At 48.6% G+C, this 263,232-nt stretch overlaps 1 protein-coding gene across 2 annotated transcripts; it reads right to left on the reverse strand.

Annotated features, from left to right (window-relative positions):
• Nucleotides 1–32,143: 32,143 nt before the first annotated feature.
• Nucleotides 32,144–236,445, reverse strand: LOC144772333 (uncharacterized). 2 transcript variants are annotated; one of them, XM_078656574.1, is made up of 7 exons: nt 236,074–236,445; nt 231,848–231,974; nt 227,910–228,017; nt 127,190–127,267; nt 113,782–113,871; nt 43,635–43,727; nt 32,144–33,560 (listed from the first exon to the last, which is right to left on the reverse strand). In XM_078656574.1, the coding sequence occupies exons 1-7, from the start codon at nt 236,095–236,097 to the stop codon at nt 32,824–32,826; spliced, it is 1,257 nt and encodes a 418-aa protein (XP_078512700.1). In that variant the 5' UTR covers nt 236,098–236,445; the 3' UTR covers nt 32,144–32,823. The 2 variants fall into 2 exon arrangements, with proteins under 2 accessions (XP_078512700.1, XP_078512701.1); XM_078656575.1 differs by lacking the exon at nt 127,190–127,267 and having other exon boundaries at nt 236,074–236,244.
• Nucleotides 236,446–263,232: the final 26,787 nt, after the last annotated feature.

A 263,232-nucleotide genomic window follows, 5' to 3' on the forward strand; every position in this document is an offset into this window, starting at 1 on the left:
AGTGCATAAAAAAAAAGTCAGTATAAACTGACTTTTTTTGTGGGTATTTACACGAAATTAATTTAAAAAATGGGGGAAATCATAAGGTGTCAATACCATCACGTTTTCAACATCTAAATATCACAACTGCACGCCACGAGTTTTAATCCCGACTGGGTTGAGTCAGACTTTCATCCTTCTGTGCTCGGTGAGCCTTTCATGGTGGCAAACAAACACCATAGGATAAACTGGAGGAGGCACAATATTGGGACTGCCGGGAATGGATAGAGGGGCGCCAAGAAATACACTAGATCACATTATTGCCAAAATAGAGGGTATCGGGGCAAGACAAGCAGCGCTTAGAGTCGGACATGTGGGTCCATTGCTCCGGCGCTGGGCCGTATTTTCCCTGCTCCGGGGCCGCTATTGATGACAGGTCATCATCGCTGAAAGCTGCCAGCGACTGTAGGCCCTGTGGAGTAGTGGAAGCCCGTATTTAAAGACCAAAGAGGCGACCGCGTTGCAAGATGAAGGGGCCCATCGGATTGTAGAGGTCCAGCTGTGGTGATTGCCCCCAGAACTGCCAAATTTGGGCGGCGGTGCATTTTCCTTCTGTTCAGTTCAGCGGCGTGAAGTATGAACACCGGGGGACACGGAAGTAATGGAAACTGAGCAGACTGGAAACTCCCCCCAGCAATATGCGTAGCGGCTCAAACCAATAAAAGTAAATAAATAGCAAAAAACGTACGTTTTGAACATACGCTCGGCTTGAAATTCGGCAAAAAATTGAAAGCATGTGACATTCAGAATGGCTCACACACACCTAATCCGAAAAAGAAAAGAAAAAGCAACGACAAGGAAAGCTAGATGTCGGCCAAAGAACAAGCAGGACGAGTGGACACATCGAAATATATATGAAATTAAAGCAAAGTCCAAACTTGGTTCAACTTAGCCTCACCATCTCTCGCTCCAGTCATAGAATGAGACAGACCTGTCCAGACCCTACATTTTGTGCCAGGAGCATGCATAATGGACCACTGGCACCATGAAAACGCCACACAACATGCACCCAGGATGTCACGCAAGATTTGGGGGGGAATCAAACAGACCTTTGCACAAGAATAGTCGGACTACATTCTCTTTTGCACTGAAGGGAAAAAGGCCTGGTCACATTAAAGTTTTACTAACATAGTAAAACAGCCAGGCTACACGCTAGAACAGCCCGGTGCTTGCCCCTGTACCACGTGGGGCATTCCAGTCCCAAGAATAAAGAATATGAACAGTGCTGCAGCTCACTGGAGTTCACTACTCACACCTCCCCCATCTTTTCAGATATCCCTTTCTAGATTTCACTCCTGATCACTTCTGAAAAAAAAGCACAAATAGTGAAGTACTGACTGACCTGACACAGCTTCAATAGCTCACCTTGTTCAGTTCCCTACAAAAAAAAGCCAGAGTATGTTTATCATGAGCCTGGTCCGTCTTCGTCGGCTTCTTGCTGGAAGGCTCCTAGAAGAACAAGCCGTGAGCGAAACCGAAACCTTCCGCGGGGCGGGACTTCAGTCTTCAGAAGCCCGCGCACGCACCCACGGAGAGAAGCAGTGCTGGTGACGCGGGGCTCCCATGCCCGAGGGAGAGCCCCGCGGTGGCGGCTGAAGTCCGGAGTGGCGGTAAGTAAGCCTTACTGGGGGTGGGCTTGCGTGTGTGTGTGTGTACGCGCTCGTGTGTGCGGCGGGGGGGGCTCTGTGTGTGTGTAGGTGCGCTCGTGTTATTGCTTGTATCTTTTGTGCTTCTTCTTCTGATGTCTGCCTGTTCGTCACTTCCTTGCGTGTGCATGTGTATATGCTTCGGTTTCGGTTTATACTTATACTCTCTGCGTGCACATATGTACTTTGTTTCTGCGTCTGTACTCTAGTTATGCCACGTTACGTGCTTGTGCCTGTTTCCTGCTTGTGCCTCCATTTTGCTTATGCGTGTTTATATGCCGCTGTTTCGTGTTTCTTTTTCTGCCTCCTGTGTGCGTGAACATTGCCCTAAGAAGAGTTTTGTTTCTTAAAACAGTGCGTGCGTTTGCAGTATATGGAAAGTAAATACTACTTCTAAATAGAAACGAAAAGCTACTTATAAATAGCAAAGACCTTAAATGTAATTGTTCTTTAGCAGTCTAAAAGAAAAAAAATGAAACTGAAAGTTACACGTTTAACCGCACTAGAAACGAAAAGCTACTTATAAATAGCAAACACCTTAAATTTAATTGTTCCTTAGCAGTCTAAAAGAAAAAAATGAAACTGAAAGTAACACATTTAACCGCACTCTAAACGCGCATTGCCGCACTCTAAACGCGCATTGCAAGAAACTTGCAACAAAGTCAATTGAGCGCTCGTACTTGTGGGCGTGCCAGTTTCAAATCGCCTCCAAGGAGATGTGCGCGGCCAGGATTGTCTACTGGAAAGCAGACACGCCGACAAAAGGTCTGTGGCGAGAACGCGCTTCCGCGCGCTTAGCCGAGACCTAAAAAAGGATGATGTGGTTTACCTAATCCTGAATATGAGGATTTTGGTAGAAAATACGAACTACTGGAACCATTAATTTGAAGAGATACTTTGTGGGGCAGAAAGGAAAGAAGGCTATTAGTCATTGCTTCAGTTGAACAATCCTTTGCCCATAGATTCACTAATGAACTCTTGTGGTCCTTGAATTAGAACGTCCTGAAGAAGTTCTCCTTTGTGAACAAAACGCTTTGGCTGAGGCCGGAAAAATTCAAATATGAACACAGAGAAAATAAAAGTTTTTGGGGAACATGAAATAAAGAGGAAACTTGGATAATTAGATTGAACTTTTTTATTCATTGGGTGCATATTTACGAATGTATGTTATCTGCAATGCGGAGGTGTCTACAAGAGGCTGATACCATTAGGGTGGGCACCACATATAATTCTAGGGACCCGGCGAGATGCGAGCTGTCCTACCTGGTGCTTTGTGAAGTTTTTTTGCAAAACCTAGCATATGTAGACAAGGAGTAAATAACCTCACCTGGATTTCCTCTGAAATTAGCAGGCCAATATATTAACAACTTACAATGCGCTCTATGACTCAGTGATACTGGGCCAAACCCTTGTTGGACTTCAACGAGTCCTAAAAGCTCAAGGACAACCTAGAGATAATTAACCCTTTAGCTGCCAGCCACCCATGCCATGCCTTTTTTTTGCTATTTGGTGTAGTTCGCGCTTAGGCCCCATATCATTTTGTTGACATGAGATATCCAAGCCAAAATTGCATCCTTTTCTTCGAATATCCTGAGGATTCTAAAGGTACCCAGGATTTATATGTATATATTCCCTAGGAGGGGACCAAGAAATTAGCCAAAACACAGCTAAAGTTTGATGTTTTTTTAAATTTTTTATAAATGGGATAAAATTGCTGCAGAAGAAAGCTTCTGTTTTTTTCCCTGTAAACGGTATCAACAAAGAGTTTGTGGTGCTAAGATCACCATCTTCCCAGTTTTTAAGAACAGGTAGACTTTTGTCAGAAAACCAAATTTTTTTACAGTTTTGATATTTTACTGGGACATGGCCTTTTTTTTCCTGTTTTTTTGTTCTTGCAACCTACTTCCAGTTAGAGGTAGAAATGGGTATGAAACCAACAATGGATCCTAAACAGCTATACATTTCTAAAAAGCAGACAAAATTCTGAATCTTGCAAGGGGTCATTTGTGTAGATCCTTCAAGGTTTTTCCATGGAAAGTAACAGTTGAAATAATAAAATATTGACATTGAATTGGAAAAACCCCAGCATTTTCAGACAAAATTTTCACCTGTAACAACTTCTAATATGGTAGAGTTTTGAAAGCCATATACACGTCAGCTGGACCCTTTTGATTGCAGAGATATATGAGGCTTGTAGTTTCACCAAGCCCCTGAGGTACCCAGAGCCAATAACAGAGTTGCACCTTGGAATGGTTTTTCACTGTGTACCAGGTATACAGCAATACATTTGGTAAAATATAAAGAGTAAAAAATAGGTAGAAAAGAAACCTATGCATTTCTGAAATGAGAACAAGATATGGAGTTTAGAAGCAGTGGTTATTTGTGCATCTCTGTATCTGTGGGTATCCATTTGTACATGTAAAATAGAGGGAATTTTTCAAAATGAAATTTTTTACACACTGTTTGAATGGCAGAAATGCATAGAAAGACAAATGGTAATAACACTTGTTCTACTATTCTGGGTTAGCCTAAGTCTCCTGATAAAAAGCATTTGCAATGCAATAAGTCTTGCATTTACGCGAGTTCGGGCTATTGACATTTCAAATAATAATGCTTTTTATTTTTTTTAAACATAAATAAAAGGCATTGTTATTTACAATGCCAATAGCTGAAACTCTGGCAACTGCGAGACCTATTGCATTGCAAATGCTTGTTTTTCATATTGGATGGACAATAGGTGTCAAATTTGTTCTTGAAAAAAATAGTCCTCGATTCCACCATTGTTATTCCGCTGTTTAATATCCAATCATCAGTTTTCATGTCACCCTTCTAGGAAACACACACAGAGCAACGCAGCCCTCTAGAAGGATGGAGCGTGTAGACCACCCATGGAGTTGGGGGTCCATTTTACGACCCCCACAATGGCTTTAGGAAGCTTAGGAGGTGGTCTGGGAGGTAAAGGCTGCTCTGTTGGGAGGGTATGGGGTCTCTGGAGCACAGCCAGGCCTTCATGCAGCCTGGCTCCGTGCCAGGGATCCCAAGCATGAAACGTTTAAGGTGGTCATTGGGAGATCCCACAAGTGTGGGTGCCTTCTTGACCTACAGCCTCCTACGTTAGCGTGGTCAAGGCCTGGAGAGTAGATGCACCATAAAACACATATTCAGAGGCATTTAACACGGCAGGCAAGAAGCAGGGCGCTCTGCTAGGCAGACACAGTAACACATATTTCAGCAACGGAGGCCGCAGTAGATTTTCTGTAATATAGCAACGACTGATCTGCACATAGTGCGCGCACTCTGCACTATGCTTGCACTTACGTACAAGTACTTTAGTCTTGTTTGAATGTAAATAAAAAATATTTAACCAAAAATACTCATAATAAACAGTGGTTTCTGACAAGTACTTCTTTCTGATGGTGAGAAGAAAAGAAAATAAGAAATTACGGCTCCTTAGTATGCATCCCTATGGCCAGACTCGCTAATGAGATGCAAATACATCAAACTTGAAGAATACTGACCAGAACCAAAACTGCCTCTTGGCTTCTCTTAAACAGGCATTGTCAATTTCACCATCGTGGTGAACGGAAACTGATTTCGTCGCCTTCCAAAAGAGAAGGTTGAGCTGCACGCCTGGTTCAAATCATAATCTAACCGAGAGATCTACCCACTGCGGTATTTTACTCAGGTCCCATCTGACACCTGAGAAAGGATCGGGGTCGGTAAAGATATGCAAATGAGAAATGAATTCGAATCTAAATGCTTACTAAAGAAGCAACACATTAGAAATGTATGTTTACGGTAAATATATAAGTGCTCTTTAAGAAACTTAACATCTGAAACATACTAAAATATACAGTGAAACCTCACTAATAGTGTAAAATCAGAGAAAAAGCAACAACAAACAAAATAAATTGGTGCTATTTAAAAACAGTAGCATTATTTTAGGATTGATGCACAAACCAAAGTAACAACCTCTAAACCACGTCGACGTGTGAGTGCCCCTCAAATGAACAACAAAAAAGCCAGCACCCGGGGGGAGCTAGAGGGCGCACGGCAAGATGGCCGCACCGATGTGAGGCTTTGCCTGACCAAGCATATATCCGTAAAAAATCTGCTGCATCCCTTACCTGAGCGACTTGTTGCCTGCTGGCACGGATATTTGGTTGCCTCCTGAACATTTGTGCGGAGTTTGAGGTGTTGCTGAGCGCTCTTACCGGCCCACTGAGGGTGCAGATGGTGGCATCAGGGCCGCATGGCCTGGCGGCAGCTGGTGTGTAGTGGGCCCTGCTGCCGCTGGAACGTCAATGTGCAGCTCTCTCGCACTTTCCGCTACTGTGGCTGGCGGCGGAAGGCTGCGGTGCCTGAGAGGTGGTGAAGGCGGCGACGTGGCTGTGTCTGTGGCCGAACTCGGAGAGGGGCGACCTGCCGCTGTGATCGCCTGAGGCGGCAGACTGAGGAGCCGTGGGAGAAGCTAACTGGAAGCCCCTGCCCTGCTGTGCAGATCTGTTGGGAGGAGCGGCGATGACGGCTGTGGTGCTGAGTGCCTGTGGGCGCCTGCGGGCGCCGGCGGCGGTAAGTGGGGACAGGGCCTGGGGCGGCCCCAGGCTGCGGAGGCGGGCTGGGTCTCGTGCCGGGTCGTGCCCTGCGAGCTGTGGCCGGTGCGGGCGGCGCTGGGTGCCGGGTAAGAGGACCGGGAGCGACGTAGGAGGCGTCTTGGGGGCTGCGACGGAACTCTTGATGTGTGGCACGGCGCTGGTGTCATTCTCCTAGCGCCCTCTTGAACCTGTGGCCCAGTGGTGGGGATGTGTTATTGAACTGAGCCTTGCCTTTCGGCCCTGTGGACTGGATAACTGCCGGCAGCCTAGTGTGGAGCTGCGCTTTTCATTTGCTGGTGGCGCTCCTGGGACTTGGAGGCGGTGCGGGGCCTCGCTCCTTGGCTAGGAAGACATTGGAATTGACCCGGTAATTTGCAAGTGGGATGCTGGGGGTGAATCTGCCATGGTTCCGTTGTGGGCCCGTGTGCCTCACAGCACTTCTGCATAATCTGCCTAGTGCACCTAGGGGGCCTGCACTCTACACTGATTTTTTGTATTCAGGGGACATCACACTGCCGCAAACTTATCGCGAGGGGCCTACTGTGATTGCCTTTTGAGTGGAGAGGGGCTTCTAGCCTGTGTTTTGCATATTCTGGCCTACAGTGTCGCTGTCGTCTTCCTGGGCCGCACCGGGCTTGTGTAGGGCCTGAACTTTGAACAGCGCAAAACCCCTAAGAATGCGCAAAGCAAGGCCACCGACGCTGAAGCAGATCGGCAGGTGGATACTCCCCCCCACGTTGGAGACCACACTAATTGCCATGCAACGCACGTTGCAATCTATCAAGGGCATGATGGCGGCGGTGAATCATAGACTTGATCATATGTGGTCGCAGCTCTAGAAGCAGATGGCGCGATTGGGGGAAGTGGAGCGGAGAGTGTCGGCGGCTGAGGATGGCTTGAGTACGGTGGCAGACAAAACCCTCAATATGGAAAAGGTTCTGGCCCTAATTCAAGCTAAAAATGAGGATTTGGAGGCGCGCTCTCGGTGCAATAACCTCCGAATTACGGGTTTGCCCGAGTCCACCAACGTTGGCAAAATGGACTTTTGTAGAGCGCTTGATCTCCGACATTTTTTGTACGGAACAGCTATCCAAAATGTTTATTGTGGAGGGTGCTCACCGTTCCTTAGGGGCTAGGCCGGTTCCGGGGGCTCCCCCTCGCCCTATAATTGTATTGAATTACAGGGACAGAGATACTATCCTCATAGGATTCCTCTTCCTCAGAATCCAGCAACCTTTCTGGCAATTTTAACGGAGATAGAGTTGTTAAAGATGAACCACGCCTTTCTAAAAGTGAAGCTGTGGTAGACGGCGAAGGCAGCAGTAATGTGGATGGCTTGGCTGACCATACTTGCATTTCCGTACAGGTTGACAGTGGGGGCGTCGACGGTGCCGCCGTCGACAGTAAAAAACCTGTATCCAACTGTGGATGATGTCGTCGACGTGGGTGTGTTCTTTGTCGACGATGGTGTCGTCGACAGGAGCATCTTCATCGTCGACGATGAGGTCGTCGACGGGAGTGACTTTTTCGTCGACGAGGATGTCGTCGACGGACGTGTCTTCTTCATCGACGGTAACGTTGTCGACGACGGTAAAGTAATCTTCGTCGACGAGGATGTCGTCGACGGTAGGACTATCTTCGTCGACTATGAAAGACACCAATACTGGAGAACCACCTGTTTACAGGTAAGTAACAATTGTTCTTCTCCAGTATTAGGGTGTCTTTCATAGATTCACATGCTTGAATATAGAATAGAAAGCAGTAATAATGAACCGACTTATAAGACCAAAGTATATGAATATACATACATATCTAGTCATGCAAGTCAAAAAATACCATGGTAAACCCTAAAGGAGGAGGGAAGACAGAGGCTCACCTTATTGAAAAAGATTGCGAAGCACAGCCTGTCCTACTGCAGTATCAGCATCATTGATGGCACCCAGGCAGTAGTGTCTTGTAAACGTGTTCCTGCTGGACCACGTGGCTGCTCTGCAGATCTGATGCAGTGGCACACCGGCGAACAGGGCAGTTGAAGACGACATCGCCCTGGTGGAATGGGCCCTCACTGAAGACTGTAGAGGCTTGCCTGCCATTTGATGGCAGAAAGTGATGGCCGAGGAAACCCAACGAGCAATAGTGGGTTTGGTAACTGGACGCCCCTTGTGGAAGCGCCCATACTCTATGAACAGTTGGTCAGCTTTACGAAAAGCTGTTCTGCTGATGTAAAATTTTAAGCACCTTTTAATGTCCAAGGAGTGCAAGCGCTACTCCACCGTGGACTGTGGGTTAGGAAAGAAAGTCTTTCGGAAAACAGGTTAGTTGATGTGGAAATCTGAAGGCACTTTGGGCAGGAAGGTGGGATTAGTGCGAAGCACTACACAGTCCGACTGGAATTGAAGAAAAGGAGGATTTATCGTGAAGGCATGAATATCACTTACGCAATGAGAAGATGTCAACGCAAGGAGAAGAGCAACCTTCCAAGTAAGGAACTTCAAATCAGCCTTGTGTAGAGGTTCAAATGGTACCTTCATGAGTTGTGCTAAAATGATGTTAAGGCGCCAAGAAGGAGGAGGGCGCCGAACTGGTGGGAACTTGCGGAACAATCCTTTAAAAAATTGACGCATTATCCTAGAAGAACAAAGTGAAGTGGAGCCATCCTGGCGGAAGCGTGAGATTGCCGCCAGGAAAACTTTTAAAGTTGAATGAGATAGTCCGGATTGAGCCAGTTGTAGAAAGAATGGGGGGAGTTGCGCAGGCGTGGAATGAATGGGATGGACACCAGTTGCAGCGCACCAATGGCAAAACCTTCTCCATTTCAGCTTGTAGGTTTTAACAGTTGACGGAGCTCTGGCCCGAGCGAGAATGTCTCTACAGTTAGGCGGAATGGTTAAATGGGCAAATTCAAAGTGCTCAGGTTCCAGGCTGTCAAACTCAGAGATGCGGGGTCTGGATGGCAAATTTGACCCTTGTCCATCGTGAGGAGGTCCATCCGAGGATGAAGGATGGGCTCGCACTGGGACAGAAGGAGCAGCTCCGAGAACCACGCCTGTCGAGGCCATCTTGGAGCAATCAGAAGAATGTGGCAAGGCTGCCTCCGCATCTTCCACAATACTCGAGGCACCAGAGGGATCGGAGGAAAAGCGTAAGCAAACAGATTGCACCAATTGGTCAAAAGGGCATTGCCCTGTGACCCTCGGTGGGGATGCCAGCTTGCGTAAGATGGGCATTTCCGGTACTCTGGTGTGGCACAGAGATCCATCAACGGACGACCCTATCCCTGAAAAATCAACTCGAGTGTTGGTTGATATAATTCCCATTCGTGGGTCGATGACGTGGACCTGCTGAGGGAATCCGCTAGGATGTTGGAGACACCTGGAAGATGAACAGCAGTGAGAGTGATGTGGTGACTCAGAGCCCAGTCCCAGATCGATTGCGCCAGCTGAGACAAGAGTGGAGACTTCGTTCCGCCCTGCTTGTTTATATAATGCATGCCGGTTGTGTTGTCCGTTTGGATAAGGACTGACTCTCCTTGAAGTACTGGATGGAATGACTTGAGCGCTAGAAAAATTGCCATCAACTCCAGCCTGTTGATGTGCCAAGCCCTCTGAGGCAGAGTCCACTTGCCCTTTATGGACAGACCTTGGAGGTGTGCCCCCCCATCCTTCCAAAGAGGCGTCTGTCGTTAGAGTAAGCTCCGGAGAGGAAGCTTGGATGACTGCGTCCACCATTTGAGAGCCGCCCTCATGCGAGCGGTGACACAGACTTTGTCGTTGAAGGAACCGGTGATCTGACGCCATTGCCCATCTAGTTCTTCTTGAATGGGGTGCGTCCGTAGTTTGCAATTTGGGATCAGCGCAATGCACGATGATGCCATTTCTAGAAATTATTTTAATAATCGGACTGAAACGGACTGCTTTGTCCGTAGAAGAGACACCAGTTGAAGTATCTTTTGTTGGCATTCCTGAGACACAAATGCTTTTGCAAGAGTTGTATCCAACATGGCCCCCAGAAAATTCTTGCAGAGAGCTGGTCGTAATTGGGACTTTCCGATGTTGATGGAAAGTCCGAGTGAGCGAAAGACCTCCTGACAAAGGCGTGTGTCCTGAAGCAACTGCGTGCGAGACTGTGATTTTAGGAGACAGTCGTCCAGGTATGGAAATATTTGTACACCCTGGAGACGCAGGTAGGCGACCACAGGAGCTAGTACCTTTGTAAAGACGTGAGGGGCGGAGCGTAGGTCGAAAGGCAGCACCTTGAACTGGAAATCCTTCCTTCCCACGCGGAACCTCAAGTACTTCCGATGTCGCAGTAGAATAGGGACATGGAAGTAGGCGTCTTGGAGATCGATAGTTGCCATGAAATCTCCCATCAAGAGCAAGCGCAAGATCTCTGACAGCGTTAGCATGCGGATGGACTGGCACTTGAGATACTTGTTGAGTGCTCGCAAATCCAATATTGGTCGCCAATCTCCGTTTTTCTTGATAAGGAAAAAACGGGAATAAAATCCCTTCCCCCTTTGAGATTGTGGCACCACCTCGATTGCCCCCTTCTGTATCATAAGGCAAACTTGATGGAGTAGTTCCTGAATGTGGGCTGGAGGTGGGCTGGAAGGTGGAGTAGGAGGAGGAAGTTTGATGAACTCTAGAGCATGGCCTTTCTCTACAATGTCCAGAACCCAACGGTCCGAAGTAATGGAAGACCATTGAGAACAAAACAGGGAGATTCGACCTCCAACTCTCTGGGGCAAAGGCAAGTCATTGTCTCTTGGGAGCAGATCCTCTGTAGGAAGATTTCCCCCTATAGGTCTTGGAAGACTGCTGACGAGAAGACTGTTGTTGGTTATTGGAGTAGCGTTGGTTGCCTTGGTTGTAGGAACGATATTGGTTGCTTCCTCCTCGAAAATTTGAAGAGGTGCCGCGTCCTCGTGCACCACTAAAGGGCTCCTTCCGAAATTGTAAATTTCCTAAAGAGCGGGCAGTGTCGGTATCTTTTTTGATAAACTGTAATGCCTCATCGACATGTGCTCCAAAAAGTGATTCGCCGTCATACGGCATATCCAATATTTTCGCCTGCACCTCCTGCCGAAAAGATGTGGAGTGTAACCAGCCTTGTCTGCGTAGAACAGCCGCTCCAGGAAGCTGCCGGAAACCTGTACAGGCAATATCGATGGCACAGTCAATGATTTCCTCTGATGTTCTCTCACCTTCTTGGAGAAGTTGCAAAGCTTCCACTTTTCAAGCGTCTGGTACTAAAGCCACGAAAGCCATCATGTCGGCCCATATCTGGCGATCGTACCGCCCCAAAATAGCCAGAGCATTGGACACCCTCACTGTGGTGGAGGCCATCGTTGAAAATTTCCGGCCTATTGCATCCAGACGACGACCGTCGCGATCTGGTGGAGCAGTCACAATAGACGCAGGATTTAGAGTACGGCGCTGAGCTGCCTGCGTAACCACCGAACCTGGTTTCGGCTGTCCAATACGGCACGCTGGACTACAAACAGGCGCCCTATATTTCTTCTCCAACCGGGGCATCTGCGCCGGCAGCGAATTTGGGGTTTGCATCAACTTCACCCCTTCAGCCCAGATAAAATCAATATTAGGCACAGTATGGATCTGCTTAAATGGTTGGTTCTTGAAATCATAGAGGAAGCAATCCTCTTCCCTCTGTACTCTTGGCAATTTAAAACGTTGAGCCGCCCTATCCATCAGTTGATGGAAACTTGCAATATCCACAGGCGGAGAAACACCTGGCGTTACCGGAGAGGGTGATGGAGTTTGAGCCTGATAATTATCCCACTCCGCCATATCTTCGTCATCTCGGACCTCACCATCTTCACGATCCGGAGTAACGTCACCTTCGTCGTCATACACAGTAGTGTGTATCCGAACTGACGTTTGTATCTGCGGAGCAGATGTAGGTAGAAGCGGCAGAGGAGCAGCAGCAGGCACTGCAACAGGCGTTAAAACAGAAGGAACTGTAGGAACCTGTGGAGAAGGCGGGAAACGCCTATTATAATTGTCTAACATATGTTGGAGATTAGAGATAAGTGACAAAGGAACTGTCGCTGTAGGAGCCTGAACCGTCGTTTCCTCTTGTTGGAAATATTGGTCCTCATCATCATTGCTATAGTCCTGGCACTTGATTACTAAATCAGATGGACTACGTGCCGCCCTAAAAGACTCATGCACATCTTCCTCCGAATCCTGATCGGAATCCGTGGCAACAAGGGTGAGGGAGGTTGCTGGTCACTGGAGATTGAAATTTGGTCAATAGCCACCTTACGGCGCTGGTGAAGTGTGTCGACGGTGGCAGAGCCCGTGGACGAGAGTGGCAACAAAGGCAGAGAGGCAGATGCGGACGATGTCGTCGATGGAACTGACGACGATGAAGGTGCTGGAACCACACTAGAAGAATCCATCGTCGATGGTTCTGTTGTCAATGGCAATGGAGCCATCGACGGAGCTCTCGTCGACAGAGTCGACGACGAGGATGACTTCTTTTTCGTCGACGGAGCAGTCGTCGAGAGAGCAGTCCTCGACGGGGTGGCCGTCGACAGAGCTGTCGTCGACGGAGCTGGTCTCTTAACACTCTTCGTCGACGAAGATTTGGTCATCGACGGTGGAGGCTTCTTCGACGACGAAGCAATAGGGATGACCGATGGTACAGTCTTAAAACTGAGAGTTACCTTAGTCGACGACAACGCCGTCGACGAAACAGTCGTCGACGATCCTGATGCAGACGTCGTCGTCACTGTTGTCGTCGTCGAGCCGGAAACAGCAGACTTCGTCGTCGGGACGACCGTCGATGCTCCTGTCGATGAAGAAACATGTTTTTTAACAGAAACATGAGTGAAAGATGCAACAGACTGCTGAGAGCCAGGTCTCGTGGACGTAGCAGGTAGAGGTGAAGACACCGCAGGGGCCAGAGAGAGAGACATCTTTTTCTTCTTAAGGAATGGTGAAGGCAACTCCTGCACACTACCACGTTTTGAAGCTGCTTGGGAACAACCAGAAATGAGACTTTCAGCATCAGAAAGTATATTATCCTTGTCCTTAAGTCTCTGAAGCCACAGTAGAAGACGGCCTTCCCTATCTTTTAGAGTCTTTGTGGAGAAAGTTCTACAGAACTTACATTTACCCACCTCATGGTCAGGGTAAAGACAGTAAATACACTTACTGTGAGGATCTTCTGAATAAAGGCGCAGCTTTCCACAAGAAGAGCAAGGTCTAAAAAGAGACTTCTTACTAGAAGACATGCTGAGAACACAGGAAAAACCTGAAGAGAAGAGAAAACTGAGCAGAGCTCAGGGAGACCCTTTCTCACGACGTGCGGTAGAAAATCTGAGGTACTGAGCTCTGAGGAGAAGGTTCTGGAGGGCTGCTGGCGCCTGATTGGCTACAGTTTGGACCAACATAATGACAGGAATAGACTACATGTGTCTTTTCTCTCTTCATCTATTCCTACGTGGAATTATGTTTAGGCTATTACTGCCTTTTTTCTAATGTGTATTTCATGTGTTATGTTTTACATATACATATTATTAGTATGTTATTGCAATTTTATTTACCGTGGGACTCCCACTCCGACGACGGGGAATATTCAAGCATGTGAATCTATGAAAGACACCCTAATATTGGAGAAGTGTTTTACTTATTACATCAGATGATGATATCACTGCATTGAGAGGCATATATTAGAAGTGATTTTTTTCATACATGAATCTTGAAACATTCATGCCACCCTTGCCCTGACAACGCCATTGGTGAACCATGAGGCATGTCAATTGTCATGTGCACTCTCTGTGCGATCAAGCTGGTTGTTCTAATTGGAACAACATTATAGGTTTTTTTCAATCAAACGCAAGAGAATGTTCTGTATAGCACATATCCAGAACTCATGCATTTCAAGGTGCTCTCATATAGGGTAATGAAGAAAGAGGAAGTAAAGTGAAATACAAGTGAAATAAAATAACTGCGTAGGATCACACAACCTGGTTCAGTGGGGAAACCAGAATTGATCCCTGGTTTTCTGATACCACATTGTGCAATACACCCCCTAGATGAGTGTCTCAAAAGTTAATGTTTGGTCTTTAATTCTTGGTGCATGAGGTTAGTGTGTGGATGACAGACTGAAGCCAAGTGTAGGGTCAATTTGATGTTCACACCGTTGGTGGGCTTCCCCCTCCGACTACTTTACTCCACTACGACTCTCACCCTGTTGGCATTAATGCAGCCCTCTGACATGCCACAGACCATAATTTTGAACCACAGGGAAATTTTTGTGAGTACCCATAAGGCAGATGAAATGGAGGTGGCAATATCTTTAAAAATGTCATTTACAAAGGGCCGAAATGCATTCAAAGCATAGCACAATCCGAAGGGCATAACTACAGACTCAATATCTAGTGTCAAAGGCAGTTTTCTATTGCAATAGATTTTCGATCTTATTGGGATTAAGCTTGGAAAATATTTTGGATAATGTTCTCTGATCTAATAATGGAGGGAGTAGATACCGGTAATGAATCATGATCACATCGAGTTCTCTATGATCTTGCAGGGTCAAGTCAAGTCAAGTCAGAATTTATATAGCGCACTACATACCCAGAGGGTCTCAAGGCGCTTGAGGAAGCGGGGGAGGTTTACTTATCGAATATCCAGGTTTTAAGCTGTTTTCTGAAGGCTAGGTGGTTTTGAGTAAGGCGGAGGTGGATGGGAAGGGAATTCCAGGTCTTGGCCGCTAAGTAGGAGAAGGATCTTCCCCCCATGGTGGCTCTGTGGATGCGCGGAACAGCGGCGAGGGCTTGGTTGGACGGACGCAGCTGGCGGTGTAAAATGAAAGGCGCGTGTTGAGACAATCAGGTCCAAGTTCGTATAGGGCTTTGTGTGCGTGGGTGAGGAGACGGAACGTTATTCTCTTGTTGACGGGGAGCCAGTGAAGGTCTTTCAGGTGAACGGAAATGTGGTCTGTGCGGGGGATGTCTAGTATGAGTCTGGCTGAAGCATTTTGGATGCGTTGGAGTTTTATCTGCAGTTTTGCGGTGGTACCGGCGTAAAGGGTGTTTCCGTAGTCCAGACGGCTTGTAACCAGTGCGTGGGTGACCATTTTTCTTGTTTCGGTGGGGATCCAGCGAAATGTTTTTTTGAGCATGCGCAGTATGTTGAAGCATGATGATGAGACGGCGTTGACTTGTCTGGTCATCGAGAGTGAGGAGTCCAGGATGATGCCCAGGTTCCGTGCGTGGTCCGTCGGTATGGGGGCTTTTCCTAGGGCCGTTGGCCACCAAGAGTCGTCCCAGGTGGAAGGGGATGAACCTAAGATGGGGACTTCCGTTTTGTCCGAGTTCAGTTTCAGACGGCTGTGCTTCATCCACTCTGCTACTTCTTTCATCCCTTCATGTAGGTTGGTTTTGGCGGTGGTTGGGTCTTTGGTGAGTGAGAGGATCAGCTGAGTGTCATCAGCGTAGGAGATGATGTTGAGGTTGTGTTGACGTGCGATGGTTGCGAGGGGGCTCATGTAGACGTTGAAGAGGGTGGGGCTGAGTGATGATCCTGGCGGGACGCCGCAGATGACTTCGGTGGCCTCTGACTTAAAAGGGGGGAGGCGGACTCTCTGAGTTCTTCCAGCGAGGAACAAGATGATCCAGTCCAATGCTTTTACTTTAATTCCGATGTTTCTGAGGCGTTGTATCAGGGTGCTATGGCAGACTGTGTCGAAGGCTGCGGAGAGGTCAAGGAGGATGAGGGCGACTGTGTCTCCGTTGTCCAGTAGTGTTCGAATGTCGTCTGTTGCTGCGATGAGGGCAGTCTCGGTGCTGTGTTTGGCTCGGAAGCCAGACTGTGAGGAGTCGAGTGATTTGTTGGTTTCGAGGAAGGCGGCGAGCTGATTGTTGATGGCTTTCTCAATGACTTTGGCAGGGAATAGGAGGAGCGAGATGGGGGGTAGTTTTTGAGTTCGGAGGGGTCAGCTGTGGGTTTCTTCAGAAGGGCGCTGAGTTCGGCGTGTTTCCAGCTTTCTGGGAATGTGGCGGAGTTGAGGGAGCAGTTGATGACGTCTCGGAGATGGGGTGCGATAATGGAGTCTGCTTTGTTGAAGATGTGATGGGGGCATGGGTCTGTAGGGGATCCTGAGTGGATGGAGTTCATCAGGCGAATGGTGTCTTCTGTGGTGATTGGGTTCCAGTCGAAAAGGTTATTCGGAGGAGGTACAGGTTCGGAGGTGAGTGGGGTGGACTGGTTTACGGGTTGGTTGTCAAAGCTGTTATGAATGTCGGCGATTTTGTCATGGAAGAATGAGGCGAGGAAGTCGCAGAGGACTTGAGAGGGGGTGATGTCGTTAGAGCTGGCGGTGGGGTTGGTGAATTCTTTGATGATGTTGAAAAGTTTCTTGCTGTTGTGGGCGTTGTTGTCTAGTCGGTCTTTGAGTGCTGATTTCTTGGCTGTCCGGATTAGTTGGTGGTGTTTGCGGGTGGCGTTTTTGAAGGCGGCTTGGGTGATAGTGTTTGGGACTTTTTTCCAAGTTTTCTCAAGGGAACGACAGAGCTTCTTGGATTTCTTAAGGTCATCGTTGAACCAGGGGGCGTACTTGCTTCCTTGCTTGATTTGATGTTTTTTCAGGGGTGCTAGTTTGTCGGCGGTTTGGGTTAACCATTCTGTGAGGTTGATGGCGGCTTGGTTAGGGTTCGTTGAATAGGCAGGGGTTTTTTGAAGAAGCGATGTGGAGATCTGGTCGATGGTGATTTTGTTCCAATTTCTTCGCAGAGTTGGTTGAGGGTGGTTGTGGATCGTGGTCTTATTGTAGATGAAGTGGATGCAACTGTGGTCCGTCCAGTGGAGGGGTGTGGTGTGAGTGAAGGAGATATGCTTGCTGGAAGTGAAGATAGGGTCGAGTGTGTGTCCTGCATAGTGTGTGGGGGTGTTAACAAGTTGTTTGAGTCAGAGATTGGCGAGATTGTCCAGAAGGGTGGTAGTGTTACTGTTGTTGCTCTTTTCCAGATGGAAATTGAGGTCTCCCAGTAGAATGTATTCTTCCGAGGAGAGGGCGTGTGGGGTGATGAAGTCAGTGATGTCTTCGCTGAATTTTGTACGGGGTCCTGGTGGCCTGTAGAGGAGGGTGCCTCTGAGTGTGGTCTTGGGGTCGGTGTGGATCTGGAAGTGAAGGTGTTCGGCGATAGCGAGATTGTCTTCTGAGCTGGTTGAGACGCGGATGGTGTTCTTGTGGACGATGGCGATGCCTCCTCCTGTTTGAATGGTGCGGTCCTTACGGATGATCTTGTAGCCGTCCGGGATGGCTATGGTGATGTCTGGAGCTGAAGAGGCATTCATCCAGGTTTCTGTTAGGAAGGCGATGTCCGGAGAAATGGTGTCGAGTAGATTCCAAAGGTCGATGGCGTGTTTGTGAACCGAGCGGGTGTTGAGAAGGATGCATTTAAGGTGGTTGGTGTTGGATCTCGGTTTGGTGTTTGTTGGTTTGATGTGGGTCTTGATGCAGGTGAATTTGCAGGAGTGGCAGCTGAAGGGTCCATGGGTGTGTCCTGGTGCTGCTTGGGCGCAGTTAGGGAGTCGGCCGGGGTTAAGTGCTAAGAGGGTGGAGGCGTCGTATGTAATGCGGGAGGGACGGGTGATGCGGGGACCAGGGTGTCTGGCGCTGTGCGCGGACGGGCGTAGACGGGCTTACCTTTGGCGCGCCTTCGGGGCGCATGGGGTGCGACTGCTGTGCGTGAACGCTGCGCGCAAATGCATGTCATAAATGGAGGGGGGGGGGGCGGAGCGTGGGAGGGGCAGCAGGGAGGCGGTAGCGTGGGGGGAGGGACGGGCTGGAGGCACAACAAAATGGCAGCAACAAAAACAACAACAAACACGATGATATTGGGGTAAATAATGTCAAATACTGCCGTGGGCACAGTCAGGCAGCCTCAGGGGGCAATGCAGGCAATGCGAGCGGTGGAGCGCCAGGAGCACACACAGGCACGGACAATTAATACAGTAATGCGAGGCGCAGGTAAGCACAAATTAAATCCAGGCACAGATTAAAGGCACAGGCAGCGCTACGATACCACGAAATGCGAGGACAGGCACAGGCACAGATTCGTTATGGCAGCAGTGAGGGGAGAGCAGCGCTACGATGCCAGAGGAAGCCAGGAGCCAGGGGGGAGCGACCGCTTCTGCCGAGGACAGGCTGGTCACAGTGATGCGCCGGACGGGACGTTCCTGAAAGCCAGTGGGTGGGAGGGGCAGCAGGGAGGCGGTAGCGTGGGGGGAGGGACGGGCTGGAGGCACAACAAAAAGGCAGCAACAAAAACAACAACAAACACGACGATATTGGGGTAAATAATGTCAAATACTGCCGTGGGCACAGTCAGGCAGCCTCAGGGGGCAATGCAGGCAATGCGAGCGGTGGAGCGCCAGGAGCACACCCAGGCACGGACAATTAATACAGTAATGCGAGGCGCAGGTAAGCACAAATTGAATCCAGGCACAGATTAAAGGCACAGGCAGCGCTACGATACCACGAGATGCGAGGACAGGCACAGGCACAGATTCGTTATGGCAGCAGTGAGGGGAGAGCAGCGCTACGATGCCAGAGGAAGCCAGGAGCCAGGGGGGAGCGACCGCTTCTGCCGAGGACAGGCTGGTCACCTATACCTAGATGTTTAGGGTCTAAACATCTACTCAAGGTCATGGGATAAAGAAAATAGTAGCTGCAGCAAGTAAGATGGAATGGCGTATGAAACACTTCTGTAACTTTTCCTTTAAGTATTCTTGAAGTGTCATTACTTATTGCATAGTTACAGGATAGTTTCTCCTACACTGAATCTTCATTCCAAAAACTAAATCAGTAAGGCAATCATAGGGATGACAAAGAGGACACAGTCAGGTGACAACATAGTTTAATAGGAAAAGTTACTTACCTGTAATCCTAGTTCTCTTCCAGGGGTATCCTCATCAAAGTCATAAGCACTCAATATTCCCGCCCATGTGCGGGACCCCGGAAACAATATAAAAATATATATGTAAAAAACACATATATCTCGCTCCACATATATGTATGTACATATATTATTTTTCTCACACCAATGCAGCTCCATAACTGAGGCTAAAACAATGTAAACACATATACATGCACTGCAATTAGTAAGGAAGCAAAAGAAAAACACATTAGGTCAAATAACCTTTGAACTTTGTGTTTTAATGAGTAGACCACTCATAAATCCTGAAAATTGCTTGTAAATAGACATTGTTAGCCCTCAGGCTGCATTGCAAAACAATAGCATAGAAAATGAAATCATTTTCAACAAAAACTGGCACCGTGCCTTTAAGGCAGCCATAACCCCAGGCTTTCCATCATGCCTCAGGGGTGACAGTTAGGTCAGTTGTTCTTTGCATAACCCTGAAGACAGGGCTCAACCACAAGAGTGACATAGTACCAAAATCTCATTTACCTGGGGAGGCGGGTGGGTTGCTTATGACTTTGATGAGGATACCCCTGGAAGAGAACTAGGATTACAGGTAAGTAACTAATCCTTCTCTTCCAGGGGATCCTCATCAATAGTCATAAGCACTGAATAGAATAGCAAGCCCATCAACCACCTGCAGGTAAATGAGAAGTACATGACCCAACCAAGCCATAACAGCCAAATAACTCAGCTGTTAAACAGATTCCTCAGGGAGGCCTGGCCCACCTGGGTATCTGCTCTCGTGTCAGAATCTAGACAGTAATGTCTGGTAAATGTATGGACAGACCTCCAGGTCGCCGCTTTACAAATCTCAGACATGGGCACATCATGTAGGCAAGCCGCCGTGGCCGCTCTAACTCTAGTGGAATGCGCTTTAGGAGTAAACCCCAGAGGTTTCTGCGCCAATTGGTAAGCAAGTTTGATACACGAAACGATCCACCTGGAAATGGAACGTTTCGATGCTGCATGGCCAGTTCTGATCGATCCGTAGTTAATAAACAATTGATCAGAATGTCGAATAGACTTGGACCTGTCCAGATAGAACTTTAAAACCCTTTTCAGGTCCAAAGAGTGTAACGCCCTCTCAGCTGGAGTAGAGGGATTAGGAAAGAAAGTGGGTAAAGAGATACACTGATTGACATGAAAATCTGACACCACTTTCGGCAAGGAAAGAAGGGTGCGTTCTGAGCACCACTCTGTTCAAATAAAACACTGTATACGGTTCTTTAGTACATAGGGCCTGAATTTCGCTCACCCTACGGGCTGACGTAATCGCTACCAAAAAAGCCGCTTTCCAGGAAATATGCTGTAAAGTAGCTTTATGAATGGGCTCAAAAGGTGGGCCCATCAACTTTGATAGTACTAGGTTCAGCTCCCAGGGAGGAGCAGGAGGCCATACAGGAGGGTACACCTTTTTCAGACCTTGCAGGAAGTCTTTTACTGCTGGCAGCTGGAAAAAAGAAGTTTGTGAAGGTGAACGCCTATAAGCCGTTATAGCGGCTAAATGCACCTTAATGGAGTTAAACTTCAAACCTGCTTTAGTCAGGTACAAGTATGGAAGAACTGCTTCTTCCTGACTCTTCACCGGATTGTGACCATTCTGCATGCACCACATATAGAACCTCTTCCACTTGCATGCATAAGAATGTCTTGTGGAAGGACGTCGTGCTTCTCTTAGAATGGACATGCAGTCCTGTGGCAGTCCTAGATGGCCGTACTGAATGACCTCAGGAGCCATGCTGCCAAGTTCAGTGACGGAAGGTTGGGATGGTGAATCCTCCCGTTCATCTTCGATAACAGGTCCGGCCTGCATGGAAGCCTCTTGTGAGGAGACAGTGACAGGTGAAGTAGGTCCGTGTACCAACATTGCCTCGGCCAGTCGGGGGCAATCAGGATCATTGTTGTGCACGAGTGGCTCAGCTTGCTCACCACCTTCGGGATCAGCGGAAGGGGTGGAAAGGCGTACACAAATTCCCCATACCAGTCGATCAAAAGAGCATTCCCTCTCGTTCCTGGTCGATATAACCTTGAGGCGAAGCTTGGGCATTTGCTGTTTACGTCGTCCGCAAAGAGATCTATGGAAGGACGACCCCATGACTGGAAAATGTCTTCTAGCACTTCGTCGTTGAGAACCCAGTCTTCTTTGTCTTCGAAGTGCCGACTTAGTGCGTCCGCCCTCACGTTCTGCTCTCCTGGGAGGTGGACTGCTTGAACGGACAACTTGCGAGCCAGAAGCCAATGCCAGATGCGCTGAGCTTCCAGAGACAGAGTCCTTGAGCGGGTTCCTCCCTGCTTGTTCAAATAGTACATCGTGGTGGTGTTGTCCGTCTGTACTGGAACCATTTCCTCCTGAAGCGAGAGAAGGAACGCTTTGAGAGCCAGGTGGACCGCTCCCAATTCCAGCAAGTTGATGTGATAAGTGCTTTCTTTGGAAGACCACAGACCCTGCACTTGTAGAGGACCCATGTGCGCCCCCCAGCCTTGCAACGATGCGTCTGTGATGATCGTTTGTGTAGGAGGAGGTTGATGGAAGAGAACTCCCACCTGCATGTTCTGTTTCTTTGTCCACCACTGGAGGGAAGATTGAGCTACCTCCGACAAAGTGATCTGATCGTCCCAGCGATCTGAATGCTGGTCCCATTTGTCCTACAGATCCTGCTGAAGAGGACGCATCCGAAGTCTGGCGTTCGGTACCAAGAAGATGCAGGAAGCCATCGACCCTAAGAGTGAGGCTATCTTTCGCACTTTCTGAGACCTGTGGCGAAGAACTTGCTGGCACTTGAGCGCTATCGAAAACTGTCTCTCCTCCGAAGGAAACACTTTTCCTACTTCGGAGTCTAGCAGAGCTCCTAGGAGGTGGATCTTCTGAGTGGGTTGAGAGACAGACTTGCTGTAGTTGACATGCAGGCCTAGACACTGAAAAAGTTCTATGCATGTCTGGAATTGATTCCTTACATTGCCTGGAGTTGGACCTTTCAACAGCCAATCGTCTAAGTATGGGTATACGAAGACTCCCCTGCGGCGTAGAGCTGCCGCCACCACTGCGACACACTTCGTGAACACCCTGGGGGCCGACTTCAACCCAAACGGAAGGACTTTGAACTGGTAGTGGGAGGTCCCCACCCGGAATCGAAGGAATCTCCTGTGATCGGGTTGTATTGGAATATGAAAATACGCATCTTGAAGGTCCATCGAACACATCCAATCCCCCTTCCTGAGATGTGGATATATTTGGTGAAGCGCCAACATGCGAAACTTTTCTTTTCGTATATGTAGATTGAGTGTTCTCAAGTCCAGAATGGGTCTGTATTCCGCCTTTTGGCCCTTTTTTCTGACCAGAAAATACCTTGAGTACACTTCTTTCCCCCTTTGGGCCACCAGCACTCTCTCGATGGCTGCTTTCTCGAGGAGTGTCGCTACTTCTTTCTTTAACCTTTGTAGCTGGCGGCTTGACGTTGACATCGGAGGAACGGGTGGAGGTAGACGATGGAAACGAAGACAGTACCCATTCTGCAGCGTAGACAACACCCATTGATCTTTTGTAATGGACTGCCACTCTGTCCTGTGATGCGCAATGCTTCCCCCCACTGGAGTGGACAACGGCGCTGGGGGAAGTGAAGACTCATTGCTTCTGCTGAGATTTATTGAAGTTGTTGCCTTGTCGCTGATTTCCATTTCCTTTGGAATTGCGCTTGCCTTTGTATTGCGACTTTTGTTGGCCTTGCTGGTTCTGGCCCTTCTGCCAGTGAGGGGTTTGAACCCTCTGCTTCGAAGAGCCCTTGTTGTCCGAACGGAACTTCTTCCGAAATTCCTTTTTCTTTTCAAGCCCCACAGCTTTGAGGGTGTCTAACTCAGACTTCATCCGCTGCATCTCCTCATCAGCACTCGCTCCAAAGAGAGACGTGTCGGAAAAAGGAAGATTTAGAATTCTGGCTTGAGCCTCGGGAGTCAATGCTGTCAGGCGCAACCATGAGGATCTCCTCGCTGTGATTCCATGCACATAACCATGCGCAGCCAGCGTTGCCCCATCTGCCGCCGCTCCTATAATCTGATTGGAGACTTGACCGCCCTCCATCAGAACCTCCTCAAAGTCCTTTCTATCTTCCTGAGGAAGTTTTGCAGAAAACCTCTGAAGTGAGTCCCACAGAGATCTATCATATCTGCCGAGCAGCGCTTCCGCAATGGAGACCTTAAGGAAAGAAGCTGAGGTGTTACAAACTCTTCTCCCCCATGAGTCTTGCACCTTGCTGTCCTTATCCGGCGGTACCATGGATGAGGAAGGTACCGCATTGGATTTTCTAGCCGCCGCAATGATTACTGAATCTGGAGGGGGAATCGGACTTGAGGAACAGAGGATCCTCATCAGGAGGACGATACTTCTTGAGAATCCTCGCTGGGACGGACTTCACCGTTGCCGGAGTCAGGAAGACTTCATTCACTGGGTCCATTATACCCGGGACCAACGGCAACAAAGGTTTGGGTGCCGTTCTGTGCTGTAGGGTTTCAAATATGACCGTCGTCTTGATCTGCGGAGCTGTCATAGGCACTCCTAGCTTCAGGGCTCCCCTGCCCAAGATGTCTTGGAACGAGTAAATATCCTCAGTTGGAGATATCCTCGAGCGTGGACTGTTTGTCAGGGTCGGAGAGTAATCCCTGTGAGATCGGGTCCTCGAAGAACTTGAAGAGCTACGGGTCCTCCTGGACCTAGATCTTCTACTTGAGCGCGTTCTAGAATGAGATCTCTCTCTGTGACGAGATCTTCTCTTACTTGAGTGCCTAGAACGAGACCGTTCCTTGCGGCGGGGAGCCTGGTCTCGATACGCCCTCAGCCGATCTGCCGTCTCCTTGTGCTTGGCCCAGTGGTGAAGAGGTCTATACCACCTTGGGGAAAGACGAACAGGAGGAGATTTGTGGGTGGGATCCTTCACTGGTGAACGTGACCGTGGAGGCTGATCCGCTTGATCCTGTTGCGACCTTGCAGGGGACTTGGACCTCTCCCTATCCGAATCGCTGTTTTGTCCATCCGAGGATCTGCCACTTCGAGATGCTGAGGAGGATGAGGATAAGCTCACTAGAGATCTAGAGGAAGACCTCGACCGAGATCTCTCTTCTGCGACCCTCCTTCTCTTGGCAGGAGGATCCTGTACTGGAGATTGTCCCACCTCCGCAGCCGATGCTGATCCTGGAGAACCCAATTGAGGCCTTAGGACTTGAGACTGGTCCAATGGTTCACCCTCTTTCTGCTGCATCACCTGCTTCAAAGGCGACCTCTCCTGTGACCTTGCAGGAGAGATGTTCACTGGCTGCGAAACGCTCCGTTCCCTGGATCTCCGCTGATCCATCGACGGTGGCTGTATCGACGCCGAGCGCCGAGCAGATAGACGCTCTCTCGACGTCGACCGTGGTTTCCTCGACGCCGACCTCGGGTGGCGATGACTGTCCTTCGGCATAGAGCATCTCGCCGTTGAAGGTTGTCTGCTCGACGACGACAGAGGCTGCTTCGACGCTGATCGCCGGTGCTCTGTCGGCGACTGGGTGTGCCTCGAGGCCGAATGCCGCCTCGACGTCGAACGCCATTGATCGGGCGTCGACGTGGGCTGCTTCGACGTCGATCGACGATGTGTCGACAGAGGCTCCCCCGACGCCGAATGACCATGACTAGTCGTCGACGGAGGATGTCTCGACGCCGAACGCCGGTGGCCAGGCGTCGACGGAGAATGCCTCGACGTCACAGCATGACGATGCTGCTTCGACGTCAGGTGGCTCGCCGTCGAACTCTTCTGCTTCGCCGGTGACCTATCCCTCGACGCTGTCTATAGCGGAGGTACCTTGGATGTTGAGGCTGAAGACATCTTCTTCATCGCCGTCGACTGCTTCTCCGACGCCGATCTCGACGCCGAATTTGAACCAGTCGGGGCTTCTTTCGACGTCGACCGCGCCTTCCGACTTTTCTGCTTCTTGGGAGATCTTCCTCTCTCAGAAAGCCCATAAACCCGAATTCTCTCACGTTCTTTCAGAGTTCTGGATGTTAAAACCTGGCAGTGTTCACAGGTTTTCGAGGAATGAGAGTCTGGTAGGCACAGGATACACACTGAATGAGTGTCAGTCTTGGCCATCTTCCTTCCACATGAAGGGCATTTGTCAAAGAGGGAAGGCATCTCTGACAGAAAAATCACCTTTTTTAAGACTAAAAAAGGTAGCAGTAACACCCTAGGTCTAAAAGACGTCGAGTGAAAGCAAAAAATTGTAGGTAACAAGAATATTTTTTGACAAAAAGCCAAAAAGAAAGGGAGCTGTTTCACCAGGGTCCTGACTGAAGGAGCCGGAAAGAACAACTGACCTAACTGTCACCCCTGAGGCATGATGGGAAGCCTGGGGTCATGGCTGCCTTAAAGGCACGGTGCCAGTTTTTGTTGAAAATTGTTTCATTTTCTATGCTATTGTTTTGCAATGCAGCCTGTGGGCTAACAATGTCTATTTACAAGCAATTTTCAGGATTTATGAGTGGTCTACTCATTAAAACACAAAGTTCAAAGGTTATTTGACCTAATGTGTTTTTCTTTTGCTTCCTTACTAATTGCAGAGCATGTATATGTGTTTACATTGTTTTAGCCTCAGTTATGGAGCTGCATTGGTGTGAGAAAAATAATATATGTACATACATATATGTGGAGCGAGATATATGTGTTTTTTACATATATATTTTTATATTGTTTCCGGGGTCCCGCACATGGGCGGGAATATTCAGTGCTTATGACTATTGATGAGGATCCCCTGGAAGAGAACTTATCTAGCAAATACACCTCCCACATGAGAAAGTGATGGTCTGTGTACCCCAGTCAACAGAAGGAATACTTTTTTGGAGACATGCCATTCCCAAAACAATGACAAATGTCATTATAAAAGCTTTACCCAACAGGGCGGGGGGGTTCCCAACATACTTGCCTGTGGAGATAGATGAAAATCCTCTCCTTTCCAAAGCTTCAGGATTGTCCTTTGGTTACTTTGAGCGACAATGCTGATGGTGAAATCCCTAGCCCAAGAAACATCGAGAGGCACTACAACCATTTAGGCCCAGGATAGTTTTTTTTCAAACATATTTTAATTGGCATTTTATCATATGCAACGGTTAGACAAATAAATCCATAACAACTTGTATATCATCACTTCCCTCACCCAGGTCCTATTCAAGGGTCCGGTATGGGATGCCCAAACCCTTGCTATCTGTCTCTTCGCTACTGCCAATGGCAAATCTAGGAATATAGTTCCGACTTTTTTTTGGGTAGGCCTTGGTAGAGCCCATGGCATGTTTGATTGAATTTTTTTGTTCCTTACACATGCATGTTATTGTTTGATTAATGTAAAACAAATTTATGCTGATTTGATCAACTTCTTCAATTTATATATTTAAACTTACGTTGTAACTTTTGATGCAAATCTTTAAAAGTTTTGGATCGTACACCAGCAACGCAATTGTCTTATGTAAGGGAAAAAATATGTGTTCTATGTAGGGACCTTGTATCATATCTAGGTATACCTTTTGATGAATGTTAAGTGTGTTTTCACGGTTTGAATAGGTCTATGTGAGTGTGAGATTGTATGAATGATTTGTATGAAAGGTAGTCCATGGGAATTTCCACCATTGAGGGCCAGTGTTATTGTTGTATATATATTTTATGATGTAAAGACATGATTTATACACTTATGTGAGATCTGTGAATAATAGCAAAAGAAAAATGCAATGTTTGTTTAAATAATTGCCTTATATTCTCTTGTTTGAGCACATGGTATAGCTGGAGTGGTACATTTAACGACTTGATCGCGTTCTTTGAAAAAGACAAGTAGAGCAGACTGTTTTCTTGATACCTTGGTAGAGCCCCAGCAAGCCACTGTTGGGGAAAAGTGCGCCCCAATGTTCTCTCCAGAGTGGTCATGACCTTATCCCAGTAGGGATGTAGCACTGTACATTCCAATGTCATATGTATGAAATTGGCATCTGGGTGATAACATCTAGGGCAGCCGCGTGGGTCTCCGCCATATGCCTTGTTTAATATATGGGATATCATGTGTAAATAATTAAATTGTATATATTTCAGTGTCATATTCCTCAAGACCTTCTCTGGGTACACCAGGACTTTATTCCCACCAGAGCCTGAAATGTCTCTACCCAAGTTCCCCCCCTCCCGCCACCTCCATAAAACCACTTTACCATGTGTCTTGCCAGGCTAACATGTTCAATACTGTATGCGTTGTGAGTTCTTCGGGTGTCTCCCCAAAGTCCCCGAAATGTGGGGATCAATGCCTCATAAGTAAGGAACTGGCCTACTGGAAGGCCCATGGTGGACACCAGGTCCCCAAAGGGAATTAAAGCGTTTTATAGTATAGTAACAGCCCCCAGCAGTCACTAACCCTACCTCCGTCCAGGCTGTCAATTGACCAGCCGAAAAGATCGTTAAGGTGTCTCCATGAAGGAGGCCCACCAATGGCAGCTATGGGGTGTACAGGGGCGTTTCCACCATCCTGGTTACGCAGCATCTCCAGCAATATAATGCGGTCCTGAGCAGTAATGTCGGGTGCATGATGTCCACCGCCGGGTTAAGTAGTCGGCTCAGTAACCTCCCCATGTTCACAGACGATCACACCGGACCCACCTACACCTATTCCTGTCTCAACCGGTCTAGCCACTGTGTGATCCAAGCAGCTGAGAGGCTCAAAGTTCGGTGCTCCCAATCCACCCTTACTCATCGGACACTGCAATGTTTCTAGAGACACCCTCTGACTACCTCCCTCCCATATCAGCTCCCGTAACAGCAAATCAAATTGGTGGAAATAACAGGCCCTGACAGTCACTTGTTAGTTAACAAAAAAGTAAAGGAGCTGTGGCAACATGACCATTATGGACAGTGAATTTCGGGCTATTATCAGTAGTCGTGAGGAGCACCAGGAGGTAACAGCAGAATGAAGTGATCAGAGCGCTTTCCCCAGATGACCATCTCTCAAATCCTACAGGGAGTGGAATATCTGTACCTCCAACTACCGGAATGTGACCGGCGCCTAGTTATGGTCTGCAGGGAGCTACTGTGGTCACAATGTCCCCAGGGACATGGGAACAAATACGTTTTGTTTTCATTAGCTTTCAGTCCTGAGTGAAGCTCAAAATCTGACAGGAGTTAAGAGTGCCCCGGATTAATCCCTTGTGGAATCTGCCAAATAAAGCAGCAGATCATCAGCATAGAATTATATGTTCCCGGCCTCTGACAGACAGTCCCATTCCGGCCCCCTTTGTCGGAACAGCTCCGCCAAGGGTTCAATCACCTTCGCAAATAGGAGCTGTGACATGGGGCATCCCTACCAGACGCCATGAAAAATCCTGTATTGCATTGACACCATCCTGTCAGTCCGAACACATGCTGTGGGCCTCTCATACAAGAGCTTCACCCAACGGAGCCAGCCCTCTCCCAGCCCCATCCTCCAAATGACCTCAAACAGGAAGTCCCATCAGACGATGTCGAAGGCCTTCTTCAAGTCAACCGACAATAAGGCTGTTGTCGAGCAAGAGGGCATCTCCGGGTAACAGGCAACGAGTACAGTTGAAGATTGAGGGATGTATTCCGAACTGGAATGAACCCATTCTGGTCATCCAGCACGAGGGCCGGCATGTGTGGGGCTAGCAGGCCCAAGATAGTTAGGGGGTCATGGTTGGTAACCAACTGTACAGAAGTTGGAAATGCCCTTTTCTGAATTCTTGACTTTTTGGGGCGAACCTCAACACGTCAATCAGATTGTCATTTACCGTTTACAGTGGAGTGCTGGAATTTCATGCCAAGTCTGTGCAACCCTTGTCATAAAGACCAGCCTTTCCCCAATAAGCTCTCTCTTCTCCTTTCCTGTTCTTGCTGGCTCTATTGTGTATTAATTTGAAAGTTTAGATCTATTCGGAATTTGGCAAGCAATTGTTGAAACTGACTGATGTATGCTACCAAATCATCTTTTCCTAGTCAGAAGGCTGGTGGGGCAGCATGGGTAGTTGACAGTTGTGTTTTGTCCTCAAAACAAACAAGAAGTGCTGTCTAAAGGTCACATAATTAGAAAGCCACCGACTTTGCTTTACAATGAATTAAAGGGGTAACCCAGGCTAATGCAGCTTTACTGAGATAAGACAATATAAACCTGACCTTGGCTTGACCAGACATAAGTCGTTGGGGTTTCTCAAGAAAGCTCAAGTTGTATTGTGCCATGAATTATTGGAAACGGTGAGGGTGCCAGAAAACTTTTCAGGTGGCTCAAATACTGGCGAAGGTGAAATTAACATCAAGCTCAGGATGGAATTGTTCCCCCTCAATATCCTGGGGCAATGATGGACCAAGAGGGTCCATGGGAAGTTTTTTACACTTTTTTTTGAAGGGTCAACTGATTACATTTTTCAAGTAAAAAAGATCACTCCTGTCAAGCAATTTCAAAATGGTTTTGGAACACTGGTATTGCGTGTGCCACTGTCTGCACAGGACAGACCTCGGAATTTATTCTGGTGGTCTGACAATCTGCCAGGACCACAGTTCTGTGAACGTGAGGACAGAGAGGCCAAACTATCCTGCTCTCTGTATGAGAGTGCTAGCCCCATAGGGAATTTTAAGTTTCGTTAGGAGAATCGAATCTTAGGGGCAAAAAAAGCAGTAAGGACAAGATAAAGAGACATGCTCCTGCAGGTTGGTTGTCAGAAAATTCTTAAATTATGTACTGTATAGCATCTCTAATCACAACTAGGAGACTCAGTAATTCTCCACCCGGTTCAAGCAGCACGTAGGATGTAATTAGTCCTTGGGTATACCGCAAGAGTAGACTGGGAACCAAAACAAGATGAAATGCCACTGCAGCATCGCGAAAGAGTGAGCCTAGGATAACGGATACAGACGGACACAGACTTCTGTTGCTCATTTTTCATCTGAGTTAACCGAATTAAGATGCCGTCTTTACAAAACTGTATATTGTTCAGCATTCAAGGGCATTAATGGAGGCTAGAACTCAACAGATTAGTGACAGAGAATTGCATTAGTAAATTCCTTACTGTGCTATACATTCTCACCTGTTTGATAGTGTAGTAGGTAACTTTACTGGTTATTATTTTCCTGAGTCTTACATGACTTTAAATGTTAAGACCTTGATTAGGAGTGCTTCCTTAAATTGTGGCCCCTGAGCAAACACCAGATTGCTCACAGGTAATTGCCGCCCCAGTACATACACTTGTTTGTTCAGGGCTTGTAATTACAAGTGGTGTGGTAAAGTTTGCTTCCTTAAGATTTTCACTCATTTACCTTTTATCAGGTCAAACCTGCTAAATATAACAGCGGATAAGCCTTACAAAATACAGGTACATGCCGATTTGTTGTGAAAAGCACTAAGATGCACATATTAACCCCATTTTCAGCCCTCCTACAGACGTACGTTCTCCGACTAACAGAATGTAGAACTATAGCCTGGCTAATCAATTCGTTTCTGCCTTTCAAGATGGAAATTCGATTCGACTGAGGGGTTTCTGACGACTGCAGTTCCCTCAATGACGGCAATCCTGTCTACGGCATAAGAAGCAATGTTGATCGTATTTTCGTCACCAAGGTTGTCGACAGTGATGGCCAATGGAGGCTTCTTCGTCAAAGGTCCATGGGAACTAGATTGTGGAAACTTGTCGATTCATTTCCTGGCTTACTTAAAACCTTTACAGATATCTTTGCCATCACCAAACATCTTGCAAAGGAACCATGTCCAGAATCTGAGGTAATCTTTGACCGCTATGAAAGTACCTTGTCTTCACTAGGGACAACGCCCTGCATATTTTTTGAGCTTTGATGCAACTGTCAGTGGCTGACCAATTGTCGGACCCTTAGAGGCAGGGTGAGAAGGTCCTAGAGTCTGCTTGAAAGCTTGGAAGTCTTACAGTTAGACTCTGCTAATGAGGACATAGAAGACTTACCTTGATGTTTTGAAGGAACAGCATCCATCATCTTTTCCAAAATAATAAAACCCACCCTCCATTTATGACCCTTAAATGTTTTTGTAGAAAAAGTTATATAGATGTGTCAATTTGCAGGCTTGTGAGTAGGCTGAAAAAGTTACTTACCTTGGTCAATGCCTTATATGGTAGACTATCTATCCACAGATTCCTTACCTCAGAATTCCCCTTAACTGTCACACTGTAACAATGCCTAAGCTGCTAGTATATTTAAAGTAGCCATTTACAGTTTATGTAGATTACAACTATAGCACTACAGAACTTTTCAGTGTGCAGTTCACAACTATCTCAGTATAGTCATATGGGCAGGGCAAGTGGCTACTATAGTGGTACAGCTCATGTTACAGTGTGTTGGGAAGGCCACTCGTCAAGCGATTCAGTTTCTGTTGGAATGTGCATGTCACTATTGGGATACAAATCCAAACTACTGATGTCACAATTAGCATGTCACTATTTCCAAACCTGTGGGCAGACAACATTAAGCATGAAGCTCTTGAGGCTGGTCTTCTGGTCACTGGAGACAAATGTGTCCTAATACGATAGGGTTGGAAACCTGAGCATGGTGGAGGTACAGATTGTGCGTGCAGGGTTGAGGGGTGATCGGATGGCAGCAGACGCCTCTGGTTTAATGGCCAGGCAGAAGAATTGGAGGATTTGTCCTTCCTTGAATTAGGGCCCACGGCAACCTATCTACGCCACTGTAACTTGAAATCATTCGCAAATCATCTCTTCTGGGTTCCCAGCTCGTTCACCTCAGCCCCACCACCTCTTCCACATAGAAAATCCAGCAATGGTTCTATAAAGTCATACTGGGAGCGCCGGCTCTCGAGGAGGGTCTCAGAGGATCCCTGCTCTGGCCTTGCCACGCAGGATTAGCTACAAAGATGATTGTACAGAGACGTTTTTCTTGTAGTGAAGGAGAAGAGTTTATTTCTTGTCTGAAAACACTGGTGATATCAATCACCAAAGTATAATTCTTCGGACAGTACACAGAAAAGAGCCTAAGCCCATGTGGATTCTCAGGTGCCACAGTTGGTGTGGAAAGAGTCTCTTAACAAATGTGCAGCAGTGAAAAGTAATTCACCCCTGCGAGTATCACTTTCCTACGGATTAATCTGTGATGGAAAGGATTTCTCTTTTGTGTAACCATCTTCTCACATGTACTGCAGTCCATGGATGGATATGTGGATTCCTTGGTGCATTCTGACTTTTAAGAAAAAACGTGTTTGTCATTTGGGGCTGTAGAAGAGATGGCTTTAGAGTAAAGCTCTTTTAGCAAACGATGCAGTGAAAGGGCTTCAAGTTTGTATGAGTCCTTTGATGGCATTGAAGATGTGACATTGAAGCAAATGTTTGTTCTCACTCCGTTTAGTGACAGCGCCTCTCTCCTGCGTGCATTCTTTGGTGGAGTTAAGAGTTTGCTTGTGATTTAAGATTTTATCTCATTCCATGCACTGATAAGTTCTTTCTCGTGTGTGCTCTTTAATGCTGTTTAAGATTTAACATTGTTATAAAGCTTTTCTCACACTTGGCGCATAGATACGGCCTCTCTCTTGCATGTGTTCCTTTATGGTAAAGATGTTACTTGGCTGGGTGTGTTCTTAAATGCCATTTAAGATCTGACATTGTTGTAAAGCTTTGCTCACATTTTTTGCAGTAATAGGGACTCTCTCCTGTGTGTTTTCTTTGATGTTTTTTAAGTTGGAACGTACGTGTAAAGCTTTTCCCACACTCTGTGCACTGATAAGGCCTCTCTCCTGTGTGTGTTGTTTGATGATAACGAAGATGTGACTTTTGAGTAAAGCTTTTCTCACACGTCTTGCAATGATAGGGTCTTTCTCCTGTGTGTATTCGTTTATGTTCTAGAAGGGTTTGCCTAAGAGTAAAGCTTTTATCACACTCGGTGCAGTGATGGGGCCTCTCTCCTGTGTGTGTTCTTTGATGATAATGAAGATTTAACTTTCGAGTAAAGCTTTTATCACATTTAGTGCATTGATAAGGTCCTCCTGGAGTAACTGTTTCATAGTTTTGACTTTGACTCTTCTCAGACTCTGTGCAATGAGGGGACTTTGCTCGAGTACATAAACGTTGGCCCTTTAGAAGACTTGAGTTTTCAGTAAAGCTACGTTCAAAGTCGGTGCAGAGGTAAGATCCCAGTTCTTGATGAATTCTTTGGTGAGCCACTAGGAGTGACTCCTTGTGAAATCTCTTTGCACACTCAGTGCAAGCAAAGCATCCCTCACTACTTTGCATTCCTTGATGTTTTTTTAGTGAGCGGGACTCTTTTTCGCTCATATGTTCAGTCTCTGATTCGTGCCCTGAAAAATTTAAAGAAAAGTAAAAAACATTTAAAGAAAAAGGCTGTTTAAGAAAACATAAAACAAACAAACACAAATGTAATGTTCTGAATTCACTCTACTAATCTCTACCCAACCCCTCCTTTACTTCGCCACACACACACAAAATTCCTCTTATTGGCTCAGAAATCTTAGCCAACCAGCTCATGTTCAACTTTTTCTTTCAGACCATCTTAGTGATTTCCAATCAATGGACTCTATAATCTATGAGGTGTTCCATACTCTGCGATGATTGCAAGGCCAAATTGGTGTCATCATCCATAGTCGAGGATGGGGACTTCCCCCTCATACAAGTCTGTGGGCAAAATGGAAGTTCATGGCAGCTGAGTTTTAATCTTACTGACCTAGACCTTTACCTATACTCCTGGCGAGAAAATGGCCTATTGGACTTTTAATTGTAGAATAAATGTATGTTTCACTTGTGCATATGCAACCAGGAGACTGTGTGCATGTAAATAGCATCCAGGGTGAATGCAGTGTGTGCATGTATTGTAAGAAAGTGCCCTCTGTTTGCATGGTTGCCCCCACTTTTTTGCTAAACTGCTGATGTACTTTGAGTGTTCCCTGGGCTCCTGCCAAACAGGTACCCAGGGACTATGTTCTTTGCCTAAAACTCCAGGGAAGGCCTCTAAGGCCTGCTGCACTTATTGTGCCAACCTTAGAGGCCCTGTACTTTTACAGACACACACTGCCTTTGCAGGCTGTGTGTTTTGGTGCAGATGAGTCAACATGGCATACTCCCTGTGTGCCATGCCTTCAACACACTGCCCTGGCATAGATCAGCCACCGCTCGAGCTGGCTGCACTATACCAGTGGTGAGGGCGCAGGTGCATGAACCCTGTACCCCTACAGTGTCTAAGCCAATTCTTAGATACTGTAAGTGCAGTAATGCCATTGAGTATATGGTGCTGGGAGTTTGTCATTACAAACTCCACAGTACCATAATGTCTTTACTATAAACTGGGAAGTGTGGTATCAAACTTCTCAGCACATTAAACCCACACTGATGCCAGTGTGGGATTTAATGAAAAATGCTCACAGAGGACATCTTAGAGATGCACCCTGAAAAATGACCTAACACTAGTGTCCAGGCTGAGTGGCTGCTCGCCAGTTGCCACCACCAGACATGTTACTGGACCCCTGGGTCGAGAGTCTGCTGCTCTTGGGGTTCTGAAACAGTGCACTTCCTGGGACGAGGTGCCAAGCCTCCTCCCCTAGGATGGCCAGGGTCCACGAAGGGGAAGCTTCACAGGCTTGCTGCCTTTGTGAGCTTCCCCAGGCCTTTTGCTGTACCAGGCTTGCTTGGTTCAAGGAAATAAATACAACTAAAGAATATTTTTATACAAATCAAATTGGTCTGAGTTCAGTCTTTGAGTGTGTGACATCATTTGCTGTTTGAGCGAGTACAACAAAGGCTTAACACTACCCTCTATTAAAGCCTTACTGCTCGCCCACACTACCACAAATAGAGAGTAAGGTGCTATCTACTTTTACCTCTGCCTACCTTTGGGGTTCCACTGGACTCTGTGCACACTATACCTGATTTTTTATAGTATACATATAGCCAGCTTCCTACAGCCGTTTTGAAGCATTTTGGGAAGAAAAAAATCCTCGAATGTAGTAAACAAAAAAAACACAATCACACTTGACAGAAGACGTCGAATGAAAGTCAAATAATGTCTAAAAGACTAGATTTTGAAGAAAAAAACTGAGGTATAAAACCTCACTCATGCTCAAAGTTACATCTTGCACGAGTTAAAAAAAAAAACAGAACTGAGTGGGGAGACCAAACCAAATAAAGTTTGTTTTTGACTGACTGACTGAGTGGGGAGACAAACTACCAACACAATGCATCAAGGGTAGAAGAACCTCCAGGTGTTCTTAAAAGAAAAGGACTCCTTGAAACTCTGATTGCAATAGAAGTATATCAGGTTACATTTTCCTTCCTCTCTTCACATTTGTACCCTGCCTTTACCACAGAGATGCTCCAATATAGTTTTTATAATGTTGCCAAGATGAATCTGTATCGCTATTGTAGAAAATCCACTTCTGGTAGACTGTTACAGGGAGCCATTAATTGAGTTTTGCACTGTGTGATATACTCAATGGACAAACGAAATGCGTTACTTACTTGTAACTGCACTTATCCAGTATTGGTGTCTTTCATAGATTCACATGCCTGAATCATTCCCAGTCGTCGAGACGGGAGTCTCCGGTACATAGAAAAGTAATGTCCTATAGACATACATAGAGGATATTAGGCCTAAAGGCCTCAACTTAGTAACATATCCATGTCCTTTTGTAAAAAGGACCAAACTCTAAACAAGAGCCAATCAGCTATCACCTCCCTCTAGAACCTTCCTGGCAGGAGCCTCAGTCCCTCAGATTTTCGTACGCACTAAGCTAAGTAGGCGTGACACTGAGAGAGTTAGGTGAGTCCTTCCAGGGGAGGCGGGAGGGTTGCATGTGAATCTATGAAAGACACCAATACTGGATAACTGCAGTTACAGGTAACGCATTTCCTATCCAGTATTATGGGTGTCTTTCATAGATTCACATGCCTGAATCAGAGTAGCAAGCAATGCAGAGTGCACATTTCTGATGGAACAGCATATACAAGTCCTTAGATAATACACATCATGCGAGCATGAACCATCATTAGACATCCACAATAAGTATTAGTAAAGAAATGTGCATACTAGAGTAGGATGGAGGGACGGAGGAAGGCTCACCTTACTGAAACAGATGGCGTAACACTGCTTGTCCCACTGCTGCATCATTCATAAGCTCCGTATCCAGGCAGTAGTGCCTAGTGAAGGTATGCGGCGACTTCCATGTTGCCGCCCTGCAAATGCCAATGACTGGCGCCCCTGCAAAGAGAGCCATAGAAGTGGACATAGCTCTCGTGGAGTGCGCTCTTACTTTGGAATGCAATGGCTGTCCAGCTTGGTCATGACAGAAAGCAATGGCAGCAGAAATCCATCTGGAGATGCTCTGCTTGGTAAGTGGTAGACCTTTCCTAGGTCTGCTGTAAGCTATGAATAGCTGGTTAGGTTTCCTGAATGTTTTCGTTTTGTCAATGTAAAACTTCAAGCAGTGTTTGAGATCCAAAGAATGCAGCGATCTTTCAGCTGCCGTGCTTGGGTTTGGAAAGAAGGAACGCAGAACCACAGGCTCATTTAAGTGGAAGTCCGACGGGACTTTTGGGATAAACCTAGGATTGGTTCTCAGGATTACTCTGTCGTTTTCAAAACTGTAGAAAAGGATCCTGGATTGAAAACGCCTGTAGCTCACTGACCCTCCTTGCAGATGTGAGCGCCAGGAGGAGTGCGGTTTTCCACGAGACATACTTCAGGTCAGCTCTGTGTACTGGTTCGAACTGATGTTTCATGAGCTGGTTAAGCACCGCATTGAGATGCCAGGTAGGTGGCAACACACTTACTGGCGGGAAAGATCTGTATAATCCTTTTAGAAATTGCTTAATCAACCTGCTTGACCAGAGAGATTGACTCGTTGAAGTTCTTTTATAACGAGATATTGCTGCTAAGTGTACTTTAATGCAGGAGTGGGCTAGGCCCGACTGTGCCAGATGTAATAGATAAGGTAAGATTTGCTCCAGTGAGGAGGAGAAAGGCCGAATGCTTTGATCTGCACACCAAACACAAAAGTGATTCTATTTTAGGGAATACGTTTTGGTCGTGCTATGCGCCCTTGCTCTGGCAAGAATGTCTCTACAGCCTTGTGGAATATTCAGATTGTGGAACTCTCGGAACTCAAGAGCCCGGTAGCTAACCTGAGAGACTTCAGATCCGGATGTTGAACTTGATTGTTGTTCATTGTGAGCAGAGATGGATACTGCCGCAGGTGGATCGGCGGCTCCAGGGATAGACGGTGGAGCTCTGTGAACTAATGTTGCCTAGGCCAAGTTGGGGATATTAAAATTAGAGTACAAGGCTCCACCTAAATTTTCCTGAGGACTCTGGGAAGCCTCGGGAAAGGCGGAAAGGCGTACGCAAAGACGTTGCGCCATACGATGGAAAATGCATTCCCTAGAGACCCTGACTGGGGATGCCAACTTGCGAAGTGTTGGCATTTGGCTTCATTCTCGTCGCAAATAGATCGATTTGCGGCGTGCCCCATCTGGAGAAGATCTGGTCGATAATTTGTTGATCCACCTCCCACTCATGTGACGATGTTTTCTGCCTGCTCAACGCGTCAGCGAGCAAATTGTGCGCGCCTGGGACATATTCTGCCCTTAGGGTTACATTGTGGAGTATGAGCCAATTCCAGATTTTTTTTTTTTTTTTGCAACTCGCGAGAGAGTGTCAGCGAGCGTGTCCCTCCCTGTTTGTTGAGGTAGTGCATAGTCGTGGTGTTGTCTGTCCGGACGAGCACCAGGGAACGTTTGATTCTTGGCAGGAAAGCTTGAAGGGCCAGGAAGACCGCCCGCAATTCGAGCAGATTGATATGTAGTTTCTTCTCCTTAGGATACCACTAGCCGCTTATCTGTAGCTCCTGCAGAAAAGCTCCCCAGCCTTCCAAGGAGGCGCCTGTTGTGACAACATGAGGAGCAGCCGGAAGCAGGAATGACAAGCCTTGAAACAGGTTTTGAGATGAAATCCACCATTGCAGGGCTCCGACCATCTGAGGATTCACTTTCATGTGGTCGTCGAATGACCCTGTGCATTGGACCCACTGCTTCGAGAGCGTTTCCTGTAGATTCCTCATTCGTAGTCGACAGTGAGGAATCAGGAGAATACACGCTGACATCATCCCCAGGAGGGATTTGAAGAGGCGGACTGTCAAGACATTCTTCGAGGCTACTATAGCAGCTAGTGCAAGGGGCTTGTTCATCCTCTCTCTGGATGGGAAAGCTTTTGCTGACCGTGTGTCCAGGGTTGAACCTAGGAAACTGATGCACTGAGAAGGTTGTAGGACCGATTTTTCCTGATTGAGGGTGAGAACCAAGCAATCGAAAACCTTTAAACAGGCGTTGGAAGACCTGGACACGTTCTCTAAGGATGGAGCCTTGACCAGCCAGTCATTTAGATACGGAAAGACTTGGTGATGGCACTGTCTGAGATATGCCGCCACCGGGGTACGACATTTCGTGAATATGCGCGGTGCAGACTTGAGCCCGAAGGGCAGAACGCGAAACTGCAAGTGTCTGCCCGCTACTGCAAATCGCAAGTACCTTTTTGTTATTCCTGTGAATTGGGATATGGAAGTAAGCGTCCTGTATGTCTAGGGACGCCCTAAAATCCTGCTCTTTCAGTAGTTGCAAGATCTCCTGGATCGTTACCATGCGAAACTACTGCTTCTTAGGAATTTGTTGAGGGCCCTGAGGTCCAAGATTGGTCTCCACTTCTTGTCTTTTTTCTGGATCAAACGAAGCGGGAATAAAACCCTTCTCCCTTCTGAGATGGAGGTACTCTCTCTATTGCTCCTTTCTGCAGCATAATCGAGATCTCTAATAGAAGCAGCCGTAGATTTTTGTTATTTCCGCTGTTCTTTACCTTGATAGGACGACCTCCCAAAAGAGGATTGCTTGTTTTGCTGTTGTTGGCACTGTTGGTATTGCGGTCTACTCTGGCCTGAAGAGCAGGAAGACTTGTATTGATAATATCCTCTGTAGGAAGGCTGTCCTCTTCCTCTATTTCTACTAAAGTACTGGTTCTTATACTGAAGAGTGCCCAAAGCTCTCGCAGTGCCTGCTTCGTCTATTTTGTGTGCCAAATAGTAACTGGCTATCATATGGCATGTCCAAAATCTTTGTTTGCACCTCAGGACGGAAAGAGGTTGCCTTTAGCCATCCTTGGAGCCGCAAGACTGCTGCTCCAGCCAACTGGCGGAACCCTGTCATAGCGATATCCATCGCACAGTCTATAGTTTCTGACGCCGCTGCTTCACCATCTAGTAGAATCCTCTTTACTTCCTCTTTGGATGAATCTGGCAATTCCGACAGGTATGGGGCTATGTGTGCCCACAATTGCCTATTATAGCGTCCCAAGAGCGATAGGGCGTTCGCGGACTTTACCGTCATTGCCGACATTGAGGAAAACCTGTTCCCAATGTTATCCACTCTTCTTACCTCCTTATCAGGAGGAAGCGACAAAGGGGCCGAAGGATTCCTGGAAGTCTTCTGGGCCGCCTGTGTCACCACGGAGTCCGGTTTAGGAGTTCCTGTTAAACACGCCGTGCTGTATCTGGCGCCCTATACTTCTTATCCAACTGAGGGATCACTGGTGATACAGAGGAGGGGGTTCTGCAAGACCTTTACCCCTTCTGACTATAGGTAATCGATAATTGGTATTGACCTTACTGCCTTCTTGAGAGGTTCTGTGAAGTCATACAAGAAGCAGACCTGTTCTTGAGAGACCATTGAGATTTTAAAACGTTGAGCAGCCCTCTCTACCACATTATAAGAGATTTCAGAATTGTCGGAATTTCCCTCGTCGACGAGCCCGTCGACGAGATGGGCGTCATAGACTATGCCGTCGTAGACGAGCATTCATAGACGAGGCCGTCGTAGGCGACGCCATAGACGATCCGTCGTAGACGAGGCCGTCGACGACGACGCCGTCGTAGAGGAGCAATCGTAGATGAGGCCATCGTAGACAAGGCCATGGTAGACAAGGCCATCGCAGACGAGGCCATCGAAGACGAGGCATCGAAGACTATGCCATTGTAGACTAGGCCATCGTCGACGCCGTAGACAGGCCGTCGTAGACGAGCAGTCATAGACGAGGCCGTCGATGACGATGCCGTCGTAAATGAGCCATCGAAGATGAGCCCTCGTAGATGAGGCCATCGTAGACGAGGCCATCGTCGACGCCATAGACAGGCCGTCGTAGACGAGCAGTCATAGACGAGGCCGTCGTCGATGAGCCATCGTAGACAAGCCATCGTAGACGAGGCCATCGTCGACGCCGTAAACAGGCCGTCATAGACGAGCAGTCATAGACTAGGCCGTCGTCGTCGACGCTGTCGTCGACGAGCCGTTGTAGATGAGCCATTGTAGATGAGCCATCGTAGACGAGGCCATCGTAGACGAGGCCATCGTAGACGAGGCCATCGTAGATGAGGCCGTCGTCGACGCCGTAAACAGGCCGTCGTAGACGAGCAGTCATAGACGAGGACGTCGGCGGCGGCGAGCCGCCGTAGACGAGCCGCCGTAGACGAGGCCATCGTAGACGAGGCCATCGTAGACGAAGAGGCTGTAATAGGCAATGATGATGGTTTCTTCGTCGACAATCCTGTTGACGATGTTGGCTTCTTAGTCTTTACCTCAGGAGGTATAGAAGATGCCTTCCTGAAGGGTCCTGAAGGAGGTGATTTTGACGGCTCAGAAGTTGTCTTTTTTACATGATTTTTCTCCAAAAGCAAGTCCTTTACTCTCCTTTTCCACAGAGTGAGGAGATTTTTAAGAACTGCGCCCAGAAGACCCATGAGTGGTCTTTTTGAGGGCCTTCTCAGGACGTTCCCCTGAGGAATGATTTTGAGGAGATTTTCTTCTCTTTTGAGATCTCCTAGATGTTGAGGTCAACGCCTCATCACTATCACTGAAGAAAATAAAAAACCTCCTTTCTGGTCTTAGTGCTCCTTACCAGACCATCTTTAAAGAATGTATTTGAAGATAATCCATAGTAGAAAGAATCCTTAACCACCACAGAATCCGAGCAGAGCTCAGACGAGACTCCCTTAGCACAACGTGCGGTAGAAAATCTGAGGGACTGAGGCTCCTGCCAGGAAGGTTCTAGAGGGAGGTGATAGCTGATTGGCTCTTGTTTAGAGTTTGGTGCTTTTTACAAAAGTACATGGATATGTTACTAAGGTGAGGCCTTTAGGCCTACTATTCTCTATGTATGTCTATAGGACATTACTTTTCTATGTACCGGAGACTCCCGTCTCGACGACGGGGAATGATTCAGGCATGTGAATCTATGAAAGACACCCATAATACTGGATAATATATATGGTACAGTGCTCTGGGACCCCTGCAGACAGCGGCTGATCATCCAAGCATCAATGACTGTCAATGAAGATCTTATGATGTGGAAGCAAAATGTTACTTACCATACTCGTGGCTGTTTGATCTATAAACTGGAGGACAGTAGCGAGCGCCAGGACACCCTAGGGTAACCGTTGCGCTGTACAAATTTCTCAAACATAACAGAGCATAGCATGACATATAAGCATCCGTTTGTAGTGTGTAGTGTTGTTGACCACATGCTTTGCATACTTCTGCCATTTATTGTTAGACTCTTAACAGGATCCTGTGTGACTCCCTCTTTAGTTGGCAATGCGCCTGAGCACCAACTTCATGTTAGATTGTTTTCAGCACAGCACATGAGAGTGATTGTGAAAGGAAGTTAGTTAATAGAAGAAATCTATTTTGCTAACCAACCGTGGCAGGGGAGGAGGGGGGTATATGTGAATTTACAGTAATGTACACTACAAAAAGATGCATACATGGTAATAAACATTTTCAGTTCGTATTTGTGTTGTTTGTTCTGGGCCAGCAATATTACGTATTGCAGCTTGTTGTTTACAACAACAATTAGCTCAATTTTTAACACGAGCCAAGCTGTAGGTGGCAAGTCAATCCCCTTCTTTTGGAAATTTATAAAACACAAAGTATGGCGATCTGCGAGTTATGGGAATTGCAACTGGAGCTACTCTGACTGTTAAGGAGCATTATAGGTGGAGGGAAATCATTTCTGTAGACATCGTCTCTCACTTCTTCATTCATCTTCACACTACTTTCGCCACAAAGAACTTGGCCTGGCGTTATCTGGAGTATCTTGCCAAGCAGGGATCTCTTATGTTATGGCTCTCAGTCTGGAATAAACCCCAGGCTACTATAAACCAGGCAATAAATAGAGATTTATTATGTTGTCATTATGGAATACAAGTATCAATGGCTGGCCTATGTTAGAAAGAGCTTTGGGGTATTGGGCAGACCAGTTTTGTTCACACAACCAATGACCACAAAGGATAAAATGGCTGTTAAGAGGACATTCTGGGAGTGCAGGTGTTAGCTAACGAAAAGTGCTGAATTAAGAAACCCATTAGTGGAACAATTTATACTCAAATCAAATGCTGGGCTAGTGCCTTTTTTGATTCTAGTACGTAGTCGCAGGGAGAGGGCCCTGCTATTGAGAGTCCGAGCTGGCAAGATGATTCATCTTTTGTGTTTTTCAGGTGGGACTATTTGGTAGTGAAGCTTTAAGTGTGTGCCTCTGTGACGGGTTTTCAGCCTAAACTATTCTGTATCAATTTTCGATAACACTTTTAAATGAGGAGAAATGTACTCAATGCAGAGTAGCTCTTCGATTTCGGCAATTGTTACCTAATGAGGATGCATGCTATAGAGTATGGTGTTTTTTTTAAATAAGCTGACTATTGTAAATGTATGAATTTTAAATAATCATCTTTACGATTACTGTTTTACATTAATATACAATATGAGTTATTGTTTATTTGTATTAACAATTTTATGATTACTGTTTTACTGATGTACAAACTTATTTATGTGCTTTTATGATTGTCTTGGACTTTCAAATATGGCTGATGATAACTCGGGTCAAACAAGCCTTCTATGCAGTTCCAGCTGTAGAAATCTAGTCCCAGTCCCCCTTAGTTTTCCAATCCTATGTCAACAATTTAGCTCGTCCAGATGGTCTCGGTCTGTAACCTGTATACACTGCGTTACCCAGAGCAAATCCTGTAAAGAAGACTGCTACCAGTAAGAAAACTGTCTACTCCTGAGATCTATGTGGTATCTGGGTCTCGCCAGTCACGTCAGAGGCAAGGCAGCCTTCTTGCTTTGAAGAAGAAAAAGTGAATACCAATGTGAATAAAGTAGTAGTAATTGAATATGAATGTGGCACTAGGGAGAAATGTCCCCAATTTACAAGTTGCGAACATGTCCCCTGCAATTTGGTCTACCAACATAAAGACTGGATATCAGTTTACTCTTCATCACCCTCCTGCTATCTGTCCCATGGTAAACAGCTCTTAAAAACTACTCACTTGCGTTTCCTTGTTCATCCTCTGTCACCAGCAGGAAACCTGGTTTGTTATCTTTAAATCTCTGTGATATTTCAAAAGCCGCATCCTTATCACCTGAAATAAAGACAGAATTATAGGAACAATTCTATTAAATCTAAATAAAACACCATTTAGAAGTGTACAACAAAATAAGAGAGAAATATTCTTACACTAGCAGAAAAAAAACATACAAAAGGTTTCTATTATCCCTCAATAATATCAATATTCAGAGTCACACAAATTGTTACTCAGTACATCAAGATGTCATAGACAAGTGTCATTCTTTATTTCTTGCTTGAATATGATACCAAGGACATGGACACAGCTGTGTTTCATCCCTAAACAGAGGGACTTCTTCAGGGCATAAATTGTAATTAATAAATCAACAGAAATGAATTAGGTAGTTTACTGTGATTTATTCATCCCGGCGATTCTCATTCAAGTGTGTCATGGTAAGGTGGCGGCCCATGTGGAGTTGCCTACAGGCATGTCCAGAGTCAAACGTAGATTTCAGGCAAGCATTGGCAATTGTCTTGCCATCCTGTAGAGCTGTGTTCTCTTTCTTTTTGTACTCCTCTAGTAGGTAGTCTAGTAGGTAGTTTTCCATGAGCCCCTCCATTTCATTTGCTCTCTTGCCACAATGAGGGAGGCAGCTGGCACGTTCCCCCAATGTAGAAAGGGTATTTTGAGGTGAAGCAATACTTTGGTCATCCAGTGGTGAAGGTTTGGATGGATAGGATTCAACCCCTTCATCTGGTGAGTCTGCATAGATGTCCTGCCATTTATCTGTTGGCTCTCCCAATTTGCGAAATTTCTTCTTGGTCCTCTTTCTCTTTTACGAAGTCCTCTTTTATTTCTTCCTACCTTTCAAGGGTGATGGGGTTTTCCAACTCCTCCTCATTGCAATTCTGTATCTCTGGAGAAATTTCCTCTTCTTTAGGTCTCACAAGAGTAGGCTGCGCACATGCGCAGTCTCGCTGGCGAGATTTTATGTTTTTTAGGAGCTTTGACTAGCGGGCTTTAAGCCACGCCCCTCTTTCCCATTGGCGGCGTCACCGTTTAAGGTAAACGGTGGCCAGGCCTTCGGAAAGAGCACTTTGTGACGGACAGTTTTCTCTTTTCTGCCGTTCCACTTGGACGGCCTGGCCTGCCTTCCTTCTGGCGTAAAAGGTTTCTTATCTTTATGGGGCCAAACACATAGCCCCATAAAGATGATACACCTTTTACTTCAGAAGGAAAGCAGGCCGAGGCCGTCCAAGTGGGACGCCAGAAAAAGAGTCTGCTCTGTTTCTCCTGCCTGTGCGTGCTGCTCTCCCCTCCCCCTCACTTCATTTCCAAGCTCTGGCGAGATGCCAAGTGTAAAGGGGTTGCTATGGCAACCCCGGGAATGGTTGTACTCGGGCACCAGCAGACGTACATTTTTGTTGTGCTCCTTAATAAATACAATTGCGTCTCCGGAACATTCTTGCCGCTGCTCCCTGCCTCGCAGTCAGCCGGCCAGGGTCCCTGCCACCACGGGTCAGTGGCTGGGCCGGGCGCATTCCCGTCCCTCCTTTTGTTACCTGGTGTTGTGTGCACGGCTTGGGTCGGCGATTGGCAGCGTGGTAAACATTCAGGGACCAGAAGGCAGCCATAAACGTATGCGGTGATGTATAGGGAAAGGTGTCTGTTATTGTGTGAGCCTTTGTGCGGGAGGTAGAGCGGTTTCTACAAGCGAGCCGGTGTGTGCTGCTTTTCGATGCTGGTGGGGGTATCTAGGTGCTGAGTGAAGGTGAGCAGCGTCACCTAAAAAAAAATAAGATGGGTTTGTGTGTGTGTTCATGAAAAACCAAAACATACTGGAGAACGAAGCGCCGCGGCAACCATCTGAGTGAGGAAAATAATATTGCGGGGAACAAAGCTCTGTAGTGTCCGGTGAGCTGCCGGCGCCGCACACGACGGGCCCCCCCACTCCTGGGTAGAAAAGGTTGTTTGCATGCACTCTAATGTACGTCGAGACTTCCGTGTGACAGTTTGGGTGCGCATGCACTATCCCGGTGAAAATCTGAACCTAGTAGGGCAGGTGTAAAGCAGTGTTTAGCTTCTCTCTACCTACCTCAGTGGGTGCTGAATGAGAGGCAGGGCTATACCGACGAAGACTTTCAAAGGTCGTTAAGGATGTATTTGTGTCTCCTCTGAAGGCAAGGCATACCATTACCGTTGCAATGTCCATACTCCGTCTAGATGGCTACATCTTGGAAAGGAGTGCTGTACCCTGCATGACCCTCGCACTGTCTCCACCAGACCTAGAACCAGTTGGAAAGACTGTCGAGACTTCCTGCTGGCGTAAAAGGTTTATTATCTTCATTATGGGGCCATCTGTTAGGGCCCACAAAGAAGATAACAAACCTTTTACGCCAGCAGTAATTCGGGGAAGTCCGTCCGAATGGGACGGACTACAAACAGAAAAGTGTTCGTCAGAGAACGCTCTTTTCCAATGGCTGGCCACCGTTTAGTATGAACGGTGACGCCAGCCAATGGAAAAGAGGGGCGGGACTTTACCCCGCTAGTGAAAAGTAACTCTAAAACATAAAATCTCGCCAGCGAGACTGCGCATGTGCATCAACAAAATTCCGGGCTATATGTCGGATGTCACTCAAGGAGAGGTTTAAGCCCAAATGATCAAAAAGAGAGACTACAAGGAGACTATTCCAGGCTGTAAGAAGCTGCCTATTTATATAGTGGCATATACACACAAAGGGGGCCTGAGGAGTTTTAATGGACCAGCAAGGGCACACTCCCCAGTACAAGACTCACATACACACAGAGCCCTCGGGTCCAACGTAACAGGGTGAACGTCAATTAAGGGAACAGGTCACAAGTCAGTCTGTTTCTTTATTTGATGTTACCCCTGTTACATTGGACCCAAGGGCTCTGTTTGTATTTATATAGTGGCCAAAAATGAAGGGAGACTATGTAGGCCAGGCAAACCACAATTGGTTTACAGAGGCACAAATGATAACCCAAATGCTCTCTTTTGTGAGCATTTAGGATCATCAGAGGATCATGCCAAGCATTTGTTGTACTCACAGAGGCAATAAATGAGTCGTACACTTAAGAATAAATCAGAGACCAATTTAGAAAAATAACTCCTACTTTTATGTAAATTTTGATACCCAAAGAACAAGTTACTTACCTTCGGTAACGCTTTTTCTGGTAGATACAATATCTGCCTGTGGATTCCTCCCTTGTGAATATCCCCCTTGCGTCAGCAACATTCGGAAATTCTTTTCGTAGCCTCGCGCCGACGTGGACATGGACGTCATAGAGACACGGCATCGCACGCGACTCCGCTGACGTCACCGACGCCTATAATAGGCCCACGCCGGCGTGATGACATCAGTTCCGCCCTTTTTTCCGTGCCATCGAGGCACACGGATGGACCAATGACAGTAGATATATACAAAGTATACACAGTACACAATAGTCAAGGCAAACACACACAGTGTAAGGCAAATGCAGGAAAGCAATTGAAACATTTCCTTGACAACAAAAGAAATAAACGAACAAGTTACTTACCTTCGGTAACGCTTTTTCTGGTAGATACTATATCTGCCTGTGGATTCCTCACCTTGTGAATACCCCTTGCGTCAGCATCATTCGGAAATTCTTTTTTCGTAGCCTCGCGCCGACGTGGACTCCTGACGTCATAGAGACACGACCTCGCTCGCGACTCCGCTGACGTCACCGACGCCTATAATAGGCCCACGCCGGCGTGATGACATCAGTTCCGCCCTTTTTTCCGTGCCATCGAGGCACACGGACGGACCAATGACAGTAGAAATATACAAGTATACATAGTACACAATAATCAAGGCAAAACACACCGTGTTAAGCAAAAACAGGAAAGCAATTGGAACATTTCCTTGACAACAAAATATATATACATTACATCACAGTAACTCTGGCATAGAAGAGTGGACAGCGGGGAGGCGGGTGGGTCAGTGAGGAATCCACAGGCAGATATAGTATCTACCCGAAAAAGCGTTACCGAAGGTAAAACTTGTTCTTCTGATAGATACATCTGCCGTGTGGATTCCTCACCTTGTGAATAGAGTCCCACAGCAGTCCCCACTCCCGGAGGAGGGTGTCCACTCTTCTAAACCAGGAAATCCTGAAGGACAGAGCGCGCAAAGTGACCCTCCCTCCTCACTTCGGAATCCAAGCAGTAATGCTTCGCGAAAGTGTGGAGGGAAGACCAAGTTGCCGCTCTACAAATATCTTCTACAGGCACACCTCTAGCCAACGCAGAGGTTAATGACTTAGCCCTTGTAGAATGAGCCCTTATACCCTCTGGTGGTTCCTTACCGGCCAAAGAGTAGCAGATCTTTATGCAGAGGACGATCCATCTTGACAAGGTTCTTTTATGGACCGCTCTTCCTTTCTTGCAGCCAGCAAACCCAACGAAGAGCTGGTCTTCCAAACGAAAGTCCTTGGATCTGTCCAAGTAAAAGGACACCGCCCTCTTAGGGTCCAGACGGTGCAGTCTCTCTTCCTCCTTAGAATGGTGAGGGGGAGGATAGAAGGAAGGTAAAGTAATGGACTGCCCTAGGTGGAAGGGAGTCACCACCTTAGGCAGAAAAGCAGCCCTGGTCCTGAGAACCAATCGATCAGCATGTATGGACAAGAAAGGGGGCTTGTGACAAAGAGCTTGAAGCTCACTTACCCTCCTTGCCGAGGTTATTGCAACGAGGAAGACTGTTTTAATGGTAAGAAGCCTCAAGGGACATTTGTGGAGAGGCTCGAAAGGAGCACCCATCAAAAAGGTCAAGACCAGATTCAAGTCCCACTGAGGCACAATAAAAGGGACAGGAGGAAACTTATTTATAAGGCCCTTTAAAAACCTTAAAACCACAGGTGACTTAAAAAGAGAAGGCTGGTCAGGCAAACAGAGAAAAGCTGACAGCGCAGAAAGATAACCTTTCACCGTGGCAACAGCAAGACCCTGCTGAGCCAGAGAAAGGGCAAACTGGAGAACGTGAGACAAATGGGCCTTCAAAGGATCAATAGACCTTTCCCCACACCACGAGACAAATTTCGCCCATCTATAAGAATAGATGGACTTAGTGGAGTCACGCCTGGCTGACCAGATGACATCCACAACGTCAGGCGGGAGGGAAAAGGAAATCAGGTTGCCCCGTTCAATCTCCAGGCATGAAGGTGTAATGTCTGGAGGTGGGGGTGTAGAACCTGCCCCTCCATCTGAGAGAGGAGGTCTGCCCTGAGAGGGAGACGGAGCGGCGGGTGAGAGGAGAGGTGTAGAAGATCCGTATACCACACCCTTCTTGGCCAATCCGGGGCGACCAATATGACTTGGGCCCGGTCTAGGCGAATCTTCCTCAGAACCCGAGGAATCAAGGGTATGGGGGGAAACGCGTAAAGGAGTTGACCTCTCCAACTCAACTGAAACGCGTCCCCCAAGGCTCCTTGCATCGGATACTGGAGACTGCAGAAAGACAGGCAGTGCGCATTCTCGTGAGTGGCGAACATGTCCACCCGAGGAGTCCCCCACATCCGAAAGATGTCGTGAACCACCTCCGGGTGAAGCCTCCACTCGTGGTCGGCAGAGAACTGCCGACTGAGACTGTCTGCACGAACGTTCAGAACCCCGGCCAGATGATTCGCCATCAGACAAATCTGATGGTCCTGAACCCAGGACCAGAGACGTAGAGCCTCTCTGCAGAGACACTGCGACCCCACTCCTCCCTGCTTGTTGATGTACCACATCGCGGTCGTGTTGTCCGTTAGGACCTGAACAGACTGACCGCGAAGGGAAGGGAGGAAGGCCTTGAGCGCCAAGCGTATCGCCCGCAATTCTAGAAGGTTGATGTGAAGCAACCTTTCCTCTGGAGACCAAAGGCCCTTGACCTCCAGATCCCCCAGATGAGCACCCCACCCGAGAGTGGATGCATCCGATATCACCGTGGCCACCGATGGGGGAAGTTGAAAAGGCTTTCCTTGGGACAGATTGCCTTCCACGCCCCACCAAGACAGATCCGCTGCAGCTTCTCTGGAGATCCTCACTGACTCCCTGAGATCTCCATTGTGCTGATACCACTGCTTGCGGAGGCACCACTGGAGCGCCCTCATGCGCCAGCGTGCATGGTTGACCAACAGAATGCATGAAGCCATCAGACCGAGCAGGCGAAGGACCTTCAGGACTGGAACGACCGCTCCATTGTAAAATAAAGGAATCATCTCCCGTATGTCGCGAATCCTTTGAGGGGGGGGAATGCACGACATACGGTTGTGTCCAGTACTGCACCTATGAACAGGTTGCGCTGGGAGGGCACCAGGTGAGACTTGGGTACATTTATTGAGAAACCCAACCTGTACAACAACTGGGTTGTCTCCTGCAGATGATGAAGCACAATCTCTGACGACTCCGCTTTGATCAGCCAATCGTCTAGATACGGGAATACCGGAATCCCCGATCTTCTGAGATGCGCCGCCACCACTGCCATCACCTTGGTGAAGACCCGAGGTGCAGTAGTAAGTCCAAACGGAAGGACCGCAAACTGGTAGTGTTGAGACCCAACCGTAAAACGGAGATACCTCCTGTGCGACTTCAGGATTGGGATATGAAAGTACGCATCCTGCAAGTCGAGTGACACCATCCAGTCTTCTTCCAGCAGAGCCTGAAGAACCTGAGCAAGGGTGAGCATCTTGAATTTCTCCTGCTTCAGATAAAAATTCAAGATCCTGAGATCCAGGATCGGACGAAGCCTGCCATCCTTCTTGGGAATCAGGAAATACCGGGAGTAGCATCCCTGACCCCTTTCCTGCTCTGGAACCACCTCTATCGCACCTTTTCTCAAAAGTGTCTTGGACTTCCTCCTGTAGGAGTAACAGATGTTCCTCTGAGCAATATCCCTGGCAAGGAGGGTAATTGGGAGGGAATTCCCGAAAGGGAAGGGCATACCCATTCTCTACGAGATTGAGAACCCAAAGATCTGATGTAACCGATTCCCAATCTCGTAGAAAGTAGGTAAGCCGACCCCCCACTGGACCCACATGATCCTGAATGGCGGATCTAGGGCTGCTTTTCTGTGGCTGGGGGGTTGAAGGAGGTGGAGGAGGAAGAGACCTGACGACCTCGAGGACGTGTTCTCTGCTTCCCTCTGTAAGACCTATACAAGGTATTCTGCTGCTGCTGTTGTTGCTGCTGCTGCTGCTGAGCAGGTCTATACGACCGAAAGGAAGAGCGACCAAACCCTCTAAACTTTCTGGTCGTAGAACCCCTGACCTGAAGGCCAAGAGATCTAGCAGTTGCCCTGCTGTCCTTGAATCTCTCCAAGGCCGCGTCTGCCTTCTTCCCAAAAAGCCCCTCGCCATCGAAAGGCAAATCCAATAACGCAGACTGCACATCCGCTGAAAAGTCAGATGACTTCAACCAGGCTGAACGCCTCGTGGCAACCGCCGTGCCCATGATCCTTGCCACAGAATCTGTTGTATCAAGTCCACTTTGGATGACCTGACGAGCCGCTGCCTGAGTGTCAGATAAAGCCTCTTCAAAGTCCTTTCTACTAGCCTCAGGAACCTTAGGGACCAAAGAACTTATAGAATCCATAAGAGCATGGATGTATCTTCCCATGAGGCAAGTGGCGTTAGAAGACTTCAAAGCCATGCTAGACGAAGAAAAAATCTTCTTCGCGACCTGATCTTGTTTCTTGGCCTCTTTGTTGCCAGGCACCTGCGGAAAAGCCCCAACCGACTTCTTAGAGCAAGCGGCCTGAATTACCAAACTTTCAGGGGAAGGATGCGAAGATAAGAAAGCAGGATCCTCAGGAGCCACTCTATACCTCCTAGCCACACTTTTTGCAACTGCAGGAGCAGAAAAAGGCTTTTTCCAAACTTCCATTATAGGATCCTTTAAGGCATCGTTAAATGGGAGCAAAGGTTCTACTGACGAACTAGGAGAATGGAGGACCTCGGTCAACAAATTCGATTTAAACTCGACAGAGGGCAAAGTCAGACCTAAAAGTCCTGCTGCCTTCTTCATGACAACATGATAAGGTTGAACATCCCTGGAGGGAGCATCAGGTCCAGAAGGTAAAGACCACTCCGGAGAAAACTCAAGACCACTAGCATCCGCCAGGTCTTCGAAACAATCCCCTTCCAGTTCACCTTCCTCCACCTCAGAAGATGAATCATTAGCTCTCTGCTCCTCCAGAAGTCGTTGAGCTTCTCTACGAGATCTCATTTTGACTCGAAGTGCAGACGAATCCAACGCCGAATTCGACGGCGTCGGAGCCGACTTCGGAATCGAATCCGAGGGCTTGGAAGGCTGCCCCATAGAATCCAAGGGAGTCGGTGACGCCGGAACCGGGGTCGTCGACTTCGGCCGAGCCGGCGTCGATATCGGCGTCGATCTTGGTGGAACCTGATATTGCCACAGTGGAGTCGGAGCCGGCATATATGGCATGAAGGGTGCTGGAGCATAAGAGTGAGGAACACCCAAATTGAAAGCCATAGGACCCATGGGACCCGAAGGCGCTCCAGAGGGGTACCACGACCTCGAGAAAACACCATACATCGCGTTTAAAAACGCAGAAGGGTCCTGACCTGGAGTCGGGAATGGTGGATGCTCAGGCTGACCTCGAGGCACATTAGAATCTGTTTCCTCAACAGGATTCGAAGCCCCTTCCTCAACAGGAACTCCATCGGTGTCTTCCGGAGCCGGAGATGGAGCCGGAGCCGGAGACGGAGTCGGAGTCGGATCCGGAACTGGAGTCGGAGAATGTACCATCGACTCCGAAGGCGAAGCCTCACCTTCCAACTCATGAGGAGGAATCACTTTCGACTTCATCCTTTTGGGAGACTTCGATCTGGAATGATGACGGGATCCGTGTCTCCTCTTCTTATGCTTCTTGTGGGAACCGGAAGCATGACCGGATGATGACTTCGAGGCCGACGCCTCTCGAGACCTTGACCTGGATCTCGACCTCGACTTCTTCGGATGCTTCGAGGATCTTTTAACCTTACTTGCTTTAAGTTTGGCAACAAGAAGTTTAGATTCCCTCTCACGAAGAGCCTTCGGATTCATCTTTTGACATGATGAACAACCATCGACGTCATGATCCGAGCTTAAACACCATATACAGTCTTGGTGAGAGTCCGTAACGGACATCATCTTCCCGCATTCTCTGCAAGGCTTAAAACCGGTCTTCTTTGTCGACATGACAGTTAGAATAGAAATATCTGAGAATGGAGAATTGAAGAAACGAAGTAACAATGTACTAAGGCTACAGAGTATCCCGAAACCGTTAGCGTCGACGACGCGGAAAAAAGGGAACTGATGTCATCACGCCGGCGTGGGCCTATTATAGGCGTCGGTGACGTCAGCGGAGTCGCGAGCGAGGTCGTGTCTCTATGACGTCAGGAGTCCACGTCGGTGCGAGGCTACGAAAAAAGAATTTCCGAATGATGCTGACGCAAGGGGTATTCACAAGGTGAGGAATCCACACGGCAGATGTATCTATCAGAAATTACATTACAGTAACTCTGGTATAGAAGAGTGGACAACGGGGAGGCGGGTGGGTCAGTGAGGAATCCACAGGCAGATATTGTATCTACCAGAAAAAGCGTTACCGAAGGTAAGTAACTTGTTCTTCTGATAGATACATCTGCCGTGTGGATTCCTCACCTTGTGAATAGAGTCCCACAGCAGTCCCCACTCCCGGAGGAGGGTGTCCACTCTTCTAAACCAGAAAATCCTGGAGGACAGAACGCGCGAAGTGGCCGTCCCTCCTCACCTCGGAATCCAAGCAGTAATGCTTCGCGAAAGTGTGGAGGGAAGACCAAGTCGCGGCCCTGCAAATATCCTCTACAGGAACACCTCTAGCCAATGCTGAGGAAGAAGACTTAGCTCTTGTAGAATGAGCCCTTATACCCTCTGGTGGTTCCTTACCGGCCAAAGAGTAGCAGATCTTAATACACAACACAATCCATCTTGACAAGGTTCTCTTGTGGACAGCTCTTCCTCTCTTGCAGCCAGTAAAACCAACGAAGAGCTGATCCTCCAAACGACAGTCTTTAGTTCTGTCCAAGTAAAAAGACACCGCCCTCTTGGGTCCAGACGGTGTAACCTCTCCTCCTCCTTGGAAGGGTGTGGGGGGAGGATAAAAGGTAGGGAGGGTAATGGATTGACCAAGGTGGAAAGGAGTAACCACCTTAGGAAGAAAAGTAGCCCTGGTCCTAAGAACCATTCGATCAGCATGAATGGTCAAGAAAGGGGGCTTGGAACTAAGAGCCTGAAGCTCACTTACCCTCCTAGCCGAGGTTATTGCAACGAGGAAGACTGTTTTAAGAGTAAGAAGTCTCATGGGACATTTATGAAGAGGCTCAAAGGGAGCACCCATCAAAAAGGTCAAGATAAGATTTAAGTCCCACTGGGGCACAATAAAAGGAGAAGGAGGGAACTTATTTGTGAGGCCCTTCAAAAACCTTAAAACAACAGGAGACTTGGAAAGAGAAGGTTGGTCAGGCAAACAGAGAAATGCCGACAACGCAGAAAGATAGCCCTTAACCGTAGCAACAGCAAGCCCTTGCTGAGCCAGAGAAAGGGCAAACTGGGGAACCTCAGACAAATGGGCTCTCAAAGGGTCTATAGACTTTTCCCCACACCACGTGACAAATTTCGACCATCTATAAGAATAGATAGACTTAGTGGAGTCACGCCTGGCAGACAAGATGACATCCACAACGTCAGGTGGGAGGGAAAATGAATTCAGGTTGCCCCGTTCAATCTCCAGGCATGAAAGTGTAATGTCTGGAGGTGGGGGTGTAGAACCTGCCCCTCCATCTGAGAGAGGAGGTCTGCCCTGACAGGGAGACGGAGCGGCGGGTGAGAGGAGAGGTGGAGAAGATCTGTATACCACACCCTTCTTGGCCAGTCCGGGGCGACCGATATGACTTGGGCCCGGTCTTGGCAAATCTTCCTCAGAACCCGAGGAATCAAAGGGTTGGGAGGAAACGCGTAAAGGAGTCGATTTCCCCAACTCAACTGAAACGCGTCCCCCAAGGCTCCTTGCAACGGATACTGGAGACTGCAAAACGACGGAAAGTGAGCATTCTCGCAAGTGGCGAACAGGTCCACCCGAGGAGTCCCCCACATCTGAAAGATGTCGAGAACCACCTCCGGGTGAAGCCTCCACTCGTGGTCGGCAGAGAACTGCCGACTGAGACTGTCTGCATGAACGTTCAGAACCCCGGCCAGATGATTCGCCATCAGACAAATCTGATGGTCCTGAACCCAGGACCAGAGGCGCAGAGCCTCTCTGCAGAGGCACTGCGACCCCACTCCTCCCTGTTTGTTGATGTACCACATCGCGGTCGTGTTGTCTGTCAGGACCTGGACCGAACGACCGCGAAGGGAAGGGAGGAAAGCCTTGAGCGCCAAACGTATTGCCCGCAATTCTAGAAGGTTGATGTGAAGCAACCTTTCCTCTGGAGACCAAAGACCCTTGACCTCCAGATCCTCCAGATGAGCACCCCACCCTAGAGTGGACGCATCCGTTATCACTGTGGCCACCGATGGAGGTAGTTGGAAAGTCTTCCCTTGAGACAGATTGCCTTCCACGCCCCACCAAGACAGATCCGCCGCAGCTTCTCTGGAGATCCTCACAGACTCCCCGAGATCTCCGTTGTGTTGATACCACTGCTTGCGGAGGCACCACTGGAGCGCCCTCATGTGCCAGCGTGCATGGTTGACCAACAGAATGCATGAAGCCATCAGACCGAGCAGGCGAAGGACCTTCAGGACTGGAACGACCGCTCCACTGTAAAATAAACGAATCATTTCCTGTATGTCGCGAATCCTTTGAGGAGGAGGGAATGCACGACATACAGTTGTGTCCAGTACAGCACCTATGAACAGGTTGCGCTGGGAGGGCACCAGGTGAGACTTGGGTACATTTATCGAAAAACCCAACCTGTACCACAACTGGGTTGTCTCTCGCAGATGATGGAGCACCCTCTCTGACGACTCTGCTTTGATCAGCCAGTCGTCTAAATAAGGGAATACTGGAATCCCCGATCTTCTGAGATGCGCTGTCACCACTGCCATCACCTTGGTGAAGACTCGAGGCGCAGTAGTAAGTCCAAAAGGAAGGACCGCAAACTGATAGTGGTGCGATCCCACCGTAAAACGGAGATACCTCCTGTGCGACTTCAGGATTGGTATGTGAAAGTACGCATCCTGTAAGTCGAGGGACACCATCCAGTCTTCTTCTAGCAGCGCCTGAAGAACCTGAGCAAGGGTGAGCATCTTGAATTTCTCCTACTTCAGAAAGAGATTCAAGATCCTGAGATCCAGGATCGGACGAAGTCTGCCATCCTTCTTGGGAATCAGGAAATACCGGGAGTAGCACCCCTGACCCCTTTCCTGCTCTGGGACCACCTCTATCGCACCCTTTTTTAACAGAGTTTGCACTTCCTCCTGAAGAAGCAACAGGTGTTCCTCGGTGCAAAAACCTTGACAAGGCGGGTAATTGGGAGGGAATTCCCGAAAGGGAAGGGCATACCCATTTTCTACAAGATTGAGAACCCAAAGATCTGATGTAACCGATTCCCAATCCTGTAGAAAGTGGGTAAGCCGACCCCCCACCGGACCCACATGATCATGAATGGCGGATCTAGGACTGCTTTTCTGGGGCAGGAGGGTTGGAGGAAATGGAGGAGGAAGAGGCTTGACGCCCACAAGGACGTGCTCTCTGCTTTCCTCTGTACGATCTGTATAATGAATTTTGCTGCTGCTGCTGCTGCTGTTGTTGCTGCTGCTGCTGACCTAGCCGGTAATTCCGAAAGGAAGAGCGACCAAAAACCCTGAATCTTCTGCTGGTCGAAGAGCCTCTCATTTGAAGACCTAAAGACTTAGCAGTAGCCCTACTGTCCTTAAATCTCTCAAGGGCCGCATCAGCCTTCTTCCCAAATAGGCCAGACCCATCAAAAGGAAGATCCAATAAAGTTGCTTGAACATCCGCCGAAAAGTCAGAGGATTTTAACCAGGCAGACATTCTAGTAGCAACAGCAGTGCCCATGATGCGCGCAACAGAGTCCGCAGTGTCCGGACCACTTTGAATAACCTGGCGAGCTGCTGCCTGCGCGTCTGAAATCACCTCCTCAAAGTCCTTCCTGTTGGCATCAGGAACGTTAGGAGCAAGAACACGCAAAGAATCCATAAGGGCATGCATATACCTCCCCATCAGACAAGTGGCATTTGTTGACTTTAATGCCATACTAGCAGAAGAGAAGGTTTTTTTGCAACCTGATCTTGTTTCTTTGCCTCCTTTTCACATGGAACCTGGGGAAAAGCACTAACATTCTTCTTAGAACATGCAGCCTGAATGACTAAGCTCTCCGGTGAAGGGTGAGAGGTCAAAAAGGCAGGATCCTCAGGAGCAACCCTGTACCTCCTGGCTACACTCTTAGAAACAGCAGGTGCCGACAATGGTTTCTTCCAAACCTCCAAAATGGGTTCTGTCAAGGCATCATTAAATGGAAGTAGAGGTTCCACTATTGAATTTGGAGAATGTAAGACCTCAGTTAGAATATTGGACTTAAATTCCGCAGTTGGCAAAGTCAATTTAAGGAGATCAGCAGCCTTCCTCATAACTAAATGATAAGGTTGAACATCCTTAGAAGGCGTACTAGAGCCTGAGGGTAACTCCCACTCTGGAGAGAAATCAAGGCTTCCTGTGTCTGCCAACTCCTCAAAACAATCCTCATCCAATTCACCTTCTTCGACATCAGAATGTGAATCCAAGAATCTCCGTTCTTCCAAAAGGCGTTGAGCCTCCCTTCTGGATCTCTCCTTCACACGTTTTGCAACCGGATCCACCAACGACTCCGACGGATTCGGTATCGACATCGGTATCGAACTCGATGGCTCAGAGGGATGCTCTAGAGGACGACTTGGAGCAGGCGACGTCGGAATCGGCGTCGATGGCTTCGGTGGAGCCGGAAAATGCCAAGGCGGCGTCGGAGCCGGCATATAAGGCATAAACGGAGCCAGAGGATAGGAGTGAGGAACTCCTAAATTGAAAGCCAGAGGACCCATGGGACCCGAAGGTGCACCAGAGGGGTACCACGCCCTTGAAAAGACGCCATACATAGCGTTAAGAAACGCTGATGGGTCCTGGCCTGGTGTAGGAAAGGGCGGCTGAAATCCTTGAGGCTGACCTCGGGGAGTGTCCGGATTCGGCTCATCAACAGGTGCGGAATCCACATTGTCCTGAATCTCTTCCTCTTCTCGGGCCGGGGACGGCGCCGGAGACGGATTCAGAGCCGGAGTCGGAGACCGCACTCGCGACTCCGAAGGCGAGGCCTCACCTTCATGCTCAGGTTCAGAGACATCAAGAGTAACCACCTTAGAACGTACCTTCTTCGGTGACTTCGACCTCGAACCCGACTCCTTACCGGAACGATGTCGGGACTCTTGTCTCCTCTTCTTATGCTTCTTCTTCGATTTCGAAGCATGATCCGAATTCGACTTCGAGGAAGAATCTTCACGAGATCTAGACCTCGACTTCGTCCTCGACCTCACCCTTCGAGAACGAGATCTCGACGATTTCTCCTTTCCAGCCTTCAGTCTTGCCATCAGGAGTTTTGCCTCTCTTTCTCTCAGGGCCTTCGGATTCATCTTCAGACACGAAGAACAATCATCAACATCATGGTCAGAACTTAAACACCAGATGCAGTCATCATGCGGGTCGGTAATAGACATCATTTTACCGCACTCCCTGCAGGGCTTGAAGCCGGTCTTCTTCGAAGACATCGTCGAAGAAAATGGAAACAGAGAAGCAGACAAATGTAACAAAAAGGCAACAAAGTATCAGTTGGCTACTGAGATTCCCGATAACCGTTAGCGTCGACGACGCAGAAAAAAGGGGACTGATGTCATCACGCCGGCGTGGGCCTATTATAGGCGTCGGTGACGTCAGCGGAGTCGCGTGCGATGCCGTGTCTCTATGACGTCCAAGTCCACGTCGGCGCGAGGCTACGAAAAGAATTTCCGAATGTTGCTGACGCAAGGGGGATATTCACAAGGTGAGGAATCCACACGGCAGATGTATCTATCAGAAACTTTGTTCTCAGGTACTTGTTTAAATAAGACTCCTACTTTTATGTAGATTTTGATACATACCAAGAACTTTGTTATCAAGTAAGTACTTTTCAAAATATGAGTTTGTAAATAGTTTAATTCAATTAGTCTTTAAGCAGCAATGCTTCCATATGGGAAAAAAGGCATATGTTGCATACAGTTATTTGCAATCGGTTTTGGGGGGTCCCCTACGGGACTTAGGCCTTAGGGGGCCAAGATCCAAGTTACCACCAGCAGTTACTTGTTACCTGCCCTGGGGTACAAAGGTGATGGTCGGGTTAGTAGCTGTGTGCGCTATTCTGGTGGAAAAAAAAGAGGTCACCTAGAAACAGGCAGCAGAGGGGGACTTAGGACAAGTCTGAGAGCTCCCAACGGGCGGCATGTGTCAGCAGGGTCCTGGGGACAGGAAGACACAGCTGGTTCATCAGTAACCGGGCTGGGGTGCTCAGTAGGAAGGTCGGCTGGGCTCTGTGCGTCATAGGGCCTTGCGGTTGTCGGTCTTCGCCGGTTGAGGAGGCAAAATCAGGACAGCTGGGCCACTCTGGAAGTGGGGCTGTGCGGTCGTCTGTTGACCGTGCTCGGCCTCAGTGCAGGGGGAATCCGAATTGGACTTTCACTGAAGCGGTTTACTGCAAGGGGTCCGAAACACCGGGTATTGGTCCTGTGCACCTTGAGTTTAACCTGGGCGTAGGATCAAGACTGATTTGCATATGGCTGGGTTCAAACTGGAATAGCATGGTGAGCAAAAAAACAATGGATTTAGGCCCAGATCTCTGTACTGGGGGTGAATGTATGACATTGTTATGCATTCGGTCCATCAATTGTACTTTTTGCATTCAGTATAACCTGTGTTGCTCCGGTTGGTGCTGGCGTCTTCACACTTGGTTGGGGGGAGCGGTTGAACAAGTTATTGCATTATCTGGTAGAGTCGAGATCTAGCAGCAGATTCCTTATCTTTGATTTTCCCAGGCATCAGACTGGATCCGGAAGAGTTTTGCGTGAGAAAAACCCCTGAGTGCCGGTAAGTGGCGTTGATCGGCTCTGCGCGTTGTCAGCACCATAAGTAACGTCTGTGTTACCTATATAGGTGCAAACTTGGCGTACTGATATCAGTTACTTTTCAAGCCAGGAGAGCAGAGTTATGAAGTGCACTGACAGGGGAGGAGAGTGAGGGAAGGGAGAGTGAGGAAAGGGAGAGTGTGGGAAGGGAGAGTGGGGGAAGGGAGAGTGGGGGAAAGGGAGTGAGGGAAGGGGAGGGAGTGAGGGAAGGGGAGGGAGTGAGGGAAGGGGAGGGAGTGAGGGAAGGGGAGGGAGTGAGGGAAGGGGAGTGAGGGAAGTGAGTGAAGGGAGTGAGGGAGGGGGAGAGGGAGGCGGTGAGGGTAGGGGAGTGAGGGAGGGGGTGAGGGAAGGGGAGAGGGAAGGGGAGTGAGGGAGGGGGTGAGGGAAGGGGAGTGAGGGAGGGGGTGAGGGACAGGGAGTGAGGGAAGGGGAGTGAGGGACAGGGAGTGAGGAGAGGGAGGGGGCAAGGGAGGGAAGGGGAGGGAGTGAGGGAGAGGGCTAGGGAAGGGGAGTGAAGGAGTAAGGAAAGGGGAGTGAGGGAAGGGGAGGGAGGGAGAGGGGAGTGAGGGAAGGGGAGGGAGGGAGAGGGGAGTGAGGGAAAGGGAGTGAGGGAAAGGGAGTGAGGGAAAGGGAGTGAGGGAAAGGGAGTGAGGGAGGGGAGAGTGGGGGAAGTGGAGTGAGGGAAGGGGAGGGAGTGAGTGAAAGGAGTGAGGGAAGGGAGGGAGGGGGTGAGGGAAGAGAGTGAGGGAGGGGGTGAGGGAAGGGGAGTGAGGGAGGGAGTGAGGGACAGGGAGTGAGGGAAGGGGAGTGAGGGGCGGGGAGTGAGGGACGGGGAGTGAGGGACGGGGAGTGAGGGACGGGGAGTGAGGGACAGGGAGTGAGGGACAGGGAGTGAGGGACAGGGAGTGAGGGAGGGGGCAAGGGAGTGAGGGAGGGGGCGAGGGAAGGGGAGTGAGGGAGTAAGAAAAGGGGAGTGAGGGAGTAAGGAAAGGGGAGTAAGGGAAGGGAGGGAAGGGGAGGGAGTGAGGGAGAGGGCTAGGGAAGGGGAGTGAAGGAGTAAGGAAAGGGGAGTGAGGGAAGGGGAGGGAGGGAGAGAGGGAAAGGGAGTGAGGGAAGGGGAGTGAGGGAGGGGAGAGTGGGGGAAGTGGAGTGAGGGAAGGGGAGGGAGTGAGTGAAAGGAGTGAGGGACGGGAGGGAGGGGGTGAGGGAAGAGAGTGAGGGAGGGGGTGAGGGAAGGGGAGTGAGGGAGGGAGGGAGGGAAGGGGAGTGAGGGAGGGAGTGAGGGACAGGGAGGGAGGGAAGGGGAGTGAGGGACAGGGAGGGAGGGAAGGGGAGTGAGGGACAGGGAGTGAGGGACAGGGAGTGAGGGACAGGGAGTGAGGTACAGGGAGTGAGGGACAGGGAGTGAGGGGAGTGAGGGGGCAAGGGAGTGAGGGAGGGGGCGAGGGAAGGGGAGTGAGGGAGTAAGAAAAGGGGAGTGAGGGAGTAAGGAAAGGGGAGTAAGGGAAGGGAGGGAAGGGAGTGAGGGAGAGGGCTAGGGAAGGGGAGTGAAGGAGTAAGGAAAGGGGAGTGAGGGAAGGGGAGGGAGGGAGAGAGGGGAGTGAGGGAAGGGGAGTGAGGGAGGGAGGGGAGAGTGGGGGAAGTGGGAGTGAGGGAAGGGGAGGGAGTGAGTGAAAGGAGTGAGGGAAGGGAGTGAGGGAAGAGAGTGAGGGAGGGGGTGAGGGAAGGGGAGTGAGGGAGTGAGGGACAGGGAGTGAGGGACAGGGAGTGAGGGAAGGGGAGTGAGGGGAGAGAGGGGGCAAGGGAGTGAGGGGGGGAGAGAGGGGGCAAGGGAGTGAGGGAGGGGGCGAGGGAAGGGGAGTGAGGGAGTAAGGAAAGGGGAGTGAGGGAGTAAGGAAAGGGGAGTAAGGGAGTAAGGGAAGGGGAGTGAGGGAAGGGGAGGGAAGGGGAGGGAAGGGAAGGGGAGGGAAGGGGAGGGAAGGGAAGGGGAGGGAAGGGTAGGGAGGGGAAGGAGGGAAGGGGAGTGAGGGAGGGAGAGAGGGAAGGGGAGTGAGGGAGGGAGAGAGGGAATAGGGGCAGGGTAGGGGAGTGAGGGAGGGGGAGGGAAGGAGAGGAAAGGAGAGGGAAGGGAGAGGGAAGGAGAGGGAGAGGGAGAGGGAAGGAGAGGGAGAGGGAAGGAGAGGGAGCGGGAGAGGGAGTGAGACAGTCAGAATGAGAGAGAGAGAGAGGAAGTGAGAGGGGAGTGAGACAGTCAGAGTGAGTGAGACAGAGGGAGACCGGGGAGGAAGAGAGGGGGAGAGAGGGATGGAGGCAGAGAGAGAGATAGAGGGAGGGAGAGGGAGCGAAAGAGAGAGAGAGAGAGGTGTGTATGACGGGTCTGGTAGCTCAGTGGACGAAGGCGTCTGCTGCATAGACCTGTGTTCAACCTCATGGTCACAGTTTTTTTTTGTTGCTCTAGCCCCGCTCCCTCCCCCACTGGTGCGGCCCTCGGACACAAACCACACTGTCAATTTGGCCCCCGAGAGAGGGTATGTGAGTACCCATGGTCTACACAATTCAGAATCAGACAAACCCATCTGTACAAGGCGGGCCCCTTGACATAGACCCTATATAGTATTTTTAACTCGACGAGCCGCAGACGTGCAGGAATGGCAACCACTTTAGGAGAGGACACAGCCGATTGCCAGTCCTCGTCATCCAATTCTATTCCGTCTCGCACCAAGTTCAAGTTCAAGGATTTATATAGCGCACTACTCACCCAGAGGGTCTCAAGGCGCTTGGGGAGGGGGATTATTATTTATCGAATAGCCAGGTTTTGAGTTCTTTTCTGAAGGGGATGTGGTTCTGTGTCAGGCGGAGGTGAGTGGGGAGTGAGTTCCAGGTCTTGGCCGCCAAGTAGGAGAAGGATCTACCTCCCATGGTGGATCTTTGGATACGCGGAACTGCGGCGAGGCCTAGATTGGAGGATCTTAGTTGGCGGGTGGGTGTGTAGAAGGATAGTCGAGTGTTGAGGCATTCGGGTCCTAGTTTGTAGAGGGCCTTGTGTGCGTGGGTGAGGAGACGGAATGTTATTCTCTTGTTGACGGGAAGCCAATGGAGGTCTTTCAGGTGGCCGGTGATGTGATCTTGGCGAGGGAAGTCCAGAATGAGTCTCGCTGATGCGTTTTGGATGCGTTGGAGTTTTTTCTGTAATTTGGATGTAATTCCGGCGTAGAGGGTGTTTCCGTAGTCTAGTCGACTCGTAACCAGTGCGTGGGTGACCGTCTTTCTTGTTTCGGTGGGGATCCAATGGAAGATTTTTTTGAGCATACGAAGTACATTGAAGCAGGAGGATGAGACGGCGTTGACTTGTTTGGTCATCGAGAGTGGGGAGTCTAGGATGAAGCCAAGGTTACGTGCGTGGTCTGTGGGTATAGGTGCTGAGCCCAGATCCGCAGGCCACCATGAGACGTCCCAGGCAGAGGGGGATGATCCTAGGATGAGCACTTCCGTTTTGTCTGAGTTGAGTTTTAGGCGGCTGTTTTTCATCCAGACGGCTACTTCTTTCATACCTTCGTGAAGATTGGTTTTGGCGGTGTTGGGGTCTTTGGTGAGGGAAAGGATCAGCTGGGTGTCGTCAGCGTAGGAGATGATGTTAAGGTTGTGTTGACGCGCGATGGAAGCAAGTGGACTCATGTAAACGTTGAAGAGGGTGGGACTGAGTGATGATCCTTGTGGTACTCCGCAGATGACTTCTGTTGCCTCTGATCTGAACGGGGGAAGTCGGACTTTCTGAGTTCTCCCCGCTAGGAACGAGGTGATCCAGTCCAAGGCTTTTCCTTGTATGCCGATGTTGTTGAGACGTTGTATGAGGGTGCTGTGGCATACCGTGTCGAAGGCGGCGGAGAGGTCGAGTAGAATGAGGGCCACTGTTTCTCCGTTGTCCAGTAGTTTTCGGATGTCGTCTGTTGCAGCGATGAGGGCGGTTTCGGTGCTGTGTTTGGCTCGAAAGCCGGACTGTGCGGGATCGAGGGAGTTGTTGGATTCGAGGAAGGCGGCGAGTTGGCTATTGACGGCTTTCTCAATGACTTTGGCCGGGAATGGGAGGAGGGATATGGGGCGGTAGTTTTTAAGTTCGGAGGGGTCTGCAGTTGGTTTTTTCAGGAGGGCGCTGACTTCGGCATGTTTCCAGCTTTCTGGGAAGGTAGCAGAGTTGAAGGAGCAGTTGATGATATCACGGAGATGGGGTGCGATGATGGAGTCAGCTTTGTTGAAGATGTGGTGGGGGCATGGGTCGGTTGGCGAGCCAGAATGGATGGAGTTCATCAGGCGGATGGTGTCTTCAGTGGAGATTGGGTTCCAGGTGCTAAGGTTGTTAGAGGGCGGTTTACATTCTGAGGGGGGTGGAGAGTATTGTTAGTTGGAGCTGTTACCGAAACTTTTATGTATGTCTGCAATTTTGTTGTAGAAGAAGAAGGATAACGAGTCGCAGAGGTTTTGGGAGGGAGTGATGTCGTTTGAGGCTGCGGTGGGGTTGGTGAATTCTTTGACGATGTTGAATAGTTCCTTGCTGTTATGGGCGTTGTTGTCGAGTCGATTCTTGAATGCAGATTTCTTGGTGGATCGAATCAGCTGGTGGTGCTTGCGGGTGGCTGCCTTGAGGGTGGACATGTTGTTGGTGGTTGGGTTTTTTCTCCATGTTTTCTCGAGAGTACGGCATAGCTTCTTGGATTTCTTCAGGTCATCGTTGAACCAGGGGGCCTTTTTGCTGTCTTGTTTGGTGCAATGGTTTTTCAAGGGTGCTAATTCGTCAGCGCTGTGAGTGATCCATTGTTTGAGTTTGATGGCCGCTTCGTTTGGGTCCGATGAGAGGGCGGGTGGGTTTTGGTTGAGTGATGTGAGGAGTTGGTCGGTGGTGATTTTGTTCCATTTCCTTCGGGGAATAGGTTGTGGGGGGTTGTGGGTCGAGGTGGTTTTGTAGCTGAAGTGAACACAGCTGTGGTCCGTCCAATGGAGGGCTGTGGTGTGATCAAAGGAGATATGTTTGCTGGAGGAGAAGATTGGGTCGAGCGTATATCCGGCTACGTGGGTGGGGGTGTCAACAAGTTGTTTGAGGCCGAGATTGGCCATGTTGTCAAGAAGGGTGGTGGTATTGCTGTCGTTGTTCTTTTCCAGGTGGAAGTTGAGGTCTCCTAGTAGAATGTAGTTCTCGGATGCGAGGGCATGTGGACTGATGAAGTCAGTGATGTCTTCGCTGAATTGTTTACGGGTTCCTGGAGGTCTGTAGATGAGGGTGCCTCTAAGTGTGGTCCTAGGGTCGGTGTGGATCTGGAAGTGGAGGTGTTCGGCGGTTGTGAGGTTATCGTCGGAGTTGGTCGTGATTTTGATGGTGTTCTTATGGACGATGGCGATGCCTCCTCCTGTTTGGATGGTGCGGTCTTTTCGGATGATTTTGTAGTTGTCCGGGATGGGTATGGCAATGTCGGGTGTTGATGACGCGTTCATCCATGTTTCAGTAAGGAAGGCGATGTCAGGTGATGTAGTGTCCAGTAGATCCCAGAGTTCAGTGGCGTGTCTGTGGATTGAGCGGGTGTTTAGCAGGATGCACTTCAGGTGATAAGAGTCGGAGCTGTTTTGGGGGTTAGTGGATGTGGTATGGGTCTTGATGATGGTATATTTGCAGGAATGGCAGGTGAAGGGACCATGGGTGCGTCCCGGGCCAGCTTCGTAGCAGTGCGGTGTGCGTCCGGGGTTAAGGGCTAGAATGGTGGCGGCGGCATACGTTGTGAGGGTGGAGTGGGGTGTGCGTGGACCAGGGGGTCTGGCGCTGGGCGCGGGCGGGCATAGACGGGCTTACCTTTGGCGCACCTTCGGCGTGACCGCTGCGCGTGGACGCTGCGCGCAAAGGCATTTGTCATATGAGGATAGTGGGGGGGAGGGGCGAGGGAGGAGCAGCTGGGATGCGGTAGCGCAGGAGGAGGTACGGGCAGGGAGGGAAAACAACAACAAAATGGCTGGCTTCAGGCCAAAAGCGGAATTAGATTGGGGCAGCAGCGAAAGTATACGCGAGGCACAATTAAGTAGTAAATCACAATTCAGACACCAGTAAATACTATACTTAGAGGACAAATATTCAGCAAATGAAGACACACAGTGAGACAATGCAGAAGTGAGCGCGCTTTTAGAATATAATATCGCTCTATGAATAACCTTTACACAGCGAGCAGCAGGCAGGCACAAATGCGCGTTATATCAATTAAGCGCTACGCTGTACTGAAACGTGTCCAGCAGGTCTAAGGCGATCTGGCAGTGCGATCTCAACGATACCGCTATGGAGCAGGCAGCTGGGTGGGGGAGCGACCGCTTCTGATGCTTTCAGGACGGTCACAGCGTTCGTGGTGCCGAGTGGAGCCGGGAGTATCACCGGGAGGGAGGAGCAGCTGGGAGGCGGTAGCGTAGGAGGAGGTCCGGGCAGGGAGGGAAAACAACAACAAAATGGCTGGATTCAGGCCAAAAGCGGAATTAGATTGGGGCAGCAGCGAAAGTATACGCGAGGCACAATTAAGTAGTAAATCACAATTCAGACACCAGTAAATACTATACTTAGAGGACAAATATTCAGCAAATGAAGACACACAGTGAGACAATGCAGAAGTGAGCGCGCTTTTAGAATATAATATCGCTCTATGAATAAACTTTACACAGCGAGCAGCAGGCAGGCACAAATGCGCGTTATATCAATTAAGCGCTACGCTGTACTGAAACGTGTCCAGCAGGTCTAAGGCGATCTGGCAGTGCGATCTCAACGATACCGCTATGGAGCAGGCAGCTGGGTGGGGGAGCGACCGCTTCTGATGCTTTCAGGACGGTCACCCACTTATCCCTCAACTCCCTAAGTAGATCCGCTGTGATTAATTAATTTCTTATAGATCAGGGAGATCGCCTTTTCGAGGAGGTGACCATCTAAAATCCTATCTTCGAAAGGCGAAGCCTCCGGAGGTCTGCGTCCACCGGCAGGGCCGCCTGTAGTGAGTGTCGAATTTGCGCATAGCGAAAATACTCCGATCTCGTCAGCCTGCATTTCCTCGAGTGATTTAATCCTCCCCTTGCCCCAGATGTCTCTAATGGTGGAGATCCCTATCAGGTCCCTCTCGTCTTCCAAAGCTTACCCAGCCGCTCCAATTCAAAAAGAGGGGTAGCTAGCGTCAGTTTGCCCCTCCATCCCAAAGAACTCGTAGCATCGTGCCATATCAAACAACGTGTTTAGTCGGCCCCGTTAAGTCCAACTTCGTTGGTTTAGAGTACATAGCCCTATTGTAACTGCCTCCAGGGAGGAGCCATTTATCCATGGCATAGCCATGATTGATTGCAGCCAGCTGGGAAGCCCAATAGTACCGTTTATGTCTGAGAGGGCAATGCCTCCATCATACCAGGGGAGTGTCAGTTTAGCCAAAGCGATACGGGGTATGCCCTCCCATAAAAGACTACACTGCCTTCCACCTCACGGAAATAGCTGGCTGGCACTACATCTAGGGTATTCTGAAGGGCATAAAGGAAACGAGGCAGAGCCATCATTTTAAAAAGAGTCGCTCGCCCCAATAAAGAGAGTGGAAGTTTCCTCCAGTTAGCGAGGTCACTCCTAAGCCTCTGCAGAGGAGTAATGAGATTCTTTGTATACCCGACTGCTGGTTTAAGAGAGATGAAAATCCCCAAATAGTTGAACCCCTCCCTAGTAATTTGAATGGGATAATTTCGCGGAGGGACGGGGGCTCCCCACTAAGGACAAACAACTGAGATTTCCCCCAGTTAATGGGGAGTCCGGAGTTCTTGCCAAACGAGGCCAGGACGTTACACACCACAATGAGTGACTTTCGGGGAGAGGTTAAATAAAGCAGAATATCGTCCGCGTACAAGGAGATTCGGTCCTCCCAGTCGGGGGCCCATCGAATGCCCCGATAGATGTCTCCCATCGCAACCAAGCCGCCAGGGGTTCTAGGGCCAGCGAAAAAAGAAGGGGAGAGAGAGGGCAACCCTGCCCAGTGCCCCGACCAAGACCAAGACGAAAGGACGCCGAGACCCGATTATTAACGACTATTTGGGCGAGTGGCTCAGTGTACAACAAGCGCACCCAGCCGATAAACTCAGGGCCAAAGCCAAATTTAGTCAGGGCCGCCCACAAATAAGACCATTCTACGGTATCGAAAGCCATGGTTGCATCAAGTGAAGCGATTACGGCTGGTTCCTGCAAAGTGTGGGCCCTGGCTATCACGCCATGCAGCCTGCGTAAATTCAGGGCCGTGTTTTTATGGGTTATAAAGCCAGAGTGATCCGGATGGATGTTATGTTAATAACTATTTATAAAGCGCATGTACACCCGCAGGCTTCACGGCGCTAATGCAGAGAAAGTAAAACAAAATCCCTAGACAAATGCTTGCTCAAACAGCCACGTCTTCAAGGCCTTCCTGAAGGCTAAAAGATTGTTACAACTCCTAAGTGACAAGGGGAGGGTGTTCCAGAAGGTAGCTGCCAAGTAGGAGAAAGAGCTACCTCCTTGTCATTTCCGTTTAAACAGTGGGATGGTTACTAAGTGAAGATGAGCAGAGCGTAAGTTGCGCTGAGGTTTATAGTCATTAATCATATTTTTAACAAATTTAGGGCCGTTTCCCTGCAGTGCTTTAAAAACTATGCAGCCCGTCTTGAAGGCGATCTTTTGGGCCATCGGTAGCCAGTGTAGTTTTGCCAGTCCTGGTCTGGCAGACTGCCATTTGGGTTGTTTCCATATGAGTCTTGCCGCCTGGTTTTGGACTATCTGAAGTCGTTTCAGCAGACCCGATGGTAGGCCGAGGTAGAAAGCATTTGAAAAATCAAGACGCGAAAGTACCAGGGCTATTACTACTTGTATGAGTGCGGAGTGTGTTAGCAGGTGGGCAGTTTTCTTAATTGTTCGGAGTTGGAAGAAACTTGAGGAGCTGACAGCTCCCACCTGTCCTTTGAGTGATAGGTCAGCATTTAGGATGACCACTGAGATTTTGACCGAAGGGGATGCGGTGGGAGGGGAGCCCAAATCCGCTGCCCAGAAGAGCGGGCCCCAACTGATCACACTCTTCCCAGGCAGTACTAGTTCCGTCTTGCCTGGGTTGAGTTTTAGGTGATTCAAGTCCATCCAGCTCCGTATGTGAGTCATAGTAGCCTGGCATTCTGCAGCTGCTTCGAAGGAATTCAGTGGAATTATCAGTTGCAGATCATCCGCATAATTAAAAATAGTGATCTTACGGTTTTTTAGGGAGTGTATCAAGGGTCTGAGGTATAGATTGAACAGTAGTGGTGACAGTGATGATCCCTGAGGGACCCCACAAAGGGAGGACAGTCTCGAGGCGGTAAAAGTTCCTAGTCTGACTGATTGCGTCCGATCGGTAATGAAGGACGCTATCCAATTGAGTGCAGGTCCCCTGAGACTAGCTTGTTCGACACGGTTCAACAGTATGTTATAATTGACCATGTCAAAAGCAGCCGACAGATCTAACAATACCAGGGCCTGATGGATGCCCCTGTCCGCATTTATTCTAAGGGTATCCTGAATTGCAAGAATCACAGCTTCCGTCGAATGTGACGGACAGAAACCAGCTTGATTGGGTTCAAGGTAATCGGAGTGTTCAATGAAATCAGAGAAACATCTCAAAACATGAGCCTCCAAAATTTTGGCCATAAAAGGGAGAAGGGAGATGGGACGATAATTGGACGGATCCAAGGGGTCAGCCCCAGGATTTTTTATGAGGGGGACGACCATTGCGTTTTTAAAGGTGCAGAGAACTTTACCTTGCGCTAAGGATTCATTAAGGAGGGGAAGAATGCTCTGGGGTATTGCTGAAAAAACCTCTTTCATGATGTGAGGTGGACAGCCCGCTGATCACTTTCACCAGCCTATTAGACAGAAGCTTGGCCAGAATTTTGGGCTCGGCATTCAATAAAGAAATAGGCCTGTAAGAGGCACAATTAGTTTTGGGTTTACCCACCTTATGTATCACCACCACTGAAGCAACTCTCTGATCACTGGGCAAGATCCCCTTCTCCCAGGCCTCAACAAACATACATTTAAGGTAGGGAGCCAGCTTATAGGGTCTGAGCTTGTGGAGTTCAATTGGGAGCCCATTGGGTCCCAGCGCCTTACCCGAGTTCAAAGAGCGAATAGCTTGGGCTATTTCGTCAGCTGTTAAGGCACTATCCATAAAATCACGGTCTTCATGGGACAGACATGGGAGCTGAATATCACGAAGCAACAAATGCAAGTCCTCTACCGGTCGAACTGAGACCGAGATATAAACAGTTTGGAAATATGCCGCAAAGTTATCGACGATACTCTGTGGCTCCGTAAGCAACGCTCCCTCCTCCGTAACGAGTTCTGGGACGACACAGTCAGCCCAGTCCTTTTTGTCCAACCAAGCAATGAGTTTCCCTGCCTTATCCCAGAGGTCGTACAGCCTGCCCTGCTGCTCCCTACCAAGAGCCCTGGCACTATCCGTGACCAGTGCTTTATATTCATACTGCTTAAGGCTCAAGAGATGCAATTTAGCCTGCGTTACTTCCTGATCCAGTTCCCCCTCCAGACGACCAATCTCAGCCTCTGCCTCAACAACCTCTCTATTCCTTTCCCTCTTTGCTCCAGCTATTAGTGACAGAGCATGACCTCTAATGACCGTTTTAAAGGCCTCCCAGGAGATTATTCAAAAAATATTCATCTAGAGCAGAGGTCTTCAAACTTTTGGATGCCAAGACCCCCCCTGTCAACATGTTGAGGTGTAAGGACCCCCTCCTGACAAAAATGTCTAAACCTGTAGGCAGGGCTACTGGAATTAGGAGGCAGTTGAGGACCAAATTAAGCGACAGGCTTGACTAATTGTGTGGGAAGCAAATGTAAGCAATGCGTTACTTACCTGTAACTGCAGTTATCCAGTATTGGTATCTTTCATAGATTCACATGCCTGAATCATTCCCCGTCGTTGGGGTGGGAGTCCCCGGTACATAACAATAGTAATGTCATATAGACATATACATACTAATAGGCCAGAAGCCTCACATTAGTAACCTATCTGAGTCCTTTTGTAAAAAAGGACCGAAGTTTGGCCAGGAGCCAATCAGCTACTACCACCCTCTAGAACCTTCGTGGAAGGAGCCCTAGTCCCTCAGATTTTCGTAAGCACAGTGCTAAGTAGTACCTACTGAGAGAACCAAGGTGAGCCCTTCCAGGGGAGGCGGGTGGGTTGCATGTGAATCTATGAAAGATACCAATACTGGATAACTGCAGTTACAGGTAAGTAACGCATTTCTTATCCAGTATTATGGGTATCTTTCATAGATTCACATGCCTGAATCAGAGTAGCAAGCAATAGTCAGCACATTTCGTCTAGTACATCATGGAAGACACTTAATAACACCTTATCATTAGTGCAATCCCATGAACCTGTAAACATTATCAGTAGGAAGAAATGTGCAAGAAGGAAATAGGAAGGTGGGATGAAAGGAAGAAGGCTCACCTCTACTGAAATAGATGACGGAGCACCGCTTGTCCCACTGCTGCATCCTTCATAAGTTCTGAGTCCAAGCAGTAGTGCCTGGTGAACGTATGAGGCGTCTTCCATGTCGCCGCTCTACAAATGTCGACAATGGGCACCCCAGCAAAGAGTGCCATGGAAGTGGAGACTGCTCTTGTGGAATGAGCCCGAACTTTGGAAGGTAGAGGATGCCCTGCCTGTTGGTGGCAGAAGGCGATGGCCGCAGAGATCCACCTTGAAATACTCTGCTTTATCAATGGATGACCCTTCCTGGGCCTACTAAAGGCAATGAATAATTGGCTGGTTTTTCGAAACTGTTCCGTCCTATGGATATAGAACTTCAGACATCTCTTCAGGTCTAAAGAGTGGAGAGATATCTCCGCTGCCGTGGATGGATTCGGAAAGAAAGTCTTTAGAACAATAGGTTCATAGAGATGAAAAGTAGACGGAACCTTTAGTATGAACTTAGGATTGGTCCTTAAGATGACTCTGTCCTGTTTGAATTGAATGAAAGGGTCCTGAATAGATAAAGCCTGAAGCTCACTTACTCTCCTTGCTGACGTGAGAGCCAATAAGAGAGCTGTCTTCCATGACAAGTATTTAATATCTGCGTTATGAATTGGCTCAAAGGGGTGTTTCATCAACTGAGCCAAGACAATGTTGAGTTTCCACGTAGGTGGTAACGGTGTCAATGGAGGGAATGTTCTGAATAACCCTTTCAGAAATTGCTTGACCAGTCTATTGGACCATAGTGACGTTCCAGACGAAGAGCGCCTAAATCGAGAGATGGCCGCCAGATGGACCTTTATTTTGGCGTGGGCCAATCCCGAGTTAGCCAGATGAAGTAAGTAAGGAAGCAGCTGCGCTGGAGATGACTAAAACAGATGCAGTTTGTTAGCCTTGCACCAAATACAGAACCTTTTCCACTTAAGGGAATACGCCTTGTTGGTACTGTCTGCCCAGGCCTGGGCCAAGACTGCTCTGCACTCTTGAGGAATATCTAAGTCCTGGATTTCTCTGAACTCAGGAGCCAAGCCGATAATCTGCGAGATGTCGGATCTGGATGCTGGAATCGGCGGCTCCAGCGATAGAAGGTGGAGTTCTGTAAACCAGTGTTGGCGCGGCCACGCTGGGGCTACCAGGATCAGGGTGCAACGCTCTGTCTTCATTTTCCGGAGAACCCTGGGAATCAGGGGAAATGGAGGAAATGCGTAAGCAAATACGTTGCACCATGCCATCGAAAATGCATCCCCGAGAGATCTTGGCTGGGGAAGCCAGCTTGCATAATGTTGGCATTTTGCGTTGCTTTCTGTTGCAAACAGGTACAGGTGGGGTGTGCCCCAGCGGGAGAAAACTGCGCTGAGAGCATGGTGGTCGAGCTCCCACTCGTGGCAAATGGAGCGTTGTCTGCTTAGAGAGTCCGCCAGAGTATTGTCTGCCCCTGGGACATACTCGGCTCGAAGAGAAATGTTGTTGCGGAGTAGCCATTTCCATATTCGTTGAGATTCTTGAGACAACGTCATCGATCGAGTACCCCCTTGTTTGTTCAAATAGTGCATTGTGGTGGTGTTGTCGGTTCTCACAAGCACTGGGGAGTTCCTGATCCGAGGCAGGAATGCTCGAAGAGCCAGGTATACTGCCCGCAACTCAAGCAGGTTGATGTGCAGCTCCTTTTCTGCCAGGGACCATTGGCCGTTGATCCGGAGCTCCTGCAGGAACGCACCCCATCCTTCCAACGAGGCATCTGTTGTTATTACGTGGGGTGAGATTGGAAGCAGGAAAGGAAGGCCCCGGTTCAGATTTTTTGTTTGTAGCCACCAGTGCAGGGCCTGCGTCATGACTGGCGTGATTTTGATCAGATCGTCGAAGGACCCCAAACACTGGATCCACTGAGAAGACCACGCTTCTTGTAATGGGCGCATACGAAGGCGGCAGTGTGGAATTAGTAGGATATTGGAGGACATCATCCCCAACAATGATTTGAAGAGCCGCACCTTGATGGTCTTTTTCGTCCGAACTCGGCTTGCTAGAGACCTCAGTTTGATTTGACGCTCCAGTGAAGCGAAGGCCTTTACCTGGCGCGTGTCCAGAGTTGCTCCCAGGAAAGTGAGACGTTGCGATGGTTGAAGGACAGACTTTTCCTGGTTGAGCGAAAAGTCCTAGGCTCTCGAAGAGTTGAAGACAGGCGTTGGAAGATCTGGTTACGCCGAGCAGAGTAGGAGCATTGACGAGCCAGTCGTCCAAGTAGGGGAAAACCTGGTGATGGAGTTGGCGAAGGTACGCTGCCACAGGAGACAGGCATTTTGTAAAAATGCGTGGTGCCGACTTCAGGCCAAATGGTAACACTCTGAATTGGTAGTGCCGTCCCGCCACCACAAATCTCAGGAATTGTCTGTGACTCTTGTGAATCAGTATATGAAAGTAGGCGTCCTGGAGGTCTAAGGACACCATGAAATCTTTGGAATTGAGTGGCTGCAACACCTCTTGAATGGATACCATACGGAACGATTGTTTTTTGAGGTATCTGTTGAGGCTTCTGAGGTCCAATATAGGTCTCCATTTTTTCTCCTTTTTTCGTATTAGGGAGAATCGGGAGTAGAATCCTTTCCCCTTCTGACCTCGGGGAACTCTTTTCACGGTCCTTTTCTGGAGCATCAGAGAGAGTTCTTTTTGAAGGAGATGCAGATTCTTGTGCTGCATAGGACGTGGGGGGGTTCGGAGGAGGAGGCTCTACGAACTCCAAAGTATGTCCGAACCGAACCATCTGGAGAACCCAACAATTCGTCGTGATCTTTTGCCAATTGTGGAGGAAGTTCGATATTTTCCCTCCAACTGCGTAATGATGAGAAAAAGTGGAGGCCTGTGGGAGAAAGAGGTCATTGCCTTCTGGCTGCGTCCTTATTTCCTCCCCGTCCTCGTCCTCGAAAGGAAGGCTTGTTGTTCGATGAGTGGCCTTGTTGCTGCCTCTGCTGGTATTGAGGCTTGTACTGCTGTGAGGAGCCATAGGAGGTTTTGTATCCCTGATAGCCACCTCTTGTCTGTTGTCCTCTTCCTCTGGAGCCCCGAAAGGAAGTATTCTTATACTGGAGGGTACCGAGGGCCTTCGCGGTTTCGGTATCTTTTTTTGATACCCTGCAGCATCTCATCCATATGCTCCCCAAAGAGCTGTATTCCATCGAACGGCATGTCCAGAACTTTGGTTTGTACCTCAGGGTGGAACGATGTGGCTTTAAGCCACCCCTGGCACCTTAGAACAGCTGCCCCTGCCATCTGTCTAAATCCTGTAGAGGCTATATCCATCGCCACATCTATCATTTCCGAGGCAGATCGCTCGCCCTCAAGGAGTATCTTCTTTGCCTCCTCCTTCTGGTCCTCTGGTATTGCTCCTAAATATGGGGCAATATCCGCCCACATCTGACAATTCTATCGTCCTAAGAGGGCCATGGAATTTGCCGCCGGGATGGAAAGGGCCGACTTGGACGAAAACTTTTTACCAATATTATCAAGTTTACGGCCTTCCTTATCCGGTGGAGCAGTCAACACTGCCGACGGATTACTAGACTTATGCTGTGCAGCCTGCGTAATAACAGAGTCCGGTTTCGTTTGGCCTATAAGGCATGCCGGAGCCGTGGCTGGGGCCTTATATTTCTTGTCAAGTCTGGGCGGAACTGGAATCAGAGATGAGGGGTTCTGCATTATCTTCACCCCTTGATCCCAGACATACTCAATGATAGGGATGGATCGTACAATCTTCTTGAATGGCTCTTTGAAGTCATACAGGAAGCAATCCTGGGTTTGCGTGGTCATTTCGAATTTAAACTGTGCCGCAGCTCTTTCCACAATATTATGAAACCCCCCCGATATCCTCTGGGGGTGACTCCGCCTGTGCCTGGTCAGGGGATGCCGGATCCGGAATGACATAGTTATCCCATTCACCATCCTGAATTTCTTCTTCCTCCTGCTGTCCTTCCTCTTCTCCTACTACTTCCTCCTCTTCATCAGAAGAAGGTAGAGGTGGTAAAGTGACAGGATCTTGACGAATGACCAATGGAGGTGGTCTAGGGCGAGAAGGTATCGCAGGTGTAGGTTGCTGTACCAGAGGAGGCGGAGTGGGCGGAAACCGTTGTTTATAGTCCGCTATGAGAAATTGCAGGTCCGTCACTATTGATGCTGGGAGGCACACCATAGGTTGTGAGGAAGGAGGCGAAGTAATTTGACATTCCTCCTGAGACCGTCCTTCATCATGACCCAGGTCTTCATAGTCTGAGCTTTCATGGACCTTAACATGAAGTTCTGATGGACTTGTCGCAGGCTGGAACATTGAACCGTCGTCAGAATCCTCTGTGTCCAGCAGATGGGTCGGTGGCAGTGACTGGACCCTGCTAGGCGACGTTAATTCTGGCGTTAAAGTACTCTTTGTCAGTCTATAGTGCGTATAAGAGTACTGCAGTGTTGGAGATCCTGTAGTCAACGAGTCCGTCGACGGTGCGGTCGTCGACGACGGAGCGTCCATGGCTCAGCAGACGACGCAGTGATCTTCATCCACGACGATGCTGTCAAAGGCAGCGTCGACAGGTCCTTCTTCGTCGACGGCAGTGTCGTCGATGGACCTGTCGTCGATGGCTTCGTCGATGATTTCGTCCACGTCAGCTTCGCCGACGGTTGCGTCGATGCTGGTGTCGACGTCGATGACTTCTTCGACGCTGGTGTCGACGTCGATGACTTCTTCGACACCGGTGTCGACGTCGATGGCTTCGTCGACGCTGAAGTGACTCTCGTCGTCGACGACTTTGTTTTCGTCGACGTGTTAGATGTCGACGACTTTTTAATAGCAATGACTGACACAATCGACCTACCCGTCGACGACGATGCCGTGGTAGAGGTCATGGCGGAGAAGGACGATGCCGTTGACGTGGTTAAATTTGCTGTCGACGTCGTCACAGGCATGGCCGAAGTGGCCATCAAAAGCTTCTTGAAGGTGACATCCTGAAGATAACTTTTCCCTGCTATGGCCTGTGGACAAACCTCTGAAGACTTGGGCGTCTTCTTCTGAGGTGGCTCTGCAGACCGGCCTGGTGATGTCTGTCTGGGCCTTTTAAAGAGGAGTGTGAGCTCCTAAAGGAACACTCGCTCTCATCCGAAGAGACTGTCTGATCCTTCTCCTTAAGTCTATTGAGCCATAAAAGCAGGCGCCCCTCTCTGTTCTTCAGGGTCTTGGCAGAGAAAGTGCGGCAGACCTTGCAATCCTTCGCAGAGTGGTCAGGATAGAGACAGTAAAGGCAGTCTTCATGCCTGTCATCCACATGTAGTCTCAACTTGTTGCAGGAAGCACAGGGTCTAAAGAGCCCTTTTTTAGGAATGTCAGACATGATGGACTGAAGTACTCCTCCACAAGTTCAAGTTCAAGTTCAGGCATTTATATAGCGCACTGCTCACCCAGAGGGTCTCAAGGCGCTAGAGGGAGGGGAGCATTATTTGTCGAATAGCCAGGTTTTCAGTTCTTTTCTGAAGGAGATATGGTTCTGAGTAAGGCGAAGGTGGGTGGGGAGTGAGTTCCAGGTCTTGGCAGCCAGGAAGGAGAAGGATCTGCCACCCATGGTGGATTTTCGGATGTGTGGGACTGCGGCGAGGGCTAGATTGGATGATCTTAGTTGGCGGGTGGGTTTGTAGAAGGACAGTCGAGTGTTGAGGCATTCGGGTCCTAAATTATAGAGGGCCTTGTGTGCGTGGGTGAGAAGGCGGAAAAGTAATTCTTTTGTTGACGGGAAGCCAGTGGAGGTCTTTTAGGTGACCGGTGATGTGTTCATGGCGCGGGATGTCTAATATGAGTCTCGCGGATGCGTTTTGGATGCGCTGGAGTTTTTTCTGTAATTTTGTTGTAATTCCGGCGTAAAGTGTGTTGCCATAGTCCAGACGACTCGTGACCAGTGCATGGGTGACAGTCTTTCTTGTCTCGAGGGGGATCCAGCGGAAGATCTTTTTGAGAATGCGAAGGACGTTGAAGCAGGAGGACGAGACGGCGTTGACTTGTCTGGACATTGAGAGAGAGGAGTCTAGAATGAAGCCAAGGTTACGTGCATGGTCTGTGGGTGTGGGAGCTGTGCCCAGAGCGGAAGGCCACCAAGAGTCGTCCCAAGCTGAAGGGGAGGATCCTAGGATGAGCACCTCCGTTTTGTCTGAGTTGAGTTTTAGGCGGCTCTGTTTCATCCATTCGGCTACTTCTTTCATGCCTTCGTGAAGATTGGTTTTGGCGGTGTTGGGGTCTTTGGTGAGGGAAAGGATTAGCTGGGTGTCGTCGGCGTAAGAGATGATGTTGAGGTTGTGTTGACGCGCGATAGAGGCGAGAGGGCTCATGTAGACGTTGAAGAGGGTGGGACTGAGTGAGGATCCTTGAGGTACGCCGCAGATGACTTCGGTGGCCTCTGAGTAGAATGGGGGGAGTCGGACTCTCTGAGTTCTTCCAGCTAGGAACGAGATGATCCAGTCCAAGGCTTTTCTTTGTATACCGATGTTTTTGAGGCGTTGTATAAGGGTGCTGTGGCAGACTGTGTCGAAAGCGGCGGAGAGGTCGAGTAGGATGAGGGCCACTGTTTCTCCGTTGTCCAGGAGTGCTCGGATGTCGTCGGTCGCTGCAATGAGGGCGGTTTCGGTGCTGTGTTTGGCTCGAAATCCGGATTGAGATGGATCAAGGGAGTTGTTGGATTCAAGGAAGGTGGCGAGCTGGCTGTTAACGGCTTTCTCGATGACTTTGGCCGGGAAAGGGAGGAGGGATATGGGTCGGTAGTTTTTCAGTTCTGAGGGGTCTGCTGTGGGTTTTTTCAGAAGGGCGCTGAGTTCGGCGTGTTTCCAGATTTCTGGGAAGGTGGCAGAGTTGAAAGAGCAGTTGATGACATCGCGGAGTTGGGGTGCGATGATGGAGTCCGCTTTGTTGAAGATGTGGTGGGGACAGGGGTCAGAAGGCGAGCCAGAGTGGATTGAGTACTTTGAGGCGAATGGTGTCTTCGGTGGTTATTGGGTTCCAGGCACTGAGGTTGTGAGTTGGGGGAGTGGGATCTGAAGGGGGTGGGGCGGGTTGATCACTGGGAGTATTCTTGAAGCTGTTGTGGATGTCGGCAATTTTGTTGTAGAAGAAGGCGGAAAGCGCATCGCTGAGGTCTTGGGAGGGAGTGATGTCGTTGGATGCTGCGGCGGGGTTAGTGAATTCTTTGACGATATTGAAGAGTTCCTTGCTGTTGTGAGAATTGTTGTCGAGACGGTCCTTGAATGCTGATTTCTTGGCGGATCGAATCAGTTGGTGGTGTTTGCGGGTGGCTGTCTTGAGGGAGGCCATGTTGTCTGAGGTTGGGTTTTTTCTCCAATTCTTCTCCATGGTGCGGCAAAGCTTCTTGGATTTTTTAAGTTCATCATTGAACCAGGGAGCCTTTTTGCTGGTTGATTTCAACTGGTGCTTTTTCAGGGGGGCTAATTCGTCCGCACTGTGGGTAATCCATTGCCTGAGGTTGGTGGCCGCTTGGTCTGGGTCCATTGAGAGGGTGGGAGGGTTTTTGTTGAGTGATGTGAGGAGTTGGTCGGTGGTGATTTTGTTCCAGTTTCTCCTGGGAATAGGTTGTGGACGGTTGTGGGTCAGGGTGGTTTTGTAGCTGAAGTGAACACAGCTGTGATCCGTCCAGTAGAGAGCTGTAGTGCAATCGAAGGAGATGTGCTTGCTGGAGGTGAAGATGGGATCGAGCGTGTGTCTGGCTGTGTGAGTGGGGGTGTCAACAAGTTGTTTGAGTCCGAGATTGGCCAGGGTGTCCAGAAGGGTGGTGGTGTTGCTGTCGAGTATGTTTTCAAGGTGGTAGTTGAGGTCTCCTAGAAGAATGTAGTTCTCGGAGGCGAGGGCATGCGGGCTGACGAAGTCTGTGATGTCGTCGCTGAATTGAGTGCGGGTGCCTGGAGGCCTGTAGATGAGGGTGCCTCTAAGGGTGGTCCTGGGGTCGGCGTGGATCTGGAAGTGGAGGTGTTCAGCGGTTGCAAGATTGTCGTCGGAGCTGGTTGTGATTTTGATGGTGTTTCTGTGGACGATGGCGATGCCTCCTCCAGTTTGATTGGAGCGGTCTTTTCGAATAATCTTGTAAGCGTTCGGTATGGCTATGGCGATGTCGGGAGCAGAAGATGCGTTCATCCAAGTTTCAGTAAGGAAGGCGATGTCAGGTGACGCAGTGTATATTAGGTCCCAGAGTTCTGTTGCATGTCTGTGGAATGAGCGGGTGTTCAGTAGGATGCATTTCAGGCAGTTGGGGTCGGAGATGTGTGTGGAGGTAGTGGGTTTGGTGAGGGTCCTGAAGCAGTTGAACTTGCAGGAGAGGCAGGCGAATGGGCCGTGTGTACGTCCTGGGGTGGCTTCGCAGCATAGTGGAGAGCGTCCGGGGTTAAGGGCGAGGAGAGTAGCGGCATCATAAGTGGTTTTAGTGGCTAGGGAGTGGCGGGGACCAGGGGGACAGGCGCTGGGCGCGGTCCAGGCGCGGACGGGCGTAGACGGGCTTACCTTTGGCGCGCATGGGGCGCGACCGCTGCGCGTGAACGCTGCGCGTCAGCTGTTCTGTTTTAAGTGGATAGTGGAGGGGGCGGAGCGAGGGAGGGTCAGCTGGGAGGCGGGAGCGGGGTGGAGCTACGGGCTGGGACGAGGCACAATCACCAAATGGCGGCAGCAGATCAAAAATGAAACCAGGGTGAGTTTCTTAAGTAAAGCAGGCTAAATGTGGGCAAAAGCGTCGTCACAATGGGCACCAAATTAAATTGCAGGCATGTAAAGCGCTATGCTGCGAATTAACAGAGAAGCAAGGCGCTACGATTCAAGCAGCAGATAGGCAGATAAGCAGGCGCTACGATTCCAGCAGCAGATAGGCAGATAAGCAAGGCGCTACGATTCCAGCAGCAGATAGGCAGATAAGCAAGGCGCTACGATACCAGCTGCAGAGGGAGCGCAGGGAGCGAACGATGCTGCCAGAGTCAGGGCGGTCACAGCGCTGGGTCAGTCGGCTCCTTCCTGTTGTGTCCGTGGGAGGGAGGGTCAGCTGGGAGGCGGGAGCGGGGTGGAGCTACGGGCTGGGACGAGGCACAAGAACAAATTCTGTGAGAAAAAATATGGAATAAATCCAGAAATACTAGAAAGCTGAGCAGAGCTCAGTGGAGACTCCCATAGCACGACTTGCGGTAGAAAATCTGAGGGACTAGGGCTCCTTCCAGGAAGGTTCTAGAGGGTGGTAGTAGCTGATTGGCTCCTGGCCAAACTTCGGTCCTTTTTACAAAAGGACTCAGATAGGTTACTAATGTGAGGCCTCTGGCCTATTAGTATGTATATGTCTATATGACATTACTATTGTTATGTACCGGGACTCCCACCCCGACGACGGGGAATGATTCAGGCATGTGAATATGAAAGATACCCATAATACTGGATAAATGATATTATGTGATGCCGCATATTTTGGACTCGGTACAAAAGGGGGTGGTGATAGACGGAGCATCTGAACCAATCAAACACTCACACCCAGTCAAAAGATCTGGGTTTGATCCATCACCGTTCTTTAGCCCACTCTGCCACCCCAGTTCAGACATGGCTATATGCAAATCAGTCTGACCCTGTGCCTCATGGGAGCAGTCCAGCCCGAACTGCCAAGCCATGCCTTCCCTGGACCGGAAAAAAGCTTCCGAGGACCGGTTTCTGGCATTCCAGCCGTCTTCAGCCCGGCTTGCTTGAATCCAGTGGCAAAGTGAGCAAGGGACTCACGTCTGAGCATACCCTGCCACACTTATGCTAGTTCTAGCTGAACACTGTGTTAAATTTGTTACTATGCTCTTTTCTGTTCGCCCGCGTCTTGTGGGTATGAGCTTGCTACTCTATTCAGTGCTTATGACTATTAATGAGTATCCCCTGGAAGAGAAGGATTAGTTACTGTAAGGGGGTGGGCGGTGGAGCCGGGTCAGACACAGGTGCAACTAGAGGGCCCAAGAGGGTATCTAGGGAAGCAGAGTCGGCATAGGCAGGAATCCGTTTCAAAGAGGGTTTTATTTTAATTGGCACAGTATATGTTTTCCGTTGGCGGCTGGTTAGCCTTTCCCTCGCGAAGGCGGCAGGGTCGTAGGTGGTCCGGGCAGGATCCAGGGTGTCAGGGCCGGTGGTCCGGTCGTCCCCAGAAGGCAGCTCCGGCCGCAGCGTGGAAGGAAAGGAAACCGGAGGTTAGTGACTGCTTCCTTTAGGCAATGCAAGGACCAGGGGTGAGGGACACCAGTGCACTCGTGTTTTATTTACAAAAGGCAGACCAGTGCTCAGTCGGTGCTCGTGAGGTCGGGGTTAGGGGATGCGGGAACAGGGACACGCGTGCAGGAGGCTTTACTTGCTAGGGGGTAGCGGACTCTGTCCCAACCAACCCGCCATACGCCCCCGTACCTGTTTAAGCCACACTCCTCCCGTGGGCGTGTGGCAGGGCGGAACGTGTTTCCTCGGCTCTCCTGGCCGCTGGCTTGCTTCTCCTGGGCTCCTCGAGGACTCGTCTTGTGGGCTCGTCAGGGAAGGTACAGCTGGGCTCGTCCGTGGTTCTCCTCCGCCGGGCTTACTCCTGGGAAACGCCTCGCGTCCTCTCGACTCGGGGCTCGCGTTCTCCGCCTCTTCCTCCGTCCAGGGCTCTTTTGAAGTTGCCTCTTCCTGTGCAGGGGGCGGGGCTACCGCGCCGGTCTCCCAGGCCTTAAAGGAGACGTGTTCAGCCTCCGGGTTCATAGGCCACCAGTATTCCGGGTCACCCGTCCTCCAGTCTTCGGGGTCCTGCTCGTCCTGGGGCTGCATGGGGGCAAGGGAAGAACGTAAACCAGGTGCGGTGGTCCACCAAGGGGTCATCGGCTCAGCGTCCACGGGGTCAGTAGCCCCCGCCCCGTGACAGTTACTTACCTGTAATCCTAGTTCTCTTTCAGGGGTATACTCATTAAAGTCATAAGCACCCTCCAGCCTCCCCGGGCGAGCAGTAGCATTGAGGTTTTTTCAGTATGTATTATGAAGTTTTTAAGTGCAGATTCCTGCTAAAGTTTACTGTACCATACACAAGAACTGACCTAACGGTCACCTGTGGTGCATGATGGGAGCAGGTTTGCTCCTGGAGGCCTTAAAGGCAAAGTGCTCAGATTCTCTGGGGCCTTAAAGGCGAGGTGCCAGTCTGATTTTGTGTACACAGACATTTATTCATATGCAGCCTTGTTAGGCTAATTGACTTTTACAACAGATTCTTTGATGAAAATAAAGGGTATTTATGTTATGAAATGCATTTCTAGGCTCTAGCCTGTTTATTGCATTGATGTATGGAGTATTTTCATACTGCAGAAAGTGTGTAATACGGTTTTATTAGCCTATACATTATGTTGGGCTGCATATTATGGGTTTATACATGTATATGTGTATATTTTGGTTTAGTACTATGTACTAATTATTGTATATTTACACATATATATGTATATTGTTATATGTTCCGGGTTCCCGCTCACGGGCGGAGATTATTCAGTGCTTATGACTATTAATGAGTATCCCCTGGAAGAGAAGCAGTAGTTTCATTTTGAGTAAGGAGAGTGCTTTGGGAGCTAGGAAAATGTAATAAGGCCCAAGGCATAAGCCGTACAAATGGAGCAGGTGTGTATGTTAGAAATAGCTTTAGAGAGTGTGCAGCTGTATGATTATATGTGCACCCCTCAAGTCTTGTAGGCGTGTGACAGTGAGAGCATAATTTCCCAGCCATGTGTCTCCCTCTGTCCATGACGGAAAACGGACGCAGAATCTAATGTTGCAGGTAGTGTCGTTGATGGATATGAATACTTGAAGGGCAGAGTCCGAATAGTACGATATTCAAAGCATCTGGTCAACTAGAAAAAAAACTAAAAATAGTGTGGAAATACTAAATCATAATATGGAAAGAAAGAAAAAAGGAGGCGCGCATGGAGTGTATCTGTTTGATGATATAAACGTGTGTCTTCGCTACCGGGGAATAGTCAGTGCGGGAGCCGGAAGGTCAGAAGGGCGGGTGTTTTTTTGTGTGGCCGAATTCCCGCTTCATACTTGACTAGCATCCTGAGTGTTCGCCAATATGGCTCGCAGTCTATGCTTGCTCTTGGGATGCCCCGTTACGGGTCTGGTTGATAACACAATGTGTGGGACCGGGGGGTTTAATTGTGATGTCCCGTTCAGTTTACCCTGGAAGCACAACTATTGCTGAGTGGTGATGCTCCATTAAGTTTACCGATGCCCCCCGAAGCTGGTGGGTTAGCCTATGCGCCTGTTCCACACTTTCTCTCCTCGTGGGAGTGAGCAGAATCCTTCTAACCACCCTCCCCCCGCCTCTCTTGTGGGTGACTTTGTTTCCTTGCTCTCATATCCACATTTTCGTTTACTTTCTGGTTGACTTGCCTTTCACAGACAAATCCACAGTGCATACGCTCCTATACGCGCTCTTCCTTGTGTACTGATGTGCAGTCTAGGGTGAGGTGACCTGCTACCTGATCCAGCCGAGCCGTGAGCACACCATATATCACTACACGCAGGGCACACCATTCCTCACCTCATGCAAAGCGCACCATACAGCACCTCATACGCAGGCAGGTCACCAGTCAAATTGCTGCTCATCACCCCCGAAACTCACACACCGAGTATCCACATGCCTCGCCAGAACAACCACAAATGTGGTGTGTCTGTTCTTGGATTGCCTTATTTTCCCCAGGGCAGCAGCGTAGCACTCCTCAGAGTGACTGTTGTATATTTAATGGGACAATCAATGCCTGCGCACATTTAATGTACCGGCTTCAAAATCCCTCAGCTGAACTGACGCATATGATAATAATTTGCATGATCTGCGTGCGGTATAGTGGTCAGGACCAACATCTGGAGAAGTGTTGCTCAGCTGAACTGGGGTGGCAGAGTGGGCTAAAGAACGGTGATGGATCAAACCCAGATCTTTTGACTGGGTGTGAGTGTTTGATTGGTTCTGATGCTCCGTCCATATCCACCTCCTTTTGTACCTCAATGGTTAGAGCGGCAGACCCTGATGCAGAGGTCTAGCCCGGGACCAGGGTTCAATTCCCGCCTCGGCGGGTCTTGGGCTCAATTTCCTCGGACCTGATGAACAAGTTACTTACCTTCGGTAACGCTTTTTCTGGTAGATACAATATCTGCCTGTGGATTCCTCACCTTGTGAATATCCCCTTGCGTCAGCAACATTCGGAAATTCTTTTTGTAGCTTCGCGCCGACGTGGACTTGGACGTCACAGAGACACGGCATCGCTCGCGACTCCGCTGACGTCACTGACGCCTATAATAGGCTCACGCTGGCGTGATGACATCAGTTGCGCCCTTTTTTCCGTGCCTTCGAGGCACACTGACGGACCAATGACAGTAGACATATACACAGTACAAATATCAAGATAAAACACACACAGTGTGAAGCAAATGCAATAAAACATTTGAAATAAACAACCCCTTGACAATAAAATAAATACATTACAGAAACTCTGGAGTAGAAGAGTGGACAACGGGGAGGCGGGTGGGTCAGTGAGGAATCCACAGGCAGATATTGTATCTACCAGAAAAAGCGTTACCGAAGGTAAGTAACTTGTTCTTCTGATAGATACATCTGCCGTGTGGATTCCTCACCTTGTGAATAGAGTCCCACAGCAGTCCCCACTCCCGGAGGAGGGAGTCCACTCTTCTAAACCAGGAAATCCTGGAGGACAGAGCGCGCAAAGTGGCCGTCCCTCCTCACTTCGGTATCCAAGCAGTAATGCTTCGCGAAAGTGTGGAGGGAAGACCAAGTTGCCGCCCTACAAATATCCTCTACAGGAACACCTCTAGCCAATGCAGAGGTTGAAGACTTAGCTCTTGTAGAATGAGCCCTTATACCCTCTGGAGGATCCTTACCAGCCAAAGAGTAGCAGATCTTTATACAGAGGACGATCCATCTCGATAAAGTTCTTTTATGGACCGCTCTTCCTTTCTTGCAGCCAGCAAAACCAATGAAGAGCTGGTCATCCAACCGACAGTCTTTAGTTCTGTCCAGGTAAAAAGACAACGCCCTCTTGGGGTCCAGACGATGTAATCTCTCCTCCTCCTTGGAAAGGTGTGGGGGAGGATAAAAGGTAGGGAGGGTAATGACTTGACCAAGGTGGAAAGGAGTAACCACCTTTGGCAGAAAAGCAGCCCTGCTCCTAAGAACCATTCGATCAGCATGAATGGTCAAGAAAGGGGGCTTGTGACAAAGAGCCTGAAGCTCACTTACCCTCCTTGCCGAGGTTATTGCAACGAGGAAGACTGTCTTAAGAGTCAAAAGCCTCAAAGGACATTTGTGAAGAGGCTCAAAAGGAGCACCCATCAAAAAGGTCAATACAAGATTTAAGTCCCACTGAGGCACAATAAAAGGAGTAGGAGGTAACTTATTTGTGAGGCCCTTCAAAAACCTTAAAACTACAGGAGACTTAAAAAGAGATGGCTGGTCAGGCAAGCAGAGAAATGCCGACAGCGCTGAAAGATAGCCCTTCACTGTGGCAACAGCAAGCCCCTGCTGCGCCAGAGAAAGGGCAAACTGGAGAACATCAGACAAATGGGCTCTCAAAGGGTACCACACCAAGTAACAAACTTTGACTATCTATAAGAATAGACGGACTTAGTGGAGTCAGGCCTGGCTGACAAGATGACATCCACAACGTCAGTCGGAGGGTAAAGGAATTCAGGTTGCCCCGTTCAATCTCCAGGCATGAAGGTGTAATGTCTGGAGGTGGGGGTGTAGAACCTGCCCCTCCATCTGAGAGAGGAGGTCTGCCCTGAGAGGGAGACGGAGCGGCGGGTGAGAGGAGAGGTGGAGAAGGTCTGTATACCACACCCTTCTTGGCCAGTCCGGGGCGACCAATAGGACTTGGGCCCGGTCTTGGCGAATCTTCCTCAGAACCCGAGGAATCAAAGGTATGGGAGGAAACGCGTAAAGGAGTTGATTTCCCCAACTCAACTGAAACGCATCCCCCAAGGCTCCTTGCATCGGATACTGGAGACTGCAGAAAGACAGGCAGTGAGCATTCTCGCGAGTGGCGAACAGGTCCACCCGAGGAGTCCCCCACATCTGAAAGATGTCGTGAACCACCTTCGTGTGAAGCCACAACTCATGGTTGGCAGAGAACTGCCGACTGAGACTGTCTGCACGAACGTTCAGAACTCCGGCCAGATGATTTGCCAGCAGACAAATCTGATGGTCCTGAACCCAGGACCAGAGACGCAGAGCCTCTCTGCAGAGACACTGTGACCCCACTCCTCCCTGTTTGTTGATGTACCACATCGCGGTCGTGTTGTCCGTCAGGACCTGGACCGAACGATCGCGAAGGGAAGGGAGGAAGGCCTTGAGCGCCAAACGTATCGCCCGCAATTCTAGAAGGTTGATGTGAAGCAACCTTTCCTCTGGAGACCAAAGACCTTTGACCTCCAGAACCCCCAGATGAGCAACCCACCTTAGAGTGGAAGCATCCGTTATCACTGGGGCCACCGGAGGAGGCAACTGAAAAGGCTTCCCCTGAGACAGATTGCCTTCCACGCCCCACCAAGACAGATCCGCCGCAGCTTCTCTGGAGATCCTCACTGACTCCCTGAGATCCTCATTGTGCTGATACCACTGCCTGCAGAGGCACCACTGGAGCGCCCTCATGTGCCAGCGTGCATGGTTGACAAACAGAATGCAAGAAGCCATCAGACCGAGCAGGCGAAGGACCTTCAGGACTGGAACGACCGCTCCATTGCAAAATAAAGGAATCATTTCCTGTATGTCGCGAATCCTTTGAGGAGGAGGGAATGCGCGACATACAGTTGTGTCCAGTACAGCACCTATGAACAGGTTGCGCTGGGAGGGCACCAGGTGAGATTTGGGTACATTTATCGAAAAACCCAACCTGAACAACAACTGGGTTGTCTCTTGCAGATGATGAAGCACTCTCTCAGACGACTCTGCTTTGATCAGCCAGACGTCCAAATAAGGGAATACAGGAATCCCTGACCTTCTGAGATGTGCCGCCACCACTGCCATCACCTTGGTGAAGACTCGAGGCTCAGTAGTAAGCCCAAAGGGAAGGACCGCAAACTGATAGTGCTGCGATCCCACCGTAAAACGGAGATACTTCCTGTGTGACTTCAGGATGGGGATGTGAAAGTACGCATCCTGCAAGTCCAGCGACACTATCTTCTTCCAGCAGTGCCTGAAGAACCTGAGCAAGGGTGAGCATCTTGAATTTCTCTTGTTTCAGATAAAAATTCAAGATCCTGAGATCCAGGATTGGACGTAGCCTGCCATCCTTCTTGGGGATCAGGAAATACCAGGAGTAGCATCCCTGACCCCTTTCCCGCTCTGGGACCACCTCTATCGCACCCTTTAACAGAGTTTGGACTTCCTCCTGAAGGAGTAACAGATGTTCCTCTGAGCAATATCCCTGGCAAGGAGGGTAATTGGGAGGAAATTCCCAAAAGGGAAGGGCATACCCATTTTCTACGAGATTGAGAACCCAAAGATCTGATGTAACTGATTCCCAATCCTGTAGGAAGTGGGTAAGCCGACCCCCACCCGACCCAAATGATCCTGAATGGCGGATCTAGGGCTGCTTTTCTACTGCTGGGGGGTTGGAGGAGGTGGAGGAGGAAGAGGCTTGACTCCCTCGAGGACGTGACCTTTGTTTTCCCCTGTATGACCTATACAAGGTATTCTGCTGCTGCTACTGATGTTGCTGCTGTTGACCTGGTCTATAGGTACGAAAAGAAGACCGTCCAAAACCACTAAACTTTCTGGCCGTTGAACCTCTTACTTGAAGACCAAGAGATCTAGCAGTTGCCCTGCTATCCTTAAATCTCTCTAAGGCTGTATCTGCCTTCTTGCCAAAGAGTCCTTCACCATCAAAAGGCAGATCTAACAACGCAGACTGCACATCAGCAGAAAAATCTGAGGATTTTAGCCAAGCTGAACGTCTTGTGGCAACCGCAGTGCCCATGATCCTAGCAACAGAATCTGCAGTATCCAGACCGCTCTGAATAACTTGACGAGCTGCCGCTTGAGTATCGGATAAAACTTCCTCAAAATCACCTCTGCAGTCTTCCGGAATCTTTGGAATCATTAAACGCATTGAGTCCATAAGAGTGTGTATATACCTTCCCATAAGACAAGTGTCATTCGTTGATTTTAACGCCATACTTGCTGAGGAGAAAGTTTTCTTGGCCACTTGATCCTGTTTTTTAGCTTCCTTGTCACCCGGCACTTGGGGAAAAGCACCAACTGACTTTTTTGAGCACGCAGCTTGAATCACCAGACTTTCAGCAGAAGGGTGAGATGATAAAAAAGCAGGGTCTTCAGGAGCCACTCTATATCTCCTAGCCACACCTTTAGAAACAGCAGGAGCAGAAAGAGGCTTTTTCCACACCTCCATAATGGGTTCAGTTAATGCCTCATTAAATGGGAGTAATGGTTCCACAGCTGAGCTTGGAGAATGGAGAACCTCTGTAAGAAGATTAGATTTAAATTCAACAGTAGGTAATGTCAAGCCTAAAAGTCCTGCTGTCTTTCATTACCACGTGATATGGCTGAACATCCTTAGAGGGCGCATCCGGTCCTGATGGCAACACCCACTCTGGGGAAAAATCAAGACCACTAGCATCAGCTAGCTCCTCGAAATAATTCTCATTCAGTTCACCTTCCTCCAAGTCTGAATGAGACTCATAATATTTCCGCTCTTCCAGGAGACGTTGAGCTTCTCTCCTAGATTTCTGTTTAACACGGATTGCAGTCCACTGTCGGCTCCGACGGCGCCGGGGCCGACGTTGGTACCGAATCCGAAGGCTTAGAAGGATGCTCCAAATTTTTGCTTGGAGCGGGCGACGCCGGTGCTGGAGTCGTCGACTTCGGTCGAGCCGGCGTCGACCTCGGTGGAGCCGGGTACTGCCACAGCGGAGTCGGGGTCGGCATATACTGCATGAAAGGTGCCGGGGCATAAGAGTGAGGCACACCCAAATTAAATGCCATTGGACCGATGGGACCCGAAGGCGCACCAGAGGGGTATCATGATCTCGAGAATACACCATACATAGCGTTGAGGAACGCTGAAGGGTCCTGACCTGGAGCTGGAAAAGGTGGATGATCACCCTCAGGCCGATCTCGAGGCAGATTCGAATTCGGTTCATCAACAGGAGCCGATTCCTCTTCCTCATTAGGAACTTCACGACCTCTTCTTGAGCTGGAGAAGGCGCCGGAGTCGGATCGGAAACCGGAGTCGGAGATTGAACCTGCGACTCCGAAGGAGAGGCCCCGCCTTCTTGATCCGAAACCTCTTGTGGTGGGATCACCTTCGATTTACCCTTCTTGGGTGATCTCGACCTCGAGCCCGACTTCTCACCAGAATGACGTCGAGATTCAGGTCTTCTATTCTTATGCTTCTTATGTGATCTCGAAGCATGATGCGACGAAGACTTCGAAGCCGACGCCTCTCGAGATCTTGATCTTGACCTCGACTTCCTCGAGCGAGATCTTGAAGACTTCTTCCCTTTATCGGCTTTCAGTTTTGCCACAAGAAGCTTGGTCTCCCTTTCTCGCAGAGCCTTTGGGTTCATTTTTTGACACGACGAACACCCATCCATGTCGTGGTCGAAGCTCAAACACCAAATACAGTCCTGGTGCGGGTCCGTAACGGACATCATCTTTCCGCACTCCCTGCAGGGTTTAAAACCAGTCTTCTTTGTCGACATTATAAGGAAACAAAGAAGCAAGAGAGTAACAAAATGAAGAAAAACAGTAACAGTGATACCAAAAGCTACTGAGTATCCTGAAACCGTTAGCGTCCACAACGCGAAAAAAAGGGAACTGATGTCATCACGCCGGCGTGGGCCTATTATAGGCGTCGGTGACGTCAGCGGAGTCGCGAGTGATGCCGTGTCTCTATGACGTCCAAGTCCACGTCTGGTGGACAAGAGCTGGTCATCCAAACGACAGTCTTTAGTCCTGTCCAGGTAAAAAGACACCGCCCTCTTGGGGTCAAGACGGTGTAATCTCTCCTCCTCCTTGGAAGGGTGTGGGGGAGGATAAAAGGTAGGAAGGTGAAGTGGTGTGGCTCACTGGTTAGAGGCGGCAGACCCGTAAGCAGAGGACGGCCCGGGACCAGGGTTCGATTCCCGACGCGGCAGGGTCGTGGACCAGGGTCAGCGGGCTCGATAATTCTCGCCTCGGTGCCTACTCCAGTCAGGGACCACACTCGGCAACTCTGGGCATTAGCTTGCCTCATCTTCACAACGGCCCCCCAGACCGCCGGGGATGCTTGGTCGCACCTTAGAGATACCCATTAGGGACCATCTCTCAGGGTGAGCCAGGACGGGTTCCCCAGCGGTCGAAGCGCGGAGATACTCCTCCGGGAGTTGATTCTAGCGCTATATAAACCCACAATTAATTAATTAATTAATTAAAGGGTAATGGATTGACCAAGGTGGAATGGAGTCACCACCTTTGGCAGAAAAGCAGCCCTGGTCCTAAGAACCATTCGATCAGCATGAATGGTCAAGAAAGGGGGCTTGTGACAAAGAGCCTGAAGCTCACTTACCCTCCTTGCCGAGGTTATTGCAACGAGGAAAACAGTTTTGAAAGTCAGAAGCCTCATAGGACATTTGTGAAGAGGCTCAAAAGGAGCACCCATTAAAAATGTCAATACAAGATTTAAGTCCCACTGAGACACAATAAAAGGAGAAGGAGGGAACTTATTCGTGAGGCCCTTCAAAAACCTTAAAACTATAGGAGATTTAAAAAGAGATGGCTGGTCAGGCAAACAGATAAAAGCCGACAGCGCAGAAAGATAACCCTTCACCGTGGCAACAGCAAGACCCTGCTGTGCCAGAGAAAGGGCAAACTGGAGAACATCAGATAAATGGGCCCTCAAAGGGTCTAAAGACCTCTCCCTGCACTAAGTAACAAATTTCGACCACCTATAAGAATAGATGGACTTAGTGGAGTCACGCCTGGCTGACAAGATGACATCCACCACATCGTGAGGGAGAGAAAAAGAAATCAGGTTGCCCCGTTCAATCTCCAGGCATGAAGGTGTAAGGTCTGGAGGTGGGGGTGTAGAACCTGCCCCCCCATCTGAGAGAGGAGATCTGCCCTGTGAGGGAGACGGAGCAGCGGGTGAGAGGAGAGGTGGAGAAGGTCTGAGTACCACACCCTTCTTGGCCAGTCCGGGGCGATCAATATGACTTGGGCCCGGTCTTGGCGAATCTTCCTCAGAACCCGAGGAATCAAAGGTATGCGAGGAAACGCGTAAAAGAGCTGATTTTCCCAACTCAACTGAAACGCGTCCCCCAAGGCTCCTTGCAACGGATACTGGAGACTGCAGAATGACAGGCAGTGAGCATTCTCGCGAGTGGCAAATAGGTCCACCCGAGGAGCCCCCCACATCTGAAAGATGTCGTGAACCACCTCCGGATGAAGCCTCCACTCGTGGTCGGCAGAGAACTGTCGACTGAGAATGTCTGCACGAACGTTCTGAACCCCGGCCAGATGATTTGCCATCAGACAAATCTGATGGTCCTGCACCCAGGACCAGAGACGTAGAGCCTCTCTGCAGAGACACTGCGACCCTACTCCTCCCTGCTTGTTGATGTATCACATCGCGGTCGTGTTGTCCATCAGGACCTGTACCGACTGACCGCGAAGGGAAGGGAGGAAGGCCTTGAGCGCCAGACGTATCGCCCGCAATTCTAAAAGGTTGATGTGAAGCAACCTTTCCTCTGGAGACCAAAGACCCTGGACCTCCAGGTCCCCCAGATGAGCACCCCACCCGAGAGTGGACGCATCCGATATCACTGTGGCAACCGATGGAGGAAACTGGAAAGGCTTCCCTTGAGACAGATTGTCTTCCACACTCCACCAAGACAGATCCGCTGCAGCTTCTCTGGAGATCCTCACTGACTCCCTGAGATCTCCGTTGTGCTGATACCACTGTCTGCGGAGGCACCACTGGAGTGCCCTCATGTGCCAGCGTGCATGGTTGACCAACAGAATGCAAGAAGCCATCAGACCGAGCAGGCGAAGAATCTTCAGGACTGGAACGACCGCTCCATTGCAGAACAAAGGAATCATTTCCTGTATGTCGCGAATCCTTTGAGGAGGAGGGAATGCACGACACACAGTAGTGTCCAGTACCGCACCTATGAACAGGTTGCGCTGGGAGGGCACCAGGTGAGACTTGGGTACATTTATCGAAAAACCCAACCTGTGCAACAACTGAGTTGTCTCTTGCAGATGATGGAGCACCTTCTCCGGCGACTCCGCTTTGATCAGCCAGTCGTCTAGATACGGAAACACATGTATCCCCGTCCTCCTGAGATGAGCTGCCACCACCGCCATCACCTTGGTGAAAACTCGAGGTGCAGTAGTAAGACCAAACGGAAGGACCACAAACTGGTAGTGCTGTGACCCAACCGTAAAACGGAGATACTTCCTGTGCGACTTCAAGATGGGAATATGAAAATACGCATCCTGCAAGTCGATCAACACCATCCAGTCTTCTTCCAGCAGCGCTTGAAGAACCTGTGCAAGAGTGAGCATTTTGAACTTTTCCTGCTTCAGGTAAAGGTTCAAAATCCTGAGGTCCAGGATCGGCCGAAGCCTGCCATCTTTCTTGGGGATCAGGAAATACCGGGAGTAGCACCCCTGACCCCTTTCCTGCTCTGGAACCACCTCTATCGCACCTTTTCGGAATAAAGCCAGGACTTCTTCCTGCAGGAGAAGCAGGTGGTCCTCCGAACAATATCCCTGGCAAGGAGGGTAATTGGGAGGGAATTCCTGGAAAGGAAGTGCATACCCATTCTCTACAAGATTGAGAACCCAAAGATCCGATGTTATTAATTCCCAATCTTGTAGAAAATGTGTAAACCGACCCCCCACTGGGCCCACATGATCCGGAATGGCGGATCTAGGGCTGCTTTGCTGCATTGGCAGGGGGTTGGGAAGGAGAGGAGGAAGAGGAGGAGGAGGAAGCTTGACGACCTCTAGGGCGGGATCTTTGTCTGCCCCTGTACGATTTGTACAGCGTATTCTGCTGCTGTTGTGGCTGCTGCTGAGAAGGTCTGTAAGAACGAAAGGAAGATCTACCAAACCCTCTGAAGCGTCTCCCAGTAGTACCCCTGGACTGGAGACCCAAAGATTTCGCAGTGGCTCTACTGTCCTTAAAACGTTCCAAGGCAGCATCAGCCTTCTTGCCAAACAATCCTGAGCCATCAAAAGGCAAGTCCATCAAAACCGACTGGACGTCTGCAGAGAACTTCGATGTTTTAAGCCAGGCAGCCCTCCTAGTGGCCACGGATGAGCCCATCACCCTCGCCACCGAATCAGCAGTGTCCAGACCACTCTGAATCACCTGTCTCGCAGCTGCCTGAGTGTCCGATATCACCTCCTGAAAATCTTTCCTCTGTTCCTCAGGGATTTTCGGAATCAATTGCTTGACAGAATCCATCAAGGCATGAATATACCTCCCCATCAAACAAGTTGCGTTAGTTGATTTAAGCACCATACTGGCTGAGGAGAAGACTTTCTTAGCAGTTTGATCCTGCTTCCTGGATTCCTTATCCCCAGCAACCTGCGGAAAAGCCCCAGCAGATTTTTTCGAGCAGGCAGCCTGAACAACTAAACTCTCAGGCAGGGGGTGTGTAGACAAGAATTCAGGGTCACCCGGAGGAACTTTGTACCTCCTCGCCACTGTCCTAGAAACTGCAGGAGCAGACAAAGGTTTCTTCCATACTTCATAGATGGGCTCAGATAAGGCATCATTGAAAGGTAACATAGGTTCAATAACAGAAGAGGGTGAATGAAGAACCTCAGTTAAAATATTTGGCTTATAATCAGCAGTGGGCAGAGTAATGTTCAATAAACTCTCTGCTTTTTTAATAACAGTGTGATAAGGAACCACATCTTTCGAAGGTACGTTTGACACTGAAGCCAGATCCCACTCGGGAGACAGTTCAAGTCCACTGGCCTCACCCAAGTCCTCAAAAGGATCTTCAGAATCCTGTAACTCTCCTTCCTCAGTATCTGTATACTGATATCTTTCCTCCTCCAGAAGTCTCTGGGCTTCTCTTCGAGACCTTTCCTTCATGATAGAAGTCGAAGGATTCGCAATCGATTCCGACGTAGTCGGGGCCGGCATCGATCCCGAAGTCAGATGAGGCCGTTTCACTCGAAGTCGAGCAGAATCCTGCCTCGGAGTCGTAGGCACCGGCGTCGATGACACCGGAGGTGCTGGAAAATGCCAATGCGGTGGTATAGCCGGCATAAAAGGCATGAAGGGCGCAGGGGCATAAGCCTGGGGAACACCCAAGTTAAAAGCCATAGGACCCGTGGGACCAACAGGTGCACCAGACGGGAACATTGCCCTGGAATAAACACCAAACATGGCGTTCAGGAACTGAGAAGGATCCTGACCTGGAGTCGGAAAATCCGGATATGGACCTCTGGGTTGTTCCTGAGGAGGCGGAGTCGATACGACGTCGACCTCTTCATCGAGTCCAGGAACCGGGGTCGACGAACCCGCAGGCACCGGAACTTCGACTTCACCAGCCCCTTGCTCCTCACCTTCATCCTCCTGGCCAGAAGGATTGGATGGAACTGGAGAATGGACCTGCTTCTGAGATTCGGGTGAATTCGGATGCGAAGCCTCACCAACAGAGTTATGACCTTCCGACTCTGAAACTTCCACTTCCTTACTCAGAAGCTTGACTTGGGACTTCGGTCTTGAACTAGAGTCCTTTTCAGAGCGATGGCGTGACTCATGGCTCCTCTTCTTGTGCTTCTTCCTCGAAGACTTCGAAGCATGAGCCGAAGACGACTCCGAGGGTGACCTCGAACGAGACCTCGAACGTCGAGATCGAGACTTCGAAGACTTTTTAACTTTCTTATTTTTAAGTTTTGCCACGAGGAGTTTCGTCTCTCTCTCTCTTAAAGCTTTCGGAGTCATCTTCTTGCAGCAAGGACAATCTTCGACGTCATGGTCGGAACTCAAGCACCAAACACAGCATTCATGAGGGTTGGTGATAGACATTGTCTTGCCACATTCACCGCAAGCCTTAAATCCAGTCTTCTTCGACGACATTTCGAAGAATATCCAGATAGACACAGTAATAGAATAATAGTAACAAAGTTACTGTAAAGCTACAGTACGATCCCAGAAAACCGTTAGCGTCGACGACGCGGAAAAAAGGGAACGGATGTCATCACGCCGGCGTGGGCCTGTTATAGGCGTCGGTGACGTCAGCGGAGTCGCGAGCGGTGCCGTGCCTCTATGACGTCTGGGACCACGTCGGCGCGAAGCTACAAAAAGAATTTCCGAATGTTGCTGACGCAAGGGGATATTCACAAGGTGAGGAATCCACACGGCAGATGTATCTATCAGAAAGACTACTCTCCCCCCTCTACGATAAAAGGCTGGCCTCCACACTCATCGGACCATTAAAACACACCATTAACATTTGGCACGCCGCCCAGGCCAAGCTGGGTTGGCGCGGGACTCTGACCCAGCTTACGCCGTTATGGGATATAATGCGCCTGGGTAGACTCAGAAACAGTAAGGGCTTTGATAGATGGGACGCTATTGGTAGATCTACAGTTGGAGACATTTGGCACAAGGGTGAAATAGTTACATTTGCGCACCTTCAGCAGCAATACACACTGGAGTCCACTGAGCTATTCAGGTACACACAGATCAGACACGCTTTAACGTCAGCACTCCCACCAGGCACAGAGGTCCCGGAGGCATACCCCATGGAGGTTAGGTTATTGACAGAACACATGCAAAAGAAAGCCACATCACTTACATATCGCAAGCTGGTTAACAATATGCCAGACCCAACAGGACCCCTACGAGACAAGTGGTCTCAAGAACTAGGAGAGTTTGAGGATTCGGAATGGCAGGAGGCGCTGGCTTCTCCGCGGGAGGTGGGCATACCCTCACGGTTCCGACTGGTGCAGCTTCGAATTCTACACCGCTCATATTACACCTATCACACCTTGCACAAAATAGGCAGAGCAACACACCCCTTCTGCCTGCGTGGATGGGGGGATGAAGGTACCTTTTTCCATACACTATGGGAATACCCCAAAATCAAAGAATACTGGGCTCGGTTGATGAGAACAATGTCACAGTCGACGGGGATATCACTAATGCCAAAGCCCAGACGATGCCTACTAAATGTATGGGAACCGAATGACCTAACTCGTCAAGCACAGAGCTGGGCCACATTGGGAATCATGGTTGCCAAAAGAAATGTGGGGTGCTGCGGAGGTGCCGACGCTCGCTACATGGGGGCGGGACATGGACGCGGCCATGTTTGCTGAAAGAACGGTATTCATTAATAGGGGGTGCCCTCAAAAGTGGAGTAAAATCTGGGGGGCATGGAATAGCTTCAGTGGGGACATATGCGAACCACCACCCGTGCATGCAGATGAGAATTTGGAGTCGAAGGGTAATGATATGTATGTAAACTGCAAGAGGGGCTACAACCACAAAAGAGTCATGATGAAGGGATGTGAATTAATTCTATTGATTGTGCTACTATGTACCGCGATAATATATTTTGCTGGAACGTTAAATGTAAGGTTTCATACTGCATTGTTATTGAAAACAATAAAAATCTTTTTAAAAAAATAAAAAAAAAATAGGCAAACAGGCCAGCAGGGCTGGCTCCAATTTAGTTGCTTTGTTCGCTGTTCTTGCTTTTGTGGCTCTTCGTCTTTCTTCGTGGTTGGTATCCTCTCCTGTGGGGTAAGCCAGATTTAAATATCAAAAGCGGTGAGCTATTTAAAGCTCCCTGCCTTGGCATGCTAATTTGTAGGTCATCCTGTGGGAAGGGGTGTAAAATCCCTCTGCCTGAGCAGACTTTGTTCTTGACCTCCTGAGAGAAAAGGCCCTCACCCTTTAGGGTCAGAAACATGTCTGTGGATGGCAGGCTGGCTAAGACCAGTCAGTGAACACAACAGTAGTTGGTAGGTTTCCATGGGGCACCTCTAAGGTGCCCTCTGGGGGCATGCATTAATAAACCCAACACTTGGATTAGTGTGGGCCTATTAATACAAGATGTTTGACACCAAACATCACTGGTTTCAGTGAAGGAATCATGTAGCTGGGGAACTCGTTTTGCCCAGTGTCCTGCACACATACTTAAAATTGCTTCCCTGGTCACTTGTACTGGCATCAATAGAACGGACCAGCATAGGGGCATATGTGCTCATGGAGCTATATCCACACATGTTGTATAGTGCACCCTGTACATCTCCTTACCAGGGGTACAGGTAAAAAGGGGTTTTTGCTCCTTAACTCTAGAATCAGCTGCTACTATCATAAACTAGCAGAAGAGTGAATTGGGGTCATCCTTGACCGAGGTGGTATATACTTGGGGTCATACTTGACCGAGGTGGTATATACTTTTGGTATACCCCTCAGTCAGAGTCTTCAGTTTTGCAGGTGGCAATCTGAAACACAATCATCACTGAAAGAGAACTCCTATGTAGTGCGGTACATGTGAGACTGGGGGGTGAGTGGGGGACCACAGAGCAGGCAGGAAGGAGGTGAAACCACACAGGAACAAGACGAACAGGGCACGAAGGCACAGCTGCAATGGAGGGGGAACAACCACTGAAAATGCAGGCTGATTTGCAGATCTACTAAATAAGTAAACAAACCGGAACGGCAAAGCTGCATTCCAATGTACCTTCTTTCTCTGGCCAATGCAAGGGATGTGAACTATAGCAACATAAACATAATAGCTTTGTGGGATAAAGTTATGGTCAGTCAGTTATATGAGCAACCCAAGCAGACATGTTTCTCAAACAGGCCCCGTGAATAAATTATTTTTCTTTAAAAATCAGGGATGAGGAGAAATACAACAAATGAATCACAAAATAGTAGCTAGGCAAAGTAAAGTCAGGATGGGATAAGAAGAAGGCAACAATTAATGAACGTGAAAGTAAACTATCCTAATGCAGGTTTAGGGGAGGTCACTCACATATAAGAAGGATGTATAAAGCAAGTAAAGGATGTAATTTACTTGCTTTTAAGACTATCAATGCTTCCTTTCATCACAGAGTGCAGTTGATCCCCTCTCTCCTCCTTAATGTTTGCTGAGCTATGATAATCAGCCTTCTCTGTAAGATTGTCAAAAAAACATTTGGAAACGTAGTAAGATTGGGAATATATTTTAATCATCGGTTTTATTCCAAGATCTCATATGACTCGCCAGCTTTTCCTAGTTCATAGTCGAACTCCTGCTTGAAAAGTATTTTGCTTTCATCACTAAAGCTCTGTGAAATCACAGACGTAGCAACGATAGGACCTGCAAGAAGCACAGAATAATAGGAACAATCCTTCGAAACATTGAATGGCGACTATACATAATGTTATGTAATATGCGTGGGTGGGATCCATGGTATTTCCCATGAGTCATTTTATCATTTACTTTACACAACTGTGTGCATGGGACATCAAAGTACACACCTGCTTCACATAGATACTGGTAGTCTATCTGGTGTTAAAGTAGTAAATCAATGCTTATGCTTATCAGGGCTCAAAAAATCCACTTGCCCACTGCCCACTAGCTACGGTGAGCCAGATTAATCAGGACAAGCTATTTTTAGAATCTACTTGCCCGTTCTGGCGAGTGGACATCAGCTGGCAGATGCATCAAAGTTATGTTTTGCGAGTCCTTAATAGTGCATTTTAAGGAATCGCTATTAAAGACTAGCAAAACAGGATGCATGTAGGAATCGCAATGTTAATAGCGATTCCTACAGATTCCTTATTTGCGATTCGGTAATAGCTAATCGCTGTGAGAAGTTGGCCTGATATATAGTGCTCACTATTCTAGTGATCACTCTGTATCATTCCAAACAACTCTTATTGATGATTGGTTGTAAGTCAACCTGATAGACCAGCTATCCTAGTAGCGTGGACAAGAGCAGTCTTTAGGCTAAACTCTAGAGGGCGTGTTAAGCCTGCTGTTTTACCATCACATATACCCCTTGAACACCCAGTGAAAGGACACCACACAAGTTGTTATAAAAATAAAGGATATTTATTAATAACAAGTCTACCCTGAACTCTTTATGAGTCAGGGAGCTAAGCACAATACAAAACTCTTACGAAAATACTGCAAGTTACACAATTTACACAAATGCCAGAGGGGCATGAAAAACCATATACTCTAAAAGTGGAATGCGAAATACTAGCAGGTAAGTAACACGATCCAAAGGCTTCAGGACCGCTAGGACTACCTTACTGAACCCTCAGGTTAGGCGCAGGAGGCCTAGGGAACCCGGGTGCAGAGTGGGAACTCTTACGCGGGATGCGGGACAAAGTCTATGGATGCTAGCATTTCTTAAAGTTACTGTTTCCGGACGAATCCGACTAGGTAGACTAAAAACGAAAAAGGATCTGGACACTAGGATAGTGAACCTGTGCTGGAGCACCGAAATGCTCGTGTTACCTAGCCCAGGGGCTGCGGCTGCATAGGGTTCAAAAGACGTCGGGAATCCTCGTTGTAGTCTATGGAGCCTGAAAGAAGATGTTGCTGGCAGGCGACCAGTGAAGATGTTCGGTGTGATCCAAGGCTGGATCAGTGAAGGAGATGACCTGAAAGCAGAGGGGACTCAGTTCTCAATCACTAGCCAGTGATTGTGTGGGCACCAGGATGGCACCGGATGAAGTCACCGCGATCAGGTGAGTGGGTGACGCTGGACCCTGCAGTCACACGGGCCAGGAGGCGTTGTCGGCGTCCAGGCTGGAGGTGCGAGCTGTCCCACGGCGGTGTCTGCTGTCGGCGATGCTGGATCCAAGATTGGAGCAACAAACCTTGGCAAAGGCAAGCCCACGCGGTGGAGTCAAAATGGTGTCTGAAGTGGACCAGGAGGGTCCAGGGCACTTCTTGTTGGACAAGGTGCAAGGGCCAGTCTAGGGGACCTAGACCAGCGGTGAAAACGTTGTGGTACGTCGTCAGGAGGGTCACTAGCCGACGGGCAAGTGACCGGACAACGTGGCAAGCAGAAGGGCCCCACGCAGATCTCGTGGATGCTGGGGGGCTGGACTTCGGTGCTGGAGCTGCTTAGGTTGGGGGTTTCTCAAACCCCAGTGCACTCCCTCGAGGGTCCCTCGGAGGTCGTGCTGGTTAAGCGTCGTGCAGGTCTTGAAGATAGCCGGTCCCTCGGGTCTCGTCACACCCACGAATCTCAGCTGGGCTGATGATGCAGGTAGAGGTCAGAGATGGCAGGGAATCCGGGTCTCGTCGAGCTGGGCAGTCTTGATCCGGAGGATGGACGTGCAGCAAACCGCAAGCGCTTAGATGGTGCCTGCTGGTGCAGGGTGGCTACTCCTTAGCCACAAGGGAGAGTCTTCAGAGAGTGACAAGAGTTCCTTTCGTGGAAAGTAGTTCAAGTTTCAAGATGATCTAATTTGGGAAGGGTGCCCGCTCCTACCTTTATTCTAAGAAAAGGGGCTGGCACGCGACTAGGTCCTGCCCATGGGTGGGACCAGGAGGGGGGTGGTTACACCCCTCTCCTTTGTCCGGTCTCTCCCCAGCTCAGGGGCTAGGGTTCCCCTGGAACTGGTTTGAGCCGGCATATGCACAGTGAGCACCGGGGTGCCACTTGCAGTCACCTTCCTTTCAGCCCTGCCTACCTGGGATACACAAAATCCTGTCTGGGATGGTGCTGGCACCGCCCCTGACAGGAAACCCTTTGTCCAGGCCTCCCTCGCTGGAAGGACTCCCAGCAGCAGGAGGGCAGACTTGTGTCTCGGTGGCAGCATCCATTTTGTGGAGCTGAGGCTTGAGTTAACTTTAACCGGGGTTCACAGTTACATACATGTCGTGTCCCTCTAGAAGGGTGGAATGCTAACCCCGTCGCCAGAATTGGCGAGGGGTTAGTATTCCAATTCGTATGACACCTTACTCGACATGTTTTGATAATGCTATGCCAAAGTTAGCATTTAACCACGAGGATTATAATGCACTTAAGAGTATATGGTATAGCGTTATCATGGAACAGCTATTAGGACTTGGTTCCGCAAGCTGCAAACGGGCTCAGCTCATGCCAGAGCACCATCTCACATAATTCCAAGCACTCTGCCTTCAGGATTGATAAGGCCTTCCATAGGAGTGACTGATAGGAATATATGTGTCCATTTTAGGTTTAGATATATATAAAATTCCTGTACATAGGGAACTATATCTTAAGCAAAGGGGGATTACACCACCTTGCCCCAGCTGTCGTGCAGCCAGTTGTGTCTGTTTAGATGGCCAGCCAGGCATAATACATGCTTCAGCCCCTGGTAGGCCCTGGGTACACCTATGCCCTGGATACCTAAGGTATTCTGTACAGGGACTGATAAGGTGGCCCAGTACCAATTGGTAAATGCACCTAAGGTACATGGTTGTCAATTTAGAGAGAAAACAGCTAGGCTGTGGGTCTGATTAGCAGGCCCACAGCCAGGGAAAGTCGTAAATCAGTGAAGCAAAAAGCAAAAATCTGGGGTGGCCATGGGATTGCAGACCCCACTCTCCTACAATCGCTAATAAGGAATGAGTTTCCCATTCATTCCTATGGGCCTAAAGGCCCATAGGAATGAATGGGAAAGCCATTCCTTATTAGCGATTAGCTATTACAGAATCGCTAATGTTCCGCTATTTCAAGGGTGCCAGGGTGTCCAAATGACACCCTGTTGCACCCCTGAAATGGACCTGTGCACAAATGTTACACACACACATGCCCTAAGGGCATGTGTGTGCGCAACATGTTACTTTGAAAAATGCACAAAAGTGCATTTTTCAAAGTTTTAGCAAATTACCACGAAGTTCAACTTCATGGTAATTTGCTCCCCCTATTAGCGAATTCGCTATTTTTTTGGGTTTCATGCATTGCATTTAAAGAATCTGGCCGTTTGCTCCTGGTATTTTCATTGATGCATCTGCCTGCAGGTGTTCTGCTTGCTCACAAAGAGTGAATAAGAAATAAAGATGCCTTTAAATCTTGTTATCTTGTCACATTTGCTCGGCTCTCAGAGACAGAGGTCAAAAGTCGGTTTTTATTCCTACATTTACTTTTGTTATGTTATATATATATATATTTTTCTGTGACTGAAGTTAGAGATTTTTATAAAGTGAACTGTCTGACAATTGTGCTGTGCAAAGCATGTAAAATGAAAGGCTGTAAGATTTCGGGCTTTTTTTCTAACTTGATACTAAAATAGCTAATAAATGAACTTTTCAAAGATCTCAAATATATTTCACTAGTTACAAAAGACACATTTTTGTAATTCTGTGGTGAAAAAACACATTCTTATAGGATCAAAACAAATCAGAACACTTTACTTGGTGAAGTGTACATTTTAAATATTTTTGCTGTAACCCAATTTCCAAACACTGTTTATGTGCTAAATAGCTTTATCAGTAAAACTACATGTTAGTGGGTAAGTTTTGTGGACATTTCAATGGAAAATGTGCCATCTGTAAATGACAGTGCACTACCACATCATGCATTAGTAATATATTTATGAAAAGTGAGTTTTTAAACATGAACTGGGAAATATTCCTGTTCCTGCCCAGATGACAATGCTATTAGTGAACTAAGAAGCAAGCCAGGGATCATGTGTAGCCTGATTGTGGGTTTGATTCTTATTATACATGGAGCAAACGTTTATTCTAGTAAATAAAGTTTTCTTGTACTGCAGAAATAGTGAACTTGCATATTTGAAGGTTCTCTCATGTGATGATGAAGAAAAAGGCAGCTACAGAAGACAAAATAATTATTTGCCTAGGATCACACAATTTGAGACCAGTTCACGGGTGAAGTACATTCTAGTTAGGTCGAGTAGATTATTCAAGTTACTAGACCCAAAGGTCTAGTAACATTTCTATAATTTTCTCAGCTCTGCTTATGTTAGTTAGCACAAGCGATCCTGATAAAATGAACCGGATTAGAAGTTAACATTTCTGCCTGGCCTTATTTCATTCTATTAGACGAATGGGCCTAAGTCATTAAATACACAATCTCCAACTGAGAGTTGTCACCACAGTGTTCCTGGGTCCACCATAAAGTGGATACGAAAACTGCAGCATACCTGAACTTCTCCAATTGTCTAACATATTGGCATTGAGACCAGAATGTGAAGAGTATGAGGAGCCCTTGACTAATACTAAAAAAGTTTTATGATGACTTGAATTTATAGTCTACCAAGCTTCAATAAGTAGAGAGAGCAAATAAGTGGCAACTGTGACTCCCCCCCTCCAAATGACATCCCTGCTTTGTAAACACAAACACATTACTGTCCGACACTCTTCTTTGGGGCTCTTCTGAGCTGAGGTGAAGAGAGTGGGTGTGGCACTGTCCGATTACAGTACAACTGTCTAACAGTAGATTGAGAGGGCCGCAAATACTGTTGCACTCTATTTTGATAACAAAGATACATGCTTTGACCTTTTCAATGTGCAAAGTTTGTGCAATTAAGCAGATGAAGTTTCGTCTAGAAGGCACTCAAGTGTTTGGTACAACTGTGTTTACAGCACTAGGAAGTAAGAAACAGTACCTATAACGAATACTGCTCAGTAACCACAGACTCCACAAAAAGGCCTCACACTAGTAGCAGCAGCAATCACTTTAAACCTTTTTTAGACTGCCTGCCTCACAGCGATAAATGCCACAGGTCAAAAAGACCTCCCTATGGGATAAGGGTGACACAGTAACTGCAGTTAGATGTTGTACTACCTGGTGCCTCCTTCGTTGAAAACAAATTACAAGGGACCAGATTCACAAAGGTATACTTACACTTTTGTGTAAGCTTACAATTGTTTGCTATTCACAAAGGTATTTTACGAGTAGTATCTTTACGACTGCGAAGTCTCTGCACATAAAAAATAAGACTGTCAAAAGCAGTGGCGTAGTGAACCCCCCACTTAAGCGGGCTGCTGCGGGACTTATGGGCTGGTGAACTTGATCCCAATAAAACGTTAATCAGCCATGTGTAGCCTCTTCAGTCTGCAGGCTGAATGTTAACAAATAATGGATAGGGAATACCAAGAGAGAGGGGTGTGGCTTTAGGTAAAGGCAAAAGAGAACGGAATATAGTGGAATGATGAAGAAAAGGGACAACACAGAGAGAGGGAGAAACAGATAAGGTGTTCTGAGAGAAAGATAAAGAAAAAGGATTAGATAAAATATGGGTAGAAAGTAAGAATGAACAGGGGGGAAAGTAAGGATGAAAGGAAGAACATTGAAAGAACATTTTTAAAAAAGGTGAAAATTAGGATAGACGGGTGAAATAATGAACAGACGAAAGAGCAAAAGAATGGAGTGAAAAGGTCAAACAATGGATAGGTGTACAGGAAAATGGAGGTATGTTATCGGGGTTTTTATAGCGTGCTAATCACCATTGAGGGTATTAGTGCGCACAGTGATGAAAGAGTGAAAAGATTGAGATATAAAAGGGTGAATGAAAGGAAAGATGGGCACTGGAAAAATGGTATGTGTGAAAGGATACCTGAAAGGGTGAATGGATAGATTTTGGATGGATGTTGGATAGACAAAAAGGTGAAGGGATTTGTACATGAATGAATGGATAGAAGGATGAAAGGATTGATGAATTGATGGATGAAAGTAGGATGAAAATCAGCTTTGCTCACTTTGCAAGCTGGTTGTAGAGGTATGCTTCAAGTGGGGGGATTTTCGAATTTTCTAGCTACTCCATTGGTCACAAGGATACCCTTTACTTTCTTTTATCCGAGAGTTCAGCTGGTGCACAAAACATAGGTAATCAGCCTTTTCTGTAAGATCTTCTAATAAACCTGGGGAAATATAGGCTGTAGGAAGCTGGCTTTGTACATGGTATACCACTTGGTGGCTATACCGTGCACAGAGTCCAGAGATTCCCCCAGAAGTGTACAGGGCTCAATGCAAACCCAGGACGCTCTATTAGTGATAGTGTGGACAAGCAGCCTTATGCCTAGCACAGAGGAGTGGAAGACATATTACACAAAGGACCTATAACAAACACGACTAAAAAAAGGAGATCCATACTAATTTTATATAAATAAGCTTTGTTTAGTGTTTAATCTTAAAACAAAGATCTTCGCAATAAGGCAAGTTTTAAATAAAAATACTTTTCACTTTCAAAAGGCTGCACAGTGCAATTTCTTACCAGTTCAATGTTATTGTATTGTATCAACATTTATAAAGCGCACTGTAACCCTACGGGCATCCGTTATCATAAGGAGGAAACCAATAATGCAGTTAAACAGGTAAGTACAAAAGGGGGTTGTGATGGACGGAGCATCTGAACCAATCAAACATTCACACCCAGTCAAAAGATCTGGGTTTGATCCATCACCGTTCTTTAGCCCACTCTGCCACCCCAGTTCAGACATGGCTATATGCAAATCAGTCTGACCCTGTGCCTCATGGGAACAGTCCAGCCCGAACTGCCAAGCCATGCCTTCCCTGGACCGGAAACAAGCTTCCGAGGAACGGGGAGGCGGGTGGGTCAGTGAGGAATCCACAGGCAGATATTGTATCTACCAGAAAAAGCGTTACCGAAGGTAAGTAACTTGTTCTTGTGATAGATACATCTGCCATGTGGATTCCTCACCTTGTGAATAGAGTCCCCCAGCAGTCCCCACTGCCGGAGGAGGAAGTCCACTCTTCTAAACCAGGAAATCCTGGAGGACCGAGCGCGCAAAGTGGCCGTCCCTCCTCACTTCGGTATCCAAGCAGTAATGCTTCGCGAAAGTGTGGAGGGAAGACCAAGTTGCAGCCCTACAAATATCCTCTACAGGAACACCTCTAGCCAATGCTGAGGAAGAAGACTTAGCTCTTGTAGAATGAGCCCTTATACCCTCTGGTGGTTCCTTACCGGCCAAAGAGTAGCAGATCTTTATACAGAGGACGATCCATCTTGATAAAGTTCTCTTATGGACTGCTCATCCTCTTTTGCAGCAAGCAAACCCAATGAAGAGCTGGTCATCCAATCGACAGTCTTTAGTTCTGTCCAGGTAAAAGGACACCGCTCTCTTGGGGTCCAGACGGTGTAATCTCTCCTCCTCCTTGGAAGGGTGTGGGGGGAGGATAAAAGGTAGGGAGGGTAATGGATTGACCAAGGTGGAAAGGAGTCACCACCTTTGGGAGAAAAGCAGCCCTGGTCCTAAGAACCATCTGATCAGCATGAATGGTCAAGAAAGGGGGCTTGGAACTAAGAGCTTGAAGCTCACTTACCCTCCTTGCCGAGGTTATTGCAACGAGGAAAACTGTCTTAAGCCTCATAGGACATCTGTGAAGAGGCTCAAAGGGAGCACCCATCAGAAAGGTCAAAACAAGATTTAAGTCTCACTGAGGCACAATAAAAGGAGTAGGAGGGAACTTATTTGTGAGGCCCTTCAAAAACCTTAAAACTACAGGAGATTTAAAAAGAGATGGCTGGTCAGGCAAGCAGAGAAATGCAGACGGCGCAGAAAGATAGCCCTTAACTGTGGCAACAGCAAGCCCTTGCTGCGCCAGAGAGAGGGCAAACTGGAGAACATCAGACAAATGGGCTCTCAAAGGGTCAATAGATTTCTCCCCACACCAAGTAACAAACTTTGACCATCTATATGAATAGATGGACTTAGTGGAGTCACGCCTGGCTGACAAGAGGACATCCACCACGTCAGGCGGGAGAGAAAAGGAATTCAGGTTGCCCCGTTCAATCTCCAGGCATGAAGGTGTAATGTCTGGAAGTGGGGGTGTAGAACCTGGCCCTCCATCTGAGAGAGGAGGTCTGCCCTGAGAGGGAGATGGAGCGGCGGGTGAGAGGAAAGGTGGAGAAGATCTGTATACCACACCCTTCTTGGCCAGTCCGGGGCGACCAATATGACTTGGGCCAGGTCTTGGCGAATCTTTCTCAGAACCCGAGGAATCAAAAGGTATGGGAGGAAACGCGTAAAGGAGTTGATTTCCCCAACTCAACTGAAACATGTCCCACAAGGCTCCTTGCATCGGATACTGGAGACTGCAGAAAGACAGGCAGTGAGCATTCTCGCGAGTGGCGAACAGGTTCACCCGAGGAGTTCCCCACATCTGAAAGATGTCGCGAACCACCTCCGGGTGAAGCCTCCACTCGTGGTCGGCTGAGAACTGCCGACTGAGACTGTCTGCACGAACGTTCAGAACTCCGGCCAGATGATTCGCCATCAGACAAATCTGATGGTCCTGAACTCAGGACCAGAGACAAAGAGCCTCTCTGCAGAGACACTGCGACCCCACACCTCCCTGCTTGTTGATGTACCACATCGCGGTCGTGTTGTCCGTCAGGACTTGAACCGACTGGCCGCGAAGGGAAGGGAGGATGGCCTTGAGAGCCAAACGTATCGCCCGCAATTCTAGAAGGTTGATGTGAAGCAACCTTTCCTCTGGAGACCAAAGACCCTTGACCTCCAGATCCCCCAGATGAGCATCCCACCCTAGAATGGATGCATCCGTTATCACTGTGGCCACCGGAGGAGGCAACTGAAAAGGCTTCCCCTGAGACAGGTTGCCTTCCACGCCCCACCAAGACAGATCCGCCGCAGCTTCTCTGGAGATCCTCACTGACTCCCTGAGATCTCCGTTGTGCTGATACCACTGCCTGCGGAGGCACCACTGGAGCGCCCTCATGTGCCAGCGTGCATGGTTGACCAACAGAATGCATGAAGCCATCAGACCGAGCAGGCGAAGGACCTTCAGGACTGGAACGACAGCTCCATTGCAAAATAAAGGAATCATTTCCTGTATGTCGTGAATCCTTTGAGGAGGAGGGAATGCGCGACATACAGTTGTGTTCAGTACAGCACCTATGAACAGGTTGCGCTGGGAGGGCACCAGGTGAGATTTGGGTACATTTATCGAAAAACCCAACCTGTACAACAACTGGGTTGTCTCCTGCAGATGATGGAGCACTCTCTCTGACGACTCTGCTTTGATCAGCTAGTCGTCCAAATAAGGGAATACAGGAATCCCTGATCTTCTGAGATGTGCCGCCACCACTGCCATCACCTTGGTGAAGACTCGAGGCGCAGTAGTAAGCCCAAACGGAAGGACCGCAAACTGATAGTGCTGCGATCCCACCGTAAAACGGAGATACTTCCTGAGCGACTTCAGGATGGGGATGTGAAAATACGCATCCTGCAAGTCGAGCGACACCATCCAGTCTTCTTCCAGCAGTGCCTGAAGAACCTGAACAAGGGTGAGCATCTTGAATTTCTCTTGTTTCAGATAAAAATTCAAGATCCTGAGATCCAGGATTGGACGAAGCCTGCCATCCTTTTTGGGGATCAGGAAGTACCGGGAGTAACATCCCTGACCCCTTTCCTGCTCTGGGACCACCTCTATCGCACCCTTTCTTAACAGAGTTTGGACTTCCTCCTGTAGGAGTAACAGATGTTCCTCTGAGCAATATCCCTGGCAAGGAGGGTAATTGGAAGGGAATTCCCGAAAGGTAAGGGCATACCCATTTTCTACGAGATTGAGAACCCAAAGATCTGATGTAACCGATTCCCAATCCCGTAGAAAGTGGTTAAGTCGACCCCCCCCACCGGACCCACATGATCCTGAATGGCGGATCTAGGGCTGCTTTTCTGTGGCTGGGGGGTTAGAGGAGGTGGAGGAGGAAGAGGCCAGACGCCCTCGAGGACGTGACCTTTGTTTTCCCCTGTATGACCTATACAAGGTATTTTGCTGCTGCTGTTGTTGTTGCTGCTGTTGACCTTGTCTATAGGTACGAAAAGAAGAGCGTCCAAAACCTCTAAATTTTCTGGCCGTTGATCCTCTTACTTGAAGACCAAGAGATCTAGCAGTTGCCCTGCTATCCTTAAATCTCTCTAAGGCTGTATCTGCCTTCTTGCCAAAGAGTCCTTAACCATCAAAAGTCAGATCTAATAACGCAGACTGCACATCAGCAGAAAAATCCGAGGATTTTAGCAACCGCAGTGCCCATGATCCTTGCAACAGAATCTGCAGTATCTAGACCGCTCTGGATAACTTGACGAGCTGCCGCTTGAGTATCAGACAAAACTTCCTCAAAGTCACCTCTGCAGTCTTCCGGAATCTTTGGAATCAATAATCGCATTGAGTCCATAAGTGCGTGCACATACCTCCCCATAAGACAAATGGCATTCGTTGATTTTAACGCCATACTTGCGGAGGAGAAAGTTTTCTTGGCTACTTGATCCTGTTTTTTAGCTTCCTTGTCACCAGGCACTTGGGGAAAAGCACCAACTGACTTTTTTGAGCACGCAGCTTGAATCACCAAACTTTCAGGAGAAGGAGGAGATGATAAAAATGCAGGGTCTTCAGGAGCTACTCTATATCTCCTAGCCACACTTTTTGAGACAGCAGGAGCAGAAAGAGGCTTTTTCCACACCTCCATAATGGGTTCAGTTAATGCCTCATTAAATGGGAGTAATGGTTCCACAGCTGAGCTTGGTGAATGGAGAACCTCCGTAAGCAGATTTAAATTCAACAGTAGGTAATGTCAAGCCTAAAAGTCCTGCTGCCTTTTTCATTACCACGTGATATGGCTGAACATCCTTAGAGGGTGCATCCGGACCTGATGGCAACACTAGCTCCTCGAAATAATTCTCATCCAGTTCACGTTCCTCCAAGTCTGAATGAGATTCATAATACCTCTGTTCTTCCAAGAGACGTTGAGCTTCTCTCCTAGATCTCTGTTTAACAAGGATTGCAGCCGGATCCACTGTCGACTCCGACGGCGCCGGAGCCGGAGCCGACGTCGGTACCGAATCCGAAGGCTTAGAAGGATGCTCCAAAGATTTGCTTGGAGCGGGCGACGCCGGTGCTGGAGTCGTCGACTTCGGTCGAGCCGGCGTCGACCTCGGAGGAGCCGGGTACTGCCACAGCGGAGTCGGGCCGGCATATACGGCATGAAAGGTGCTGGGGCATAAGAGTGAGGCACACCCAAATTAAATGCCATTGGACCCATGGGACCCGAAGGTGCACCAGAGGGGTACCATGACCTCGAGAATACACCATACATAGCGTTTAGGAACGCTGATGGATGATCACCCTCAGGCCGATCTCGAGGCAGATTCGAATCTGGTTCATCAACAGGAGCCGTTTCCTCTTCCTCATGAGGAACTTCACAGACTTCTTCTTGAGCCGGAGACGGCGTCGGAGCCGGATCAGAAACCGGAGTCGGAGATTGAACTTGCGACTCCGAAGGCGAGGCCTCGCCTTCTCGATCCGAAATCTCTTGTGGTGGGATCACCTTCGATTTAACCTTCTAGGGTGATCTCGATCTCGAGCCCGACTTCTCACCCGAATGACGTCGAGTTTCATGTCTCCTTTTCTTATGCTTCTTATGCGACCTCAAAGCATGATCCGACGAAGACTTCGAAGCCGACGCCTCTCGAGATCTTGATCTTGACCTCGACCGGGATTTTGAAGACTTCTTTCCTTTATCGGCTTTCAGTTTTGCCACAAGAAGCTTGGTCTCCCTTTCTCGCAGGGTCTTTGGGTTCATTTTTTGACACGACGAGCATCCATCTACGTCGTGGTCAGAGCTCAAACACCAAATACAGTCCTGGTGTGGAAAGAAGAAAAACAGTAACAGAGTTACCAAAAGCTACAGAGTATCCCGAAACCGTTAGCGTCGACGACGCGGAAAAAAGAGAACTGATGTCATCACGCCGGCGTGGGCCTATTGTAGGCGTCGGTGACGTCAGCGGAGTCGCGTGCGATGCCGTGCCTCTATGACGTCCAAGTCCACGTCGGCGCGAAGCTACAAAAAGAATTTCCGAATGTTGCTGACGCAAGGGGATATTCACAAGGTGAGGAATCCACACGGCAGATGTATCTATCAGAAGGGGTTGTTGATGCACGGAGCATTTGAACCAATCAAACACTCACACCCAGTCAAAAGATCTGGGTTTGATCCATCACCGTTCTTTAGCCCACTCTGCCACCCCAGTTCAGACATGGCCATATGCAAATCAGTCTGACCCTGTGCCTCATGGGAACAGTCCAGCTCAAACTGCCAAGCCATGCCTTCCCTGGACCGGAAACAAGCTTCCGAGGACCGGTTTCTGGCATTACAGCCGTCTTCAGCCCGGCTTGCTTGAATCCAGTGGCAAAGTGAGCAAGGGACTCACGTCTGAGCATACCCCGCCACACTTAAACAGGTAAGTACATAACTTACAGTTCCGTCTTCGGGCCAAAGGTCAGCAAGGGGCAAGGTTCAGGCGTGTACCAAAACTGCATCACCAGAGGCACAGGGGCGGCCGGGCCCAGAGGTCATAATCAGAGTTTGCCCCCAATGCGTTTCAATTGAGACTGGGGGTGCTTGAAGCCACACTGCTTGCGGGTAGGTAAATCGGATGCAGGGGCCAAGCTTTGGGGGCTAGATCAAGCACAGGTGGGGGGGTGGGGCACAAAGAATCACCAAACATACACCATTGGCGGCATAGGGGCAGCTGGGTTCAGGTTGCAATTCAGGGTGAAATTTCAGTGTTGGGCGCCCAATGCTCTTCAATGAAGGCACTGAAATTAACAAACAGAATGTAAGAGTCAAGGCGTAGGCTGCAGGAGGAAGACCGGCAACAGCAGGGGTAAGTAGAGATGTAGGGAGCCATAGGGGCACCATGGGTTCAGCTCACCAAGGCCTAGGGACTTCGAGTGCAGGAGTATCTTTGGACGTTGGCGTCTTCTAACGGAGCCGGTCGCAGTCAGGGGGAGCCTTCGGATTCAGGCTGCAGGCATCATTGTGGAGAGGTGAAACAATGCTGGACCTGAGATCAGGATCACTGGGGAACCTGTTCTGGGTCGGTGGTCCACCTGAACACAGACCGGAGGCGTCTGGTGAAGAGTGGGCAGGAATCCTTTGTGTTGGTTTTCTGGGGACAGAATCGCTGTCTTCTGGAGTTCAAGTCTCTGTCAAAATTCAGGCAGTCTTCATCTGGTTTCTGGAAGTTACTGGCTCTAGAACAGGCGTCGTCTTCTCACAGGGTCTTTGAAGCTAAAGACAGGCCGATAGGGCTGGGGACAAGTCAGTAGTTGTCTACAGACTTCGCTGCACTGCATCTTCTTCCTCCTTTGTTTTAGGTCGCAGGTAACTAGTTTCAAGGTCTGGGGGAGCCTCCTTAATACTATATTTAGGGGGCGTTTTAAGGGAGTAGCAGGTAGGGCCAATGACCACCTAATCTGAGGTGACTAAACCCTGTATTATGCCACCCTCCAGTGTGAGGGGGCAGAGTCATAGCCCTGATAGGAGGAGTCCCCTCATCTTCCAGATGGAGGGGACTAAAAATTGTGCTGAACTTTGCCTCCTCCGCCTGAAGGGTGGAGCTGGCAAAGGGGGGCACACCAACTAGTCTTTCTAAGGTTTCCTGCTTTCTAAGGTTTCCACTTCCACAAAGTGGGAGTGTAAACCGGGGACTGCCATCTGATGCTAGCAGCAGAGGCTTGGGGGGGGGGGGTCACATTACAAAGGCGGCAGGCATCCGACCAGGATGTGAATTGTTTCTGGTCCCAGAAAAGAGACGTTACCCACCCAGGGGTCCAGAACCATGTCTGCTTTGGCAGGCTGCCTAAAGCCAGTCAGCGACCACACCAGGGTTGGTAGGTGTTCAGGGGGCAACTCTGAGGTGCCCGAGTATATGGTTTAATAAATATTACATTGCCATGAGTGTGGACTTATTACCAGGAGTAATTTGGTACCAAACACTCCTGGTTTCAGCCATCAGGGTGCTGGGGAACTCGATTTGTCAAGTTTCCAGCCCATGTACTTCTTATGGCTTCCCTGGCACTTATGATACTTAAGAATTGACTTAAGTATTGTAGGAGCAGATTTACTCATGCAGATAGGCCCTCACCTGTGGTATAGTGCATCCTGCCTTAGGGTAGAAAGGCCTGCTAGAGGGGTGACTTATCTATACCTTCAGAAAGTGCTGGCTGGCATGACACCCGATTAGGGTGTCGTCCAACTTTGTTGTTTTTCCTTACCACACAGGGGCATGCAAGCTGCAAGGGCAGTGGTGTGGTCCCAATGAGGGGGTCCCAGGGGACCCTTTTCAGCTTCCAGACCCTAGGTACCCAGGTCACCACTTACTAGGGACTTACAAGGGGCATAAGTACAAATTATGAACATACTTTTAGGGAAGAGGCACTGACATAGGGGACCTGGTTGGCAGAGACCCTGTACACTACAGTCGAAACCACATCAAATACCAGAGAAAAGGGGGGGGGGGGGGGCTAAGCATGTCAAAAGAGGCACTTTTCCAAATAGAAATATTGGGAATACATTTCACCCATTTTTTATGGAGGTATCTCATCGGACTCACCTGCGTTTTCTTGTTCATCCTGGGGCTCTTGCTTGAAAAAAACTATTTTGTTTTCATCAGTAAAGCTGGGTGAAATCACAACAATATCACCTGCAAGAAGCACAGAAAATAATAAGACTAAGGAAATCTCAGCAGAGCACATGCAGAAGTGGATGACGCTAGGGGAAGCCGCTAAGGCGGAGAAGCGTCGCCCCACTGCTCTCAGAGCAGGAAAAAGAAAATGATAACAGTTATCATTATTTTATTTTTCGTAGGTTCGGGCTGGGTTGGGGGGGGGCTGGTGGCACAGGGGGAGGAGTGGTTTGTGCACACTAAGCAGACATGACTGCTTGGCCGGTCGTCTGGGACTGGCCGAACAGTCATGCGCACTTAGCCTGGTGGGGAACATGCCCAGGCTCCCCGTCCCCGCCTGAGCGCCAAGTCACAGTGCTCAGACCAATCACAATGTTGCAGCGTTGTGATTGGCTTAGGGGAGCTCGGGTGGCTCCTGCTGCTTCTAGTCGAAGGAACAAGGAGAGACAGCGGCCTGCGGGGGTGACGATGGAGGGAAGTGATTTTAATTTTTTCGTTCCTATTTCCCCCCGCCCCATCCCCCCTGTTCCCTGCTAGCCGCTACTGGAAGAAACACTGAATGGTGACTTATGAAATGCAACCTGTAAGCAGAATACACACATAATGTAATTAGCCTGGGTGGAATTCATGATATATTTAATGTGTCACTTTATCATTTACTTTACACAAGTGTGTGCCTGGGATATGAAAGCACAGATCTGATTCATATGAAACCTGGAAGATTCTCTGGTAGGAAAGAACGTCAGCAGAGCTCTGCTTTATTTTCTGTCTATGCTTATCTTGGCACAAGTGATCCTGATAAAACAACACAGAGTCTTGTTTAAAAGTATTGCATGACCATGGCTCATTCTATTTAACCAATGTGCCCAATTCACTTAAACCACAGGCTCCAACGGAGAGTTATGGGAATCCAATACTTGAATTGTTTCAGCTTTACATATATCAGGTTTTAAAGTCTTTATTTCGATATCAAAATCATAAAAGACAATATTTAAAACACATTTCATTATAATAACATTTTTCATTTTAAAAATAGCAACACCATTATCATAAAAAGTTATTAAACATACAGAAATACAAAGACTGACCTGAACATAACTTGTTAAAAGTTATAAAATAAACAAGAGTATACAAAAATCGCACCTCATACTATATATATATTTTTCCTGAATTTAGTTAGAAGAGGTAAGAGCAAACCTTTATGGGGAGATTAAAAGGCCCTGATGAAGGTTTTGTCTGCTTCTTGCCCTAATAGCCCAGGCCCACCCTAAGAATTTGGCTGTACTCACCACGAACATCTCTGAGGTATTTGTTTTTAAAACCTGTATAGCCTCCGAGGACCTTCTAAAAGGAAGGTGCTGGAACAATGGTTTTAACCATATTGTTCGAGGCACAGAGTAGATCGGGCAGGCAAACAGGAGATGACCCTCAGTTTCTTTATGACTTGTGCACCAACTGTAAGATTCAGTTACTCCATTAACCCCTTTTTTTGTGAAGGAATTGAATGGCAGTGATCCTACCCGAAACTGATGGTAAAGTTTCTTGTCCAGCAGTTTGGTGATGATATCCCAGTAGGTCTCTCGGGAAGGATCCAACTTAATGGTCAGAAACCTTCCCGTAAGACCAACAGAGCTGGAGGCCATTATTAACAATGAACGGACCGAGGCCCAGTATAATGCCTTGAAGTCCTGTTTGGATGGAAATGCGTTGGTGCTTGGAGATGTCCACAGATGTTCTAGTCCCATTTCAATCAGAATGGTTTTTACACTTTTTAACCATGGGATTCTCCCTGATCCCCCAATTGACCTAACTTCTGTCAATTCCTTAGCAAAAAGGGTTAGGTCAGGGGAAGTCCATATACGCCTCCAAAAGGCCACCAGTCTAAATCTTGCCATCTCATTGATTGGGTTGCATCCCATATCCAAACATAGGGGTATGGAAGGTGATGATTGGGGTAGCCCAATCAAGCTCTTTAAGAACTTACACTGGGTTCTGAATAGGCTGGAGAGGTCTGTGTAACCCTAGAGATCAGCACCATATAAAACTGCGGTGTTAATCTTAGTGTCATAGATTTTTAGCACTGGGGTAACCCGCTTAGTAATTGATCTCCTTTGCTCACTCAGAAGGCAACCAGTGAGTCGGGCAAGTTTAAGCTGTTGGGCACCAACCTGAGCTTTCCATCCCAAGCGACGGTCCAGGGTGACCCCCAAGTAAGTCATGGTTTCAACCTGTTCCAAGTTGACTCCACTCAGGCTTACGGAGCTACGGACAAGGTGCCTCCTATTGAAAACCATGAACTTGGTTTTACCAACGTTTACCCTAAGGTCGTTGATGGCACAAAACTCCTCAAAGCGGTCCAGCGCCCGCTGCAGACCACTGCGTGTTTTAGAGAGGAGAAGGGTGTCATCAGCAAAGATAAGCATCGGAAATCTTGTCCCTGCCAACAAGGGGGCATCAGTGGGGGTGTCTGCAAAGAATTTGACCACTTGGTCAATGAATAGCAGGAAGAGTGTTGGGGCCAGGACACAACCCTGACGAACACCACGGGTCACGGGGAAGGGTTTTGACACTTGTCCCTGGCTTCCCCACCTCACCCGTGCGTAATTGTCCTCGTGCATTTTAACTATCAAATCAAGTAGTTCCCTAAGCAAACCCAACTCCCGCAAGACACGCCACAATTTATCCCTCGGCACAAGATCGAAAGCAGACTTCAGATCAATAAATGCGGCAAAGATGGTACCACCGCCGAGCAGGACCACCTTCCAGTAAATCAGACAAAATCTGAACACCTGGTCGATGGTGCTCGTTCCTGATCTGAAGCCTGCTTGCATGGGAGATAAAATGTCCTCTAGTTCAATCCAGCCTTGTACTCTACTCAAAACCATGCGTGCAATAATTTTTTGGAGGGAGTCGATAAGGCTAATCGGGCGAGTCATATATAAGCCATAAAATAAAAACATAACAGAACAAAAAGTTATTTAAAAATAAGATTCAAGGTTACACATTATGGAACTCCAAGGTTAGTGCCCAAGATGTCATTCGAAGGTCTACAATAATCAATTCCCAGCTAAGCTGGCAAGTTGGATAACAGATAAAAAGTTGCATCAGGTCAGTAAAACTAGGCAAATGAGATCAAAAGGAGCTGTAAAACCAACATTAAAGCAACATGAAGCGTCAAAAATGTTACTGCACTTCCTCACACAAATGTACAATTGATATTCAGATAGAAAATATGCAAAATCGCAATTATAGAAACCAATTAATCCCACAACTCAAGTGGGGGCGAATGCATACTGGGTGTTGCATCTTGTTGCTTTCTATGCAGAGTAGATGTATGAGGCCACAATCCTGAAAAACATTTCAGAGTCGGCTCTCAGGGAGAGGGACATGACTGGCAGCATGTTGCTGGAACCTGTTTCAGCTCTCATGCATTTGGAGCAAAAACTATCTATTTCAAGTTTTATGAGAGGAGGCGTAGTACTGGAACTAGCCTTGGTTGGAAAATTGCCAGCAGGGCCTGTTAGTCTCAGCAGTGTGTCAAATGTTTAAAAGATGACCAGCTTAACTGTTTACTTTAAAACTAGTAGATACTTTTGTACTTGTAGCCATTGTTTGCAAGCTGCGGAGCCACAGAGGTTTTTGTGTCGAGTGGGAAGCCAGGAGATTTTTTTCCTGTTAGGTTTTACTACCTGGTTTCCAGGGGCTACTGCACACGAGGCTCTTCCTGTGGGTCATGTGAAGAAAGAAGAATCTAGATACAACAATTAAGGATCATGGTTGCTTTCAATTCACCTTGACTGTCATATCAACAATTTGATTGCAGCACTCTGGACTATATAGTCTATTAAACTGTACCAGATGCTTAATCTAAAAGTATGCTGTGCAAGGTGATCCAAGGGAGGGTGGCCATTGAGGGGACAGTAGGGGATTGACAAAGATTGCATTAAACACCTGTCCTCATCTGGTGGATCCTAAACATGGTAAAAATTTAGGAGGACCTCTCCTAGCCTACACCATGATTTGGTCGACCACAGAGACACAACTGGCTATGTGTTGAAAGGCGGCAACAGCTTATGGAATTAAGCTGGAAGAGGAGAAGCCAAAAGCAGACTTCCTGCTCGAGACATTGCTCCCCATACAGACAAGGAGCCAGTTCCTGCCCATGCTCAAGAGTATCACAGACCAGGGAAAGGAGGCCTTCAAGGACCCGGCTACATGCAGATCTGTAACGCCGAGGATCGAGAAGAAATACAAATTCTCCTCCGAAGACCCAGCTTACATCAAGGGATCGGTCACAGCAGATTCTATCATCGCTGCAACGGCCAGAAAAAGGGCAAACGTCCCAACAACGTCCGGACCACCACCTGACAAAGAAAGCAGGAGGATGGATCTAACTGGCAGGAAGATTGAGAGGAACGCTGCAACGCACTGGCGGATGACGAATTCCAACACCCTCCTGAATAGGCACCAATACCAGCACTGGGATGAGATGGGACAGTTGCTCAAGCACCTCCCGGAACAATACCGTGAGAGAGCAGCACACCTGGTGGAGGAAGGGAAGAGCATCGCCAACTCATGCCTGAAGACAGCCTTGGATGGGGCAGAAACATCCAGCAGACTGATGGCTATAGGCATCACAGAAAGAAGGCAAGCATGGCTCAGGATCTCAGGATTCAAGGCTGAAGTCCAGAACAACATCCTGAACACACCCTTTAGCGGTGAAACATTGTTCGGAGCCCCAGTTGATGATAAGCTCACCCAACTGAAGAAGGACAACGAGACGGCAAGGTCCATGGGAGCCCTGCAGTTCAGAGGGATGAGAAGGGGCACTCCGTCGCGGAGGCCGAACGGCAGAGGTGGAAACCAGCGAGGAGATTCTCACCAGAGTTTCCACCAGGGGCAACAGAGTGACAGCCAAGGCCACCAGGGCCAGCAGAGGCAAAACTGGAACTACCAAGGCAGAGGCCAGTCCTTTCGGTCGAGAGGAAATGGACGGGGCCGGAGAAGGAGAGGCGGTGAACAGCCCCCCTCTAAGTGACTTCACACGAGAGAAGGTGCTCCACCACCCACACCCTCCGGGGGAGGAGCACGGAAAAACAAAGAGGAGAGGGCTACACGGACAAGACACAAAGGAACATGCAACGCCAGTAGGAGGAAGATTGAGATTTTTTCTCCAAGAGTGGAGAAAAACAACAACAGACAAGTGGATACTCAATATTATGCAGTTCGGGTACTGCATAGAGTTGGAAAAAAGGCCACCAAACGGAAAACCAAAGAAAAGACAGCACTCAGGAATAGAGCTGCAACTACTGCAAGAGGAAGCCCAAGAACTCCTCCTCAAAGCGGCCATAGAAAGGGTCCCCTTCAAAGAACGGAACATGGGAGTGTACTCAAACTACTTCCTAGTGCCAAAGGTGGACGAAAGCCTAAGACCCATCCTGGACCTACGGTTCCTAAACAAATACGTCAAAACCCAAAAATTCAAAATGACGTCCCTACAAGAGGTCATTCCTCAGATAAAAGCAGGGGACTTCTTGTCCACCATAGACCTCAAGGATGCATACCTGCACATCCCCATGAACAGGCAGCACAAGCACATGCTAAGGTTCACTGTAAACAAGGATCACTACCAATTCACGACCTTAAAGTCCGCACCAAGGGTGTTCACCAAATGCCTCGCGGCAGTGGCCGCACACCTAAGGAGAAAGGGGATACACGTGTACCCCTACCTCAACGACTGGCTGGTGAAGGCAAACTGCTACAGGACATGCAAAGAGCATGCAGAACAGGTGACAAGAACGCTAGCAAACCTGGGTTTCTCCATACACTGGGGCAAAAGCTCGATGGAACCAGAGCAAGTGAAGATCTTCCTGGGAGCCCAGATCAACACCATACAATGCAGAGTCTTACCGAGCGAAAAGAGAACGCTTAGCCTACTGAGGGAGAAACGTCACTACCAGAAGGGGCGATCTCTGACAGTGAGGACTGTGAGCAAGATCTTGGGGATGATGGCATCATGCATTCACCTGGTCCCCAATGTACGCCTACAAATGAGACCACTCCAAGAGTGACTGCAACAATCTCAATCTCAAAAATCTCAATCTTCCTCCTACTGGCGTTGCATGTTCCTTTGTGTCTTGTCCGTGTAGCCCTCTCCTCTTTGTTTTTCCGTGCTCCTCCCCCGGAGGGTGTGGGTGGTGGAGCACCTTCTCTCGTGTGAAGTCACTTAGAGGGGGGCTGTTCACCGCCTCTCCTTCTCCGGCCCCGTCCATTTCCTCTCGACCGAAAGGACTGGCCTCTGCCTTGGTAGTTCCAGTTTTGCCTCTGCTGGCCCTGGTGGCCTTGGCTGTCACTCTGTTGCCCCTGGTGGAAACTCTGGTGAGAATCTCCTCGCTGGTTTCCACCTCTGCCGTTCGGCCTCCGCGACGGAGTGCCCCTTCTCATCCCTCTGAACTGCAGGGCTCCCATGGACCTTGCCGTCTCGTTGTCCTTCTTCAGTTGGGTGAGCTTATCATCAACTGGGGCTCCGAACAATGTTTCACCGCTAAAGGGTGTGTTCAGGATGTTGTTCTGGACTTCAGCCTTGAATCCTGAGATCCTGAGCCATGCTTGCCTTCTTTCTGTGATGCCTATAGCCATCAGTCTGCTGGATGTTTCTGCCCCATCCAAGGCTGTCTTCAGGCATGAGTTGGCGATGCTCTTCCCTTCCTCCACCAGGTGTGCTGCTCTCTCACGGTATTGTTCCGGGAGGTGCTTGAGCAACTGTCCCATCTCATCCCAGTGCTGGTATTGGTGCCTATTCAGGAGGGTGTTGGAATTCGTCATCCGCCAGTGCGTTGCAGCGTTCCTCTCAATCTTCCTGCCAGTTAGATCCATCCTCCTGCTTTCTTTGTGTACCTGTTTTTAATTGTATATACTTCCTGACTCTCGAGCTTCACTAAAGCGACCAGCCGATTCAGGGCTGACGATTAACATTGTTGCTAGGGCGACGCCGCCTTCCTTCCGGCGGACACGCCCACACGCGCTGACACGCCCCCTCTGACTACAAGAACGAGCGCTGACCACGAGCGCCTGTTCATAGAATTCACTCCTGAGGCGGAAAGCCGGGAGTTAGCTTTCTTTTTAAATTGTGTACCTGTTTTTAATTGTATATACTTCCTGACTCTCGAGCTTCACTAAAGCGACCAGCCGATTCAGGGCTGACGATTAACATTGTTGCTAGGGCGACGCCGCCTTCCTTCCGGCGGACATGCCCACACGCGCTGACACGCCCCCTCTGACTACAAGAACGAGCGCTGACCACGAGCGCCTGTTCATAGAATTCACTCCTGAGGCGGAAAGCCGGGAGTTAGCTTTCTTTTTAAATTGTACCTGTTTTTAATTGTATATACTTCCTGACTCTCGAGCTTCACTAAAGCGACCAGCCGATTCAGGGCTGACGATTAACATTGTTGCTAGGGCGACGCCGCCTTCCTTCCGGCGGACACGCCCACACGCGCTGACACGCCCCCTCTGACTACAAGAACGAGCGCTGACCACGAGCGCCTGTTCATAGAATTCACTCCTGAGGCGGAAAGCCGGGAGTTAGCTTTCTTTTTAAATTGTACCTGTTTTTAATTGTATATACTTCCTGACTCTCGAGCTTCACTAAAGCGACCAGCCGATTCAGGGCTGACGATTAACATTGTTGCTAGGGCGACGCCGCCTTCCTTCCGGCGGACACGCCCACACGCGCTGACACGCCCCCTCTGACTACAAGAACGAGCGCTGACCACGAGCGCCTGTTCATAGAATTCACTCCTGAGGCGGAAAGCCGGGAGTTAGCTTTCTTTTTAAATTGTACCTGTTTTTAATTGTATATACTTCCTGACTCTCGAGCTTCACTAAAGCGACCAGCCGATTCAGGGCTGACGATTAACATTGTTGCTAGGGCGACGCCGCCTTCCTTCCGGCGGACACGCCCACACGCGCTGATCACGCCCCCTTCTCATGATATATGCTGGTCTATAAAGTATGTGCTACGGTCGGAAGCGCAGCGGACGAGCGCAGCGAGCGCGCCGAATGCGCGCCGAAGGCGCGCATAAGGCAAGCTCGTCTGCGCTCGTCCGCGCCGAGGACGGGCCAGGGGCCACCCCCCTTACAACACCAGTACCTCGAACATCCTCGAATACGGTGAGATTACAATACTCATCAGCTGATTTACTAGAACTTAAATATACTGCCTCTATACCCCATGATTTACCTCACTTAGAACATTCCAATCCTGTGCTGGGTCCATTCCGATGTTCAACATGCACACAAATATCCTCGACAGCTGATATAGATGTCCCGCTACTGGTTCAAGCAGCATTAATAAATGCGAGATCCCTCCCCAAACACAAACTTGAAATCGCTGAACTGATTGATGCTCACAAACTGGACCTCTTGTTCATTACCGAGACCTGGGGCGATGAAGCCTCAGGACCCGACTTTAGAGCAGCCACCCCCGCCAATTACAATGTAAGCAGATTGGACAGGCCAATAAAGAAAGGTGGTGGTGTTGCGATAATCTATAGAGATCATATTAAAATTACAACGAAACATTTCACCTGTCCAGAATATGAATCTCTCCTTTTTTCGTTATGCCTCTCCACTAAATCCTCCTTCAAGGGCATATTAATTTATCGCCCACCCGGTTCAAGAGCTAAGTTCTTAGCAAATCTAGGTAACTTAACCGAAGCGGCTGCAGATTCCGCCCACTTTACGCTACTGGGTGACTTTAATTTCCACCTTGAAGCACTTGATAACCATGATACCTCACAGCTAACATCAGACCTTGCAGCAGCCGGCATGACTCAATTGATAACTTCCCCCACGCACCAAGCTGGCCACACTCTAGACGGTCTGTTTACTAACAGCCCCCTAGTAAAGATCACTCGAATAATTCCTCTCGTCTGGACAGACCATGCAGCGATTTTCTTCACCATACAAACAAATCCATCTAAACCAACAGTCTCAGCCTCCTCCCAATCCTCATACAGAGACTGGAAAAACATCAATCTATTGCACTTAGCTGAGATGATGCAAGAAAATCACATCCCTGAAGAGAAGGACCCCATTATAGCGTCTTCTACCTATTTGAGGAATTTAAATATGGCTTGTAATAAGCTAGCCCCTAACAAAACCTCCTATCGAAACAGGAAAACACCATCAGCTCCATGGTTCACTGAATCCCTTCGGATGCAGAAGCAACACTGCAGGAACACTGAAAGGCGCTGGCGACGCAAATATAGTCCGGCAGATAAAATGACCTACAAAAATGCCCTGGCCACCTACAAAGGACTTATAGTTGCTGAAAAAAGCCGCTACTACACCGCTCAAATCGAGCAAGCAAAAAACTCAGCAGGAGAACTTTACAGAGTGGTCAACACTTTGTCCAACCCCCCGGCACCTCACCTAGATGGCTCCCAGTCATTAGCGGATGCCCTGGCCAACTATTTTGAGGAAAAAGTCAGATCTATTTTTAATACTTTTACAAATTCTGCTCCTCCGCCCTTCTCTGAGGCACCCCCTGATAATACCCTTCCCTCCCTATTATCCTTTGATACTGTCGAACAGGAGCATATTCATCGCTTGGTAGCCAGCATCAAATCCGGTTCCCCTCTTGACCCTTGCCCTCCATCTATTTTAAACCGCATCCCTGACGCAATCTCCCCGGCTCTGACCACCATCTGCAACGCCATGTTTGCAACTGGAGTTTATCCTTCAGTCTGGAAGGAAGCCATTATCAAGCCCCTTCTGAAGAAGCCCACGCTGGACCCTCAGCTCCCAGCTAGCTACAGACCCATCGCCTGTCTCCCTTTTCCAGCCAAAGTTTTTGAAAAGTCTATTAACATCCAGCTTTCCAAATTCATCAATGATAATAATCTTCTTGATGAGACCCAGTTTGGTTTCAGACAGGGTCATGGGACAGAGACGGCACTATTAAAGGCTGCAGACGAGATCAGAGCAACCATGGACATGGGAGGAGCAGCGGTCTTGATACTTCTGGACCTCTCGGCTGCTTTTGACACGGTCGATCATGTCACTCTGATCGACCGTGTCTCAGCTTTAGGAATAAGAGGCAAAGCTAAAGACCTGATTGCCTCATTCCTAGCCAACCGCCCTCAGACCATCAAGATGGGCAACTTCAACTCCCACACCTTCTCCCTCCCTTGTGGTGTTCCCCAGGGCTCCTCGCTGAGTCCGACGCTCTTCAATATCTACGCGTCGGACTTAGCGAGGGTGATTAAATCTTACGGAATTGCCCTCACTACTTACGCCGATGATACCCAACTTGTACTATCGGTGCATAACAACGGAACATCCATCGCAGCCAACTTTCAGGAGGGAATGAAGGCGATAGGCTCCTGGATGTCATCAAATTGCCTTAAGCTCAACTCCGATAAAACGGAGGTGATGACATTCGGGAGCTTGCGCCCAGCATGGTCTCCTCAGTGGTGGCCACCTCAGATGGGGCCCCCACCCCAGCCGGTGGCAAAGGTTCGCAACTTGGGAGTCATCTTTGACAACAAGTTGACGTTTCATCATCATGCCAACGCCATTGTTTCATCTGCATTCTATACTCTCAAAAAAATAAAAAAACTGCTCCCTTACCTCCCACAATCAGCAGGAAAAACTCTTATTAGTACATTAGTGTTCTCGAGAACTGATTATTGTAACTCACTTCTCCTGAATGCACAGGAAGGAGTTCTCAATAAACTGCAGACAGTACAGAATGCTGCAGCCAGAACGCTACTGTCCATCCCCAAATTTTCATCTGTGTCCCCGTACATCAGAAAACTCCATTGGCTCCCTATCAGGAGCCGAATAAAATTTAAAGCTATGTGCATAGCGTATAAGACCCTGAACAACACAGGACCACAGTTTTTAAAAGAAGCTCTCCGTCCAGTTGAACAACATAGGATCTTACGGTCCTCCTCAGCCTATCTGTTGAAAGTCCATCGAACAAAGAGGGCCAACTGGGGAGATAGACGCTTCAGCATTGCCACGGCCAAACTGTGGAACACTTTACCGCTCCACATTAAAATTGCTCCCACGCTTCTAAAATTTCGTAAAAGCCTAAAGACATGGCTATTTTCCTCCTCCTAACTTCCCGCCCAAACTTGGCTATTCTACATTTAACTCCCCCGACATCTCTTAGTGAGTTCTATGAATTTAGCGCCGAGACACCCTCACGGGTATTTGTTTGCGCTGTAAAAATTGCTAAAAATAAATAAAATAAATAAATAAATAAACAACAATGGTCACAAGCCACAGGAAGTTGGGAGGATCTAGTGGTTGTAACGCACAGGGTGCAGGAAGAGATAAGGTGGTGGACCAAGGAGAGAATAACAGAAGGGAAACCTCTAACACCACCGGACCCAACAGTGACCATCACCACAGACGCATCCCAGAAGGGGTGGGGCGCACACATGAACAGGCTCAGAGTGAGGGGTCTGTGGAGCCCTACAGAGGCAGTCAGGCACATCAACTACCTGGAACTGAAAACTGTGTTGCTAGCCCTCAAGGCCTTTCAGAAACACCTACACAACCAAAAGGTGCTAATACAAACAGACAACACCACAACGATGTTTTACATAAACAAACAGGGGGGAACTCAATCGTTCCCGCTGTCAAACTTGGCACAGGAGATCTGGAAATGGGCCATACCACTAAAAATAGACCTGCTAGCCATACACCTGCCAGGGAAGGACAATGTAGAAGCGGATTGGCTCAGCAGGCAGACTTCAGCATCCCACGAGTGGGAACTCAACAGTCAGGAAACAGAGAGTCTATTCAGGAAGTGGGGCACCCCAACAATAGACCTATTTGCAACACACCGGAATGCAAAATGCCAATACTTTGCATCCAGGCAACCAGAGGCACGGTCCCAGGGGAATGCCCTATGGATAAGCTGGTCAAAAACATTTGCCTACGCTTTTCCCCCGATACCACTGATCCCCAGGGTTCTCAACAAATGCATGAAGAGCAACATGACGCTCATCCTTGTGGCACCACAATGGGCCAGACAGACGTGGTATTCTCAGATAATGGAGATGGCGCAGGGGCCCCCTCACAAGTTCTCAAAAAGAAGAGACCTACTCTCCATGGAAAACGGAGGAATTCTAAACCCAGAGCCAGAGAGCCTCAACCTCTCAGCCTGGCTCCTGAGGACTTAGAATTTGCACACCTAAAACTACCAGAGAGCACCCTGCGGGTGCTGCGAGAGGCAAGAATGCCCAGCACACGCAAGTGCTATGGGGAAAAATGGAAAAGATTCACTCAATGGTGTTGCAAGAAACAGCTCCAAAGGAGACTGACCAAGGAGTCCACGGTGCTAAGGTACCTCACACACCTAATTAAGGCAAAGCTAAGCTCATCCTCACTGAGAGTGCACCTAGCAGCGATTGTGGCATACACAAGAGGAGAAACAGGGAGAAGCTTCTTAACATCTCAAGTCGTGAAAAGATTCCTGGAAGGGGCTAAAAGAATAGCGCCGCCAAAGAGAATGCCGCCACCGGCCTGGAACCTAAATGTAGTACTGACGGAGCTCATGAAAGCACCTTTCGAACCCATCCACAAAGCATCACTGCAAATATTGACAATGAAGACGGCCTTCCTGGTGGCAATCACCTCACTACGAAGGGTGAGCGAACTACAGGCACTCACACTGCAGGAACCCTACATCCAGATACACAGTGACAGGGTCGTGATGAGAACTGACCCACACTTCATGCCAAAGTTGGTGTCAAGGTTCCACATGAATCAGAGTATTCAGATCCCTAGCTTCTTCCAAAACCCCACTACAAGCGCTGAGAGGTCGCTCCACACCCTAGACGCAAGAAGGGCTGTGATGCACTACATTGAAAGAACGAAGGAACACAGGAAGACGAAACAGTTCTTCGTGTCCTTCGCTAACAGTTACATGGGCAAACCAGTTACTAAAAACACCATAGCGCAATTCTGCCACAAACAAGCTGGCCAGGAGCTAACAGGAGGGGCACAAGCCCACTCCACCAGGAAGAAAGGAGCAACAATTGCCTTTCTGGCCAACACACCGATTCAGGACATATGCCTGGCGGCAACATGGGCTTCAGTGCACACTTTCACGAAGCACTACTGCGTGGATGTACAGATGAACAAGGAAGCACAAGTAGGACAAAAAGTGCTTCAACATATTTTTAACAACCAACGCTCATCTTCCACCCAACCGCCACAAAAGTAACGAAAACCGCTACAAAATCTATGCACAGCATAGTGAATCCAGAAAAATTCACGCTGCAAAACAAATACCAAATAACGAATAGTTTCTTACCTGTCGGTGTAGTTTTGCAGCTTGAAGATCTTTCTGGATTCACTAGCGAACCCACCCGCCTCCGCCAGAAAGATGAGGCTGGAAAAGAGGGTGGAAAAACATGTTAAAGAAAGCAAGTTGGAACAATTACAAGATACGTGGAAAGACGAACGTTGAAAAAACGATTAACAAACATAGCCATGGATTCACTACAAAGACAAACAAGCATTTGCAATGCAATAGGTCTCGCATTTACGCGAGTTTGAGCTATTGACATTGCAAATGACAATGCCTTTTATTTTATTTTTCGTTTTTAAAACATAAATAAAAGGCAGTGTCATTTACAATGTCAATAGCTTAAACTCGGGTAAATGCGAGACCTATTGCATTGCAAATGCTTGTTTTTAGAGGGGGGGGGGGGGGGGGGGAGTCTCCCGGGACAAATCTCTTGTCACATTTTTTCTCTACTAAACTTTCCCTTTGCATTTAATGAAAAGCAAATGTGAGCTGGGAGCAGAGAAGGGGCAGGATTGGGGGAGTGCCCCCTTCTTAGAGGGGCAGCCACTGACTGCCAGGGGTGCACACATGCACACTCCAGTGATACGGTGATATTGGGTACAGACAGTGAATATATTCAACATCTGCATTTCTGCTGGCGAACTAAAGCGAAAATATAATTATAACAGATCGGGAAAGAAAAGCGCAGCGGACCCCGCTCTGCAGCTGGGGCGTGAGATTGTGGAGAAAGTCTGGGGGAGTGACGGGGCGGGACTGCACACTTCATAAGATGGAATGGGGGACTTTTGGGAGTCTCGGAGAGGGACTGGCGGGGAACGCTTTGGTGACACAGGCTCGTTACAAAGCCTCTCTTCAAGAAAAGATTCATTCCCTGCATAACTTGTACACACCATTTAACCTCCTCTCGAGGACACTGTATAGTTCAGTCCAGCTGTGGAAGTACTCACAAGATCGCTGTTTTAATGTGTCTGTCAGTAAAAACGAAAAAAAACAGCCTTTTAACCCAATCTTGGCGCCACCCTCAGAAATCATGAACAAATCATGTCCCTTCCTCTGTGGAGTCTGGCTACGTTTTAAGCATAGCTGTGACGTCATTCACTAGATGCCTTTATTAAACTGTGTCTCTAGTAGCAAGAATGAAAAACAGTTTCCTAACCCAATCCAGAGCCACCAAAGATCAATCAATATGTTTTTCACAAAGTGTTTATTCTTTGATGACGTCTACTTAATGCTAACATATGCCTGCCCTGACGTCATTCGCTAGATGCATCATTTGTTCGGACAGTCTAGTGAAAAAACATGGTTCTTTTTTTTATTTCAACTTCTGTTTATTAAGCCTCAGTTCGAGACACACATAAGAAAAGGGTCACAGTGACACAGCGATAAGCCTACAACCCTCATGGGGCCGGCCACGTGAAAGAATTCGTGGTGCGAAGTTTGCATAAATCGGAACGTCCAATCGCACTCGTCGATCTGCACATCAAAGTCCAGCAAGATCCCACGAAGTCGATCAAGAAGGGGGCCAAAAAGCGCTGCCCGGCACACCCCAGTGATACCCCGCCTCACAAATCTTCCCGCGGAGCGGGCAAATGCAAACATATCAAACAGAAACAAGTAACCGGCCCCAGGGGCCCAACAGTCAACCAGAGGCCCAAGAGAAGGCCGTCAAAAGAGGAAAGCAGAGGTTAGAAGGTGAAGAGAAGAAGAGCAGGGGAGGAGTAGGGCGGAAGTAGAGGAGACAGTCGCTGCAGTGGGGGCGTTACAAATTGCGAGGAGCATAGGGGAGCGCCGCATCTTCCACCAATTGCAATGCTCGCAGCGATGGGGGCATATTCCTAGCGTATTCGCTCCTGCAAAGGTAAGCCACTAGTGGCCTCCAAACCTTTTCAAAGCGGGTCGTGCGAGACTGCAGCCTGGCCGAGAGCAATTCCATAGTAATGACATGCCACAGTCTGCCGAACCACACAGCTAGAGGGGGGGCCTCCACCTTCTTCCAGTATAGAGCAATAAGTTGTCTGGCGGCACCCAACATTTGCATCGCTAAGGTCCAATCACTGCGGGTCAGGGCCAGCAGGTCAACAGGCTTGAGTCCCAGCAGTATCGTGCTAGCAGCATCAGGCAGGGGAAATCCCAGCACCCCCCGAATGTGGCTCAACACCTCCTTCCAAAAGATAGCGATTACTGGGCAGGTCCACCAAATGTGCATGAAGTCACCTGGCACATGATTGCATCTCCAACAACCGGGCGACACAGAGGGAAACATCTTGTGCAGTCGTTGGGGCGTATAATACCACAGCGTCATTACCTTGTACGCATTTTCCTGTTGCGGCACACTGCGGTACACCTTAGGAACATCCCTCCAGAGGCGGGTCCACTGCGCCTGGTCAATATCAGCACCTAGAGTCTCCTGCCAACGACGTTGATACGGGTGTACCGGGGGTGCGGAAGGATGTTGCAGAATCTGATAAATTTTTGATATAAGGCCCTTCGCGCCCGCACCGGAGCGGGCCAGCTTCTCGAATGGGGTGAAGGCCCGAGTGGCCCCCGGGTACATCGCATCCGATAGGGCCCAGTGACGCAACTGCAGAAACTGTAATTCAGCCTCTGGGGGAAGATGGAACTCCTCTCTACAATGGCCAAAGGACTTAATGGAGCTGCCGTCAAAGAGATCCGTAAGGACTTTGCAGTCTTCACGCGTCCACCTGCGAAAGGCGGTAGTGTGATTAGCCGGCGGGAACCACGGATTATCCTCTATGGGGGTGTGGGGTGAGGGGAAAGTCGTCAGGCCCTTTCGCACCGCCACCCTGTCCCACACGTCCAGGACCGTTCTAGTGGGAACCGCCAAATAAGCGCTAGGGGCCCTTCCCGCCCTATGGGTCCAAGCGAGGTTCCAGATCGTGCGACCCGTGACCGCCCGGTCCAGATGCAGCCACCCCTTCTCACTCCGTCGAACACCCCATTCAATGACAAACCGCAAGTGGGCGGCCCAGTAATAGTTCACCAGATTTGGGCATCCCAGCCCTCCACGATCCCGCGGGGCCATGAGGAGCGTCTGGGAGAAGCGGGGTCTCTTGCCCCCCCAGATGAATTTAGTACAGTCCCTTTGCAAGGCTCTAATCTTCGGCAGAGGGATGGGCGTAGGAAGGCATTGGAACAGGTAGAGTATTTTAGGCAGGATAGACATTTTGACCGCATTCAATCTGCCCAGCCACAAGGGGGTAAGAGGTTTCCACCGTTGCAGGTCAGCGAGAACTGATTTGCGGCATTCCGCCCAGTTGAGTGCCGACCAGCCGTTCAAAGAGGGAGTCAGGGAGAGGCCGAGGTATCGATATGCTGGTCCGTCCACCGGTAGGGGCACAGCACCTCCAGGGGGGGAACCTCGGTCGGAGGGATCGTGAGGTTAAGCACCCACGATTTATCGTGATTAATTTTTAAACCTGAGGCGCCTTCGAAGGAACAGAGCACCTCATGAAGCGCCGGCAAGGACCGTCGCGGTTCCGTTAGAGTGAGGATAAGGTCGTCTGCGTATAACGCCGCCTTATGGGTCTGCCCCCCCATCTGAACGCCGCAGATGTCCGGGTGTCGCCTGATCAGGTCCGCCAGTGGTTCAATCGCCAGGGCGAACAGCAATGGCGAGAGAGGGCAGCCCTGCCGAGTCCCTCTGCCAATGGCAAACGGATCTGTCAACCTCCCATTCACCCTGACCCTCGCCCTCGGCTCCACATAAGGTGCCATGATCCTGGCTACCATCCTTGGGCCGAGACCTATCCTGCAGAGGACCGCCTGGAGGAACCCCCAATCCACGCGGTCAAACGCCTTCTCAGCGTCTAGTGACAGGAGGCACGCCGGAATGTGCCAATGATGCACCTTCCCTACCAAGTGTGCCAATCTCCGCACGTTGTCTGCCCCTTGGCGGCCCCGGATGAAGCCCACCTGATCAGGGTCCACGAGATCCGGCATGTGGGGGTCAAGTCTCTTAGCCAGCATCTTCGTGTAAATTTTAAAATCAGTATTGAGCAGCGCAATCGGGCGATATGACGAGCAAAGCGCCGGATCTTTCCCAGGCTTAGGGATTAGAGCTATTTCCGCCATCCCCATGTCCGGGGAGGGACCCTGGCCACGATCGAAGGAAGCAAAAAGCCTGAGGAGATAAGGACCTAGCTGCTCCCGGAAGATCCGGTAAAAAGAAAGCGGTAGGCCGTCAGGGCCCGGCGTCTTTCCCAAGTTCAGATCCTTGATGGCCTCAGTCACCTCGGCAAGTGAAAGCGGCTCCTCCAACCTACCCGCCACGTCGGGATGCAAGCGCGTCCCGCCGTAGTGTTCCAGGACCTCCTCCGGCGGGGTAGCGCCGGCTGGGTCTGCCGTGTACAAGGAGGCGTAATAGTCCCTGAACGCCTGCAGTTTAGCCTCCATCGCCGTTGCCCGAGACCCGTCCGGGAGCAGCACGTTAGCTATGTGGGATCTGGCCGCCTTGACCCTCAGACGTCTCGCCAGAAGCTTCCCCACCTTGTCCCCACCGTCAAAATGTACGCGCTTTAATGCCAATAGAGATTTCTCCGCACGGTTCGCACGTAGCATGCGCAATTGCCCCCGCAGGTTCGCCAGATGCCTCCGCGCTTTCAGAGTGGACCCCTCTTGGTGTCGCGCCTCCGCCTCCCTCAAGGCCACCACCAGGCCCTCCTCCACTGCCCGTCTTTCTCGCGCTCTCGCTATCTCAAGAGAAGTGATATGACCCCGAATAGTAGCCTTGAAGGCGTCCCACACTACCGGGAACGGCGTTTCCGGCAGATCGTTAAACTCAAAGTAGGAGGCGATGGCCGTGCGGATGTCATCTACCGCCGCAGTATCTCTGAGGAGGTGAGGGGGCAGGCGCCACTTCCGTTCCCTGGGGGGACCACTCCGCAGGTCTCGGAGGCGTAACTCCACGTGCGCATGGTCCGAGATGGAAATGTCCGACATGTCCACATCCACCACGTCACATATCAGGTCATGCGATACGAACAAGTGATCGATGCGGGAATAAGAGCGATGCGCACTCGAATAAAAAGAGTAGTCCCGTTTGTCGGGGAAGAAGTAGCGCCAAGCGTCGAAGAGACCCAAGTCGCCCAACTGTTTACGCAGCGCTGAGGACATCGCCCCCGATCCATGAAAGGAGCCCGCACTCCGGTCCAGCGCAGGGCACCACACCAAATTAAGGTCGCCCCCTAAGATGAGCGAGGGTCCGCCCCGAAGGACGTGAGCATGTAAGAGGTCCCAAATGAAGCGATCCTGTGCCAGGTTGGGCGCATACACATTGCACAACGTAAGACGGCGGGAGCCTACCTCGACCGAAACCTTGAGGAAGCGACCGTCACCACCCCGGAAGAGCTTGTCAGTGCCCCGCCTGATGCCAGCTTTGCACAAAACCGCCACCCCAGCCGTTTTCGTATCTGCCGAAGCCCAGAATTGGAGGGGGTATCTAGGGTGCGCCATGCGTTTTGTATCTGCCTGGAGAAGGTGGGTCTCCTGAATGAAAATGATGTCCGGGTCATGCTGCAGGAAGTAATGCCAGAGCTGTTGACGCTTATTGGGCGAGTTAAGGCCCTTAACATTGAGTGATAAAATCTTAAGGGGTCTGGCCAAATCACTCGCCATCATGGAGGTCCCCAAGGTCAGTACGCAGAGCTACGCGCAGCAGAGCACCCACCATCCCAGAGCCCCACCCAGAGGGCCCACCCCCGCTCTCCGCCCCAACCTCCACCCCCTGTCCCCCATAGCAAACAGAGAAAGGAAGAAAAGATAGAAAAAAGAGAAAAAGGAAAGTCGAACAAGAAAGCCAAACATTCAGCAATCTGAAGGACCAACGGCCTAGGCCGCAAAGACTAGGCCAACTGGGCCAAAGTGCACTGTCTCCGCAGTAGGGCATCCTACACCCTCGGGTTTGAATGTCCATCGGGATGTCACTCCCCAGGAGACAGCCTCGGTGGGACATGGCTGGCCGGGAACACTAGAGGGTATGGAGCCCCCACCCTCCTAGGCCCGGCAAAAGGAGTTCAGGAGTCCAAGCCACCCCCCTCCCTTCCCACAACCATCCCCGCCCTCCGGAGGGGGATAAGAGAACAGTACCTCAGGTAGAGCGACTTAGGTATGCTGTCCATCTCACGGTGTGGAGGACCGTCCCGTAGGCGAGCGGTCTGCACGGTCGATCTCCGCCTCTTCCAGCGCTCTAATGTGGGCAATGACCTCCTGCCTGGCTTGGCTCGTTGTTGGTACGTCAGCAGGTGTCGCACGCTGTCTCCTCGGCACCGTGGTCCAGTCCGGGGTAAGCTGTGTCCTCTTGCTCGGAGGGCGCCTGGAGGGGGTCCCCGGTGGAGAGCCTGCAATGTTGAGGAGTCGCGCCGCCTCATCGTAGGATCGCAGGGATTTACGCTTACCCTCCCATTGAAAGATAAGTGCAAAGGGGTGGCCCCACTGATACGAGATGTTCAGGGACCGCAGTTTCTCCGTCACTGGGCGGAAAGCGCGTCGCCGCTTCAAGGTGTTGGGCGCCAAATCCTGAAAGATCTGGCTCTTGTGGCCCTTGTATTGCAGGTCCGGTTTGTCCCTAGCACGCTTCCAAATCTCCTCCTTCTCCACAAAAAAATGCACCCTCGTGATGATGTCCGGGAGGAGCCCCGATCTCCCTGCAGGCGCCGCCACTCGATGAGCCCGGTCCAGTGTGGGGGGTGATACGTCCTCGTCGCCCCGCACCTCGTGGAGGAGTTGCGCCACAAAGTCCATCATGTCCTCCCCTTCTTCTCCGAGCGGCACGCCACGGATGCGGAGGTTGTTCCGCCTGCCCCGGTTCTCCAAATCCTCCTGCTTGATTTGGAGTTCAATGTTCTGTTGCTCCAGGGCCGTTAGACGCTGCCATAGTTGTTCCTGGTCCTCGGTGCGCGTGTCCGCTGTCCTCTCCAGGCTGTCCACACGGTCCCCCAAGTCTGTGACGTCTTTCCGAAGTTCCGTGACACACGAGTGGACCTCCGACCGCAGGGACCCGATCTCCGTCTTAAGGTCGGTCATGAAGACGGCCATGAACGCCTGTGTGACCGGGGGGGAATCCGCAATCTCCGCAGGTGGGCCACCACTGGCCGCCGGCGCTCCCGCTTTGCCCCACATGGCCGTCACCGGGTTTCCCTTGGAGGCCGGTGCAGAGTCCGCCCTGTTGGTCCTGTTCGTGCGCGTCATCCTCTGCGTGGGCTACAGGGCGTCTTCCAAGCCGCGTCAGGGGCCTCGCCCGTCGTAGGCTGCTTGGGCGAAAGCGCAAAGCGCAAAGGGAGGCGGTAGGAGGCACCCGCGCACAGACTCGCACTCAGGGGCCCCGGCCTCGCAACAGCACACCCCACGTGGCACAGCAGGCAGTCCAGGGAGCCCTAGGCCACAGCTTCTCCGCCCCCTATGCGCGTCCAGCCAGGTATAGCAGCAGGTCCCCTCGCGTTCCTCCAGCGGGGGCCCCTAGTCCTCCAGAGGGGGCCAGCACCAGGAAGGGACACACACTGTTGCCCCAGGCCCGCTTTCACCTCCTAGGGAAGAACCGCCGCGAAAGCGCGCTGTTCCGGCGCCTCCCTGAAGGCAGGCGACGTCCGCTCTCCAAAGTGCCCCGGGGGCACCCCCAGCCGTAGTCCGCCGTGCTGGTCGTCCCCTCCGCTTCCCGCCTCGGCTCTGCAGGGCCGGGCTCTCCAAGCAGTCCGCTGGGGAGGGGAGGCTAGCAAAATCTCCGACCCACCCTGCGGCCTGAGTCCAGATTCCGCCGCTTCACCGCCCCACTCTTCGCAGCGCGGGGGATGGTTGCCTCAGAACCTCAAGCCGCTCCGGGGCCCCCTCTCCGTCACCCCTCCTTACCGCCGCGGCACAGGTGAGATCGCCGCTGAGAGGCAGTGCGGGAAGGGCGGGGGTCGCTCCGGGTAGGGATCGCCGGCAGCCTCAGGGCCTCCAAAGCACCGCTGCGGGTCGCCTCCTCTGCGGACCCAAGATGGCGGAAGGACCCGGTGAACTTCCTCTCAGGGAGTCGGCCGCCCGTTCCCGCCGGCGCACAGGCGGATCGCAGAGGTTTCCTGCGGTCAGATGCGGTGCCCAGCTGGTCAGGGGTACCAGGGAGGAGGGTGGTGAATCCGGACCCCCGAAATCCGCCTTAATAGCTGATGACAGGCCCAACGGCAGCGGGAGCTCCGCAGGCACACGTCCGCTCACATCGCCGCCAAGCCACGCCCCCCAAACATGGTTCTTTTAACCCAGTCATTGTTTAGAAAACGTCGGGCCTGTCCCATTAATTGATGAGGTCTGTTAGGGAAATGGATCCTATTGTGATGTCAATCATTAGCGGACCCTGTCATCAGTTCTAAAATACAAGTACCAGTGAGGTCAGGGTGTGCCTCTATGACGTATGCCAGACCTTGACATCATTGTGTCGTAATTGACTTAAGAGCCATTTACTCAATCCTGCATCACCAGCAATCAATAATGGGCATGTTACAGCTGCTGAACGGGCACCGTGCTGCCAGCCGGCACAGGTAAGGATGGGCGCATAGCATCGTACTGGGGAGCGAACCGCTTCTAATCGCTTCTTGCTCGAGGAAATGGAGGGGCGGGCAAAGCCCCTGGGTGAGTGCGTGAGTGAGGAACTGGAGTAATGTCCTTTAAGAAATGTGCCACTTCTAAGCGCTTGGTTCTAAAAGAAGTGCGGGCCGCTTCCAAGCGATTCGTACTGGAAGAAGTGCGGGAACAGGTAAAGCCCCTGGGCGAGTGCGTGAGTGAGGAACTTAAAGGCAGCCGCTTGTTTACATTTGCATCGCACTTTTACTTTACAATAGCTGCTGTCCCACCCCGCAAGTGCCGTGTGGTGCGGCAGCTACTGTAAAGTGGAAGCGTGATGCAAATATAAACACTGTTACCATGTGTAAATACAGCAAGGCACTGAACTGCCAGAGTGCCGTGGTGCGTTATAGCAACAGCTGCAACCACTGCCTAAAAAAGACTTTTGGATAAATAAAAATAAAAAAGATCAGCCTCGGCCGGTGCGGTCGGGTCCGGTCCCAGGTTACCGTGTCCCCCAACAGCAATAACAAAAACGGAAGTCAGGCACTTTTGCCTGAGACGGGGGCGGGGCCTGCAATCCAGCAGGAAGTCCCACCCGCCGCCACAGCCGCCGCCGAGGAAGAAGTGGAGCGATGAGACACTGAACACGCCGAAAGAGCCCGGTAAGTGGTGGGGATGGGGGTCACGCGCGTGTGTATGTGTCTGGAGTGCGTGTGTGTGACTGTGGGGGAGGGGGGTGTGTGTGAGCGAGTGTCTGCCGTGTGCCTGCGTGTGCATGCGCTCGCCTGTGTGTGCGCATGCAGAGGGGTGGGGGGTGGGGGCTGCCTATATGTGAAGCGCTCTGATACCTGATTCGGTTCAGGGCTGGGAAATAAAAAAAAAAAAAAAAAAAAAAAAATGCTCAGTTACTCTGCGCATGCGCAGGTGAGACGCGCGCTCCCGCGGTCAAATCCGACACTGGGAAAGCTCGTGACACTTTGGTGTCCACTCTCCCAAATACGGATAGCATTAGTTGGCGAGCTGACAGCATTCATGCTTCGCATGAATGCTAACGTCAGCTCGCCCTAAAAAGGAAAAGAGACAGAAAAAAGAATCCGAAAATGGCGCCCAAGGGTGGTAGCTTCCGCCGGAAGCACGCCGACGTCACCGAAGGTACACCAAATGGTGGGACGTCGACGCCCACCTGGGCTACGACAAAAAAAAAAAAAAAAAAAGACTACGATTCCGGACCCAACCACCAGATTGCGGAATATGCACAGCATAGTGAACCCAGAAAGATCTTCAAGCTGCAAAACTACACCGACAGGTAAGAAACTATTCGTTATTTGGTGTAGGAAGCTGGGTTTCTGTTGCAGTAACCTCCCCAGCACTTATTCACAGATTTCTGATGCCCTGGGTTATTGCCAATGAGGTTCCCAGGGCCTGTGTTCTTTCCCAAAAATGTACATTGGTACCCACAATTGGCACCTCTCTGACCACATATAAGCCCCTTATAAAGGGTACCATGGGAAACAAGGGCACTGAGCCCAGGGAGGGCCTCTAAAGGCTGCAGTGTTTATTGTGCCACTCTTAGAGGCCCTGTACCTTTACACACACACACTGCCATTGCAGGCTGTGTGTTTTGGTGCAGAGAAAAATTAGGAGTCGACATGACACACATACTTGTGCAACCCACTGCCTATGGCAGAGGAAAGACATCCCTCTAGCTGGGTGCACTATACCACTGTTGAGAGTACAGTTGCATGATCACTGTACCCCTACAGTGTCTAAGTCTGTTCTTAGACATTGTAAGTGCAGTAAAGCCATAGAAAGTATATGGTCTGGGAGTTCGTCATTATGAACTCCACAGCACCATAATGGCTTTACTGTATTCTGGGAAGTTTGGTAGCAAACTTCTCAGCATAATAAACCCACACTGATGCCAGTGTGGGCTTTATTATACAATGCACTCAGAGGGCATCTTAGAGATGCCCCAGAAAAACAACCAGGCTCTGGTGGGCCCCCTGAATGGTAAACACCAGCCTGCCACCACAAGAGAAGTTTCTGGACCCCTGGGGTGGCAGCCTTCGCGCCCTGAGCCTAGAAACAAAGCCTTTCCTGGGCGGAGGTGTTCACACCTCCCCCAGGTCAGGAAAACCCATCTGTGGCGGGGAGCTTCAAAGGTCTTGCCTCCTTTGCAACGCGACTCCCAAGCTTCTCCTGCTATCAGGAGCAGGCTCCCTGCCTGTCTCACCCTCTTTTTGGCTGCAAAAATTAGAACAGCCCGTGCGCCCACCTCTGCCAACCCCACCCCTCAGGTGGGGTAGATGAGGTGAAGCCCCCTTTTCAGTGCATGCAATCTTGCAGATGGCAGGCACTTTCCAATCAGAGTTCAGGATTGTGACCACTCCCCCACGTGGGGTGAGCACACCGAGGGTGTAGTCACCCTAAGGTCAGTAGCCCATTGGCAACTAACCGCATGACCCCTAAAACGCCCACTATATACAGTATTTTGGGGGCAGCCCTGACAAAAGAAGACGCCCAGCAGAGGAGACTGCAGAGAAGAACTGTCTTAGACCAAGTCCTACCGCCCCACCTGCAGTTTTCAGAGATCCTGTGCCAAAAGTCGCCTTGTCCTGCAGCCAGCGACCTCCAGAACACCTGGGAGGACTGACTACCTTTAACAAAGACCGGATCTCCTATAAACAGAAGCTCTGTTCAAAAGAATCACCAAAGAAAGACTCAGAGCCTCCTGAAGACAAAGAAACCAGACACCTGGAACCACCACTGCACCAGACGCATACACAGCTGGAGTACGAGTGGCCCACCGGTCCTAGGGAGGTCCAATCGCTGCAGAGTACGAGTCCACTGTGGGTTGACCTCTCCAGGACTACCAGACATCGTCTGCAGCCTCTGCACGTAGACCACCCTCCCAACAGCAAGTGACCCGGTAAGGTGAAATCCAACCTCAAAAGGAGCCCTTCATCCGGCCGCCCTGCGCCCTGGAGAAGAGGACCTGAGGTGCACCTCCAATCCCGAACGCTCCAACTTACCTGACCAGCTGTTGGTTCCTCCCAGAAGACTTCCTGGACTGAGCCTCCAGCCAAAACTCAAAACCGGCAACTCCCATTGAAAACACTAGGGTAGGGGGCGTGGCTAGCAGCCGACGATGGCGGCCGCAGCTTAGGGAGGCTCCTGGGCGAAGGCGGCTTTCCGCAAATATCCGTAGCAATATCCTGATGTTTCATGGTGGAGAGGGGCGGACCGGACCCAGCGTCCGTGCAGCGACCATCGCTGAAATTTTCGGAACCGGCGAAGGTTCGTTGGTGTAGGATCCGGAGGTCAAGTAAAGTCCACATTTGTAAAGCGCACAATCACCCGTAAGGGTCTCTAGGCGCTGGGGGGCCGTCGGGAAGATTAAGCGAGCTATTGCCCAGAGTCACATGGTGCTGGGCTGACCTGCCGCCGGAGCCGGGGATCGAACCGTGGTCCCCAGATTCCAGCGTCAGTCGCCCTGGCCGCGGCGCCACACCTCTTCCACCGCTGAGGAGGGGCAGGGCCTAATTGCCGTAGCGGAGCCGCGGACTGTCGGCGCGACGGCACCCGGCCGGAAGTGACCCGAGAGCGGGGAAGAGTGGCAGGAAGCGCCGGCGAAAGGGGCGTCTCGCCCGGACACCTCCGTGGGCCCCCCCCCCCCCCCCCCGGCGACCCAAACACTTGGACGCTCGCCCACACTGCCAGTCGGCGCCCCCCGGTCCCGCCAGCATCCGCCGACGGCGTGATAGCGGAGGCGTGAACTCGACCTGAGGACGCCATTGCCCAACTACGCAGGAGGCATCCGCCGGGAGCCGGCAGCGGCCGTCGCCGACACAGGCGGCCGACTACAACACTCGGCGGCCACTGTGGTCGGCAGACCTCGGACAGGGACCATCGGGGGCACATCACACGCTGCGCCACAAGAGTGGAAAGAGCTTGGTCAGCACGTACACAGGGGTGACTCCGAGGGGAGGCATGCTGTGACGGCCCCGGCCGGTGTGGGTCATACCTCGCAGCGCATGGCCACACTTTCCCTTGGTCTCATTGCGAGGGTGCGGCCTGACCCCCGGCTTAGCTGCTAACTGTGGGAGAACGCTGGACCACCGCATACCGGTAAGGACGCCACGTCCCACGCCAGAGTGACCGAGTAGCAGCCACGGCCCGCCGCAGAAGTACAAGGAAGCGGCCCGGCGCGACCCACGCACGATCATTTTCTCCAGCTGGCAGTTCAAGTCCCGGCGACGACATGTCCCAGAGGGGCCCCAGAGGTAACGCGACCCAGGCCAAGCTGGACAAGTTCGCATATGAGAGGCACTCGCCACCACACGACCCACGCAAGACCGCTGGAAAAACGGCAGAACCTGAGGGGGCGAGGAAAGCCACGCTGGAGGATGTCCTGGCGGCACTAGCCCAGGTGCAGACGACAGTGGGCGCCACGGCGACGGAAGTCACCCTAATTAGAGCGGACCTCCAAAAGATCAATGAGAGGGTCAAGCAGGTCGAGGTGGTCACCAAATCGCTGGTGGAGGACGTATCCGAACTGCAAACAGCTGTAGAACGCCTGCAAACCGATAACAAACTGCTTCGGGATAAACTGGATGACCAGGAAGGGCGCTCCCGACGTAATAATGTCCGAATTTTGGGTGTGCCGGAGTCAGAAGACACGGGGGCAATAGACCTGTATGTGGAGGACTTGATCAAAACGCGGCTCAAGCCCAAGGGGCTCTCGAACTTCTTCTCCGTTGAAAGGGCACACCGCGTCCCGGGAGGAAAACCCAAATCGGGGGCCTCACCAAGACCGATACTGGCCAGATTGTTTAATTTCCGTGATCGGGATGCCATTCTCCAGGCCGCGAGGGTGTCACCGCCCATCCAAATACAGAACTCTAGAATTGCTTTCTTCCCGGACTACACGGCGGAGGTGGCTAGGCGACGGAGAACATTCCTGGAGGTAAAGAAGACCTTGAGGGACAAAGAACTGCCGTATTCGATGATCTTCCCGGCTAGGCTGCGGGTGGTGGCGGACAAAAAGGTTTGGATCTTCGATTCCCCGGATGCAGCCCGGGACTGGCTGGAGGGTTGGCACACAGTGGGACGACGGCGCAAACCACACGAACCGGATCGGGACCGTGGGGAAGGCAGCAGACATGGCTCGCAAACGTCGAGACGAGAGGAAGGAGCAGACCACTCGCCCTCCCACGGCTTTGACGGGGGTGGCGAGGAAGAATGACCCTGGTCACGAACTCTACGCACTCTGTAATCACCAACCGCCGCACTGACTTATCTCCAAAGATGCTGCAAGTTGACGCTGGCATGGCTATCCCAAAAGCCTTCAGGGAGGCCGCCTGCCTGGGGAGACGCTCTCCCCCCCTACACGCAAGTACTCTGGTTTGGGGAAGGGTAAAGCACTCTGCTCAGTTGGGGTGGCGGGCAGTTGAAGGTCCGTTAAGCAGGGGGGCAGGGAGGGGGGTTTGTTTAGAACTGTTTTTGCTAGGAATGTACACAAAGGGTCGAGGGCATTGTTGCAGTATGTGCAAGAATCGGAACACTTTATTGGGAATGGACAATGACTTTAAGCCCCCATGAAGCAGCTAACGTTTGGCTGCGCAATGGCACAGCCGCTGGTCCGGCCACATTCTTGGGGCTATGCATCATGTACCTTAGTGCCACTAGATGGCTAACGATTTCGTACCTGCGGAGGGGGTGACTCCCTCTGACTCACAATGCCCACCTTTGACCCTGGTTTCCTGGAATGTAAGGGGCTTGGGGGACAAGATTAAGCGGGGATTGGTGTTAACTGCTATTAAGCGCCTGCGACCTGCGGTGGCCCTGTTGCAAGAGACACACCTGGTGGGGGGAGCTACGAAGGCCTTAGATAGGCGAGGCTACAAAATGTGGGCCCACTCTGCTTTCTCGTCCGGCTCCAGGGGGACCGGAGTTCTGATACAGAAAAACTCACGCTTCATCCCCCTAGCGATTAAGACTGATGACCAGGGCTGTTTTGCGGCCGTGCAGGGACAGTGGGAAGGGAAACTTTTTAATCTGGTATCAGTGTATATCCCACCAGCTTTACACTCGGTCCACCTCCCGAGACTGGGGGACTTCCTTTTAACTCTCCCCGAGGGTGAGGCTATCCTGGGGGGGGATTTCAACGCGGTCATGGACCCACAACTAGATAAACACCCATCTCCCGCCCAGACAGGGGGGGCACCATACTTTCGGCGTTTTGCCGCGGCCATGGGCATGACTGATATCTGGAGACACTTACACCCGAACACGAACCACTACACATTTCACTCAGCTGTGCATGGGAGCCTGTCCCGTATTGACTATTTCCTGTCACTGGGGGAGGCTCTTAGCCATGTGGATACCATGGTAATCCACCCTCGTGGTATCTCTGACCACTCACCACTCACACTGAAGATCTCCCTGCAGACGAGGGCACGTAAGCGCATTTACCCCATGCACGCATCATATTTTAAAATTCCACAGGTTCGCAAGGAACTCAAACGCGCCACGACGCACTACTTTCATGAAAACGCCCATTCGGTGCGCTCCCCGGCAACGCTCTGGGAGGCCTACAAAACGGTTCTGCGGGGTCAAGCCATTAACACCGTGACAGGTCATAGGAGACGGCAGTCGCAAGAACTAGCTGACCTAGAGATTAAGTTGAGAGAGCGTACCATAGCACATGAGTCACATCCCTCCCCCGCCGCCATGCACGCACTCGCTCTCCAGCAACAGCTGTACAATGATCACCTACGGTTGCTAGTTAGGGGGCACATAACAGAAACCCAGAACAGGGTTTACGAAGTGGGAGATAAAGCAGGGAAAATGCTGGCATGGCTTGATAAAAGAGAGGGCAACTCCAGGGGGATCCAAGGTCTAAAGGATGAACGGGGAGAGACACATGCTGATCCGAGGCGGATAACAGAACTGCTTGCGTCACATTTTGAACAAGTATATACCCCGGCTCGCGTGATAACATCTGAATGTGCCCGGACGCTCTTGGCACAGATCGCCGTTCAAACCCTCTCACCGGAGGCATCATGCGAGCTTGAGGCGGACATTACAGCAGATGAAATCCAGCTGGCCATTAAGGCGCTAAATCCGGGCAAGGCGTTGGGGCCAAACGGGATACCCATAGAGTGGTATCAAATGATGCCGGACACCCTCAGCAAATATCTGTTAGAGATGTTCGAGGACTGTTTGGAGAAGGGTACCCTCCCACCGGACCAACGTACGGCTACTATAATACCGATCCTCAAACCGGGTAAGCCCCCAGAGGACTGTACCTCATATCGACCCATCTCCCTATTAAATGCGGAAGTGAAAATCTTGGCCAAACTGCTGGCACTGAGAATCTTGCCCCATCTGTCCTCGGTTATACACCCGGACCAGTCCGGGTTCATGCCTCACAGGAACACGGCGATGAATCTACGGCGGCTGCATGGTATACTAGCCAGAGCTGACAACATCCACACGCCGGCGGTAATCCTGGCACTTGACGCCAAAATGGCATTTGACCTGGTGGAGTGGGAGTACCTCTTCGAAACTCTGACACGTATGGGGTTCGGGCCCCGTTTTTTAGCATGGGTCAAACTGCTATACACAGCCCCAGTGGCTCAGGTGGTGGCGAATGGCCACATTTCCCGCACTTTCCGGCTGGGTCGGGGCACGCGACAAGGGTGCCCTCTGTCGCCCCTGTTATTTGCCATCTCCTTGGAACCGCTGGCGACTCACATACGAGCCTCCCCCCTCCTCAAGGGCATACCAGGGCCCGAAGGTTGGGAAGACCGCCTGTCCCTATACGCGGACGACATGTTGCTGTATCTAACAGACCCCGAGATGGGAATACCGGCCTTGTTGCGCATCTGTGACACGTACGGTAAGATCTCCGGCTATACGCTGAATTGGTCCAAATCAGAGGTTTACGTTTTACGTGGTCCAGTTCCGGATCTCGGCGATGATTGCCCACTGAGACTGGCGGGGACATCTTTTAAATATCTAGGTATACACGTCACTAGGGACCCGAAGGAATTCATAGACAAGAACCTGAGGCCGCCTCTGGATAGACTCAAGCGGGATGTGGAGTTTTGGTCTGGCCTGCCGTTGACGCTTCTCGGCAGGGCTGCACTATATAAGATGATGGCGTTACCACGCTTCTTATACGTCCTTGAAAACTCTCCCTATCCGGTGCCGCCCAAATTCTTCCAGAAAGTAGCGGCTCTGGTCTCCAACCTACTTTGGGGTAACCTCCCGGCGCGTGTGGCGCAATCCAAGTTACGCAGAGACTGGTATGGCGGGGGCATTGCGCTACCGGACTTCAGACTGTACTATTGGGCCGCACACCTGAAACCCATTAATCAATGGATGCATGCACCGCACAGTGAGCCGGCATTCCATTCGGACAAGATGCTGCTGGGAACAGATAGTCTGTTGGGCCCACTATATGACCGCCGCAAATTACGCACGCTGACGGGCCCCACCAAGATAACGGTGCAGACGTGGCACGCAGCTACGGCGACGCTGGGCTGGACGGGGAAAATTACGAGGATGACTCCGCGGTGGGACTCTCGCATGCTGGGTAACCTGAGGAACACCAAGGGGTTCGCACAATGGGACACAATAGGCATTTCCGTTGTGGGTGACCTATGGGAGAGGAATGGGGTGATCCCTTTTGCCCGGTTAAAGGAACTCTATGAGCTCAATGACAGGGAACTGTACAGATATATTCAAATACGACACGCGCTGCTCGCAGCCATTCCAGCAGACACACAGCTCCCAGATTCTTCACCCTTGGAGGATCGCCTACTTACCGAACACATGCCCGAAAGGGCGACTTCCCTAATATACCGCAAGCTACTCAATAACAGCCCTGAACCCACATCACACCTGAAAGAGAAATGGGAGGGGGAGATTAATGATATGGATGACCATGAATGGAATGAGGCACTTGGGTCCCCTAAAGAGGTGGGCATTTCGGCGCGCATGCGACTGGTGCAATTCAAGATCCTGCATAGGGTATATTACACAAGGAAAATGCTGCATCACATACATAGGGCGCCCCATCCATACTGTCTCCGGGGCTGTGGGGAGGTGGGCACTTTTTTCCATACCATATGGGACTGCCCCAAGATCCAGGAATATTGGAGACAGGTGCTCCGCACGCTTTCACAGGCACTGGAGCACTCCATCTTACCTGACCCGAGGAGATGTCTGTTAAATATATGGGAACCCACTGACCTGAACCGCTACGAGAAACTATGGGTCACAGCGGGATTAATGGTGGCAAAACGTGACATTGCACAGCGCTGGGGGGCAGCAGAACTACCAACCAAGTCCCAATGGTGCTTAAACATGGACCGAGTAATGTTAATTGAGCCAGCAGTATACGTCAGCCGCGCCTGTCCCGGGAAATGGAATAAGATATGGCTAAAATGGAATGTATACAGGGGGGACATCTGCGAACCACTGCGTGAAGATGAGCTGGACGATTCTGAGGATGAGGAGGGAGAGGAGGGTTGAACTTGGTCATGAAGGGGCTGAGGGGAGGAGGTCGGGATCGCTGCTGTAGCCTCTTCTTGGAGTTTAGGCAGTTGGGCTAAGAGGGATAGGAGTGGGTAGGGAGGATAAAGACGTGTGAGTATTGTGAGATGCTGTCAAATTCCCTTATTCCCAGGAGACACTGAAGTCCTGAAATGCACGAGATACTGCTTCACCGAACTGTCATTCCTAACTGTTATTTTTCTAAGTTTGTTGTTGTCTATAACAGATAAATACAAAAATGCAAAACTACATCAAAACCTCATATCTGGCATTGAATACTGGCTCGTCAGGCACTTTTGCACTTTTCGGTAATTTCCACCGTGCATTGGTTGTGAATGTGATATCGATGTCCTTTTTGTTGGTGGTTATGATATACAATGATCCTCTGATAGCGGCCGGCCCACGGGGTTGTAGGCGTTTCGCTGTGTAATGTGCAAAGCGCAATAAAGGTTTTGTTAAAAAAAAAAAAAAAAAAAAAAAGAAAACACTAGGGTACCAGACGCCAAATCAGCACCCTGCACCCAGCCACCCCAGTGCCACTGTAGGTGAACTTTGTGTGCTCTCTTGGATGCCCGTTTGCCCTGAGCTAAACCCTAGGAGTTCTGCTCCCACATCAAGTTGCATGCCCGTGAGCAGTCACCAACTGGGAAGCCCTCTAGCCCCTGTTGGATAACACTGGGCCTCAGCATTCTGCACCCCGCCGCCCTAGTGCCGGAAAGGGTGTTTTTTGAGTGCATCCTTGACCCTGGGGTAACTCTTGTTGTAACCCCAGAAATCCAACTCCCAAGACCAAGTACTTACCTTAAAACCGATAACTTGATTTTCTCCCAATGGACTGCATTGACTATATTTGTGAAAAAGTTGTGCTCGCCCACACTACCACAAATAAAGAGTTAGGTATCATCTACTTTTACCTCTGCCTACCTTTGGGGTTCCACTGGACTCTGCACACTATATCCTACTTTGGTATAGTATAGTCAGCTTCCTACATTTGTGGACTGCAACTTACTGATTTCCTGCATGGACGGTTGGAGGTTAGGTGTAGACCAGATTGCTAGGCCTCCTTTTGCCCATTTATTTTGACTTCATTGAGTGCCCAGGTCTCTTGGAAATAACAGATGTTATGTTTTTAAATATAAAAGACCCAATCTTTGTCCTCCAATTTCGGCCACAAGCCAGCAATATTCCAACTGATTAGTCTGTCCTGCTCCCTTTTAGCATGAGCAGAGCATATTTCCTAGGAGGAATATTTTGGGCTATCTTCCGGCACTCACAGCAGAACAGATGGCAACCACTGCCAGTTCAGTGCTCCACCCAGAGTCTCGGCCTACCCAAGGGCTGTCAATATCATCCAAGGGTTGGAAAAGACATCCAGCATGGTTTAGTTGGATTTCTATTCTTAGATTTTGCAAATTAAGGCTGCTGTTGGTCCGCAAGCAGACCCAACATACTTGGGTATGGTTCAGGCTTTCCTTCTGGGCCTGTATTCCCCAGTCTGACAATGTGGCTTTTTCTGCTAAAATTGCTAAAATTGCTTCAATTATCAAAATTGCTTCAATTATCGTTTTGTCACCAGGATACCATGGCATCTCTACTATCACCTGGGGTGGAAGATTGAACAAATAGGACTTAGAACAGGTCTGAGGATAGCATTTTAATCGAGGTGTGGCAGTGCCCCGATCACCCTTAGGACGTTTCCTCTTTTTAAAACATTGTGGAGGCCTCTAGAGTAGTATGCTGGTGTCAATATGATTATTTTACTAGCATTATGCTTCCTGCTCAGGGTCAGGGTGCACAATGCAGGATTAGGGTTGACTGGCCTGTCCATCGAGGTGGAAGTTTCATCTGCATTCACAATTTGGCTGTTAGAGGGGTCCTGTTTAAGGGTATGGCTTGTTGGCCTACTATCCTGTAAGCTATTTAGAAGGTCCCTTTGGGCAGGTAGCTGAGGGTTCATCCTGATCTTGCAATTACTGACAATTTCATTCTTGCAAGAGGGATGTTTCGGGGCTCCACTGAGTTTGCCTCCTCACTGCTATGACACTAATTTCAGCTATCTTAAGGGCCCTGCGTGTGGAGTGGCATGAAACAACAAGAAAGGGTGGGGGCAGGGCACACACAAGGAAGAGCAGGACATAGTATCTCACACCCCAGTAACAGGAGTACTCCCTGTCATTATAATGGTAGGAGTCTGTATGAAGCTGGCTTTTTAGGATGCTTGTTTCTGGGAGTTTGGGCTGGACTGTTCCCATGAGGAGCAGGGACAAGACTGATTTGTATATGGCTGTGTCCAAACTCAGGTGGTATATTGAGCAAAGAAACGATGGATTAAACCTAGATCTCTTGACTAAGGGGTGAGTGGTTGAAAAGTTTCAGCTCTCCGTCCATCATCCTGTTGTGTTTGCTATGTCTGCCATAAGTGCCATTGGTATGCCCAGAATCCCTTTGCTCACTGTGCCACTGGATTCAAGCTAGCCTGGCTGATGAGGGGAGATACCCCAAAACTGGTTCCAGGATGCTTGTTTCCGGTGCAGGGAGGACCTGGCCTGCAGTTTGTGCTGGACTGTTCCCATGAGGAGCAGGGTCAAGACTGATTTGCATATGGCTGGGTCAAAACTGGGATGGTATAGTGAGCAAAAGAACAATGGATTAAACCCAGATCTCTTGACTGGTGGTAAATGGTTTTATGTTATGTTATGTTATGTTAAAGGTATTTGGTATCGCGCACATACACCAATTGGTTTCTTGGCGCTCAAAGACCAGCGGGCAAAGGACACAGGAGAGTGGGGGGAGCTAGTCGTAGGCAAGACGGAACAGATACGTTTTCAGGAATTTGCGGAAGGTAGGATAGTCAGAAGAGAGCCGATTGAGAGAGGAAAGGAGTTCCAAGTGGATGGAGCAAAAAAAGAGAAACAGGCACCACCGTGCTTCTTGCGTTTGAACCTAGGAGTGGTCAAGAGATTGTGAGCAGAGGATCTGAGGTGTCGAGAAGGGACATGGGGGTGCAGACAAAGAGAAATAAAGACAGGGGCAGAGGCAGAGAGAGATTTAAAAATAGTGCATCCCATTTTAAAGATGCAACGTTGCGCAACCGGGAGCCAGTGTAGAGTCTTCAGCATCGGCGTGACATGTTGGTGTTTGGGCTGCTGGAAAATTAATCTGGCTGCCTGGTTTTGCACCAGTTGAAGTCGGTGAAGGTGATAGGCGGGGACCCCCACGTAAAGACAGTTGGCATAGTCTAAACGTGAGGTAACCAGGGCCATAATGACAAGAGTAAGAGCCTCAGATGAAAGGAACCTTCGGATCTTCCAGATTCTGCGAAGGTGGTAAAAGCAGGCCGAGGTAACAGCATTGATGTGCGGCCGCATTGAAAGGTCACTGGAGATAGTAACTCCAAGGCTCTTCACAGAGTTGACTGGACTGGGAGGGGGACCCAGGGCAAGGGGCCAGAAATTGGGAGTCCAAGGATGCGGAAGCCCGCCAATCAGCACCAGCCCTGTCTTGCTAGGATTGAGCTTCAGCTGACTGAAGTTCATCCACTCATAGATGGTAAGCATTGTGGTTTGGAAATTAAGACAAGAGAGAGGGGAGGGGTCGATGGGAAAAATAAGTTGCAGATCATCTGCATAGTTAAAGGTGGTAACAGAGGAGTGCCGAAGAGAAACTAGGAGGGGCTGCATATATAAAGATTAAACAAAAGAGGGGACAAAGCAGAGCCCTGGGGAACACCACAGGAAAGTGAGATATGGGGAGCAGAGAAGGTGGACAGTTGTAACGATTGGGAGCGGTGATGGAGGAAGGATATAATCCAAGACAGGGCCGGGCCCGAGATGCCCGCATTTCTGACACGGTCGACCAAGATATCATGGTCGACCGTGTCAAAAGCGGCCGAGAGATCTAAAGGCACTAAGGCCTGGGCCAGGTTCTTATCAGCCCCCCGTCTCAGCGTGTCCATTACCGCCACCACCACTGCCTCCGTGGAATGGGCCGGTCTAAAGCCTGCCTGTTGATCATCGAGGAAATGAGTTTCCTCGATGAAGGTACTCAGGCAGCGAGTGACGTAGGTCTCCAAGACCTTCCCCAAATAGGGGAGGAGGGAGATAGGTCGGTAGTTGCCCAAGACCGCGGGGTCAGAACCGTTTTTTTTTTAAATGGGTACTACCACAGCGCTTTTGAAAGCATTAGGGACAGAGCCTGTAGAGAGCGAGCGATTTAGAAGGTCAAGGGGAGGGCCGGGACAGGCCATAAAGCATCTCTTAGGATTTGGGGAGGGCAGCAGTCATTGGGAGAGCCCAAGCCGACAATCTGAAGTAGCGAAAGAAAATTGTCCAAGGAAATAGGGGGAAATTGATGCAGGGAATGAGGATTCGGAGAGGGAAGGGCACTGACCTGAAACAAAGTGGTAGGGGGAATGTTATTTTTTATCGTGGAAATTTTATCAATGAAAAAAGAATTAAGGGAATCGCACAAAACTTGCGAGGGTTGAGGCTGGGGAGTAACACGATCAGGTAAGGAAAGTTCAGCCACAATGGAGAAAATGTCTTTTGTTTTAGATGCAGAGTTGATAACTTTCTGGGAATAGTGGGAGGATTTGGCCAAAATAATAGATTTTGTGTAGGATTTAAGTAGATCAGTGTAAGTGGACTTTAATAAGGGGTCATAGTTGCGCCTCCAACGGCGCTCAGCCTGTCTAAGTAGGAGTTTATCAGCCTTCAGTTGGTCAGTAAACCAGCGCTGAGCGTCGTGTGGGCGTTTAGATTTAATGATTTTAACAGGAGCGACCACATCACTGGCTAGAGACAGCCATTGGTCCAGAGCGGCTGCTTGAGAATTCAAGTCGGAGTGATCAGGGGGGAGAGTGGAGGCAAGAGTCGAGTGAAGGAGGGGGATGTCGGCATGCTTCCAATTACGTGCCGAGAAATTGGAGGCTAAAGGGGAGCGGATGGGTGCTGAGAGTTTAAAGAAAAAGAAAGGAAAGAATGATCAGACCAGGTACAGGGATATACCAATGGAGGAGAGATATCCAGGTTGGTGGTCCATACCTGGTCCAAAGTATGGCCCTTGTTATGGGTTGCAACAGAGATATGTTGTGAAAAATTAAGGCCAAGTAATAGGCCGGAAAATTGAAGTGAGGAAGAGGATTAATGGGGATCTAGTGGCCAATAATTGAAGTCGCCAATGATCAAAACCCTGGCGGAGTTAATGGCCATCTGCGAAATGAAATCGCCAAACACGGATGGGAAAGAGGGCATATGAACGGGGGGGCAGTACACTAAAACACAAATGAAAGAGTGTTTGGGGGATGAGAATTTCAACATAAGGATATCGGAGTTCAGTATAGAGGCAGTTGTTAAAGAAGTGAATAATAGGTTAGAACGGATGATGGCAGCAACTCCACCGCCAGGTCTACCAGAGGTCCTATTTCGAATGGTTGAAAAGTTTCAGCACACTGTCCATCATCTAGTTGTGTTGGCTTTTTATATAGAGCACCAAAAAGAAGTACACTATGTAAAAAGTCCAGACAACCCCTATTGGCTTTCAGTGCTTAAATTAATAATCCCAAATGCTTTCTTTTGTGGTAGTGTGGGCAAGCAGTTTAGGCTTGTCAGAGGGTAGTGTTAAGCATTTGTTGTACACACATGATCAATAAATGAGTTATCAATTTTTACAGTTAAGTAAAAATGTTGCAAATGTGTTTTTACACGGGGGGGGGGGGGGGAGTCCTGGCTTCTCCTAAATTCGTGGGGAGATGGATAGGACCTCAGGGAGCATGGTGACCTCCTCATGGGTGGCAGCTGCATCGGTGGACCGGGTGGTCAGCAATTCGGTGAAGTGAACAAAATGTTGCAGTCGGTGCCTGCTGACTCTCTGCCACTTCATGCAGGAGATGCTGAAGCTTTCTGGGAATTTCCAGCTGCAGGATGAGTCGGGTTGTTTCGATTGACAGGGCAGGAGCAGGAAGGCAGGGTTTGGTGCCGAAGTTCACAGTTCTCGCTTCTTTGGCTTTTCTTGGTCCTTCCTTCGTCAGGGCTATTAGCCTATCAGGTGCCGTAGTAGCCAATGGGATACCTACCCCTAGGATGACTACACCCCCTATATGACCACTTCCTATGGGGATTAAGTATAACCCTGATTCCACCATAAACAAGATGGTGAAACCCTGATTTGACTGTCCACTTCAGTCTCATAACAAAAAACAAAACCCACTGCCTGAACAGCATTTAAATAAGAAGAGTATCTCACCCTACTTATAAAAAGCTTATTAAGTCATCATGAAGTCAAGGTGTGAATGAAAGATTTTCTATCAAAATTTAAACTGATAGACATAAAATAATAACTGACATAATCCCACATTTTTATCAAATATATCATTTATTTATAATAATCATTTTTATGAAAATATTTGTGTATATATGAATCAAATACATACAATAATGAAATTGACATAGGTAACACAGTAAGATAATGTCATACATTTAAGCATCAGGGAGCTACCAAACCGGTAAGCGCACTCACAAAACACCCATACCCGTTCATTCAAACAAGATACTCATCACACCAACGTACACGTACATAAGACAACAGCAAATCCAACAATTGAAATTCAGTAGAATGCACTGATAAATAAATATACAGAACCTAGGAGGAAAACACAAGCTTTTGAGATTCAATTATTTTGCATACATGTGTATAGCCAAAGGTTCAATAGAAACAAGGTTGATAGTCTATACAATATGTTACTCAAATCTTGTTAACAGATGCGTCTGTTGTCTCTAAATCCGCCGACGCGCGTTTCGGTGACAACCCCTCTTTTGGTCACACCTTCCTCGGGGTGCTAATAACAATCAATAAAGGGTGAAAGGAGTAGGGGTACTCCAGATGCAGACTGATAGTATAACGTAAAAGCATCAAAGAATGTCTTTGTGGTATAAGATACACCTTGACTCTATACAGATAAAGAGGATAAAAGTAGATAAGGTGTAGAGAAAACAGATAAGAAAAATAGTATGCCACTATAGATAGATGACACCTCCCCTGAATATCAAGAGAGTCCCACAAAGTATAAGGGAAGAAAGGTGGTGTGAAAAGAAGAGAAGAAAATCTTTTTTTTTTTTCCGTGAGAAAGTGGCTCTATATATACACTGGACTAGGAAGAAGTACAGTGTGTATAGAGTCCACCAACCCCAGAGGTATAACAGAGGTTAAAGTAAGCACTGACCTTACTCTCCAAAGTGGTAGCTTGGTCGAGCAGTAAGGCAACACCAGAGGACAGTGTAAAGCATTTGTTGTACGCACTCAGTCAGCAAAGGGTTTCACACACTCAAGGACTGAACTTCAGGCCAATTGTTTTTATATCCACAGATATAGTTGTTTTATTTTTAGAACCAACAGTTGTAAAAATATACTTTTCTCGATCCGAGTACTCTCATATAAATACTTTGCAAGGAAGCAATAAAGTTTGTGTACACAATAGTTACAGTAAAGGCAGTAAGCAACACAGTTCTGAATTACACTCTAGCATTGAGCTCAATGGGTTTTCATAGGTAAATGCAGTTGATTACTCTATGGATTACTTTGGTAGTTCCAGGACTAGATCTAAGATTCAGTCCTGGGGTCTAAGCTGAAACCAGATTAGCAAAAGCGTTTTAGTTACTGTGATGAATTTACATGAATATAAAGCTGTTTTAAAAGTTCACACTTAGAAACTTTTCAAGGTAAATCTGACAATGTTATTCAATGGGAGGAATTTCAGGTTGCGGGTAAAGTACGTTCGCGTCACTTTTGTAACCCAGCACTAGTCTCCCAGGGCCAGCACTGGGGGCTTAACTAAACACAGGTAGGTAATTGCGTTTCAGTATTTCATACGATTTTTAAAGAATATTTGCAGCGGCGCAGATGCGGCCGGGTGCCCAATGATATCCAATGAGGGAAAGGGGGCCTTCGGTTGGTGGCTGCTGGCTAGCAGACCACGTGGTTCTGGGAGCTGGGTTCCTGGTCACTTGCTCAGGGCAAGGGGGGGAAGTAGGTTAGAACAGAGGGGTCACAGCCAGCGGCACTTAGGCGGCTGGATGCAGGGTGCTTTTGAGCCGTCGGGCGCTCAATGTTATCCAATGAGGATCTTGCAAAAGGGAAAAAGGCTGCAGGCTCGGGGACGGAGACTCTCCAGGGGCGACCAACACTTCGAGAGGTAAGTTGGAATCTTGGAGCACAGGTAGGTACCCCAAAGGGAGGCACAGGGGGATGGAGGGCGCCGGGTGCAGGGGTGTCTTTAGGTGTCGGGAAAGCTTTCCCTCGGCTGGTCGCGGTAGGGGTGGCCCTTGGTTCTGAGTCTGCAGGCGTCGGCTGGTTCTTCAAGGAGGGTCTTTGGGCACTGGACTTCGGGTCCCCGTCGCCGGGGGGACGTCCTTGTGGTCTTGGTTCGGGTTGGCCCGGCCCGGGCCAGGCTGGTGCATAGTGGGCTGGTCCGGAGCTTCCTGGCTGGCACCAGGTGGGTTGTTGCAGCAGAGCCTTTGCTGTAGGGAGTCCAAATCTTCAAGAGGGTGAAGGCAGGCAGGTCCTCTGGGTGTCCCAGGGTGGCTGTCCACGGAGGTCGCCGGGTTAAGGCTGGAGCAGGTTCCAGGATCAACAGGCCGGTAGGGCTGGGGCCAAGTCAGTTGTTGTTGTCCTGTTGTTAGCAGCTGCGCAACAGGTCTTCTTTATCTTCTTTCTTCTTTTTGGTATCGGGATCTGAGGAAGGAAGGTTCAGGGAGCCCCTAAATACTACATTTAGGGGCGTTACAGGTAGGGCAAGGGCAGAGACCAATGGGTCCCTGTCCTGGGGTGAGTACACCCCCTAGCCTGCTCCTCTCCTGTGGGAGGGGGGCAGGAGCATAGCTGGGATTGGGCAGGACTCCCCATCTCCAAGATGGCCGGAGCCCGGGGTCGTGCTTCACCTCGCCTCCTCCACCTGAGGGGTGGAGTTGGCACAGGTTGCCACACCCTCTTCCTGACGTAGTTTTTCCCGCCAGAGTGGGGGTAGGAACTGGTGGGGGGCTGGTTGCTGGGTACAGCAACTGGTCTGGAGAAGCTCTCAGAGGAGGTATGCCTTTGAAGCTTCCCTGTCCATCCTGGGGGAGGAGACATAGCACCTCGCCCAGGATGTGCTTTGTTGCAGACCCAGGAGAGCGGGGGGCTCTCCACCCAGGGGTCCAGCAGAACAAGTTACTTACCTTCGGTAATGCTTTTTCTGGTTGATACAGTATCTGCCTGTGGATTAATCACCTTGTGAATATCCCCTCTTGCGTCAGCAACGTTCGGAATTTTTCTTCGTAGCACGCCGGCGTGGACGACGTCATCGGAGCACGGCATCGCGCGCGACTCCGTCTGACGTCACCGACTCCTTATTAGACCCACGTCGGCGTGATGGCGTCAGTTCCGCCCTTTTCTCCGTGCCTTCGAGGCACCCGGACGGACCAACGATAGTAAATATACATATATACAGTGTACACAGTACATACAAATCAAAACTGCACACAAAGTGCGTAGCAAAAGTATCAAAAACCAGAAAATAGGAGGAGGAGCCTAACCTGCAACCATGATGGCCGCTTAAACCCTCGGCTCCGCCGACCCCTCCCGTGTTGCCACTTATTCTGCAAGCTATCCTGTTTCTTCGCCGGGGGATCGGATCCGGGAGGAGATTCTGATTCTAACGCTGTGTTCCTTGGTGCGCTCCCGGCTGTGGATGCGAAGCGACGCCCTTGCTTCCTCCTTTGTGCTCAATGGCGGTGACCGGGTCTTTCTTCATTGGGGACTGCCGGCCCTGACTGCGACGCCAGCGGCCATTGCAACTGGGTCGGAGCCGGCCGACGGGGAGCGACTGCTGCACTGTGCTTTCCGCTACAGCGATTCCATCTGCCTTGCAAATCTCCGTGCTTGGAGGACGACGCGGCTGTGAGTGACACATTGTATCCTCTCCCCAGCTCGTGGATGGCTTTACCAGCTTGCTCGTCTCCCAGTGCTGCGGTGGGTGCCATTTTGTATCGGAGACTCGGCACTCGAAACTGACGACCCCCGACAATATACTGTAATCGTGTGGGGTGTCGGAATGGAGTGTGCTGCCGCTGTGCCCCCAGCCCGGCTGTACTATGCGGAGCGGCGACGAGATGACCGGCCGTTCACATGGGATGTCGGCGGCCGATCACGAGAACTGCGCCATGTCTGTGTGCCCGATGTGAAGGGAGCTGCTACACCCCTGTTTCCTGAGGCATCATTGCGGATTGGCGATGTTTTGGGCGCTCTGGGTGCGTTACGAACTGCCCTACATGATAATGCACGAGATCTGGGGAGTCGACTGGAAGCCATTTCATCTGCTGTGCACTCGGCTGGCCGGGTTTGCTTTCGAGTGCGGGGCACTGCGCCACACCCTGTAGCCGACTGCTGTGGATTGTCTACCCAGATGTATACGAAGGCATCGAAGGTACAGGATCCTGATCCCGCCACGGTGCTGATTGTCTCGGCTGTGCAGAGATCTGGTGTTCGCGGACTTCCGCGGTGGCGGGGGAATCCTCTCCGGACGCCATGTCCGGCAGCTCATATGCGGTCCACTGGCGGGACTTACTACCATATCCTGGTACTGATGTTACTGCTTTGGCCGGCCGCTCTTGGAGGATTATTGCTATGCTCTGTTTCTTTTTGTACTGTCGAAGCACGCATGGCTTTGCGTTGGACGGTCTGTGGGGGTCAGCGCCTTATTCTGTTATGGGCATCCCGTCTGCATACCCCATCCATGCTGGTTACTGTACATCTGGACCTTGTTGACATACCAGACCGCAAGGGGCAAGGTTGAAGACGTTTCCTCTGTTTGGATTCCGATGCTCGCACTGCTGGGACTATGATGGACAGACGGGGGAGTTGAACGTTAGTTCTGTGTAGGTTTGGGGGTCCGTGGATGGGCGGCCATGTTTGCAAATTTTGATTACTCCGAGTATGTACGTATGGCCCTCCTCTGGTTTTGTCCTTTGTGCTCCGGTGGTGTGACTTTCCATCCCTTCCTGGAGCTGATGTTCTTGTTTTGGTCTGTTACTTCCGGTGGATTGTTGCATTGTCTTGATCCTTTTGTGTCTTTCGCGGACCCGCAGCAGTGGCTTTCGTAGACTTTTCTGGACGACCCCCCATCCTGTGTTGGCCATCCCGGGTGCCTCCATCATCCACGGTGCCGGCCGGACTGTTGGACTCCATCGACCAACTTGCTCGCTGGGGTCAAGGTTAGGGCCGTTTCTTGGATTGCTATTGCTCATATTGCTGGGACTATGTGAGATGAGCGGGACATTGACTGTATCGATCGTTGTAATCATATTGGTGGCGGGGTCCGGGGGTGGGCGGCCGGAATTATATCTGTTGATGATCCTCCTCCTCCACTGTTCTTTATTATCTTCAAATCCTGTTTTTCTCCTCTTTTACTTCTTTTACTTTTTCCTTCCTGTGGGGCAGTTTCGGGGCGACAGGCACGCTGTTAGTGGGTTAGGCCGTGGCCATTACAGGGGTGCAGGGTGGCGGGTGTGGGGGGGGTTTGTTATTTTAGTTTGTTTTATTCTATGGTCTCTATCGCTCTTTTCCGGCTTTGGGAGGGCTCTTTCCTCCTTAGTAGGGTTGGCTGTCCCTTGTTCTTGCACCTTATTCTTTTTTGGGCATCTCCACGAGCCCCTGTCTCTCACTCCTCGAGGGTGGGCTCTCTGGGAGGATATTTAGGATTGATGTCTACTGTAACGTGGCCTATCGTTTGGTATTATTACTGCGGATGCCTTGATTATATCGTTGCTATAATTATAGCCTACCTCAGATTGCGACTGGGGTACGTCCCCCTTGTCTCTTATGTGTCTCTCTCATGTAAGGTGTTATGTCCTTGTTGTTGCAGCCCCTACTCTTCTTCAAAATTTAAAAGTGAAAACCTCATATGCTGTGTCGCGGCCCCGAAAAGTCGCGTTTGATGTATCTTAACATATCCTGTCTCCTGATTGGCCTGAGTTTCTCCTGTTTTTATTGATTGTCTTTGCGGCCGGCCATGATGGTTGTGGGCCTGCGCATGTATCTCCGTACTTTTTTGAATAAAGGTTTCAAAAAAAACCCAGAAAATATAAATACATAAAACCAGGAATAGCAGAGTGGACAACGGGGAGGCGGTGGGCATGTAAGGAATCCACAGGCAGATAATGTATCTACCAGAAAAAGCGTTACCGAAGGTAAGTAACTTGTTCTTCTGATAGATACATCTGCCGTGTGGATTCCTCACCTTGTGAATAGAGTCCCACAGCAGTCCCCACTCCTGGAGGAGGGTGTCCACTCTGCTATACCAGGAAATCTTGGAGGACAGAGCGCGCGAAGTGGCCGTCCCTCCTCACCTCGGTATCCAAGCAGTAGTGCTTCGCAAAAGTGTGGAGGGAGGCCCAAGCCGCGGCTCTGCAAATGTCCTCAACAGGAACACCTCTAGACAAAGCAGATGTTGCAGACTTTGCTCTAGTTGAATGTGTCTAATACCCTCAGGGGTGTCCTTACCCGCCAAGGAGTAGCAAATCTTGATGCACAGGATTATCCACCTGGAAAGTGTGCGCTTGTGCACCGCTCTGCCCTTCTTGCAGCCAGCAAAACCCACGAAGAGCTGATCATCAATACGATAGTCTTTAGTCCTATCAAGATAGAAACTAACTGCTCTCTTAGGGTCCAAGCGATGAAGCCTCTCCTCCTCCTTGGAAGGGTGTGGGGGAGGATAGAAGGTAGGAAGGGTAATGGATTGACCTAGGTGGAAGGGAGTTACCACCTTAGGAAGAAAAGCAGCCCTAGTCCTGAGAACCATTCTTTCAGCATGAATGGTCAAGAAAGGGGGCTTGGAACTAAGAGCCTGAAGCTCACTTACCCTCCTTGCCGAGGTGATCGCAACTAAGAAGACCGTCTTGAAAGACAAAAGCCTCATGGGACACTTGTGCAAGGGTTCGAAGGGAGAACCCATCAAATAGGTTAACACAAGATTCAAATCCCAATGAGGAACAACAAACGGAGAAGGAGGGAACTTATTAGTGAGACCCTTCAAAAATCTTAAAACCACTGGAGACTTAAAAAAAGAGAGGGCTGATCCGGCAAACAGAGAAATGCCGATAAGGCTGAAAGATACCCCTTGACCGTGGTAACAGCAAATCCCTGCTGCACCAGAGAAAGAGCAAACTGCAAAATGTCAGACAAATGAGCCTTCAACGGGTCAACATCCCTCTCCCTACACCAAGAGACAAATTTAGACCACCTATAGGAATAGATGGACTTAGTGGAGTCACGCCTGGCAGAAAGAATGACATCCACCACATCGTGAGGGAGAGAAAAGGAATTCAATTTGCCCCGTTCAATCTCCAGGCATGAAGGTGTAATGTCTGGAGGTGGGAGTGTAGAACTTGCCCCTCCATCTGAGAGAGGAGGTCTGCCTTGAAAGGGAGACGGAGCGGCGGGTGAGAGGAGAGGTGGAGAAGAACAATAGTTACTTACCTGTAATCTGTGGTTCTCCAGTATTGGTGTCTTTCATAGATTCACATGCCTGAATCATTCCCCGTCGTCGGAGTGGGAGTCCCACGGTACATAAAAAAGCAATAATATGCCATAAATATGTAGTAAATACTAATAAAAACCAACCAGGAAGTAAAGTAGCAAAAGCTACAGTAGAAAAAACGTCCACATCTATGACTATCCCGGTCATTTTGTATAGTCCAAACTACAGCCAATCAGGCGCTAGCTCCCACCAGAATGCTCTCCCCAGAGGCTCAGGCTCTCAGATTTTCTCGCAAGGAGTGAAGGTAAACCAAAATAGCCTAAAAACCTCTGAGGGGAGGTGGGCGGGTTGCATGTGGATCTATGAAAGACACCAATACTGGAGAACCACAGATTACAGGTAAGTAACTATTGTTCTTCTCCAGTATTAAGGGTGTCTTTCATAGATTCACATGCCTGAATCAGAGTAAATAGCAGTACACCATTCCTTTGCTCTTAGACGCTATCTTGTATTATTATGCATATGTCAATGGTACAATAATATATAGACATAACATAGGCGTCTAGTAAAGCATAGAGGAGGAGGGAAAACAGAGGCTCACCTTATTTAAAAAGATTGCGCAACACTGCTCGTCCCACCGAAGTATCTGCATCGCTGCTACTCTCCAGGCAGTAGTGCTTGCTGAAAGTATGCGTGCTGGACCAAGTTGCAGCTCTGCATATGTGGCGCAGGGGCACTCCAGCAAAGAGGGCCGCTGAGGAAGAGACCGCTCTTGTAGAATGCGCTCTAGGCAAGGATTGTAGTGGCTTTCCTGCTTGCTGGTGACATAAACCAATTGCTGAGGACACCCAACGAGCTATAGTTTGTTTGGTTACTGCGTGTCCTTGTCGCATTCTGCCATATGCTACAAAAAGCTGATCTGTCTTACGCAATGTAGCCGTTCTCTGAAGATAAAATTTGAGGCATCTCCTGATGTCCAGAGAATGCAAAGTTCTTTCTGCTCTCGTTTGTGGATTAGGAAAGAATGTCTTTAAACACACCGGTTCGTTAAGGTGAAAGTCAGATGGGACTTTTGGCATTTATCTTGGATTGGTGCGAAGCACCACTGAATTTGAAGTAAACTGTATATAAGGAGCCTTGATGGTGAAAGCTTGAATGTCACTGACTCTTCTTGCTGACGTTAGAGCCAACAGAAGTGCAACTTTCCAAGAAAGAAATTTCAGATCCACCTTATGAATGGGCTCAAAGGGATGACGCATGAGCTGAGAAAGTACCACATTCAAGTACCATGATGGAGGTGGACGTCCAACAGGCGGGAACATACGGAACAGACCTTTAAAGAATTGCTGTATTGTCCTAGATGAATACAGAGAATTAGATCCATCTTGCCGGAATCTGGAAATGGCCGCTAAGAACACTTTCAGTGTGGAGTGAGACAAGCCAGACTTAGCCAATTGGAGAAAGAACGGTAAAATCTGTTCTGGTGTTGCCTGAAGTGGATGTAAATGGGCCGCAAGACACCAATTACAAAACCTTTTCCATTTTAGTTGGTAAGTCTTTATAGTAGCAGGTGCTCGGGCATTGGCTAACACCTCTTTACAATCCTCTGGAATATTTAAATGAGCAAATTCGACGTGTTGAGGAGCCAAGCTGCTAACTTCAAGGAGGCTGGGTCCGGATGACAGATTTGACCCTCCGGCATTGTTAGAAGATTCGGCAGAGTCCGCAACTGTATGGGTTTGAACTCCGATAGAAGTAGGAGTTCTGTAAACCAATACTGGCGAGGCCACCTGGGTGAGATGAGGATTAGACGGCAAGGTTGTTGTTTCATCTTCCGAATGACCCTGGGAATTAGAGGGATCGGTGGAAAAGCGTAGGCAAATATTTGATACCAACTCATCGAAAGTGCTTCTCCGCACGACTCCTTGTGGGGAACCCAGCTTGCGAAGTATGGGCATTTGCGATTCTGCCTCGTCGCAAATAGGTCCAGCTCGGGATTACCCCACTCCTGAAAAATCTTGTCGAGAGTGGCCTGATGAAGTTCCCACTCGTGATTTGTTGTTGTCGCCCTGCTGAGTGAGTCGGCGAGCACATTGGACAAACCTGGGACGTGTATTGCTGACAGATTGATCCTTTGAGGTAAAGCCCAACTCCAGATTTCCTGGGCTTCCTGTGAGAGAAGGGCTGATCTTGTGCCCCCCTGCTTGTTCAAGTAATACATACTCGTTGTATTGTCTGTTCTGATGAGTACTGTTGATCCGTGAATCACTGTTTGAAAAGATTTTAAAGCCAGGAAAATTGCTCTCAACTCCAAAAGGTTGATATGCCATCTCTTTTGATCTTTGCTCCATTTGCCCTTGACTGTCATTCCCTCTAGGTGTGCTCCCCATCCTTCCAGGGACGCATCCGTGGTGATGGTGTAAGTTGGTATTTCCGTTAGGAAGGAACGTCCTTTTTCCACATTGCCTGTCTGTGTCCACCATGCAAGAGCGTCTCGCATTCTGCAAGTTATGCGGATCTTGTCGTCGAATGACCCTGTCACCTGAATCCATTGAAGACTGAGCTCTTCTTGAAAAGGACGCATGCACAGACGACAATTGGGTATGAGAGGGATGCAGGATGATAGCATCCCTAGGAATGACTTGTAAGTCCTTACTGAAACGTACCCTTTTTTCTGTAAGTTGAGGGCCATCTTGCAAATCTTGCACTGTTTTTCTTTTGAGACAAAGGCTTGGGTGAGCTGAGTGTCTAATGTCGCTCCCAGAAATGATATTCTCTGTGATGGAACAAGATGGGATTTTTTTAAATTGACTGTAAGTCCCAGGGATTGAAATAGTGAGAGGCATTTCTGGACATGCATTGTAGTTGTCTTTAAAGAACTGGCCTTGATAAGGCAGTCGTCCAAAAATGGAAAAATCTGAATGCCTTTTAGGCGAAGATGCGCCGCTACTGGTGCCAACATCTTTGTAAATACTCGAGGCGCTGACCGAAGTCCAAACGGAAGAACTTTGAACTGAAAGTCCCTGCCAGCCACTCTGAATCTTAGAAATTTTCTGTGCCTGGGGAGAATAGGCACATGAAAATAGGCATCCTGAAGGTCCAGGGAAGCCATATGGTCGTTTTGGGACAAAAGCTGAAGAATTTCTTGGAGTGTTATCATTCGAAAGGATATCTTTTTGAGATATTTGTTGAGGGCGCGTAGATCGAGGATGGGACGCCATTCCCCTGTCTTTTTCAGAATGAGGAAGAATCTTGAGTAGAAGCCTCTTCCTCTCTGCAACTGAGGAACAGTCTCGGGTGCGCCTTATTGAATCATAATATTGATTTGGGAAAGAAGCTCCTTGATGCGAGCTGGTGGGGGACCTTTTGGAGGCGAAGTTGGGGGAACTTTGCTAAATTCCAAAGCGTGACCTCTGGCCACCATGAGTGTGGAAGGGTATGCTCAGACATGAGTCCCTTGCTCACTGCACCATCCGGATTCAAGCAAGTCGGGCCCAAGACGGCTGAAATGCCAGAAACCGGTCCCCGGAAGCTTGTTTCCTTCCCAGTGTAAGAATTGGCTTTTGTAGTCTGGTCTGCCCTGTTCCCATGATGCACTGGGCCAGGGACAGACTAATTTGCACACAGCCAGGTTCTGAAACTGGGATGGTGCAATGAGCTAAAAAACGGTGTTGGATCTAGCCCTGATCTCTTGATTGGGTGAGAGTACTCTGCTTAATTCAGAGACTCTGTCCATCACCACCCCTTGTTGTAAATAATTTTGTCCACCCTAAGCGTGGAAGGGTATACTCAGATGTGAGTCCCTTGCTCATTGCACCATCAGGATTCAAGCAAGCCGGGCCGAAGACGGCTGAAATGCCAGAAACCGGTCCCCGGAAGCTTGTTTCCTTCCCAGTGTAAGAATTGGCTTTTGTAGTCTGGTCTGCCCTGTTCCCATGATGCACTGGGCCAGGGACAGACTAATTTGCATACAGCCAGGTTCTGAAACTGGGATGGTGCAATGAGCTAAAAAACGGTGTTGGATCTAGCCCTGATCTCTTGACTGGGTGAGAGTACTCTGCTTAATTCAGAGACTCTGTCCATCACCACCCCTTGTTGTACATGCTCTTTGCTTGGACTTCCTGTCTGAAAGCAGCTGACTTCAGCCAACCTTGCCTCCTTAGCACAGCTGCTCCTGCCAGCTGTCTAAAACCTGTGGACGCGACATCCACTGCTGCGTCGATCAATTTCTGCCGAGACGCACTCACCCTCATGAAGCACTTTCATTGCTTCCGATCTTTCCGGCTCTGGCAACTTTTCCAAAAACGGAGACATGTCTGACCACATCTGTCTTTCGTATCTCGCCAAGATTGCTAGTGAATTTGCTGTTCTGACGGTAGTCGCAGCCATCGTGTACACCTTTTTTCCAATAGAGTCAAGGCGCCTTCCATCCTTGTCCGGTGGAGCATTGACCTGTGAGGCCGGAATTTTAGATCTATTTTGTGCCGCCTGAACAACAACAGATTCGATCTTTGCCTGTCCAACAAGGCATGCAGGAGATGTCTTGGGTGCCTTGTATTTCTTCTCCAACCGTGGTATGACTGCAGGTAAAGAATTTGGCGTAGACATGATTTTCAAGCCTTCTTTCCAAATAAAGTCAATTATCGGGATCGTTCTTACTTGTTTGTGTGGTTGATCCTTGAAATCATATAAAAAACACTCTTGCTGTGCGACCTCCATAGCGATCTTAAATCTTTTTGTCGCTCTATCCATGACCAGGTGAAAACCTCCAATGTCAACAGGCGGTGAATCCGCTGTTTGAGGAGCAGTTGGTGATGGGGTCTGTGTCTGATAATCATCCCACTCCGGCATTTCTGATTGATCATCAATCTCCCCTTCCTCTCTCTCATCATCATCCTCATCAACAACGGTCTGATATGTATGCTGGGATTGTGCTGGAGATGGAGGGTCATCAGTTTGAGCCTCAGGTATTGGCATTAATGACGACTGTCTTGGTACTGGAGAAGCTGAGACATGTTCTTGCGTCATTGGAGTCGCCGGACACGATTCTGCAGACTCTGATGGAGGGAACCTGCGTGTAACCGGGGCCCCCTTGCGCGCCCCGCTCTAGGGCGCGGACTAACCTCATGTGCCCCCCCCCCTTCTTTCTCCACAGCCCCCGCTTTCTGCAACCTGGTCTGGCCAAGAGAGATACAGTTGCGACGACGAGGAGGACTGGCCCTTTAACTGGACCGAAGGTATACGGGGGGAGGAGCCGGCCCCAAGGATAAAGGACGTCCCTGAACAGACCCAGGTGTGTTATTTCACCGGAGGAGTGGTCAGTGTGAAGGAGAGCGGAGTGGCGGGAAGCAGCGAGGACGAGCAGAGGAGCGGAGGACGAGGAGACGAGAGGCAGACGTGGATCGACAGCGGACGCTGGATTAGCGAGCTGAGCATACAGGAGGAGGAGGCAGCACCAACCCAAGAACAGAGAAGAGAGCGGATTGCCGGGACTACAGCAGCCGACCCTGAGACGAGAGGAGCCGACCGGAGAGGCGCGGAGCTGGAGGACCCGCCCGGAGGCCAACACCACGTTCCGCCCAGCCGTACGCCAGGAGGGGTACGGCTCACAGAGGTGCGTGACCGCTTCCTGGGGTGGTGCAAGCGGAGAGCTAGTCGCCTCACGTAGTAGGGCTGTGTACTTAGACACAACCCAGGGATTCCCACACTTTCACTTCACTGCACAGAGTGGGATAAGAGGGAGGAAAAGGGGAGGGGAGTTTGGTAGCACTGGGTGAAATCCCCCCACGATCCCTTCCCTGTGATTCAGTGACAACAGTTACTCCTGGTATTGATACCCGCCTCTCTTCTGTTTTCCCCTGGTGGTGTCGGCGAGGGCGGACAGCACGGAGCCTCCGTGAGCTAGAAGAAGGAGGAGCCCCATCCGGAGGAAGGAGGAGGGAATTATCCGCAAGAGCAGAGGAGAGAGAAGCCGATCTCCTCGCAAAGTACCTGTACGCAAGACCTGTACTGATTCTTTATTAGACCGAATAAATACAAGACCCACTAAAACACGACTCCTGCCTATTCCTAGTCCCGCTGTTACACTGCGGTAATAATCACTCAGCATATATTGTAGATTATTAAGAAGATCTAACGGCATTTGTGCCGTAGGTATCGGTGCTGATGTTTGACCCCTTTGTGCTGCAACGAACTGTTCTTCCTCCTGATCTTCCTCTTGTGTCTTGATGAACAATTCTGAAGGACTTCTGGCTACTCTGAAATTGCCATCATCATCAGAAAGGTCTTGATCTACCTCCTCTTCTGAATATAGTAATTGGTCAGGTAACTTTAATGGGGAAAGAGGCTGTAATGTAGAGCTTCTTCTTTTTAGTAATGATGCTCCTGTCGACTGAGAAGGGTCATAAGCAGTATGCGACGTAGCGGACCACACCTGTATATCTGTACACGATGATAAAAGTGGCGTCGACGGGCCCATCGTCGACGGTATTGTCAGCGGAGACTTGACCTGCGGCGTCGACGGAGCCATCAGTGATAAGGTAGTTTTCGTCGACGATGCTCTCGAAGACGATGAAGTTTTCGTCGATGATGAGGCCGTCGACGATTGTATATTTGACGTCGACGGAGGATCCTTAGTCGACGGTGCCGTCTTCGACGACGATGAACCTTTCGTTGACGAGGGATCCGTCGACTGAGAAATCTTCGTCGACGGGCTTAGCTTCGTCGACGATGTACTCGTCGACGGAATTATTTTCTTCGTCGACGACGAATAAACGTTGACGCTCGATGGTTGGATGGTCGTCGACGAGATGGGTCTTATTGACACAAACACCCTCGTCGGCGAAGAAGACGCCGACGTCATTATCATGTGTGGCTTCGGAGACGAGAATGTAACCGTCGACGTAGATGCAATACTGTAGACAAGACCTGTCGACGGAGCTGCCGTCGACGATAAGTCCGTCGTCGAGGTTAGATTCTGAGGTGATTTTTTGTCTGAGTGTCCTTTAGATGACACAGACTTTGCAGACTTTCTCGGGGGCGATTTTAATCCAGAAGTGGAAGGTGGAGAAGCCTTTTTCTTTGAAGAAGATGAAGGCAAGTCAGAAACCTTGACTTTTTTCTGCATCTTAGCCCCAGGAGAAGAAATCTTTTCCTCAGTCTTTCTCTTTCTCGATGACATAGAGGAAATAGAAGTCACACTTCTTACCTAAGAAAGAACATCCTCCTTTCCTTTTAATTTCTGCAAACACAGCAGCAAACGACCTTCCCTGTCTCGGAGGGTCTTCTGTGGAAAAGTTCTGCAGATTTTACAGTCTTTCACCTCATGTTCAGGGTATAGACAATATATACACTTCTTGTGGGGATCTTCCTTAAAAAGCCTAAGCTTTCCACAAGAGTCACAAGCTCTAAAGAGAGACTTTGAAGACATTCCAATTCTGAAGAAACACTGGTAAAGTTGAGAAGTACTGAGCAGAGCTCAGGGAGACTCCCTTTCACACGACGTGCGGTAGAAAATCTGAGAGCCTGAGCCTCTGGGGAGAGCATTCTGGTGGGAGCTAGCGCCTGATTGGCTGTAGTTTGGACTATACAAAATGACTGGGATAATCATAGTTGTGGAAGTTTTTTCTACTGTAGCTTTTGCTACTTTACTTCCTGGTTGGTTTTTATTAGTATTTACTACATATTTATGGCATATTATTGCTTTTTTATGTACCGTGGGACTCCCACTCCGACGACGGGGAATGATTCAGGCATGTGAATCTATGAAAGACACCCTTAATACAGGAGAAGGTCCGAGTACCACACCCTTCTTGGCCAATCCGGGGCGACCAATATGACTTGGGCACGGTCCTGGCGAATCTTCCTCAGAACCCGAGGAATCAAGGGCATGGGAGGAAACGCGTAAAGGATTTGATTTCCCCAACTCAACTGAAACGCGTCCCCCAAGGCTCCCTGCATCGGATACTGGAGACTGCAGAGTGACAGGCAGTGAGCATTCTCGCGAGTGGCGAATAGGTCCACCCGAGGAGTCCCCCACATCTGAAAGATGTCGTGAACAACCTCCGGGTGAAGCCTCCACTCGTGGTCGGCAGAGAACTGCCGACTGAGAACGTCTGCACAAACGTTCTGAACTCCGGCCAGATGATTTGCCATCAGACAAATCTGATGATCCTGAACCCAGAGACTCTGCAACCCTACTCCTCCCTGCTTGTTGATGTACCACATCGCGGTCGTGTTGTCCGTCAGGACCTGAACCGACTGACCGCGAAGGGAAGGGAGGAAGGCCTTGAGCGTCAGACGTATCGCCCGCAACTCTAGAAGATTGATATGAAGCAACTTCTCCTCCGGAGTCCAAAGACCTTTGATCTCCAGATCCCCCAGATGAGCACCCCACCCGAGAGTGAATGCATCCGTTATCACTGTGGCAACAGAAGGAGGAAGATGGAAAGGCTTTCCCTGAGACAGTTTGCCTTCCACGCTCCACCAAGACAGATCCGCTGCAGTTTCTCTGGAGATCCTCACTGACTCCCCGAGATCTCCGTTGTGTTGAAACCACTGCCTGCGGAGGCACCACTGGAGTGCCCTCATGTGCCAGCGTGCATGGTTGACCAACAGAATGCAAGAAGCCATCAGACCGAGCAAACGAAGGACCTTCAGGACTGGAACAACCGCTCCATTGTAGAATAAAGGAATCATCTCCTGTATGTCGCAAATCCTTTGAGGTGGAGTGAATGCACGACATACAGTAGTGTCCAGTACCGCACCTATGAACAGTTTGCGCTGGGAGGGCACCAGGTGAGACTTGGGTACGTTTATCGAAAAACCCAACCTGTGCAACAACTGAGTTGTCTCTTGCAGATGATGGAGCATCTTCTCCGGCGACTCTGCTTTGATCAGCCAGTCGTCCAGATAGGGGAACACAGGAATCCCCGACCTTCTGAGATGCGCAGCCACCACTGCCATCACCTTGGTGAAAACTCGAGGCGCAGTAGTAAGTCCAAACGGAAGGACCGCAAACTGGTAGTGCTGCGATCCCACCGTAAAACGGAGATACTTTCTGTGCGACTTCACAATGGGGATGTGAAAATACGCATCCTGCAAATCGATCGACACCATCCAGTCTTCTTCCAACAGCGCTTGAAGAACCTGTGCAAGTGTGAGCATTTTGAACTGCTCTTGCTTGAGATAGACGTTCAAAATCCTGAGGTCCAGGATTGGAAGTAACCTGCCATCCTTCTTGGGGGATCAGGAAATACCGGGAGTAGCACCCCTGACCCCTTTCCTGCTCTGGAACCACCTCTATCGCACCTTTTCGAAACAGCGCCAGGACTTCTTCCTGCAGGAGAAGCAGGTGGTCCTCCGAACAATAACCTTGGCAAGGAGGGTAATTGGGAGGGAACTCCTGGAAAGGAAGAGCATACCCATTTTCTACAAGATTGAGAACCCAAAGATCTGATGTAACCGATTCCCAATCCCGTAGAAAATGAGTAAGCCGACCCCCTACCGGACCCGCATGATCCAGAATGGCGGATCTAGGGCTGCTTTGCTGTTGTAGGTGGGGGGTGGGTATTATTGGAGGAAGTAGAGGAGGAGGAGGCTTGGCGTCCACGAGCACGTCCCCTTTGTTTACCTCTGTATGATTTATACAAAGGGTTCTGCTGCTGCTGCTGTCCTTGCTTATAGGAACGAAAAGTGGATCTACCAAATCCCCTAAACTTCCTAGTGGCAGAACCTCTAGCCTGAAGACCCAAAAACCTTGCTGTATCTCTCCAAAGCCACATCCGCTTTCTTTCCAAAGAGGCCTGTTCCATCAAATGGCAAGTCCATTAAAGTGGATTGTACGTCTGCTGAGAAATCAGAAGATTTCCGCCATGCGGCCCTTCTGGTGGCAACAGTAGAACCCATAATCCTGGCAACAGAGTCCGCCGTATCCATGCCACTCTGAATTACCAAGCGGGCTGCAGCTTGAGTGTCGGAGACTACTTCATTAAAGTTCTTTCTATCATCCTCTGGAAGCTTAGATGACAATTGTTTCACAGCCCATCAAAGCATGAACATATCTCCCTAGCAGGCAAGTAGCATTAGTTGATTTTAGAGCCATGCTACTTGAGGAGAAAATCTTTTTCACAGACTGGTCCAAATTCTTTGAGTCCTTGTCTGCTGGTGCTTGAGGAAATGAACCTGCAGCTCTGTTGGAACAAGCGGCCTGTACCACCAGACTCTCAGGAGAAGGATGTGAAGAGTGAAACTCGGGGTCACCAGGTGCCACCCTGTAACGTCTTGCCACAGACCTGGAAACCGCAGGAGCAGTCAATGGTCTCTTCCAGACCTCCATTATTGGTTCAGTTAAAGTCTCAGTGAATGGAAGTGTAGGCTCTATTATAGATGAAGGTGAATGTAAAACCTCTGTGAGAATGTTAGGTTTGTACTCAACAGTAGGCAAGGTCAGATTGAGTAGATCCGCAGCCTTTCTAATTACAATATGGTAAGGTGTCACGTCTTTAGATGGTGCATCAGAAACTGATGGCAAACCCCACTCAGGAGAAAGTTCCAGCCCACTGGCACTATTCAGGTCGTCAAAACAGTCCCCTTGATCTAGAAGTTCACCTTCCTCTACATCAGAATCTTCACATCTCTTTTCCTCCAAGAGGCGTTGAGCTCTGCGCCTCGACCACTCCATACGAATCGAAGTCGACGGATCCGGTAAAGACTCCGACGGAGTCGGATCCGGCGTGGAACGATGAGCAAGGGCAGCTGGAGGATGAGATTCACGAACCGGCGTGGCACCTCGTTCCGATTCACGAGCTCGATCCGGAGCCGGCGAAGCCGCATGCGGAGTCGATTACCTCGGTGGAGCCGTACCGAGCCAAGGTGTAGAAGGCGCCGGCATAAACGGCATAAAAGGAGCCGGGGCGTAAGCTTGAGGAATGCCCAAGTTGTAAGATAATGGACCCATGGGACCAGCCGGTGCACCAGTGGGGTACATTGCTCTCGTATAGACTCCAAACATCGCATTAAGAAAATGCGAGGGGTCCTGTCCAGGACCAGGAAAGGGAGGGTACGAACCTACTGGTTGTTCCGAAGGAGGTTGCTCCGGCATCGGTTCATCCTGGCTTTCTTGATTTACAGGGACTTCTACCGGAGTCTGAGTCCGAGGAACTTCCTCTTCTCCTTCATGTTCCGAAGAATGGTGTGATTCCGGATCCGGTTCTTGCTCCGGAGTCGGGGAACCTCTAAGAGACTGTAAAGGAGAAGGAGATATGAAGTCTTTATGATGTCTTCGAGACTTCCTCTTCGAATCTGAAGAGTCTTTACCAGAGTGATGTCTTGAGCTATGCTTTCTCCTCTTGTGCTTCTTCTTCGAGGAGCCAGAAGCATGACCCGAAGCCGACTTGGATCCGGACCTCGACCTCTCTCCAGACCTCGACCTCGCTCTGGACCTCTATCTCGAAGCCGATCTCGATCGCGACTTCTGTCTCGACTTCGAGCGTCTGGACGTCGAACTCGATGACCTACCAGTCTCTCTTCCTTTTACCTTTGCAAGAAGAAGTTAAGCCTCTTGTTCTCGTAAGGCCTTAGGGTTCATTTTGAAGCAGGATCGACAGTTTTTAACATCATGGTCCGATCCAAGACACCACACACAATCGCTATGTGGATCGGTGATCGACATCATTCGAGCACATGATCCACACTGTTTGAATCCTGTCTTCCTCGACGACATCCTCGACGAAGAAGAAACACTTAATAGAGAAACAGTAACACAAAATAGTAAGAAGTTACTATGTGTCGCAGAAGATCCCAGAAACCGTTAGCATCGATGACGCGGAAAAAAGGGAACTGACGTCATCACGCCGACGTGGGTCTAATAAGGAGTCGGTGACGTCAGACGGAGCGCGCGCGATGCCGTGCTCCGATGACGTCGTCCACGCCAGCGTGCTAAGAAGAAAAATTCCGAACGTTGCTGACACAAGGGGGGATATTCACAAGGTGAGGAATCCACAAGGCAGATGTATCTATCAGAAACATGTCTGTTGTGTGGCAGCCTCTGCAGCCACTCAGTCCAGACGTGGATTGTAAGTTCGGGTTTTGGAGGGCATCTCTAAGATGCCCTCTCGTGCATGTTACATTAAATCCCACACTGGCATCAGTGCGGGTTTAATGTGCTGAGAAGTTTGATACCAAACTTGTCAGTCTTCAGTGTAGCCATTATGGTGTAGTGGAGTTCGTAATGGCAAACTCCCAGCACCATATACTCTTAATGGCATCACTGCACTTACAGTGCCCAGGAATTACCCTGGGTACTGTGGGGGCACAGGGCTCCTGTACCTGTGCCCTCACCTCTGGCATAGGGCACCCAGCTATAGGGGTGACTGAGGTATGCCAGGGCAGTGGGTTCTGTGGGCATGGCACACAGGGATGTGTGCCATGTCGACTCTTGTTTTGGTTCTGTACTTAGGGACTCAGCCTGCAAAGGCAGTGTGTGGGTGCCAGGGTACAGGGCCCCTGAGGGTGGCACAATCAGTGCTGCAGCCCTCAGGGGTCTTCTCTGGTCACCATGCCCTGGGTACCTAGGGAACCATTTACCAGGGGCTGACAGGTGGCCAGAGATGCCAATTGGGTATTTTGTTTCGGCATTGTTTTTAGGGAAGGAACACAGGCCCTGACCCTGTAAGTGTGATATGCCACCTGACTAGCTAACTTTCCTGCCCGTCGAGTACCACCTGTAGTATTCATTTTGAACAATAATTCATGATTCTAAGGCATGCAACTAACATTCCTCACCATATATGGTACACAGGATACGTTTATGGGTTATTGTAAAACTGTAGATAAGACTAACACGAACCCTATGTACATTGAGACAGTCCTCAGCCTGTAACTGTTCCCCTGGCCAAATTGTTTAATTAAACAAACTGTGCCTGTTTTACCAAATACCTCTTGTCCTCTGTTTTTATGAAGGAATTCGAACCCGAGCAACAAGGGCGTGTGCCCCCTTACCCGCAGCTTGCCATGGCAGTCTGTGTGTACTTTTTGTGTGGGTCCCTCAGGGTGACATAAGATATGCTGCAGCCCTTAGGGAATCTATTTAGTACCCATGCCCTAGGTACCAACGGTACTATTTGCTAGGGTCTTACATTTACATTTACATTTACATTTACATAAGGGTGCTAAAGTCCTTGCCAAATGGATTATATGTGAGCATGTCAATTTTAGGGGAAAGAACACTGGCATTGGAACCTGGTTAGCAGGCTTCAGTGTGCTGCCAGAGCCAAAAAACTTGCATCTAGTAGTTCAAATTGGGTCAAAAAGTGGCAGGGGGGAGGACCTCTGCAACGAAGTCCAGGTTTCTAAAGACCCAGTGTTGGTAGTGGATGAAGAGAGGGAGGTCAAGGACTGAGCCTAATGTTGCTGTCTGGATTAAGCTAGACTGCGAGGAGACTTCTCTCCTGAGGTGAACTGCTGGTGTGGTAAATTTGCCTTCAGTTCTCATGTGAATGCACTGATGTGTACTTTCATTTTGAGATTTTTATCCAAGGTTATCCCAAGGGATTTCACAGATTATATGATGATTGGTTTTCACCTGAAGACACCTAGCTGTTTAAACAGTTCACGCCACAGGGAACTGGGGTGGGAAGAAGAGTAGTATTTCAGTTTTCCTAATGTGTTTAATTTGAGGGAGTTTTATGATAGCCAAGCTTGGGTTTTTCCCTTAAGTGTCATTGAGTTTGGTAATGTTGTCCACGGAGGAGATCTTCAAGCACAGCCGCGCCTCATCAAGATACTGTGGTACAGCAGGTTAGCTTATTTGAGGACCTCAGTTAGTAGTTCCATATATGAAGTTCAAAATGGAGTATGTTCCCGAGAGCCACATTATGCATTTTAGTAACTATAGGAGGCAGTAGTCATTGACCATGTCGAAGGCTGAAGACAAGTCGAGAATGATGAAGCGACAGGAGTCTATATGGCCAGGGCAACTGCAGTTAAGCGACTTTGTGGCTGCAGTGATTTTCACATAATTATAGTTTTGCTGCAGTCTATAGCCTGCACGTTTTAACAAAATAAAATGAGTTCTAAGGGGGGGGCGTGGTCAACTGTCATGGACATCTAGACGTTATCCACAGAGCCTTCACGCAGCACTGAGCAACTTCGCCATCAAAGGTTCTTTATTGACTGCCAGCCTATTATCAATATTCTACTGAACAGATAGCTGGGTGCCAGTTGAGCTGAGATGTGAACAGTAAAGTCAATAACAATCTCAACAAAGCTCCAAGGATAAGATGATGGCCATCCACCATCAACCAAATAGTAAGGAATAATACTCTACTATAAAGAACAATGCACAAATATATCCGGAGTTAAATTCCACAATAGTCAATGTCCTTAGTAAATCAAAGATGAGACGGTCTTCTTTTGTCCTTCATTTATTTTTCACAGCTTTTCTTCAAACACGATCCTAGCCAACACGTGTTTCGTCTTTTTTGGTGTAAACCACAGACTTCGTCAGGGCTAGAATATTACAATGCAAATAATCAATACACAATAGCCTACACAAAGGCTTAGATCTTGATATTAAACAGTCAATTTACCAAACCCAAACCTGATACCCAAGTGATTCCAATACGAAAAAAAAAAACCCACTAGAAAGCATCCCTAAGTGAGCAGTGATAAGTGAAATAAGGTGATGCAGATATCAAACAAAAGTGTTTCATTCATGTGAAAAGAGAGAGAAACGCCACCAGACGTAAAAGCATATTAAGAGTTATACCAGATCGTAAACAACTGATAATTAGAAAAAAAGTGTACGAAAAAGGATAACCACAGTAAAAAGTAAGATGTATACTTCAGCTACCACACATGTTAACATGAATGATGGTGATATAATTGAGCATTTACAAATCTAATGCTACCAAGCATGCAGTATAGAACGGGTACTCCCAATAGCCACGTATGGCTTTGCTCCACAGATACATGGCTATTGGGAGTACCCGTTTTTATTCCTTATAACGAGTGACCACTGGTTAGAATAGATTCTCTTGAGAGGAATAGGTGAGTCTGGATGAATGGCGACCTTTCTCTTCCTGTATTCTATACTGCATGCTTGATATAATTGAGCATTTACAAATCTAATGCTAACACCATAATTAATTTTAACATGTGTGGTAGCTAAGGTATACATCTTACTTTTTACTGTGGTTATCTGAGGGAGTATCATTGCTGTGGCCTGAGGACACCATGCCGAAGCATCACCCTCAAACTTCGGACAGGGTAGAAGCGAGACGCTTGACAGCAGTCACGCTCATCATTTCTCCACGGCCCCGGGGAGTACTTGGTGAGCGATTTGTGGAGGGTGGGTCCGGACCATTGGGGCAGAACCGGAACCAACCTGACTGACTCAAATATGGTGCCAGCCATGAGTTGCCGGGTGATGGGGGAACACAGTGGCGACCGGTGCTTTGCCCGACGGTGAGGTAAGAGAGAGGCAAGCTAAATGCCCTTTTTCTCAGCCTCCAGGCTGGTAAACCATGTGGGGCGACCGTGCGTTGTGTGTGCCGAGAGTCAGCCAGCGGGGGGAGTGGGGCTGGCCTGGACCGCTAGAGAGCACGACAATCGGCTCCTTACTCCTGAAGCCTCCTCCAGCTGGCCCGTGGCGAACGGCACTCCTGCTCCATGGGCCCCGAGTGACTCTGGCGGGCGGGCCTTCCCCCAGTGAGACCCGTCAGCTTGCTTTGGCATTAGGCACTTCACACAGGATCTCTGCTTTTGCTTCCCACAATTGGTTACAATTCTGGCGCCTCTTGATATCCAACAGCCTGCTGGATCACTCGCTGACATGATTTCCTGTACTCAAGGGCCTTTGGGGTCCCTGCGCCCGGTGGGAGTGGGTGAAGGAATCTACCGCCTGGAAGATCTTTCTAACTGGTGGTGTCTGCGGGGACAGAGGTACCTGTGCCCGATTGCCTGGTTGTCAGTAGAGCATCCCGCACAGAGAGTATTGCACTTACTCAAGGGCTTCTCTTTCTTCTTGCGGAGCCATGGCCCCCCTCTGATCTTCTGTTAACCAGATTGGACACTCTGGCGCCCCTTGAGGTCAACAGCCTCTATTTCACCTAAGAAGGCCCAGTCTACTAGCGCCATCAGTTACTTTACCCAGGCGGTGGCGTCTAGTCAAAAGACTGCAGGGGAGTGATGACCTTTTCTAAAGAAGACCTCCTGACACCGCTAAGAGAATTTAAAAAAGAGCTCAGAGGAGAACTACAATCAGACTAGACCACATCCTTAGATACTAGGAGGAAGGTTATAAATGTTTGGCTGACCTCTCTTCCGGGTAACGTGGATCGGTGGGGGCCAGGGCTCTCGACCTCGAAGCAAAATGCCTTTATCAGGATCAGCGAGTAGCCCCATGAGAAGAGGACACAGCGTATATTCGCTCCCGACTGCAGTCAGCCCTCCTCAAGTGTGAAGACTTCGCTCTAGACGCAACAAAATCTGCACCAGGGGCTGGAGGAGAGGGCATAAGGCCCAGATTTAGAGACTTTTCTGGTGGACATATTTTCTAGCCTCATGGGCGACGACCTGAGGTGCGACTGGAGAGAGTCCACACAGTAGGGCCACAGAAGACGGGAGATAGCACTCGTGCCAGAGACATTTTAGCCAAGCTACATTCCTTTAAGACCAAGAAGAAAATCCTTCAGATGGCTCGCAACAGGGTCCAGCCTCGTTCCAGGGAGCTTCCTGGTCTTTGTTTCACGATGCCTCCCCCCACCACCCTGGCGAGACAACTGCAACTCAAACCATTCACAGATAATCTTTGCGAGGAGGATATGAAATATAGATGGGCATATCAGTTTGGCATAGCCTTTGAATTTAAAAACAACATTTTCATCACTTCTCTGACCCACAGGGGGTAACTGGAGTGTAGAGAGAACCTTCCTCGGACCAGCCTTGTGCCAAGACAGGTGACAACAGCAGCGCAGAGGACGACGCTCGGACAAATGAAGAGACATCGACCATTCCCCTTTAGAACTTCGCTACAGTCTCTCCAGGTGAGGCGCCTGGAGGGGCGAGACTTGCTTGTGTTATATTCCCAAGTTAGGACCATGTAGCAAAGCAGCTTATTCCTTACATAGTGGCCTTGCAAGAAACCCACCTCAAACGCAAAAAAGAAAACAGGCTAAAACGCAAATCCTTTCTTCCGATTTACAGATCGTCAGCAAGCTCTAATGGGGCACGCATCAGGGACGCCCTTTGTCTCCCCTCTGATTTGCCCTAAACATCAACCCCTTGGCAGCCAAAATATGGGCTTCCACCTTCACCCAGATCATTCCCTTTGGGTCAGTCAATCACAAAATCTCAGTGATTGCGGACCACGTCCATTAGACCTTAACCTCCCCCAAACATCACTGACGGCCCTGCAAACAAAACTCAGAAAAGTTTGAACTGGTGGCAAGGTTTAGGGTCAATCTCACTGCATCTTTCCTACTCAATCTGGTAGTTCAGTCTGGGAAGATATAAGCATTTGTATCCCATATGCCCTTCCATCTGGTGAGTAAGGAGATCACATAACTAGGCATCAAACTCACACCTCGGTTGGAGGACCAGTACAAAGCTAACTATCCCCCACTTCTTCGCCAACTACAACAAGACATTAAGAAATGGGCCCCACTGTACATAAACTGAAAAGGGTGTATAAACACTATAAAAATTACGGTTCTACCACAAATTTGATACCCTTTTCAGGGGGTACCTATCGAGGTCGACAGGTAGTTCTTCATTTTCCTGCACCTATTCTCACCACCTTCACATGGCAGAATCACAGAGCACGCCTTCCTCAGACTCCTTACTCTTCCTAAAATGGCAGGTGATTTAGTGCTCCACAGCTTCCCCCACTATAATAAAGAGGCACAACTCAGATTAATCACGGAGTGGTCCTCGTGGGCATCGGACAAACTTTCGCTCAATATGAATAGGGCTATAAGAACAGAACGATCTGCGATGCTCTCTGGAAATATAAAGCTCATCGTTCACCAAGTGCCTACTACCACGCTAAAAGCATTGGGATAAGGATACTCACCACTATGGTGGGACAACCTTTCCTTCCCCACACACCCCTATTCCCTTCAACCAAGTACTCACGCCTGCACTGGCCCTTTGAAGTAGGCCAGTTACCCAGACTCATCAGACATGTTGGAGGGGTTGTGGGCTCATGGGTGATTTTTGCCACATTTGGTGGGACTGTCCTACGATTCGCCCCTATTGGAATGAGATACTACCTCAGATGGAAGATATTCTGGGTTACCCCTTACTTCAAATGCCTAACTTCATCCTGCTGGGGCTGTGGGATCCTCCTCTCAAGTATCAAATAGTTGGGGATAGATCCATTGTGTTGCTTTGCTGAGGAGCGGCCAAGATGGCCCTGGCAGCAGCTTGGATAAAGCCAACGGCTCCCTCTGTCTCTCAGTGGCATGCATGCCTCTAGCAGAGCCCCACCATGGAACAGCTGGCAGACAAACTCACAGACTCTGGAAACGGCTTTGATTACATATGGGGGCCTCTGGTGAGATACCAGTCGGTGTGTCTTCCCTTATTCTTATGCCTCTTGCACCAGAGTGCTTCATTTGTTCCAGACTTAAACCCGACCCTATGCGGATGCTTCTCCCACCCAGCCTTATGGGCTGTCAGGTGAAACTGGTTCACGGCCCCTACTCCTAACCCCCGAATACTAATCAATTCCTCTATTGCACTGTACATGTAAGTCTTCTTGGTTTCTAACGTTAGCTCCAGGGATGTGGCTGGCTTTTACTGGGCTCCATCAGAACTCTTTGGTAATAAGCCAACAGACAACACGGTTTAAACGGAAACTGTTGTGATTATTGATGTATATAACCACTATGTTTGACATTGATTTGTGTTATGGACATGCTCCTTACAAGTGGTTTTAGAAAGGTCATGTTGGATGCAGGTGGCCAAGATGGCGGCGAGGCAGGACGTGTTCTTCTGAGCTCCTGCTCGCCGGCTGCCGTCTATAGTACCCTATTGCATCTGAGACGGCTGGGGTGCTCTGAGACCCTGCCGTCCATTTCCACTGTCTGTGGACCAAATCCGGCGGCGGGTGCCGAAAACGGGACGGAGGGAGTTGAACCCGGTGGCTGCGTCATCGGCGGAAAGCCAGCTCCTAACACCGCGACCTCAGCCCGCCACGCCATCTACTGCACGGCAGGGGCTGCGTACCTGGTCGGGGCCCGCGAGGCCTGTGAGGCCAGAGATTGGGATCAGAACACCACCCAGGATGCCTGGAACACGCAGAGTGACCTGTGGAGCTAGACTGGGCCAGCGGCGGTCGCTGGCGGCGGGGATGAGGCCTTTCCAACCCCGCCTCCTCTCCTGCGGCGCTACACCATCGGCGGCACGGCAGCCGGCCAGGTGCCCTGGTCTGGCTAGACCCGAGATTGGCGCCATTTCCGGAAAGGGGAGGGGGGGGGGTCGAGAAGGAGTGAGCCTGCAGCCCACTCTGAGTAATTAAGCGGTGCTGCCTCTGAACGGAGGAGAGTCACCCGGGGTGCTCTTAAGCTGCGGCTGACGCGCCCCACCGCCACGCCGGATCTGAGCCCGTGAGACGCCGGTCTGCCACCCATAACACCGAAGCCGAGGCCTGGAAGCGGCGAAGACCACAGGTATTTAGCGGTGGGGGCAGGGTAGCACCATACCACAACACGACTTCAACAGGAGGCTAGACCACGCCGACAGCGCCTCACGCTGATGGATTTAGGCAAAGGCGAGATTTTCTTCACCTACATTACACATGTACAGGCTATCAAGGAATCCCACAGTGGCCACTAGTCGTGCCGGAGGTGCCCGGACTTGCAACTGACCAATCTCACCCACTGGACAGGTGTACACCGGCGAGCCCACCTGGGTCAGCTCGGAGCCCGTTGCCGCAAAGCTGGGTGTGGTGACCGAGTAACACCGACGGAGCGCAAAGCGGCGGAATGGCCACACATTGTGGGGATCAGCGAGGGTGGCAGCTCCGGAGCCGGCAGAGGAGGTAGGCCCCTGCTAAGCGCGACGGGGAGAGCCCTCATTGGGGTACACCAGGGAGCTGCTGGAGGTGGTGTAATCAGCTTCACGTAACGGGGCCCCGGCGTCCTGGCCCCTCCCCCTTGGGCGCCCCCTTGGGCACACTTTACTGCCTACTGAGTGACTGGTTCATAAATCTGAGGAGCTACGGACAGGTGTGAGATCTCTACGGGCCGTAGACAACGTTGGCCTGCGGTGGTGTTGCTCGTCTGGGTGACTTGGTGGGACGCACACTCCTGGCCCTGAGTGCTCCCACTTGCTTTGCTGCCCATATCCGGAGGACGCGCGTGTCTTGCTGGTCCACCTTACTGGCCACCGAGCTGCATTCTTGCTGATGGTGGTATTTCTAGTAGCCGTGGATCGTCGTATCTCTGGACTGTTGGGAGCGTTTTTCTTCTGAACATGTGTACAGATCCCTGGGACACGGCAGCCACAGGCTCAGATTATATCGCAGCGAGAAACGGTGCTGAGGGCCTCTTCCCCCTCTCCTGGCACTTAGGCGAGCATCTCCCCCCCCCCGGCACAGACCTTCTCTTGGCGCCCTCAAGACTATGAACTCGGCTCGGACGAGTAAGCAGAAAACACTGCAAGACATCTCTGGGAAGGCCCAGACTGCCCCTGACACCGCGGCAGCATCCCCCTCGATGGCGACGGCGCAGTCCACCCCCGGAGCTGAGCCTATCACTAAGGCATTCCTCGAATCGCTCTTCAACACTCAGCTGACATACAAACGGTGAAGACAGACCTGACGGCTGAGATGCGGGAAATACGCAGGGACATGGATGAGGTGGGGAAGCGGGTCGCAACGCTGGAGACTAAACACGACACCACTACGACGGAGGTGACCATGCTCCAACAGGAGGTTCTTCGGCTCCAAGACCAGCAACTGGATCTACAGACCCACTTAGAGGACCTTGAGAACAGATCACGTTGACATAACATTCGAATCCGAGGGGTGAAGATGACTGAGGACACCAAGGATCTCTTTGCTTTCGCACAGGCCTCTTCCGCCATATTCTAGAAGCCGCTCCAGACGTTGATATTGTCTTAGATAGAGCACACAGAGTTGGTCCTCCGATGGCGCCCAACGCCCCCCCGGCAGACATATTAGTATGCGTGCAAGACTTCAAAACCAAGGAGGCCATCCTGGCGAAAGCAAGAACTCTCCACCCTCTCTCCTATCAAAGTCACTCTCCCATACTGTATCAGGATCTAGCCCTGGTCACCTTGCAGCGCCACAGTCAATTCCGCCCGGTGACGGACCATCTCAAACAGCCCAACATCGCATACTGCTGGGGGAATCTCTTTCGCCTCATCTTCCGTTTTGATGGCCAGCTCCACAAGATGCGCTCCCTCACAGAGTCCGGTCAACTGTTGGGCCTGACAGTGCCTGAGGACGAGGATGATGACCAACGCAGTGGCAACCCCGGATCGGAGATCACACCTTCGGGGTGGCAGAGACAAGAGGAGGAGGCGGCGAGTCCGAAAACCGAATAAGGCAGAGGTCGTGAAGGGACAGCAGGAGGCCCTAGCCTCCGCGGCCAATGCCCTGGCCGAACGATACCCATCGCAGAGTGAGACACTGGTCACCATGTGTCCCTGCCGTGATTCTCTGGTTTCTGGCGGACGGCGGGGGGAACTGGTCCTCTTCCCTTGGTCACGTTATGAGCCCCCGTTTGACGACCACCCGGCTCCTCCGGGCTGGCGGACTTTACCCTAGAGACTGGGTTTTTTCTGCATTTTTGACTTTCTTGTTACTGTCTGAGATGTTAGTGTTATTGGAATTGTTTTTTTTTTTTTTGGTTAAGTTTGGGTTTCCTCGTCCACCTCCCCTGGGTACTCATAGTGAACTGCCATATCCTGCACTGCTGGCCACCTTTCACGTTCTCTCACTTAAGTGGGTTAGTCGCTGCACAACATAACCAAAGCCATGTACCCCACTTAACCACGATCCGGTCTCTCTGATGGCGCACAATTCCCTTAAAGTCCTTACCCTTAACGTGTGTGGCCTGAACAACCCAAACAAACGCAGGACCATTCTGCATTACCTTGAGCATTCCAAGGCTGACATATGTTTACTCCAAGAGACCCACCTCCTCTCCAAAGATCATCATAGATTGAGGGCCAGGGCATTCCCCACACAGTTGTTCTCCAACACCACAAAAACAGCAGGGTGGCCATTCTAGTTTCCTGGTCCTTCTCAGGGAGGGTTCTACAGAAGCAAGCTGAGATTAGGGGTCGCTTACTCATATACCAGTTCTCACTAGGAGAAATGACCTTTGTTCTGGGATCTATTTATGCACCTAATAAGGGGCAGACGAAGTTCCTCCTCACAGCTATACGGGAGGCGGCCGCTGCCTCAGACAGGCATTTGCTGCTTGGGGGAGACCTCAATGTTGTCTTTGATAATGACCTGGATCGCTCCTGCCAGAGGACGACTCAAGCAGGGGTATTCCCGCCCTCAGAGCGGGCATTGCTGCAGGAGCTGGGACTGTCCGACCTCTGGCGTCATTTTAATCCCCGCACTAGTAGCTACACCTTTTACTTCGGGGCACACAAAACCTATGCACGCCTGGACTATTTCCTAGGCTCCTCCTCCCTTCAGGCTCATGTGACCAATGTAGATATTCTGACGGCCTCCCTCTCGGATCACTCCCCAGTCCTGGCCAGTTTTCACCTCCCCTGCTCACCACGCCCTCTCAGACACTGGCCCTTGCGTGACACACTATTGCAGCTTCCACCAGTATTTACCCAAATTCAGAAAGCTATCACAGAGTTTACCTCCTTCAACGCCAACCCGGACATTCCCCTAGCCATGCAGTGGGCAGCCTTAAAGGCAGTCCTCCGGGAGGAATTCATAGCGATCTCGTCAGCTCACAACCGAGACAGGGAACGTAAGAGGGTGGAACTCACCCAGAGGGTCTCAGAACTTGAGCAACTACATCAGAGGACAGGGGCTTCCATAGCATGGCGCCAACTTTGCCTAGAGAGGAAGCAACTCGCGGCCCAAGAAGTACATAAAGCAGAATACGCAGCCCTCAGGCTGCGACACTCTTACTAAACTGCGGGGGACAGGTGCAGCCACCTTCTTGCCAACAAGCTCCGCGAGACTAGACAGCGACAGGGGGTCCAGACTATACACACGCCAGAATGCGAGCTGGTGACGGACAACGTGTCCATAGCTGAAATCTTTAGAGATTTCTACGCGAACCTCTACGCCGGAGACCCACTAGATCTTCAACATAGTGCAGGCTACATAGCTGAGTCTGTCTTGCCCTCCCTTTCCTTAGCGCAGGCTGTATATCTTGATAGAGCCATACAAGTGGAAGAGGTCATTTTGGCAATTTCCCGCCTCAAAATGGGGAAATCGCCCGGCCCGGACGGCTATACTGCCGTCTTCTACAAGACCTTTTGCAACCATTTAGCTCCCATTCTGACACGACTATTCAACACTTTCGAACACACGGGCGCAATCCCGGGGGAGATGCTGGAGGCAGCAGTGATAGTAATCCCAAAACCCGGTAATGACAAGACGACCTGTAGTGCGTACAGACCTATTTCACTGCTTAATATCAACATTAAACTTTACACCAGAATCCTAGCGACCCGACTGGTGCCCTACATGGCACAATTGGTCGAACCTGATCAGGCCGGGTTTATTCCACAAAGGCAGACTAGCGACAATGCTAAGCGCATATTACACCGAATAGAGAAAGGGCCCCGCACCCAAGGCGAATATATGCTTCTAGCCATCGATGCAGAGAAGGCCTTTGATAGGGTGCATTGGCCCTATCTGGAGATGGTGCTGATTGCAGCGGGCTTTGGCGACAAGCTCCGCACATGCATCTTAAACTGCTACAGATCGCCAATGGAAACAGTCCGCGTCAATGGCCACACGTCTTCCCGGTTCCCTATCGGGAGGGGCACTAGACAGGGTTGCCCCCTGTCTCCCCTCCTCTACGCTCTTTATATGGAACCCCTAGCCCTCAAAATTCGTCGCCACCCGCCAATAACTGGAACTAAGTTTGGAGGGGATATTCACACCATTAGCCTTTATGCCGATGATGTCCTACTATCCCTCTCTGACCCGATCACATCCGTGCAAGCCCACTTCATAGAACTACACAACTTCACTCAGGTGTCGGGCTTCAAAAATAACATTGATAAATCTCTGGCCCTCAGTCTCTCCACATACTCTTGCTCACCTTCAAGAGGAACACCCGATGCAGTGGTCCAATGAGGCAATTCCATACTTAGGCATCCAGCTCGCCCCCACCATTCAGGCCACCACTGACTTAACTACTCCAACCTCCGAACACAAATCAGAAAGGAACGGAGTAGGTGGAAACACTGCACAATATCCTGGCTGGGTAGGATAGCAGCTACTAAAATGACCATACTCCCCCAAATTCTATACATATTTCAGACTCTTCCCCTCTGACCACCGTATTCAACAGACACAGGCAGACCTCTTGGGTTTTATATGGCATGGCCACAAGCCATTTCCGCCATCAGGTCAACATTCTACCGCTGGAGAGGGGAGGAGTGGGGGTGCCTGACCTTCAGTCATATTTTCATGGTGCTCAGCTCAGATATCTTGTAGAGTGGCAGAGGCTGGAATCGGAAAAGCATTGGCTGTTTCAGGACCAGGCAGTAACTGGCAGACCACTACAGGGGATTCCCTTTCTCCACAAATCTCACCAACCAGCCAACCTTTATGCGTCATACATCACGAGCACCATCATGGACTCCTGGGATCGCACCAACATTCATGCACAACTGACTACGTTCCCATCACCTCTCACACCACTATTTGACAACCCGGAGTTTCAACCTGGTACTGAGGCCCGAGCCTTTCAAGCCTGGCGATCTTCCCCTTGCAGGGCCTTGGAGCATCTCTTTGATTTAGAGGGTATTATCCCATTTCCACAGCTTCGGGAACACTATGGCCTCCCCGAAACGGAACGCTTGTCATACCTTCCGATCCGGCACTGGGCACTATACCCTCACATTAGGCCTCAGGCACGACGACTACTTTCCCCTTACGAAAAGTGGCTGATAACTCGCACGTCTGACAAGGGGATCATATTGGATCTCTATAAGATGCTCCTAGGCCCCACCATTCACACCTATAATGCGGGCCGCGCCCGCTGGGAGAGAGACCTGGGGAGAACCCTAAGCCATGGGGAATGGGAGGGCATCTACCACAGGGCATGGCACTCGGCGTACCATATGGGCCTCACGGAGACCCTGACCAAGATAGTTACTTATTGGTACTATACGCCGGAGCGAGTACATCGCTTTGACTCTCGGCGTAGCAATCCATGCTGGAGGGAGTGCGGGGAGAGAGGTACTCTGGAACACGTCCTCTGGAGTTGCACCCATATACAGCCATATTGGTCCCAAGTCCTAGACGAAATAAATCTCCATTTAGAAACTCAACTCCCCCGTTTTCCCTCCTACATACATAACCCATTAATGTACCCACTTAAATCCGGAAGGGGTCGACTAATAGATTGCCATAGGAGCGGCCTTACAAAACATCCTGATCCATTGGCGCACTGCCCAACTCCCCAAATTCTCTGGTTGGCTCCAACGGCTTTGGATGGTACTGGGTATGGAGAAACTCACACTCACATTGGCTGGTAGGGGGTCGGAGTTCCCCGAGTTATGGCGGGCTTTCCTGACCCTATTGGTGTCAGAATTTCGAGAGTTGACATGCCCTAGATATCTTCGATTATTGCGTCTCCCAGACACGCAGATTACAAGTGATGTCTCCGCGAAAAGTCGTAAGAGACGCCGCTGATCGAGGTGTAGCACTCCTCTTCTCCCTTTTCCCTTCCAGTGTTAGGTTTTCTTGGTGGACGAAGGACGAGTGGGGCGGGTAGGGGGCAAGGGTGGGGGGTTGGCTTGGGAAACTCTTTAACTGTTTTGCTTTTGTTGATTCTATTGACCTGCTCCATGCTTATTGCCTGTGGTAATGTTATATACTGTGACCTAGCGGTCTCCTTTGCACCTTGCTATGGGAGCGGAGGGTCCTGTTTCTAAAATTAATAAAAAAGATTTAAACCATAGAAATGTCATGTTGAACTGCTACTGAAAAGCGGATTCAGTTTTGTGTCCAGAAGGTTAAACTCTTCAATGTGTTGACATAATTGGTTGTATATAAATTTTTCAAATACTTGTACAAAGAAAGGCATGTTTCACACTGGAAGGAAATTATTCAGATCTGTCGGATTAACCTTTGCCGTTTATCAGGAGAGGTGTCACTTGCCCCTTCTTCAAGCAGTCTGGGATAGATTCTTTGCTTAATGAGGAGTTTCCTACTTGCCTCCAGAGTGGGGGTACAAGTTGACTAATGTCCTTTAAGATTGTTGAGGGAATAGGATCATTAAAACGCAATGTTGGTTTCATAGATGATATGGTTTTGTGGATCTCATCTTTATTGAGAGTTTTGACCTTCCATGTAGCCTCATTTTTGGTCTCAGTGACCTGGATGTAGGTTGGGTTTCATCAAAGATTGTGACTTTCCGAAAAAAGTGACTCATGTATCACATCGCTTTCAGAAGCAATTGCTATTTCAATTTTGATTATTTTCTCCTTGTAGAAGATTGGGAAGGCTTCACAATTTTCCAAAGTAGCATCTGTGGGGTTGTAGGTCGCTGTTTATTATTTAACAATTTTGAAGAGTCTACCTGGCCTGTTTTTGGCACGGTCTAATTTGGATCTGCAGAGATAAGCTTTGGCATTCCATATGACCCATTTGTAGCTTGTTTAGATGGAACAATGAGGGTTCGTGCCTCCACAATTTTCCCACAAGCCTGAGTCTTCTACTTTCTTCATTTAGATTTTGACTGAAACGGGGGTGGAATCAATTGATATTATGTCTTTCGAGGACGACTGCTGCTACCACCATCTAATTTTTTTTGCAGTATTCAGTAAGTTCTTGTATGCTCCGCAATTCACTTGGTAGTAGAAGGTTCCCCTGGCACAGGTAGGTCAGATCATCACTGTTCATGTTTCTGGAAGTCTACAATACAGTAAATTGCCAAGCCTCACAATTAGGGTCTCAGCCCAACATACAAATACCATACCAAACTTTCCCCAGCAAGCACTTGGTAAGCCTTTTGCTCCACAAAGCTTTCTGTATACTTTCTCAACATTTCACTAGCCATGGATGGGCCCCTCCCCTCACTTCAAACAAAAGATTCTGGGTCGTGGATGTGCCCAAAAACCTTGTCCAAATGGGGCGATTGTCGTGTTGGGAGAGAGGCATGCTGGGTCATGAAGTCCACACTGATTTACATCAGTCCCGCTTGATTAACTGCCGCCCATTTCAGGCCCACAGATGGGCCCGACCCAGAATCCTTTGTTTGAAGTGAGGGAAGGGGCCCATCCAGGATGAGTCATTCAGCATTTATAAGCCGGTCCACAGAACGCACACGTTTTCAGCGCGTCCGTGCCCCTGAGAAGATGATTGAAATATTTCTAAAGGCGTCAGGCTTTGGGACGTGGCTGAACTGCCTACAGCGTTCTACAATGTCTCTGCTCCTCCTGCACCAATAAAGGGTTTTGCCCAGGAACAGTTTCAGAGTGCTTCCCATTGCAGAGCAACCTAGGAGTGACAAAATATAAATATATATATATGTATATATATACACACACACACCTAGGAGCGACTATTTTATATATATATATATATATATATTCACTGAAAAAACCATAGGTTATAGACCATATATAGTTAGGAATTAGCATTTAAAAAACCTTATTTTACTCACACAAAACCATTGAAATTCCATATATAGTTAGTTGCACTAACTATATATCGCGCACCCGCAATCCACTGCTGATCATGTCACATATTACATCATTCATGACATGGTCAGTGACATCACTGATGACATCACTGATGACATCTCAAATGACATCACTGATGAAAGCACTGATGACGTCATCCAGTGACTGTATAATTCTGTAAAGTTAAAATATGTCTTACATATTGAAGAATGAATGGATGTATAAGTGTCTTGATGAAGGATTTAGTAGGGGCATGGCTGAATGTATGAGTGACTGATTAAATGTGTCTCACTGAGTGCATGGGTTAGTGACTAAACTGTCTTAATTTGTGCATCATTATGTCTGTTGTTCTGTAAACTGCTGCATGTGTTGATCATTAGCTATATGATTAACTGTATGGGTTATTGATTGGTTGCCCAAGCATTTGTATGGGAGACTGAGTGTGTGTGTGGGTGGCTGGGAGGTGTATGACTCTCTGCATAGATGTGTGAGCAGTTGATTGACTGGATGTATGGGTTCAAAAGTGCATGTGGAAACAGCTGTATGGGCGGTTGACTGTGTGCATGAGTGTATTGGTGAGTGAATGGATATCTCAGTGCTACATGTCAAAGTAAGTACATATGTAAAACACAGTACATGTGAGAGTTACCATATATAAATAACTGTGCATAAGAGCCAGTGAATGTGTGAGTGGCTGTATGGATCATTGTGAACTTGTATCCAGGATTGTATAAGTGAGTAAATATGTTTTAGTATATGTTTGAATAAGTAAGGTGTGTATAACTGTATAGTTGAGGAAATGGAGGTGTGATTGATTCTTTGCATGACTGACTAAGTGTCTGAGTAACTCCATGGATGAGTGACAGTCTGTGAGTGTCTGTTTACACTGAGTGTATCTAAGGTTATATTAGAGTCTGAAGAGGTTTATCGTATTATCACATGAATGATGTCATCAGTGATGTGATCAGTGATGTCATTTGAGATGTCATCAGTGATGTCATTTGAGATGTCATCAGTGATGTCATCAGTGATGTCATTTGAGATGTCATCAGTGATATCAGTGATGTCATTTGAGATGTCATCAGTGATGTCATCAGTGATGTCACTGACCATGTCATGAATGATGTAATATGTGACATGATCAGCAGTGGATTGCGGGTGCGCGATATATAGTTAGTGCAACTAACTATATATGGAATTTCAATGGTTTTGTGTGAGTAAAATAAGGTTTTTTAAATGCTAATTCCTAACTATATATGGTCTATAACCTATGGTTTTTTCAGTGAATTTTCAAGGTTTTGTAAATGCTAATTCCTAACTATATATGGTCTATAACCTATGGTTTTTTCAGTGAATTTTCAAGGTTTTGCAAATGCTAATTCCTAACTATATATGGTCTATAACCTATGGTTTTTTCTGTGAATTTCATTGGTTTTTTAACAGCTAATATCTGTAGCTGTAAAATGTATTCTTCTTTAAATCCAAAAATATATTTTATATGTTTATGAATAATTTTTTTTTTAAATATTTTTTTTTCTTCGTTCCCGCTTCGCAAATCGGGAAGCTTCCCGTTAGCTGACCTTGATGCCGCGAAATAGACCGCGAGCCGGTAAACGTTTCTTTACCGCAAGTGCCGCGTTACAAAACAACATCGTGACGCCTCCCGTCCGCATGACGTTTCACGTTGTCGCGTGATACGTCATATGACGTACTACGTTAGCGAACTGGTACGCGAAGCGAGTCGCAAAGCGCAGGTTTCTGGAAGCAAACCGGGAGGCCCTGCAAAGCGCTTAACGTAAACACAGCAAGTCATGTGACTTGGTAATAACACTTTTCATTGGTTCATTTCACTTTTGGTTTCCTAATGATGTAAGACTAGGTCATATAATCTAAAATGAACACTTTTGATTGGTTGAGAACTCTTGTTTTTCCCAAATGATGAAAATCCCTCCTTCTTTCCTCACTCTGACTTTCATCATTGTGAGAGAAAGACCCTTTGTGATCACTGAGCAATGGCTTCTTTAGTAGCTTCAGCTGGTGCTTCCCCACCACCTCCACCACATCCAAGGAAGAGTGGACCACCTGCTCAAGTTATAATTCAACAAGAAGAAGAAGAAGAGGAACAGGAGGACGAGCACGAAGAGAGGCAGTTTTTGCCTGAGCAGCCCAGGACGTCTCACCGGAAAGAAAACTTCATTTGGCAATTTTTTTAAATTCCCAAAGGTCAGAAAAAAGTAAATGCAAGATACGTAACTTGCCTTATATGTCAAGATAGACTGTCCAGAGGGACCGACAAAAAATACAGTTTCGGAAACTACACAATGCATCGCCATATGACTAGGTGGCATCCTAACAACTACAGTGCTGCACAGTTTCGGAACGACCTAGATAATCTCCCTATTATGGCCAGAAGATCTGTTGTACCGGAAGTAACGGGACCAGAGGGCAGGGAGATGGTGCCAAATATACAAATGAGATTTGGTGATGTAAAACACATCTGCGTATTTTGCGATGGATTCATTTCCTACGGAGAAAAAAGCATCACTCTGATCAACAGAGCTATTGACTATCATATGCAAGTTTGTACGAAACGCCCAAAATAATAAATACTTCTTTTTTTTGTTTTGTTGCTCCTGTTGAGCCCTTTACAATGAATCGTTTTCATTGCCCCCTCCAAGAAAAACCCAAAAAAATATAAAACTGTTCCGAAAAATTCAAAAACAGTAAAAAAAATGTTCAGAAAAATAAAAAAAAAAGTTCTTTTCAGAACTACCTCCCCGTTATTAAAAAATTGGTACAATATTTGGAACTGTGCCAACCTCTATTTCTCTTAGTTCGCTTCCCAGTTCGCTCGCCGGTAGGCGAACCGGAAGCGAACCAAAAACAGTAAGTATAAGGGAAGGAAACAGACACTTATGTTAAAAGAAAGACAGCTATAGGGGAGTAAACTAGAGATACTATTACCCGTAATCCACTGCTGATGATGTCACATATTACATCATTCATGACATGCTCAGTGACATCATCAGCAGAGGATTGCGGGTTTTTTGGCAACATGCCTTATCCACGGTTTAATAACGCTGCCTTTTGCTTTATATAAGTTTTCAAATTGTATAAAATATATACCAATAGGTCGTTATGAACCTTTAGGTAGTGCTTTTCTTCATGAGGTCTGGTCGCTTCCATACACATACAGATGTTTCAAAGATGATCAAGAAGTTTATCTGAATGGAGAGGAATGCACTGAGACGCCAGATCATTCACTAATGTGTAGGCACATACAGTTACACGGTTCATGCAACAAACACCGACCAAATATGGCTTGCGTGTTGCAAGGCACGCCAGTTCCTGCTATCATCCCCACGTTCAAGTTGTTGGAAAATGGTAGTTATTTGATGCTCAATAATGAAGATTGTTCTGAGTTAATTAAAAGTATTCCTTTTATCGTAACAGTAAGTGAACGGGTTATTTGCTGCAGAAATGTTCTATTTCCTCCCACACATGAACATAGGGAGTTTTCAATCTGGCCACAAATACCAACCTTGGGACACGTTTCAACGGCATGGCAAGAATAAGAGCTCTTTTGTCTCAGAGAGAGGTGGCCTTGAGTTCGGCCCGTGAAACTTTCGTACTTCACATAGCGAACACCCGTACAGAGGTGCACACCCTTTTCAATTAAGATTTGCCTTTCAATTTCAGCAACATGTTTCCGACTATCTTTAACGCATCCTCCACAAAGTCCCTGGCGCACTTTTTTAAAGTTGTTACCAGTGGTCTCGTGACTTCATTTGAGAAAATCTTTGGAGTCATCCCTGCTTCCTTTCATTCTATTTTCTCCACTCTGGTTCGTGGATTGGCATTTTTACTTGCATTACCAGCGGACGCTCTTGTGCTTTTTTACATTTTTAAATATGGATGTCCCTCCTATGCAACCTCCCACCCTGCAGCTGCTGACACTGTTCCGCAATCGCATGCTAGAATATTATGGCACAATGCCGTTGGCGATATTAAGCACGGCATATGGATTATCTTTTCGATTCTCCTACTTCACCTGTGTCCAGCCTGTATTTCACTGCCTGACCTGTGATTTCGATTGGGCCATTGATTTGTGTCTCTGCGGACCGGTTTCTCCTGACGTCGACTTTAATCAGCTGATGACTCCTATCATTACTCACGAGTTGGTTTGTCCTGGCGAAAGGATTATGGCTGTGGCATTGATGCATGGACTACTTGGTCCCTGGAATTTACTGGCGGCAGCACAGTCTTTCTTGGAACAGAGCTTTCTTGAAAACCCACCGAGCTGTCCTCTGATGGTGATAGAGGATCCGGTGCTGGGAGAGCACGTATGTTCTTTTCCGCTTTTAAATTGGATGGCTGAACTGTTTTCGGATGAAGACGGTGACTTCCTATTGGAGGCTGTTGCAGCTTATTTTGCATACACAGTTATGTCATAGACCTTTTTCATGTTTGATATGCTGAGTACTAGCATTTCATTGACAATTCATTGACTTATTTGTCAAGTTTTTATTATTTACCTTGCCTATTGGCTTAAGACTCGATAAAGTACTTGGCTGTTTTATTTTTCTTTAGCATTAAATTTTCCTAGTTTTTAATGCTTTACCTTGCGGACCGTCCACATATAAACTTGCAATCTGCTCTCATGAGATGGCACTTCTATTATCTTATTCAGTTCGTTTCCGGATCATGGGGAGGTGTCATCTAGGTCCTGGATATCTTTACACCGTGTTAAGTTAGCATGGGCTCATTACCGGTTTAAACGCCATTTTTCCTTTTTTGCAACTTCTGCACACGACACTTAGTTGTTGCTTTAGCTTTCCACCTAGTAGTTCATCGTGGTTTACATGAGAATAATATGTTATTGGTCTACTATCTGCTTTACTTGTTAAACTATATCTGTACAGCGAGTGCTAAAGTTTCAAGAACAACACGATACAGAATTGTTATGAGGTCTGATCTCCACGACTTCATACTCATAACATAAGTGCAACTTCTGCCAATTCTGGGCATGAGGCGGGTTTTATATTGCTTTGCCGAACACACATACACAACAGTTGATGCGGTTCACATGAAGAGAGAGCTGGTGTATGCTGATGTGATTCCTTCAAATCTAAGACACTAAAGTATGGGCACGCCCTAAACCAACACAAAGAGACCTTCTTAGCAAATAATATAATATGTGTATTAGGGAGGGTGAGATATAAGCAGCCGCGGGCCGTGGAGGGAGTTACGGTGGGGCAGGGAGGCGGGGAGGGGGAGAAGCAGGGTGGAGCCCTCTCTACCTTGCCCCTCCCCCTCCCCGCCTCCCTGCCCCACCGTAACTCCCTCCACGGCCCGCGGCTGCTTATAAGTGTTGCTAACTCTTATTCATTTACAGCATGTTAACATACTGTCACCATTCGCTTTTTATGTACTAGTAACTATGCTGGTAATTTTGCTACTGATAATATGTGTACTTTTATTATCTAAGGTACTACGCCTGAGAAGACGGCATTAGTAAATAAACATTTCAAATACACATCTGTTCTTCTTAACTCCATGTTCTGGTTTCTAAGAAATCTATAACGACCGACTGTTCATGAGTTCCACGTATCCTGAGGTACTATAAGTTCATATTCTGGATTGTCTAAACATTGAGAGTTTGTTATATCCAATGTGACACTGTACCTAGCTTGCTAAGGAGTTTTTGATTACTAACGTGAGTTTTGGGACACCCTAATTCACCGAGGTTCCAATCCTCTGTCCACAGTTCTGTGTGAGAACAGAAACCCTGCGACAGGGGCACCCCCGACCCTTGCTGGAGCTTCATCACACTTGCGATACAACTCCAGCAATGCATTCGCCGAGGTTCCAATCCTCTGTCCACAGTTCTGTGTGAGAACAGAAACCCTGCGACAGGGGCACCCCGACCCTTGCTGGAGCTTCATCACACTTGCGATACAACTCCAGCAATGCGCCACCTTTACGGCACAGATACATCACGCATCTGTGCTGTTTTTGCCCCATGATGCGCCGCATTGTAAATGCAGCACACCATAGGTGACGGAACAGCGGCACAGAATGACTAACACATCCCTGGTGATGCGCCAGTCATCATAAATGTATCCCTATGCTTCTTATCTTGTTAGAGATGAACCGCCATATGTATCATCAAAGTTTTTTGCATTTCCTAAATAGCGAACTTTAAGGAATAAATAGCGATTCTTTACCATTCCTAGTTTGCGATGAGCTATTTGCTAATTAGCCGAATGTAGCCCAATGAAGCCCAATGTAGCCCAAAGATGGCCGCCAGACACACAAAAAAACAAATGTAGCCCAAATATCAGCCAGATGTAGCCCAACTATAGCCCAGTGACAGAATGACCAATCAGCTTCGCAAACCTCCGTTACGCGAAGCGGAGCGCTGTTACAGATATATATCTTTTTTTGAACGTTAATTTCTCAAAATCCACTGGAGCACATATATTGAGACCTAGCAAAGGCACATCGGGCTACCAGTCCCTAATATTTTGCCAAGTTTCGTGCAAATCCATTCAGCCGTTCGATTATTATTATTATTTTTTTTTTTTGCCCCGCGGGGCCCTTTTAAAACCTCCACATCAAACCTAGGGGGTCAGCGAGGATCTACTATGCCCCCTTATAGTTATTTCCCCCTTTGTTTTGACCTCCTCTTGTCTCTCGATCCTACCGAGAGACAAGATGGCGGCCGCTACGGACTGTTTGGAATGTTGACAGACGCCGGAGAACCAATCAGCTTCGCTTCACAAAGCTCCGTTGCGCGAAAAGTACGCGTCCTGGGCCGCTGCCCAGTCCGCTGTTACAGATATATATCTTTTTTTAAACGTTAATTTCTCAAAATCCACTGGAGCACATATATTGAGACCTACAAAAGGCACATCGGGCTACCAGTCCCTACAATTTTGCCAAGTTTCGTGCAAATCCATTCAGCCGTTCGGGCTAAAAGTGAGGCCAACCGCCCTATGGAAATTAACATGGGAAAAACGCGTTTTGGGACCCCCCTTTTTTCTCGGCCCCCCCTTGACGAACCCCCCCAAAATTTTCAGGGGCTGCTCAGAAACAAAATGTGCCATTTTCCTGAAAATTTCAGCCAATTCCGTCCACAAACGCCAAAGTTATTAGACATAGAATTTTCAAAAATCCCATAGAGAAAAAATCCTAACTATATATACCTACTGGCGACCGCCAGTAGGTAATATATATATATATATATATATATATATATATATATATATATATATATATATATATATATATATATATATATATATATATACTGCCATAGCTCATATGTAACATGTCAGATCTGTCAGGACAATATAGATGTGTTTGCAAAACACATACAAATGTGTAGGCAGCTATATTTTGAATGACAGTGTTAATTTTAAGAATCTACACATTGGCATTCTCACCACAGCTATCCTTTAACTTCATAGTGTATGGCTTACCAGCTTTTTAATGTAAGCATACCTGCATGTCTCTTTGCGGGCTCGCTCCCCTGTTGATTATGTAGAGTGTTCAGCACCCCACTGACCATTAGTAATGGATTTGTGTTTGAACATGATAGAGCTATTACTTTATTTATATCCATGACAAATGGGGATACCAGATGCATACTCTGCTATTTACAAAGCAGCACAAAAGGACATATGTTACCTTTACAGCGACATACGAGAACAGGCAGATATGTGCTACTACTACCAGCAATACGGCATGGGATCAATGTTAAATGTGACTCTGACAAGACAAACCCGAGAAGGAAAGTGTTGACAAATTCTTCCTTAACTTGCTTGTTTTTTGTGTGTGGTGTCATATCACACATCTGTCACACAGGAGTAAGCCAAATTCATATTTTGCATCAATGTACAGGCATACTTGCAAGAGACAACACAAAATCATCAGTACTCCTCTATACACAGGCACCTCCAAACAGTGGCAAATAACAAATAATCAATGTAATGTTTCCCTAAAACTTCCTTACTATAAAGATGCACTGAGAGTTACTTAATGCAGCAACTCCAGGACATCCAAGCAGAATGGCTGTCGCACACTCTAGAGCCATGTGCCATACTAAGTGTAGGAAGGTGGATATCTGACTATGGTTACCCCCAACTTTTTGCCTAGTGTTTTGCTGGTTTCTGACTTAGTTGGCCTGGGATCCTGCTATTCAGGACCCCAGGCTTCCTGCTCTCTCTGTTAAAATGGACTCCATGTACCCTAGGTACATATCTAATTGGATACTGAGTCACCTTATCAGTCCCTGTACAGTGTACCTTAGGTACCCAGTGCCTACCAGGGGCTGCAGCATGTATTATGCCACCCCTGGCTGGCCATCCAAAACTGACACAACTGGCTGCACGACAGCTGGGGCAAGGTGGTGTAATCACCCTTTGCTGTAGATATAGTATCCCTATATCTAAACCTAAAATGGACACATATATTCCTATCAGTCACTCCTATGGAAGGCCTTATCAATCCTGAAGGCAGAGTGCTTGGAATTATGTGAGATGGTGCTCTGGCATGAGCTGAGCCCGTTTGCAGCTTGCGGAACCAAGTCCTAATAGCTGTTCCATGATAACGCTATACCATATACTCTTAAGTGCATTATAATCCTCGCGGTTAAATGCTAACTTTGGCATAGCATTATCAAAACATGTCGAGTAAGGTGTCCTACGAATTGGAATACTAACCCCTCGCCAATTCTGGCGACGGGGTTAGCATTCCACCCTTCTAGAGGGACACGACATGTATGTAACTGTGAACCCCGGTTAAAGTCAGACACAGCCTCAGCTCCACAAAATGGATGCTGCCACCGACACACAAGTCTGCTCTTCTGCTGCTGGGAGTCCAGCAACGGAGGCCTGGAGAAAGGGTTTCCTGTCAGGGGCGGTGCTAGCACCATCCCAGACAGGATTTTGTGTATCCCAGGTAGGCAGGGCTGAAAGGAAGGTGACTGCAAGTGGCACCCCGGTGCTCACTGTGCATATGCCGGCTCAAACCAGTTCCAGGGGCACCCCAGCCCCTGAGCTGGGGAGAGACTGGACAAAGGAGAGGGGTGTAACCACCCCCCTCCTGGTCCCACCCATGGGCAGGACCTAGTCGCGTGCCAGCCCCTTTTCTTTGGATAAAGGTAGGAGCAGGCCCCCGTCCCAAATTAGATCATCTTGAAACTTGAACTACTTTCCACGAAAGGAACTCTTGTCATCTCTGAAGACTCTCCCTTGTGGCTAAGGAGTAGCCACCCTGCACCAGCAGGCACCATCGAAGCGCTTGCGGTTTGCTGCACGTCCATCCTCCGGATCAAGACTGCACAAAATGTCCGAACGGGTGAAATCACTTGAAGTGGTCACGAAATCGCTAGTGGAAGATGTGTCGGAGTTACAGACGGCAATGGAGCGGGTGACGGCTGAGAACAAATCCCTGAAAGAAAAATTGGACGACAAGGAAGGACGCTGGAGGAGGAATAACTTTCGAATTCTTGGGGTTCCGGAGTCTGAAGGCACCAGAGCGACAGACCAATACGTGGAAGATCTCATCAAAACGAAACTCCAGCCTAAGGGCCTGTCCACTTTCTTCTCAGTCGAAAGGGCACACAGAGGCCCGGGAGGACAACCAAAACCGGGCGCAGCGCCGCGAACCATATTAGCGAGACTCTTCAACTTCCGTGATAGGGACGCAATCCTCCAGGCGGCGAGGATGTCCCCTCCCATCAAAATTCAGAACTCTACGCTTGCCTTCTTCCCGGACTATAAAGCGGAAGTTGCCCGTCGCCGGAGAACCTTTCTAGACATAAAAAAGGACTTAAGGGCGAGAGAAATTCCGTATTCAATGTTATTCCCAGCTAAGTTGCGGGTAGTAGCGGATAATAAAACCTGTTTTTTGATACACCTGACATGGTCCGAGACTGGTTGGAGGGGTGGAGTCCGGGCAATCAGCCTCGCCGCTCGAATAGAAGACAGCGGGATCAGCGACCCGGCGGAAGCTCAAGTTCACAAATGTCAGGACATGCAGAAGGAGAGCGCGCACCGTCGAGAGACGATCTCACCGATGACACCGAAGCAGGACGATGATCACCCGGTACTCAATGTCCGTATAGCAGGGAGGCAGGGAAGGGGGAGTTGCGGGGGGGGGGGGGTGTTTTTCCTTTGTTATTTCCACAAATAGGGAAACTGTTTACTGAATTATTGACTCAACGTGTGGCAGCAAGACCTGGCGGCAGCGGCACACTGGTGACGAGGCCGAGAGACAGGCCATGCGCGCTATCGTCCGGAACGCACTCATGTACTTACATTCTGATTAGATATGGCACACGTCGCGCAGGATAACACCTTATATGAAGGTAGCCAGGACACACAAGTAGCACCTCTACAGTTAATGTCGTGGAATGTGAGGGGCCTGGGTGACAAAATTAAGAGGGGACTGGTTATGCAGAGCATAAAGAGACTAGGTCCAGCACTGGTTCTCCTGCAGGAGACACACCTTATGGGCGCAACATGTCAGGCTTTAGATAGACGAGGATATCACATGGTGGTACACTCTAAGTTCACCTCTGGGTCACGCGGAACGGGCATACTATTGCGAAAGTCATCCCCATTTATACTCAAATACACTAAAACGGAGGACCAAGGCCGCTTTGCGGCAGTGCACGGGCAGTGGGAGGGCAGACCTCTGACCATAGTATCAGTTTACATTCCACCAGCGCTCCATGCAGTTGCTTTGCCCGAGCTGGGGAACTTCCTCCTAGAACTACCAGAGGGCGACCAAATCCTTGGGGGGGATTTCAATGCAGTGGCCCATGACATGCAAGATAGATTCCCGACACGGACACAAACACCTGGACCCTCGCGGTTCAACGACTTTCTAGAGGCACAGGGGCTCATAGACATATGGCGACAAATGCACCCCACTGCGCAGCAATATACCTATTACTCTGCATCACACGGTAGTTTATCCCGAATAGACTACTTTCTCACCTTGGACGAGGGTCTTCTCACTATTGACGCTGTACAAATTAGACCCAGGGGCATTTCTGATCATTCCCCCATAACATTGACACTATCCTGTCCAGAAAAGACTCGCCGGAGGCTCTACCCGATCTTCCCGGGATACCTAAAGGTTCCGTCAATACGGAGAGACCTGAAAAAGGCGACCTGATACTATTTCACTGAAAACACAGCATCGTTTGAGTCCCCCTCGGTCCTGTGGGAGGCATACAAAACAGTCTTGAGAGGGCAAGCCATCTCATCCATAGCGGGTCACAAACGTACACAGAGAAGGGAATTAGCGGAGCTAGAATTAGCTCTACAAACAGCAAACGCAGCTCACATGGCGGACCCAACGTCAGACACGCTTCATACACTGCAGCTACGCCAACAACAGAATGATGATCACTTGAAACGCTGTACCATAGACAACATAGCGGCAACCACGCACAGAATATATACGATGTAGGGGACAAGGCAGGTAAACTGCTGGCCTGGTTGGACAAAAAGAGGGGGGGTAGTAAGAGCATCTTGCAGCTGTGCGCTGCCGATGGCACTATCCTCACACGTCCGGCAGATATAGTCGACGAACTGGCGGACCACTTTCAAACAGTATATACCCCAGGCGAGGAAGTAACGATGGAAACAGCTCAGGCTGCCCTCCACAACGTGCCGACACACACTCTCTCGCAGGAAGCAGTAGCCGAGCTGGAAGCCGATTTAACATCGGAGATACAACTGGCCATCAATGCAATTCAATCCGGCAAGGCTATGGGCCCCAACAGGATCCCTATTGAATGGTACAAGACAATGTCGGAAGTACTGAGTGCGCCACTACTGGCCATGTATGTCGAAAGTTTAGAAATGACAGTTCTCCCGCTAGACCAGCGCACAGCGACGATAATAGCAATCCCAAAACCGGGCAAACCATCGACAGAATGCACGTCATACCGCCCAATATCGCTCCTAAATGCAGAAGCCAAAATACTGGCGAAACTACTGGCTACTAGTTTGTTACCTCACCTCTCCTACTTGATCCACCCAGATCAATGAGGCTTTATGCCACACAGGAGCACTGCCTTAAACCTTCGACGAGTCCACGGAGCGGTGGCGCGAGCACCGGAAGTACAAGTGCCGGCGGCAATATTATCCCTGGACGCCAGAATGGCATTTGATATGGTCGAATGGCAATATCTATTTGCAGTTGTTGGACTTTGGCCCTTAGGGCAGGTTCACCCCTAGACTTTTTGCGTTAAAAGGTGACCTGGCAATGGTGATTTTTGGGATTCTGCGCACTTTCACTGTGTCCCAGTGGAAAGTGCGTGCGCACTCTGAGTGCATGTGCTGAGCTAGGCCTGCCCGCCCATAGGAATGCATGGGGAATGTATGTGTCCCTGGTAGTTCCTGATGCGTGGGGTGTACAGGCTTGAGTCTGGTATGTGTGAACTCGTGTGAGTGAATGCTGCGCAACGGTGTATGCAGCATGTATGTGTCTAGTAGGGAAGCGCCATTTCTAGACATGGCTGTAAGTGTGCTGTGAGGGTGCTGGCGTGTGATTGGCTGGAGCTGGCTGGCATGCCAGGCTCCAGGAAGTCTGGATGGGTCTGCCCGGTGGTGAGTGGGAGATTAGCATGAGTGATGTGTGGGAGGAGTGTACCTGTGTCCTGGATGGGCTGGGTTTTCCCCACACAATGCTGGCTCCGCCCCCCTGTGGTTTGTCTAACGACCCAAGCCCTGCCAGTGAATAGAGAGGGTGGTTGAGGTAAACAGAGTACTCAAGAACCAGCTGCGACTGGTTCCGCCCCCACTCTGCACCCTCAGACAAAGGGAAATGGTGTATAAAAATGGGGCGGTGTCCCCACAGATGTTGTTCTCTTCCAGGATCCTGAGGGGGCTGTTGCTGCTGCTGGGCCAGAGGACCGCCACTTGGAGTGTCTCCCTGCCTGGAGACCCAGTGAGCTGGCTCTGGGCCCAGCCTTGCCCCCCCTACATTCCACAAGGAACTTTCCCTGTGATCCTGCCCTGCTGAGGGCACCTGGAAGCGCTGGGATTATTGCTAGCGCTAGGAGCGCTGTGGATTTCCCTCCGAGCGCCTGGGAGCGCTTCCCTTGATTTGCGGTGCTAGATTTGCCCCCTAGCGCTGAGAGCGCTCCCTATTTCCTGCAAGCGCCTCGGGGCGCTTTATTGTTTCAGCCGGTGCCCACCCGGCATTGCTTCGGTGATTTGCTGCCGTTTTTAAACTCGAGGGAGCCCTCGGTTTATTGAGCCCCCGCCTAGAAGTGCCGGAGACGGGCCGCCACGCTGCCCGCGACGACCCGGAAGTGGCTGGCCGGCCGGCCAATCCGAGCACGGCCCGACGGAAAGCCCGCCCCAGGACATAGAGGCAAACCGGAAGCTGACGGGAGCCCACCCCGTGCTCCGGTGCAAGAAGGGAGAAGAAGTGCCCAGACGCCAGCGCCGGTTCCAGCAGGGCTCTCCTGAGAAGGGGGGAGAGCCCCGCCTAAGCGTCTGGTGAGCGGAGCGGAGAGTGAGGAAGACCGCCCGCACCAACCTGAGTTCACCGCCGCCGACCCCTCCGGAGTCACTGTGCTGCACACCGGTGAGTGGAGCTCTGTTTGACCCCCTGCCCGACCGCGAGTGAAGAAGTCAGACGGCAGGAGCCCCGGTGAGTGGGGCTCCGTGTTGGCAGTCCGCAGGGGGGGGGGGCCTTGGTGGGGTGAGAGCCTGCGAGGCTCCTCTGAGGCCCCAATTGTTTCTTCAAGCCCAGAGAGGCTCAGAGCCATTTCTCCGAGCCCGAGGGCTCCAACCAGGTGGAGAGTTGCTTTGCGAGCCCTGAGAGGCTCTTGGGGGGCACATCTCTTCAAGCCCACGAGGCGCAACGGGCGCATTTTATCATTGAGAGCCCAGAGAGGCTCTTGGGGGCACATCATGAGTTAAGAGCCTAGAGAGGCTCAGGCGCCACCATTGTTGTTTAGAGCCCAGAGAGGCTCAGGGGCCATTTGTGTATCCAGAGCCCAGAGAGGCTCCAGCGTTGGCCCCTCACTCACTTCACAGCTGCCCAGCACTTCGTGGGCAGCTGCCCCGTTTAGGCCCCTGACATTGGGACAGTTCTGGTGTTCCTGCCTATGGACAGTCACAGGTGGTGACTTGTGAGTTTGGCGCAATTGTTGTTGTTTTTACACCTCTGAATGTGTCGTGTATTGCTATAGGTTCTGAATCAATCCCCCTATTCCTGACCCTGTTCTGGTTAAACTAACTATCAAGTTAACTAACAGTCAGCCCATGAGGCAAGAAAAGCCCCCATGATGCAGATACCGTTATCTGACGCAGTCACACTACGGCACAGGAACGTGTTATCTGATTAGGTCATAACGCTTGAGATCTAATTAGACAAGCGACATTCCTCCAGCCCCTGATAAGGCATACGACGTTCTCATAACAAATCAAACCTATGACAACCTGGAAAATCCGTGCGGCCATTGTTTTGATTTCACAGAGAACTTTAGTAAAGAATGTGCTAACGAGCAAGTCGTATGACATCTTTATTGACGTATCTATGTCCATCCTTACGTCAATCTCGGCACCTTTAAGGTATAAATATTGCCGATCTTGCCCTATGCAAACACACGCGTGGTGACAAGACGGAGCAGCCATACTTGCCGAAGCCCAGAAGCAGAGCAGACCCCGCTGGCAGCAGCCCCGCCTTCCTGACGCGCTGAGAGACGCGCTGCTATCTCAAGCCGAGAGACCCAGCACCGGCGCTTTCGGGCAGCCCTCGCAGGCGGCCTGGAATATCGAGAGCAGAGAAAGAGATACCATTCCTCATTCATCCTAAATTCCAGGTACAGAACTGAATAACCCCTCACAGAGAATTCTTTAGTTATTCACTTGGCAAAAACAAACTTAACTTAAACTGTAACTTTCTATTCCCGCCCACGCATTAGACTTAGGTCAGGTACACGGGGTAGGCGTATTTAGAAACACCAGTTGAGTACGTTTAGTCAAATATATATGTGTATGTAAATATATTTTAATCATTTTAAACATCATATGGCTCAGAAACCATATCAATGTTTTTACAGTATTATTTTATACTATTGCTTTTAATGTATGCACTTTACTTAACTATAAGTATTGCAATAATCTCGATCCATTTCTCTTGTACGAGAAAAGAGACTGATCAATAAATAACACCTTTTTATTGAACACGCCCGTCTCTTCCTTTTCTCTACAATCTGATGAGACTAAGAATGCACGTACTGACTGAGTAAAATAATTGCCTTGTGCTCACACGACTCTCCAGATTGACTCTTGATTAGGGGAGAGCAAAGTTGTCATGTTCTATGGTTGTCAGAAACTAAATCCCTTCTTGTCTAATCAGGAAAGTTAATTCCTCCTTGAACATTCGAGAAAGTTTCTAGCGAACTCTGAGCTACGCTGGCAAACCCAAAACTTAAGTCTAGTATCGACAGTAGTAGACCTAGTTAACGTCTGGCCTAGGCCTTTACTGCTGTAGGTATTATTCCAATGCGCAGAGCCTATTGGGAAGATAGGAGCTACACTACATGGCGCCCAACGCGTTTGGAAAGGGCGATAAAACTAACGTAAGACATTTAGAGTAACTCAGTCGTGCTATCTCACTCAGACCCCTTTTCCCAAATACTCCAAAGACGTCTGGAGTGGGTGTAAGGTAATATCCTCCAAAACCTCGCAGGAGGGAACTCCTATGTATGGTTCTTGGTATAGTCAAAGTTGAAGGATACACTGTTCCAAAATATTGTGCATCTAATCTCTGTTTCCATGAGAAACCTGATCTGCAAACAAAAAGAATAACCTCTCTAACAGTAAAATGTCAGAAAGTGATGAAGAAAGAGAGGCAGTTAGATTAGCAACTGAACTCGCAGCAGCTGATGCTACCATGCAGGCTGCTGACGGGGATATAATACTCATCCCGGTCATCAAAAGGAGATCTATAACCCTAAAGCTTATAGAAAATGGACTGACACCTAGAGGTGGCACAGTCATATTCGTAATTGAGGCACACGAATATCGGCAGACAGAGGTATACTATTCATGGATACATTTTCCAGCAGCAAATGCTGTAACAAAGTACTTCCACTATTACAAAATAGAGGAACCTCCTAATGAGTACACTCCTTTCGAGGAGGTGGAAGTACCACTCAAATTCCAAGAGCATTTGCTCTTATTTGATGGCGCCCTAAAACACAATAATCACATCACCAGGCTCGGTCCTTTAGGTAGACCAGGAGCAACGTGGCCGGTCTTAGCCGGATACACACCACACCCAGACATCGAAGGGATGTCTACAGGAGAGCTGTTAATACAGCTAAAACAATTACTAAAAATTCACAGACAATTAGTTCAGTATGTAATGCGGACTTCAACAATTCAGCCAGCGATTAAACTTCCACAGCTGACCCCTCACCAGGGGAACACAAATAAAATCACACCACAGAACATCCAATCCTGCCTAGGTAAAGTTCCGGCTAAACGGGAACAAATACCATTCTGGTTGGCACAGAAAATTACCCAAATAGAGGCGGTGTTTCCTGACACCACCCCGCTAGAAAAACACAGGATTCTGACTATATGTCTCCCAATGGGAATCGCACCACACATAGAGGACTGTGACACTTGGGGTACAGTCTTTGCTTCCATCTACACAAAAACGCACGGTGTTCCATCCATTTCGGTAATACCAGATGTGCTAAAACAAATTCAAGATGAATACGGTCCAGAACCAGCTTTAACTCTTGGTATGAAATTACTGAAAGACTTCAAGCAGGTCTCGGCTATATTATTAGCCAATATAAAAGGTGAAGCAGCAAACGTGGCGATCCGCCAGAGGTTAAAAGAGACAGATATAGCAGACCAACCAGCTGAAATTGCCAGAATCATAGAAAAATCCTATGAAGAACTAGGTAGAGATAGTTTAGGTGGAATACCAGTAAAACCGCAACTGACTGAAAGTCCAGAAAAAATATTTTTTAATAACAATTCACCAAAAAAGAACTGGGATGGAAACAAACAATCCAATCCAAAAGAAAAGAAATTCCAGTCCAGAGGAAGGTCTCCTAGGCGAAGAGAAAAATCTCCAAACCGAAGACAGAGGTCACCGCAGAGTGACCCCTCTGGGAACAGATATAACCTTAGAAATAGGGATAATATTAAAAAACCTGATAGATATCAAGACATTGATACACGTCCCTCTCAATCTTTTCAGAATTCCTCGCAGAAATCGGAAAGAAGAGGACGATCAGAACAAAGAGAAGAGCACGCCAAGTCCAAAGACAAGGAACCTGCTCAGCTAAAAAAGAAATTACAATTTCCAAAAAAGAAGGTAGCCAGTATCAAGGTAGTTAACAATGCCGAGAATACTGAGGACACAACTGAAAAACGGAGAGTGGGCTCAGACAATGCTAGACAGCGCAGCAGAGGTGAGCATAGCTCGCAAAGTCCTTATGAATCATCTGGAGACAGTGGACACGAATGAATATCTTCAAGTGGAAACTGCAGACACCAGAGTTAGCAAACCCCACAAGATATACGAGATAACATTACGTATAGAGGGAGATAAGACTAGGAAAATAAGGGGACTATTTTGGGATAATCTCTCCAAGGGCTATGATATCCTTCAAGCTGAAAAAGACTGGCCACCAGAGTTTGTCAGGGAGTGCCCTCATGGCGAAGAAGTAATTATGCATGCCTTCTCGAATCAAATCCCGATTCATAAAAAATACAGAAAAGTGGGCAGTGGCTCTAGCACCTGCTTTATATAAAAATCATGTAGGATGGGATGAGGATTCTCCTCCTCACAAAATCCAGTTAAAATCACAACCAACTGCACAAAGGCAGTACCCAATTAAGCAAGAAGCTAAAAAACAGGTAAATGACATACTAGATCAGCTAGAATACCAGGGGGTGATTGAAACTTGCACCTCACAAATGAACAATCCTTTGTTTCCGGTCTCCAAACCAGACAACTCATATCGTCTAGTTTTGGATTACCGACACCTTAACACATGTTGCAAAACTTTTGCAGTGCAAAACTCACACAGTGCTGCACTAATGAATAACATAGTGCGCAAAAAATACAAAACTACCTTGGACATCTCCAATGGATTCTTTTGTCAAAACATAGCACCAGAGAGCAGATATTTAACTGCATTCTCAGTAAATGGCACTCAAAAACAATTCTGTCGGTTAGCCCAGGGGTACAAGAACAGCCCGGGGGTATTCTCAGCGAGAGTAACAGAATTACTACAACTATATGATGATGAAGCATTATCTTATGTCGATGACATTTACTTAACAGATGATGACTTGGATACTCACTTGAAAAGAGTGAACACCATAATACTTGGGTTCGCAGCAGAGGGTTACAAATTCAACTTTAAAAAATCCAGAATTGCCCATCTAACAGTCCTATTCTTAGGATATGAGTTATCAAGTGAAGGCAAAAGCCTGGCAGACAATTTCCTAGAGAAATGTGCCGTAATCCAAGCTCCTAAAACACTAAAAAACCTACAGTCAATTCTAGGTTTCCTAAATTTCGGAAGAACTTACATTGCAAATTACGCAGAAAGGGTCAAACCCCTTTATGATCTAATTAAACCAGACTTTAAAAGATCCAGTTGGACTCAAACACACACAGAAATTTTGAGATCCTTACAAACAGACATGCTAATTAAAACAAAATTAGAAACACGTGATAACACACGCAATCTTGTGATTCGAGTCATCCCAGGGAGATGCGGATTCACATACCTGACCTCTAATGAGGGAGAAAAGGTACCAATTGCATTCAAATCACACTTGTACACTAAGGCTGAAATGAAATTTAGCCCAACGGAAAAAATTCTTACAGCAACACAGACAGCTATAGCAAAAGAACGAGCCCTGGCACAAGGTAAACGAATAGTAATCGTGACACCAATACCAGCCTTAGAGGCGGTAACAAAGGCAAGCATTCCAAATGCTAAAGCACTCCATCCAAGATGGATACAATGGGCTAACTCTCTTGCTGCAACAGACGTGGTGTACGAATTTGATCCTTACTTAAAAACTCAAGAATTTCTCCAATATGAATTTGAATGTCCTCCGCCAACCGAAATTCTGCCTCTAGATCAATACGGCTGTATAATATATACAGACGGATCAGCACAACCCGCAGTAGGGGGTAAACAAGCTTACAGTGCTGCGTGCGCGATTGTTAAAGGTCGTTGGCACGAAGGGAAATTTAAACCAACCCTCACTAAAACACAATCCCTAGGAGATTGTACAGCTCAGCGAGCTGAACTACTAGCATTCAAGATGGCGCTTGAAAATACCGATCGAGAATTCCCCACACTCATAGTGTGCGATTCGTATTATTGCGTTCAATCTTATAATGAATATTTGCAGATCTGGCTTCAGAACGGTTTCAAAGATGCTAAAGGTGGCACAATCAAGCATAAAATGCTCTGGGAACAAGTAGCTCTTTTACAAAAAGAACTACCAAAGACTCACGTGATACATACACTGAGTCATCAACGTGATGGCGTTCACGTTGCAGGGAATTCATTGGCTGACGAGGCCGCGAAGGCAGCTGTGCAAACGGCTTCCGTAGCTGCCGTCACCCGGTCAAAAACAAAAATAGACAGCGAAATATTACAAGCTGTCAGCGCTTCAGAAAAGGATTCGATAGAACCACTCCCTAAAGGCTTGCCAGTAAAATACTCATACATAACTGATGCAAACAATGTTTCTTTTGCTCGAATCCCTGGAGTGGGGGATAGGGCAATTCCAAACATGGAACATAGGTTAGGACTAATAATAGCGGCACACGAAGGGCTTGCTTCTATTCATGCTGGCGTCTCAGCCACAGTATCATTATTAAAACAGAGATACTGGTGGCCACAAATGAGAAGACAAACAAGGAACTATGTTCTAGCATGTGAAATATGTCAAAAAATGAAAGTATCAACGGTGAGACGTCCAGCGCAGACACCCCTTCTAATCTCGGATAAACCATTAGCCTGTGTTTATCTAGACCACTGCGGTCCCTTACAAAGGGATGGTAACTATAAATATATCTTGGTTGCAGTGGACTCATGCACGAGATTTATATGGATGTGGCCCCAGCGAACGGCTGACGCCAGAACTGTTATAAAAGATTTGCGAGTCTTTATCGGCACATACGCAATTGGCATGCTGCATTCGGACAATGGTCCTGCTTTTAGCTCTCGGGCTTATAAGGAGGCCATGGTCAGCATGGGCGTGCAATTGCGGTACTCTTGTCCATTTCACCCTGAGGGGAACGGAATTGTTGAAAGAAAAAACCGTGACATAAAGCAATCTATAACGGCGAAGGTATTAGGTTCGGGAGCTGGGTGGGTCAAACATCTAATAAGTGTCCAACGTAGTCTAAATAACTTGCCAAGAAATTCTCTGAAGGGATTCAGTCCGTACGAATTATTATTTGGAACTAGAATGATTATCTCTGACCTCGACAGTCAGACTTCAGTGGTTAAAGAAAAAAGCTTTGATGTCAAAGACCGTTTGGCTATTTTGCAGGACTTAAACAAAACAAGAACAGACCTGAGCAACATACAGTTGAAACAACAGCCAACAACCACTGAAGAATCACCACCTGTCCCAGCAAGACCTGTCTGGATTCCAAAAGTCGGGGATCTAGTCAGGGAGAAGATCGCGGTAAAGAAGGAATTTGGGCCTTCTTACAGAAAAGCAGTTCCTGTCTTGTCTGTCAACGGGACAAGATCAGTTGTACTACCGCCACTTGCTGGAAAAAAGGAGAACCGAGTTGTATCCATCGACCTGGTAAAACCACAACATGTGGCCGATAACAAACAGTAGGCCAAGTGGACTCCCAATAAGTAGCAGAACACCAAGGTTTGCTACCAGTACAGAGGTCTTAACAAAGAGGCTCATCACATTCAAAACGCCTACAGAAGAACAACAAGGACTATGCAACAATGCAATAGAACTAAGACCTCTGAAAACCCAAATAAAAACATTTAGCAGAGACACACCAATCTACAATGAAGTACCAAGTGAAAATGCAAGAAACAAAAATCCTGAACCAATTGGAACAATTGACAGAACTGCATCCGGCTACTTCGTAAACTTCGATGATTCCTCTGAAAGCCTCAGTGAATCAAAGACACAGCCATCATCAAAATCCTTTAAAGACAAAGCTAAGGAACTTTTGAACCAACTGAAAGAAACATATCTGACTTCTCCATGGATTGAATTTTGGGTGGGTTTTGGTGCATTTATCCTCATACTTTGGCTCATCATGGTATTTACTTTGGGACGCTTCATTGAGGGAAAATATGCTAAAATGGACACAGCAAGTCAGAACATCAACTTGGTCCTCAAACCACACACATCTTCACACGTCGAGAAAAGAGAACTTTCTTCAGCCAACTTCACAGCCAATCCGATACCTGGTGGGGTAGCCTGGGACAACACTGACTATGAAATTTATGGTCCGGTCGAGATCCTGAAATATCCACACCAAATTAAGATCTCATTGAGTGACTTTGCAAAACCAAACTCATTTGCTGATGATTGGGACTTCGAAAGCATTAATAACATGATGTCTGACTTAGTAATGTCTGCTAAATTTACAAAACATGATTATTTGCAAGGTTCTACAAATTATGATAGTATGTATTGTTATAACCACTATGGTAACCATTTTTTGCATAAATCTGCACAACCTAGAAATGTTTTAAATTATAATCAATGGGAACATTGTGCTACACCTCCAAAAGGGAGCTCAAGAACCGTTTATGACAAATATTCATATTTTTCAGGTTTTAACATAAGTAATGCTGAAACATTTTATTTTAAATTGTCAAACAAGACAGGGATGAAAACCATGATAACCAACACAAAGTTGATATATTCAGATTCATTCTTCGAAAAAATGAATACTTTTGGATTTGATTATTGGGACAAAAATGTTGATTTGAAAAGTGTTTGGGGTACAAAAGAATGGCAAGTACAGGGTATAGAAGCTTTGTTTAGAGCCTGCATGATCCCAGAACAAATGATATTTTTAAATGACACTGTTCAACAAACCACCTGTCTTGGCTTAGCCAAAATCAAAGATTTAAATAAACCGTCTATTCCAAAGCCAACAATGTTTAGCAATAGCTCTGATACAGATGAAGAGATAGACGTAAACCATATATTAAACCAAAACAGAACACATCCTGATTGGAAACAATGGTTGATCTGGCCCACAGATACAAATAACTGTCAAGACAGATTCCTGAATAAAACACAGGGGTTCAAAATGACCAGGCCAGACCCTAGATATCCCCAAAGACATCACCCAGGGATAATAACAACCTACAGTGTGGGCAAATTATGCCTTCAATGGCTACAAACTTCCACACTGCCTGAAATTAAGCAACACCTAACTTTACTTACTGATGGTGCTGACTTGCGTGATTTCATAATGGGACCACGCAAACAGCGTCAAAAGCGTTTCATAGCAGCCTCTGTATATGCAGCATACAATGAGGCCTGGAAGGTTACTCAAATTGAAACAGCAGAAAGAATACGGGAAATTGACCGTATCAATTTGGAAAAATCACTTTCTGTAGTGGACAATGGGTTAATGACTCTGTCCTCCAGAATTTTTTCATTGGACAGCATTGTGTCTTCAGCAATCGATATATTATCGCAAGACTTACTGTTATTACAACATGGACAGTCACAATTGCGTTCTATTGTACAGCTTGGCTGGACGTTACAAAATCTGCGTTCAGGCTATGTGCCTTGGCGTTTAATCAACACAACGTCACTATTCCAAATCTTTAACCTTACTGATAGACAAATCGGTATGGCACAAAAGGGTGCTGATTATACAATCTTGAGCATTGAAAAACTAGAAAGATTACCAATGACAATGTCAGAACGACCTGTCAGTGAATGGATAATCCACGGACTCATAAATATTCCAATCTCAACCTTCAGGTTTCAATACTGCCAAAAATATATACAGGCTGGCATGTACGAGAAATTGGGAAAGGGGTACATTAAAACAACTTGGAACCTGCCCTATTCACAGGCATGTGTCAGTAATAAAGGACAGAAAGTGTTTCTTAGTGGCAACAATTGTGCTATGTCACTAAGCGGCACGCTTCTGTGTAACGGAATTAGTTTGCATGGAGCCTGTGAAGGGAATTCATACAACCTTTCATGTCACCAGCAAGGCGCACCTGCAACAGAAATAGAACCATTCTTTCAAAGACTCTATAATGGGAGTTACATTCTTATTGTAGACCGCAGATGTTGTAGTCTTATGCCCGGGACTCCTTATCTAGTCACTACGACTGCGAAGGTCAAGTGCTGTGGACGTTCTTTGTTCCCCAGCTCCTTTCCAGACAGGGAGGCAAGGGCATGGCCCAATTTGAAAATTACTTCTATTCGAATAGATACTTTAAGCAGAATGAAAACAGTGCTTCTTCAGACGCCTACAAGGCTCACGTCATCAAAAGAAACGTATGATCTACAAGTCGCAAGGACGACTGCAGAGATACATACATTATTATCAACTAATTCCCCCGTACATTTCGCGGAAATCCTGAGCGAAATCTTAAATATTTCTGATACCACAGGGGTCTCAAAGGTATTTAAGACAGTATTTTCGATGGCATTAACACCATTCAAAGCCATACTGGGTATTTTTCCAGATTTCGTCCATTCGATTTTTGGCGGACTTCCCCTGATCCTGGGACTAATTGCAGGAATCCTATTCTTAGTCCTTATTTTTCGTTATGGCAACCCATGTCACAGATCAAACTCTCGCGACAATGGAAGATACGATCCTAGCCATTGGATACCGGGACCGGATATCAAAAATCCTGGGACTCTCCCGGCTTAGAGACCTGAACATGACTTGGTTTCTATCATTTCGACCAATGTGGCAAAGGTGTGTTTTACCTGTACTAAGGTGTCTGCTATGCGGAGAAGAATGCGTGTTAGACACCTGTCTGACGCTACAATCGGATGCGCCAGTGGATGCAGATACATTGTTGGTTCCTACCAAGGTTCACGCTTTGTGCTGCCCTCAAAGGCTGCCAATCCTGATGACGGCATTCGTGGAATCTTCACCACTACGATTGAAGAGTAGTGAAGTTCGAGATGAAAGCAGCATCGATCAGGTACGACCTTCTGTCAGCAATGCGAATCAGAATGTCAATGGAGACAATCATGCGCACGAATGCATGGTTACACCTATTTCCGACTTAGTGGAACTTTCCCATGAAGCTGTTGACAGTTTTTTCGAAAGCCTTAATGATATGATGTTCTCTCCAGAACAGAAATAGAGACTTTTGAGCAAGCTCGCACACGGCGTTCCCTGAATTCGGCCTTCAACTTTAAAAATAAAGTCACATGAACAATTTTTCCCACCAGTTCACGGACAGCAATTTTTTAGCAGCCCCAAATTATTTTTTACAAAATTTTCGGGACACTTATCTTCTGCTTAAAGTAAGAAACTATTCCTAGAGAACTAAGATTTCTATTTTTAGATACTTTATAATCTTTAGTTGCCCGCTGGTATGTTCATAAATATTTTATTATATGATGAAATGGTCTCGGACTTCCTTTCTGTATAGCCATATTAAGAGCCATTTCATGTGTATTTCTCAAATACCAAATTAGCAATAATGCATACAAATGCGTGTTTACTTTTGCATTTAATTCATAGCTTAAGTGCATACAATATATATGACTGCAATTTTTCAGTATATTTGAAAATTTCAAAATGCTTTTATGTATTTTGGGGTGGTAAGGTATACACTATACTCTATAGTATGCTGTACTATGTTATACTATGCATAGATTAGTAAATATGACCATAGTTAGCGTGGAGTGGGTGTCGTGTATTCCTATAGGTTCTGAATCAATCCCCCTATTCCTGACCCTGTTCTGGTTAAACTAACTATCAAGTTAACTAACAGTCAGCCCATGAGGCAAGAAAAGCCCCCATGATGCAGATACCGTTATCTGACGCAGTCACACTACGGCACAGGAACGTGTTATCTGATTAGGTCATAACGCTTGAGATCTAATTTGACAAGCGACATTCCTCCAGCCCCTGATAAGGCATACGACGTTCTCATAACAAATCAAACCTATGACAACCTGGAAAATCCGTGCGGCCATTGTTTTGATTTCACAGAGAACTTTAGTAAAGAATGTGCTAACGAGCAAGTCGTATGACATCTTTATTGACGTATCTATGTCCATCCTTACGTCAATCTCGGCACCTTTAAGGTATAAATATTGCCGATCTTGCCCTATGCAAACACACGCGTGGTGACAAGACGGAGCAGCCATACTTGCCGAAGCCCAGAAGCAGAGCAGACCCCGCTGGCAGCAGCCCCGCCTTCCTGACGCGCTGAGAGACGCGCTGCTATCTCAAGCCGAGAGACCCAGCACCGGCGCTTTCGGGCAGCCCTCGCAGGCGGCCTGGAATATCGAGAGCAGAGAAAGAGATACCATTCCTCATTCATCCTAAATTCCAGGTACAGAACTGAATAACCCCTCACAGAGAATTCTTTAGTTATTCACTTGGCAAAAACAAACTTAACTTAAACTGTAACTTTCTATTCCCGCCCACGCATTAGACTTAGGTCAGGTACACGGGGTAGGCGTATTTAGAAACACCAGTTGAGTACGTTTAGTCAAATATATATGTGTATGTAAATATATTTTAATCATTTTAAACATCATATGGCTCAGAAACCATATCAATGTTTTTACAGTATTATTTTATACTATTGCTTTTAATGTATGCACTTTACTTAACTATAAGTATTGCAATAATCTCGATCCATTTCTCTTGTACGAGAAAAGAGACTGATCAATAAATAACACCTTTTTATTGAACACGCCCGTCTCTTCCTTTTCTCTACAATCTGATGAGACTAAGAATGCACGTACTGACTGAGTAAAATAATTGCCTTGTGCTCACACGACTCTCCAGATTGACTCTTGATTAGGGGAGAGCAAAGTTGTCATGTTCTATGGTTGTCAGAAACTAAATCCCTTCTTGTCTAATCAGGAAAGTTAATTCCTCCTTGAACATTCGAGAAAGTTTCTAGCGAACTCTGAGCTACGCTGGCAAACCCAAAACTTAAGTCTAGTATCGACAGTAGTAGACCTAGTTAACGTCTGGCCTAGGCCTTTACTGCTGTAGGTATTATTCCAATGCGCAGAGCCTATTGGGAAGATAGGAGCTACACTACAAATGTATTGTGATGCATCATGTGTTTTCCTCCTTACACCTCTGAATGAATGTCATGCATTGCATCATGTGTTATGTGCTTACACCCCTACAGGTATTGTGATACATAGGTGGTTGTTTTCTCCCTAGTACAGGTGGTGCTAGTGAGGTCCTGTTACCAGTAGTTACTGGTTGTGTGCTATTTTGTGCTAAAGTAATTTTACATTCTAAGTGCTATTTCTGAACGTGTTACTTCTGATTCCTGACAGTGGTCCAGGTGGCCCTGTCTTGTACATATCCCCTGTAAATTCTGCCCGTGCCTCTGGCACATTGTAAAGTGTGTGTTTTATCTAATGTGTTTTGGTGTAATACAAAGGCTATTTTTATATAACCTTGTGTGGAGTTTCCTTTGTGGTGGGTCCTGGGTGTTGTTGCTGGGGTGCGTGCGCAAATACTTAACTTACATCGCCTCCAAGTTTAGCCTTGCTGCTCGCGCCACGTTACCTAGAGGGTGAGCAGGGGTTATCTTGGCGTGTAACTCCCTTGCCCTGACTTGGGGGTGGTGGTCTCTGACTGACTTTGGCGAAAGCCCTGGCCAGCCGGGGATCCCATTTCCAACATTGGCGGCAAGCGGTGAGGATAAGGATTTGTGTTTGCCTTGTACCTTAGTAGCAGCTGGCTGCACCACAAAACTCTGCATTTTAGATGACCACATTTTAGGGGATTGTATTTTTTTTTGAAGTTTCATATTTTCTTCTCCTGAAGGTATCATTGTGCAATTGTGTCAGTACATTTGTCCCCCGCCCTGCGCCCAGAGTCGGTACCTGTGTCACTTGTGGTCAGGTTGAGGAATCAGGGGTGGTAGAAACTGCCTTACCAGTCCGAGGGGAGGGTTGGGTGTGGATGAATGGTGTGTGGCACTAGGCAAGTGAATAGGAGTTCTCTAGGGTAGAGAGCTTGCTGAGACCTTGTGAATTGTGTACTCCTGTGTTAGCTCAGACCCCTAGGTTCCCTGTGTGATCTTTTCTCTAGAACGTCCTGCCAAGATGGAGCTTGTCTTTGATTTCAGTGATCTAGATACCTACAGTACGTGGGAGCTGGTAAGGTTCTGTGACGAGAGAGACCTAGGGAGGGGTGAGTCAAACTGGTACGACCTTAGGGACCGCCTGGTCAGATGGCAAGAGGGTCAATGGGATCGTGAACGCAGTGAGGAAAGGGCCCGGGCCCCACACCAGGAGGGTGGTGGGTCTGTGAGGAGCCCTGAAGATTCAGAAGAGGAGGAAGAAGATGACAGCACCTGGATGCCAGTAGAGAGTGAGGACCCCATAGATAGGGAGTCCCTTGCTGGGTCCAGCGTAGGAGGCAGCGCCTCATCCCTTTCCCTGTCCCCAGAGGAGCTGGAAGATAGGAGGAGAGAAAGGGAGCACCAGCTGGCCATAGAGAAGCTCAGGTTAGAGCATGCCCAGGCTATGGCGCAGCTGGAGCTTAGGAAGCAACAGCTAGAGACCGAGAGGGTCTTAGCGCAGGAAAGGATAGAGAAGGCTGAGAGGGCCTCCACCAGAGGCAAAGTAGCTCTGGAGGATAGACTATCCCCTGCGCGCAGTTTTAATTTTCTGGATTCCCCGGGGAGGGTTGAGTCCAGTGGTGGCAGCTATATAGAGCCCAGTGCAAGAAGTCCCACTCCCAGTTCCCACAGCCTGGTACCTGTTTCCCCAGAGGAGGAGTATAGGTTGAAGTTCAGGGACAGTAGGAAACTGTCTCACCAGTCTTGGGAGGAGTTTGCAGGGGACTGTCAGTGTGCACTGATTGAGTGGTTAGAGGTTCCCACGGGACCTGATTTTGACAAGCTGTTTGATCTTATTCTCAAGGAGCAGGTGCTCAGTTGTTGTTGGCCGGAGTTGCGGCAACACCTGTTGAGGTTGGAGACCTTTGATCCTTGGGAGCTGGCAAAGGAAGCAGACAGATTGGAGAGTGCTAGAGGTTCTCTAGAGTCATTAGGGAGTGACTCCAAAAGTAGTGGTTCAGGTATCTTCCAGCCCAGCGTGGTGGAAGAGGCTCAGTGTAGCCCAGCTAGGTCCCAGGATAGCGAGGAGGGTGTAGGGGCTCACTGCCTGGCTCAGTGGAGCAGGAGTGAGGGGGAGACCGAGGTTCCCCAGACGCCCGAAGCCCTGCCTCAGGACTTGGATGGTTTCTGTAGGGAACACCAGGTTGGGGACCTAGGCTGTCCTGTTAGTCCATTTGAGGAAGATCTCCCAGTGAGTAGAGGACCTGGAGCGTCTGTAACCAGAGCTCCTGTGGTTCTAGAGGCTGGCAGTACCGCTCCGGTAGGGAGGGTACAGGAGTCCAGCGTGAGGAGTGATTGGGGGATGAGTTTCCCAGTGGATGCACCAGTGGACCAGGGACTAGCCAGTTGGGCTAGATCTTCTTGGGGGGACCCGGGTGGCGCCACTTCTGGTCTGGGGGATCGTCACGCCGTCAGGTGGACAGAGGGCGGGAGATCTGCGCCAGACAGACAGTCACACAACAGATGTGACATTTGTTAGCCTCAGGGGGATTGTGTGTGAATCCCCAGAAGTCCTGGAGTGCCAGGCAATGGTTCCACCGAAGGTTTTAGACCAGAAGTTGGAAGGCCAGGTTCAGGATCAGCCTGACCTGAAGGGAAGGACGACTGTAACCACTGTCCTGACCGGTTCTTCTTCCAGAGGAACTTCTCCAGGTGGGAGAGGGCAGACCTCTGGAAGGGGGTGCAGAGGGTGGGAGAGCCCACCTCTGACCCCGGTGCAACCTGAGTGGATAAGCCCTGGGTTGGAATGGCGTTCTAGGTGTACCCCTCGCCGGAGGAGGAGGAACCCTAGGAGAAGAGGTAGGGGGAGGAGAGCCTTCCCCGAGACTCCTGGTCCGCCTGAGGTTGTAGGCCCTAGGCTGGAGAACCAGTGGCAGTCTAGTCCTGTCTTGCAGACAGGAAGAGTGGAGAATGGCTTCTATGGGCCAGGGGTTACTACCCCCCGCTCTGCGAATTGGCAAGGACCAGTGGCACCTGGGTGGCCCAGGGCCTGGTCCTGGCCGCGGACAGCTCGGGAGTACCAGTGGGGTAGCCCAGTTGGTCCTGACAGTGTGTTTAGAAGGAATCCCATGGGTTCACCGTGGCGTAGAACAGGAGGGTGTCCCTGCAGTTGCGGGCCCGCGTCCGTGTTCTATCGCCCCAAGCAGGGAAGTCCATCACGGTGGTGATTGTTCTACCCTGCGTTTTGGCTGGAAGGGGGTTGTGTTGGACTTTGGCCCTTAGGGCAGGTTCACCCCTAGACTTTTTGCGTTAAAAGGTGACCTGGCAATGGTGATTTTTGGGATTCTGCGCACTTTCACTGTGTCCCAGTGGAAAGTGCGTGCGCACTCTGAGTGCATGTGCTGAGCTAGGCCTGCCCGCCCATAGGAATGCATGGGGAATGTATGTGTCCCTGGTAGTTCCTGATGCGTGGGGTGTACAGGCTTGAGTCTGGTATGTGTGAACTTGTGTGAGTGAATGCTGCGCAACGGTGTATGCAGCATGTATGTGTCTAGTAGGGAAGCGCCATTTCTAGACATGGCTGTACGTGTGCTGTGAGGGTGCTGGCGTGTGATTGGCTGGAGCTGGCTGGCATGCCAGGCTCCAGGAAGTCTGGATGGGTCTGCCCAGTGGTGAGTGGGAGATTAGCATGAGTGATGTGTGGGAGGAGTGTACCTGTGTCCTGGATGGGCTGGGTTTTCCCCATACAATGCTGGCTCCGCCCCCCTGTGGTTTGTCTAACGACCCAAGCCCTGCCAGTGAATAGAGAGGGTGGTTGAGGTAAACAGAGTACTCAAGAACCAGCTGCGACTGGTTCCGCCCCCACTCTGCACCCTCAGACAAAGGGAAATGGTGTATAAAAATGGGGCGGTGTCCCCACAGATGTTGTTCTCTTCCAGGATCCTGAGGGGGCTGTTGCTGCTGCTGGGCCAGAGGACCGCCACTTGGAGTGTCTCCCTGCCTGGAGACCCAGTGAGCCTTGCCCCCCCTACATTCCACAAGGAACTTTCCCTGTGATCCTGCCCTGCTGAGGGCACCTGGAAGCGCTGGGATTATTGCTAGCGCTAGGAGCGCTGTGGATTTCCCTCCGAGCGCCTGGGAGCGCTTCCCTTGATTTGCGGTGCTAGATTTGCCCCCTAGCGCTGAGAGCGCGCCCTATTTCCTGCAAGCGCCTCGGGGCGCTTTATTGTTTCAGCCGGTGCCCACCCGGCATTGCTTCGGTGATTTGCTGCTGTTTTTAAACTCGAGGGAGCCCTCGGTTTATTGAGCCCCCGCCTAGAAGTGCCGGAGACGGGCCGCCGCGCTGCCCGCGACGACCCGGAAGTGGCTGGCCGGCCGGCCAATCCGAGCGCGGCCCGACGGAAAGCCCGCCCCCGCGACCTGGAAGTCAGGCAGGCCGGGGACAGGACATAGAGGCAAACCGGAAGCTGACGGGGGCCCACCCCGTGCTAAGGTGCAAGAAGGGAGAAGAAGTGCCCAGACGCCAGCGCCGGTTCCAGCAGGGCTCTCCTGAGAAGGGGGAGAGCCTCGCCTAAGCGTCTGGTGAGCGGAGCAGAGAGTGAGGAAGTCCGCCCGCACCAACCTGAGTTCACCGCCGCCGACCCCTCCGGAGTCCCTGTGCTGCACACCGGTGAGTGGAGCTCTGTTTGACCCCCTGCCCGACCGCGAGTGAAGAAGTCAGACGGCAGGAGCCCCGGTGAGTGGGGCTCCGTGTTGGCAGTCCGCAGGGGGGGGGGGGGGGGCATTGGTGGGGTGAGAGCCTGCGAGGCTCCTCTGAGGCCCCAATTGTTTCTTCAAGCCCAGAGAGGCTCAGGGGCATTTCTCCGAGCCCGAGGGCTCCAACCAGGTGGAGAGTTGCTTTGCGAGCCCTGAGAGGCTCTTGGGGGGGCACATCTCTTCAAGCCCACGAGGCGCAACGGGCGCATTTTATCATTGAGAGCCCAGAGAGGCTCTTGGGGGCACATCATGAGTTAAGAGCCTAGAGAGGCTCAGGCGCCACCATTGTTGTTTAGAGCCCAGAGAGGCTCAGGGGCCATTTGTGTATGCAGAGCCCAGCGAGGCTCCAGCGTTGGCCCCTCACTCACTTCACAGCTGCCCAGCACTTCGTGGGCAGCTGCCACGTTTAGGCCCCTGACATTGGGACAGTTCTGGTGTTCCTGCCTATGGACAGTCACAGGTGGTGACTTGTGAGTTTGGCGCAATTGTTATTGTTTTTACACCTCTGAATGTATTGTGATGCATCATGTGTTTTCCTCCTTACACCTCTGAATGAATGTCATGCATTGCATCATGTGTTATGTGCTTACACCCCTACAGGTATTGTGATACATAGGTGGTTGTTTTCTCCCTAGTACAGGTGGTGCTAGTGAGGTCCTGTTACCAGTAGTTACTGGTTGTGTGCTATTTTGTGCTAAAGTAATTTTACATTCTAAGTGCTATTTCTGAACGTGTTACTTCTGATTCCTGACAGTGGTCCAGGTGGCCCTGTCTTGTACATATCCCCTGTAAATTCTGCCCGTGCCTCTGGCACATTGTAAAGTGTGTGTTTTATCTAATGTGTTTTGGTGTAATACAAAGGCTATTTTTATATAACCTTGTGTGGAGTTTCCTTTGTGGTGGGTCCTGGGTGTTGTTGCTGGGGTGCGTGCGCAAATACTTAACTTGCATCGCCTCCAAGTTTAGCCTTGCTGCTCGCGCCACGTTACCTAGAGGGTGAGTAGGGGTTATCTTGGCGTGTAACTCCCTTGCCCTGACTTGGGGGTGGTGGTCTCTGACTGACTTTGGCGAAAGCCCTGGCCAGCAGGGGATCCCATTTCCAACAGCAGTACTTACTCACATGGGGTTTGGTCCCAAATTCATATCTTGGATAAAACTCCTCTATGCGAGTCAGACGGCGCATGTGACGCCGAATGGTCATATCTCCCGCACGATACCACTGGCTAGGGGGACGAGACAGGGTTGTCCGCTGTCGCCCCTACTATTTGCGCTGGTCCTGGAGCCCCTAGCCACATTAATCAGAACTACTCCGTTGTTGAAGGGGATCGGCTGGGGGGAAGGCTGGGAAGACAGTCTCCCTCTACACCGATGATATGCTGGTCTATTTGATGGACCCGGAGGAGGGGATCCCAGAACTTCTGGCGCTATGTGATAATCACGGGAAAGTGTCCGGTTACACAATTAATTGGACAAAATCAGTGATTTATGTGCTGAAGGGCCCGGCGCCGACCCTCCCCCCTGACTGTCCACTGGAGATAGCAGACACCACCTTCAAATATTTAGGAATTCATGTCGCGCGGAACGCAACCGATTTCTATGAACGAAATCTAAAACCGCCGCATGTTCGCCTACGGAGCGACATACTTCACTGGAAGGCCCTGCCCCTGACGTTGCTGGGAAGAGCAGCGCTATTCAAATTGATGGCGTTGCCGCGCTTTCTGTATGTACTTGAAAATACCCCCTTCCTAGTGCCACCGCCCTATTTCCAACAAGTGACAGCTATGATAACCGGTCTTCTGTGGGGAGACCGCCCGGCACGAATAGCACACGTGAAGCTGAACAGGAGCTGGTATGAGGGGGGGATAGCCCTGCCAAGTATACAGATATACTACTGGGCAGCACAACTTAAAGTCATTAACCATTGGTTACACGTCCCCCAGGAGGATCCGGCTTAGACAGACAGAATACAGCTGGGCACACATAGTTTGCTGGCGACGCTTTACCACAAGGGGCGTGCAGCGAAACTGATGGGACCAACAAAACACACAGTGGCGCTGTGGTATAGAGCACAAGTGAAACTTAAGTGGGATGGTGTCATCACAAAACTCACCCCTCTATGGGACACTAAGGCATTGGGTCATATGCGACACAGCAAAGGGTTCACACAGTGGGATAATATTGGCATTTCCACGGTGGGAGACATGTGGGAGGGGGGATTCCTTTCTCCCAACTCCAACAACAATACGACTTAGGCCCCAATGAAACTTATAGAAATGTCCAAATTAGACATGCACTATTGACAGCCATACCGGAGGGCACCGAGGTCCCTGAAGCCTCCCCATTGGAGGATCGCTTGCTTACTGACTTCATGCAGTCCAGCGCCACTTCCCTGACATATCGTAAGCTATTAAATAGCCTACCAGACCCGATGAACAAGCTGCGAGAGAAATGGGTGGGTGAGCTGGGAGACAGGGACGAAACGGACTGGAACGCGGCACTGGCGTCCCCGAAGGAAGCAGGTATTTCGGCTAGGTTCAGACTGGTGCAGCTTTAGATACTGCACCGGATTTATTACACGAGGACCACACTACATTAGCTCCACAGGGCGGACCACCCATACTGTCTTCGAGAGTGTGGGGAGGAAGGCACTTTTCTGCATACAATCTGGGAATGCCCGGTTATAATTAATTACTGGAGGCAGGTGATGCGCACCATTTCTCAAACGCTAGAAGCATCCCTTGCACCGGAACCTCGTGCATGCTTAGTGAATGTGTGGGAACCTAATGATCTCGCGCGCCACGGTCAGCTTTGGGCCATTGTGGGTATTATGGTTGCGAAAAGAGACATAGCGCAGAGATGGGGGGCGGCGGACTCGCCTACTCTGGCGTAATGGTGTAGAAACATGGATACACTCATGGTGACGGAAAGAGCGGTGTATAAGATAAGGGCGAACCCTCGAAAATGGAATAAAGTATGGCTGCCGTGGAACAGTTACCGAGGGGATTTATATGCTCCATTATTGGAAGACGTTATTGATAGCTCAGGCGACGAGGGGGAGGAGGACTGATAGGTACAGTCATCATTGTAGGATTTTGCGATTCCTAAATTGCGAAAATTAAGGAATCGCAATTTGGGAATTGCAAAATCCTATGCATCAATAAATAGAAAAACTTTTTGCGATTTCTTAATTTTCTTTATTTGAGATTCCTTAATTGCGAATCGCAATTAAGGAATTGCATTACATTGATTCCTATGGGCCTAGAGGCCCATAGGAATCAATGGGAAGGCATTCTCATTTTGCGAATTCGCAATTAAGGAATCGCAAAATGAGAATGCAATTTCAAGGGTGCAGGGGGGGTCCAAAGGACCCACCCCTGCACCCCTGAAATGTCATGTAAGTACATTTTACTCACACACGTCCCAAGGGCAGGTGTGTGTGCAAAGAACAAGTTACTTACCTTCGGTAACGCTTTTTCTGGTAGATACAGTATCTGCCTGTGGATTCCTCACCTTGTGAATATCCCCCTTGCGTCAGCAACGTTCGGAGTTTTTCTTTGTAGCACGCCGGCGTGGACGACGTCATAGGAACGCGGCATCGCTCGCGACTCTGTCTGACGTCACCGACCCCTTATTAGGCCTACGTCGGCGTGATGACATCAGTTCCGCCCTTTTTTCCGTGCCTTCGAGGCACACGGACGGACCAATGAAATAGCACACAGTGCATAGCAAAGGTATCAAAACCCAAAATATACAAATAAAACCAGGTATAGCAGAGTGCACGACAGGGAGGCGGGCGGGTCAGTGAGGAATCCACAGGCAGATACTGTATCTACCAGAAAAAGCGTTACCGAAGGTAAGTAACTTGTTCTTCTGATAGATACATTTGCCTTGTGGATTCCTCACCTTGTGAATAGAGTCCCACAGCAGTCCCCACTCCCGGAGGAGGGTGTCCACTCTGCTACACCAGGAAATCTTGGAGGACAGAACGCGCGAAGTGGCCGTCCCTCCTCACCTCGGAATCCAAGCAGTAATGCTTCGCGAAAGTGTGGAGGGAGGCCCAAGTCGCGGCTCTGCAAATATCCTCAACAGGTACACCTCTAGACAATGCAGAAGTAGCAGACCGTGCCCTGGTAGAATGAGCTCTTATACCCTAAGGAGGGTCCTTACCCGCCAGGGAGTAGCAAATCTTGATGCACAGGATTATCCACCTGGAAAGTGTGCGCTTGTGCACCGCTCTGCCCTTCCGACAGCTAGCAAAACCAACAAACAGCTGGTCGTCCATCCGAAAGTCTTTAGTTCTGTCCAGATAAAAAGACACCGCCCTCTTAGGGTCCAGACGGTGCAGTCTCTCTTCCTCCTTGGAAGGGTGAGGGGGAGGAAAGAAGGTAGGAAGGGTAATGGACTGTCCTAGATGGAAGGGAGTTACCACCTTAGGCAGAAAAGCAGCCCTGGTCCTAAGAACCATTCGTTCTGCATGAATGGTCAGGAATGGGGGCTTAGAACTAAGAGCTTGAAGCTCACTCCCCCTCCTTGCCGAGGTGATTGCTACTAAGAAGACCGTCTTGAAAGACAAAAGCCTCAAGGGACACTTGTGTAAGGGTTCAAAAGGAGAACCCATCAAGAAAGTCAAGACAAGATTCAAATCCCACTGAGGCACGATAAATGGAGAAGGAGGGAACTTATTTGTAAGCCCCTTCAGAAACCTCAAAACCACTGGAGATTTAAAAAGAGACGGCTGATCCGGCAAGCAAAGAAATGCCGATAACGCCGAAAGATAACCTTTGACTGTGGCAACAGCAAATCCTTGCTGCGCCAAAAAGAGAGCAAACTGCAAAATATCAGATAAATGAGCCCTCAAAGGATCAACAGCCTTCTCCCTACACCAAACAACAAATTTAGACCATCTATACGAATAGATGGACTTGGTGGAGTCACGCCTGGCCGAAAGAATGACATCCACCACATCGTGAGGGAGAGAAAAAGAGTTCAGGTTGCCCCGTTCAATCTCCAGGCATGAAGATGTAATGTCTGGAGGTGGGGGTGTAGAACCTGCCCCTCCATCAGAGAGGAGGTCTGCCCTGAGAGGGAGACGGAGCGGCGAGTGAGAGGAGAGGTGGAGAAGATCTGTATACCACACCCTTCTTGGCCAGTCCGGGGCGACCAATATGACTTGGGCCCGGTCTTGTCGAATCTTCCTCAGAACCCGAGGAATCAAGGGTATGGGGGGGAAACACGAAAAGGAGTTGATCTCCCCAACTCAACTGAAACGCGTCCCCCAAAGCTCCTTGCATCGGATACTGGAGACTGCAGAATGACAGGCAGTGAGCATTCTCGTGAGTGGCGAATAGGTCCACCCGAGGAGTTCCCCACATCCGAAAGATGTAACGAACAACCTCTGGATGGAGCCTCCACTCGTGGTCGGCAGAGAACTGCCAACTGAGAACGTCTGCACGAACGTTCAGAACTCCGGCCAGATGATTTGCCATCAGACAAATCTGATGGTCCTGAACCCAGGACCAGAGACGCAGAGCCTCTCTGCAGAGACACCGCGACCCCACTCCTCCCTGCTTGTTGATATACCACATCGCGGTCGTGTTGTCCGTCAGGACTTGAACCGACCGACCGCGAAGGGAAGGGAGGATGGCCTTGAGCGCCAAACGTATCGACCGCAACTCTAGAAGGTTGATATGAAGCAACCTTTCCTCTGGAGACCAAAGACCTTTGACCTCCAGATCCCCCAGATGAGCACCCCACCCTAGAGTGGATGCATCCGTTATCACTGTGGCCACCGATGGAGGCAGCTGGAAAGGCTTTCCTTGAGAAAGATTGCTTTCCACACTCCACCAAGACAGATCCGCCGCAGTTTCTCTGGAGATCCTCACTGACTCCCTGAGATCTCCGTTGTGCTGATACCACTGCCTGCGGAGGCACCACTGGAGTGCCCTCATGTGCCAGCGTGCATGGTTGACCAACAGAATGCAAGAAGCCATCAGACCAAGCAGACGAAGGACTTTCAGGACTGGAACAACCGCTCCATTGAAAAATAAAGGAATCATTTTCTGTATGTCGCGAATCCTTCGAGGTGGAGGGAATGCACGTTACACAGTAGTGTCCAGTACCGCACCTATGAACAGGTTGCGCTGGAAGGGCACCAGGTGAGACTTGGGTACATTTATCGAAAAACCCAACCTGTGTAACAACTGAGTTGTCTCTTGCAAATGAAGGAGCACCTTCTCTGGCGACTCTGCTTTGATGAGCCAGTCGTCCAGATACGGAAATACAGGAATTCCCGACCTTCTGATATGTGCCGCCACCACTGCCATCACCGTGGTGAAAACTCGAGGCGCAGTAGTAAGTCCAAACGGAAGGACCGCAAACTGTAGTGTTGCGAACCCACCGTAAAACGGAGATACTTCCTGTGCGACTTCAGGAAAGGGATGTGGAAATAAGCATCCTGCAAGTCGATCGACACCATCCAGTCTTCTTCCAACAGCGCTTGAAGAACCTGCGCAAGAGTGAGCATCTTGAACTTTTCTTGTTTCAGATACAAGTTCAAGATCCTGAGATCCAGGATTGGCCGAAGCCTGCCATCCTTCTTGGGGATCAGAAAATACCGGGAGTAGCATCCCTGACCCCTCTCCTGCTCCGGAACCACCTCTATCGCACCCTTCCTGAACAGTGCCAGGACTTCTTCCTGCAGGAGAAGCAGGTGGTCCTCTGAACAATAACCTTGGCAAGGAGGGTAATTGGGAGGAAATTCCCGAAAGGGAAGGGCAAACCCATTTTTTACGAGATTGAGAACCCAAAGATCTGATGTAACCGATTCCCAATCCCGTAGAAAATGAGTAAGCCGACCCCCTACCGGACCCGCATGATCCGGAATGGCGGATCTAGGGCTGCTTTGCTGTTGCAGGTGGAGGGTGGGTATTAGAGGAGGAAGTAGAGGAGGAAGAGGCTTGACGTCCACGTCCCTTCTGTCTACCTCTATAAGACTAGTACAGAGGGTTCTGCTGCTGCTGCTGCTGTTGCTGGCCTTGCCTGAAAGGAAGATCTGCCAAAGCCTCTGAACTTCCTGGTGGCTGTACCTTTCGCCTGCAAGGCCAAAGATCTAGCCGTCGCCCGGCTATCTTTGAACCTCTCCAGAGCTGTATCCGCGTTCTTCCCAAAGAGACCAACCCCGTCAAAAGGTAAATCCAAAAGAGTAGCCTGTACATCAGTGGAAAACTCTGAGGACTTTAACCAAGCAGCTCTTCTGGTAGCTACTGAAGAACCCATTATTCTAGCCACAGAGTCTGCAGTGTCCATGCCACTCTGAATAACTTGGCGGGCTGCAGCCTGAGTGTCCAAAACAACTTCATTAAAGTTTTTTCTGTCTTCCTCTGGAAGTTTAGCAGACAATTGTTTGACCGAGTCCATTAGGGCATGCACATATCTACCAAGCAAACAAGTAGCATTTGTTGATTTTAAAGCCATGCTACCTGAGGAGAAGACCTTCTTAGCGGCTTGATCCAATTTTTTGGAGTCTTTATCTCCAGGAACTTGGGGAAAAGAGCCTGCTGATCTATTCGCACAAGCAGCCTGTACCACCAGACTCTCTGGCGAAGGGTGAGATGACAAGAACTCAGGATCTCCAGGAGCCACCCTATAACGTCTCGCCACCGATCTAGATACTGCAGGTGCAGACAAAGGCTTTTTCCAAACTTCCAGAATTGGCTCGGTCAGAGCTTCAGTGAAAGGTAGAGTTGGCTCAATGACAGAAGAAGGCGAATGTAAAACTTCTGTAAGGATATTAGATTTGAACTCAACTGTTGGTAAAGTTAAGTTCAGCAATTCAGCAGCTTTTCTAATTACCATATGGTATGGTACCACATCCCTGGAGGGTGCATCTGAAACCACAGGTAATCCCCATTCCGGAGAAAGTTCAAGACTGCTAGCAGAATGAAGATCTTCAAAACAATCATCATGTTCCTGAAGTTCGCCTTCCTCCACTTCAGGTTCCACATACTCTTTCTCCTCCAATAGAGGTTGGGCTCTACGTCTCGACCACTCCATACGGATCGAAGTCGACGGATCCAGTAACGACTCCGATGGAGTCGGAGCCGGCGTCGACCGAGGAGCTGGAACATGAGGTAGAGATACAGGAATCGGCGTCGAGCCTCGATCCGAATTTCGAGGTCGCTCCGGCGGCGCGGAACCGATCCAAGAAAGATATGGAGTCGGCATGAAAGGTAGAAAAGGCGCCGGTGCATAAGCTTGGGGGGGGCCCAAGTTAAAAGACAAAGGACCCATAGGACCCGCAGGTGCACCAGTGGGGTACATTGCCCTCGTATATACTCCATACATAGCATTTAGGAAATGAGATGGATCCTGACCAGGACCAGGAAAGGAAGGGTAAGAACCCATTGGTGGATTCGTAGGAGGCTGTACTGGATTCGGTTCCCCCTGATCCTTTTGACTTTCCGGTTCATCCTCCGGAGTCGGAAAATGAGGAACCTCCACGATTCCCTCATGCTCCGAAGACGGACCCGAAGCCGGATTCGGATCCAGTTCCGGTGTATGCTCTCGAGATCTTACCGGAGTGGTACCACCAGCAGGAGACGGAGACACAAAGTCCTTGTGATGCTTCCGAGAAGATTTCTTCTTAGAGTCCGAAGACCCCAAATGATGGTGAGAACTATGCTTCTTCCTCTTATGCTTTCTCTTCGAGGAACTCGAAGCATGCCCAGAAGCTGACTTCGACGCCGACTCCGATCTGACCCTCGACCTCGAACGCGACCTCGATGACTTCGATCGCGACCTCGATCTTGACTTCGATCTTGACTTCGGTCTCGATCTGGAGTGTCTTGATCTTGATCTCAAATATCTACCAGCTTCTTTATTTTTAATTTTGGCTAATAAAAGTTTAGCCTCTCGTTCACGTAGAGCCTTCGGATTCATTTTAGAACAGGATCGACAGCCCTTGACGTCATGATCCGACCCCAAACACCATAAGCAATCTTCGTGTGGATCGGTAATTGACATCATCCGGGCACACGAGCCACACTGCTTGAATCCCGTTTTCTTCGACGACATCCTCGACGAAGAACAGAAACAGTAACAGACAAAAAGTAACAAAGTCTCTATCTGTAACTACAGAAGATCCCTGAAACCGTTAGCTTCGACGACGCGGAAAAAAGGGAACTGATGTCATCACGCCGACGTAGGCCTAATAAGGGGTCGGTGACGTCAGACGGAGTCGCGCGCGATGCCGCGTTCCTATGACGTCGTCCACGCCGGCGTGCTACAAAGAAAAATTCCGAACGTTGCTGACGCAAGGGGGATATTAACAAGGTGAGGAATCCACAAGGCAGATGTATTTATCGGAAATATCAGTTTCAAAAATGCATTTATTTGCACTTTTGAAACTTTTCGCAAATTACCATGAAGGTTTACTTCATGGTAATTTTTTCCTTATAAATTGCGAATTCGCAAATTTAAAAAAATCATGCATAGCATTTAAGAAATCGCAATTTTGCAATTTCTTAAATGCTATCGCAATTTGAGAAATCGCAAAAAAATGCGATTTCTTAAATTGCGAAAAAAAAATTTAAAAATGATGCATCCCAATAAAGCTTTTTGCGTTCGCAAACAACCGAATTTTGATATTCGCACCGTTTGCGAATGCAAAACAGCTTGATGCATGTGGCTGTCCGTGTCTTTACCAGATTAACATGAGAGGAGTTAACACAGTCAGTAAATGATTAGAAGCACTTAAGGACTGAGGTGCCAGGTATTCAATGGGCCTGAGCCTAGCAACCATAGTGCGTCCACATTATTGATTCCAATGTCGGAACGTCGTCCACACTGCCACAGACACAATTTGACGAATGTACCAGCTATTGAGTCTTTCAGTTTTGTTATGGTTGTAATAAAACAAAAGTAAGACGTCATTTGACACTAAGTGAGCGATGCCAATACAATCGGTGCTCATCCAAAGTAACGCCGCCGGACCCATGGTTGTCGACTGAAGGGCTGTGTATTTTTTTCGATATTTGGTTATTTTATTTTATCGCAGCCGGCCTCAGGGTTGTAGGTTCATCGCTGTGTATTGATACCAACTGTTAATAAAGGTCTTACGGAGAAAAAAAACCTCTCTTTTTACTGATTAAACACACGCGCTCCCCATTTTCACTCACTTGGACAATGGTCTTCGCTGTGTCCTCTGTCAGAGTCATCATCTATGAAGCAAAAGCCTTCCTTTTCTTTTTCTTTTAGCGAAAAGACAAAGTTTGATATCACAGGGCCTAAAGAAAATAAGTATAAATTGAAAAAAATAAGCATGTGAATGATCTCAGTTATTTAGGTCATAATATATGCTATAAACAAACAGAGTTAATATGGAATTTTAGAAAAAGCGGAGTAAGAGAAGTGAAGATCAAGAAGCTTCCTGCTCAATGGCAGCCACTGCAACAAGTGTTCTGTATAAGGCAAAGAGTCAACATGTTTTATACTGATAAATATAGACAGCAGAACAAATAGCAAGCGATGGAAGTAATAAACGGGCAGTCAGTTGTAAATAACAGCTGGTATATGTCGGTAATTTAAGATGTCTCAGTGGTGGTCCATAATTCCAGGAAAGAGGGCACAGTCAAGGTCATATGTAAAGTGGAAGTGTGAAAAGGATGAATTGGAAGTAGCGAGTAGTTTCAAGTCAGGATTACGAAGATCACTTTTGAGTAATGAGCTGGCCTGTTTAGTAATATCCTGAATGGCAGCTGGCCTACGGAGGCTCTGATGTACTGATGACAGGTGTGTAAGAGAAGGCCATTTACTGGAGATACTGGACTACTGAAAATCTGGTCGGATGGCAATAAGAGCTGGGTGGCAGCAAATTTACTAAAATTCTAAAGAAATAAGTTTAGTCATTATGTTTTCATAGCTAGAGTTGAACACCCAGCAGTGATCAAAACAACTAGTTTGACAAAATCTGCTTGTATTACTAGCTAACCACAAAATATTTAGGTTTCTTATGGGACTCCAATCTAATGCATCTTAGGCATAAGCCAATGCAACAGTTGTGGGCTCCATAGTCATATTATATTTGAATATTTGAAGCCTTTTTGTGCTTCAATCCCAACTCCAAATTAACAAATAGAGAAACTTAAAAACCAGCAATCCACAAAGTCAGTGACCTGAAAAATATACCTAGTACACGTATAAGGCAATCAGGACAAACAAGGGCATTTAGTGTGAACATTACACTAATTGTGGAGACCCTTATCACTCGTAGTCAGAAATGGCCAGAAATGCACGAAATTTCACAAAATATGTAAGGCTAACCCTGTCCCGCCAATCTTGGTGGCATGATACATCACAGGGCTGCCTGATTTGTCAGAAATTATTTTAGTGAATTTAATTAATTCTTTATTCAATCACTTCCAAAATGATCATAAAAGAATAGATACACATAAATAATATCTTATACAGTGAATATAACTAATACATTAAAATTAATTATAAACGAAAATATTTTTTAATGCGTAACTAAAAAGTTAAAAATGTTTAGTATCTAACCATAGACACCATACTTCAGCTCCAGGGGCTGAGGCACGTTTGCTAAAACTGCAAATATGGGCATGAATCAAGCAGTAAATGGATGGCAGGGAGCATATCTGGCAGCTGAACTGCTTTTCTGTTATCAACAACCCTGGTATCAACAGCACCAGATCTACTCTACCCTGTTTGAAAACTTTGCATATGGCTGCATCCTCTTTTAACTTCACATTTGCCGCCGGTTAAAGCCCTCTACCCTACCCAACCGTGTATTAAACAAGTCTGTCCCCTGGGCAATATTTTGTGCAGACGGCTGAATATCCTGAACATCAGAAGTGGACAGGTCTACATTTTTTCAAGGCGTTTATCAACTGACCCAAAACAATCATAAAATGGGTGCAATTTAATGTCCAAGAGAGGACTGAACTTAGTGCATAATGACTCTATAAGAACTATCTTTGTGGAAAAAGCAGCAACTGTGGTATCAGAAGAGTTGGTCAAAATTTCAGGCTCATCCTTAAGAGGCCTTATTTTTACTGTTCTTTGCCTTTGTTCGCAGCAGGGCATGTACCTAGGAATGGAAGGGCAACAGCTATGGGGCAGAATCTAGTAACTGTAGTTCACTCGAACCTTGGGTGGGTGTATCATCAGGAAATAGAACTAAAACCTATGTTAAGAGTTCCATGCTGCAAAGGCAGATAGGGGGGTGTCCCAAGAGTGTCTAGGTGGAAGGATAGTCGACGCTCCACCAACTATTACACCACAACTGAAGGAGTTCCGAACAAGCACAATTCAAGCTCCTCACCCACACTTTCAAGGCCCTACATAACACTGGTCCAGCATACATCAACAATCGCATCTGCTTTCATAAACCTTCCACACATCTCTCCTTGCCCAGACTCTTTCTTGCACACATCCCATGCATATGGAAAGCCAGATCCAGCGGTCGAGCCTTCTCCTATATCGCTCCTTAGGAGTGGCATGACAAGCCAAGACACATAAGAGCCACACTCTCACTTCTTGAATTCTGCAAGAAGCTGAAGACCTGGCATTTCGCACAGTCCCACTAGGCCCTACGCTTTGCTAGGCGTAGACCTGCTCAGCGCCAGAATCCCCTCCCGGGTGATAGTCCCCCATTAAAATGATGTGGCGTAGAAACAGATGCACAGCTGTGTGTAAACGAAGGTCCTCAAACATCAAAGCGATGAAGTAGTTTTGTAAGGAGAATTTTTCCCAGGTGATGTGAAAAGATAGTTAACTTCTTATAAGAAATATAATTGCTGCTAAAGGGTGTTCCACATGTTACTGAATCATAGAATGCACTTGAATTTTCACAGAAGGCTACCAAATGTTTGGCAATTGTTTTTCTGTTTATTAAATAATAACGAAGTGCAATTTGTGCACGTTATTCGTTGCACAAATTTAGATTTATCTACCACTTGGACTTCGTGAAAGAATATATCAAATAATTAAAGGAATGAGGATACACATGGAATCCTTACTCTATATGTTGGGAGATGAGGACTAGATGGTGGTCAGAGGAGTCTTAATGCATAAAACCATAGAAACCTAAGATGGTGGACTTTCATTTTCACTATAGGAAAGTGAGACCGAGTTCACTGCTTTTACTGATCGATGTCTTTCAGGAAAGCACAAAAGATACTCCCCTTTGCAGACCAAGTGAGCAAGAGGCAGCCTTCTCTTCTGTCAACTTTTGCAGCCAATTGATGGTGGCTGCCAATGCTCAGTAACCCTGCAACAGGAAGCACCTGTAACCAAGATGTAGACTAGTGCAGGAATTGTTCTACTGAAAATTACCCACAGTTGATTCAACCAGCAATCGGGCTAAGCAAATGCCCTTTGGGAGCTTATACTTTTAGTATACACTGTAAAAGTACATTTAAATAAATGCAAACAAAATCAAACACTGAATAAAACACATCCAGGCAGTTCTAACGATCTGCACATTAAAACCACTTATAGAAGAAAAAAAAAAACACATTTCCACCAAACCACTTTCAGAAAACTGTGTACGATTTCGCACGTTTTATAGACTTATCACACTACAAAGCCATCAAAGGAAGTCCTTATACCCTTTGTCATCATCAGAAAAAGCCCTTATACCCTTTTTGTAGATCACCAATGTAGCCATCTGGCTTTTAATAATCTTCTGAGGCAGATTAAAGGATGTATTCACTGAAATTTGTGGACTACACCTTTTCAGGTGACGCCTGTTTAAAATATCCCACTGATGCAGCTTCACCATACATAGTTTTTACATTCCCTATACCAGCTGTCCAGCCCTTGAATCACTGACCCTAAAAGGAATCTAGAAGTAACTGCACAGAATGGAGTATCCCGTAACAGACAACTAACTATACAATTACAGTAGAAAATGTGAAGTCATGTTGCACCCAGAGATTCATAAGGTAGTCCATTTAACATCTTGTTTATATCTAAAAAAATCAACTCAATTATAGAAAAAAGCATTAGCAATACGTAAGCAATGACAACATAAACCACCAAACTGTCTGGAAATTCATGCACAGTGCAAATTTGAGAAAATATAAGGTGATTTTACCGAGTGATAGGAAGGCTTGATGAATTTCCTTCATCAGATTTGCATAAAGATCCGATTGCCAGTTGTGTAAAAGCTCAAACTCCACATGTGAGAAACCAGCAACAACATCCTGGAATGTGAGCAGTGCCTGGAAGAGAGATTGTAATCATGAACATTTATGCAACAGTCGGAAAATTAGCATGGTCAGACATAATGATGAACATAATGTGTTCATATAACGCAAGGTTTTCTCCTCTCATGCCGTCCTTTACACAAGTCCTGTATGACAGTACAATATGGTGATACAAAAGGGGATGAGGGACGGAGAACAATATGGTGCCAGACTAACACAGCTTTGCACCCATCATAGGTGCAGAAGAGTGCTGTCTTCTCACTATCAAAATCTAGCTTCTAAAAAGCCAGAAAGGAACTCTTTTGGGCGCAACAAATTTACACCAGATGATAGTCCTCACAACTGTGTCTCTTTGTTTATTTAATTATTGTGTTTGACAGACATGCCACTGTGATTCAGAGCTCATCCATTGCAGACAGAAGCAAAATTTAATATAACAGATTAAATGTTTTGTGTAAAATGTTATTTTGATTTGATGTGATTTTTTTTCATCATTGTGATTTTAATGACTGCATATTATGTCTTATGCATTTGACATGCCTGAACAAGTTCAGTTTTTTCTGGGAGGAAACGTGTTGGCTGTATTCTTCGTTACATTACAAGAATGAAAACAAGCATTTGCAATGCAATAGGTCTTGCATTTACGCGACTTTGAGCTATCGGCATTGTAAATGACAATGCCTTTTATTTATGTTTCATTTTTAAAACATAAATAAAAGGCATTGCCAATTACAATGGTAATACCTTAAACTCCTGCAAATGCGAGAACAAAGTCAGGTGAAGCACTGAAACCCCAGAGCTGGCTTGGCTGACGCTGCTCTGTCGCTACCTCTGCGCGAAGGCGCTGTCCTTGCCTTGCGGATCCTTCTTCCAGCCGGCTCTGCTGCTAATGCCTGCTGCTGTCCTCCGTGATTTCACCCAAAGCAAAGAGTTAGTGGCAGCGCTCCCAGCAACACCATAAAAAAAAAAATCACATGGTTATTTTACTGGGAGCTATGCCACTGACATTTTGGTTTGGGTGAAATCATGGAAGGAAGAAAGGCATGCGACTGCCATGATTTTACGTAAAAAAAACGAGCTGGGTGAGCTGCATACAACAAAACGTGCAGACACCATGATTTAATGTAAAAATACATAAAAACAAAGAGCCAAGCGAGCCGTGAACGTCCCGCGAGAGATGGGTGTGGGCCCATTGTGCAAGTGAAAATGCACATAGCGCCCTGCAAACACAAATAAAAAGCGCCACCCCCACTGCTAAAGATTGGGTACCACCAGTGGTGTTTCCATTAATTAAGCAAAGAGTTCTTGCTATGGGCTAACACAAGCTATACAGTAAGGACACAGTAAAAGGACCAGTCCTGACGTGAGGTTACAAATTAAGACAAGGTGGTACTAAGGAGGGACTAACAAGCCTATTAACAAATTAGAAACATCGTTTACATAGGACAATGACACAAGCCAATGACAAATATGGGTGAAAAGTGCGCTGGGCTTCAAGTCCATACTCCAATATAGCATGCCTCACAGAGCAGGGCATGCGCTGCCCAGGCTCGACCTAACATGCTCATCATTTCATCTACGGACTGCAATTGTGCATCTTTTAAAAACATGAAATAAACCTTACCGAGATACGTTATTTGGACTATTTGAGTGCAAATCATCCTTTACTGAATGCCTCTCTCACTTTTGTGTATACTCGGTGAGTACCTTTTAACATGCAAGTTAGTGGGAGTTGACAATCTCACAGGGCTTTCTAACCCTGGAACTACCACGTATCATCTATTTCCAAAACCTGTATATAGTTTTTCAGGAATGTGGGAAAATATAGGCCTTGGTAGAATCAAACCCTAATATAATACTAGCATACACCATCTCAATAAACCAATATAGAGACAGTAGAGTTAACCAAGCATAACATCTATTACAAATTATATTCATACCGCTGCAAATGCTAGGGAAACTGAGAGGGTCAATTCTTCTTACGCCCCTTCCCTTGGTTTACAGGTACCAAAGATATTTCTATAGGTTACCTCACCCACTTGTGCTGAGGCATTCTTCTTCTTAGATGACCTACCACAACGTGGTAGGAATAGTACCACCACTGTGGATTCTACTGGATTCCTGTGGTTCTTTTATAAAGGGTACTGGATAGATACAAAGATACAGAACTAATAATGTATACATAACCACCTTTAACCGTCATTGTTGCTCATAGCAATAATTGTGTTTTGCTTTTACCTTTTTGGGAAGACTAAAGGGGTGTTCAGTATTTATAAACACTACATGTAGAATTGTCAAATTAGTTCCTCTATTTACGTAGGACCCGAGCCTGAGTGGCCATTTTGATCGTAAATACATGCATCAAACTTACGTGGCACTTTTTTGAGAGCAAATGTAAATTGATGTTATATTCATGAAATGATTTCTAGCACAGAATGCCGTGGCATATTTTAAATTATATCAGCTATTCCAAAGCTTATTTTAAAAGGTGGAAGTGTGGAATGGTCACAATCCAGCATGTTTGGAACATCATATATTTGTACTTTGAAGACTAAACGTGTCTGCAGGCAAGCGGGTTGTTGTTTTTACATACATATACTTTGGAATGATCCCGGTGATTTTCATTTCACCATTCAGCACACCATTCTGTTTTACTTTGATTTCTAAGTGTCTGTGAGCAAGTGGGTCACTGTCTTTCTATATATATTCTTTGTAATGATCACAGGTATTCTATTTTTGCAAGTGACAAGTCAAGGGACTTAGGAAAGAGAGCATTTGCCTCCATTAGTAGCATGGCCTTAATTTGGTAGACAGGGAAATTACACTGAGCTCTGACGAAGGCTGCATTACCCATAGGAGCTATAATAAGGCCGAAACATGTTGGCTAGATAGTAAATATCTTAAATGAGTGGATAGAATATGCATTAGATTTTGATTACCATCCAACACTTCTGGTTTTAATGATACCCAGATCACTCAACTGATAAAGGAGCATTTCCGTGGGATGTCCGGAGGCATTTTTAGATGTGGATCCTAGTCTCTATCTATGCAGTACTATTTATAAAAGGAGTCCTAGAATTCAGTTGAGTCCACCGCAGTGGTACTATTCCTACCATGATGTGGGAGGTCACCGATCATGGAGCATGCCATGACACGGGTGGGTGTGGTGACCTATCCAAATATCTTTGGACATCTGTAAACTTAGGGAAGGGGCCCAAGCAGAATTGACCCTCTCCATTTCCCTAGCATTTGCAGTAGTGTGTATATAACAGACATGCCAACACTCCCGATTCAGGCGTGAGACTACCGATTTCAGGGCTAGTCTCCCGCCTCCCGATTCCTGCAAGCAAAACCCCGATTCCTCGGAGTTTCAGCTGACAGCGCTTGGTATTGTGTAAAGTGCCAATTCTTCCAGCAATAGTCAGAGTGACCATGCAGGGGCTCTAGAAGGAGTGAAAAATCAACAAAGCGTAATTAACAAGTGAATGGTCTTTTAAAGACCTGTGAAGTAGAGGGGGGGGCGTGTGTGCGCACAAAAAGCTGTTTCAGCCCGGGCTATCACAAGGGGGGTGGAGGGGGGCGGGGAGGGGAGGGAGGGGGGAGCATGCACTGCCAGCAACCTGCCAGGCCAGTGCACAACACTTGCATCACCCTCTCTCTGCCTTCCATTGCGCTGCATGCTTCGGAAAGGTAAAAACAAAACGTGCATTTGGGTTTCAAATGTCCAATCCTGCAGCAGCACACTTCCAAAGCCCTTACATGCCAGTAACCCGATTCAAAGCCCCATTCTCCCGATTTTTTTTTTTTAATCTCCCTATTTGCTCTTCTGAAATGTTGGCATGTATGATATAATATGAGCATGCCCCAGAGAGGGCTATAATTTGCCAACCAACTGCATGGCACCAAAAGGGACACGTGGAATTTAACAGGAGTCAATTTGATTCCTGAAGCATCGTGCTCTTTGGGCAAATAGATTTTTTTTAAATACAATTCCACACTCCTGTGAAGTAAGCTGAACCATAGGACACCCACCCACAGGGTATAGTTATAACAGATTTATGATATCTTATTAGATATAATGAGCGCACTGACATCAAACACATCTCTTACTTACATTCCTTGGTTGGTGGTGGGACATGGCCTTCCTGCTCTTCACGGCAGCTCCACGGGTGAAGACGTGAAGTCCAAGTTAGGGCTGGAGAGAGGCTGAAGGGGAAGAGCACAGACCCCACGGGATGAAGCTGAGGGCAGAGGCCCAGACCGAGCTCCCCTCGACAGTAAGGAGGGGTGGCTGCACCCTGACCTGTGACTGTGCAGAAGAGATCCCTAAACAGCGGGACACAGCACTCCTCGCCCAACACAAGGACACATTAAAACGCAGGTGGATTTACCCCCTCGTAAACAACGAGAAAGGAACTCAGATAAAAATATTCCCCTCAGTAAACAAGAGATAGGGGCCCACCGAGCAGTTCTCTAAACTACACTCTGACTGGACTCCGAGCTCCTCTCTGAACAACGGCTGAAGCCAACCGCCGAGCAACGGCTTCACCACATGAAAACAAACAATTGAAAGCGAGCGGTGGGCATGGAAACTGATGCGCATGCGCAAAATACTGTTTTTATGATTGAGCATGCGCACAATAGTATTCCAATGATTGAGCATGCGCACAATTATAGTCCCTCGATTGAGCATGCGCTGAAGAAACTCCTCGACAACGCATGCTCGCTGCTAGGTCACTTGGCTCGTCGCAGAGCGCTGTAGCGAAACGTTCCACATCAAACGAACTACCTTCTCGGGTTCGGGGCTGCTCCCACTCACCATCACGTGGTAGGACGTCACTTCCCGAGCGTGTTCACGCCATCCCAACGTGCCTGCACGTGTCTTTTTATTTTTATTTTATTTTATTTATGCGTTTTTATATAGCGCGTACTTTACCGGCAGGCGTCAGAGCGCTTCACAATAGGAACAGACAATTATAAATGAACAAATTACAAAAGCAGACGATAAGTTACATGAGGTAAAAGTGACAATTGTGAGCAAACAAAATACATGAGTTAGCAAACAGTGCAATACAGGAGGAAAGAGTGACAAGTGTGCATGTTACAAGAAAAAACAAAGTACATTTATAGGTAATATACTGCAATATATGCTATATAATGCTTTATGATGCGCTTGTAAATAAGTGCAAGTAATGCTGGCATGCAGAGAAACAACTGGTGTTGTGTGATTTTTTTTGTGCAATTTTGTATATAGTGTGACCCCGACCCGAATGCATTGGAGCGCTTTGCATGCACTAGTTGCATTACACAAGGACACGTGCATTTATGGTAGGCACTGGGAGGTTGAGGGATTTTCACAGAATATTGAGCCAAGGCCTAGGGTCGAATGTGGGTCCCCAGTTCAGTTGTAGTCTTAGTGGTATTGCTTGCTAGTTCAGACTTGGACATTGCATTATTGGACTCATAAAATTGTTTAACTCAAGTCTCCTCTATTTATTTAAAGATTTATATAGCGCTAGCTTGACCCGTAAGTATCAGAGCGCTTTACATAAACACAGTAAACAGCAGAAGGACATTACATTACATAGTAGCCCGGCAGTAAGGAAGCAAACCACAGAAAAAAATACAGCAAGGGAGATAAATATGCAGTGCAGCGGAGGGGGAGAGAGCGCAATAAAAGAAAAGGCGAGAGTGACATAGTCCGGTCACCCACTATTCTTGAATGTCCAGAGAGAGAGGAGACAACTCGGGTAAAGAAGACTAGGTTGGTTGACTTTGGTCATGAAAGTATTTGTTTAAGAGATGGAGTTTCAGGTCCCTTTTAAAACAGGAGAAGGAGGGGTTGCATCTGAGGACTCCAGGGAGGGCGTTCCATATCCTGGGAGAGTTGCCTGAAAACGATCAGGATTGGGTGATTTTCTTTTTCAATTTCGGTGGAATAAGAAGGAGTGAGTTGGAGCTTTTTAGTGTTCTGGATTGACCTGCTCTACTCAGTTTGTTATTTCTGCTGGTCAAATAAACAGAAAACAACAGGTTTGCACAGGGTCGGGTTAAGCCCTGACAAGTTCCCAAGCTCCATGCATTATGTGCTGCTCCTCCTGCAAGCGGAAAGGAGCTGCACATAGCAGAGTTAGGCCCTAAAACATAACCAAGGCCAGAAAGACTCCCTTCTGTGTGCCCATATTCTTGACATAAGGCACCAAATTGCATGGCACTGAAAGTACTGAAAAGAGCAAGCTTGTAGCCACAAAATAAAAGTTCAAAGAAATGTACTTGAACCAACATGCAGAAATTAACGCTAATGGCACAATCTGTAAAGACTAAGTCCTGATCCAACAGATATATAACTGCCAAGTTTTCCGTTTGTTTATAAGTGACATTTCCTGGTTTTGGTGCACATATGCGTGACAGTTAATGTAATATGTGTAACACTTTGATTGACACTTTTTACAGCAAAACAAAGGAATATAATATAATTACCAATTTTTATTTCTTGCATGATCTGTTGTTTCTTTAAAAAAAACTAAAAACCCAAAAAGGGACTTTTAGCCTGCCCATTACTTACCATTGGTGGGTTCCATTGCCACTCTTATTTCTTTGCTTCTCGTTGGTCAGCGCAGTTTGGCGTCTTTCTTCTGACATCATTTTGTACTTTCAACGGAGCATGGATGAAGTGTAGATTGATTACTTTATTTGTATTCCTCTGCTGCTCACACTAGGATTGGGCAACCCGTCTTTCCTTGCTGCTTTGTATCCTGGTGCTGGTTGCTTCCTCTTCATCACTTCCCCCATAGTTGCTTTTAGTCCCGGCCCATCCTGCGTTTTTGCTTGTTTTGAAGATCATATCTCATTGTTGCTTTTTCAGCAGAACAAAAATACTTGTTATTGATATGGCGTTCATCTCACCCCTCCTTCCGTTTATATACTTTAGCAGCGCTGATAGTGACAAACTAAAATAATTTTATTTGTTTTGAAAAATATTTCCTACACAAGGGATTTGAATGCTTGACCACCAGTGAGATTAATTAAACAGTGGAATCTACCGTTGCCAGCTTCTCTTTGTGTTTTACAACACAACGATGTCCATCAAAATGAAGTTGAACAAATATCAATTAACCAGCATTTGTATAGTGCAGCACTGGCACCCCTTAGGGTATGTGGGCGCTGTGGATGCGATGTCAGAATAAAGTCCAGAAACAAGCAGAAAGTGACAAATTAAAGGTCAGAAATAAGCGGGAAGAGGCAAAATAAAGGTTAGAAACGAGTAGAAAGAAGCAAATAAAGATCAGAAACAAGCAGAAAGATGCACATTAAAGATCAGAAACTAGCAGAAAGAGGCAACATAAAGTTCAGAAAGAGGCTAAATAAAGTTCAGAAACAAGCAGAAAAGTAGAATAAAGGTCAGAAAGTAACAGAAAGAGGCAGAATAGAGGGCAGAAGCAAGCAGAAAGAGGCAGAATAAAGATCAGAAACGAGCAGAAAGAGGCACATTAAAGCTCAGAAACGAGCAAAAAGAGGCAAAATATAAACAGAAATGAGCAGAATAAAGGTCAGAAACGAGCGGAAAGAGGCCGAATAAAGGTGCGTAATGAGCAGAAAGAGGCAAAATAAAGGTCTGAAACAAGCAGAAAGAGGCAAAATCGAGGGCAGGAGTCAGCACAGAAGAGGCAAAAAAAATAAGCACAGGAGGCACAAAACCGAAGGTAGCGGACTGCAGGCAAGCTGTACAGGAGGACCGTCACAAGGGGAGCTGGCCTGAGATTAAATACAATTCAGACATTACATATCTAAAATTTCTTCTTTATCTTCCATTATTTTAGGTGGGTGTGGGTGCTGGTCACGGGAAAGCAAGTGTGAGCTGTTAGGAAAGGAGATAAAACAGCAAATGAAACTGTAAACTGTGAATGGTTAACAACACCTCATTCACTTTTTTACAGGAAACCAGCTTTTGTTTTTGAAGAGCTCTGTGTTCCTACTCTGGCTAATGGCTGATATGTTTGTCACTCCACCGAGCTTGAACACTTTGGCAGTGTGGGGGCATTAAAAGCGGAAAGAAAATAGAGGGCATTCGTCTTTCATTTTTCAAGGCCGTTAGCGCAATGTCCTTGTTTGTAAATTATCATTTTCCTGCCTGCAGTTTTTATTTATTTATTTATTTTGATGTGGGGCTTGGAGACAATAAATATCAGGGTAACAAAAAGACATTTTGCGTTTCGATTTTGTTTCTCTCTTTTTTTCAGTTTTGGATAGCACACACTCAAACCATAGGTATTAGAGAGCTTTACATGAGCACCAGTTTTATTACACAAGGACACATGCATTTTTTTTGGGGGGGGCACTGCAAGATTAAGTGATTTGCCCAGAATCGCAGGCTATTGAGGTGACGCAGAGGCTCAAATCCAGTTCCCCAGTTCAAAAATTGGCCACTCTTGCAGTTTCACATCATCCTCTCCTGGTTTGCTTTTCTTGGTGTTCAAAGATGAAGCATTAGGAAATCCTGGACTGGAAAGCACAATGTTGTACCCAAGCTCAATTCTTTCTACTGATTCAAGGCAGTTGTGTTTATTGCATTGGGAATGTTCTTTACCCTCTTTTGAGACCAGCAACAGTGGGAGCAAGTTTCACAAAATCATCTGCATGTATGTAATTATTTTTCATTTATATCCAGTTCCATAGTTCACACTAGAAATGAGGGGTGTCAGAGCAAATCACAAAAAGGAAAAAGATTGCAAACCAAAAAAGTAGTTCATAGTCACCAGTAAACAATAAACAAAAAAGTCAGTTATTGGGTTATAAATTAAATGGAATTATGGTTTAAATTGCAACCCAAAAAAATATCATAAATAATGTACAAATACATAATATATATGGAGATGCACAAAGTTTAATATGCTAGCTGTTACCTTTGTTCACTGTGGGAGTGGCCATGATTCATGAGAGGAAGAGCATTGACTAGGTCATGATGACCCCTCCCACATATTACATTCAGCGCACTTGCATGTATGGTTTATTCCCTGTTGTTTTTACGTCGAGCCTACTAGACAGTGAATCTACTCTCTGTTGGAAGTCATATTGTGGGCTAACCAAGGACATACAGGGGTGTTTAGCCCACCCATTGCTTTCCATTGATTGGCTTTCCTGTAATCATCATTAGCTTGGTTTTTATTCAATGACTTGCCATGTTCATTCTGTGTCTACCCGTCCACTGGAGTATTGTCTCTGGACTTGTATCCTTCCACTGCTCGCTTTTAAGGACCTTTCTTTTTTTGGGGGGGGGGGGGGGCACGCACACCAGAACAGTGCATGTGTTTTCCAGCTGTCTTCTTAGTGTACTTCTCTTGAACCCCCCGCATTATGTTGTGCACTCTTTCTGTATGCTAATCCCTGCCTCCCCCATTAGGCACTCACCTTTGTATGCTTCTCTCCACCCCGCATTGCTTTCTTTTCCATGTGATCTCTCCTGCTCATTCCATGTTTCCTTCTCTGCTTGTATGCTCCCCACGCTCCATATTGCTCTGTCTTGCCAATTGTTTCTCCTCCCCTCCTGTTCAATCTGTGTTGCTTTTGCCCCACTGTGTTGCTTCATCCCCAGCTCTTTGTTTTGCTTCCTCCACCAGGTCCAGCCATCTTACCCATTGTTTCCCACCCCGTATCCACACCTTGCCATGTTTCCAATTCCCCACCCCCTCCCCAACCGCCCCCCCACCAACCCTGCCCCCCCTAGTTACTTGATTTTCCTTCACCGGAGTGTAAACAAGAAGAAAGAAAAACACTTGTTTAATTTTGTCACACGTGTGGTGCAGGCCTACAAAATGGAGGGACCGCACATCATAGTGCCTGTTTTGATATTTAATTTATTGCATTTAGCTATGCAGCCCAGGATAGTGGATGCTGTACAGCATGCCTAAAATCATTAGTAAAGCCTAAGGTCCTAAGGCAAGACCTATTGGCTTTGACAATGCTTCTTTCACCAATCCATCAAACACTGTTCATTCACCTCGTCCAACCAATGTCATGTTAATCAGGCAAGAAATGTGATAAATTTCCCTCCTTCACTGATGAAATCCTTTCACTCTATGACAATTTTCCCTACACCATAACTTCAAACACAACAACTCCTCCCATCAACTTGAGACAAATATATTCCTAGAATCACAGAGGCACTCTCCTTGATCAAACACCTCAAAACTACCAACTACCCTTTTGACTTGCTACAAGCAAGCATCATAAAAGCCAGTTTCCATCAGTGTGGTCATGCTGCAAAATACCCAGGCGTAACCCTAATCTCCTAGTCAGTCACAAGTCACTGCCAAACCCCCACATATCTTAGAGGAGGGGCATCAAATCTTGGAAAGGGGGCTCTCATGTTACTCAAGAAACTCTGCAGCTTTTGGTACAACCGATTGTGACAGACTTGTCCCAACCTCAGCACAGCACTTGGGAACTCAACATGGTGTCATGACAAAGTTCTTAAATCTCAAACAGTGAAGACTGGAAACCACTCCTTAGGTAGTCCTGAAATGCCTTTAGGCATTCCCCAGAGTTTCAGCTTGTACCTGGAGTTTCTAAGCACAATGTTCAAGAGATTGAGAGTCTCCATACACAAAATATGCAGATGACACCCAGCTCTAAATAAAAACGTCTTTCATAAATGATATTCTCACCTTACGTATTGGTCTCACCAAACTTCTAGCATGGCTAGCTGCCAACATTTAGATGCTCAGAAAAAGGAGGTCCTTCTTATAATATACAAACATGAGAACAGATCTGATGATTGTGAATTTCAAGTAAATAACAAGTTACTTATGTTCAGTTACGCTCTTCCTGGGGGTACTCTAACTACAGATTCCTCACCTTAGAATGCGCAGCTAGGGCGACTGACTCCAGAATCTGGGGATCACGGGTCGATCCCCGGCACCGACGGCAGAGTAGCCCAGCACCATGTGACTCTGGGCAATAGCTTGCTTAATCTTCCCGAAGGCCCCCAGCGCCTAGAGACCCTTATGGGTGAGTGTGCGCTTTACAAATGTGGATTATTATTATTATTATCCAGAAGCTTTCAAGCTGTACTCTTGCGTGTCTTCATGAAGTGCAGTGTGGCTCCGCACTTGGCTCTACACGACCCTAGAAGTGACAGAGCAGAGCCACAGCATTTAAACATTAACCGGTGTGCTGACGTCAGTTTCTTATCATTTTCTCTTTCCATGCTCTCAGGTACAGAGTGTGAATAATTATTGGTAACAGTGTGCAGACTACTAACCTAGGACCTTTTTCCACACAACGGCAAGGTAGAAGGGCACAGAGAAATCTGAAGTTTACGAGGATCCACCACAAAGAGCGTTACCAAAGGTATGTCAAGTCTTCTTCTGATGAATACTTCTAATTGAGAAGTACCTCCCCAAGGTGGAGGGTCTATGAAGAGAGCTCATAACTAAATGTCTTGCAGGACTCAGCAGGCGAAATGCCCTTTCCGGTGGACTCGGCTGTCGAAGCAGTAGTGTTTTGTGAACATGCGCACTTTTGCCCTCGTTCAGCCTGGCAGATGTCAAGAACAGGCACTCTGTGTGCCAATACAGGGGTAGCAGCCTTAAGCCCTGGGGCAATGGACTCCCAGACCTTCCAGAGGCTGCCTCTTGACCAGTATGGAGCAGATCTTAATGCAGAGGACTATCGACCTCAACAGGCCAGGGTTCCCTTTCTCTGCACAGCCTTCCCTTTCTCCGTACAAGAGAACCCCAAAAGGTTTGACTGTCCACTCAATGATCCTTGGTACAATCAATGTAAAAGCCTAAAGCCCCTTTGGGGGCCAACCGATGAAGCATCTACCAATCTTTTGTGGGATGAAGAGAGGCAAAGAACACAGACCGAGTGATGGATTGTTCTGCATAGTAAGGGAATCACAACTTTTGAGAAGAATGCAACCACCTCAGGATGTAGATTCCAGTCTTGGTCTAACAGTTTAGTTCGACTACTCTGGCATTCAATGACCCTAATAGATGGTTCATGACCAGGAAAATGCACTGGCTCTACAACAGCCTCCAGAGACACAGAGCCTCCAGGCACAGGACCCAATACCCTATTCTGCCCTGCTTGTTGCAGTGCCACATGGCAGTGGTGTTGTCCAGGAGAACCTGAACTAACCTCCCTTTGATGAATGGCAGAAAGGCCTTCAAACCAAGGGAAATTACCCGCAATTCCAGTGGGTGATGTGGAAGCATTCCTCCACCAGAGACTAATCTCCAGCTCCCCCCCGTTGACCTGCCCTTCTATCACCACCGTTGTTCTGGATGGGAAAGGGGAGGGGCCTCCCACGCACCCTACTGTGCACAAATAGTCACCATTGCATATCTTGAGCCTTCTCCAATGAGATCGCAAAGATATTGGTTAAATTGCCCTGGTGCTAGGAGCATTGGAACTTCTAATTCCAAGAAGTGTAAGAGCTGCTCTCACTGTGAGCAAAGACTGAAACATCAGGATCATACCACAAATGTCCATGACTTGTTGAATCGGAGGGAAAAACTTGAAATACATTTTGTCCAGTGCAGAATATGCAGCACTCTTGATCGCCCCTTTGACGTACTGTAATAGAACAGATATTCTCTTCTCTGAAATTTGCTCTGCGGTAAGAGGAATAGCAGGCAGGGCATAGCTATTTTGAACAATCTGTAAAACCCATCTGTCCAAAGTGTTGGATCTCCAACCTAGGAGGAAATGTTGAATACTGCCCCCCACCAGTGGAATGTGTGCCACTAAGGTCAAAGTAAAGTGTCCTGATGACTGCTTTGACAGGTGAAGAGAAGGTGGAAGACTGATGCCCCGGCTGGCCAGCACACTGTCTGCCAAACCCCTGTTCTGAGCCTCGAAAGGACTGGTGTGCCTGCTGCACTTGCTGGGAAGACTGTCTTGGCCAATACTCCTGCCCTCAGGATTTGCTTCAAAACTTTCTGAACTGATTAAGAAATTACTTGGTGGCAGTCAACAATTTCAAAGAGTGTGCCATAGCTGTACTGTCCTTAAAGTGCTCCTACGTCGAGTCGGTATTGACACCAAAAAGGAGACCCATCAAAGGGCATATCCATGAGGGAAGCTTGTACATCACCAGAAACTCCTGAGCAACGCATCCATTCATGTTGAAGGAGTACAACATTAGTACCTGCTGCCCTCTCCAGGCTATAAGTAGTATCCAGGCCTGTGGATATAACATATTTGGCAAATTCCTTTCCATCATGAATCATGTGGGCCAAAGAGACCCCAAGGTCTTTGGGAACCGCCAGCAAGATTTAACTGAGCAGGTCCGAGAGAGAGTGTGTGTGTTAGAGTGTGTGTGAGAGTGTGTGTGAGAGAGTGTGTGTGTGAGAGTGTGTGTGTGAGAGTGTGTGTGTGAGAGTGTGTGTGAGAGTGTGTGTGAGAGAGTGTGTGAGAGAGTGTGTGAGAGAGAGTGTGAGAGAGTGTGAGAGAGTGAGTGAGTGTGAGTGTGTGTGTGTGTGTGTGTGTGTGTAAACAAACAGCATTTACTGGTCTCAGTGCTAGACTAGCAGAATAAAACGTGCTTGCCTAAAGCATATATCCACTTAGATTCTCTGTCCGGAGGACTGGTTGGGAATGAGTTAGGGTTACTTACAGGTTGAATCCTGCAATATTAAATTGTCTGGTGTGAGGCGCTCAGTGAGAAAATACAAGTCACCAGGTGCTAGTCTGAGACATCTGGCCATCTGCCCATTCACAGCTGGGCAAGAACTAGGCATTGACTAAGTTGCCATTAAAGCATCAGTGACGGTATTGTTGAAAGGGAGCAAGAGCATAGAAGTAACTAGAATTTGTCCCAGGCTATAGAATCTCATCTCTGGTAGCACATTTGATATAGTGTCAATGAAGGGTAGATGTCATTTTAATGCCTCAGCTGCTGTCTTGACCACCACCACAAATGTTTCAGTTTCAGTTTATTTTATTTGGCATAGTTACTGAAAACCATTGCAAGTCAGGAACCTTCTTATTGTGATGTATGCGGCTGCTTAGAGTTGCATTAAAAGATTATGCATAATGTAGCCTCCGTTCTTGTAATGAAATCAATAAAACCATTGATACACATCGTTAAAACCAATAATACACACAGTAAAGTGCAGTGCCGCACACACACGTCTGGTGAAAGAATCTGGCAGGTGTCGAGCGAGTAAAATTTGGTGCATCTTAAAACGTTCTTTTGTTATTGCTGCGGTGTAAATGAGGCAGAAGCTGCGTTGTCAGATTATGAGACAGGTTTTTTGCGCTCACCTTGCTAACCTCAATAAAGTGCAGTGCAACGAATACACATTTGAAAATAAAGCCTGACAGGCGTGGGGCAGCCAGGATATTGTTCATTGTGACACATTTTGTTGTTGCAGCGAAATGGTTTTAAAAGGAGCAACATTTCCATTTAAGGAGCGTTCAGCTTGATGCCAGATGATTTGCCAGATACTCACAGTTCAAGAGAGCAAAGAAAAGGAGCAGAGAGAAAAGAGAAAGGGGGAAGGAGAATGATAGAAGATCTCCCAGGTTTGCATACCTGACATGATGTATTGTTGAGTCAATCAGGCTTCTGCTGTTGTTTAGATTATTCATCAAAACGCCATGTGTGTTTTAGGAGCCGTTTGAGATATTATTTTTGTGACTTTATGTGCGTGACAATTTTCCTTTGAAAATTTCCTGGAATCTGGTTCTTACTTTGATGAAGTTGCAGACGTGACGTTTTCGTTTAAAAGTAAGGGTGTAATCCCTGACTGCCCTCGGGTTTGGGTGTGTAAACCGAACTCTAGACCTTGACCTAGAAACGCGGAAATAAAGCAACCAAGATCCAAGGTATGTGGAATAGGATTTATGAGTTAATCATGTACTTTCTGGAATTGGTCCTATACAATCCAGTAAGAACAACAAGGGTTAACACCACCCTAGATGCCCTTTAGGCTTTCATACCGTCCTCCGCATGAGTGCAGGTCCTGACACTCCCCAACGGAGGGCACTGTGCTAAGTAGTGGCCCACAATTCCACTAGAGTCTTCGCCTATCCACAGACGGTCTAGCCTGCCGTCTTAACCGTCCCGCGCAAGAATGCCTGTCCCGACACTCACCAACGAGGGGTACAGTTGGCCTGGGTGAGCAACACTAGAGGCCACTTGAGATAAGGGTATCAAAGCCAGAGGAGTCCTTCTCTCAACGTCTAATTCGGGTAATAGTCAATATCCACAGGGTGAGTAGTATTCCTCACTTGCTCCCCTGATTATAAGGAATCAACAGCCACACGTTCTGTGCGCTGTTGGACGTGGTGACACACGGGAGCAGCAGCTCACTCACTTCGAGTCGGCAAACATGGTAAAGGGAGGGTGCACTCCCTCTCGTCGAGTCGGTAAACAAGGCAAGGGAGGATGTCCGTCCACAAGCACTTAGTCTCCGGCTAGCGTGCACACTCGGGAATGACAAGCAGAGCGGCCGCTCAACTAGCTCAGGATGCACTAACACGGGGCTCCGATGCGTGCAATCGAGAGAGGGTCGAAGTACCTTACCATGCAGTGATTCCGTAGCCCTCCGAATCGTCACGACAATATCCGACGGGTTCCGTGGGTGCCGCCATTGTTTATATACTGCTGCATATGGTGCGCAAGCGCCGCGCATTGCCTCATGGGATCTGTAGTCTCTTCCGGTTCCGTCAGCCCGAAACTGTAGTTCCTTGCCCTTTTTCGATCGCGGTGTTGTTCTCCTTCCGGTTGCGGTTCCTTCGTATCGTGAACCATGACAGCACATCCCTCCTCACACAGGTCCCACCGACGGGCCCGGCTTCGCAGGATACTTCTTGTGGAAAGCCGCTACCAGCCGTGATGCCAATATGCCCGCTACGGGTTCCAACGACTGCTCCTCTGAGCCGTACCCCTTCCAGGCCACCAAATACCATAGTTTGCCTCTCCTCCATTTCGAATCACGGATACCCTCTACTTCGTATACACGGTCCGCCTCCACCCGAACCACCAAGGGAGCAGGGGGTTTCTTGGAGACCGAGAGTTTCAGTAGAGAAATGTGGAACACTGGATGAATCCGCATTGTAGAGGGCAAGGAAAGCTTCATGTTCACCGGGCTGATGCATCTCTCAATACGGAATGGGCCAATGTATTTAGGATGGAACAGACTATGTTTCCTGAAGGGCATGGTGCGGGACGAAACCCATACGTAATCACCCACTTTGTACAAGGGACCTGGTCTTCTGTGTCAATCTGCCTGTGACTTGTACCTGGCCTTGGCCTCTGCCAAACACCTTTGGGTACGCACCACCAGTTCCTTTAGTTAGGCAGTACTCCTGGTTGTTTCTGGCAAGCCCTGATTCCCTGTCGGGTTTGCCAACGGGAGAAACCTGGGATGGTGCCCGTAGTTGCCGTAGAACTGTGACACCTTCGTGGAACTGTGCGTGGCATTATTGTACGCGTAGGTACTGCTTGATGGTTTGGTTGAGCCTCTCCGTTTGGCCGTCCGTCTGCGGGTGGTAGCTGGTGGACAGAGCAGACTTGACGTGTAAGGAGGAGCACCATGCCTTTCAGAACCTCGCCGTGAACTGTGACCCCCTGTCCGATACTATCATACTGGGTAACCCATGGATACGCACCACCTCTTTCAACAGCATACAGGCCAGCCTGCCTGCCGATGGCACCCCTTTACAGGCTATGAAGTGTCCCATCTTGGTAAGGTAATCAACCACTACCAGAATAGCAGTCATCCCTCGATCCACCAGCAGTCCCACTATGAAATCCAAGGATATGTTTTCCCATGGCCTTGAGGGCGTGGGAAGGGGTTGCAGCATTCCTTGGGGTTTCCGATGATCGGATTTCATGGAGGCGCACACCTCGCAGGAAGTGACCCATCCCGCCACGTCCGGGCGTAGGCTAGGCCACCAGAAGCTTCTCAGGATGTACTCTCCAGTTTTCTCCGACCCTAGATGACCCGCGCTTGGCAATTCATGGCACCATCGGAACGCCTGTTTCCTTAGTTGCGGGGTAGGCAGCATCATGCGACTCCCGTTCATAGGGATACCGTCCTTCAACTGCCACTCCGGGTGGTGATGCAGCCAGGTCTTCCACTCGTGCGTACGCACCCCCTTCTGAACCCCTTTCAGGAAGCTGTCGGGTTGTATCGCCCCGATTACCTTTTCGGGTTGGATAATGGAGGTAACTGGCGTCGAGAGTTTCGTTGGTTCTGACGACTGGCGGGAAAGAGCATCAGCCTTGCGATTCTCTGCTCCGGGTCTATAGGTGATGACGAAATTGAATCCCGAGAAGAAGAGCATCCACCTCATCTGCCTAGGAGAGAGATGCCTGGCCGCTGTCATGAATTGGAGGTTTCTGTGGTCCGTGACAACAGAAACAACATGATTAGCCCCCATTAGAAGATGCCTCCACTCCGAGAATGCGTCCTTGATAGCCAGAAGCTCCTTCTCGGCTATATGGTAGTTGCACTCGGCCTCGTTCAGTTTCCTGGACATGAAGGCCACAGGGTGGAGGTACTCGGACAGAATGGCTCCCAGGGCCATGTCCGATGCATCTGCCTCTACTATAAACGGAAGGTCCGTATTCGGGTGAGCCAACACCGGTGCCGATCCGAATGCCTTCTTCAGGGCAGAAAAGGCCACCTCCGCCTCAGGGGTCCATAGAAAGGTTTGCGATTTCCTCAATAAGTGCGTGATAGGGGCTACCAGCCCCGAAAACCCATCTATAAAAGGTCTATAAAAGTTGGCAAAGCCGATGAAGCTTTGCACCTCCTTGACGTTCCGAGGCGCTTGCCATTCTTTTATTGCCTTGACCTTTCGGTCAGCCATCGTCTGGCCATCAGGGCTCAACATCACTCCCAGGAATTCCACGGACGTGACATGGAAGTCACACTTGCTGAGTTTGCAGAACAACAGGTGTTCTCGTAGTATCTGCAGAACCCTAGAAACATGTTGTACGTGTTCTTTTTCGTTGTTGGAATACACCAAGATATTGTCGATATATACTACGACGTAAATGTCCAGTAGTTCTCTTAGTACATCGTTTAGAAAGAACTGAAACACCGCAGGGGCGTTACAAATGCTGTACGGCATCACCATGTATTCGTACAGCCCGAACCGTGTCTTAAACGCCGTCTTCCATTCGTCCCCTGTTCTCATATGCACTAGGTGGAAGGCCCTTTTCAAGTCGAGTTTGGTGTAAATCTTGGCCGTTTTCACTTGCTCCAACAACACGTTTATAAGGGGCAGTGGATAACTGTTTTTTACAGTTATGGCATTGAGGGCCCTGAAGTCCACACAGGCGCGGAGTTCCCCGTTGGCTTTGGGAATGAAGAACAGGGGAGAAGCGGCCGGGGATTTCGATGGGCGTATGAATCCAAGGCGTAGCTTGTTGTCTAGGTATGCACGCAAATGCAGGTTCTCCGGTTCTGACAATGCGTATAGCCTTCCACTTGGTACGCTCGCCCCTGGGACCAAGTCTATCTGGCAATCGTAGATCCGATGCGGGTGTAGCTCTTCAGCTTGTGCATCATCGAACACATCAGCGTATTCCTGATAGATGTCGTGGAGTTCAACGCTTTTCTCTGCCGCAGTGGCGATAGCATGCGGCACTTTGCACGCCGCCTCTTGTTGAGAAGCGGTCACACCGCAGTTGCGGGCACAGTAACCAGACGTCATGCTGACTTCGTGAGAGGCCCAGTCGATCGAGTGTTTCTGGAGCCAGGATAACCCCAGAATTACTCCGTATTGGGGTGCTTGGATGATGTTGAAATTGATGTCCTCCAAATGCTCCTTTCCGTACCTCACTTGGACATTCCCGGTGCGTTGACTGATGGGCCCTGAGGCAAGACGTCGCCCATCCACCGCAAAGACATCCTCTGCCACTTCCTTGGATGTAAGCACGACGGATCAGCATTTGGCATCCTCCACATCCATGAAGAGACCCGTGGCACCTGAGTCTACCATGGCTTCTACTGGATTCCACTCCTCCCTGACATGAAGGTTGTAGGAGAGTAGGGTCTGCTATCCTATGGTCACCCCAATTTTTGCTTTTTGCTTCACTGGTTTTCGACTTAATGTGGCTGTGGGCCTGCTAATCAGACCCACAGCCTGCTGTTCTCTCTCTAAATTCACAGACATGTACTATAGGTACATAACCAATTTGGTACTGGACATCTTGTCAGCCCCTATACAGTGCACTATAGGTGCCATGGGCATAGGTGCATCCAAGACCTACCAGGGGCTGCAGCATATCTTTTGCCACCCCTGGCTGGTCCTTAAATCAACACAACTGGCTGTTCACACAGCTGGGGCAAGGTGGTGTAATCACCCCTTGCTTAGATATAGTATACCTATGTCTAAACCTATATCTGGACACATATATACCTATCAGCCACTCCTATAGCAGGCCTTAACAATCCTGGAGGCAGAGTGCTTGGTTTTATGTGAGATAGTGCTCTGGCATGAGCTGAGCCTGTCTGCAGCTTGCGGGACCATTTCCCTATAGCTGTTCCAGTGATACTGCCATACCATATACTCTTAAGTGCATTATAATCCTCGCGGTTAATGCTAACTTTGGTTTGGCTTTATCAAAACATGTCGTGTTTGGTGTCATACATTTTGGAATACTACCCCCTCGCCAGTTCTGGCGACGGGGGTAGCATTCCACCCTTCTAGAGGGAGAAGACATGTTACTTACTGCAAATGCGGTTAATCCTAACCAGAGCCCCAGCATCACAAAATGGACGCTGCTGCCACAGACACAGGTCTGCCCTCCTGCTGCTGACCGAAAGTCGTCAGAGGAGGCTTGATCAAAGGATCTCCTGTCACAGGGAGGTGTTACACCACCCCAGACAGGAGATAGTGGATTGTAGCGGGGAGGGTTGAATGAAACTAGACACTGCCTGGGGCACACAAGGTGTCACTGGGCAGATTCCAGTCAAACCGGTTCTGGGGCACTCCAGCCCCAGTCTTGGCTGCAAACTGGACAAAGGAAAGGGGTGTAACCACCCCCTTCCTGGGTCCCACCCATAGGAGGGACCTAGCAGGTAATCCAGCCCCCAGATTTGGAATATAGGTGGGAGCAGTGCCAATGCACATCAGATTATCCTGACTGAAACTTATGAAACGAAACTCTGGACCCTTCGAAATCCTACTCGACATAGAAGACTGAAGAATCTTCCTTGTGGTCAAGGAGTGACCACCCTGTGCAAACAGGCACCATCCAGCACCTCGACGTTTGCTTTGTTGCAGTTCCCACCGGAACTCGAGCGACAGAGATCGACAAGAGCCAGCTTTCCTGACTTCCAACAGCCCGATCCACAGTCCATGCAGAGCTGGGACCCGTGGAGGCGACCTGAAGCGTGGGAGCGGCCATCTTGAAGTAACTACGAATCGCTGAGCGTGCAGCACCCGAGGCTCCCTCGAAGCTGTGCATTGGAGCGTGAGAAGCTCCAGCCCCGAGCAGCTTTTGCACCGAAGCTCACCCCTCGACGAGTGCTGCGTGGGGCCCTTCTGCATTTTCCTGCTCGACGCGTTGGTCCGGTCGCTTGCCCGTTGGCTAGTGGCCCTTGAACCGACGAATCTTTGAATTTACAACGCTGGTCTGGTTGCTCCAGACTGGCCCTCGCTCCCCTGAAAAGGAGCACCCGCTCAGACCTTGCTGGTCCGAGTGAAACGCCATCTTCGAATCCTGCGTGGGTTGCCCTTGCCAAGGTTTGTTGACTCCGATCTGGAAGCCGACACCGCCGACAGCGAGAGCCTTCGTGGGACAGCTCGTGATCCACTCCAGGACATCCTCGGTGCCCCAGAGTCCACGTGGCAGCGGAGACAAGGCACCCGTCATCAACCTGATTGCGCCCGACATCGCCTGGTTCCTTCCTGGTTCCTTCGTGGTCACTGGCTAGTGACCCAGACTCTGTCCCCTCTGCTTTCAGGCACCCTTCAACTTCGATCCACCCTTGGATCGCACCGGACACTTCTCTCCTGGACGCCTGCAGCATCTTCATCCTCAGGCACCATCGAACTGCGTGACGAAACCCGACACAGGTTGGCACCTGTGCACCCGCGTCCTGTGGGTGAGGTAACTTACTAGCGCCGGTGTTCCCACACTGGTACACACCTCTAGGGCCTAAGTCTAAAGTTTGGTAGTCCTAGTCCAGTCGGAAGACTCCTTTTGCAATAACATTGTAACTTTTACGCACCATTGACTTTACATTGATGCAAGCCGTGCTTCCCGCACTGCACACGAATCCCGCGGGCTACTCCCGTCCTAACTGCTGTTAGTCCAGTGTAGTCCCAGCGATTCACAAGGCCCTAGGCCTTACCCCCCACCGATTAGTGATTGTTATACCACTTTATTGATATATGGTTTGAGTGGCCACCGGCCTCATCCAAAACGTGCAACTTGTCTATGTTATACTGTGCTTTTATTTAAACGCTTGTGCTTCATTGCTCATAAAGAGTAGTGGCGATTATTCTAAGAATAAATACATAAATTTTTAATAATATATAACTTGTGTGGTGTCCTTTCATTGGATATTACAGGATTGTACATGGTAAAACAACTGGCTTCACATGTCCTCTTGAGTTAAGCCTTTAGGCTGCTTAGTCCATGCTACCCCTAGGATAGCTTGTCTTTAAGGTTGACTTACAACCACCACCATAAGGGATTGTTTGGACTGATACAAGGTGCCCACAGAACTGTGGACATCATATAACAGGCCAACTTCTCACAAAGGTGGGTGGTTATGAACAAATGTCTCTGGTTTGGCGGCGTTTTCAACTGCACGGAAGGGATCAAACAACGACTCCCAGAATCCCCTTCTCTTTTTCTGGAGTCCATCAGTTTTCCGCAGGGTTATCAACGGCTGCGGTTGTCATCCTGGGGCTCTTGAAGCGACCCGTCTTTGGCTTGACCGGACACTCCCTCACAAAGTGGCCTTTCTTGCCACAATAAAGGCATAGGCCCTGTTTGCTGCGTGATTCCTTTTCCGTGGATGTTAAGCTGGCCCGTATCGCCCCTACATCCATAGGCTCTGAGCGTGCTGTAGTGGGTGTCTCCATGGCCCCAGAAGGCCTGTGGACTGGTAGGGTTTTATCCCTTTTTTTATGATCCCCTCGTCTTTCCCCCAGACTGTGGTCAAGGCGAAGGACCAGGCTGATGAGATCCTCACACGTGGCCGGTTGGGGGTCGATTTGGGCTAACACGTCCTTTAGTTCGTCGCTTAGGCCTTGATGGAAGAGCGCTGCCCTTTTTGCCGTAGGCCACTTGGTTTCCGACACCAGCCGTCGGAATGAGTTCATGTACTGCACCAGCCCGTTGTTACCTTGGCGTAATTCTAGCAGCTCTCTATAGGCCGTATAAGAATCAGCCCTCCTATCATCAAACACTTTTATGAATTCCTCCTGGAAATTGTCCCAATCATGTATAAGAGGGTCGTCTCTGCTCACCAGCGGTACAGCCTATTGGGCTGCGTTTCAGGCTAGATATGAAATCAAAAAGGCGACTCTCGCCTCATTCGTGGGAAACGACCTGGGCTTGCATGAAAAAAGCAGGGCTACTTGTGTTAAAAATACTTGCACGGTGCTTGGATCCCCGCTGTATCGCTCGGGCGTAGCAAGCGGTATAGACACCGGCAACTCCACAACCACCGCAGCCGGCTGAGCCACCACTGGCGTTCCAGCATCAAACGGGTTCCTCTGGAGGTGTTCCAACCTGGCCCATATGTCCCCGGTTTCCAACCTGGAGGCCGCTAGTTCGTTCTGAACTGCATGGAGGTCGGCTAACACATCGTCCATGTCGGCCATGTTCAACAACCCAACCGGGAGGCTGATTAAGGTGTATAGGTCGGATATTATGTAATCCCTGACTGCCCTCAGGATTGGGTGAGTAAACCGAACTCTAGACATTGACTGAGAAACGTGGAAATAAAGCAACCAAGATCCAAGGTTTGTGGAATAGGATTTACGAGTTAATCATATATTTTCTGGAATTGGTCCTATACAATCCAGTAAGAACAACAAGGGTTAACACCACCCTAGATGCCCTTTAGGCTTTCATACCGTCCTCCGCATGAGTGCCAGTCCTGACACTCCCCAACGGAGGGCCTATGCTAAGTAGTGGCCGACAGTGCCACTCGAGCCTTCGCCTATCCACAGACTGTCTAGCCTGCCGTCTTAACCATCCCCCGCAAGAATGCCGGTCCCGACACTCACCAACGAGGGGTACAGTTGGCCTGGGTGAGCAACACTAGAGGCCACTTGAGATAAGGGTATCAAAGCCAGAGGAGTCCCTCTCTCAACGTCTAATTCGGGTAATAGTCAATATCCACAGGGTGAGTAGTATTCCTCACTTGCTCCCCTGATTATAAGGAATCAACAGCCACACGTTCTGTGCGCTGTTGGACGTGGTGACACACGGGAGCAGCAGCTCACTCACTTCGAGTCGGCAAACATGGTAAAGGAAGGGTGCACTCTCTCTCGTCGAGTCGGTAAACAAGTTAAGGGGAGGATGTCCGTCCACAAGCACTTAGTCTCCGGCTAGCGTGCACGCTCGGGAATGACAAGCAGAGCGGCCGCTCAACTAGCTCAGGATGCACACACACGGGGCTCCGATGCGTGCAATCGAGAAAGGGTCGAAGTCCCTTACCTTGCGGTGATTCCGTAGCCCTCTGGATCGTCACGACAATATCCGACGGGTTCCGTGGGTGCCGCCATTGTTTATATACTGCTGCATAAGGTGCGCATGCGCCGCGCATTGCCTCACGGGATCTGTAGTCCCTTCCGGTTCCATCAGCCCGAAACTGTAGTTCCTTGCCCTTTTTCGATCGCGGTGTTGTTCTCCTTCCGGTTGCGGTTCCTTCGTATCGTGAACCATGACAAAGGGTCTCATCAAGAGGGCCTCGTGCCGAGTTCTTTGCCCATGCACACCTCACGGTCTTGAGCGGATAGCCTGACCACCTGTGTAATCGGAATCTTGTGGCATTTTTGGTTCGGCCAGCATGAGATATTTTACCACTCTGCAGTTCAATTGTGTGGCCCCTGGATCAAAGCATGCCAGCACCGCTTGCCTCCTAGAGCAAATTCCTCTCTGTTTGAAGGGCGCCTTCAACAGTTGTTTCTTTTCTTGTAGTAGCTCCTTGCAGGTACAGATGAAGTGCAGAATGTCTCCTGTTCCTGTGTCACACAAGCTGCAAGAAGTTTGGGTCGACACCCTCTGCCAGGGTGGGGTTTGGGTACTGAGAGGAGTCCATGTCGGTGCCTAAGAAATTTCCTTTTTAGTGATTTGGGGTAACCCTGATTGAAATATTTTTGAGGTTCAAGCTTTTTGTAATTGTTAACAGTCATCCAGGCCTGAGATCTGGCTGAGAAGGTAGCCTTGTCCTCTACCAGTGAGAGTTGTTTTACGGACTTCCAAACTAGTTTCTTGAAAGTTGAGTGAAGGAGCTGTGTATTCAAAAGGTCGGAGAGCCTAACAGTTTCCAGAGATTGCTGCAGGTAGATTCTTGCTGGGGAGGTATCCCTCTGCTGGAGTGCTTGCTATAAGAGTTGGTTTAAGGTTTTTGGAGTGGAGGATATGATCTTGTTCCAGCAGATGATGTAAGCACCATGCCTGGACAGAGATTGTTTTAGTAGGCCAAACTAAAGCCTTATTTGAGCTGGCGAGGTATAGTTTGGCAGACTAAACCTAGTTCTGTACACTTTGACTAGGGTGCTGTCCAGTAGTTTGGTGCCTTTGCCCCGCATTGCTTTGCTGCCATAGGTTATCGTGGGCAATAGTTTGGCCTGTGCTACCTTTAGGAAGGAACTTAGTGTGGGCCCCATCAGTTTTAATGAGAGATTCTTCATTGTTATTGCTATAAGTACCCCTTTCCTTCTGATTTCTTCTTTCTGAGGGGCAAAATACCCTTCCTTATAATGAGGACTCCTAGATACTTGTAGTGATGTATTGCAGAAAGGAGTCTGATTTAAAGGTATTATCTTGTTTGTATCTGTCCAGGCTGTCAGGTCCTCTAGTACGGTGCCCGCAAAGTATTTTGCCTCATTGTCGATCAGTGCCACTAAGCGGTAATTGCCTTGTCGCCATCTTGTAGATCGCCACAATCGTCAAGCATTTCCATGACTCTAGTATTCTATTTAATAATCTGACTTCAGAGAAAAGGGGTTGCAAAATATTTGCCCAGTCAGCCGCCTTCTGTTTGAACAGTGCTAGTGGAATGCCGTTTGGGCCCGGCGCCCCTTCTCTTCTCCCTTTTGCAATCTGCTTCTTTATTGAAAGTGACATTGAGACACTGGCCTCATGCTCAGATGTGTAATCAGTGACGGGCATGGGTGGCGCGGCTGCCTCCTTTAAGTCTGCTCCTTGGCGTTCCTTTGCAGAGAGTATGTTTAGATTGAATGTTTGATCGCCCCTAGTTTGATGATTGAAATGCTCAGTTAAAAATGTTGCCCAGTTTTCTTCTGAAATGTGACAAAATGCCCTTGTGATGAGGGTGGATTATGGCATGCACCGTTTTCCAAAAGCGGGTGCTGTCATTGTGGTTTATGTTGTGCAGGAGCCTTGCCCAAGTTGCTTTTTCTTGCTCTTTGTTAATTCCCCATTTCTGTTTTTTGAGTGAGTTTTTTTGTTGTCGCAGGAGGATTCGACGGCTTGCGGCCCCTGGCTGTCTTCTCAGATCTTAGAGTGACGTTTACTGATTTTTCAGTTTACATAGTTTTTATTGATTTTATAGAATATCAACAGTACGACTTAAACCGCCTACATCCATTGGCTGGCGGGTATTGATTTGGATGCGTATTCAGTAGGTAAACATAAAGGAACAGAGCAAAATAAACCAAAAACATAATAACAACACCATTACATATAAATTAAAGTATTAAAAGAACGTAGGAGAGGAAGGAGGTGGGGGGTTAGGGGCGGAGTGGGGGTTTCCTATCTCCGAAGGCATTGGTGATACTAGGAGGTGGGTGCAGCCTGGTGATGCGTGATGGGTTCCGTGGCCGTTAAGGACTCGCAAGTACTGGGGGCATGTCAGTTTGTGGAACTCGTCCTCCAAGTACGCTATGCATGGTTGCCACAAAAGGTAGCAGCGTGACCAGACTAGCAGACAAGGCCGAACCGAAGAGGTAATAATCAGTCTTGAAATATGATACAAAAGGACTTGACCAACAGCATTTCCTCTCTAGGTCAGCTGCCTATTGGAGGCATGATGGAATATTTTCGGAAAGACTGGCAAGAGTTAACCACAACGGAAGGGTCTTGGATATTGTCAAACATGGTCATAGTCTGGAATATCTGCAGGAACCTCCTTCCCTGCCACCAAAGACAGAAAGACACAAACACGTAAGAGTGGCAGAAGGAAGTGCTAAAGCTGATAAATAAGCCACAGAGGAACCACCATTAGAAGAAAGGAACAAGGCTTCTGCTCACCATTCTTTCTCATATTAATAATTCCGGAAATTGGTAACCCATACTGGATTTGAGGAATCTGAACAAACTTATAAGAAAACAAAGTTTTGCATGATTATATTACAGGAATTTCTACCATTCCTCAAGAAAGGTGATCTTTTATTATCCATAGATCTAGAGGACGCCTACTTCAACATCCTAATTCAGGTGAGTCTCAGAGGATACCTTTGATTTATGGTAGCTGGCTGCCCTTATTAATTCAGACCTCTTCAATTCAGACTCACATCAGCTCTGCAAATCTTTACTAAATGCATTGGCCGCTTGCTGCATTCATAAGAAGGTATGGTCTAAGGTATGGTCTATCATACCTGGACAACTGGCTCATAAAGCGGAAAACCTACAGAAAACATAGTTAATGACCTGGTTGATAATGAAAGCCCTTTTAAAAGTGTGCCTTGCCATCAATAGATATCTGACATGAGAAGAGATATTTCAAGGTGCAAGAATGACATCCAGGCGAATGGTTTTTCCATTGTGAAAGAGCAGAATCAAATTAAATGGCCAGACTACATTTCTACATTCTGTTAACCTGCAAGAGTGCTCCAAGTGATGCTGGGAACAATGTTGTTTTGCATTCAGTAGATAACCTCACTGTCTGCGAATGTGAATAATAGAGGAACAATTAAGCGAGCAGTGGCAACAAATTTATGGAGGATAGAACGACACAGTATAAATAATTCTGCCCGGGAAGCAGGCTCTTCAGTGGTGGATAAGGAAAGTGAACATTTTCAAAGGACAACCACTGCAGCCAGTAATGCAGGTGCATCCCAGGCATGATGGGAATCTCATTTACAAATATGCACGATAATGGCCTATGGTAAAAAACAAATAAACAAAAATAGACTCCATTTTGCCTAAATATACTGGAGCTGAGAGCAGTCAGGTTGGTGCTAAGAGCCTTTCTTACAGTAGCACAAGACTCTTGTGTCATGGTGAGAACAGACAACACTACCACTATGGGCCAGATGTATCAATAATTGCTTTTGCGATTCTCAAATAGCAAATTTTACCGATTCGCTATTACAGAATCGCAAAATGCAATGTATGTAGGATTTACAATTTTTTTAGCGAATGCTTTATATTCTCTATTAGCGATTCGCAAATTGTGATTCGCTATAAGGGAATGCATTCCTATTCATTCCTACGGTGTGTAGTGGATGGCTTGAGCAGACAATACACGGACACATACAAGTGGGAGACAGACGACACGCAATTAAAGATAATATTTTAAAGATGGGGCAAGAGTGGGACATGTTTGCCTCAGATCAGCATTACAAATGTGAATTCTTTGCAAGCAGGTTGGTTTGCCCCGGCCCACAAGAAAACACCTTCTAAATAGATTGGACAGGGACATGTAAGCTTATTTCCTGCTAGCCCTGGCATGGGCACGGCAGCACTAATATGAGGATTTGCAAGAAATGTGTGGGGAAAAAGAGTTCTGGTTCAACCAGATGTGAAACTGCTTTCAAAGAATAAAGCACAAATACTTCATCACAACCATCAGTCCTTTCTCTTAACAGCATGGTTCCGTAAGATGTATAGTTAAGCTGTCTGGAAATATTTGAAGAGTGTAGACTAGTCTTAAAAGAAGCCAGAGCTCATTCCACTATAGAGCCATGCATTCTGAAATGGAAACGTTTTGTAGCATGGGCATAAAAATAAAAATAAAATCTGCTAGAGATTGTACCTCACCAGGTCTTACCTTGCTTGCTTTTAGTTATGTCCAATTGTCTGCACTTGACTGCAATATGTAGGTTATCTAAATAGTTTAACCTTATCCTCGGAAAGAGTTTTGAAAGAATTCATGAAAAGTGTATTCAAGCAATTTCTGCCTTCTCCATACTTGGCTCCAGACTGGGAACTAAACACTGTATTGGCAGTTTTAATGAAGTCTCGATTTAAACTGATTCATGAAGCACCCATTCAGCTGTTAGCCATAATTTCTGATAGAAACTTCTAGCAGCAGATTCCTCACTTTTTGATTAGTCCCCATGTGTCAGAATGGATCCAGAGACCTTTTAGCTTGACCTTGGTGCATCATTTGGCTCCGTGCTGACACTGTTCTGCTGTGGCGTGCATAACCCATTTAGGTGCCACCCCTGCACGCTGCCGTCAGTTCCTATCTTTCGGGGGCTCTTCAAATCCCTGCCGACTCCCTCTGGTGCGCCTTTTGGCCCTAAGGAGCAGATGGGCATCCCATCTGAAGTACCCCCAGCGGGTTACCACTGAACAGTTGAGTTCCCTCGCAGTCTGTCTCAAGGTCCTGTTTTCAACCTGCTTCTGGCACCCCTACCTATGGCTCAGGGCACCTCAACAACTATGCGGACATCGAAGAAGGAGGTCCTGAAAGGTCTCTCCTACACAATCGAAGCCTGTTGTCTTCTGTGGTTTGTTTTGAAGCTTCCCCAGGGATCAAGAGTCCCCAGGAGGGGCCTCTGTAGATGCATCAGCATCATTATCACATCTGAAACTGGTGATGTCCTTCTCCCTCCTGCATTATCATCCTGAACACTCTCATCCTTATGGCTATCATCACCGCTTGAGTAACTGTCATCATCTGCACCTTTTTAGGAGAATTCATAGTGGCATAGGCACCTGCACCATGAGGTGTGTAGGATGCACCCATTCTTCTTACCTGTATTTCTATTGCGGAGTTCTTGGTGACTGAAACTCATGATCAGTCTGTGGCGAGTATATAGGTTCTGCATTATCCTCATCAGAATCCAAGTACTGAATATTTAATTCCTCTGGGTGGGTTGCGCTTCTTCACTCTTCCGATCACCGAAAAAAGCTTCAATGTCATCTAAATCTGGGTCTTCTTCCTGTCCAGAACAAGCATATTTTAACAATCACTTTGGTGGCTGTATTGAGACAGGAGACGCCACCAACATCTGAACCACAAGATACTATTGAAACAACAGGATAACTTGTGGATTGCGAAGTACTGTCACTGTTTATTTGTGACTGGACATTCTATTTGTTTTGTTGTTGATGGTATTGTCATCGACAGGTGGTCCTCTGTCATAATCTGAGCAACTATCTCCCTAATTGACGGAGTTTCTGCCGACTGCGGTTTCTTCAATGAGAGTGGTCTGTCATCCACATTAGAAGCAATGTTGTGAAGGCCAATGAAGGTTTCTTCGTCAAAGGTGCTCTATGCACCATCCATGGAACCTTACATTTTTTAACCTTTAACAATTTCCTGGCAACTTTTTCAGATAGCTTTGTCGTCGTCAAACAGGTTGCAGAGGAACCATGTCCAGATTCAGAAGTAATCTTCGAACTCTTTGTCATTAACTTGTTTCACTAGGGACAACACCCTTAGTTTTATGGTTATGTTCTTTATCTCTTTTAAGCGTTGATGCAACTTCCAATGACTGACCAATTGTGTGACCCTTAGAGACAGGGTGCGAATCCCCTAGAGCCTGCTTGGAAGTCTTATAGGAAGACTCATAGAAATATGATAACGTAGAAGGCTTACCCTGATTTTTTGAAGGAACATCTCGCATTATCTTTTCCATAAGAGCAAAACCCAGCCCTCATTTATGATCCTTCAATTTCTTTGTAAGAAAAGTTTTACAAATGTATCACTCTTCAGCCTTGTGACTCGGATGCAAGCAATATAAACACTGGATTTCGGATCATGTACATGATGTGGATAGTATGGAAAATTCTGTTAGCATTTCCATATTACCGAGTGTTTTCGCACCCTGCTGTATTAACATTTTTACCAAAGTTCCCAGTCTGACGGTGGGGAATAATTCAAGCATGTGAATCTACGAAAGAGCCTATGCTGTATAACAGAGCGATAAGTTCAAAGCAGGAACATACACATAAAAAAAGATTTTGAGCCACCAATTAAACTTGTGCTCTTCAGCCAGGGTGTTGGTGTAGCAACAGCTGCCCATCAAGAAGATGGTTGCAATTATTGTTGTCCTCATGTAATTGTGTCCTAATGATTAGACTGCTTAATGAAGCAATAAAATCACTAGAGCCAGACTGATTTTTAAGAACAAACTGCATATTATTTATAGCTGTTAAGTGGCTCATCGTTTTCTGTAACACCTTTAGCCGATTCTGAAGGTTTAGCCAACAATGTGTTTCATTCTGGAACTTGGTACCAGTTTTACCTTCGGAACTATGTTTAAAAATCTCAGCACCCAGAGTTGACAGTTGCCAAGCATGCCCGTCATGTGTGACACCTTCAGTCAAATCTGGCTTTTTATATTGAATGTTTGGAATTTTAAGCCCATTCGATCCGAATGCTAAACAAAACTACAAGTCCCACAATGCACCGCACTGTTCTGCTGCTGCACTATGGGCTGGAAGCGTCTCATATGGTAAACTAGTAACCCTGGACTGCGGCCTGAGTGCATTACCCCCTTGTCCTTATCTGCTCCCTCAAGGCCCAGCACTAACCTTCAATAAGTTAGCCGCAGCATCAAGTGATTGACTAGCAGTAAAGTATGCCATATCAATCAAATTACTCATTCGTTTGCTAAGAGATCTCAACTTGTCCCATGCTATGTATGAGCAGCTTTTTCTCACCTTCTGAAAACTGCAGTTTTGCTTGTTTAGTGCCCGTTCAAGACTACCATTGACAGATTGAAAAAACATGACTTTTTAAACCTCTCACACCCGACATGTCACTTACTTACTCAATTCTCTGGCGTACATAGAGGGGAATAGTTGTTGGTAAGATGGGTCATCTCTAACTTTATGAGGGGGAGAAGCTGTCATCTACCACATCTGAATATCACAAAGACACTGCCCCAGCACATTCACAAAGGATTTTACACATCT

The sequence above is a fragment of the Lissotriton helveticus genome, chromosome 8 (genome assembly GCF_964261635.1).
Source record: "Lissotriton helveticus chromosome 8, aLisHel1.1, whole genome shotgun sequence".
Lineage (NCBI taxonomy): Eukaryota > Metazoa > Chordata > Amphibia > Caudata > Salamandridae > Lissotriton > Lissotriton helveticus.

What these genes read in the sequence shown, in the direction of transcription:
- LOC144772333 (XM_078656574.1), bottom strand. Translation starts at nt 236,097, where the DNA reads ATGTCCCACCACCAACCAAGGAAT. An exon ending in CAGCGAAGACCATTGTCCAA is followed by an intron (nt 127,268 to 227,909) that starts GTGAGTGAAAAT and finishes CCTCTTTTCCAG; the next exon opens with CCTCATCTTTCTGGCGGAGG. An exon ending in GGATGAACAAGAAAACGCAG is followed by an intron (nt 43,728 to 113,781) that starts GTGAGTCCGATG and finishes TCTTTATTTCAG; the next exon opens with GTGATAAGGATGCGGCTTTT.